We start from the raw sequence: 288,358 nt of genomic DNA, 5'->3' as shown, positions 1-288,358 counted from the left end.
GTTCAAAACACACTCCTCTGACAAACAACAAGACAGGAAATATCCATTAATGAATTATTAGCAGCAAGTGCATCCGAGTTATCAACACCGCCAGCTCGACGAGCAGGATGCGATGAGAGACCGAGGTTTTCCAGGCCTCAGGTGGGAGCGAGCTCCTGTGAACTCATATTGTTTAGACTGATTATTATCTGTCAAGCAGCGAGACGCTTGGATATTTGCTTTGAGCTGTGGTGGCCAGAGAGGACAGCCCCGAGGCAGGCGGCAGAGTGTGTCATTATCAGGAGTGTCAACAAAGCTTCTGGGTTATCATCAATAACATCTGTATGACGGTGAGAACAGTGTTTGTGTTTCAGTTAGCTCCATGCCCTGCTGCGGTTCGCTGTTTACTTTTGGCTTGTACCAAGATAAACCTTGTGTATTTTCAAGTGTTTATTGCACACCAATTGGGAGCCTCCATCCCCTCCTTCCTCCACGTGCTAGTCCTTCACATCCTCACTTGTTTTGATTTTGTCTCCGTCTTTGTTGCTAAGTGCTCTTCGCTGTAGTGCTCCCGCTCTGTCCCACAGATCACCTGTCAATCAAACTGCACGGGTAGTACCGGGATGTTTGTTCTGGCGGGTTTTCTGTTGATGAGGCTTTAGTTTTACTTTCCGTTCTTGTCTGTTTATTTCACGTAGATTTCAGATGCAAAACACGTCGTTTCCTTTGAACTAGCTCAGGAAAATCCCCTTGACGTGAACGGTAATGTAAATCAGTTTATCAACTGGTTGGAGGTTGAATCATTGTTGTGACAACTGTAACAAACAAGACAGTGATTCATTTTTAGAAAACAACGCGGGGTACTTAGACTACTGGACTCATCAGAAAGTTAAACCACATTACAAGCAGTCGGTAAATGTCGAATCTGTTCTAGTTACATGACAACTACACTTACTCAACCACTGCACTTTCTGTGTGGTTTCGCTTTCCTGCTACTTGCTCCTTAACTGTACACGGCTTTAATGTGATGCTGTTTACTCCACCAGTGGCCCAGGTTTGCTTCCAACCTGGGGCCCTTTGCAGCATGTCACCCCCTCTTGATTGTACTCTCAAGCCCCCAAAATAAAAAAAAAAAAATGAGTAGCATCTTTGTAGATTAAACAATCCAACAGTATGTAAAGCTGTTAAAACTAGCTAAACCCACAACAACTAAAACACGTCAGTGAAGTATTTCCCAGTGTAATATTGGTACTTTTCTTAGACAAACCATCTGAATACTTACTCCATCACTGCATACAGCATGTGAACAACTCAATTTCTCCATGATGCTTTATGTGAAAAGACAGGAGAGGGACAAGAGGGTCAGCTGCTCTGACTGTGGGGAAAAGTTTTGCTTATGACTGCTCACGTTTGTTTGGTAGAAAATTCACATTTTACTCTGAAGTGTTCATTCATCACTGATTTCAGACAAGTAACCCACCCGACAAGTAATCCACAAGTAAGCCACCAGTCACCATATATATGTATATATGGTGTGTGTGTGTGTGTGTGTGTGTGTATATACACATATATGGTGACGGGTGGGTTACTTGTTACTTATTCAGCTCAGTGGTGGTGGTGTGGTGGTATAGCTGCCAGCTGGGACTCGTTTTTGTCAGTGAATCAACAATTCATTTCCAGCCGATTTGTACAAAAGGTGATTGTTAGCAGCAGGTCCGGCCTGTCCACTTACAGTTTCCTGAGTGAACCCTCCAGACAGCCATTGCTCAATCATGGTTCACCTCTCTGGCAGAGGGCACGGGCGGCAGCTTTCACACTCACTTCAAATCAAATCAATGTCTGATCCATCATGGGCCTCTTGCCTCCAGGGCAGCTTTGAATCTGTAAGAACTCCTCTCTATGGTATCCACTGGCTGCTTATGTCTCAGACTGATGTGTGTGTGTTTGTGTGTATGTGTGTGTGTGTGTGTGTGTGTGCACAGGGTAATAGAATTAAAGTGGGCCTCTGTCCCCCTTGGGAGCTTTCCATCTGGTTTTATATGTTGTCTGACAGAGTTAGAAGACTTTGACATATATATGTTAGCAGATGTTGAGACAGGATGCTCTGGAGATGAGGCTGCTTTGAATATCCTGAGTGTTTTAGGGTATTGTTTAGAGAGTTGTTGTCTGGGGCACTGAAAGAGCATGATGATGGAGTTTTTGCAACACCCCTCATGTCCTGTGACTTTTGTTTGTGACGTCCGTTGGAAAAACTGTAGAGACAGCACTTCAGTCACACCCAACTTTCAAACATCTGATCTGAATAAACAAAAAACATTTAGTTCCTGTTTCCCTTCATTACCGCTTTTCTCTGTCTTCAGTGGAAGTTGTCATGAGATCAAGATGACAAGTGACATCAGCTTTTCTTTTTAAAATTATTTTTTTTTCCAATGAAATTTCAAGACACGTAAGCACATATCAGTTTTTACAGAGGATAATAAACAGCGATAAATCCACCACACACATATTATAGAAACAGTTATTTTCTGAAAACATAACAAAGAAAAACAAAGTATATAGAAGAAGTCAAACAACAACAAAGCAAAAACATAAGATCGTATTCCATCCAAAGCTTTATGCACAAGTAACACAAAACACATGTATGTATGTTTGTATCATATTCCAAACCAAATGTTTGTTTAAAAATTCACAAGATAAAGGTCAGGAACATCTATTTTATGTCACGCTGAAGCAAGGAATCTCCTTTTCCTCTCAGAGAGGAGGGTTTTAATTGTCTTTGGCTAGAAGAAAAGCCCTGAAGCTCCTTTCTTTGGATGTGATCAGCTCTTATCATGACAACTCACTCCAGAGGGAAACGTTCAATCAGAAATGACTTATGTGTTTGTACATCTCTATTTACTTCAATCAGCTATAATGGATGATTTTATAATGACAATGTATCAGATGACAATGTGAAAGAGGTCAGCTCTAAAAAAAAAAAACAAAAAACCCTGCGTGCTCACACCAAACAACAGACAGGTAAAGTTAGCGATTAGATGGTGAACAAAGTGGAGCATTTAGCAGCTAAACAGGCAGATATTTCCCTCAGGATTTGGGCATAGATTTGCCAGTAGACCACAAACATGACTCCAAATTAATGATAATGTTGCTCCATAACTGCTGGACATGTAAACAAAATCTGTTATTGCAGGTTTAATCTTCTAGGCTTGTCTTCATCCTCTTTTGCCAAGAGTTAGATCAATACCGCTCTTGTGCCTGTAAGATAAATATGAAGCTTCAGCCAGCAGACGCTTCGTTTAGGTTAGCACAAAGACCTGTATGTCTGGGCATGGGGAACCAGCCAGCTTACCAGGAAACCAGAGGAGACTTGAAGAGGTCATTGAGCTCACCACAGAGTTCCCTCTCACTTGCATCTTCAGTCTCACGCTGCGCAAACCAATCTGAAAGTATTGCGACACCAACAGAGATGAGCAGGCGAATTTATTACAGTCCACGTCTTCCTGGTACAGTGATGGTTAAACTGAGCTACAGTTACATACTGTAATCCCATATGCTATGAGTATAAGGTCTTAAATTACTCTCTTATTGATTGTCTTTTTTCGTGTGTGTGTGTGTGTGTGTGTGTGTGTGTGTGTGTACCCATGTATTACTGACGGTGTGGGGAAAAAAAAGTTGGCAGCCCTGAAAACAGCTACAACTCATAACTCCTTGCAAAACTTATTATTTTAGCAGCTTTTGGATGTCTTAATCAAACTTGATTTAAAGTGTTGATTGGTGACTTTAGATTGATGTAAGACAGGTTTTTTTTTTTTTTTGACACGTGGACAGAGCCAGGCTAGCTGCTTCTTGTCTTTATGCTAAGCTAATTCCCCCCTGGCTCCAGCTCCATAATTAATGCACGATAATGGCAAGTGAGAGTGGAGTTAATCCTCTCATCTGAATCTCTCTGGAAGTGAATGAACATATTTCAGAAAATATAAACAAGTTTCCCAAAATTCCTTGGAAATGACGTACAGTCCATGTTTATTTGGTGATGTATTATTATTAACAAAGACAAGGTGCTGGTTTCTTTGTTGCGTCTGGGCTGGCAGAAAGAGGGTATTAACTGCTTTTATTCATGTTAACATGGAAATTTAATCACACTTTAAACAGTTCAGCTTAAACAGGATCTGTCTCCCTGCGTGTGTTCACAGGCACCGATGGTGATGAATTGTCGAGGTAAACATAAAGCAACAGACTTTCTCCTGCACCTGTAACCTGATCTCACTCACCTTTCTGTTTTTCAGACCTATTATTAGTCTTACTCACCCAACATCGACTGCAGTCTCTGAAAAGGCTCCGGTAATGGTGACTCATGCAACACCTACTGCGTTTTACCTTTTCCCTTCCTGGCATCGTGCACAGCGACTTTTCCTCACAGGCTCTCCTTTTCTCATCCCCCGTGATTCATTAGATTTACTGTGTTTGAATGCCCAGCGGCTGGCTGCCGTCATAATAGGTTGAGAAAGATAGTTTCTTCCATCATCAAGTTTCTAAATCTTCTGCAGGCTTTTCTACTTCGCCTACATAGATAATGACAGCACACCGGCTTTGTAACACTGAGGCAGCGAGATGTCATAAATCACGTTTTTATAATGCACATCTCCCACAAGTGCTTCGATCCATCTTCAAGCTGTCTCTGTTCAGTCCTTTAATAATGTGAGCTGATTTCATACAAGACGCTTCCATTCTAAACTCTCAACACATCTTCAAGCCAAACCCAGACTGGAGCACAGCAAAGAGAAGAATTACTGAATGTATGCTTTGTGAATGTCAGGACCACTATTTACTGATGTTACAACATCAGATAAAGTCTTTAACTTCAAGCAAACGTCTGGACAAAGTCTTTTACAAATAAATGCACATGGAGCCAGCGGCTTGGCTGCATCTCCAAAGAATGTGAAGCATCAACACACTGCTACAGTTTGTTGGCACCGTCTATGAATTTTGGCCCAAGCAAGCCTATTTTCCACTGCCTTGATAATTAAATGAAAGCTGCAGATACACTGCTTATCTCTTTTACTGCTGCTTTTTTTTTTTTTTTTTTTTTTTTTTTATGCTCCAGCACATCTTGTTAACTCCTTGTGTGCAAGTTTAACTCACTCATATACACATTCAGGGCTCAGCATGGAGGCTGGGAGGAAGAGAGGAGGCTGTAAAGAGAGAGGAAGAGGAATAGAAATAGGACTGAGAGAAACAAAAATGAGATTCTCGTGTCGGACTGGTAGAAAAACAGGGTGAACTCTTAGTGAACCTGTTTGTCTGGCTGTTGTTGTCTGGCTGCTTCATCACACACATGCACATAAAACCACTCCAGTCTGCCCTCACTTCCCCTCTCTGATGACTGACAACCTTCCTGATAGATGCCACAGATGTCCACAGCGAGATCAATAACCTTCCACACCTCCACCCCCGCATGATCACGAGACACTACAGCAGCCACTGTTAGAGTCGCACTTCCCTCATCTCAGATTGCGTGACAGGTTTGAAAAGATGAACTATCGACTGCTGCAGAGAGGCTTGTTTTTGTCTCCTCATGCTGCCATGCTGGCGTCAGACTGTGTCAAAACACCAGTGTTTAGTCATGAAGTCTTACGCAATGAGCAGATTCAAGTCGTAGCCAGCACGGAGTTGACCTCTGTGATGTGTTTCTTAAAAAAAAGCCACAGGTGATTAAGGCATCAGCACTACAGCAGCTGAGCCAGTGCTTAGGAGACAAACAGAGCAGCCTCCTCAGGCGAGTGTAGCGTCATGTGCGATGGCTGCAGAGGTTGTTTGATGGCAAGAGGCAGCAAATGAATTTTTAACAGCAGAAAAGTCTCATTAGTGGATTCCACTGATGTGGTCATTGTGTTGCTGCCGCTTAGGGCAGATGGCCGCCCCGCCTTCACTAATGGGGGAGGGTGTGTGTGTGTCAGTATTTATGTTTCTTTGTGTGTCTGTGTGTGCGTCTTTGGGTGTGCCACAACTGTTTGTATATGGTGTGTTTTATGTTTTGCGTGTCTCACTTTATTCTCATTGTGTGTGTGTGTGTGTGTGTGTGTGGTCTGTTCAGAGTTAATTTATTCAATTATTCATCCCATTTTCTGATCAAAACAGGTGAGGAAAGCTCTTAGAATTTCACCTGTTTTCAACATGGATCAACTTATTGGAAAAAATTCTCAAATTAAGAGTCATTTTCTTGATACTAATGCACCCGTCTGCCATATTCTGTCAAGACTGTTGCACTCAGTTGTTGTAAATTTTTGAAAATGAGGGAAACTGCAGCAGGGAGATGGGGAATTATGTCACTCCGCTGACAGATTTCTTTTCTTGTTTTGAGAAAAACAAGTCTTAAATGCTGAATATGAGAATAAATGGCAGTTTTGTAGTTCTCAGAGTAGGCGGGCAGGCGCAGGCAGCAGATACGTTAATGACAGAATATCTCATTCCGAATGTGAATACCCTACGAGCGCCGAGCCTGGTGTGTGTGCTTTGTTGCTGCTGACAATACAGAGTTGACAGCACATCTGGCATCATAGCAGGGCCACAGTGTTTGTCTCCCCCACTGGGATATGCTCTCTGCACCATTAGCTGCTCACTAGGCAGGAAAAGACCAGCTACAGCGCTGTCCTACTGCCAGTCATTCATGATGCATCACTTAACACATCCACCAATGTGGATGAAAGAGCGCTCCATGTTGAATATTTCCTATGCACATTTAGCATTCAGTTCTCTGAAAGTTGGCCATCATCATTAAAATGACAAAACTGCATATAATCCTTCCACTGGCCACCAGACAAACACTGCCACCACAACACCCTCTGCTCTACAAATGTGGTTGGTGGTTTAGTTCGGCTTTATTTGTTCAGGAAGTCTCACTTAGACCAAGATCTGTTTTGCAAAAGACACCGGAGAATAAACACCACATACGTGATCGTAGCAGATAAGTGTAAAGAACAGAATGTGCCAGATGAAAGTTGACATGGTCAAAAACAGATCACTTGACTATCAGATGCCTGAAATCACACCTGTGCCACAACACTAAAAATGCAGCCAATTTTAAAAAAGGGTTGTATTTGAAGGTTGCACCCTCTGCTAGCCGTTTTGGCAGACCAACAGTGGCCAAGAAAAGCCAGATGCTTGCTACTGGAGTTGAAACTCACAGTACTGAAGAGTCTCCTGCACAGTGAATAGCATTAACAAAGAAGAGTTTTCTCTGAACAAAAAGCACATTTTGTTCATCTTAAAGCACAGGTGAAAGGTCAGTGACCTTTGAATGCCCAGGTCACTGGGCATTCACAGTTAAAGTGCTGGTCTTAAGTTTAATCTGGTCATCTTCATCATGTAATTCATCATGATGATCAAATGCAGTTCCACAGATATGACATCAAATGACATCTTTCATCTTACTCTCATTGTTCCACTTTTCTGCAGAAATGCATTTGATTTAAGATTTAGAAGCATCACATATTGAGACCTTTGGGTTAATTGAGGTCCCTAATCCAGAATTAGGGTGGTGTTTCTGTGTCAAATTGGTAAGAACCCTCCAAACAAACAAACAAAACCGACCCTGCAGTGAAAGAGTGAAAGGAGAGCTGTGTGACCTCTTCCCTGACTCTGTTTGTTCAGGGAATTTGAAGTCATTAAAACCCTAACAAGCACAGAGCCATGAAAGGCCTGATAGTAAGTACTTAAAGTGACCCACAACTAATGGCTGAAAGGGGGAGACATTTCTACAATGACTTTGTTTGGTGCAGAGACTTTTCCGCAATCAGTGCAACAAAGCTATTCCAAATCATTACTTGGCTCAGAGCTGAAGTCCATCAGATGATTAGGATTCGGCGCACAGGCCTACTGAGAGCAGGTATTTCTCTGTGATTCTGAAGTGATGCATAATTCCTCACGGTGAGAACATACAAAGCAATTTGGAGAGGTGATATGAACAACAATCAGCAGCTACAACACTATTTAAATTATTAAGGCGTCCCGAGGTTGATATCACACAGTGTTACTGAAATAGCTTTGGAAAATGCAATCATATCAGCTGTGAAACATCATGAAATACATTGATATGGTCGCAACTGCTGCACCTTTGCTACGCTTTTACTCTCCCAGTGCACAGATTTTATGGCATAAAACCCAACATTGTGCTGTCGCTTCACCAGCTGAAGTAGCTGAATTTACTGCCCAGTAAATTTTGTTATATGCTTCCCTCCAGAAGCTTCCTGGTTTTAACTTGTGACATTAGCAACATGAATAAGTGCTGCAGTGACCCCTGTCAGACTATTATATCTCTTATTGGTTAAGTAAGACAGATCAGGGTCAAGGATGGTTGTTCGAGCCGCCAGTAATAAAATTATAGCCCTTTAAAGGTTGCTGCCTCACTTTTCCTTCACAGGGCCAGATGCACAAATGTATACACACCAACAAACCACACACACTTTCACCAGCTGGAGAAAACTGTCAGAAGTCAAGTGTTTTTTGTTTGCCTATCCATCCATGTATTTCCCTCTTTCTATAAATAGAGCACAAACAGCCCTGAAGATGTAAAGCTGACAGCAGCTCTGGGTGGTATTTTTATTGCCGAGCATCATGTTGTAAAAGGGAATCCTGTCTGGGCAGTTAGTGACCTCTGTAGACTGACTTTCCACTGCTGCAATAGAGCCTGATTACAAACAGAGAGCCCCCAAACCTTGTAGATTTTTTTTTTTTCCACATTACATGCAGGTTGAATTAAAGGCATTCATGGCCATAAGAACAAAATCCACCAGATGGTGCTCATCACTTCCTCATTTGACTCATTCTCAGTTTTCATCTAATCTTTTATTAATTTCAGGCCAAGGACCGGCCTCACCTTGCAGCCCCCACCTCCCTCCACGCCTTCATACGAGCTCACACTTGGAGCAGAGGGGACCGTGATTGTCAGCGTTCTTGTTTTTGGGTCTACATTTCTGACTGCTTTAATGACTTATTGATGGACGACCGCCTTTCATCTGAGTGGGGCTTTCTTGCCCACTCGAGTGTCCAGGCGTTCCCATGTCTAAGGTTTCGCTCCGGACTTTCTCCTTTTTTGATCATCCCTCAGCCTTTTTCAATCTACTTCAAGCTGAGTAGCCCGCATACCACCTCCCTGCCGCAGTGCCTCTTTGAATCCTCCACGAGGATAAATGTGTTGAAAAGAAAGGGGCTAGAGGAGGGCTGACAAGCTTGTGTTACCGGAGACAGATTTACATGGGGCCATAAAAGCCGGGGTGAAAGGAGAGGAGGTATATCTCATATTCGAGGGTCAGCGTGTGGACACAGAGAGGTAAACTGACCCAGCCAGGCTGAAGGCCGGACTGCCCACATACACCACCTGCACACACTCCCATTCACGCCCTGCCCTCCGGCTGATGACTTTCTGGCTTTGGACAAAACACCCCCACCTAACTATGCTCCCTCTCTCGCTCGCCGAGCTGTCTACTATTTCCTTTAGAAGAATATCCACGTTATTTTATCATCCTCTCCAGCCCATAAATCATCAAGAGGAATGGTACCAGCCCTACCAGTACAGCTCAGCTCGTGCCTTGAAGCCACGTCAAGGCTGAACAGTCCTCTGACACCTCGTATTCCCACGTGGGCCCGTGTGGATGGATCCCAGGGTACCGTGCTGCCAGAAGAAACAAAAGGAACCTTGTAATATTGTGAGTGAGAGCCCACAGGCTGACTTGTGGGGGAAAAAGAAGCAGTTCAGCTCTGAGATGTTTATGAGAGGCCTTGGGAGGGAAATCCATCATTGCGGAGAGAGCAATTTATGTCCAACACGAGATAGTGACTGACGTCTCCCATCCCGCAAAGAGACTTTCTTGGTTTTAGTTCACTGAATTTATCAGCCCCTGCACAGGCCATTGTTCATTTGGGCAGACAATCGCAGCTGGTTATTTTGCTGGTGAGCAGATGATTACAAGTTGCTCAGTGAAATGATTTCAATATCAGGCGTTAAATGAGGATTGCGTGCGACACAGTCTGGTGAGCAAACCACTTCCTCAAATGGGGAGAACATGTTGTACTCTGCAAAGCACCGTTGTTGTTTTTCAATGAAGAGGGCTATTTCTGACTTACTACGTAGGTTCTGATGTTTTCATGTATGAAGCAGGGTGAGGAGCACTCCCTATGCAAAGTGCTGTTACATAACACTGAGAAATAACACTCTAAAATGAATAAACCTAAGTTGTTTATGTTTTCTTCAGTGAAGATTTGAATGTAATTACTGTTTTTTTTTTTTAATTAGACTATTTGCAATTAATTTAAAATATGGGCTTTAGGTTACTTAATGAAAAAAAGATGCATGTTATTCTCAGCTGTTTTCCTTTTCTGGGGCAAGAATTAAGTCGCAATCAGATCAAGTGCTAATGAAACATGACTTCTGAAGAGGCACCACAGCTGGGTGCAAGGGCCATCTAGTGGAAACATGTGCGTCATTACACAGATGGATTCTCCCACAGACGACAGACCCACTTATTTCACTTTACGCTTCCATATTTATGGCTGTGCTCATTAATTAGATCAGATTACACCCTGTCAGTGATTGCTGACTACTAATTTTCACCCCCCATTGAAAGGGGATAATGGTTTTTTAGTATTTGTTGAAAATAAATGAGAGTTTAAGATGAATGTAAAGTGTTTGGCTTGGATAGCTGCCAGTGATTGCTTGATAGCTAATTGCCACTCTGTGCTGGGTGTAATATCAAAATGAGAGAAACCCAAAGAAAAACAATGAGGAAATTGCCCTGCTATGTAACGTATCTGATCAAGAGTCTGTCAAACTGCCTTCCACCTAATTTTGGAAATGTCTGTTTGGTTGCGGTTGAGTCTTTTGGGGGAACCAATTTGATTACAATATATGTGGTGAGGCCACAGAAACAGAATGATAATTTAAAGCACCAGATGGTAGTACAGTTAGACTTACTCACAGTTTTCTGTGCCATATGCTGTTTAAGAAATGTTTAATGGAACATGTCTAAGTAACAACATCAAACACTATGAGCATTAAAATTATTCATGTGCATCATGCAGTCCATTGCATCCAGAGCATCGTGCAAGGTGGAGGACTTGCCTTTAAATAATACAAAGGTGTTCATTGTTTGAATTACATTGCCTGTGGATACATGAATTTTAAAACAAAATGAATTCAGCATAAATGATGCAGCCAAAGTTTATTTTTGGAGCTACTTTAGCGGATGAGTCAGTCATCTGCAGCACAGTGATTTTTAGGTGTAGCTTCCTGTTCCACCATTTACACCTATTTTCAGGAAAGGCAAATTGCTCCCTGCTAGTTCATATTGTTTCTTCAGCACCAGGGTACAAAAAGTGAAAAAAGGCTGGTCATTAAACCTTAAAGCATTTTCTAACACGTTACCCTGAATTATTCACAGAACAGTTTGTACTGAAGAAATAATCCTCATGACAACTGTTGATTGTGAATTAAATTGCATCACAAACGATATTTTTTCACCTCCATTGCTTTGGGGTGGTGGCAGATCTCAGAGACAGATATTTTAAAACCTGTGCAAAACTATTAGCATGGATACATACAAGTTAATACATGTTTTTCTACTTTAATTTGGGTGAAATAATCCCAAGTAACATGTCAGTAGAATACAAGTGGTTTTTAATGAGTGATGCTGCTACGCTGATCTAGTATTTTATATTCAGTTTAAACCTGAACTCTGCAGCCTTCTCCTGTGGTGAGAGGGTGTTATTTGGGACAGTTCAGTGGAAACTACAGCAGCTGTTCATTTTACTCAGCCATCCCAAAAACTGCAAACACAGCAGAGCCATTCAAGTGTGATACTGGGATTATATGAAGAGTAATAACAAATAAGTATGAATAATACTGTTTATTTGTGGGCCTTTTTGGAACCATATTTCCCTTAAATTATATCACAGACATATGAAAAATTGTCTGATAGCATGAAAAAAGACACTGCAGAATTGGCCCAGAGCAACACAGAGGCTGCACCCATTTTCATGGCTTATTCTTCTACAAACAAAACATTATGCCATCAAAATCATTTCTAAGATGCTACAATCATATGCTAGACACTGGCTTTAATGTACAAGTAAGGAGCCTGGTGATGCTCTCAAGTGCAATTTGAAATTTATTTCAAACACCGCACAAGGATTTGACTCTGCGTGACTGCATAACATTATAGTAGCCTAATGTTGCAAGAAATCCTGATATTGTGAAAGTATTAGTGGAAATGTATGGAGGACAAAGGTAGCACCCGAGTGGCTCTCAGCAGGTCTTGAATAACCTGCACGGAAGTAACATCATCACTTAATGTGGGCAAGCTTGTCAAGCTAACTTACAATCTCCAACTGGAATAACGGGACGAGGTGTCCTTCCAGATGTTGAATTTTTAATAGGAGGTCAAAGCTAAAGGTAGATCTACGAAGAACAGTCAGAATCAGCTTCATTGACAAAGTATGTGTACACACATACAAGAAATCTGACTCTGGTTTTAAGTTAGTCTCACACAGTTCCTGATAGACAAGAACACTTTGTGTTATTGAAAGCTCTGACGTCCCCGTTAGCAGAGCACCACAGAAGCTGACTGTGTGTCTCCTAGCGGTTGTCATAGTAGCTAATTCCTGTCAGAAGGAAACATGCAGATAACATTTTCTTCAGCATGTCACAAAGAAAATCAATTTGAACAGGAGGCGACATTCACAATTGCTGAGCCTAGTATCTGCTCGTGGTGAGGGGTTCTGTATCATTAAAGTTAAGGAACTCAAGAAATGTTGCTGGTGGAAGTCAGTTACAGTAAATTTTCACACCGGCTACTGGTATGACGGGACACAAGCCTGAGTAATTTACATATGTGTGGAATGATTTATGTGCCCTTAAACCGCCCCAGCCTTCACAATGTACTGCACTCAATCGGCTTACATCCACAGATGGACACAAATACATCAAAAACCTTGGTACAAATTGAAAATATATGCTCATCAAATATATTGAAATAAATACAAAATACTGGCATGAATGCATTTAATTAATTCATCCAAACCACCAAACGATTAACTAATTTTCCACATCATAGGTCAGAAGTGGCCAGTCAGGATATCTTGGAGGCAGGAGGCTTTGAATTCAGGGGTGCAACTGCAACTGGGGGAACTGAGCAGTTAGGCCACGGCGATGCACTGCTTCTTACAGATGACAATAAGACTGGGCATTTAGCCGATGCCTTTTTCAAGAACAATAAATATAAGTGCAGCGGAGTAAGTAAATCTCCAAGATCTCCAGCTTTACAAGCAACCAATTGAAGGACTGCAAAAGACACAAAGCAGTTACAACAGAGTATGAAACAAAATAGCAGAAGAGAAAGAAAAGCAGCCGCTCTTCCCTTCCCCGAATACTAACAACAATCGAAAAAAAAAAAAGTATCCTCCTGTGTGAACCCCCGAACACCGCAGTTGTCCCAGTTTAGTCTCAGTTGTTTTTCAGTAGCTAGTAAGTATATTAGGCAGTTCTAGAGCACGTGTTTGCTAAACAGTGTTTGAAACACTGCCCATCTCAGCTAACATGATGCTACTTGTAGCACTGAGATTCACTGTTGCCAGTGAATGTACGTTAGGCTACGAAATACCTGCTCACTGTCTAAGTTGTAACGTTCTGGTTTTGTTCCTGATTTGTTTTTTGTAATGATGCTAGTTTCAGGTTTAGGCCGCTCAAGACATAATCCGATCATGGGTCGAATTTGGTTTGCTCAAACTGAAAGTATTCATCCGACAATATCAGTGCATTATGAGAGAGCATATGGCCGACATATGAGTAAATTAAAATGACACTGAGTAGACTAGTATGACCACAGATTTTGTCTCATCATATTCATGCTGAGGTGAAATCCTAAACTGAGACTAAATCCTAAAAATGGGTGTCAGAGTGAACGCTGCCCACCGCTTTCTGTCATTGTCTTCCTCGTATTCCCTCCTGTCTCTGATGTTTCTGCTTGTTTGGCTCATTGCGGCAGTCGGATCTTCCCAGGCTTAGCTGACCGGGATAAAGAAGAACTGAACAGCCTTTTCTTCCTGCATCCGCCTACACAGTTGATGTACAACCCTGTTTGAAAATAAAAATGCAAGGGAAGAATTTCATTTGTATTTGAATCTCGTAAATGGTGCTGAATTAGATTATCGACACTCTTGTGAAACAATAGCATGAAAATGAGATGGCAATTGGCTATTTGGAGTCTTATTTCCGTTGCATCATGGGATCAGGCGGTTATGATAACAAACTAAAATCCTAAAGCATCTTGTTGACAGGGTTATATTATATACTGCAGGAAAATTCTGTTTAATTTCAATTGAATACATTTGTATATTGGCAGTTATTGTGTTTGCAGCCGCTGTTTGTTCAATTATATCACAATATATCTTTTTCACTCATGAAAACAAAATACAACGGCTGATCTGTAATTTCTGTTTGGTCACATAATTGTATTTCCACGATGGACAACAAAGAGATGAAATTATTTGTTAAGATTTTATGTCACATTATAATGAAGTATTACTCAGCTCCATTTGAAAGATCAACAAACCATAAGTGGCAACAGTAAGTGGGCCGCTGATACACTCCAAACATCTTCTCCGGCCTGATTCATTGAGGTATTTTTCCTTGTTTCCACAAACAGTTTTGTGTTTATCAGCCACAATTGAGATAAAGTTCTCTCATTTTACTCAGCATCCAGGAGGACTTAAGACCCCAAGTACATAATGACACCCACGTCCATGATTATTTACTTCCTTTATTCACAGAGAGGACAAGAGAATGGCTTGGATTAACTCATTAATCTCTTGCTACAGGCGGTCTGTCCACGAAAATGGGTTTACACAAATCAAGGTAAATGCAGACTGTTTTTCCTAATGTCAGCAAAGCTATTTGGGGACCAGTAGTCTCACCAAACTGTTTTGTCAAAGGTTACACAAGCCTTTAAATTACATTGTCAGCATTTATATCAGTTGTTGGTGGTGAAATGGCACTCATTTCTCCTGCTCTAAACTCTGTCTGGGTGCTGCCTCCATTTGCTAAACTGCCATAAAGTCTCCAAAAGGAGAGTAAAGCGATGAAGACAGGGTGTTGGAGGAGCTGCAGGAGCATTTATCTGAATGAAATGGAAAGTCTCCTGACAGGTATATGCCAAAGCCACTGTGTAGTAAACCACGCATCACAGTTTGCTGCATAATAAAGTCACCTCCTCGCAGCTAATAAATGACTCTCACTTGACATGGCTGGTGCAAGATATCAAGGTTTAATTTTTATATGCTAATAATTAAAGCTGAACGTCTTGACTGCTTTCTGCATGGATTGAGATGCTCTTAATAGTGTAGAGGATTGAAGTGGGCAGGTCGGGGAGCACTGTGAGCCAGGATATTGGGAACAAATTGACAAGGCCGTCTATTCTGTCTCACTCTTCATTTAGACCCGAATGATACAGACCAGCTGGCTGGCAGCCAATTTATCTTGGAGAAGATGAGAATGTGAGGGAGGTTCCTGTTGAAACGATTCCAGAGGACATCCTGAAATGTGATGAGGTCCACTGGGGGAAAACTACACTTTTCTCTTTCAAAGCTCACTACCTTTGCCGAAGGGCTGCCCGTCCATCAGTCAGTGAGCAGCCTCACCTAGAAATTATTTTTTAATTCATCTAATTTGTGTTGTTTCATTGGGAATGTAGTGCTGGTTGTGATGTGAACATATATCTGATGTTTGATGTCAACATCTTTCACTGCTTTTTAATTACAGTATCTGCCCCCGACAAAGACGGCAGGATTACGGTTTCTATGGTGAGCTTTAGGCAACACAAAGCACATGGTTAAGGTTAGGGAGACATAACTGCCAGAAAGTGGCATGCTGGAGAGTAAACCTGAAAATCCACGTAAACAAAGGTGATGTATCTTCAGCATTCAGGGCCACCACTGCTGTATGAACTGTATAGTAAAGTAATGAATGACAAACTCTGAGAGAGAAACGGTACAGCTCAAAAGCAGACTGCTTACTGTAGAAAAGTTTGCCACACTAACAGCATTGTTCAGATTGATTTAGTCCACAGTGAATCATTCTCGCAGTGCTTACACTGCCATTATTGGCAGTGTGTGTTTAGGTAATTTACAGAAGCCATTTGTCTCCGCACTAAGGCTACACAGAGAGAGCTAAGCTTGCTTGTGTGGGTGGGAGGAAGGGAACTTGCTAGATAGAGCCGCTGTCGGACTCGGAGTGGGAGGTGCAGCTCAGTGGAAGCTGAATGTAGCACTGCAGACTTGCCAATGAATGATTTTTAAAAAATGATCCTTTTGTTTGTTTTTTGTCCAGTACTAATAGGTATCTAACAACTGGGGAGTCCTTGGAGTCCATGGAGCTTTTCAGGCACATCTAAAATTTATGCAGGCTAGCACCCCCTCAAGTGCTCAGTGCATTAATGAAGCTAAATAAACTCAAACGCAGTCTGCCTCAAAATCCTTTCCCAAACGGGACCGTGTGCACACCTCCTCACTAAGTGAAACAAATGCTGCACGTTTTAGCACTTCCACCAGCAGGTCAACAAATGCAGGGCTCAGGGGAGGCAGTTCCATCAACGCTGCTTTCTGTTTTATCCGTATATTAAATCATTACATTATCATTGACAAAATATTCTGAAGAGGTCCGCGCACACCCTCCTTGCCAACAGCCATCTAGTTATCTGGGGCACCTGATGGCACTCATTGGCAGAAAAAGTTCAGTAAATTTTGTTAATTTGCTCATTAGATTTTGAGAGGTGTACAAGTGGAACATTTGGCCCGAGGGTGGAGGCAGAGGAAAAGTCAGTAGGTCGTAGCAATCACTAAAAATCACCCTGTGTGGACAGTGCATACCCATACCAAATGTAAGAGTGCTCTACCAGGTGTTCCTGTAAACCACAAATGGACCTGCTGACTGACCACTATCAGCATCCTTGGATTCTGCAGTATGAGAGGATAAAAACAAATCAGTATTCTCTGAGAGGATCATCTTACTAAGGTCAGGATAAAAATCGTTTCCTCTTCTCATTATAACAACTTACTGTAATAAGAGAAGGAAAGTTGTTGAATTTTGCAAAGCTTCTTCCAGAGATATTTGTCCTGGTTTGCATATTGAAGCTAGAGGAGGTAAAGTATTTTAGAAATATTTTTGGTTATATTTGTTGAAATTCTCTTCACATCCCAACAGCAATCAATAAATCAACTGGTCTGACAAAGAAAAAAAAAAAAAAGAATAATCTGGTATCTATGGCCGTTACAGGCCTGGAAAAAAACAGTCATTTAATTCAGAAATTATTGATGAAATGATTGGATGAGCGATCTGCCTGTCTGTCTATGTACCCACTTACCTCTGCCCATACATGACTGGACTCTTCCACATATGTAGGCGGATATATTGCTAAAGCTATAGCAAGCTAGTCGCATAAGAACAGTAAAGACAGTGCAGCCAAAATATTAAGACATGGCTGCATTTCTATTTTTTTCCTAACAGGAAAATGCCACTTCAAATTTATGCAAACGTTGCTCTGTGTCTGCTGGCTGCGTAAGTTGGCAGCTGTTTCCTAATTTGTTTGCCATATCAACATTTTAAGGCAATAGTATCATTTTACAGCCTGTTCACTGCCCCCAAGTGGCCAGAAAATCATTTAATGCAGCTTTAAAGTGAATATGGCTAGATGAACCATATGGGTGTACAGACTGTGAGAGGGGCTGATGGTATATGAAAGGAGCTTTTGTTTTACTTAAAAGCACACTGCACAAAGTAGAAAGAAAACAAAGCATATAGGGAATTGATACATCATAAATTCATTCTTCCACCATGTGTTTGACCTACTTACAAGATCACAAGCTAAATCTACCACTCTGTCTTAAACTCAGATAGCAAAGCACCATTATACGATCACACTGATCACATTTTAATATTCTCCTTTCCCGTGTCTACATACAAGCCCAAAGCATTTCCATAATGAAAATATCTTAAATCTCTTGCCCATCGCTTAGTGACTCCTACACAGTTATATCATTGGTCCTTGGTGACTTCCAGCTCATTGTTTGTTGGTCCTGTTGAGCGGTGAGGCTCTTTCTGCAGGGGCTGTTTGTTTTCTGAATGTTAACAATGACCTGCCAGTCATCACTGCTGATCAGAGTACTGAATGAGCTTTGCCTTCCTGTCTGTACCCTCAAGTCTGATTTCCAGCTCCCCAGGCAATTACAGTTCATTTGGCTGCATGCAAAGCAAACTGCACTGCCCTACTTCTCAGGCTCTTCAGCTCTGTTGAAGGCTGAGGACAAACTGTTCTTAAAAAGGGTCTATTCTTTTCCACTTTTTTCTATTCTCTTCTATCCTATTCTATTCCATATGTTTGTAGCCTGCTCTGGTCCTATTTTCTGTGCAGAATCAAACCCCTCCCAAAAAGTGTTTCTTCAGCAAATGATCTCTCTCAAGCAAAAAAGAGACACCCAAAATATCAGCCTTTGTATCTTTGCAGACGGCGTTATGAGTTTGCGCTTCAACACCATGCAGTATTAAAATGCCACTTTCAAAGATTAAGGAGCTGATATGCAGAGAAGAGAATTCAACAGAAGCACAGTGGGCTAGACGCTTGTCATGGGGCCCATGCTATAAAACACAAAGAGTGAAGCAGGTTGTCTTTAATCACAAAAGGTTTCTGAGCTGTCTTTGTCCCAGTGGCTGTGGTTTCTTCCAGTATGACTTTTTCAATGCTTTTCCTCCCAGTCTGCCCCCATTGTAAGGTTCTGTGTTGTGCTGTTGGTCCACTTGATGCATGGGAAATCAATGATGCTGTTCAGAATCTCTTAGTTTATCTCCAGGCCATGATCCATATTAGCAACCCTCCTGCCCCTGCACCTTTATTGTAATGATCTGTCATTTTTAGAAACTGCAGCCATTTGTAAAAGCTACGCCAGATTGATCAATGTTGTTTACAAATTCAGCGGGTAGACTGCAAAATTATCCCTGATAAATCATGCAGCCCTCCTGCTCCCCTAGATCCCCAGATAGATATCCACTCATGACGGCGTTCCTGTCAGACGAGGGGGGAAGAGGAGCTGGCGGCCGGAGTCGGCTCTCTGTATCCTCAGATGTCTTCTAATTAATCTGGACAGCTTCCAACAATGTGAGAGACCCACTCCGGTTCATGTCTCACCCCAAGAGAGTGAGCCTTGGCCAAACTGTCACTTTTTAACACAGTTTTGTGTGAAGACAGACACACTCTCTAACCTCGCCCATGTCAGCCTGGATCACTGCCAAAATCCCTGAACGTGAGTTTAGTGGCCATTGGAGAGCTACAGGATCTTCCTTCAGGCATGAGGGTAAAAATACATGAATCCTTTTTTTCTCTCTTATTGACAGACAGATCTGGAAATATCTTGAATACAACATTCTACTGAAGTGATTCCAACCAGGTTCTATTGACGTGAACTTTGTTGAACATGAGTTCACAACCTCGGCGCCTTTGTCCCATACATATCCAATTAGAATGAAAACTGAAAGGATTCCTTCCACATGAGAATCACAGGAAGTCCCCCTCACTCGTGCACGACAGTTATCAGCCGCGCATCTCGTAGCAGGATTCAGATTTTGAAGATTGACTTTGCTGAGGTCAAAAGAAGGGGATGTCAGTGTATATCACAGATATGAACTGTCAAAGCCTAAAGGGAAAACTCTATAACTAGAACGCCATAAAGCACCTCAGGTTCATGTTGCTTGGCAACAAAGAGTCTCTGAAAAGATTTGAATGCAGCTCAGACATGGCTAAATGAAAAGCTGCTTGAGGTAAATATCTGCCTTAGCTGCGTCTTCTCTGTGATGTTCTCTAATTATAAGGCAGCCGGGCTGCTGAGCATGGAATATGCCGGCTGCATCAAACCAGAAAAATTGGCTAATCTTTCCACCTCACCTCAGCCGCTCATGATGAAGCAACTTTGCTTTATCTCGCAGACGCTGGAGTTAAGGTAATTAGCTGTTTGTTTGGGAAGCTTAATTAGTATTGTTTAATTACCTTCATTAGATGTAACACTCCACTTACACTAATAGATCTGGCACACTTACTTTGCAGTTTATCTCAATCAAATGGCGCAAAAAAAGTTTCTAATTGTGCAGTGAAATACAACGTATGGGGACTCATTAGCTTGTTTGAGGTTACAGTGCCAGCATCTCGATCATTACAGAGCTAACACCGTATTTAGATCCTGACAGTTAATCAGAGTTTGGCAAACTGGCTATGAGGGCTGCTTTTTTAGTGGCTGAATCGATACTCAGAGGACACCTTACTCTTGTGGAAACTAAGCAAAGACACAAGAAACCTTCATCAGCCTACAATAAAAAAGAAAATCAATTCTTTGCTGACAAGCAACTAAAACAAAAGAAAGCGGGGGAAAAAAAAAAAAAGGATAATTCGAGGTGATGAAATACGGAGAAAACCATCTTCACACACAGATACACACAGATTCTGATCCGCCCCCACACTTATATTGCCGCATCCTCAACCATTCTGACAAATCACCTATGGCTGCATACAGAGTGAACCCCCTCTCCCCCTGGTGAGCCGCCCAGAGCTTTATTACACTCAGGGAGTCTGTCTCAGCGATCTACTCTGCTGAGCAGGACGCTGCATGTTTTAACTCCTGCCCTGTAGTCACACAAGCCACTGCGAGCCACACACAATTCTCCATTCACTGCTCATTGATGCAATTAGAAAGGAATTAACATGAAATATGCATGCCGCCCTGAGACACAACACACAAAGCAGAAAGTTTGGTCTCCTCTCGAGTGCCAAAGCGGCTTGAATTCAGACATTGTAATGGAAAAGAGTTGGCACCCAGAGACTGCCCCTTCTCCGATTATTCTTCATTCTTCTGTGAAGGAAAAAGGGGAGTACATGTGAATAGATTTCCCACTGCCAGAGTTTTATTTGACTCAACCAAATTGGAAGCCATACAAAGCAAGTGGTGTGCTGACAAACGCGATCTACTATTCTCTGAACTGGTGCCAGTGTAATTCATTATTATATGACATAATTATCTCCCTTTTTTTCTTGCTCTGTGGGTGAAAACTGCTGTTAATGCTTGGTCAGCAGAAGCACGGCCAGCCGGCACGTGTGTCAGATCGCATCCTCAGGCTCCTGGTCGGATCTGCTAGTCCCTTATTATACCCTACCTCCAATTTGTACATAGGAGCTTATCTACATTTCCATCAGCCTCGGCCTGAGGCTTTGCCATGATTGCTAATTAGATGCACTGACCAGGCCAGGTATGCTGTCTATTTCTGTGACCCAGGTCTGCCTGCTGTTTCCCATTAGTGTCTCATGGGATTAAATCCATTGTGGATATAAAGAGGAAAGCTCAGGTAGAAAGTATGCACTAATACAGTTTACTATTGTATATCTCCTGGTGCTTTACTTGTGGCTCTTATTTTTCTGCATTCCTTCAACCCAACAAACTGTATTCCATTAAATAATAGAGTATGTCCCACTACAGCGCTGGTATGATATGTAATTTCACTCTCTGAACTAGCCTGGTATTGAGCCAAATGAATTGCCTCTACAAACCCCTGAGTGCAGGGGTTTTGATGCTGGCGTCCCACTGTATACTTCTGCATAAAGCACGCTTTTGTTTGCCACACAGAAAAAACAGTGAATGTGATCCTTTACGCAGCCCTGCGAACACAGTCAAGCCCATTGGTGCTCCGCAGTGAACGAAGCAGAAAAACTGGAGGCCGGTTCTTGTTGCATCAAGGTAATGTATGGTAATACGTATTTCTCTGTGATGAATGAGCCTGCTCCTTGGAAATCTATTCATCCGATTCTCTTTTAGCTTGGTACAGATGGACAGGTGCAAGTAAATACTAAAATAAATTCAGACCCTTTCCGATTTTCAAAATCTGATGAGCAGACCAGGGCAATAACACGCTCTGATTAAGCTCTGTGTTCCTCTCCTCCATTCCTGCTTCATTACACCAGCCAGCCATTTAGTCTTGTTTGGGGAGACATATTTGTTTTATAGAAGTGCCTGGTAAATAAATGCAAAGCTTGGATGCTCACAGCTACTTGTTTACTCCACTGAGAGCATCGCAGTGGTGTCGTTCTCCAGCCTCCCACTAGATGGCACAGTATCTTCTCATTATGCAGCAGCAGCAGAGGAGGGGGCTGCTCTCAATTCAATGATAGGAGCCTATATCAACATGAGACACTGCAATTTAATTTGAAACCTTTTGTGTACAGCTAACTTAGTTCCTCCAATCTTACTTGTGGATGAAGAATCGTTCTGTCACCACGCCGTCTCTATCATAACCAGATCCCACTTAAAAAAAGATAAATCTTAGTGACCTTTATTGCAATGGACAACTGATGAGTCAGTTTTTTTTTTTTTTTTTTTTTTTCAGGTCAGTCACAGATTGAGATGCTCTGCTTTGGTGCTCCTTTTGTGAAAGATTTAGTGTGTGTAGCAGAGAGGGGAAGAGTTTTTCCACAGCTGTTTCTCACTGAGGCCAGGGAGCACGCAGCAGGAGTAATGCAGGTAAAATCAGGCATTTCACACAGAAAGCGATTGCCTGCACACTCTTTTATGCATCGCCGACTGTCTGCTTTTACACAAACATCTGGAACAAGCTGCCACTACATTGCTTTTTACCCTTCAGACTTTCAGCCCCAACAAATGATATTATACTTGTCACAGTGTCAGCCACTCACAAAAGCACGCAGCTGGCCGAGCTGTGTGAATTTGCTTAAGGAAGAGAAACGTTTTCTTTTCACTTTAACACGGCTGGTCTGGAAACAAACAGCCTGTCCTTGTTAACAATGCAGCGTGGCATCTAGTCCGGCTGTAAGAGTTCACTGTGTCCTGTGGCTATTTCGGTGCCAGATGTATCTGACACTTTCTCTGAGATCATGACCGTAGAGCAGATGCTTCATGCTCATGATTGCAGTGGTTGAATCTGTTTGGCAGACTATTGGTGTTTGGCCAGTGGGCAGAAAGCAAAATAACCAAAAAAGCAGACATGGGTGTATTCAGAATGACTGGCTGAATGCACTTAACTGATGGCATCCATCTCCACCTTCTCTCTCTCCTCTGATTTTAACTTCTCATGTGCTCATCTCCAAAGGTGCCTGGCAATATCATGAGCTGTAATCCTTTGGTTAGTATGCAGCATCTTACAGGCTTGGCGCTGGAATCTGGGGAGACACACTTGAGTCTGCAGGTGTTTTCCTGCTCCAGCTCAGTAAGCCTCTGCTCGATCTTGGGTAATTAGGAGATAATGAACCCCCGCCCCTCTCAACTCTGCCAAATCATCTGCCACTGTTTAACTGTCAAGTCTACACGGGTGACTCCGTTAGATCTTCCACGCCGCTTCGCTCAGCTCTGACTTCAAACTTGTCAAAATGTCTCCTTCTCGGCATTTGCTTAAAGAGGGAAAAGCCAGATTTATTAGCTCTTAGAAAATTAAACCTTACAGAGAAATGTAGGCAAACATCCAGAATAAAGAGATGATAGTATTATGCTATTACCTCACAATTTAATTACTGCATTACATGGTTATTATAATCTGCCTGCTGGGTGAGACAATGCTGGGCCAATTTGGACACACTTTGTGCTCAACTCACCACTACTCAGCTTCTAAAACAGCCATCAGCAGATCTTCCACTGACATGATGACAAGCAATATAACAATATGAGAACGGCAGCAATGGGAAAATCAGATTCAGTGATGTTGCACACGGCAAGAAGTGGAATGTGGGACTCATTTCTTTTTAAAGGATCTCCATAAACAGAGCCTCCTCTTGAAGAAAACAAACACGCACCTGTCAAGGAGAGTAAGAGACTGCGCTTAAAGGCATTCTATTTTTTTTGACTCTGCACGAAACTCCCCTGTTACTTTGTTCAGCCTGGGGATAATTTAAACACACTGAGAAGATTTGATTTTTAACATGAGAATACTTTGAACTGTCCCTGTTTGTCTCTCCAGGAGACTCCTACTAGACAGGAGAACTCACTGGGTTGCAAATGTGGAGTGAATCCATAATGTGGATTGTTTTCGCTGTGCTTTTTAGGAATGTCTGTTGACAAGCTGTCAAAGACAGTTGGTTGACATGTTTAAAAGGACAGACCTAAACCTCACTGACACAGTCGCGTCGCATTCACCTGAGGGCACAGATCAAGATGCCTGTATTCATTTTGTTAATGTAATACTGATGAATCTGACTGAACACCAGCATTTCAGATGTGTCAGTGGACTAAAGATTGACTTTGAAACAATGCAGCTTAGATTCAGAATCATGATTATTAACATGCGATTAATTTTGCAGACTGTACCAAAGCAGAAGCTGTTATGATTCCCACATGTATAAAATTCTGATCAGTCACCGGCAGAAAAAGCTGCTAAAATGGGACAGAGTGAAAGATGAGTGAGTGAAATCCTTTTGGAGTTTTGAACATCCAAACAACATGTTAGAAATACAGTATAATAAGGCAGTGGCTTTGCAGATTCTTCTGAAAATGCAGTATATCTCCACCACAGAGATCAGAGTGCATGGTGGGCATCTGGATAAACCTGAAGTAAGTTTGGGTTTTCATCAAGCTCTCACACAGAGACAGAGACATTGACTTTTATAAGGGGAGGCTGAAAACTGTGACCTTCCTGCCACGGGATGGTTTGTCCAACCACGGAGTAAAGCTGCACATTGATTTCACCGACCGCTGATGTGATATATTGTATTTACAGAACCAGGAGACGGTTTCAAGTGCAGGGCTCTATTTTGACTTACTGCACACCTGAAATTGAGATCCCACAACAGCTTTTTACACTGTTTCTGTGAGTTCATTCAGTCAAAGGTTTGTCTTTCCTGTTTCCTCTGTTTCTCTAGAGGCCAGAGTGCAGCAGCTTCTACCACTCTCCGGAACAGTGCTTGAAGTGGAAGAAAGGGGATGGGAGTGGGTAAGGATGCTCAAGCGGCCCACAGACCGACCGGCCCACTGGGATTTTTCCCGGTGTAGTAAAGGCTACATTCTGAATTTCTCCCGTAAATAAAAGATACTAGGAGATATGGCTGATGTTCACATCATAAATGCATTTAACATGTTGGGTCTACATGTAACAAAGCTCATCAGAGACTGTTTTAATCAGGAGCTTGGGGTCTTGACATTTTGGTAAACGCGTATGTCAGCATGTCAGTCATAGTGAGCATATTTGTTTTTCATATCTCTGTCTGGTGTGGGCGCTTGGCTTTCGGAAATATAAAAAGCTGACCGGGATTGTTATGACAGCAGGGAACATAGTAGGCCACCAGCACAAGCCACTGGATGACCTTTACTGCACAGCAGTAAATGTGGGAAAGCCGTGTCAATCATCAGTGACCAAACACATTCCCTCCACCCTGAGTGTGACTCGCTGCCTGCAGGCAGACATTGTACAATACCCCTCGCAAAGAAAAAAGATCACCAAGGACTCCTTCATCCCAAATGCAATTAACATGGTCAACAAACTACAGTAAACTTAAATTTATAGTTTTGGCTGAACACCATGGGCACTGACTGTTGAACAGCTGAGGGATCTTCGTTCTGTTAATGTGATGTTTTCATCTTGTGGACATGTTTTTTTCTTTTTCAGTGTGAGACCAAAGACAGTTTTCCTTCCTTCGCTGGACAATAAAGTTTATTCTATTCTATTAACCGAGGGGAAACAACCATTTCAATTATTAGGGTAAAACATAACTGACGTGTGTGTGTGTGTGTGTGTGTGTGTGTGTGTGTGTGTGGTGTAATGAAGTCATCAGGCTGGGATGCCCTTAGTTCCTTGTATTCTCGGTGGAATCGCTGATTACTTTTTCTTGTCTCTTCTCCACGTTAGTGCGTCACATAAATGAAGCACCTCAAGTACTGACAGAAAAACAGGCAGGTGAAAGCAGGTGAGGGTCACATGGTGCCCCCTGGTAATGCTGTTTATCTAAGATCATTACAAAATTGTTGGTGTGCAAGAACAGTCACGGTACACCAAAGATTAAAATCTAAAAATGGTGGTAAAGTGCACCAGTGAGTACCAGCCCACTTCGAGCACTGCTCCTGAAAATCTTTCATCAGCTTGGGCATCAGTTATTCATCTGCATATTGTATAAAGGCTTTACAGCTCTCTCTACAGTACTGGTTAAATATATGGTAGAGATCTCAAAATGGACAGTGAGCGGGTCGGTACTATTTTGATCCATCACATTATTGTCCTCTTGCTGTGGTTATGTTGTATTGAAGTGTAATCAGCAGATATCCAGATAACAGATATCTGCACCAAAACTTCCTCTTCCGCCCAGCAATCATTGTTCACAGTCCGATTAGCAACTTGACGCGAGAAAGGAGCTGGAGTTGAGAGACGTCATCTGGATTGTTTCATGTCCAGATGACATTTCATCTTATCTCTATAAACAGATCTGCACACGAATGCAGATTATTCTTTAAAGCTTTAAAAATCATAATTGTCATCAGATGATAGCTGCTGGTTTCTGAGATATCGTTTCAGCCAATGCGTTCTGCCTCTTTTGCTCTCCACATGGAATGTTTACCTGCATGCGACCAAAGCCAAACGTGATTGGTCAGTAAGACTCGTACTACAAAAAACTTCCAAGACCAAAATCTTATCCCCTGTCTACAGCTTCTGCATTCATGTGCAGAAGTGTGACAGCTTTTTCATTGTTTGAGAATGAAAAGGAAGAGAATGAACAAGAAGAAATACTCAAAGAAAACAACAAGTGAATCCTCAGATAACAGCCATGTAGTTTGACAGCTGGTTGTACATGTACTGTGTGTATGGTTGACACTGAATAGACGATTTTCTTTTAAGTCATCTACCTATTAAGTGCGACAATAAAAAATGTATAAATCAAACAAACTAACAACCAAAAAATCTAACTTTTACCAAAATCCACGACAAATGATCTGAGAAGCTTTGTGTTTGCTGCAGCTCACAAGAGTTAAAGCTGATTTTTCGGCATTTCCCAGACTTGCTGGCTTTCCTTCAGATTTGATTCAACAGAGCACTTAACTTTTCATTCAGAGATGTCACATGTTAAACATTTATGTGAGCAACTGAGAACAGACTTATCACATCAGCTTTTATCTCTATTCACAGTTAAACATGTCTTGACTTTGGGACTGCAAACAAAGGAATGAACGCAATAACATCACATCCATCAAGAAATATTTGAATTTATATATATATTTATATATATATATAAATCTGCAAACACAAGGGAGAGAACAGATAGTGTTTGGCCAATCATAGACCAGAGGGAACATGACATTTCCTCTGGCTGGTGTTGGCTTCCAACTCAGTGAACCTGCTTCCAGACCTCAGCAATAATACTAATACTAATAATAATAACTGCTTGTGTACCACGGCTCAAGGTGCTTTACAGTATGGGATTAAAAACAAATCACAATAGCAAAAATACAAAAAATTCTTGAAAATATAATAAAAAGCTGAAAATTAAAGTAGTGAAAATGGTAGTAGAAAGAGATAGAGAGTAGGAAAGAAGTGCTGCTCACTCTGGCTCCATTAGCACTTCTTTTTTATTCTGATGATGTTTCGACCCTCAGGCCTTCTTTAAGATCAAATATCAGAGTAAGACCCATGCACTTGTATGGTATATAGGCTGCACCCTAGTAACACATCTCATGGTGATTAGATCGTGTTCCACCATTAGGGTGAGAAACTCTCACATGCATATGACTCCTAAAGTCTTCAAAAGCAGAATGGGAGCCAGAGCCTTCAGCTATCAGGCTGTGGAACCATCTTCTAGTCTCATGTTCGGGGGGCAGGTACCCTCTCTGTGTTGGGGCTTAAAACTTTTCTTTTTGATAAAGCTTATGGTTAGGGCTGGCTCAGGCTTGCCTTGGACCAGCTCTAGTTATGCTGCTGTAGGCTTAGACTGCCGGGGGACTTTCCATGATACCGAGCTCCTCTCTCCTCGGCTCCTTCTCCATCGGTACACATTCATGTCCATTAATGCATGTTGCATGTTGTTTCTTCCCTGGAGTCTTTATGCTCTCTGGTTTGGCAGGTTCTCGTGGATTGTGGCTGTGCCTGCTGCCATTGCCCTGCTTGGTGGCCATTGCTCCTGTTATTATATCATTGTTTTTATATAAATACACTCCATACATCATATATTATCATATATTAATATATACATATACTATCATGCATGTAGCATGTACATACATGATCATACACTATTTTATTATTAGTATTATCATCATTATTATCATTATTGCTGTGCATTTCTCTACCACCATTGCCAAGCGCTTGCTCATGGGAATTCTTGGGTCTTAATTTGTGAAACTGTAATCATATTAAATTGGCTGCCATGTCTTGTAAGAATTGTCATGCAGTCCTAATGATGGTTTTTTTTTTATCAACAAAATGAAAATTCAGTTCAATATGCAGATGTGAGAGATGTGATGCTTTGAATTTTTAAATATTTAACCAAAACCAGAGTCTTTCCCTATGCAGACTGTGTGGTTCGTCTCCAGTATCATGTGCTTCATATGCCCAGTCATCCCTCTCAACATTGTGCATAAGAACAACATTTCAATTACTGGAAAAGGACTTTACCGGCAGATGGAGAATGTTAGACAGTGCAGTGTAAAATAAAATCATGCAATCATAACTGCTAAGAATAACGCTCAACATGTCAAACCAAGGAGCTTCTGTGTTAAACCAAACACAGAAAACACAGGTGAGGAAGAAACAACTGGGGTACCAATTCACCCTTCTTCTGTATCGCTAAGGAAATGTTCTCCTGTCCCCCCACAATGGCACACACATATGAATTGTTGTGGCAACTGAATGGCTTATTTTTGTCTTATCATTTGGGTATTTTAGAAAACAGGCGCATCCACATTAAGGGAATCCACGTTTTAAAGGTTGTGGTAAAGGGCAGCAGCCACGGGGGTGGGCAGGGCCCCAGTTGATATTGACAGCATCTCTAAGTGATGTCTCCAGATTCTTCATACATTATTCAAGCATCGACTGGGGGGGACGACTCTCCCCAACTAGACTTCCCTCAGAGATTTTAAAATGGCCTGTGTCTGTGTCAGCTTTGTTTAGGGTAAAAAGCATACCCAGAGGGGAAAATACACTTTATTTATCTTCTACATATTTATTGGAAGTTAGCATTCAGAATCAACCTGCTGTCTTCCTCTGGTCCTGGGAACAAAACTGTATAATCAGTGAAAAAAGGAGCGTGCTGTTAAAAACAAACTGTCATTAGTATTGAACAGTATTTTTTTGGATTTGTTTTCATAGTCTACAGATGTAACACCATTATAAACACAGTTCTTCATAGGTCACCCCTGCGCTAATTAATAAAGATAACGAATGAATAATCTGCCCTTATCTCAGACACCTGGTAATTATGTATAATAGTTCAGAATTGCATTCATTTAACATGCTAATTAAAGGCTTAGCATTTATGGCTGTGCCTCAGAGGCTGATTTTGTTAAAAAAAAACACAGCCTAACTAATGTTTTAGGCACCAGGGTTCTGAAGCCTATGCCTTCAGATCAACGATAGTCTTTCATCAATTGATGATCTTTTCGCTGCCACACAATTGTTCATTTATCTCAACAAGGATGATGGATACAATTGACCTTCTCCTCCTGATGAAATGGTATTTGTACTGCCAAGCTGTGCACAAAATGTCTTGCCTCTCTCAGAACTGTGCTTTTATCGGTTCTGCTATCAAAGGTTGAAGAGAAAGAATGGATAATTCTACCATAAGTGACAGTGACATACAGGCCAGATGTGATGGATCTCTTCCTGGCAGCAGGTTTTCTGCAGTATGCTGAAAATGTCTATCTATTTGCGACACTCAATTTTCTTCTTCACACATTAAGGGAGATTATGAAATTAAATACAGTTGAGAAGATCATGTGTCACTTCCTACATCTTGTTCCTGATTAGATATTTGCAATTGATTTGTACACATGAGTGCTGTTGGTGCTAATTAAACAGAAAATATCGCACATTTTTACCTGATACCATGTAGGAAAGAGACAATGAAACGTGGTGCATCATTTCTTCATACACTTTCTGTGCTGTATAGATAGGTTAAGTGTTGAAATTGAAAGTGTAGATTTCCTCTGGGTGCTCCAGTTTCCCCCCATTAACCAAAGACATGCAGGTTAAGTTGACTGGCGACTCTAAATTGCCCGTAGGTGTGAATGTGAGTGTGAACGGTTTCCTGTCTCTCTGTGATACTCCTGTAATGGACTAGTAACCTGTCCAGGCTGCACTCCGCCTCTCATCCAATGTAAGCTTGGTTCGGCTCCAGGCCCCCTGGCACTCTGCACATCGAGCAGGTATAGAGAATGGATGGATGGAAGTTTAGTGCTGAAATTAGTTGTATTATACTTCAAACCGATTTCCAATCCTTATGTCCCTAGAGGGAATTGCATGCAGTCCTCTTTTCACGTTAATGCCTTTAACATGTGGTGGGAGGTGACTGCGGAGAAGTGGTCTGAGGTGGAGAGAGCAAGGTGATAACTTGGTTTTAGTTCAAAGTGCTCATGATCCAGTCAGCAGTGAAGAGGCTGCATTACCATCTGTTGTAATTTTCTGAAGCACATGCATGCAAAAGTATTTTGTCATACAGTGTTACTTTTGTCCCAGTTCTACCATGTTCACCATTTTAGGGTCACGTTTTAGCACAAATGCCACATGCTGATCGTGGGAACGTCTAAGTATTTTTACTGACGATGATGAATTGAAGCGCCTTTTTCTCCATGTAATAAAGATTAGTTATTGCTCTAATGTCATCAAGAGGACATGGTAAGACCTCAACCATGCTTTGAGCTAGCTGTGAAGAGTGCAGAGGTTTGGCCAGGCCTTAAACCAGATATGACCATCTGATAAATGGAAGATGTCCTGGCTTTAAAGGCTTATGGGTAATTCTAGGTAATGTGTTAATTGAATTGTCTGCCACCTGTGAGGGTGGTGACACTGTTTCCTGCTCAGGGTTTAATAATAACTGGCTGAGGTTTTTGGCTGACACTTGCTGTGCAAAGCACGAGCATTGGTCTTCACCATGTTCATTATTATTGTTAGTATTCCTCTCCTGGTCTCCTCTCCAAAAAACTCGTCTTGCTGCAATGCCAACACATGATTAAACAAAGAATACATAAAAATATGTGGTGGGAGGAGATGTGCCATGACTTTGCTTCTATTAATTTTCACATAGACAACAATGGAAAACCATCACTCTTTGCTTGGATCCATATTACTTCATCATACATTCACATAGAGAAATGATTCTACCAGACTTGGATCATTAGAAACACACCTTTCGACAGTCCATTTGTGGTTGATGTTTTTTAGAGACTGTGTCAGATTATATAATGGATGTGCTGTAACGCTAAGTGATTGCCCAATAAGACTCCTTAACTCTGAGTCTAGTATCCATGCTGACTCCTCTCATGGAGACATTTGTAATATTGGCTGTTTTGTCCTCTCCTAGTCAGACATGTCAAACAGCAACTTGAAGGTAGCTCAAGACAAGTGTTACTAATGATATTAACAATGCCCTGATAGTCTACCTGTGCCTCTCTTTCTCTCTCTCTCTCTCTCTCTCTCTCTCACACACACACACACACACACACACACACACACACACTCAGGTCCATGAACCTCTATGATACAGCTGCTATTTATACTTGTGTTATTGATATTAGCACTCATACCACTGCATGGAGCAGCAGTTATAGGACTATCGCTGCCACAAATACTATCACCCATAGTGTCTCAGGTACTCCTGGTTGAATGCTCCTCTGACATCCAGCGTTGGGCAACAGCGCAGTGCTGCCTCATATCCACTTGGCAAACACCCAGAATCAGAAAACTGATTACTGCGATGCGCTCCAAGTAGCAGGAACACTGCAAATGAGCTTCTTTTGCTTATATGCCTCACCTCATATGTTCTCATAAAGGTATTATTATTCATCATGGCCCAATGGCATCAAGGCAGACAGATGTCTCTTGTTATACTTAATACTTGCAGTGCAGTATTATATTTCATTTTATATTTGGACCATTTAGCTCAAGCAGTTCAAGGCTTTTGAGAGGCGACAAAAAACGAGTCCTCCAAATGTCGGCCGGCTTTATGAGGCTTTCTCACAGCAGCTCACTGAAAATGTTAACATAAGCCAAAGAACAGTGACTCAACATTCAGTCTTATTCCTCTTAATGATGTATAGTCACAGACCAACATGCTTGATTAACAGGAATGTGTGACATGCTAAAGCTAAAACAAAGAAAACTGACTATAGGAAATATGATCTGCTGTCATTATTTTTGGGGGAAATTCTCCACATTGATCATAAATTACTTTTGCAAAAACTTCACTCAATTTATAAATTTTCAGCCACACTGTTTGGAATCTCACAGTCTTATTTCTACTTGAGTGAATCCTCTTTCATTGTAATGGTGGACGCTGTTCCTTTGTCAGAGTGATGGGGTGCAGTGCTGACATTAAACCACTCCTGCTCTGTCCTGGGGGAGCCGCTGGTGTTTCTGTGAATCCGATTTTCTCTCTAATCTGTTTCTTCCTTCATCTCTCTGTGGGACCCGCACTTATCTGTGCTGTTGATGGAGGGAAAGGGCCTCAGACTGAGAGAGAATGGAGCCGTCGCTGCATTGAAGGTTGGGAACAAAAGATCTGCCATCGTCACAGTCCTCTTGTATCTTGCTGCAACTCTTTAAATAGCTCTTCTGGTGGCTATAGGCTCTTATCTCCCATTCACTCATTTACCCCCTTTTGCAGCTCTACAGGCCATTATCAGATCCAGATTCAGCTGTTTTCATTTCCCTTTATTGTAAAAACATGAGCATAGTTGGTGCTGAAATGCTTACCAGGCACAATCACAAATGGCTGCTAATGCTGGGAGGTGCTGTAAAGGTTGATGTGAGGAAAAGCTCATTGTTTCCACCCCATTTGAAAAGACCAGTGGCACTGATATAAAAGCATATCTGAAGGTGGGTCCCTTTGATTGTTGAGAGGTGCTGTTAGCAGAATCCGGGCATCTGGTCGACAACCTGGCATGTCTTTCTCTTGGTCAGCTAACATTTAATCCGATTATCAACTTCCAAAGAAATGCATTGAAACTCTTGAGAAAATTGGAGGCAGATATAACACGGTCAGTCTCTCAAAACTCAAGATGATTTTTTTCTCCCAGTGAGGAAATAGAATTTTCACAGTATTTAGTGCTTGAAGATCTAATCATCACTAAAGCGTATGCATCGAGTAACATGCAAGAAAAAATTGCACCTTAGAAGTTGCCGTAGCCGAGTGAATTAAATTATTTTTTCTCCAGTCTATAGCTAGCTGAACTTTATCTTATAAAGATGAAAAGACAGCAAAACATCTTGACATTCATCATTTGCTCTTCTGATGGTTTCTCTATTTGTGGAACTTGTGCTGCATCCACAATGAATGAAAACTTGTGTTGCTCTATGTTTTCATTGCCCGTTAGATGAGTTCGACCTCTTCCGGTGCTGCAACTTCTCCTCAGAATGGATGTTTCGAATGTGGCTTCATTTGCACAAGTAAATAAATCATTCAAAATGCAAACTGTGTTTATTCATCTGTTTTGCTTAATGCCACTCTAATTACAACCTGTGACATCCATGGTATCACTTAATACTATTTAGAAGATGTTTGGCTGAGTGCTGTGCTAAAGCCAGTCTAACATTTGATGGTGTGGTCAGATATATCTGAATGCATGAAAACTTGTCACTGTAGGAACAATACTTACAACCTTCAAAACAAGCCACAGCTTAACCATGTGTGCACTTCATGGCACGTAAACAAACAGCACTACACCTCCAAATAAATCGTTATTGTAGAGAATGTCTGTATTTTTTTCCCCACATAATTAAAGAAAGGGAAAACCTTGAACATGAACCCTCTTCTGAGTTTGTAACCAATGCTGGCAGGATCTTGTCATTGTAGGATATTCAAAATATTCAGCACAAAATACTCCAGCTTTTCGCATTTTAATGACATGAGGGTGAAATACCTTGCTTCACTCCTGTCACTGCATGTCTTTCAACAGTTTGCGCACTCCTGTCACAAAAAAAACATTTTTAAATTGTTCTGATTTTCTCCTATTGTGGAGAAACAGTTTCAAACTGAACGGTGCTTTTCATGATGAAATAGAGTGAAATGACAACAGTTTAATGGCCTCTCTGAATCTACATTAGCCATATGCCAGCTTGCACTTCCTTCGGTTGATGAGTCGTTAATACAATGTCTCCAAACTTAAATTGCATCATCTTTAAGCTTCAGTAGGCTGTAATTTGTGGCAATTAAACTCTTTCCAGTGACTTGCTTATGAATAATGGATAGGTGGACAAGTTGAGAACTGCCACAGTTGGAGAGGCACCATGATTGTGCAGCATGGCTGACCTATGTCAAACACCATCTGTCTCCTGTCACTGAGATGCATGATATACAGCTTCAGACAACTCATCTGGCCAGACGCTGCAGGAGATGGTTGTGTCATGGTGTGCACAGTTAGGCTTACTTAGCCCTTGCCCTGTACAGTGTTTTTATATGCAATTACTTGAGTTCCAAGTTTCTAAGATATCTGACGTCAGAGAAGCTGTGAAACGATCACAAGAACAAACTGTGCTGCGCTCAGGGGGATCTGTAGGCAGAACTGAAATACAATGTTATGTTTTTATTAGTGTGTGATCACTTGAAACTAAGAGTCGCTGTGTTTTCGTCACCTTAGAAAGAGCCCTTTCATATCTACAGAGGGAGGGGCTTCTGTTCCACCTAGGCTGCCATGTTGCACCACCATGTTTCTATGGTGGCCCAGAATGGACAAACCAGACACTGATCTAGAAAGCGCCTTTTTTTACATTATCTAAAGAGGAGGGGTACTCAGTTGGTTGCAATCTGCAACCTCGCCACTAAATCCTACACCCTGGTCCTTTAAATGTCTTTTCAGTAATATTTTACTGGCCCTAAGCACAACACAGCCATAGTATATATCAAGAGGGGATTTCCAGTGGTGCTGATGAATGCCCGTTATTCCTCTCTTTGAGGCTGCTGAGATTTAAAGCTTCCTAAACATGTAATCTCCTAGCTCCCCTGAACTTCTCAGTATTCTCTTTACACATTGTTTCTCTTTTCCTGAAACTTGAATGAATTTGAATGCAGCAGTTAAAGATGAAGGGAGCTGACTCAATCTATACTGTAGTGAACAATAGTGAATAAAATTCAGATACAGCTGAGTGCTGCATTTTGGCTGCGTGGAGATATACGTTGCAGGTAAATATACTAAACACTGTTATGATGGGCAAGGGGATTATCTTTGCCGAACTGTATCAGTTGGCTGAGATGTGGTTGGCTGCGTGGGAAAATGAAATATAGAATTTCCTGTGAGGGAGAGGAACATGTTTGTGAGCACTGTAGTTTCCTGCCACAGCTGTTACATGTTACTGAAGAGTCACAGTCTTCACCTTTAATAATTGGTGCGCTAGCAGTATGTTATGTTTTCATTACAGCTTTGTTGAATACATTGAATTTCCAGTGCTGGAGGTGTTATGTTGATAATGCAGAGAAAATTGGACCTGGCCCTTGCCAGACTTCAACATAGTCAAGTTTAACATATGACGTCATTGTGATGTGCACATGCAGACATGGAGCAGAGAACTAAACCATGATGACTGTGTCACATGAGGCAAAAGAGGGTTTGTTTCATATACAACTGGAACACAATGCCACAGACTGTTACTGAATGGAACGAGGTAAGAAGCTGTCAAAGCTGGATCCACCTTCCTAAAAGGAGCATCAAGATCTTTTTGGATTCGATCCATCTCTTCTAAAAATGTAAAACGTGTCAATTGTGAGTCATTTAGGTCATGTCTTATCTACAAAAAACTACGACAGACAGATTATTAAAGCACTTTTGTTGGTAAAGAATTAAAATAATGTAGCGAATGTTGAATGAGTCATGTCTCGTATAACCATGTGCTAAAAATTACAGTGAGTCGCTGCTTCTCAGCCCTTTTATCATTAACTCTGTAAGGACTTATCATTACTATCACTGCACATTACCTCCCTCATTAAATGGCATATTAAAGCTGTACTGAGCAGGATTTCCTTATAAAAACACTCCCATCTTAAAAGCCTAATTCACCGAGGTGGCGACAGAAAACGTCGTGTCCCACGGTGAGACGGTTTAACTTCACTTTAATTACTCAATTTAAATTCCAATTTAAATCTCATATCCGAATCTGTCGCCTAAAAAGCAAGCAGCTCTCCCTCCATAGAAAGCAGCACTTGACAGTGTTAGCTGTGTTCCTGTCTCCTTTCTGTTTGGTCTCCTCTGAGCATCACAGAGCAGCTGAGCTGGTCGGCACCAACATGCTGTGTGCAGTTTGATTTTAGCCCGAGTTTAAAGAAGTTCCCTGTTGATTCCCTTCGCGGCGAGCCATTAAAACATTACGCTTCAACACATTTTGGCTAATGTGAAGACAGTGACAGTTCATGACTTCAGTTTTTTATTTCACTTTGAATTTCTGATAGAGGTTGACTCAACGCTTACCCTCTTGGTGGTCCTCTTGTGGTTACTCCTATCCACAACTGGTTTATGGTTCAGGATTTCACATCCCAATTGTGGGAAGAATCACTCCAATATCTCATGTCTTGTTTTAACAGCATGTTGGGGTAACATCGCCGCCTCAGCACATTAACTATATTTACTACCACCCTTTTCCACAGGAAATTGCCTTGGCAGGGTGAAGAAGTACAAGGAGGGCATTTCCTGAATTTAAGTCCCCCTATAATTTATAAATGGGCATTTCTAGAATCACATGTCACATTTGTAAGTGTCGCCTTGCTGTGGTCGTAGTCTATAGCTGTGGATGAGAAAATAAATGCTAATACTGAATGATGTCAGGACAAAGTAAGATGTGTCAATAAACCATCTGTCACAGAGGAGTGAGAAAGACAGAGCTACAGAGCATTTGCTAATTTCATGTTACATCATAGGAAGTTGTATGGTAATGTGTTTGCATGAATCAAACATATGTGTGCATATGTGTGTGTGTGTGTGTGTGTGTGTGTGTGTGTGTAGGTCCGTGCATCTTCATACAGCAGCTGGCCCATGGAAGTGAACAGGCCATAAAAACATCCATCTGTGGTATTTCTTCTGTCTTTCACAGAGTAACTGTGCAGCAAACTGTCAGATCTAACTCCATCAACTCTTTTATTTTTATTTCCAAGTGAATTTAAACTCTCAGACAGCATCAGTCTTGATGTTACTCGCCAGTGTGTGTTTACAGTATGCCTGTTGCGTGCTCGCTCCCCGTCACGTTATCACACCTTGTGACCTGATTATTTTCTCCTTCACCTGTCAGTCTCCATCTTCGCATGCATTCACAAAGTAGTCCCAGCATGCTCAGTGCAGCATCAAGACAAAGGTGAGACTGACTGCAGCGTGAATGCTGCCATGGACCAACCTGACACAGGGGAGGAGATATCAGAGATGAAATATTGGAACAAACAGTCGCTTTGAAGCTGTCAGGGGAGATGAGGAGGGACTGGATCTGCTGATATGAGCAAAGTTCTTTCGGGACATTGATTAAGCATAATTATGTCGTGGGGGGAAGGAGATAAACTGTACACAGGGTGGGGAGATTTTGTGGGCGTGCGGAGGGTTTGGAAGAGGAAATCTGATCTTCTCCACAACACAACCCGTCAACCTTAAGCATTCTCACAAGAAAAATCTATAAATTAGTCTTCCCTTTCTAAGAGACTGCATGTGTTCTCTGTGTTTTCACTGTTGATGTGGGCTTGAGACTGCTGATACTGCGAGCAGCACCTATACCAGGAGAAAACGGGACGAGTTGAGTTAATTCAATCAAAGTTCATCCCTCTGTGTGATGTCCGGCTCTCACGGATCATTCCAACCACATGCCAGGGAAGAAAGCTGTGTGCCTCTGCTGTGGGGACAATCTGATGACCCTCCTCCTCCTCCTCCTCCTCCTGTTGCTCTTAAGAGTTCCACACATGATACATTCACATTCACGTTCATTCAAAATGTGAATGACACAGAGGCGGAATAGAATCTCCATGCAGAAATGTATTTAAACTGCTCAAGCTTCAAACTGCTTAATCCATTGTCAGGCTTTCCTCAGCTTCCTGTCCATGTAGGGCCTTTATTTTTGTTTGTTTCTTCTCTCTCAGCATTAACACACTGTTTCACTGTGTGACACCGAGCCTCTTTGACAACTGCTGTGCTTTTAGTAGCCACAAAAAGCACTTTGCAGAAAAAGCGCACAATGATAACAGCTATCCAGCAGCATGTTCATCGCGGGGGCAGAATAAATGTCTTTATGTTTTAACAAATTTCTTTTTACACTGTTGGTTGTGTTTGGATTTCTGTTGTTGTTTTTTAGCCTCCTAAATCTCTTTGTTACTGAGCTGAGCACCTCCAATTTTGAGCTGACCCCCTCCAATTTGAAATTTGACATTTATTTAAAAGCACAACATGTCACATTTTCACAGTAAACTGTCTAAAAATGACCGGACCAGCAGTATATGTTATATATTTTGAGCTGTGTCCTTATTTTGTTCAGATGATACTGATGAGTGAGGAAAGACCACAGCGACACAACTAACATTTCTGCCTGAATCACATCATGTAGATTTTCATTGTCAGTGGCGGTTGTTCAACAGTGAAGACAACAACTCCCATGATCCCCAGCTACTTCATAGCATCGTCATATGTCTGTTTTGATTGAGAAACACCTTGGGACAGAAATTGCATACTGTGCGTTGAGGTAACTAATTCTTAGATTCCAGAGAAAATCAATGTATTTGAAAAGAATCAGGACCTTGCAGAAACAAGCACATAATTTTTCGTAATTGAATTAAAATGCAACATCCATGGTGCTGTACTTGAGTTAAGACTGGTGATTTTTTTCTCGGCCAGCTCTGTCTCTGGTAGTTTCAGTGTGAAGTGGAGCTTTTGTTTGGCGGGATCATGTGAATCTCTATCTCTATCAATAAGGTATTGTCTTACATGTATGCTATTTGCAGAGATATACAGGAATAAATTGGTTTTACTGAAAATGAAGTATCCAATAATGCTCCACACATACAAAGACTACATGGAATTGACAGTATGTTTTTGTTTTTCAGCATGATTCCTTGAGATGGAGCACTTTCATCATCTCACCCGTGGCCTCCAAGGGACTCATACCTTGCTGTGCCAAAGGAATACCAATACTCCACACAACCGAAATGATGAATTTCTGATTCAGAGGCACCCATGCAAGTAAGACAGAGTAGTTGTTTAATGGAAGTTATTTTCTGGTACATTGGAGTAATTGGGATGGCTACAGTACCTTCTCTGTAAACACATTTGTAATTGTGCTCACTCACGAAATGGATGTCTGTGTTTTACAAATCACAGCTCACTGACGCTGAGCTTAGATACAGTATCCAGATCCAAGCATCCAACTGCAGAAGGATTTTCACTAAGATGATGCTGCAAGGATGCGGTAGTCAGTATGCTCTCAATCTTGAACGAGATCTTCAGAAACAAATGAGCTCTGCGCGCTGTTCAGTGACAGCATTTGCGTCAGCTAGGACGTGTATCAGGAGGCGAACAGGAGTTCTGTTTTATATGCTAAATGTGTGTGAAGGTGTGCCACTATAGGGTGGAAGCAGTGGTGGAAAGATTAGATCTCTCATCTCACATGCAGCTAGCTTTCATACCTGTCAGTGTACTCACCCATTACATGATGTGGTACAATCTGAGAAAAAGGCTTTTGTGCATAAGAATAGTGGATGCATACATTCCTGAATTTGTGCATTGTACTCCTGAACTTAATCAATCATATAATGAGGCAAGAAAAATTGTCGTTATTAGCCTCTGTCCTCAAAAGCACAAGCATAGTACAAGGGCATAATTGCCATTTTCTGATGATTTGTAAGTACCAGAGCCAATAATTACGCATGATCAATGATCATTTTAAGTTGACTTTCACAGCTACAGTGATGGTTTTTTCCAGAACTAAGAATGTTTTTCTGTAGTAAGTTTGCAAAAAGTGAACTCTGTTTAAAAGATGATGATGCTTATTGAATGAATTTCATTTAAACATGCAGTAACTGATTTTTGCTGACCACAAAACTGACATATTTATGTTGACATGGCAAATTTGTCTGTTTCTGTTTGTCTTTTCCGGCCAGTACTTCACTGTATTCACCAGCAAGTTGCTAACTCTGTCTGCCATTTGACACTCAGCAGGTAGTATTCAGTGGAAAGAGTCAACCAAAACAGTAAAGTTGTGGCCTGAAAACCAAAACAATGAGCTGAAAGATGCTGTAGTGCTGACCATGGAGTTTTCGATACACATACTTCAGTTTGGGGGATAAGAATCTCACATAGTCAAAGTACTGTGCTTGAACAGTTTTTGGATTAAACATTTACTCGTCCTAAGATGACAGTAGGTACAAAATTAGATAGATCATAAGTGAGAAAACAGGATAATAAATCAAGGAGATTCAGTTATTCATGACAAGTTGGGAGGACTTTTATGAGTGGACTATAGAGGAGGAGGAAGAGGAGCAGGGGAAAAGATCACTGTTTTCACTGTACGTGCTTGTAATAGAACTGATAGACGTTGGAGGAAAAGCCCTCTAGATAGCCATGCAATGGAATAGAAGAGACTAAGGGCCATGGCAAGAAGAGTTATAAAAGATGCAAAGGGAGAAAGCTGGCACCAATTTTATAGTACCTTAGAGCCAGAAAGAGTCATTCACGAATGAAATACTTTTAAGTTTTATAAGTCACCGACTCTTCAGGTCAAAGAGGGTAGTTCTATGAGGAGTTATCCAACTGGTGAAGTTTTGCTTTTGGTCGTCAAGGCAAACGGGTCATTTGCTTGGCATTTGAATAAGAAACTGCTTGCCTTTGTGATTGTGTTCTATCAGTAGCAAGCGGCAGAAAAATGTGGCATGTGATGCTCAATGCTTGGTGAGGACTGCTGTTCCTCTCATTGTATACAATCTATTCAAGTAGCAGGCTTGATCCAAGACCATAGCAAGCTACTGCTGCATACTGGTCTTGCTCAAGGTTACCTACAGTGTCTGGCTTTTTGTCTACCCGTCTTGTATGTTGTGTGTACAGAGAATAGTTCCAAATGGACAAGGACGGATACAAATAGGATGAACTACTATTTTTGTTTGGATCTGGACTGTTAAGTTGTAAGTTCCTGTTTTATTTTGTAGCCATCCCTCATGTGTCTAAGTTGACTTTACTTCCTGTATTGTCCCCACCCTTACAATTGTTTGTGTTCGCCTGTTTCTGATCACTTCTCCTCTCAGTCTATTTAAGTCAGTGTGTCTCCCTTTGTCTTTGTGGTATCATCCCTTATATGTGGCTTTCCTTGTTCCTTGTGATTCTTGTAAGTAATTCCTGTTAGTCATTCCTAGTCTGGTCCCTGGTATCCGTGGTTTTTGATCTGTGTCCTGTTTCCCTGTTGCTTTCTTGTTTTTGGATTTTTGAACGTAGTTGGATTTTGTTTGCCCTTATTTTTTGTTAAATACATCATTTGGACTGTTTCCTCTCAGCTTTTTGTAAAGTCTGCATCATTGGGTTCACTCGCGTTTTGCTCAGCCGCATACCGTAACAATTTTTAGTATATTTATTAATCATTGTAAAATACATGCTGTAAAATATAGGCACCTGGCTCAGTTTACTTGAATCTAAAACAAATAAATAAAGGACAAACAAGAGGCAGCTTGAACCAGAAAGGGTTTAGAGGTTCAGAGAATCATCAATCTATCGACCAGATAGGCAGAACAAAGGCTGGAAAGACAGACTGGAAATGGGCCAGTGTATATATATACTGCAAGACTAATGAGGGAAATAGGGAACAGGTGAGTAGGTGGGTAAGGATGGTCAGGTGATGGGAGTGGTGGGAATGGAGGATACTGCGACAGAATGAAGACTCGGGGCTGACCCCCACCAAATGTCCTCGTCAAAATGTAGCTGTCCTTTGTTGCACACAGTATTTGCTTAAATTGGTCATGAACGACCATTGCATTTTCCAGTGAATGAAGAGTTGGCAGTGAGGAGTCATAACAAAACTTAAGGCATAATGGAGAGAAAAAAACATGTTGGCGTCATGCAATGATCTTTTCACTCGCACGTCTGGTAGAAAAGAAATTAATTTGGGATGTGATTGCAAGTGCAATAATTATGTATGACCTTATAAATTATACCAGGAAAAATGTAAAATAGGTAATTTATTATGATGGATTGCGCTCAACAGTACAGCAGTATGACTCTGTAAGCTGCTTTTAATGTTTGTGGAAACAGTGAGAGCCTATGACTTTCAGTTAGTAAGGAAAGCCAATATGTACAACTGTTCACTACTTTGACAAACAGCACAGGCACCATGTAGACTGTAGACCTGAACCTTGGCTTATCAGTCACATAATGTTGCCCGTCAACAGCAGATTAAAAGACTGTTAACCCTGTCATGAGGTGGAGGGGATTTGGCATCAAAGAAGGGCTTGTCTAAATGTAAATAGGAACAGCATTTCTGGGTGAGCTTACCCTCCTCCCAGTCGTCTCAGCTGTAATGGATAACACTGCCAAGTCTGCAATTACTCACTGTCTCTCGCCTGCACTGTTTTCATTACACCCTTTAGAATGAGGCCCATGGAAAAAAAAATTAAAATGCAGGCTATTTATTTTGATGTTTTGATGACCCTATTGAAGATCTGACCTCTTCAGCCACATCTTTGGCTTCCACCTTGTGATTAATTGATACCCTTGGTAGGCTGCGGGAATTAGGCTTGATAGATTAATTGATACATAAAAACAGAGTGATTCAATTTGCATATAAAAAGAACCTTAATACAATTAAAAAATAGCCACAAAAAAAATCTTTAATTATTTAAAGCGTGATGCCAAATACAGCTGTGATGCATATTATAAAACAGAAAAAAATAGAAAAATTTAAAAATTTGCATAATTACCCAATGAGAAAGTAATTAATTCATCTTCTATGACTGAATAATGAAAGAATTCTCAGTTGTTAAATAATGGCAATTTTATTACTATTTTCCTTAGTAATTGCTGAACTCCTTTTAGCATCTGTGGATTCAAGTACGTGTTATCGGCCTTTTCCACTCAGACATTTTGATTTGTTATTGTAGTTCAAGTGTCACACATAACATTAACAGTTGCTCAGTTCGTGCGTCGCAGTGAGTGAGGCAGCATGAACAATAGATCTTTTTCATAGCAGACATTTTGGCTTATCATAGCAGGAAACACACAGGTGTATTTGATAACACTGAAAACGAGCTGGTTCCAGGGTTCTGGTTTCGTGTGCTGGCTCACTGTCACAGCTAATGGAGTCGAACCATTGTTAATAAAATTTGTCTCATTGGTGATTTTCCTGCTGTGACATGTCAAAATGTCTGCGGTGAAAAAAGGGTCTACAAGAGGAGCCTGAGACTGAAGCAGCTAAACTGAACTGAGTCATCATTACTTTTACAATTTACACCTGTACTTTTCCCACTTGACATGTCTGTATGTTTGTGAATCATCAGTGGTGAATACAGCCAAATTAAGTGGACTTTGCAGCGAGCTAGTTTTGTTAAAAAATGGTAGCTAAAGAGACTGGTGCTGCCTTTAAATGGAATTTGTTAGCTCGTGGGTCACGCCGTTGTAGGCAACAGCACATGGAGACCAAAGGACTCCTCGTTCTCTTGTCATTCTTCACTTCTTTGTGAGATGTGCTTACTTATTTTTCAGACATATTGTAGAATTACAAAGAAATATCTATAAGACTGCCATTTCTGAAAATATCAGGAAACGCGTCACAGCTCGTGACCTTAGAGCTTTCAGAAAATTTCCACCTCCTAAATCGTGAGTACAACAAGAGGTGTGCGTTCATATGGACTCCTCCCCTGAACACACGGCAAACACAACAGCTACAGGTTAGCTGCCTCAACATTTCAAGGTAGGTAGCCTTTATAGCTAGCTACCCTGCTAGTAGTGAAGTGGAGTAGTGAAAACACCTAAAAAGCAGCAGTTCTACTCAGTACCACACTTTGAATAAGTCTCATAGATTTTGTCTGTACAGGTGCTAAAACATGTACTTTAGCTATAATTTCTGGTAAGTGATCATTATCAGCATGCTAACTGGAGTGTAGCTACTTGTTATTAAAATCTAGTTAATAATTTGATATCAAACTACTCCTAAATTAACAATGATTAACTGTGTTTAAATAATGCTATCAGCCATTACAGTTGTGCCAGCCAGTGAATTAGCCAGATGGTTAGCTAGCTGACTGTTAGCTAGAACTGCCTTTGCTAAGATAGCTCGTAGTTAATGAACAACGCGTACATGTCTAACATTCAGCTAACTTCATTAACCCACTGGGAAATATGCCTTGTTGCCAGATGAAAAACAGAACACACAGTCTTAAACATAAAGCATAATAAAATGCATAAAACATAAACATAATATAAATATCTAAGGTACAAGCTAGAACCCACCACACAAGGTCACTGCAATGTTCATCCACTGATGATAAAACACTTCAGCAAACCCATGGCTCACTTGCATGGGTGTTTTCTTTTATTTTGCCTGGTTAGACCTCATCTAAGTACTGGGTGGATGTGTACAGACTGTGCTTGACTGACTGACATCTTTCTGATCTATTTGTCGGGGGGGAGGATTCCACCTTTTCCATTAGTTTTGGTTTATGAAGAAGCATTGTCTGGCCTGGTTTCAACCCTAGAAAAGGTCTAATTAGCCAGAATGAGTGAAAACACCTGTGTGGGTCTGTAGGTCTTTTAAAACATCATTACTGTCACCTGCCATCCAAACCATCTAGCTGAATTAATGTTATTTAGCTACAGCTTACTAAATGTGTCAGCGACAGTTTTCTTTATAGCTGGAGATAGAGAGAGAGAAAATGTTTTTTAATGGTGGTTAAAGCATTTTTGATAATGCGCAGTCCAATTCAAACTGCAGCTTTTGCAATTAGAAAATTACTCTCTTCTCAAAATGTGATTACAAAAAAAAATAACAAAAAACAGCCAGTCAGACCCTAAAATTATGTCAAAATTATTAAGCCAACCAATGAAAATACAAAGGGCATATTTTTCCTCCTTATTTCTCCAAAACTATAATAGATTCAGAATGTCAGCTCTAGACTGAAGGTTACAGATGCTGTAAGAAGAATCACATATGTCAGCATACAATTGTCTATTGTTAGTGTTTTCCACACACAGAAAGGTTTATATAATGACTGTTTACTGTGCTCACATTAACTGTGGAGAAGTGAATCAACCAGCCATTTCATGTAAAAGTGTCCAGGGCTGGCATAGAAAGTATAATAACAGATGAAATACTCAGTCTGAATTTGTGCATACAATTAATGTGAAAATAGCTTTATTTTGCTGAGGTGAAAAAGCTTGTGTATTAATAAAATGAACATACAATAAAGATGATTGAAACTTAAAAAGGTAACAAACCAGTTCACATCAAATAGTAATTTAAATCCTCAATTGTCTTTGCCTTGATTAAACTCTCTGTGAACTACCACCACTCCTCCACCTCATCAACTGAAGTTTTGGGAACATTTACCTTTCAGGACCTCCGGGTTGTGGACATCACCTTTAAAGCCGTGAGCACCTCTCAGAGTAAAAGAAGTTTGACCTTTCTGGGCTACCACTGGTCCATTTTTACACAACCATAAAAGAATCAATCATAATCTTCACCATGACTCTGTAGTTCAAGGACAAAATGTAGCACATCACCCGGCAAGGCACAGTTTATCTACTGTCAGTTCCTCCCCAACATCACTGAGCCCAAAATCTCCAACCATTTGCAGCTGAACCGCGTTGGTGGTCTCGCTCAATCATAGCCATATCACGCTGCGCTGACAGGACACGTGCTGTGGCCCTCACTAACCAGCCACATCCTATCACATACAGTCCAACAGAGCAATAAAAGACTGCGCTCACCCCATCAATCACGTCAGCGCTTCCTTTTCATGAAAAGTTTTCTACGAATACATCGTATGAGCACACACACATTAGCAACAGCAGTAATCACCAGACACCATCAATCCACATACTGTGCTGGGCTTAAACATTCATTCTTGACCTTGACAATGGCAGTTTGACAAAAAAAAAAAAAAAATTACAAGTGATTGTATTGTCGTGATGATCTCCATGACAACTCAGCAGGCATGACCCACTGATGAAGGCCACGAGATGTGGCTAAAACTCTGTTAAAACCAATCAAGTGAGCAGAGCCGTTAACAGGAATGTTTGATTAAACATCACAGAGCTTGAAGGTTCACTCTTCAACAAAACTATTAAAATGGTATAAATCAATGAAAAATATATCATGTACATCATTGAACTGAACAAAGTTTTTACCTTTCACAAAGTTAATCACACCTGTGGAAGTCTGACCAGTTTCCATCCATGAAAAATTGAATGAAAACTGAGAAATGGTGAAGCAGCATGAACAGAAATCATTGTATCTGAAATGGTTCATAATTTTGTCTCAGTTTTCACTTCATGAATAACGACTTCATCTAAAATTATCATCCTTAACAGTGCACTTTGAACAGTTTCGTCCCTATTATCTCACATTTTCCTCTATGTTCTTATAATGACAATTTTAAAAGACTAAAATCTATGCTATTACCCAAAATATGGCTGCGGCTGTTCGCAGTTTTATAAAATAATGCACACTCTGATTTTCCTTCCATTTTTAAACCATCCACTACTTTTATTTAACAGGATTTTTGAATGAGACCTACCTACTGAATTACATGCCACCATGCTGTAAGAGAGATTATTTATGTGTAAATGTTGAAAATAACATTTTTGTCTTTTTTTGTTGTCTCTTATCCATCTGTCTCCTGTACTTTTAATCAAATATTGTATTGTGTTTACATACTCCCTTGTTTGACTTTAATTACTGCAGTAATGGTCAGGGCTTAGGTGACAATTTCTATTTTAAAAGTAGATGATAAGCTATCTCCTTCACCATAGCTGGGGTGTAATTAAGGAGATATTCCAGCGCATGAAGAAGCTGATAGCAATGAGTTCCAATAGTACTTAACATGATAAGTGAATTTAACCACAACCATTTTCAGATATGTCTTCTGGAGCTTGCCTCTGGCTGACACTGGCATGTGAGGTTAAATGCTTCAAAGGCAAACAGACAGGCAACCTGATGGAAAGCCTGATTGGTACTTAGAAAGAACAGCTTTAAATAAAACGCATAATCAGATAGCAAACCGCAGGCAGCCAGGCATAGGACTCCCTGCGTTTCCATGGATGGAAAAAGAGCATCTAGAGGCTGAGATGCAGAGAGTCAGCTATCAGCCCCAGCAGCGTCGGGTGATTTGAATTTACTGACAGGATTAATGCCATCCCTAGATTTCGATTTGGTCTGTGGCTTTTCAGTTTGTGGCTGATTATTCAGAGAGTGTTTTCCAATCTATGTAGCACAGGAGAATGCTGTGGGAGTTCTCTCCATGTGCCCCTTGTGAGGGGGAAACCTCAAGAAAAGCATGTCTTCCAGTTGCACTACACAGTAAAGCCTTGTGTGAAAATGAAGAAGAGAGAGGACAACACTGGAAGTCAGCTCAGATTTTTTTTTTTGTTTGCTGCTCGAGGATGAAAGCTTTGTCTGAATATTATTTCCACCTCATAAATTAGCAAACCTGCTCTTTTGGGAAATGATAAAGCCTTTTGTCCCTCTATACCTGAGGAAATCCAAAGTAAAAGCTCATTTGCTGTCAGATTAATTAGCATTGTTCCACCTATAATCACTCTGTTAGATGTTGTGCGGCACACACATTACTGTGCGATGGGTCAGCTGTTTTATGGTTCTTGTCAAAAGGAAAGTTTCTTTTTTCTAAAGAGCAAGTAAAGCAAGTTGACAGACTGAAGAAAGAGAAAAATTCCAATTATCCTAGGTTATATTCCCTTTGGTATGGGGTGGCAGAGGGATGTCAGGGCTGAATGGCAGGAACTCAAGGGGGTTATCACTAGCTCAGCCAATTACCCCACAATGGGTCAGAGAGAAAAGTATGGGTCAAACAAAAGGAGTCCATAAAAAATGCAATTATGGGGGACATGAAACTGCCAACAGATAAGCTTGTGTCCCAACAGTGAAATATTCCAACAGGACAATTGATACAGAAAGAGGACATTTGTGATGCCTGGTCATTAATAAGCATTTGAATTGTAAAACATGGAATAAAGATATTACAGAGAAAGCTTTGAAGGATTAAAAAAAAACAGAACGCAGACAGTCATGTCATTTGTACGGCTACTGACAACAATATAATGTTTTGTGTAAAGGGGTATTCCACTGATATTGCACATCACAATCAATTTATCAGTCGCAGTGCAACTCAGCTGGCGCAAAAAAATGTAGTAATGGCTTTTACAGATCTAACATAAAGCCTGTTTTGCAAACTGGGGGCACCTAGGTCAAAGACGTGTGAGTAAGGCAGAGGCTTTCAATTTGCACACAGTCTTCTTTCAAATCACAATTTTGATCTAAAAATTATTCATCGTTCAGCCATACTCGTGATTATTATATTATTATATCATATTTTAAATCCAAGATGGCGCCGCACGAGTGGCAGCTAGTCAGGCCTTTTTTTTTTTTTTTTGTCTGAGTGTGTTTTTGTGGTTTTCTCATGTTTTTTCCATCACTAGTCTCAGTCAATCGTGGATGCACAACTAATGAGACTCGTGATTTGATTTTTGCCTTTTTTGGTCCCTCTGTGCCACTGTTTCTGCTGTTTCGCTTTTTTAATACTTGCTGGCTATAACGACTTTATTTCCCCAGTGTGGGATCAATAAACTCTTATCTTATCTTAAATATGGACAAGATCTCAGCCAAGTCCGTAACAAGAGAACTCTACATTTTCCAGCCATGTTTGCAGCTATAGTAGCTATAGTTGTAGGTATTAAAAAAAAAAAAATCATCTTTTTCTAACCCTGAACCAAGTGTTTTTTGTGCCTAAGCTGAATCATACCTTAACCCCACTGCGAACAACAGAAAATTGAAAATTGAAAGCTAAAGTTTGGATATAAAGAAGCATAACACTTCAACATACTTGTGGTTTGCAGATGTACAATACCAACATTTATTCTGCCGATTGGTTTGCAATATCTTTGTCAGGGCTTACAACTATAGCTTTAGGTTTGTCGAGCACATCTTGCAGATGTCAAGGACAGTTAAGGAGGAAGGCTATTATTTTTGTTTGACTTTATTTGTATATAAATGGCATCCAAAAAACAATGAAAACTGACATGAAATGAAAATGATTGTGTTCAAGGATGGCATTTCAGATGGATGGAAAATTAGCTTGATCCCAAAACTTGTACTCTGCACTCTGCAGAAGACCATGCATTATCAAGAGAGCTCAGAAAGACCTGTCGAGGTTGTAGATAAAAAGCGATTAAATGTTTAAGGCGTTCAAGAAAGATAAAATACACTACTGTCTAAAAGAACGATTACTGAGGGTTTCTCTGCATCAGCAACTTAAAGCAAAACATTGATCACTCTAGAGCCGTCTCAGTGTTATGCGCAGCCCTAAAATCTGAGTGAAACTTCTCAAAAAGATCACCGCAGGTCATTTAAGCAATCAGCTTGTCTGCAACTGTTTTCCCAAAACCTTGGCCAGTAATGGGAGTTTTACTGTAGTGTAGGTTTGCTCGAAAAGTATTTAAAACATGATGATTTACAAAATTTGTTTGAAAGTGCTGCATCACAAAACAGCCAACAGTAAAAGCAAAAGTCAGACAAAACGTCTGCACACATCAAACAATTTAATCGACCTCAGCAATGACCTGGAGATCAAAGACAAGTCCGCCCCATCTCTGACCGACAGCCAGGCTCACTTTCTTTGACCCATAAAAGCAGTCTTTCAGCAACATAAACCATGAAATTGATTGTTCCCTAACCATAACCGGCTACTTTTACAGTACATTTGTACTGACATAAACTTAACCACACATAACAATATGGGTGGCTCAGGGGCAGCAGATCATAAACGCATGATTTTTTTAGAGTAGTCATACATAAAACAAATTTTGCTATTTAACAATGAGAACTTGTTGATGTCCTTGCCAGAATTTAATTGTACAATTGAAATATGATTTATACCATAATCATTGATTTTTTTTTTTATTTTGTTCTGAAGCAATCTTCAGATGCATACACATCAAGACCTCCACGGAAAGTCACTGGTAGGAATAGAGTGTCTGGGTCAAAGTAGTTAAATTGTTCAATGTGTATTGACACAGTGTCCTCAAGTTGAAAAGATTTGCTTGTCGGTCATTCAACACTTTTTTCTCCACATATTCGACAGGTGGGAACAATTGAAAGTTAACATCACAGCACATTGTCTTGTTTTTATGATTGCTGTCCTCTAGTATGAACACTGTCCTGTGACTGTTGGGGGAACAAGACAGTCGATATGAATCCTTTGAGTAATAATAATAATTATAAGAAGAAGAAGAAACATTATTTGTATAGCACCTTTTATACAAGAAATGCTGCTCAAAATGCTTTGCAACAAAAATTACATACACCAGTTGGTAAAAGAACAGTAATGTTTACTGTTCTGACTGCAAGTAAAGTCATATTATTTACACACCAAGAGTGTCAATCAAAAAACATTTTGCCTTGTAACAAATTGAAATTTTCTAATAATTTTACAGTTGGGTCCTTAAAATAATTGGTGTGCTGTTAATGCTCTCAGTGCTGCACTTTTCGTTGTTAGTTTGGTTGTGGGTCTTGTTACGTGTTGGTTACAAGCTGGTAAATGTTGCAATAAGACTAAGACTAAGACCTATTTAATGCAGAAAAATATTGTTTGGCTCATGACATACTCGACTTGCTGCAACACCAACATCATCTATCCTATCACACATTTTACTGTAGCTGTTCGAGTCCAATATGCTCATTGTTTGTGTCTCACTGATGTCGAACGCTGCTGCCAAAAACCTGCTTCCACTGTTGCAGCTCACATCTCTCGCACTCTAATAACAGTGGAATGGTTAGTAAATAGGTGGTGGTTAGTAAATCTGCTTCACATTCTTTGTGCCAGTGTTCAGTGATATACAGATGTGATTGGCGAGTTCAACTTGGTCTTGGTGTCGACATCAGTCTGGAATTTGTTCAGTGATACGTGATGTGGTGCATCAGCAACACCTTGAGGGAATAGTGTTTGCACCATACAGTGGTCACGTGTCGCTTGGCTGTTGTATGACAGTACAGACAGTGTAATTGCTGTGGTTGCCGAGAAATGAATCCCTACAATAGATCCCCGACCATGTTTAACAGCTGGAAGCAGACATGGTGGATTGCAGGCACCCTTTGACTTTCTAAAAATGAAACCCCTGCAGATTCAGAGAATACAAAGAGGTATGACTCACCAGACCACATCAATTTTTTTTTGGATGCCTCTTAGGTTTGTCAACAATCGTGTAGTAATTTTAAGGCTGTGCATCTATGACAGTTATAGCTGTGCCATTAAGTGCCGATCCATTCCTCTTGGCAATCTTTGACTAGCGTTTTTTTTCTCTGGTTTGGTTTTTATTCCTCCATGGATTGTGTATAGTGTTATAGAGAGATTATTGATTGGCCTCCTTCAAGTGCTGATGTTTGACCTTGTTTATAGTTCATTCATCCTGCTAAATGCAGTCAAAATAATAGAACTGCGGCTGCATTTGTAAATGTGTTTTAGTCACTTCTGTTATTTTTTTATTATCTGTTATTATTACCTCTACAACCCTGATTCCAGAAAAGCTGGATAAACATAAATAAAACAGAATGTGATCATTTCCTAATCCTTTTTGACATAGACCCAAATGGAAACCATACAAAGACAATGTGTGAATGTTTTCCCTCATTAACGTCATGGATTTTTGTAAATATATACTTTGAAAAAATTTGATGCCAGCGGCTCATTTCAAAGAAGTTGGGAAAGGAGGCAACAAAAGACTGAGAAAACTGTGTGGAAAGGTGATTACTTTTTTCAGCAATAAGGAAAAGAGCGGAAAAAAGTTGATTAACACGTTCTACCGAGCGGTCCCTGAATGCAGCACACGCATGATTCTGTCTGGAATCATTCATATGAAGAGAAAACCTGACATTACCAAGTACCTCTTAGAGCTGACCCTCAAGCTCCAGCCAGCGTCTCAGCTCTCTGCTTTCAAATGAGAAATCATTTGAAGTGAAATTAAAGCTGTGGCAACTGGAAAGAGGAAACACTGTGCATTTTCCTGCTCTGCAAGAACTAAAGCCTGCTATGACATCTGATTATGCTGCTGAGTGTTTGGTCACAGATTTCTGGACATGAAAAGTAAACAAAAGGAACTAACACATTTGCTACAGTTAATGTGCAACCAGCTGATGTGCCTGACAACCTCAAACATGGAATCCTTGAGCTGCAAAGCAATGAGCTACTACTGAGAGCGGTTCAACGGTTTGATGTGAAAATACTGAATATTCTGGCTCCATGCGTCCGCCCTCTCTCTCGTTCCTCTCCCAAATCAACCAAACCAGAGTTTCAACCAAACCAGAGTTTCATCTAAACCAGAGTTGGTGATTATTGTTGGAACAGCGAAAAGACAAACCAAAAAAGGTTTAGTGAGTCTTGAATGAAGTGTGTTTTACGACTCTTTATCTGAATGGAGTCTGGCGGCTTTGGCCTGAGCTCTCTTACCCTTTAACAAAAATGCATCATTTCCATAACGTTGTCAGACACTTACTATAACAGTCTGAGCCTGTCAGTGGCAAAAACAAACACTTTTAGAGGACGTACATTGACGGTGCACAAATACCTGCAGGGACTACACTGCAGCGCGTTACGTGGCTGCCAGCTGCTGCGCTCTCATTCAATACTGAAAAAACTCTCCATCAGTCACATGGACACAAAAAATATGGAGAAATACAGTTTCCAGTTTAAAAAAGAGGTTCATATTTCCACATCCAGCATACACAGAGCTACATTAAAGTTCATTTGGAGTCAGGTTTCTGCCACCTGGTGAATGTAAGTCTAATATTAACTTTTTTTTTTTTTTTCCTTTACTCTATGTTTGTCTCCACTAACTCCTGAGGAAAGACTTCTGGCTGTTAAGTTGATAAATGCTCCACTATGTTCACCGGCTACTTGCTAGACAGTGAACACTAAAACAGCCAAGTTGGGGCCTGTAAAACCAAAACAACGAGGCGGCTGACACTAAAACACTCTGTAGAGCTGAAGGAAGGTTGGGTGATAATTCTCAGTGGTGTCATCACTATGATTGAGTCCTGTCACATTATACCCAGTGATTTCCTCTCTAGCCTAAACATTTTCTTTGGTGCAGCTTTGAAGTCACTCACCTCAAAATGACCTGGAAATTAATCTGAAAGTGCAAATAAATTACAGAAAGTACAATATGAAAAATTTGATTCTTTATGTACAATATTTATTTACAGCCTTATGCAGTGCAAAAAAAGTGTATATTTCCATGTTCAAGAAATTAATTTCTCTCCATTTTTTCAGCTTCAGCTCTCAAACACCACGTTTTTTTTCTTGTGAAAAGGCATTAAAGCACATTTGTTCCCCAGATCTTCCAATAACAGTTGCTTTGTGAGTAGGCGATAACAGTGACTGCATAATTGTTCATTTTAGCCAGTGATACTCCTTGAAAACTTTAATTACGTCGTGCATTCATAATCAGCATTCCATTAATTTTTACCTCCCACACATTCAAAACGCTGGGACTGTTGAAACAAGTCTAAAAATGAACCTTAGTAAGTTAATTGACTGAATATAATTGGCAGAATTGATAAAATCTCAAGATGATGTTTAGGAATGGTCAGTGCTGTCATATTGACATTTAAGGTGTATTGATTGATTCGCCGTGTCTACTCATGCATTGAGCACCTTAAAAGCTGCTGGTAACCTAACACAATGGATGAAGTTATTTGTTGCTCGGTGTACAGCTAGCTAACTTTAAAAAGTTAAGATGAATAGGCAACAAAACATCCTTTTATTCATCACTCGCTCTTCTGACGGTTCCTGTATTTGTGATGCATTTCCAAAGAAACATTACAAAGCCGTTCTGTTAAACTGGGCCAGCTTGTGCTGCATCCACAGTGCCAGCAGGAAATGAAAGCTTGCTTCCACATTTTCATAGTCTAGCCTTTTTTGGATGAGCTTGACCTCGGCCTGCACTGCAACTTATCCTCAGAATGGATGTTTCAAATGCGGCTTCAGTTACTCAGCACAAGTAAGGACATTAAATCATTCACAACACAAACTACTTGTGTTCATTCGCCTATATTGCTTGATGCCGTGCTAATTACAACCTACTACATCCATGGTATCACCTGATACTACTTAGCTAGTGGTTTGACAGAGTGTTGTATAATGTTCTCAAAACGATAAACTATTCATAAAGTTAGTTACAGTTGACTAATATATGTAAACTGTGGGAACAGTGGCCCTACATAACCTTTGAAATGGGCCACAACTTGTGTGTGCAGATATGCACATGCACGGTGCAAATAGCACTACACTGGCTCCATCCATAATAGCTGAAAAATACATACTTTTCAAGTACAGGTCCTTCCATTATGCAGAAAAGAACATGGAAAGACAACCATTGTTTTTCAGCTCTTGAAAGCTATTGAAAAAGGCTGGAAATATCCTTTAAAAGAAACCACAATTGAAGGCTGAAGCGATTCTGAATTGGAAGATGAAAACACTTCCTGCAACAATTGTGAAAAACGAGGATGCACGTACCGGGAAGAACCTGAGAGAGCTGCGAAAGTGCTGGGGGGGGGAGAAAAGGAAGAGGAGAGAGAAGACAAAAGCAATGACAAAGGCAATCTTTGGAGGCTCCACAGTAAAAGAATATCAGTGCATGTGAGTGCGTGCGTGTATGTGTGTGTGTGTGTGTGTGCATGTATCTGCGTATGCATGAGCAGTAAAAAAGAAGGAGGGGGTGTGTTCACTTGGAGACAGCGGGGACGGCTTATTAGGAAATCATCCCTCTTAGCCAATGGATTTTAAGAGTGAGGCAGATGTCATTTGACTGAGAAGTACCACCTCCCACTGCCAGCACATCCCCTTCAGTGTAAGGCAGCGCTGTGCGGGAGCACCACTGTCACTGCTCTCTCCTCTCTGTGTCTGTGTCTCTCTCATTGTCCACAGACACTTTCTCACCTTCCCTCTGCCTTCTCTCTCTCTCTCTCCTTCTCCACGCTCGTGGTCCCTCTCCTCGCCCCCTCCTCTCGCTTTTGCTTTCCTCCTCTCCTCTTTCTCCCTCTCTCTGACTCTGTCCCATAGGCAGAGATAGGATCTGTTACAAACAGCAGCAGCCTCACCAAGAGCCCAGGTAAGACCTTTTTTTTTTAATTTTTTTAATTTTTTTTATGATTTATTCACTTTGCGCTGAGGGGCTATCATGCTGCAAGCAGACAACCTCATTGCTCGCTCTCCAATGTGCACAAATTGATTTCTCTGCATTTCTAGTTTCTCCTTGCTCTGTTTTGCCGTGATGAATTTAAAGTGGAGATCTGATACTATTAAGAGGGACAGTGGGAGCTAAGTTGTTTCATACATTAATGAGGCACTCAAAGGTGGTTTTCTAAGTGCTTTTATTGCTGCTAAGCTCTGACAGTGACAACTGCTGGAATCAGGCTTCAGTCATCAGAGTGTACCTGAGAGATGCGAGTAGGACTGTAAAATCCATATATAAAAAAAAGATCGACATACAGGAACAGACACAGGGAACGAGGCAGATGCAACGAGAAAGATAGAGTGGCAGACAAAGACAGACAGACAAACAGACTTTCGCTGATCAAAGCTGGAGGTAGGAAGTGAGTTAAGAGTTGCGGGAGCTTGAGCTCAGGTGTTCGTTCAAAGATCAGCAGGTGACGAGTGGACTGTCTATTGATCACGAGCTGGCATCCTTCCAGAACTAAGCTGAGGCTAAATCCAGCGAAGCTGATTTGAGAGACTGTCTCTTTGGTACGTTTATGGACTGTTCGGATGTGACTTCATGCACAGCAAAGAAAAACCCGCCGGGGAGTGTGTCGGTCTGCGTGGTGCAGGAACGAGGGGTGCAGGACGGCTGCTCTCACGCGCAGACCCTCTGTGTGTGTGTGGACGTGTGTGGCCATATATTTGAATGGATTTTCTGCTACCAACTAATTGGCACAAAGTGTAAATCTGTGTACATGGAACATTAACTCTTAATGTGCAGGAAACTGCGAGAAAGAGGATGATTAGATTCAGTCCACTGATGTGTGATACAGGAAAAGGTTAGTTCATAGAAGAGGTTATATACTAATTACATTCTTTGTTATTTATAGCATTTGTGGAAAAAGTTCCCTCTCAAACTGTAAACTTTGAATTGAATACATGAATGTGCGGAAATGACTGAAGTAGCCCTTTGGTCTTTGGTCTCTCTAATTTAGGAGATGTACATATAATGAGTTTAAGATTGCCCATGAGCAATGTTGAGCCTTTTGAAGTTTAAATAAACAATAGAACAATTCCATGTTACATCTGAAATTCAACCGTGAAGCACATTAGTGTCACTTGAATTATGTCTCACGCTGAGCTTGGCCGCTGTTTGCACTGCCTTAGAATTACTTGGAGGTGCTTTGCAAGACGACTTTTACTATGATGATTGATGTAGACATTACTGCTTGGTTGAAAGGTGGTCTTTGCTGATAAGTAATCTCTGAAGTTCATCTTTAGCTAATATTTTCTCACGGACTGATGCCCTATCGCCTGTGTTTGTGGTATGAGAATATTAATCACTCTGATGAATTCAAATGAAATCTGAAAATAGCTCTGAGCAAAGTTGCGCTAGGTCTCATAAGTAATACAGCGGTGTGCTTATATTTCATTCATGACATAGTTTGCAGCGCTCTCTTGGACTGTGGAGGGAAATGAGAGAAATAGCTTTGTGATGTGAAAAGACATTGGCTGTTGAGGTGAGAGAACATTCAGACATGCTGCCATTAACAGCATGAGCCGAAGCATCAGACGCACTTTAATCGGTAAGAAACACATTTAAGCCATACCGTCCCCATTCCACAACCACAGAGCCACAGTGTGGCAGTTTTGTAGCATTCATGTCATTTGCCACTACAACCCACACTGCACACAGCACCAAGAAGGAATCCATGCTATGGGCTTTCTCACGACAAACAACTTGAGCAATGTTAACACATTCTTCAATTTCAGCCGCACAGCCGCCAGTCCGGAGGTGTAATGCTATCACAGTGTATATTTATTGGTCATGTGGTTTTAAACATACCTCGGCATAAAACAATGTGCTCATGGTATCTGGAGCAAAAAGAAGCTGCCTCAGCTCCTCGCCTGACACAGCCCCTGTCATTAACCCAGCACTCAGCCAGAGACCCAGAAAAATATCCACGTTTTGAGGAAATTAGAGTCAGAGAAATGGGGGGGAGCGGCTGCCTTTTCAGTCCACTGAGGGTTCTCTGCTGACAGCCATACTCCGTCTTTTTTTTTTTTTTCCTGGTTGGTTGTGAGCTGCCCCAGGTGTGACAGGCAGCCGGAGTAATGGGGGACGTTTGACAGATGCATATTTCCAGCCTTGAATGCTTCATATAAAGAAGATAGACGGCGTGGATTCGGGCTGAGCGGGGGACAAACTGTTGGGCTGTGAATCACCCCAATGAGTGTGCCGCCTCTCTGCTCGATTGATCTATCACGTGATTCTCACAACCCTTCCAAGTTGCTAATTGCATCCCACCCAGATTATTGATTGAAATATGAGGGTGGTCTATTGGACTCCTGAAGCCAGGCAGTGTGTTGCACCCATTGAGGTTGGTGGTCAAGTTACAGGCGACGTAACGGAGCAACTGTGAGAAATCGATGATTTGATTTCAGAAAACAAACATTTTGAATGCAAAGCATGACTTCTACATGCTGTGTGTGTGTGTGTGTGTGTGTGTGTGTGTGTGTGTGTGTGTGCTCGCTAATTTGATTCCTACAGCATCATGGGGGATTTGTACTAATGTTGGAGACTTTATGTGATAATTAATCTTTTATAAGCCTATCAGGGCATATAACCAGGAGCCAAGGCCAAGAGATTACATTACAGTTTGTACAGTAGAGCAGTGTTTCTTGGCAAACAGACTTCATCTGGCAGCCAATCTGTTCAGGGAAGAGCCAAAGGAAAGATGAACTCTCCCGGTAACTGTATATTTGTCCCTTGTGGGCTCCTATATGATTTGACATCCCTGTACAATTTCACTTCACAGACCCGTCAAGGGACGCTAGTCACAAAACACCCACGTCAGCTGGCTCATTTAACTAAATTAGCATTTAAATGTTTGATAACATGTCACTATTCAATCAAAAACATAGAAGATTAAGAGATGACAGCCACACAAGCTGCTCAGTGAGGCTGCACTTATTGCTGTGCTTTGAGCTAAATGCTAACATCCGCATGCTAACATGCTCACAATGACAATGCTAGCATGTTGAGGGTAAACAGGTATATGTTCGTCATCTTGGCATGCTAAAATTTGCTATTTAGCACTAAACAGAGCAGCTGAGACTGATGGGAGTGTCAATAGTTTAGCAAGCATTTGGTTAGATGAATTAAAAAATGACCTTATGCTGGTGGCACAATCATCAGGGGAAAAGAAAAGGGGCTCATCAAAGTCATTAAATACATTGTTTGGACAACATGAATGTCTCTGCAAAATTTAGTGCCAACCCGTCTAGTATATGTAGAGATATCTTACAAGGTGTTTTGCCAGATAAATGGAAATTTATCCTGCAGTTTCCAGGATAAATAATATCCTATTTATCCTGCAAGAAATGTGGGTATCCATCCAATAGATGCCGAGATATTTCAGTCTGCAACAAAGTGGTGGACCAGCCAACTGATCGTCAGACATTGCTATGCGTAGAGCCATGGCTAACACAGCTAAAACAAACCAACATTGATTATTTTGACTTTCAGCTGGTTGACAGGTTCCACAATGTGCGGTGAGATGAGAAGGTACATTTTCTATTTATGTACATATGGGACCTAAAAAACACATATTGCGGATAACCGACCTGACAAGAACTTCAAAAAAATCCCCTAAATAAATTCAGTCAAATAAAGCCCACTGAAATGTTTCAAATGAATAATGATATTCAGATAAAAATAGATTCACTCAAAAAAAGTTTGAGACTATTCCAGTCCCACATTTCCACCCAGAGTGCCAGCTGTTCAGTGCCTTTTTACCATCCATTTTTGCATCGTGATTTATGAATAAACAGTCTTATTATTCTGAGCCGAACACATACAGTAACATTACCATGATCAAAAGCACTTTGAGTGATTACAACTTACCAAAGTGCAATTTCTGCATGGAGTAGGCGTACGTAATCTTTGAATGCCCTAATGGTATTTCAAATAACAGAGCTAATCAAAGTCTTGCATTTTATATATATATATATATATGTGTGTGTGTGTGTGTGTGTGTGTGTGTGACCACTTCAAAGGGCAAAAGGATAATGTTGTTATCAAGTTGTTAAGAAAAAATGGTCTGTGCTCAGAATTCAGTTGTGAACCGTGAGCAGGTGTTCTGTGTTGCAAATGAAACATTACACCTGCGTTTCCTTTATTTGAGAGATTTACCTGTTATAAATAGATGAATAGGGAACAGATAGTTTAGTGCATACATATTTAGCACAAAGGGCTCTCTGAATTCAAGCATATCTCTGTCCTGATATGATGCAATGGAGGGGCAGAGCAAGTAGGAAGCTATTTGTCAATGACATCCTTCTGCTAATAGGATTGGATGCATCTGAGAAGCGCTCAAAAGAGCCGGTTGAAGTTAATATGCATATCACTGCAATGATGCTTAATAACAGATACAGAGCTCACACACAGGCTTTGGACACATAAATGGTGAAATCACATTTCTCATGAGGAAAATTGATTTTTTGGCCATATTGTGTAAGATAGGCCTAATTTTGTTACCAGGCTATAAAACCACATTCTATCAATCAATCAATATTCAAGCTTCTTAAGAAATCACTTACATAAATACTTGAAAAAATGGTGATTTAACATATAACAAGATGAATAATATTAATTTTCCGCTATCATACACGCTGTGCTGTGATGTGACAGTATGCAAAATGACATAAAGCAGTCAGATTGAAGGTCAGAGCAGTGAACTGTGTTCAGCTGTTACGCATTCAGTGGAACAAAACCTTTCATGTGTATGAAGCAATATTATTTCATTGTTTAAAAACATTACTTAGAATTACTTGCTCAGCTTTGAATTTGCTTGTAATCATTTGACACCAGAATTATGTATTATATTGAAATGATGGCAAGTGCAGCACCACTGATGTCTAAACAATGTGAGATGTCACATTTTCTGCTCAAGCATTTTTAACTAATGCATGAATTCGTGGTAGTTAGAAACTCAAGGTTGCATCCTTCTGTAATGATCTCACTTCCCACCCGATCAGTCAGAGCTCGGTTTACTGATTCACACATCTTCCATGGTGAAATTAGACACTGGAGATTGCGCCATAGAAATGGAAATACAGTAATTTCTGCTCTGTCAGTAAAGCAGTCATCAGAGACACCAAATTTGTCTCTTGGAAATATGCCCACTTTTCACTGATGTGTCTGAAAGTGAGATGTCTCTGTCACAGTTTTTTCTCAAACTAAATGCATATGCAAGTCTGACATAATTTAAGTGTATTTCGTTGACCTAGTTCCTCAATAATGGTGAATCCGCTGTAAACAGTTGTAGGGTAATTAAGATATGCTTGAGAGATGAAAAGCGCTATATAAAGAACATATGACCAGCATCACAGCTTGCCTTTGGTGGTTTCTTTAAGACTTTGTGAACAGAGAGGATGTATCTGTTGTGACAGCCTCTTCATCTCCACCATGAAAACAGTACTAAAGTTCAAATACACTTATAAACCAACAGGAGAGTTGTGGTGCATGAGAAAAATGTTGCTGAATGGTCTTTTTTTTCCCCCACCGTTTACTCAGTGTTGCTTTACTTGCCCAGGCTTGCAGTCATATCATTAAACTGCTGGCTGCCACTTGTTTATTTTTCACTCACAATCATCCCCTCATTTACAGCTGTACTATCGTGGTCATCCAGGATATATTTTACTACCAACTCTGACCACAGCCTGCAGAGCAATGCTAGCAAACCTAAAATTACTGGATTGCAGCAGTGAAAAGTGGCAAAATGCGCTGCTTCCGTCTCCCTCTTTTTGAATGTGTACCGGTTTACACTCTCTCGTGTTAGAGAGCCTCCCTGTTGCTCCTTCGTAGAAATGACTGTTATTAGCTTGTGATTTCAGTTCAAAGCTTAAAACCCAACTATCTGAAAAGTGCATGGAGAAAATTAAACTTATTCTGGAAACCAGACCCAGTGGAGCATAGGATGGGCAGGTTTCCGCTCCACAGAGAGAACAGCCTCACATCACATGAGGATCGTCTAGTGTAAACATACTGTATGCACGGAATATGAATAATAATCTCAGATTTTAATATGCACCACATTCAGCCTCAGTCACATGCACTGGGGTAAGCTGAATGTTTAAGAATGGAAAGAGAGAAAGACCACTTTAATTTATGCATCCATTTACTCTTGTGATACTGAAGTTACACATTGAGTTTTGCCATATAGGTTATAACGAGTGAGGGGCTTCACGAACTGGTCGAAGCAGCATGTTTTTATGGACTGACATTTCTTTCAGGGTGCATTTCTACTTACCTTACGTGTAAACATTTGAGTGTGCGTGCTTTCATGTGCGTGGGCTTGTCAAGTGGTTTACCATGGTGGGAGCATTCCTTGATCTCATCACCTTCCCGGCGGCAAAGCATCTAATCAATTGAGATGAAGGTCAGAACACTCAAGATGGACCTTTTGTTGATGTTCACTGTAGTGAAGCTTGCCTTTTTTTATATGTTTGTTTCATTCATTCATTTGAACTAATTTTTTTAGTAAATATTTTACTTTTCAAACCTCGTAAAATGATGCTCTGTCACTCATTGCTGCTCCAGTTTTACAGAAATGTGAACGCAGCTGAATCGAGTACCCTGGAGGGAAATTCTATCTAATCTCGGTTATGGCAAACAATTGTCACCTTTTTTCACCGCGGCTTAAAATAAATTCAAATAAAGAAATCCTCCGCAGAAGAAACCTCTCTTAAAGAGCGTTACCCTTGACATAGTTAGCGGCAATGATTTCACGCTCCCATCCCTCTTCACATCCGTCTGATGGAGGGCAGGATCTGGAAGCTATTATTTGGTCAGATGAATCGTTATGCTCAGCTGGGCTATTGCTACTTCACACTGCCACTCAGAGCACAAACACCTTTTTCTTTTTTTTTATTCCCGAGAATACTGAATTTGCTGACCCCCAACACCCCAACACTTTTCAATTACATTTGCCCCTGCCCCCCACCCCACTTGGAATACAGATGTAGGAGCTTGAGCATGCCTTATCTCAAGAGTCTTTGTCAAGTAACCGGCTTATTTGTCTGAAGCTGTTTCCAACCGGCTGCACAGGTTATTCTTTGGCGTTATGCAGGTGTCAGACAGCTGAGGAAAGCTGTCACAATACCCAGTCGGCCTCCCGTCGGCCCTGCTGGATCTCCTGCTTCTGTCACCCCTGTTAAGCTTGGATCACTAGCTATATTCACTAACTCTTCCCTTCACCTAATAGAATTAGTGCAGCTTTACACTTCCCTCTTAATGGTCACACGAGTCTCCCCCCACCCACCCCCCACCTCCCGAACAGACCCTCTGTCTCAATTGACGTTATCTTTTTTGTTATTCTCCTGCTGTCTTTGAGATGTCACTGGTAATTACATCTAATGAGAAGGGAAAAGAGCTGTTCACAAGAACACATGACCTCTGGTGAAAACACGCTGTTCCTCCTATCGCTCTAATGGAAATGTGCAGCTGCAGTCACTTGGATTTGATGTGACGCCACTTTGATATTCAGGGGCTGCGGCCGGTTTTGAATTCAAACACCCTTTTGTGTTCTTGCGGATTTAGAAAGAGGTGATATTTTACCTCGGCGTATGTCACAAGCCATGACTGCTAAATGGAAGACGTATACCTCTTCACTTAGTAATGCAGATGTAAACTGGAGAGCTCAGAGTGATCCCACTGGTGCTGCTTAAGAGGAAAGTTCTTTTGATTCACTCAGCCTCTCTGTTGCATCTTGTCTGATTTACCACGATGAGTAGCTGCCTCCAAGTGGAAATTATTACAAGTAAGATGGGAATATGTAACACGTGAATCTTGAACTCTCTAATATTGCACACATGGTGTTACCAGGGTCACAGGTGATTTCCCTTGGAAGGCACATCGCTGTTTTATCCAGTGACACATGTACAGACATCCCAAGTGCTAATATTTAATACTGATTGGACTTGTTGGTTGAACAGATGCACTGATCTTCACTGCAGGACAGGGCCACAATAAAACTGTAAGAAACGTAGAAAGACAATGAGATTGGACAGTTTTGAGCATCTGAATGTAACAGATGACTGTTGTGAGAGTTAGTCATGTTGAGGAAAAAGGGGCTCTTGCAGGAAAATACTTGGATCTCCAACACCATAAGGGTGGTATTATTCAGAGTTTTTCTTATTGTAAGCAAATTCCTTAAAAAGACCAAAGCCAGTGATGCATTAATCCCTCAGGCGCTCAGCCCCAAGCCCACTCATTCCTCCTGATGATGTAACTTTAATGGCTCCCATATACGTAGTTTTATTTTAAAGTTGCACTTGCTTACTGTCCATGTTCCTGGGAGTGTGGCATTAGGTGTAAACAGACAAACACACTCACGCACAGATGCGTCTCTTTCAACAGCCTTCACATTTTCTGACAGAACATTTTGTGTGACGTGAGTGCATTGGCAATGAGACGTTGCCTTCAGTTTTACATTTTTGAAAAAATCCTATCACTGTGTATAAAAGGCGTGTGCGTGCGTGTGTGTGCGTGTGTGTGTGTGTGCGCGAGTGTGATAGTTTGGTAGCCCAGGGCCCTGGTCTTTAGAAGTTGCTAATCTACTGATGTTAGCGTCCCCTCTGTCCCAGTCTCTCCCTGCCTCACATTCTCCTGCACTCTCTCTGTAGCTTCTCTCTGTCTCTCAACCTACTGCATACGCTAAATGACAGCATTAATTTAAGAACATAGGAAACTCACACCATGGCAAACGCCGTGGGAGAGGGTTTTATGGACAATGGTTAAGTGTTTCCTAAGAACTGCTAAGTCCAGTCTCACCATAACACTTCCTGATTTTAAATGCTTACTGTTCTGTAAAGATGGAAATCTGAGCACGTGTAATCAGGCCATGAAACACTCTAATCAGCTGCCCGCTGTGACAAGTGCATGCAGAATTCCTTTGTACGACTTAGATTTAGTGGCAAAAAAATACTGTTAAGACTAAATAGAGTGCTAGAGCCAAGTCTTGGCTACCGGCCCAAATGGCAAGCAGAACTGACAGACACAACCTAGTTACAGTTTCAAGCTGTGCTTATCTTGTTTTGTATGCAGAGAAACACTCTGGCACTCTTAGAAATGGATGCTAGATCAGTGATCATCCTGTCTATTGTGATACGCTGTCAAGGGGCAAGAGGCGAAGTTGAGGCAAAGACAATAAAATAATGTCTCCTCTGATGCCTGAAGTCTTGTGAGGAATCCAGGCTGAGGCTTTTATTTACAGCTGTTCTATCGCTGTCTTCTTCTTTTCACAGCTCCGACTCAGAAAAAGTTGGGACGCTGCGTAAAATGTAAATAAAAACAGAATGCAGTCATTTGCAAATGAGCTGTTTTTAATGGTTAATGGCTTTATGAACTGTTCCTGAGCCCATGTAGTCATATCCTGAAACAATCATGTGCTCACAAAGTGGTGAACCTCGCTTCATCCTTGCTTGTGAACGACTGAGCCTTTCCAGGATGCCGCTTTCATCCCCAATCCTGATACTATCACCTGTTACCAATGAGCCTGTTTACCTGTGGAATGTTCCAAACAGGTGTTCGTCTTTTGTTGCTCCTGTCGATGTGTCAATGAGGTCAATGAGGTAAAACTCTGAATATTTTGTCTTTGTGCTGTTTTCAGTTGAATGGATGTCAAAAAGGAGTTCTCTCCTTCTGTTTTATTTGTTACACAGCGTCCCAGCTTTTTTGGAATGGGGGCTCTAAGACGTGTGGATGAGCAGCTCCAGGATCAGTTCATAACAATAACATTTCACCCATGCCCGGACACCTGGGGCGCAAGGATCAGTGTTGCAGGTCTTTCCTGTGCTGAACCTTTGCTCTAAGCTGCAGTTTCTTGGTACAAAACGCTGCCTGTTGATGTGCTTTCTCGCTCTTCATTGTTTCATTGCGCTCCAAACCTGCAGCAGCAGGCTGTATGACGTGTTTCTCTGTCCTCATTTGCAGTGCCACTAGATACAGTTTCTCTGCTCTTTTGCATCTAATTAGGACAGGCTCTGTGCCTCCAAACAATGGGATAATGACTGGCACTGGCTGGTGTCTTGTGCTGGTGCTGAGTGCCTCCTGGCAAAGCGCCAGAGCCTTGGAATGGGAATCACTCCCTTCACAAATGTGGCACAGTTATGCGTGCCAGGGCCTGCTGGTGCTTATTGGTTATCCACATCACCTCATGGGCCCTGGAGGAGCTTTGGACAAGTCGCTGCTTTGACTGTCAACTTACTCGACTCTCCATTCCAAGATTTTGTCTTGTGGTGTGATATAAGTTTGGAAAGTGAGCTTGCCAAAAGGAAATCCAAATTAAATGACAAATTCATCATTTGTCCATTCCCTCGAAAACGCAGCATAGCAGCATTTTCTGGTTTGACGCCCCTATCAGCAGGATGACATAATTTCTATGTATTTATCTTAGCTGTTATTCTTCTCATTCTTGCTATGAAAAGTCATTTTATTGCATTGTTGTTGTATTAGTTACAAAAACACGATGATCAGCAGCTTGTATATCACTTGTCTTACTGCCTCAAAGGAATGAATGACACTGTATGCAAAGGCAACAGACACCCTGACATATCCCGCCATTTTTATCACTCATGGTCGAGTGACAGCCATTAAATTTTTGTGGCATGTTGTTTCCACAAACATGATTGGCAGTTACAAATGAATATCACACAGGACAAAATTGTCCCCAGTTGATCTCATGCCACGTAATTGGTTACAGTAATTTTGGCTAATCAAAGGCAATTTTGACTTTTAAGAGGTGCATTCATTGACTTTCCTCGTGTGTAAAGGCTTGCTCTGTGAATGATGTGGGTTTAGTGGTGGGGTTTTTTTAATCATTATAGCAGGTAATATACAAGATTGCCCTAATGAAAAGAGATTCAAAATTTCCAAATGAAAGCAAGTCCTGAGTTATTGTGTCAGCTCCCCACACAAAGCCATGGCCAACCTTGATAAATTACACGGGGATGTGAGGATTAGACCCCTTGGTCTTTCACTGAAAATGTGGAGCCCCACGGATTCCCTTTCAAATAGGCCTAGCTTTTTACTTCCTGGGGCAAATCTTTTCCCAGGCTCATAAATCCTTTATTTTTTAATCGGATATTTAGATTACCCTGACAGGCATTTGAATATGAAACCTTGTGTATGATAAATGTCACCAGATGCCGACGTCTGGGGCTAATTAAGAAAGTGACACACACAGGTTGGACAGTTTAACAAGTCATAGAAGCACAAGCACAAATGTAAGCGAACACTGATAATACTTTGCTGTGGATTACAACACATATAGAGACAAATGTGACATTCAAATATTCAGCTTATTTACCCTTAAAATGTAATATTTTGATGGGCATAGTCTCAGATCCACGTATGCACAACAAAATACTATTTTTTAGGATTAGATTAGATTAGATCAATCAGATCATTATTCAGTTTGCCTGTTATTTTACATGCTGAAATGGTTATTATGTGTTACAGCAGATTCTGCCCTTTCATCAAAGGAATTTTCCAGTAGACCGAAGGCATGTTGTTTTATTAAAATCTGAACACATTAAAAATGTCATCGACTTTCATTTGCTCTGCATCCTGTTACAGACCCATCACTTCAGCTGCACGATCCAATTACTGTAGAGGTTTCTAGTCCATAGGCCAAGCGATGTCGTTTAATTGATTAATCAGGCATGCCTGATCTGCTCGTATTTAAGAGACAGATATGGATCTTAATTATGGGTTGGCTTTATTAACTTGTATACAGAACAAATCAATGCAAATATGCAGCAAGATATGGATTGCCTGTTAGACTTGTTCTGGTATAAAATGAGTTTTAATCGACAGTCACATTACATTTATTGCGAGTGTGATGCTGCACAGTGCTGCAAACTTGGTGACTGCCAGTGGGACCTTGCATATACATAAGGAAGTATGTTTTTCTATCTTGGACATTTTTAATGTTACACACACTGTCCACTCTTCCAACAATAAAAAACAAACATTCTGCATTCATATCAAAGCTGTGAGACATCTACAGCTCAAGGCTGGTACTTTGTAACCCTGGTGAGAAACGGCTCATTCAAGCTATGGTTACACAGCCCACATCCTAAACAAACACCTGCCTGCTGCTCTCACTAACAATAACAACATCTGTCATATAAGCTGGGAAATTTGAAAAGGCAACAAAATGCTTGCACAGTTTGGGCACAACCCAGCCGTAAATTATACAGTATATCATCAAGGATGAAGTGGATGTGACCTCACGTCCTTGACGAGAAAATTAGCAACTCTGTCGTGTCTTGCAACATACTGTAGGTCCATTCAGAAAACAGCATTCAGTGTGTGTGTGTGTGTGTGTGTGTGTGTGTGTGTGTGTGTGTAAAAGCTCTCACATACTCAACAGTGCTCATCAGTGTGATACACTCTTATAGCTTCCACCACGATGCCTCCACAAATATTGTATTAAGTGTATTAATATTAATATTGATAGTAACACATGCCCCTTAGTCTCCGAGCATTACCTGGAAGTGGCTACCATCACAGTGCTGGTACTGCATTTTAATCAGTGTAATCGGTGTAATGTAATACTACAGGGGATCAAAATTTTATTTCATGCTTCCCAGCAAGTCTTAATTAATTGTATCACACATGGAGAAGAAGAGTTCTGACTGGTTAATATATTGGTGAGTTAACTCTCAACTGACTACCATGAAATATTCAGATTTGCTAGAAGATTTGATGCACGTTCGGCTACTTCAATTGTTACCAGGCAACAAACACATAACGTGGCGCTATAGTTGGATAAAGTAAACAGAAACGTGATGATAGGAAGTGCTTACACTTCATGGAAGCACAGTTAAGAGATACCAAACTTTTTGTGACTTTAAGAGACTTTGCTTGCCAACTGTCACTGTTTCGCAGTTTCTACTTTGACGAGCCAAAAGCAATTGTGCTAATTCAAAGAAAAATGCAGTTAATTAAATGTCAGTGTTTTCTTATTACTCTGTGATGAAAACTGTCCAGACAGATGTTGTCACGTTGGGGTGTTGCTTGGTGAAATTCTGCTGTTAAACTGAACGTCTCTCAGCCAATCATGCTACTCGGTTGAACTGAAGTGTCTCACAGTTTAATGTTATATTTTGTCTGTTTCCCACACATCACATTCTGTGGAAGTACAAAAGCCAGACTCACCATTGATCAAACACGTTACATAAGATGTCAGTTTGAAACTGACTTATTTTGTTGCAGCTCTTTCAAGCTCCCGTTTCAAGGTGGATGAAGCATTGCATAAAATCTTTTGAGCCGCTGTCTTCGAGGATAGGCCGACGTTATCGCTGTCCTCTGAAAAATCAGGTGGTCACAGGCCACAGATGGTATGTTAATCTAGATTAGCGTGCATATTGATTATGGTTCAGGGTGACTATAACTGCCAGATGGAACATCAGCAATGATGAACAAACTAAGCCATCAGGTCATTTATTATTTATTATTATTGACATAATTTATTATTCCTACATAACATCTGAATGTGCCTCTTCTGCTGTGTACATCATAAAAAATGTATTGCAAAAACATTTGGGTTGTTATCGCTACTGACTGTGAATGTCAATCACTGTCCACAGCTAACAAGCATGGTGTGATTAAGTGATTAAATAGTGGGATTATATTATTATGATTACACTTTAACTTCACTGTTAAGAAAATCATTACAATGTGTTTCTCTTTATGAAGTGATTAACCTAATTGCGCCCTGATTGGAATGACTCATACACAGTGCTGTTTTCCCTCTTTTGCCACCTATTTGGAAATAAGGACTGTTGTTCACACTGTCGTCTTTTGCAGGAGCTTCTATTGTGGTGTTTTAGCACGGTGTGATCACACCAATACACACATCACAACTTTGTTTTCTTTTATAACAAAAATCTTTGTTGCATGCATGTTTTTGGCATTGCGCTATGGTGAAACAATCTGGCCAAGAAATTTGGCAGAAAATGTGCAGGACTGGGACTGGAAATCCATCTGAATAGAAACTGACAGTATTATGATATTTGCAAGTTTCTTTGAATTACACTAAGCATAAATACTCGTAGTATTTTCACTCCCAATGAACTCCACAGGCACTCTGAAGCGCAGCAGCTCTCGTGTTTTGCCATCCCAGTGCACGTACTATTTGATGGCACCTGAGGAGGGAAGGCAACACCATTGATATCTAGCAACTGAACCGAACTGAAAAGGGAAAGAATGCTGAATAACATGAATGCACCTTTGCTGCAGACCTCAAGCTGCATTTGTTGTCGCTCTGTAAGATAAAATACTCACCTGCTGATCTGTGCTGTATTTTGACATGGGTTCAGTTCTTCTGTTACAGCAATCTGTTCTTGGCCTCAGGCGTTATTAATCAAAGACATTGATGGAAAGTCTGTAGGGGCATTACCTGGCACAGTATCAATCTTAAAAGCCCCAATGAACTGCTTTGAATTGCTAGAAGGACAGCTTTCACAGTATAAATCTGAAGTAATGGCCACAAGATGCTATATATATATGAAAAAGATTATGTTTCCAAATTATACTTGCTGTGTTACAAGCAAATTGTCTTGTTGGAATGATGGAACGGTGCAATTTTTATGAGGCAATAAAAAACAGGATGCCATCAAGACAGTGAAAGAGCAAAAGAAACACAGTCTTTTCAGTTTTACCCTGGTCTCCGTCTCCTCATTTTTCACCAACATTGTTTCGCCTCTGCATCTGTGAAACTCTTAAACCACAAGCTTTCCTCCCAAACTGAACCTGAGAGGTGAGCAGCAACCAGCCGCTGACTGATTGGACCTGTCAGCCCTCAAAACATCTGATTGGATTTGGCCACGGTGAGGTCTCTGCTTTCACAAAGTGAGCCAGCCCAGGAGACAGAATGTTCAATAAAGTCCCACTTTCAGCCCCGTCCCCCCCCCTTGCTCCTTCCTCTCTTATCCGGGAAGCACAATCAGATAAGTGCCTCACCCAACAAAGGAGATAGAGCTCTCACACTACGAGCCCATATGTCATGCAGCATCTTCCCACCCAGGAGTTGATAGAGCAACAATTAGAGCTCTGGTACGGGAAGTTAAATATTCTTTTAATTGTTATCAATGTGTAATATAGTCCTGAGGGCGTTCTATCAAAGTGCGACGTTTAATTATAACGCAGTTAGAATGGAAGACCCCTTGTGGCTACATCTCCTCAGTTAGGTTCATCCTGCTGGCTGACACTTTATTAGTGTGCATTTATTCAATGGGACTGTATTATCGGCTATTTTCTGGATATAACCTACTTTGAAGCTGAGAGAATTATTTAACATTTTATACGTCTTAACTAGAATATTAAAACTGCACATTAAAGATGATCTTTCTTGAATGTGCGAGAGGGTTTTAATACAGTTTGTTGTGCACATCTAAAATAGATGTATAGAAAATATCGTGGTTCAATAGGTGTGAGATACGAGACCTCAAGGTTGAAGTTGTACAGATCACACTGTTTCACTTTGTTTCCGTTTAATGTGGACTTGGTTAGTTAGTGGTGAGTAAAGCACCTTGGGTTCGAGGTCAATTCAGGGATAACATCCGAGGGCGTGATGGGAATACTAATGCCACAGGTGACAGGCAACACAAGGCTAAACAGAGCTCAAAATGGCCGAAACGGAATCTGAATTGCGGGCGCAGGTCACACAAACCGCAGAATTATTTAACATGTCAGTGGGAGCAGTCTCAACGATAAGACAGCATAAGCCAAACGTGCACACCTGTGCCAGCAAAGAGGGACAAGGGAGACAGAAAGACACTTCTGTCAACAGGAAAGAGCTGAATTAATAGCACAGTTACACCGTCTGTGGTCAGGAATCTTGACTTATCTTGGTTTAGAAAAACGTGATCTATATAAACCGCGGGTTAAATAATTAATTAATTATTAAATAGATGCCGCTTGTTCCTCCCTCATTTTTTTTAAAAGCTGCTCAAGGACATAATTCACAAAGACATAAACAGCTAATCTGGGCTTTATGAACCGTATAGCACAGAGTTATTCTTAGAAAGGCTCATGTTTAATGAATGTCAGCTGCTCTCAGTTTAATTGCATGTTTATACAACTGTCATTTCCATAACACCACATCACCCAGTGTTTGGGTTATCTGGAGCTGATTTAATTTTTTATCTTTGAAATTGTCAAAGAGCACATTGCTTTGCTTTGGGTGGCAAAGCAACTCCCAGCTCAAGGGCTGCATTTCTGCGAAGAGCTCTTCACTAATTTCAGTGCTGCAGCGCCTGAACTGCTCATGAAATGAAACGTGACGGACAGCATCAAGCACAACCTTCTATTTTTTTTCTTAAGCACTGATTCAAGGAAGGGCTGAAGAATCATGTGCAGTATGTGACCAGGAAACAGACGCTTAGGTTAAATAACGAAGCTGTGGATTGATTCAGGGATCGCTCGTTATTTTCACTTAAATTTCCTACTCAAATAAATAAATCTCATGGAACAGCATTTAAACTCAAATGCAGCCAAGATGAAGTGTGAGTGAAATAGCGATTTTTGACACTCACACGGCTGCTTATCTATTGAAAAGTCCTCTTTTCCTGTTTTTCAGTGCTTACACAATGTCAGAAAAGAAGTCAAAAACTTCGCAAGTGACTCGCCCCCTCCGTCCAGTCTAAATCATATTTACTGGTGGAAGGGAAATGTCAAAGATCCTTGGTCTGGAAAATTTAGCACAGCAGTATTTGTTTCACGACTGACTCCTTTATGAGATTTCCTGTCAGTCGAGAGCACCTCCTCCAGCAGCTCTTATGGGACTCTCCAGGGCTCTAATCTACCGAACACATTACCTGAGTAATTCACAACCACAGCGCTCCTCTTAACTCTTACAAAACGCTTACATTCTTCTCTTCTATAAGCCCATCTGACCTGTCAAACAGGCATCGTCTGGAGGCTAATTAATTTTGATGTTAAATACTGATAAAACTGAATTGATGGTGTTTGTTTCCAAAGTAAATAGGAAACGTGCACGGCTTGCTGGAGTCCCATTGGTTTTGTACGTCTTAAAGATAAGATCATTCGTTTCATTCCAAGATGAACGAACCCTTAATCATGTCCTGGTCTCCACCTGATTAGATTACTGTTGCTCTTTATTCTTGGGACTGCTCCAGAGATCAATTGACCGCCTGCAGCCTATAGAAAACACAGTAGAGATGGTATTCACAGGATGAAGAACATTGTAGCACATTGGCCATATTTCGGCGTATTGTTTTTGCTTGTAGTCAGTTTTAAAGTCTTGCAGGGGTTGGTCTGCCTGGCAAAGTCTGCTCTTAGATTTGTGCTTGCAGCCTGAGGTCTGCTGATCTCTTGTTGTTCACTTCCACCAGCGCCATGGTGGAGACAGAGGGCACACAGGGCATTATGCCGTCAGGGCGCCAAAGTTCTTCAAAAGTGTCTTGTTTGAGATCAGGAAAGCATTTCAGTGTCCTCTTTTAAACCTTTTAAGGGTTTTACTTCACTTTCTGTTTTTTTGTGTTCTCTGTATTAACCGCACTCTTCCCTCTGTTCTTCTATCTGTGAAGCACTGATTTGGTTACAGTCTAAATGAAGGTTTTATTGGCTGTATTAAAATGCATGTAAGACAATGCTCCAAATGGCCGAATAACCTTTTTTTATTGTTGTCTGTAAACAAGCTGCACTTTCTGTATTTCATAAGTGTTTGTGGGAAATTGAGAGTAGTGTTACCTGTCAAGTTTTCAATTACCATCTAATTCACAGCAGGCAGTGCCCTCCCCTACTCATTCTCACATGTCTATGCGGCACATTGTTGTTATGAGAAATGCATTATTCAGTACAGCAGTTTTCGGTTAGTGAGTGTTGATCCAAGACTCCATTTCCTGTTTCAAATTCGTTTATTCAAATGTGACAGTTGTGAAGGAGCTGTCTTAACGCTCTGCTACCGAAGGTCTGAGTAGATTATAAGATCCAAAGAGACAAAGACAGTCCCGTCCCTGTACTGTAGACTGTTGTGAGACAGATGAGTCACATGCTGGTAAAGTCCCCCTGAGAGCGTTCACCTGTATCTTTCTAACGACGCCTCATCTACTAACAGTGACAGGATGATGATATTTTTCTGGAAGTAATTGCTTGTTTCATACCATCTTAGAAGTTACACACAGATCACAGACAGCTGATGACAGAAGTAATTACAGCGACAATGGCATTTGCATTCCTTCAGTTGCAGATGGTACTATTATACACACCTTAAGGCCTTCATAGATCACTGTCACAACATATTCTCATCAACTCCATAAGAAACCCAAAACCTTACATCTTACCGGAGTAAACAATGACGGCTTTATGTTTTTAGCCAAACGCCGTGTGTTTGGACTTGCAGGGGTTGAAGCCATTTCAAATGACTTTCATAAGATTACAGCGAATTTCACCTTCTGTACCTGTTGTGACAATAAAAAAAAAGAAATTAAAGCATTTGCACACTTAACTGTGGTTCACAGGGAAAGCTTTTCATCCATCAGGAGCTCTGATCGTGGCTCTGGTCGTTTGCAATGGAGACAAGTGCGTGGATGTGTTTGCATTTTTCCATTTATCCTTTCTTTTGACTGTGAGTGTGGCTTGCAGTAGCCCTGCAAAAATGTGCATATGCAGGAACAAAGAAGAACGAGTACAACCAAGGATAATTAAGTTAGCGTAGGATTCACTGTCCACATCTTAAAAAATAATAGTCTGTCCATTGTATCTGCATTGGGTGTAAACACAGAACCGTAGTTTTCTCAGGTGACCTATATACAAGACACCACTGATAAGATCAACAAAGTTTCATTTCTGCATCTGTCTGCCCTCTGAACATGTTCTGCTGACTGCATTCAAAAGTACTGCTCATTAAGAACCCAACCCGGGCGTACTCGCTCTATAGGTTGCTGCGCTATATCTTTGCAAACAATAAAACTGCCAGCAGAGAGTGGAGAGTTATTTCCAGCTCTAATGGGATCAGGACACTTCTATCTGGAGTTTTTATCAGTTGATTAACTAATGCATTGTTCCTCGTTGAGACGTAGAGAGTTGTTTCAGTCAGCCCGGGTCGGAGAGGTCAAGTCAAGGTGAGATCCAATCAGGCCAACAGCACTGTCCCAGGCTGGCGGCTCCCGGTGTAATTACACCCTCCTAGACTCCTGGTGAAGGTACAGATAAGGTATAGGCATTGTTAGGGGACTTGGGGAAACCCTGTCTACACAAACATATTGTTTCACATTTTTCATGTTAATTGCATTGTCAGGATTAGGTGTTGCTTTGCATCATAAGCACAAAGTTTCAAGGTGACTTTTCATGCTACAAGTTGATGCTGTAAAAAGCCTCGTGTGAGAGATGCATGTCTTTTATGCTGATTATTTAATCACTGCCTCGAAAGGCAGTTCACTTCTCACTCTCTTCCATATTCACTTGTACTGCTATTGCACATCAAAAATTGACACCTTTAATCTGGCTGTTTCTCAGAACAACTTCTAATTTACCGAAACTTATGTTGCAATTGCTCATGAGTTGTTACCAAGTAAATTGAGTTGCCAGAGATGAGAAAAATATTAATTTGATCTGTACACATTTCTTGAATGTAGCTCAAAGCTGACTAACCTGCATGTTGTCACTGCGTAAACTTCATCTTCTGGGAACTTGTGCTATATTCTACAAGAAGCGACATAATCACCCATTAATCCAACCACGTGCACTGCAAAAATGTAGCTCTCCAACACAAGAGAAAAAAATCGGATACAAAGAAATTCTGACTTCGACGAGGCAGTTTTGTGCTCAGTGTTGATCAAACAGGTTTATGATTCGGGAAATTCTTGTTTCAGACATCAAGTTACTCACAGCCAGTAATTAAACAGTCAGTCAGTAAGAACTTATATCTTATTAAGATACTGAAGGACCGAAAAGCCTGAAACAAGTGAAATGGTCCGACACAAAATGTGCCTGGTAAGAAGATCATGTCAGACAAAAAGCATATATTCCCTTAAGATATTCCATCTTACTTAGATTTCACTTTTTGCAGTGTTTGCAGACTCTGCCTTAATTGCATGAAGTTGTGTTCTGTGTGTTTAAAGCATCTATTTGTCGGATTAGAACATGTCTGGCTTTGCTGACCCTTATTATGAGGTTAAAAGAAGACAAGCAGACAGCCCATTTGGAAGATGAGACCATAATCACCCACTCAAATCATTATAAAACACAATTGAAAAGAATCTCTGCATTGCTTACATGAACTTTGAGTATCCATTAGTCGAGAGCATAGCCACTAATCAGATTTTTTGTTGCACGTGAAATTGAATTACCCATATGGCAAAGCTCAGCAATATTTCCGACTAGCTCTCGCGTACTGTGAGAGCCTGATGGAGTCCAGGTCACGGTTCTCGCTCCTCCATCTCAAGGCCAAACACAGCAGAGTAAATTTGTATCCCCTTGCGCATAGGTGTGTCTGATTGGTGGATCAAGTTTTGTGCCCCCCCTGTCTGGCACGCTCATTGAATTACCGCCATGTGGACCCAGCAGCTGTTCCTTCTGGTCGCAGCAGGCCGCTGTCGTTAATTGAAGCGTAATGGGCTCAACAGCAGGGAAGGTCAGGCAGAGCTCTCTGCTGATGCACAGCCCCTGTCACAACCTATACACAACACACCTAGAAACTTTTCAGCTCCTCTCTGGGGTTAGACCGCTATCAGGCTGAGAGAGGTGCTGCATGCCAGTCAAACATTGTCTTTTCTCTCTGCTGAGGTGACACCAGACTGTTAGGTTTGACTGCCTTTTTGGAAATCAGGTTAATTTAAAAGCACGTATAATTCATAACCTATGTGAATGCTTTGCACATGTGTGTTGTTTCAGTGTACAGATATATAAAGGTAACACTGCTGTTCAGTCCTCTGTGCTCCAGTGACAGACCCCAACTCCAACCAGGTGGTGATTCTTGGCTGCTTTAACTGTTGTCACATTTAAATGTTCCCAATATTTGGAGAGTTTCTTCTGTTTTTTTACCTTCCTGACACATTTTTTGACCTTCACCCCTTTTATCTTTGCTCCATTTTTAACTTGCAATAACAAACAACATCAGCGCTTGTTAGCTTCAGCAGATCATTTGAATGGAAGTTCTTGTTATTTGAATTAAGTTCTTTGAGTAATTGCTCCAGTCCTTGTACGTTCATCAAATCAGCATAAATAAAGTCGAGATTTGGTAGATTGAACTCGTGTGGATGTAATTTACGTCAGTGTTGGTGTGCCAGAGAAAACTGTAGTCCTGCTTCAGGTTTCTCCAACTAAATATTGCTGATGTGACAATCAGAATAAATTATTAGAATCTATAATTTTGCAAGCTATAGTATCCACCAATGCCTTGAAAAGATAAACTTTATTGATCTCTGTGTTCCCCTGTGTTCCAGTGGTATTTTCACTTCTGACCCCAGATTTCGATTCGTGCTGTAAGGGACACTTCCTTGTGATTACTCGGGCCACTTTGATGAATAATCTAGTTGGAGTTTATTTCACAACAAATATATAGGCCTCCTGTGACCAGATCTTGCCAGTAAATTTGCTTCCCAGTAAATTTTCTCATTGCATTACAACAGGTGATGTACGATGAAAAAATAAAAGTGAACCAGAAAACTAAATTAGGTGATGTAAAAAGTATGGAAAGGTAAAAATCTAATACAGAATCTGAAGCTTTGCGCACAACAGCCCAAACCAGCTCAGTTCAGGCAGACGAACATCTCCTGCTCGTGGTTTTCAGTGCTCCATGTGCTCTATGTGCTTATCATCTGTTTGCTTCATCCTTGTATTGGGTGTTTTAGCTCTGAAGAAAGTCAGCTCCAGTAATAGCATAGCCATTCATGTTGGTGCTCACACCTCAAAGCACCATGAATTATCCTCCGAGCTCCACTTAGGTTTGAGGATTCGCAAAGATTTCATGGATCATTGGCATGAGATCAGAGTTTTATGAGTCAGAGAATCACAATGCTATTGAACACGGTGCAGTTATTGTAAGCACTGTTTGGCCAGCTGTACCTGATTCTGTCTTGTCTTACTGGCATTAGGAGCCTCTCTGTACAACAAGAATGGCTTCCCTGAAAGAGCCTTTGAATTCTGGGTTGTACTGTAAAGCAGGAGCCGTGAAAGATTTATGCCGTGCTGAGGCACCCTGGTCAGAGTCAAATTGGAGACGTAGATTCTTTATGTATGTATAGATTCAAGTCCCGGCTCATGCTGTGCTGTTGCCAGCTTGTTGTCATATCCAAGGTGGAGGAAGTGCTTTCTGTGCTGCTTTAACTTTCAGCCTGAATCCTGAGGGAGACTCTTAGATGCTTGATAAACACAGCCCAGTTCACAAACGCATGTCAACAGGGATAGCCTGTAAGTTGTCTTTCGCCATTGACCTTCTGACTCTCTGCTTCAGAGAACAAGGAGTTGTGTCTTGAAGATTGACATCACCGCCAGATGGTACATTACCTCAACTAAAAGCCCGTTGTTCTCTTCCTCAGACTTAAAGTCATGTTGAAAACCTTTCTTTCCCGCTCGACTCAGGTTAGTCCGATTACCTGCTTTTGCGTGAATCAATGAATACAGTATTTGCTCAGTCAGTGTAAAGCTGACTAATTACATTACGCTCTGATTGTTTTGCAAGTGACTTAAATTATGCTTATTAAAAATGTCTTTACGCTCTACAAGGTTGACTCTTGTGAGTAAACTTAATTAGCTGTGATGTTATAGACCATTCGGTTAATGTCGTGACGTGAGAGACTTTGCTTCTCATATTCAACTCATTTGCTAGGTTGCAATCAGAGAACTGAAGCCCTCTGAAAGTAGTAGTGTGGGTGCGTTGTCTAATGAGCCGCCTTTGTGTTCCAAATTTGCCATCAGAATAACTTAATTTCTTTAATTACAGAGTATGCATTTCACATTCGATCAAAATGTCTGTTCTTTTTATCATTTGGACGAAGCAATATTCACATACGCATCAGACCTACGGAAGAAGTCGGGTGCAAATGAGACGCAAATCATCCGTCTTTTTTTAGAGATAGGACCTTATAGTGCAGTGACAGGCTGTGTCATTTCTAAAAGAATCTCTAGGCTGTTATTCTTAAGCAAGGAATGATTTAATTTAAAGGTAAGTTAAAGGTAACGTGGCTTAATCAAGTGAAACTTTATTTATATAGTACAAGCTCGATGTGCTCCACATGCAACAAACTTGGACGTGTTTAACGGCAGCATCATGTGATGTGAAGCTACTGTTATCAGTGCTAACATATGCTCACATTATCCATTTCCTCTGGTGCAATTTCTAAGTCGTTGTACATCTCTCTTAACTGTGCAATAACACTATTTATTAGCCATATTGGCAGCAGTATTTTTATTCGTATAAACTGTATATATTGTGCATATACATCGACTTAGTATTTCTGAAGTGCAATACAACACATGACATTTGTAATTTTATATTCACAATAGTACTTTTTATGGCATTCAGTGTTTTCATAATCTGTACATAATGCACATATACATATTTGTTTTTTATTCTGCATCTTGGACATTTTTTTTCATCTTGACCCTTTTGTGCCACTGTTTTTGCCCTTCGTAGTACTTGCTGCCTGTAACGACTTAATTTCCCCGGGGTTACGGTACATCTCATACCATCAGGACCTTCACCTTCACCAGATCTGCTTGTGGTCATTGGCACAGTTAGGAAGCCAGTGTCTGATGATCTGAGAGTTTTGGGTTGTAAGCAGTGAGCATTTAGGCGCTGGTCCATTAAGTGAGTTGTAGACAGTGAGCGGTATTTTGAAGTCAGTTCTGTATTTTATTGGTGGCCAGTGAAGCGATCTAAGCATAAAGAGTAAAAGGTGTTTTTTTTTCTTGTGCCAGCGAGTACTCCGGCTGCAGCAATGAGCTGAAGCCATCCCACAGTTTTTTTGGGAAGTCCCGCAAGAAGGGAATTACAGTAATCTAGCCTAGAGGAGATGAATGCATGAACCAGTTTTTCATCGTCTGACTGAGACATTGTGGATTTAACTTTGGAAATATCTTTTAAACTGCTGTCCTAGTTATACTAGTAATGGTGCTTGTGACATCCCTGTCTCGGAGACATTACATTAATCTACGACTAATTTGCATTCCTAATTACGCTGTGGTGACAAATGTAATCGCTGCCTGGATTATGTTCAGAGGTGGCGAGTGAATGAAACGGTACATTCATGCACCACGCTGGAATGGCAGGGACGTGTGTGCTGGACTGTGAAACCAGAGTAGGTAGGTTTAACAACAAAAGCACTTTGGTTAAGGTTCAGGAAAGATCCTGATTTCAGTTAAATGTTGATGAAAAATCTTATGTATGTATTAAAAGAGTATGGTCTTTCCCTAACATTAACAAAGTGGTGCCAGTGCCTAAACAGAACCATCAAAAAGCTGAATAATGCTGTAGTCACTGTGAGTGAGGTGGCAATGCAGATGAAAAACGTTGTCAGTAAACACACATTCATTATCAACATTTTTGCAACTTGCCAGGCACATTAATTAACAGCATTTCTTCAATATGTTAATAGAGACCATAATTAGGTCGGCATTATGTGTCCTTCAGAAAGTATTTGCTGTTGCTAATGAGTTGTATATACATGTAATTTCCAGGAGACAGGGCTTGTGTCTGGATGTGCTGATAGGGCTGCTTGTGAAGTCGACTTGTGGATCCAAGATAACACCTAGATTTCTCACTGGGATTCAGAGAAAGCGTGATCAGTTTGGAGTTGATCTCCTGCCTCTGACCTACAGCGCCGACCACGAGGATCTGCTCTTTGCTTAACTGCAGAAAGATCTGCGCCATTCGATGTCTAAATTCACAGATACAGTCGCCAAGGTCATTTACAGGGCTGAGGATATTGTGTCATATGTGTCGTCATGTGAATGGTAAGATACATTGAGCTCCTGTATGATGGAACCAAGAGGCAGCGTATATAGACTGAACAGTAAGGGGCCTGGAACTGAGCTCAGAGATGCAGAATGTCTCATGCAAAGGTTATGCTGTTATTAATACACAATCAATTATTGAAGTCCTTGTATGGGTGATATAAGCTTCCGTCCCTATAGCATCTGCATAACTTGTTAAATCAGCTCTGACTCACTCATTAAGCGCCAAAACAAACAGAGAAAGGTCACTTTAAACTTGCATTGTTCCAGCATCGTTTCAGAATGTGTTTTGGATGTGCCAGTTTTGCACGGTATCCACACTGGAAACGCTTGATTTTCGGAGGTTTTCTATTTCGGTCTTTCATGGTCTGACTCGGCAGTGTGGCGGATTAACTGGTTAAGAAAGGAAATCTTCTTTTGTGCGTTCTTTCACTTTGTTCAAGTCTCTACAGCAAATACAATAGGTGCAATTTTTGTAACATGAAGTTCAGACAGAACAGAGAAAAAAAACGAGTGGCCTGTCTTGGACCAGAATTGGTGTACCCTTCCCTACATCTTCATCTCTATCAGGTTGAGTGAAGCTGCTCTTTATTTTTCCTGACAGACTAGTTGCAGGTGTCAAAACATAAAAGCGTATATTACAGAAAACAGTAGCTATATGCATTTCAACTATTTTGTTATCCTGGAAAAATGAAAGGGACATACTGGTTTTAGTGTTGTATGTTTCTTATAGCCATTAAAAGATTATTCCATCTCCAAGTTTAGCTGTCATGAGCATATTCATGTTGCATAAAACTGACCTTCTTGTTGTCAAATGTTGGTGTTGCTCTTTCAAAAACTCATCTGAAGCCACCAGATTTGCTTCTTTGAAGTGTTTTGTGTGTGAATCCATGCTTTTATTCGCTAAATAGGATTGTTTGTATTGATTTTAATAATGGAATTCGATGGTGAGTTCATTCACTCTATACTGTAGGTTTTCCCTCTGAGGTTTTTCCAATAAAAATGCTCAAATATCATGTCATGACATACTGAAGATGTCTTGCCTGCCCTCACAGTGCATGTGGGGCTGACACAGGCTTTCTGTGTTGTATAATTGTCACAGCCAGCTGCCGAGTTAACATTTAGTTCGACATCATTTTTTTTAAACTAGACTTTTTTTCTTTTTTCTTTTCTTTTTTTTTTTTTTTTTACAGAGGATTTACAGAAATATCTTATATCTGTTACCCAGTTTCAAACACGAACTAAGCGGCTGACAGCTGCCTGTCAAACCTTCGAATTTTGCACATTGTGACTGAACAAGATGGAGCCGGTCTGGAATACAGAAAGACGAAACCAAAAAATGTTTTTCTTTTCATATCATGTTTTTTGTCATCCATCGTTCTGCAAACCTGAGACATGAAATTCTTTTCATATTATGAGCTAAATGGGTATGTGCTACTAGAAAACCTCTTTGTGGAGGGGGCAGCATTGCTGTACTTGTACTTGCTAAATTGCACCTTCCAATGACAAATCAGCTTTTGATTGTCACTTGTTTTTTTATTAATACATGAGCCCATTTGGGTGGGATTTGTTTCTTTATGGGAGGTGGGGTGACTTTTGCCACCTACCTCAGGAATAATTACACTCACAATTACTGTCAGTTTTTTTGGTGCACCTGTCGGTCCTTGCATAATTGAAGTTCTACCTGCGATATCCTTGAGATTTTTATAAAATGTATCCGTTTAGTGTGCACTATTAGTTCTGTGTGATGAAGTAACATGTACAAGGTTTTTGCTAACGCAGTGTATATCCACAGTCCTATTTCAGCCAGAAAATGATTCTTTTCTTGTGGGAGTGCCCATTACAGAACCGCCTCCTATAGTTGGCGATGTCTCAAATGTCTAGCAGTGAATAGTGCAGTCTGACATTTAAAGCAGTTTTTAAAGCTAGCATCTTGCCTCCATATAGCTGAAGTACATAAATGCTGTTTAGAGCACTTCCACTAAAACCTTGTTTGAACTTCAGTCATAAGTAATAAAAGGCTTTTCCAGAGGAGAGAAAAGCAAGAGAGTAGATAGGACAAACGCACAAGGTCACACATAAAAACATGGTCACTAACTGTACAAATCACAAAAATACAACTCTGAGATCATGAAAAAGATAAAGAAAACAAGAAATTCTGAAGATGCTTTTTAAAACTGTCCATCCACCTCTCTGAGACCTTGTACAAAGCCATTCTAAAGTCACGAAGCTGCAGCAGCAAAAGCACAATCACAATCAGTGATTTATGCAAATGAATGCTTCCACTAATTCATGTAAATGAGATTCAGTCATGGTGTGTCCTGAAGTGTGAGCACTGAACACTGGAGCCAATCATCGACCAGGAAGACATGAATGATTTAATGTACACGTTGCCATCATTCAGGAGTGCCACCTTCTCCTGTCGCCATTATGTTGCCATCATTCAAACACTGATCCTCGCAAATGATTGTGTGTTCTTTTAAAGGCTGCGAGGAGTGAAGACAATTCCTATCAAATGCTCACACGCTCATCCAAGAACTTAATTGCAGCTGCCAAAACATTGTCTGCGTACTCGATACTAGAGTAGGCACTTATTCCTTTTCATGCTACACCCTACATAAACACCCGTGGAGTGAGTGAGTGACAAATTGCATTCTATCATCTCCATTTTCTGCTCAACCTTGTGTAGCGCCGACACGTGTGCGCGACATCAGTTATCTTATTGGTGAGCTAACAGCGCTGCCTTATTTGCAGTGTACATGGCTGCCTGTCAGATCTGGGTCAAACATTGTTTGTAAATAATACATTTTTTTCTTTGCTGGAGTACCTGACAGGTAGAGTTTACTATAGCAGCGCAATTCAGTCATCAAAGGAGTTCTCCTTATTATTTTTAGCGCGCTGTCTGTTGGATCATGCATACAAACAGGACAAGTAGGCCCTTAAGCAGCATCAATTAAAATTAAGAAACCAGTGAGAGGAAATGTAACAGCTGCCTTGAGACTACTGCCATTCCGCTGAATCCACACACACAAAGCGAACTGGATCAATATAAGGTTAAGATTTAATCCTGGGAACACCCATCAATCAATACAGGAAGTCACCCGTTTGAGTGCCTTTCCTCTACATGGAACAGACCCCGGGCCAGCCTCCTCTCGTCTTCTCTCCTCTCCATCCACGGCTGCACTCTGATAATCCAGACAGCTATAGCATTCGGTCTCTCAGGCAGCCTTTCTCTATTGTCCTGAGCCCTTATCTCTCAGCACAATACTGGTGCCTCCTTAGAGCACAAAGCGCCAACTTGTTTCCCCTCACCCCTCAAAATGTGAACTTTGAGCTCTGACGCAGTGGAGCTTAGACTCTACCCATTTCATGGAAGAGACTTCAAAAGTTCTTTGTGTTCGGGTGAGTTCTGTGTGTGCATGTGTGTCTGTATGTGTGTGTGTGCCTATTAGCACTCTCTGTGTTGTTTCATTGATTGCAAATCATGTTTGATGGTAGGAAAACTCTGAGTTTTGTTGGCGCCCATGGCAGGTGCTGTGAATGTCTATGCATCGCAGACGTCTAACAAAGGGTCTTTTCAATTAGGTGGAAAGCAACTGTGCATATCTGATGTGTGGCACCTTCTTGCTCTTGATCCAACACAGCTTTGGGCTGATAATGGTGCTCACACACACGTGTTGTCTTTCAGCACTTTGATAAACACAACAGTTCATCACACAGCAATTGGCTCATTGTTTCAAATATGTAGATAGCGCAGCATGAGCTGGAAACATAGCTGTGCGTATCTGCGTTATTAGTGCTGCTGGCAGTGTTGATGGGTTTGGAAAGGTCAGTGAACAAAGTGAACATAATGTTCTGACATTTAGAACTGAGACAGTGGGAAAGATAATAATAATGTTTCTGATGACTCAAAATACAAAAGTGGTGCCTGTATGAGCGAACCAAAGTCTCGTCTTAGAATCCGCGAAGTAACATTTGAATATGAAGTCCTGACTTATGCTTTCAAGTCCTAGTTTGTTTTGTTTCGAGCGTCTGCGCCCCTGTCTTTTGCTGCCTTGTTATAACCTTGTTGACAGACTTTCTATTTTCAAACCTTTGCGATGCCTCGACTGCGCCTTCGTCTAAAAACATGCAATTCTGCTTCAAAGACTACGGTGCACACGCTTATTATGCAAAGCCTTTCTTGAAGTGGCATGGGGGCATTTAGTTGTACAGTAATTTTCTTTTACATCTGTTATTGTCAGGCTGCAGAACATATTGGGCGGCGAATAGGTCGGTGTGTTGTCGTCTGATCTATTCATAGAAAAAAGTCCAGTGAAGCTTTGTTGTTAATTGTTAATATTGTATTGACTTTTACAAAGAAATCTACAGTAGCTACACAGTCTTGTGTCAAACTACAATAGTACATTTTCAGCTCTCTTTCACACAATTCTTCTTTCTCCAACAAGCTGGAACATTTTGACATTTTTTTTTTTTTTTCCACACAACCTCAGATTACCGCTTTTTTGGTGGAGACTTCACATCGCCGCCACTTATCACAAGAACCAGGCTTTTAATTTCACCCATGGTTCCCCTCTCTTCCACATTTTTTCCCCTCTATATAATTGACTTTTTGCAGGTTTCAGCCATCTCTGGACATCTTCTGCAGGCTAGGCAGGTATCAACCCCTCCTCTACCCCGCCCACACACACACACACACACACACACACAGATAAATACACACAGCTCTCAGTACATTAACAGTTATTTTCCAGAGAGACACGTGTGGCTTCAGGGTCCAGGTGTCTCTGCAACTGCTGACCCATGTTATCAGCCCGCCTCAGCAACCAGGCCTCCTCAAAATTAATCCTGACGCAGTCACGCCACCCCCCCGTGCTCACACTGATGGCTCTCTCTCTCGGCGACAATCCCCTCTGGTCCCTCAGCAGTCAGGACTCAGACACGCTCACCTGCATCCCCCAGCCCCACGAGACGCTCCTATCAATTGAACAGGGGAGACAGAGTGACCAGGATTACAGCCAGTGCCGCGTTAATTATAAGCTTTTTTAATGAAGGGGAGGTGGAGGCTGGGAGGCCAGGTGGAACAGCCACAAAAAACAAATCCGATTATCCAGGAACGGTTTGTTTCTCTTTAAAGCTCTCCATCTCTTTCATTCTGTCTTTTGTGGAATAATTTCCCAGCTCCGCTTCAGAAAGCACAGACATTTGTTTTTGGTGTTTTTGCTCCAAATCCTTTTTTGCTCTATTTTGCACATGCTGTAGCAGCTTCTCGAGGGGGTTTAGTTGCTTTATTTTCACTGAGGATGAACTACCTGAAACATAAGCAATTAAAATGGTGCGTAAGGAAGATGAAAGATGTCCTTTCACCTAAAGCAACTTAAGCCATTTCCACTTTTTTCCGGGGAGATTTGTCTCGTTCTTATCAAGCATGTTCACACCAATAAATAGCAAAAGGCTTATCATTTTGCAGCTTTTGTTCAGCTATTGTTCTGCACTAATTTGACATTCTCAGAGATCCCTTTTCATGTCTTTGATGAAATATTTATGGTGTTATAAAAATATTCAGTGAGAATTATCTGACTAACAACACAATCCTCTGTGGCTTTGTTTGAGGCACCACATCAATTAGCGTCATTTTACTCTAACGGCTATTGATTCACTTTGAACAGGAAATGTGTGAGCGAGTAAATGGTGCATGAATATGTCGCTATGAAATAAAACACCTTTTATATCCCTAAAGCAGCGCTGATGTATGAAGGCATTCCGTGTTAAACATCAGGGCCTGTTAACACTCTGTACATCAATTTATCTTTTTAAATGCGTGCCTGTCTCTGGCTGACTCTGGATAAACATATGAGGCTGAGCTGCAATCGATCACACTGAGCACTGATTCTTATTCTGGATCAGACATTTGATTTTGAGCAACATAGTGGAGGAGCTTGTATGTCGGCACAGCTGTGGGCTTCAGCCTTGCTTGGTTTCATTTTTCCTTTCATTGGATCTTAATCACTCACCAAGAAATACTGTAATTCAGATGATCGAGGAATCTGCAGCTTGACTCAAATTAAAAATACACTGCAGCGAAGTAAAGATTTCCTCTCTGTAATAACATCTGACGTAACTAATTTGATTAAGAGATTCACTGCAGCTTGTCCATATCTAAACATCCCAGTGCCACATTTTTCCCTTTCTCAAATTTACTGTCTAATCACATCTGCTTTGTAATTAATCACTACAATTCAGCAATCTTCCAAAGAGGCAAGTGCTTCCAGGCTAGCTAATTCAATGATTCAATTTCCCATCCAACCCAAAGCAATTTTTCAGGAGCGTTCAGAAACTAAGAAGAAAATATCACATTATAAAGATTAAAAAAGATTTAAAACCAAACTAAATCCAATTCCCCAATTTTGTGAGAAAAAGGACACTCAGGAGTAGGTGGATGCTATCATTTAACTGATCTTTGTGTGGTGAGGCTTGGTGGGCACGGCTGACTTGAAATTCTCTCTTGCTGTTATCAATGCTGTGACCCTGTCAGCTTGCTTAACTAGCCATACCACTGCACCTACAGTGCACGGAGGCAGACAGAAAGAGCCATAGTATGTTTGGTGCCACAACGATAAACATGCAGCTGATTGAGTTCGTAACCCTGGCTTCAGGAGCAGCTGCTCGGGCTGCCAGACTGTTTGAGGTGCTGGCAGAGTACAGATACCTCTCTCTTTCAGATACAGCCACATACAACATCCTAACTGGGAAAGCGGTTGTGAATTTCTGGAAGAATTGAAAGTATGTGGCTTGATTTTAGTGATGCAACTATTGGCAAAGTGTCGCAGTTGAGTTTGATGTTGTACGTATGATGTTTAGAAAGGTTTGAGTCTATCAGTAGTGAAGCATATTCATGAAAAGACATATTCATATCCGTGAATTCTCACTCATCGGTGATATGGTCTTGGCTGCAACTACTTTTTAAAGTAAACAATGAATTGTAACAGAAGGCAACTGGAAACCATTTGACAGATGGTAATGTGGAGTAGATGGTCAAGTTCAACAACCACCCACGTGTAGAAAATTTCCACAATACTATGCTAGAATATAAAACTGTCCTACACTGATATCAGCAAGATACCTCAGGCTTGATCTCCCAGAATGATGCAGGTGGCACCCCTGGAATAAATCTTTCGCTTTGGTGCAGTGTTTATACAGGTTTTTGAGAATAGTACAGGTTGTCATATTAGCATCTATTCAAGATAAAAATCTGGATTTTGTCAGGTGTTTTGTACCAACTTGCAGATGTCTGCAACTTTTTAAACTTGCAGAGGTTTAAAAATAAGAAGAAATGTCTCATAACTACAATGAGTGTGCTGTGAGATGGTGAAACACTGGCAGGCTAGACACGCCACAGAGACAGGGTACATGGCTAAATACACTCTCTGGGATAGATATTAAAGAAAACCACAGCATGTGATGTCGAGCAGAAGCCCTTTAGTCATGTCAAGAAGGCTTTTGGCTGTGAGACTGGAAGATAGTGCCAAGCTCGGTGATGTAACCAGCTCCTGAAGGATGGTGTAAAGCATGAGGCAGGTTGAGGTTGAGGTCATCAGAGTGCCAGACATTTCTGTCTTTGGGCTGAACTCTGCCACAAGGCTTGTCTAATAGTTAGTCTACCCTCAGTGATATAAATATGGTGGATGCATGAATGCAGTACAGCTGAATGGCACGACAAACTACAGCCTCCAAACTGACCAAAGGATTTAATTAACCAACCCGCTCTGACTGCCAACTCGTCACAGACTGACGCTCGGTCAGGACCCCTTGGCGTCACTTTTTAATGCACTGGGTACCCCTTTAGTGTCATTCATCAGCATGCAGGGTAGCCTGATTGACTGCTGTTCTCACTCCCAATGCATCAAATGGATGTAATATAAAGAGTGAGAAAAATCTGCATTTGGACAAAGGCGGGGTGATTAGTTTGGGTCAAGCGCAGGACTTTCACCTCAGGGGACCAGGGTCCCGTTTTGAAGCCGAAAGCGAAGGTTCATTTCCTGAAGTAATGTAAGTAACGTATTTAAGCCAAACCTTAATCTTTTCCTTAACCTAACCATGTAGTTTTGGTGTGTTAACCTAACCAAAATGTGTTTATTACTGTTCTCAGCAAGGTTACGTTTTACCGGACATTACTATGACTGGACAATGTGTATTTGTTATTGTTAACTTAACCACAGAGCCCTGGCCTGCAAAACTGATGCTGAAGGGGTACCCAGTGCCTTTAAAGTGATGCCAAGGATGTCCTAACCAGACATCCCTATATAATGGGCTGGAAATGAGAATGTGCTGAAATATAATTGAATATCTATTTTTTGCACATTATATCCATAAGAGGGCAAACCAATAGAGCGAGAGCCATACTGCTTGTATAGGTATATTCATTTCAACATATAGCCTCTGTTCAAACAATTTGTTCTGGTTTCTTACATGTTGTCTATCTGTATGTACACAACAACTGCCCTATCACCTAGATCCAGAAATCCACAAGAGGTGAGACAACAGTAAGTAAGAGGTAGCATGAGCACTTTGACTGTAATAGGAATCTTAAATTGAGATTGAATAAAGATTAAATGAATTGTTTGTCCCTACCTGAAACAACGTGTTTGCCATTGATTTTGCACCCTCTATAAGAAACACCTTTCTTTCATCCTATTTGTTGGCTTTTATTTAGTTAGTAGTCAGCCAGAGGAGAAGTGCAGCTACAGAGACAAGCACATTTTAGTTACAATGTAATGGCAAGGCAAAGCACTTAAAAGCCTTGGGAAATAAGGTCTGGGTTTCTGGGATCTGGGGTTTTCAGGAGCGTGGCCAGGAAGGTCAATAAGGTAGCTGAGTTAGAGGTGGGGCCAGTGAGGAAGGGGTTAGGGGTGCCTGGGAGACAATGGCAGGAAGTGATAATAGAATCAGAGCTGCCTCTGGATGAGCTCTCTGAACAGGCTTGGCTGACATGTAATCATCGAATGTTATAGTGGAGCAGAAACCCAAGCTGCGACTCTTGGTCCGCTCTCTTGTCTTTGATATCACTGTCAGAAAATGACACGCGAGATGACAAATCATCGCTGTAAGTCTTGCAGTTTCTTGTAAAATTCACAAACAACAACCATCAGCTAATGCGATGCATAAGTGACATTGCCCTTCCCCTCTATAACCACAGTAAATCAAAATGTGTGAGATATAATAATCCTTTTTTATATGCACAGAAACTTTCTCTGAGAACTTTCTGCGAAGATGAATAGTAGAATGAATATGACAGAACAGATGAATGGATTATGAATCACAGCAAATTCCTACCTCTGAACCACTGATAGTGTGTAAAGGGAAGGACGCTGCCTTCAGGTCATGCATCTTTATGAAGCCTCTTACACACTGTCATTCACGCCTTTTTGCTGTTTTCGCACACCTCTGCAATGCAAGATAGCTATCAACAATGCATCATCTGAAAAAAATACAATCTCGAGAATGTCATTGTGAGAAGTGTCAGATTTAACTCTGCTGTGGTATCAGATGTTTATATCAGTGTCTCTTTTTTTCTCCTGTCTTTTCATCATCCTCTACCTCAGACCCTGTAGCCCCGGCTGACTCTTGTGCCAACCCCAGCAGGAACATCAGTGGGTGGGTACTTGACAGAGCCAACACCAGGGAGTTAATACCACTCAGTGTTGCTGGAGGTGTGACACAGTCCCAGCCCTCTACACATTGATTCACACAGGATTAAGCCACTGCATGATGCTTCAGGCAGGAGGGCTGGTGCAGCTGATTTACCATCCCTGTCAGCCTTAACGTCTTTGGTGGCCTCCTCTGCCCTGCTCTTGTCCTCTGTGGAAGAACTAGTGAAAAGCATCTGCCACTGCACCAACCAGATCACCCAAAGGGATGACTGGAAGTCATCTTGCTCAGGTATGGTCCGTCTTGCAAATTATGCTATGTCAGAGACAGTGCACTTATGTGTGTTTACGCTTTAGGAATTGATTATGAGGATATTTGGTCATTTCTGGGTTTTATTCCAGGGTAAAGCTACATTGCCTTGTCATATCTTCTCATTTCATCAATGAAAACTGTGATGAAATATATTAGTTGAAGCCTTTTTTTCATACCGAAAAAGATGAAAGCTAAAGAAAAAAGAGAACTGTGATGAAATGTAGGGCATTTTTCATCAACATATAAAGTCTACATTTTGAAAGATGGACTAATGGACTAAATGTCCTACTGATTCAATGCAAAATCTGCTTCAGTTACCTACAGGCATCTGTGGAATCACACACTGTTGCCTCCAGCTCCTGCCTAGCTAAACAGTATCCTAGTATAAACAACTGTTGTTCAGAAATGTATTTAGCTGCTTGACTTATTGAACTAACATTAACGAGGAACATCTTACATTCGGTAACATTCTGTCATGTAATCTGATGTTAGCGGTTCTTGGAAGAAACTGATTTATCCACTGAGAGTTAGACAGGAAGCAGCAACAAAGCAGCTGGTGCCTCATTATGTTTAAGTTATGGTTCGGGTTAGGGCTGCTAAAACACCCTGTGAAGGTCAGGGCCAGATTGTGGTTACAGTCGATGAAAAGGCAAATGTTATTTGCAGGTCTGTGATGAGAGGAGAACTTCATTCTCCTGCATGAAAGGCATCCACCACCAAAACCAACATATCCTTACAATTCGCCTTGCTACATTCAGGACACACTGCCTCCCTTTGACACTGATTGTTGGCATTGGATGTAAATTGTGGGGTGCTGGTTCGTCCAATGTTAATGTCATTCCTTGTGTGCAGTGCCCATTTTTTTGTACAGTTATGATTAAAAGTCAGAAGAGGCTCGTTTTAGAAACATCAAATACATAGTATGTTTCAGAGATGTCATCATCTGCTCAGCTAACAAAATCGGGAAGTCCTCTTTGTTACAGCATTGAATAGAATAACACAAACTGTGTCAAGAGAATTCGGGCATAAAATGGAGATGGACAGCAATTTTCTCAAATATCAGTCCATACAGTGACGAATGAATGCAGCTGCACCCACAAGCCTGTGATCAAAGGAAGACAAAAAACTGTGATGTGCGTTGCATTTGGGATTGTTTCAGTGCAGCCATTGCCATTTCTGCCAATGAAAACATCTGCAAAAATCAGTTTGGTGAGGATAGATTTCTGTTTTTATTTTGCCAAACCCAATTAAAACAATTGCATGTAACCCAATGTGGAGACAACACTCGCAGCTGTGTTAACTACTGGATGCAGAACACAAAGAAGAGCTCAGGGACATGGGAAGGAATTTAAGCGGATAGTGAGCTGGTTGGCTGTGTGGAAACCCAGGGAAGAAGGTGGCATCTCTGGTTAATGTACTGGGATCAAATGCCTTTGTTTCCACTCCAGACAGAACTGCCTGTTTGGCTTATTTAAAGAGAGATTGGAGGATCACATGGTGATTGTTCTGAGCCTTGGCATACCAAATTAGCCTTTCCCATTCATTTGGAAAGATCTAATCAAACATTAATTATTGTGACCACCTGTGAAAGAGAAGGCTGTGGAGTGTCGCTCATCTGTTCCCTTATGGTAGCTGCAGGGTCCTTACTCTCTGAATTTGGTGAGTGAGCCCTGAACAAGGACCACAGGAGACAGAGAGGCAGATTGCATTCCATCAGATCACGGAGTATCTAATAGGATGCACAGCAGCATCTGAACCACGTTGCTGTTTGCCAGGTTTTCAGTGGCCACTGAGAGCCTGGCATGATTCCTTTGACCCAGATATTTAGCAGCTTAAGAGCTTTTCCTTTTTAAGATTTTCAGGATAGTCTGTATCCCTCCTCCACTGACGGGCACAGGCTGGATGAGTCTGAGCTGTATGAACACAATTGCCAGTAACTCTTCAAAGTGAAGGGGTTGAGGAAAAGCAAGCAGTCATCTGATTTCGCAAACCGCATCTAACGCCGTGGTAGTATCAAATGTCTTCGGCCAACAATGCTGGGATGCCTCGGGGTCATGCCTGCTTTCGGTGCTTGTTTTTGTTCCGGACCATGTTTTCCAATCACATTGTGACATGTTCTGTCAGTCAGTGGAGAGCACTGCTTGTCCCATGAATAGTCAAATTAGACTGGCTGCAGGGAGGATGTAATCTGGGTGCAGTCAGGTATGGCCTCCAGAGCAGTGCAGCCCGAGAGGCTGGCTAGTAATCAGCAACCAGAGGTGTCTAATTGGCATATGGCAAGTGCCAGACTACTCTGCTCATTCAACCAAATCGAATAAATTCTACGGCCATCAAAAAAGGGGGAGACAAAGGCTGCTTTAATTAAAAAAACAAAACAAACAAAAAAAAAAAAACAATGCACACATTCTATTCAAACTGGATTTGTTTAAAGCCGAGAGAACAATTAACTCTCACTGTTCTACGAGTCGACTGATTTCATATGATATGTGCCAGGATAGTATGTGTGAAAAATTAAAACTGAGGACGGATACAAAGAAGAGCTGTATGTTTAAATGCCAAACCCTGAATTTGTCATTTAAAAGCTTCTGACACAAAGAGACCAAAACACTTTAGCCGACTATAGAATAACACATCAAACCCAGAGGAAAATTGGACAGTTCATCAAAAACTGGGCATCTGGCAGCCCCCCTTCTGGGCACCAAGCCATCTCTACCCAGCAATTCTTTCTCATTAAACAAATTTTGCCACCACCAAAACACAGCTAAAGCAGCAAAGTGAAAATCTAATTTCCCCGAATTAAGTCAAGCAAAAATAGTCTAGCTCCCACCGTTTTCAGAGACACGCCATGTGTAGATAATCCTTAATCTCAAATGCCTGCTCCCTCTCAGCCGTTAATCTACCATCAGATATTTAGCTATCAAGATAAAATGTAAACCTGCTGTGTTGTGGTGATCTGCAGCAGTAAAAGAAAAATATATTTAGAATAGTTTTTCAGTTGTCATGATGCACTTTAATTTCTTGTTTGTGGAAACAAACAAAACTATACAAACCAATAATTTAAAATCCCAAACTCTCCATTAACGCACATCTGCGTTTCAATGATATCAACATGTTGATATCAGAGCGCCGTATGTCTCAGCTTGCATAAAATAACTATCTTTTTCACTTTTTTTCCTTTTACATGCAACAACTCTGTGTTGCACATTTCAGACGATTTAATTTTATGGCAAATTATGTGTTACAATTATAAGTTTGCTGTGAATCAAGAAGTGTTTTCGTTTTTACGTCGAGTTCCATCATCGCAGAATGACAAAAGAAACTGCAGGGAGTACACGTGGAACGATAAGCCAATAATAACAAATCTCACAATACCCAAGTGCTACAGTGCAGCAAGATTTGTTTTTGGAAAATGAATCACTGCAGTCATGAACACCATAACATCACTCTCTCAAAGCATCAGGTGTTACAGATTCAATTCCATATTCATTAATTTTGCTGTTGGTGCAACACAATTAGAGGCCTAGTGAATCCAGGACTAATCCCCAACACTCCTAGGACATGAATCACAGTAGCAGGAGATAGGAATAAATGAGCTGCAATAAAAAGGTACTAATACCCCGTATTACTCCAAGCTTAAAGTCTCCCCTTCCTTCAATACATGTTTCCACTTCTGCCTTGGGAGGCTGAGATGCTCAAGCCTCTCTGACTAATTATTTTTGGTCTATGTGGGAGGAGAAGCGGACATGGTATCACACTCGTATGCCGGATTTAACAAAATGAAACACTATGATTCATGTGTGACAGTGTGTTTTGCACTTTGGAAGGTGACACTGAATGTCGTGTTTCTGGGCCGGAGGTTTCACTGGGACTTTTTCTACACCGCCTCAGAGCGTCTCAGACCTTCTCCACCTCCCTGTTTTTACAGAGCGACAAACTCTTCTTCCGGTTTCTGGTCTCTGGACATTTGAGTGAGTGATATGCTGATAAATTTCATGTTCTTCCCACAGGAGTAAGAGAGGAAGCAATGGGCTGGACTATGACTCTAAAAGATGACTTTGGGGTCATTGCCTGGACACGGCGAGCGGGGAACTACCTCAGCCTCTTCCTCCTCTTGTCCCTCTTTTCCTTTTCGGTCCAGTCAGACATTGTGTTTCCCAAGGACCATCATTTCTCCTGGAAAGCAGGTAAAATATTGATTTTTTTTACCTCTTTGCTATGAATGTGTCAATCAACGCCCCTTTTTGACTATTCAAATTGAATCATCCAGGTCAAACCTTTTTCATCTCCAGAGCAAAATGATTGGATGCAGTCAATTGTAGTTCCACACTCTGAGATACACAACTACACTTCATTTGACTGGGTCGCTTCAAGTTTATTCAATGATATACGTTTACTTTTCTTACCATTCAAGCGTGAGGATGTCACAAAACAACCTGTTGTGGTTCATACAGTTGAATATGTGGAAGTCTACACAAACACACACTCCAGCATACAGACTGTGAGCCCCCACCGCAGTCAGACAGTCATTACTACTTCTCATTATTGGAGAAAAATACTGTACAACTACATTCATTTTCAGTACAACCAGTTCTGTTGGGAAAGTAATCCTCCTTTTGCTGACACACAGTGTTGGGAGCATAAACCCCTGGCTGCTTTAGCCGGAGAGCCCTTACGCCTGGGCAGTTAGCATAATAATACCTTCTGTCTGACAGACTGTCTATCCTCGGCCCCGTGGTGACAAGCAGAGCCATAATGATGTGTATGCTGTGGTAATGTGACAGAGGTAATGAGACATTGGTGCACAGTAAATAATCGTGTCCTGGTGTGTTCTGTTGAGGATTTATGGCCACAGTTATATCTGGTTCGAATGTTGTCAATGAATGTTGCATAGGCTACATATATGCAATGTTGTGTGATTTTTTTTTTTTTTTTACAAATGTGATATGCATCCATGCAATATTTTATTTACAAACATTTGTCATGTTTGTGAGTGAATCACCTTTTGAAAACAGTGCTGAAAGCTCATGTCATACCTCATCCCCCTTAGAAAGGGAATTTGAGGTAATCTCAAGATTCATCCTTCACTCGCTTAACAAATTCAATTGAAAATGCATTTCCAAAGCAGCTTGTGGAGGAAAACTTGGCCTTCCCACACAAAAGCCCCACTTGCTGTGCGATTAGCACTTTCATTTCTCACTCTGTGGTTGGGTAATGACACTGCCCAAGTGATAAAGAGATTGATTAATTTCACTTGAAAGAGCGTATGTTCAAAAGGGATGTAACCGGGACACCAAGTGTGAGGATTTGACATCCTTGCAGGGCTAAGATGGCTTATGAGTTGTTGCTTAACTGGAAATGAAAACCATTTTCGACACAAGAAAGAAAATCTCAAACTTAACATGCCTCACCTTAGAATATATCCTCCCTCTGTCTGTTTGTATCCTGGGAAAACTGAGGGACTGTAACAGTCAGTATCATAATGCTTTGAACTGATATCTAACAACAGAAACCTCAGCTGGGGAACACTCAGATGTACAATAAAACATGTTGAGTTGCAGTATGTGGGTGTGTTTGGTGTAGTTTGGCTTAAAATGAGCAAACATTTCTTGGGGCCTCACATCTGTCTCACATTGACTGTTTCTGCAGCAGCTCCCGGCTTTATGTCTCAAGTATTACATTCATTTCGGCAAATATTGATTTAACTTCCCCACGTCCACCATGGACATAATATATTTGAATACTTAATTTGGCTGACAAGCTCCCTTTTAATTTCAGACTTGTCAATGTAGGAAAGATGTGCTCTAAATTATGCACAGCCACCCTATTGTGTGTTTGGTGGGTCTATCTAGGCCAGCAGCATTGTGGGGTAAATCTTTTGTGTGAGCCAGTTCCCACAGCTGTGGCTAAGCTGGGAGTCTCTGGCTCAAACACAGAGCTGGAGACATTTAAGCTTGACCTTCATCAGTGTCTTGGAGAGCTGAAACATTGCAGCTAATGGGACTGTTATTTAACTCTTTAAAGTGACTGTGCAAAGACAAACCCTTTTAAACATCATCAACTCAGAGGACATTTAAAAGCGGTGCGTCAGAATAGACTATGAGACGGTAACAGGAGTCAGCCACACATGGAAGCAATGAGTTATCTCCTGCATATATTTCTGATATCAAGAAAAATGCGAGAAAAATGCTCCAGGAAATATCACAAGGACTGGATGCTTCCCCCCGCACAGCACATCAGTGCTGTCGACCGGTACAGCACAGTGTGATTTGCATTGCTCTGTTTGTTTTACTTCATTACACTAGGGTTCTTGCACTGCTGTAGATTGCATACCATTTGTTCATGCGTTGAGGAAATTGATTTTAGAATATAATCGCAGACAAATAAGCGTTTGCATACTGTAGCTTCTGCCCTGTTAGCTTCAGGAGGCTGATATCCTCCAAAACAGAGCGTTCAAATTGGATTTATTTTGACTTCCACAAGCATCTGCATTTAAACACGACAGGAAGACACCGTGCTCATCCAGTGTCAGCTTTAGTCTACTGAAGAAGTAAGATCTTCTCTCTAAGGTTTTCATTTGTCATCTCTGAGATGAGTGTAATTTTTCTGTGTAAAAGGTCTTGAAAATGCTGGGATTCACCCATCAGAAATTGTTTGTGTTTTTGCTGCCTAGTTTAACAAACAGGAAAAGAGCTGCTTTATTCTTAGACACAAAAGCTCATCCCAGATGGGGCTGTATTGTGCTTCAAAGCGTCTTTTTCATAAAAAAGAAAAAACCTTTAATTTCCTTTTTTTTGACTATGGGGAATCCAACTAGTTCGGTAAAGTGAGGTAGCTTTCTCTCTGCGGAGACAACTGTGATATTCCAACAATTTAACAATACGTTGGAGACTGTGTACAGTATTAAGACTACAGTTCGCACTATGATTAAAATACTGCATTTGTATTGATGTAGTGAACTTCATCTCATTTACATGCTTGTTTCATTCATATTTATTTTTTGGCAATGAAAATAAAATTACATATGTCGTTGTTTTCATAAATCCTGCCGGGGTTCTCCGGAGGATTGAATAATTAAGCCGTCGACTGTTCATTTAAATTGTGTGGGAACTTTGAGCAGTGAGAATCAGCTGACGGGCAATGATTTTCAAAAGATTGAGAAATCAATAAAGGTTTTCCTTAATGAGAGGGATCCCGACTCCTGCTCTATTATTCAAAGAGCTTATGGGTCTGAAGCCCCAGGACCTGGTCTTTCTTGGGGCCTTGTGACTGTAAGAAAATATAAACCCATAGTGTGCACTGATACAGCCAGGCAACATTTACATTTCATTTCAGGGTCTGTGTGTATTTATTTGCAATTTCACCACACTGTTGCACCATCAAAGCTTAAATCATACATCACTGCTGCAGTGAGCTTCTGTTGTTTCTGAAAAATAAGCTCAAAGGACTGCAGTGTGCTAGGATGAAGTCTACCACGATTTCACATTAAACCAAATGGCACTGAATAATTTACAGAGGGCTGTTTCACTTTATGGTGACAAAGAAAAAAATCACATTAGGCAAATGCATTTTTTAGCCACTTAGCATCACTGGATACACGACTGCAAGTGGACAATATCTAGTTACCCCCATTCTGCCTTCCTCTTGCAGCAAAGGTGCACCACGCTGTCTGCTGTTACTGTCACAGTCAATATTATATCTTGTGGATGATAGAATTGTTTTATAAAAAGAGTCAGAGCTTGTCCTGATGGTGGTACTGGGGGTTAACTCAAGTGCTCTCCAGATCCAACCCTGTTCTTCTTCTTGGGAGTATTCCTCTGCATACTGTTACGTACAGAACTGGCCAGGGGGTCTGTTCAATTGACATTTGACTTTGAATGAAGCATCAGAGAATAACGCAAGCAATAAATCATAAACCTGGGCCTCATGTGATCAGTGCTGTAGGTATAGAGACCCCTCACAGACCCGATCAGCTGTAAATGACAAATGACATGCTGAATAGAAAACACGTTATTGTAGGAAATGTGTTTACATGCACTGCCATAACTGATTACTCGCGTGGAGCTGAATGCAAATTGAGTCTGGCAAGCCCTAATATGTGCGCACAGTTTTTCCTCACTGTGTGCATGAGTCTGAGTTCAACTGTGAACTCTTATTTAAACTTAATTATGTACATATGTGTTTGTAGTCTGATACTGGATTGAAAAGATCTTGATAAAGCTATGACATGATGTTCTTTGTTTCCATTTCCTGTGACTATTGTCTGAGTGATACTGTACCGAGCCTTATCATGGAAATGTCCTGTTAATGAGAAGTGCACAGTATAAGATGGCTTTCCCTCTTGATTTTGGCCTTCCATTGACACAAAACAGACATTTTTCACACTTTAGAAACACCCTTGTATACATGTATACATGATGCAAACTGTTGCTTTTACGCAAACCCGTTAAAGATTTTGCTATAAGACGTAAATGGTAGTGCAACAAAAACTATAAATGCTATAAATATGTACTTACACTCCTGAGTGTAAACTGCATCTTTTAACTAGCTTTCTCAAGATGGTTGCAAGCTTGAATCTGGCTACTTAATGATCACCTGAAACTGCTCTTGATCAGTGAGTAATTGAGACATGTCTTCACATCCCCCTGAGCAACACAGTTAACTTGATAACAGAAGTCAGAACCTTCATGTAATGGAAATGTAACTTATTAAATGAACATCTGAACCTATGTGCAATACGATTCACCTTTAACACCGCCCACGCAAGGAAGTGGACTGAAAAAGTGACCTTTCTTTCAGTTTCCCCAGCAACAAAGATAAATCAATTTCACTGTAAATGTGACGTATGAGTCGTGAACTTGTAGCTTAATCAAAAAAAAAAAAAAAAAAAAAAAATTCATGGGATGTGTTCATGGTGTACAAAGTTTGCATGGATTACAAAGTAACATTTTGACAGTAATAAGTAACATTTTGAAATCTTGCACCATCTGCAGCCCTCAGCACACCATAAGCAAGGCTAATGAATAGACAACGTCATCAGGCCCTCAACATCTGCTCCAATCCCAGTGATGGGACGTCCCATCTGGCTGTAAAAGATGCTTACCTGAGAGGAACTCTCTGAGTTTGCTTGTTTAACTGATCACGAGTTCTCCATCAAAGTCAAGGCCGTTTTCCAAACCACTCGAAAACAATTTACGCTGGTTCACTTCAAAAGCTTCCCTGTTGCCTTGAGTTAACTGAGCGTTTTGTTTGTCAGTTCTTCATTTGACACAAAGAATTTACAGCTGTCGTTGCCGCTTTGTGGCAGAGTTATAAAAGGAAACGTGAGGCCAGTCTCCTTGTTAGGAATAATGGCATAAGTTCTAACCTTCATGAGTTGTATTGTTTCCTTTATTAATGAATTCATTTAATGAGTTGGCTGAACTCTCAGCAGGTCTTTCACTTAGCTCATTATTTTACATTTAGTTAATAGCAAAAAGTTAGTTCATTCCACTAAATTCCTGTGTGATGTTTTAGCTGTAGCGTAGTCGTCCTGTAGTGAAGCTGAACCACATACTCCTCCTTCATCCAGCTGTTCCAGCTGACTTCATCCCTTATAAAGCCATATATCCTGACAACTTAATCCAGGAAATGTGCAAGGAGCAACCATATATTCAATGGCTGGCAATCCTGGTGCTGCAGTCTTTTTACTGTTGAATTTATTGCATGTTAGCGCGATACAGCATTTCTATGGCAGTAACAGTTCAAACTGTTTTGTTGCAGTTAGAAGCTGCTGTAATGAAAGTGTGTGAATATAATGTTTCTTGAGGTTTGTGTGCTCGCATTTCAGTCTCTAAATCACATGTTTATTATTTAATTGTTTGATTCATGATGATAGCTTACAGCATTACAGCAAACCTCAAATGTTGCTTTTCCCTTCAGTGACCCCCTCATAGCTCAGTGAACAGATTTCAGTCATTCATCAATCAGTCTGATTTTGTCTTTTTATAAAAATATTGCAGTCCACTCTGATGGAAAGATACAGAATGTGCTGGAGATGACATGTTTTTTTGTGTTTTTGGCAAATACACTCTCAAAACTCACTTGTTTGTTTCAGTGTAATCACAACCATGACTGCTGCCAGGTGATTTGTCCTGTGGGCTCTGGTGTTGTCAGCAGTTTGACAACAGCTGTGTATCCCTGTCAAACTGAGATTTCTATTGCAGCATAGCAAGCTTTAAAGGTAAATAAGCAATTGTACACGCAGGATAGAAAACTGCTACTGCTGCACTGCTCTCGGTACTCCAGAACTTCTGCAATATGCCAATCAGGGATGTCACAGCAGAGCGTGACAGTCACTTGACTCTTAGAAGCCGCAAAATGTAAAATTAAAACAAATTTAAAAAGAAAAAACTAGCTATCATTTCAGGTTTAAGATTGGCAGAGTGACATTAGTAGTGAGTTCCATTATCTGAGTGCTTTAAAGGCCCAGTGTGCATGATTATAGGGGGATGTTTCAGCAGAGTATGGCAGTGATTTAATATACTGTTCATAAGTATGTTGTATGTTCATTTGTGTAAAATCACCTGAAAACAAGAATTGTGTTTTACCTGAGACTGAGCTCTTTACATCAAGAAAGGAAGTGGGTCCTGTTCTACAGAGTCTATGATGTTTCACCACCATGTTTCTACAGTAGCCCCCAGTAGCTAAGTCAAACACTGACTAGATATTCACCATAGGTTTTCCCACATGCTTGGAAAGGGAAGGATGAGACTACGTTCATTCAACTGTTTGTAATCTGCACTCACCACTAGATGTCACTAAACCCTACACACTGGTCCTTTAATGGAAATGGAGATAAGCCGTGACATGTTGCTTTCTGCTGCAGCCACACATCAGCATTACACAAATCTCTCTCACTAAGTCGCCCTCTTTCTAACTTCAGTGGTGAGAATTCTTAATTATTGTGGTAAAACCACTTGTCTGAGAGTGAGCGAGTTAGCCAATCATATGTGTGTATGTCAAGGAGTCAGGAGGGTTTTCTTTAAAATTTGAGCAAAACCAACAACCAAATCAAGGCAGGACTTACGTTCACGCAACCTTTTTCTAAGTCAAGCATCTATTGTGACACACTTTTGATTGGTGTTTCCCTCAGCTTTTTGTAAACACTCTTTCAAGCTTTCAAGATGTTTCCCTGGTTCTATCCATATAGTATCAATTATGCAGCGTGGCAATACAATTCAGCAAATTCCTGCAAATGTGCACAAATGCTGTCTCATTAAAATTTGAAGTAAATAAATATAGTTTGTTATCTGCCTCCATGCAAAGCTCCCTTGGGTAGGCTGAATCTAGTGCACCAAGTCAGCCTGATTAGGATCACGGTGAATAAAATTCAAAGTTGACGATTGATCTGAGGCTGAATGATGTTGCTCCAATTAGATATTCTATATCTCAAGCTTTTTAAAAAATCAAATCCCAAATGTGCACTACATATTTTAAACAGTGCCTTGGGCATACTGTTGACAGAAAACATTTAACAATGCTGTCAGTGACAAATGGATGCTGCGCTTTGTCTGATTTCAATTTAATCAGCATTGAAACCATATTTGTAATGGTAGACCGCATATTGCAGCTATCAAAGCGACCTTGACAAAATTTGACGTGTCTCTTCAAAAGCCCTTTACACTGATTATGCAACTGAGATCTCATTTTGAACTCATGTCCCTCCTTGTGACTGGCAGGGAACTGATTGAGGTTGTCATAAAAGCTGGTGGCTAGTCTCATGAGAGCCACAAGGCAGGAGATTCCTAGCAGTCAGATCCTTAATCCAATGAGAATATCCTCACATAGGAGTTAGCTTTCAGAGCAGCTTTCCTCTCAGAAGTCTCTTTCAAGCAGCATAGGGCTTTTACATCGCCCTCATACAAATGGCCCTATTCTGGTCAAATCTCCCACACTTGAATTTTTCTATTAGAGGCTTCAAGGAGGAATAGGGAAAGACACACAGCCATGACTAGTTTGTATCTGCGGATAGAAGTAATTATAAAGGGCTCCTGTGGCTATTGGAAATGACCAGCCTGAAGTGCCATTGTGTAAATGATGGTAATCAAAGATAAAAGGTCATCTCATACTGAATGGCTCCTGCAGCTTCAATTAATACTAATATTGAAATATATTGAAAGGATCTCTTCTGTTTTGTTCAATGAAGCCTTGTGTGTGCAGAATAGATTCCTTAATCAACCCATTTTCTCTCCCAACTAGTCACATCAGGACACTTGGTGAAGGACACTTGGCATCATACAGCAAGGTTCATGTGAATGAACAATGTGAAACCAGAAATGACCATTGATTTCTTTTGTAAGTGAAGTAACATACATAACTTAATGTATGTAAGTAATCAACTTATTTTAAGCCAAACGATGATCTTTTCCTTAACCTAACCAAGTAGTTGGCTTTGGTGCTTAGACCTAACGAAACTGCAACTGTGGCCGTTCCACAGCGTTGACCATGTGCTCGTTGTTGTTCTCAGCAAGCTTTACTTTGAAAGTGTAATCCAACATTGCAGATTAATTATTGCAAGTTTGAGTGTGGAGCCCTGCACGTGCAAAGGCCACTGACCGAGCATCCGCGTGTGATGAGTTGGGAGTGAGAGCGTGTTGCCTTAAGACATTATTCTCAAATTAATTTGGATAGCGTGATGGTTGATGAAAAAATTAATGTGAATTCATACATTTTGTGGGTTATTTTGGGGACATCCTTTGAATTTCTCCACTTTTCCATGCAGAAACAAATACACAGACGAGGTCAGATGCTGCAGTGGTGTCTAGCTGTGCGTGCAGCAGTTGTGCCTCAGGATCAGTAATTCTTGTAAAGATTTTAGATAATTCTATTTGAAATAAAAGTTCAACCAAATTAGTCGTTTAAGATGAATTTCAGGAATACAGTTGTACCTCACGGGCAAAAAAGTCACAACACTGAAATGTGATTAGTCAACAGCTTCAGCTCCTTCAATGCTAATGAGACAAACCTGCTGACGGGAGGTTCTCCTGTTCCACTGCTGCAAACTGGCCCGAGAGCAAAGATTTCAGTAAATCAGCAGTGACGAGAGCCAGGCAGGAGCATGTCCTGTTCTTTGATGCCAAGAAGTTGGGAGTGCTCACTTTTGAGGCTGATGTAAATGACCTTGTACTTTGTGTGTCATACATGGTTGTGTGAAGGTCGGGCACATAAAGAGACCATAAAAGTAATTTGTCACTGCGTGAAATGAATGGACAAAGCATCTGACATCCTCTGTTGCACACTACAAAATAAATTAAGCCTCGGTGTCACATAGCATTATTACTCTATCATTCTGTTCCTCATTTTTGTCAAGGTTCTTAATTTGCTCTATAAATACTCTCTAGTGTAGAAGCTTCCTTGTAATTCCAGTTCATAAAAAAGGCTATTTGCTGCTTTAACAAAACATAGCAAGCCTGGTATAATTACAGTAGTTTTAACGAGATGAACCCCTCTTAGCTTCACAAAAGCTGCAAGCCTCAAGTTCCCAGACAGACTGAGTCAGTATGAGTCCAGGGGGAAGCTGCAGAATAGACACGGGAGCTAGAACCTAAATGCTAAAAATGTCTTTAAAAAAAAAAAAAAAGGGGAAAAAAAAACCTCTTTTGTGTTCATCTTCTTCATGGTGCAGTTTCCCTGACAAGCTGCTCTCCATGCTGGAGTGCTCTGTCTTTGTCAGCACAAGTGCATATACCCCCTACTGCAGACAGAGCTGGAAGTAAATAGGTTACCAACTGATAAGAGTTCTCATTTCTTCTTGCAAGTTCCACTCCATTTCTATCACTATACCCTCCTTTGTTTGATAATTAATGACATGATATTTGTCTCCTGGGGTGGATGTTTCACTTCACTTAAAAGATCACAGAATCCTGGAGGATGGGAACTCCTTACTGATGCACTACCCACAGCAAAAGAAAAAGGGAAATGTTAATAATGTTCCGTATGTTTGAACAGCAGCCTCTACAGAGACCTGTTAAAATAGCCTGCTCTGTTTACTGTGCATTTGACCCAGTGGGGAACACACTGGAGAGACAGCAAGGTGAAGCCAAATGGATTTTATTCTTACCTGAGAAAAAACTCCCATGTGAGTCATTTTCTGATTGCAGCGTACTGTCTATCAAGAGCGCTTGTTTTATTTTACCCTTTGATCAACTGCTGTGCTGAAACAGACTAGTCAGAGCAGAGGATATAAAAGGCAAAAATGGAAGAGAGAGGAGTGAGGCTGTGAGGAAGGGATTGCAGTGGAGTTATCCTGTCGGTATGAATGCGGTAGTAAGTGTAAAATGTAAGTTTAGAATTATGACGCATGTCAGTCACCTAGCAGAAAAATTAGAATTGAAAAACATGCATATGCAGAGTCTAGGCTCTGGTCCAGGAGGCAGATTTATGGAGATATCTGGATGACTTTGCTGAGTAGCTCTGTGCCAATCCTGTCTCCTAGAAATTACTAATTTGCAACAGCAAATTCACTTTGGAGGAAACGTAATGTTGCGTGGATCGAGTTTTCTTTATCAACATAAAATGTGCAAATGTGCAATGTCACGCAATACAGTATCTGCCCATATAGCAACTACAGCATGTTTAGATGCTCAAACCACCTGCCACATTTCTTAGAGCACTCATATAAGAACTTTGCACGAGCAGAACACTAAATATTTTTGTAATTCATGAACGGTTCCCTGTGAAATCAGCAGCAGTAGGCGTGTAGAAAAAGCTCTTTGCAGCTTGCAGAGTGACCAAAGACGTCACATTTCTTTTGTGTTTGTGTTCTGCTTTTACAGGTAAATTCCCTTTTGTAGCACTTAGGGATAAAGAGCATTTGGTCACTGACTCCACTGAAACATATATTTAATTCAGTTTCATTCCCTCCACTGTGGGATCTGTCCTGAAGGTTCGCTGGTGTCCACTGTCTGTGTGAGCAGCTCATTCCCGCCCTCATGCATACAGGCACTGACACACAGAGCAGAGGCAGAGAGGCAGAAGCCGCTGTCGTGCCCCTCGCTTCCTCTCATTTTTTTTCCCTCTTTTCCAGAGAACATCCACTTTTAGATACACTTTCTTCACCAGCTCAAATAATACGTTGCGGTAGGAAATGGACATGATGTGCAAGGTTAAAACTGCAGACTGACTGGCTGTTACCGTGTTTATTTCTGCTGTGTGCTTGGCTGTTAGATAAGGCTAACGAGTTCACTCAAATATTGGTAGGGGCAGTTCTGTCCTCTCAACCTGGCCTAGCGATCAAGGCTAAGTTTGCATATAGCTAAAATTATTTTGTTGCCTAAACCTAACCACATACAGAACTCATGATGTGAATACTGGTCTCTGGGGTCAAAGTCCTGTTGTTTGTACATGAACCATCCACCCCAAACACCTGCCTATGGCTTTTGAGCTGTACAGAAATCAATATTTCCTGAATGAGAGGTCAAGCCCACCTTCTTTCTCTGACTGGCTGAGAACCTCGCGATTTTGCGTGTTAAAGTCGGATTGAACTCGAGATGGGTGGAATGAATCTGTCTTGCCCAGTTTCTCATACAAATCAACGTGGAGAGAAATCCAGAGCGTCCACAGGTAATTCATCCCACTCTAACAGTTGCAACAAAGCTAACAGTAGAGTCGGGCAGATGTCAAGAGGTCTGTGTACACACAGTCCCGGGCAGAGATCTAATCAGCCAAAATAATTCAAGTTACCCATGTGAGTTTGCCACACTGGTCGAGGGCTTTTCATAAACCTGACTCTCGAGTGGGGACCTGTGCATCTTTTACATCAATCCTACTGAATTAATAGGAACTAAGACTTCAGTCATGCCAATTTGAATTGAGAATCATTCCAATAAATGTTTGATTTTTCATTGTTATTTTCATCAGCCTATACATATTACCCTTATATTACCCTCAAAATGTCATATTTCTGATGTCTAACAATTACACAGGGAGTCATGAAACTCCTGCATTGACAGTAGCTGCAATAGACCGTGTTTTGAGCGAGGGCAGACCTTTCACTGAATGCTTCTCACGGCTGCATATCTAATTTAAGATTACACACTGGGTATTCAAGCACACTGGTGATAATTAAAAGATGGTAGCATGTACTGACACCCAAGGACTAATGGCACATTAGCAAGTAACCAAGGCTGGTTTCATTGATCATGCATGATGTATCTCCCAGATATGATGATACACTAGCATAGACATGAGGTCTGGAGATTTTATGCAGCATCATATTATTTGCATTAAGGATTTGTTCATGACTTTGGCCAAAACTACAATAACTTCTATTTAGTCGCCTCTTCAGCATGTCATGTTTTTACTCAGTCTTGCTCATTTTCATTTGCTCTGCCCTGGGATGAGCAGCCAAATAATTCTTTGTTGTTGAGAGTAGAGGGAGAGCTGGATCGACCTGTTGGACTCAATGGGCACAACAAACCAAACTAATTAATTCTCCTAATGCTTGGCTTTCATCCTCCTTTTTCTTTTTTTTTTCTTTTTGTTTATTTCTTTTTTGCGAGTGACTTCTTAATCACAGTGTGGACTCTTCGTTGCCATGTGCTGTACTTAGAAGGTGAGAGAGGGCCATTTCCTAAATGAGCAAAGGGAGTAAATTCCACAGGACTTTTAAAGACATCTCTGCTATCATTTTCAGACAGAGTAAACTCCATCACTTAATACAGTAATTATTCAGCACTCACAAGATCATTTTGAAATAATATTGGTAGGTCGTTTCATTTGGCCAACTCAGACAGCTGAAGCTTCATATTAGCTTAGGCTGAACTTGAGAATGCATTTTTTTACACAGAACAAGGACTGTGTAGTTTGTCCTCCATCTCTTGAAGCATATAGTCATGTAAGAAAGGGACCACTTCATGGTCATTATGGAGAGAAGGAAGGACAACAGAGAACAAAAACTCTTTAAATGTGTATTCAGCGATATGAGGATTACATTCTTGAAACAATATATTTAAATTTAGAATAGTGATTAAACGAAACCAAACTATGGTTGCATTTAATGCTTTTAACGCATACACATCCAGCAAATTAAAAAGAAAACAATATTCAAACAGGCAATGCAATGAGGGGACTTCTTCCAGTCATCCTAGCTGTGTTTACCACTGCAATTAATTTAATAAATTCAGCATGCAAAGATGCTCACAAATACAATGCTAACGTACTGATGATTAGCAGATATAATGCTTACTATGCTGACATGCTAGCATGTTAGCAGACATCACCCTCTGTCCTCAGACCCTCATTTTAAATACAGAAAAACACCTCGCAAAAAACCCTTTAACAGGGAAAAAAATGTAAGAAACCTTAGAAAAAACAACAGAGGACAGATCAGAACAGACAGACATGCAACAGATCAACAACAGCAAGAAAACCCAGTATACATAAATCATGGTGACAAAAATACAGATATATGCAGACTGTAAAACATAAGTGAAGAGTATGGATCCAGGAGGATGCTGAGCAACCTAAGGTGTTGCCAGATGGGTAGGACCTGAGCCACATGACTGCCTCTCCGCTGTGGAGGCCTGGAGAAGGGACAGGCCTCACAAACACAGAAGAGGCAGCACAGCATTCACACAGATACACACAAACAGATGGAAGGGACAGACAGAGGATAACATGCAAAGTAGGGAGAGAAGGAAAGAAGAGGAGAGGCTGACTCTCCTGGGGGATGTTGTTAGTTCTGCAGGTATTTGGTCATAAAGTTTTGGACAGATTGAAAAATTGTGACTTGACGATGGCGCTAGAAAAAAAAACAAAACAAGAGATAATTGAAGTTATTGCGATTCATCCTGAGGGCGACGTGAACGTCTGCACCAATTTTCAAGGTAAACCTTCCAGTAAATGAGACATTTAACTCAGTACCACCTGTCAACCTGCAGGTGGCGCTAGATGAAGGTCAGGGGATCACCATAGTCTGTGGGATTTGTCTTGTGGGAAACGTGAATGTTTGTACAAAATTTCATGGCAATCCATCCAACACAGTCCTTGTAGATATATTTCATTCTCGAGCAAAGTGGGGGACCGACCAGCCAACCAACCGACTGACAGACTGACAGCACGATCCTGAGATAAAACAAGCCCTTTTAACAATACTGTAGTCTTATTTACTGTGAAAATAAGGGTACTTTTGTAAAAATAAGAGTAATTCCAAAAACTCATTCCCCAGAAATTTCAATTATGTTGAAATAATGCCACATTGCAGATCTTCAGAAGTCTCTTAATGTCTTTAGGGGGAGTTGGCACAAATGGTCTTATAATTATTCATCTCAGCAAAGTGACTTTACCTCAGGACTACATCTCCTCAGCCTTCAAACCCTGGATCCTGTTGAAAAAAAGTATTATTGAATTTCACAAACCTGAAGTTGTAATGCTGAACTTGTGTGGAACTCAAGTGGGAGTGCGGTTCACAGAGATTTAAATGAGGCGCTCACAAAGTTGCATTTCAATCAGCTGTAACGAGGGGAGAGAACACTAGTGTAATGATAAACAGACAGCGATGGGAAAAGGGTGCTGGTGGGTTTTGCTGTAGGGGCGCTTGGGGGCTTTCCTTGATCAGAGATCATGCTCTCAGACTGGCTGATTTGGCAGCATGAGGCCTGAGCTAAAGAATGGCAGCATCAACTCGATGACAAAGTCAGAATATCCAAAGATGCTACTCGTCACAAATTTAGTGACACCTGAAAAGCAAGTTTAGACAGAAAGTCAAAAGTTGCTAAAGCTGTGCATCAGCCTCATCTGTCAGAAGAGCTCATGCACTGCTGTTATTGATAAGCAGTCTGTTAAAAGCCAGTACATATAAAATTTGAAATGTGACTTATGTGACTCCTTTGTCCTGCAGGCTGTATTTCACGCCTCCATCCCCAGAAGAGGTGATGTCAAACAGCCAAAGATAGCAATAATGTTGTAGTAGGAGCACAATAAGAAATTCTTGGTCACTGCTTTTTATCCGCACTAACTTTTGCTTCTTGACAACTTTAAATTACACACAGATAATGATAACCAAACGCAGACAAGAAAACACAACCTATTTTTACACCAATAAACAGGTTCACATTCAGGAGTTGGTCTGATTAAACTAGGTAACAATGCTTGAAAATGAATTTCATATTCCATGAGACCTGAATCATTTTAGTAATAAAAAGTCCATTAAACTTCGCATTATTTTCGGAATCATAGTTTATGATTACATTTTCATTTGGCAGAGGCTCTTATCCAGAGTGATGAGCTGTTCTGCTCTCATTAAAACAAGACCATCAGACTTAGATGTCTGCAGTCACATGATCCTGGTCATTAGCTGACCGTAGGTGCTGCAGGGACTGAACCTGTGCTGATCTAACAAGCTGAAGTCATTATGGGAGCAGAAATAGACATAGCCTGTTCATACGGTGGAGCCTGTAATTTTCGGCTGGTAAGTGTCTGTATTTTACATGTAAAATAGAGAAAGAATAAATAAGAGTAAACACAATGTTTCAAGAATGCGTTGCATTAACCTATACTCATTATTTTAAAGGAAACAATTTATTTCTCTCTAAATTAAGGTTTAGTTGAACTGGAAAAAGAGACAAGGTACTACTGCTGGTACTGTTCTCTCCCATAACTGTGAGAGGACAAATAACACAAATAATTATATTGTACTTCAGTTTTTCTCTGGAGAGGTGTTAGCCCATAATGCTATCTTCTGTTTATCACATTATCTGAAAAAGCTCACTGTCAATAGTCACATTTCATAATCCCAGATGGGCTGAAATTATGTTTGGGGTGTCCTGTAAAAGTGTGAGGAAGGAAGGACGAGCAACCGTAAGTTGGCAGAATGTCAATGTGAGAGAAACTCATTGCACTTAATTAATATCGGTTGGGTATGCCATGCATCATTTTCGTGGGCCCAAACGCCCAGCACTTAATCACGAGGAGAGAAGCCAGGTGAGCTTTTAATTAGGATTTGTGGAGTGATGTTTGATCCTTTTTTTCCCTTCGCCGTGCAGGTAATATGATGGTCTCTGCAGTTCTGTGCATGTTGGACATTGGCTGTGAACACTGATGCTCCCAACAGGAAGACACATTTTGAGTTTAATGACCATCTAACTTTTACCTGGTGTCACCAAGAGGCCAAACTAATGACTATGTCTCTTGAATTGGTGCTCGCCTGGGTACAATATTTGCACAGTCCTGCTCCTGTGATGGAATAACACAATATTAACCCCGTGACCTTTCTTCTTGAGGACAGTGACAGCGACAGACAGTAATGGTTGACTTGGATTCTCATTTGTTGAGTTTTGTCTTGTTATCTTATTTTTCATTCTTTGATCCAGAAACAGTAATGCTGTGTCTGTAGAAACTGATTAATAATCATAGCTCTGCTGTAGTTTTCAAGTATTCCTTTTGGGTAATGTGCTCAGTGTATTGGGGAGGAACTGAAAATACAATGACAAATCATGCTCTTTTTAGGGCGACCCGCTGGGAAATAGCAGCTGCTACCTCCAAGTCAGAACGGGATATTTAAGACTTTTCATTATCCGACTGTCTCAGAATCGGTGTGACTTATTATGACATGATGGCTGCAGATTTCCAACAGAGGACAGGTGGAATCTGTGGAGAGTCCCAATAGATTAGCTCTCAGAAACAAAATATGCTCTAAAACTCGGCCTAGCTGCGGTTTCTCTAATCTTTTACTCTGCAGCTAATGTGGAAGTGCTTTTGATTAATGTCCAGTGGACTCTAACCCTCCCCGCCCAAAAGCACAACACTGACTCAAAGGGCTGTGTTGCTCTCTCTCCGTCTGTGGCTATGTCTCAGGTCTTCTCTTTTGATATTTTCTCGCTCCTCCGTCCTCGCTTGAACTTGAAGTCGTTCTGGTCCGCCACCTTGAAGACCGCCCCAAAGCTCCTTTTTCTGCTCCAAGGAGTGAGGAGGGATCTCTGAGGAGCCATGAGCGAGGACACACAAGACCAGCCTTCACAGAAGTCTTTTACTGGCCAACACGCCCCCCTTATTGGATATCAGTTATTGGGTGGCTGCTGCGGACCTGATACATCACGAAATCTCTGGAGTTTCATACCAGAGTGAAGACGGATAACTGATTAAACTCAAGCGTATCACTCCCAAGTTTTATATTCTATTTGTTTTCTGATTCACCATCTAATTACAAATCTGTGTTAATTGTAGCTCTGAACAACAAATGGACCACAAACAACTTTCTTCCTTGATGAGAGAGATTTTTCTTTTCATGATCTGTTATTCCCCCCATTAACTTTTATTATGGATGCAATTAAAGTCAGAGAGAGAGCGAGTCGGAGAGTCTGTCAGTCAGCAAGAAACTCTTTCTACATCATTTATTGTCATTTCCATTCTCGTGAGGCTGATGAGCATCACGTTTGATATGGGTTACATCATTTCAATTTTCCATGAAACATTTAGCCTAATAAACGATTTCCAGCCTTTGAAAAAAACCATAATCATATTCTGGGTGATTAAATAATTAATTCACAATCAGAATATGAATAAATTCAGATCCAAATAATAAATAATATGAACGCTGCTGGTAGAAATGGGTTCTGTGCCTCTGAGCAGGACACAGCACACAGTATAAATACAGAGTGCATGTTGTTATTCATGTGCAGGTGTTTGTTAAACAGGTAACAGAGAGGAAACACTGCTGCTCTGGCACTGATAACTGTGCACCTTTATTAGTATTAGCACAGCGCACAGATGTGTAGACATGAATTCATCAGAAGTCTCCGCAGCCGTTCAAGCCGACTGACAGCAGATCTAACCGATCAGCTGCCGCCATCATCAGACATGGATGTGGCTTCATGTGACGCTTCAGACTCCTCATTTATCTCCAAACATCATCCATCTCGCCAACTTCATGCAGAAGCAGTTGTCTGACGTCACAACACTGGCAGCACCCAAGAAGTGCGAGGTGTAAATGGTGAACCATCAGCTAACAGACAAGGTATATTTGCCTGTGTTTAATACGTTAAGTCTTAAATTTCTATGTCTACAGTTTAACACTTGTCCATGATTTATTTCATTTCACTTTTGTTTTCAGCATCGTGTAATTCATGTCATCTCTTCTGCACATTTCAATCAATAGGGGAGCAGGGTAGGATGCATTTGTAGGCTACAGTGCTTGTATTAGGCTAGTGGATGTTTTCATGTATAAAAGAGCATTAACATAAAATGTTTAGGGGCATCGTTTTTCCTCCTCTCTTTCATTTATGTTTGTAAGGAGGCTGCACTTCCGAGAGTTCAAATGTGTGGACACCTGCCACTGAAACCAGTTTGCCATGGTCAGCCATGTCTTTTGCTTATGTTTGGCATTGAGCACCTGGAGCACTTGGAGGTCGGAAGTTGAAACTTTCAACTAGAAAATTCTGCAAAGTCTGACTTTCACTGAAATGTCAAAGTGAGGGAAATGGGCCTCTGATTGGCTTACCCAGCTGTTCTTAACCTAACCTCAACCAATCATCACTTGTCATGCCTAAACTTAGCCAACCCAATCAACAAAGGCAATGAGTACTGGTCAAGCAGAAACAGAGCATCAGAGGCGGTTCATGCCTTTGCACTAGTAGGATTTGTAATTTAGCGTCCCGCCCTGCAGTCACCTGACATCCCGCCCACCTCCTCACCTGTATCTCATTTCCTCATCAGCCCTGCAGATACTGGCCCATTTCCACTCACATTCAGTTAGTTGCTTTGTTGGTTTATGCTTTGTGCATTTGAGTTTCTGTTACCTTCGTGTTACCTGAACCTGTACACACCTGCCTGCGTGTCTGTTTATAAGCCTTGATCTTTCAATAAATGACAGAAATTATCCCACTACCACGTATACTGACTGTAGCTTCATTGCCACGCACAAAACCTTGTACAAAAACGTGCAAAATAGTTAAAACAAGGCAAGTGTCTTCAGTTTCAAAAATAAGTCAATTGTACTTTACTTTGTAATTTGTACATCAAGGCTACAATAATAAATATTCATATGTTTTGTGATTTTAATTGTCCCTGCAATAATATAGGCACTGCAAACCTCTCTCTGCTAATAGTTTTAGTGTCTCCGGGCTGCATAGCTTGGCCATCAGTACATGGACATTACTAAGAGTACAGTGTGTATGGAACTTTGTGTTGCGTCTTTTGGATTCCCATGGAGAGCAAAAGGTTCCCAATAGTTTTCTTCTGCAGTGTTGGACCAAAGTATTCTCTGATCTGTGCAGAGAACAGCATGAGAACAGAACTGTTGCACAAGAGAGCCTCAGCAACACCGACTTATCCTCCCTATTCCTTCACCGTGTCAGTGGGGCATGTGATAAGTGAATGTTGCTGCTGGCAGTATCGTGACTCTTGCCAGATTTATGTTCACTCTGCAGAGATTGGATACCTCAAGATGTGATTTTGTATTTCAGTTAGACCAAGATGAGATTGGAGAGTGTTCAAATCATCAGATGCAGCTAAAACCACAACTTCAGGTAACCAATAGTCATTATGAAGTCATTTTGTGTCATACTATACACAATAAGATCAGTATAATACAATAGAATTCAACACCACTGCAAACCACAGCCTCCAAATGACCGTGTGAACGAACACTTCACTGACACATGATCAACAAAAAGTTAATCTGTAATAATTCATAAAAGGAGGATTTAGTGCATGGCTATTGTTTTACGTTTAATTACAGGTGTACACAACAATCTGGTATCTCAGCGCGTAGCAGGGAGTACTCAATTCATATTCAGAACCGTGAATGCCTTGTCTCCATTTCTGCCTTGAGTTATGAGCCACAAAATCAAAGCCACACTGCTGCTTTTCAGGGTGGGCTGCACCAGGTTTAATGTCATTTAGAATCCATGCATCACACCCACGCCTCTCCCTGATGTGTGCCCACGCTTGCAAAACTGCCTTTCTTATTTTGAGCGTATTCAAGAATGAAAGAGACAATGTCGAGCTCCCTGGCAGCAGATCAGTAAAGGACTCGGTGCACACAGTTGCATCACAGCGTGACAGGTGAATGATGTTGTGTTTGATACCATAGGTTGCAGTTACCAAATAAGCCTTGATTACCAGTATATTTTACATTATACATGGTTCTTTTCTTTTTAGCTTTGAACTATTGACTTACTGACTGGTCTTTTGTGACTCTGAGTCACTGGTTTTGTCAGCGACACTTGACCCGACAGGAAAAACAGTTTGCAGTGAGTGCTCTTGTCATGATACCTACTACCAGAGGACTAAAGGCTTATCTTCACAGGGGGCTTTTCAGCCTCATTTTTCAGTTGTCCCTCTCACATGTGCCTGACAGAGCAGATAAGCACATTTTAACCAATACATCTCTCTAAATAGGCTATGTAACTGCTCGCATTCTACGCTACCTTTCCCCCATTTTATGTGTGTAACAGTGATTGTAAATTGGCCTCTGACTGCTGCCAAAGCACAGCTCACCTACACCCAACACTGATTTAAGCTGCTGCTATGACTTGCTGCTTTCGCCATGAAGCCTGTGTAAACCTTGTGTCAGTTGCAAAAAAGTGAGGTCTGAAGGTCAATAGCCCTTACCAGTTTCGTTAAAGGAAATGTAAAAAGTGTTAACGTGGTCAGAATAACAAAGATTTGCTCTGAACACACACTTTAGGCTGGAGGGAATACCATTACTTTTGTAGATATAAGACAAACACTGTCATGACTGGCTCAAAAACCGTGACAAATGACTAGAGGTGACACAAGACTTTAAAGCAAAGAAATCATTCATAAGACAAAATGACTAGAAATACCCAAAATTCTGTGAGGTGTGACAGGAAGTCAATAGTGTTTGCATGTATGCGGATAGTGAGTGAGCAGTTTCCCCTGTCTCTCTGTATCAGGGAACGAGTGAGGTGCGCTCTTATAGGGGGAACACCCGGCCCAGGTGTTTCCAATAATCAGTGACTCACCTCATGTGCTGGTATCAGCAACACACAACACAAAGACAAAGAGCAGCCAGCCCAGCAGCCAAAAGAGGGTCGTCAAAAAACCAAAATACTGGACCTAATGATGGCAGTAGAGGAAAAGTCAGGGGATCAAGTTCACACAACTCATGCTGAGGGCTCAGTATGACGTCAGTTTGAGCAATAGTAATAAAATGTAGTCTATACATTTGTGTACATGGACACGAAATCAAACTAAACAGGATGAACATAAAGAGGACACAGTACTTCGACGGAGTAAATCAATAGCTGATGTTGATTGTTTTAAAGTAGTTATTTTAAACCAAACCATTATCTTTGGTGCTTAAACGGAACCAAACGTGCCACCGTCAGCTGAAATGTTTCTCAGCAAGCTTTAATTGAAAGTCCTACTCAGCGTGGCATATTTGTTATTGCTGGCTGGACTGCACAATGCGAGTGGCGGTGACGTGGTGCACGAAAGGTACTTCCGACTGAAGTTAGTTAGTGTGAAAGTCAGTGTCTCGAAAAAAAAATGGAAAATTCTTGTCCATGCAGCCATGAACCAAAAAGATGGCGCTACATGGAAAGGCAGGGATCACCAGAGTCATTAAGATCCCAATCGCGAGCGTCTGTACAAATAATGACACAATAAATATTATAATCTCTCGACAGCAGTATTTATTGTCTCTCAATAAAGATACAGGACCAAGTGACTGAACGACCAGCCAAAAATAACAAAATGATTTATGCAATCCATTCATGTCTTTGGCTTTGGCTTATTTGCACACCACAGCTGGAGCCTCCTCTGTGTTATCTGAGGGAGATGAATGAAGGTACACCTCCAACTATCAGAACTCCCAAAGTATCCATTAGTTTTCTGTCCTTTCCAATAACTCTCCCAGAGGAATGGAATCTGAGGTGTCTGCACATCTCTAATGGACTCCGTGATAACAACTGCAGTGGCTTCACAGTGTCTGATGGCTTTGTTTGGATCCCTGATAAAGACAGGCTAGAGACTGTTGTGTGTTTTGGTTGAGGTGATCTTGTGGGTATCAATGTATACCTCGGCATACAACAGGCTTACAGAGTGCATTGAGCAATTTTTTTTTTTCCCTTTGGCATTTGAAAGCATACTGCATTGTTTTTATATCATAGAAAGGTGGGTTTATTGTAGCTGAGCACTGCGCTTTTGCTTCTTCTCCCTCACTCAGGTGGTTTTTTCTGTTGCCACATTTAGGTGAAATTAGCATAGTTTGGATGAGCAGTGATAAAAATGTGTTGTTTTGTCCAGTCATTATTTATTTGACCTCCTGCGGATGACCATAAAACGAGGCAGCATCTGATTAATAACTTAGGGACAAAGGGAACAGAAATGACAGATGGAGGATAGGTGAAGTATTTAGCCTCTGCAGGTTACACTCTGCAGGCTACCTGACTCAGGTAATTGCTTCTTGTGTCAGAGAAACTCTCTTGGCTCTGTGTCCTCATTGAATTGGTCCTCAGCTGAGCTCTGGGGCCATTTTGTGGTTGATTAAAGGGAAAAAACAAATTACGCTGATTTAAGTCTGCGCCATGAAATGAATCTGGAACATCAAAAACCTTGTGAACAAAGATGCTTTCAAAGACAGCAGTGCATTCATGAGTTGCCGTTCATTTCCAGTGACGGTAAGGCAGATGTTTGTTGGGATGGCAGGATCAACATTGAAGTATTAACACTTCTCATCCTGATGTCGTCTTTTGAGCATCAGATCTTACAGAAATACTGTATACCAGGTATTTTTTTTTTTTTTTTTTTTTTTTTTACAAGTGATTTTAGTTAAAATGAATCACAAAATAAAATACTTTGAAGAACAGCCAATTAAAATCTGGGACAGGAACAATGCTTCTTCCTTGCTTTTCCCATCAACTCATGGCACACACTCAGAAACACAGCGAAAAAAGGCAATTAGATGGTGTGAAGCAGGTTCAAGCTCTGCTCTGCTGGAAATAACAAAACATGCTTGGAAGTTTTATTGCTGATTTCACTTAAGGCTTTTGGAGCTGATTTAAATGGTATGATGTCTATAACATTTGAAATGTTTTTTAAAAAGCTGACTGCTGTAGAACAGTGCTGAACATATAGACTTCTTTATAATTACTATTATTAAACAGAAAACAGAGGAGAGAGCTTAGATCTTTGGCAGTTTGTCTATACCAACGCGAAAACTGTGAAATATAAGTGCAATTTTCTATTGTGTGGCGGAGAGACTGTCCTCTTTAAAAGTACAAGGCGGATCGCAGGACTTACAGTGACACTGAAAAATGAGGGTCTGGAAGTCAGGAGAGTGTGCAAAGGTTTTGACAGGGGAGCTTGAATCCTGTCTCCTGTAATGGTAATAATGCCAATCTTTCTTTAAAATGACCACTCAGGGACAGCAGAACCAGCTGTCAACTCAAATCTGACCTATTATCACCTTTTAAAGTTGCTTCAGTGAGTCTAGCAGACTCGGAGAAACATTAGCATTCATTTGTAGCTCTGTTTTGCTTTCCACCTACTCCTGAATGAAATATGGCCCCTTAGCAGCTGAATGTTCCACTGTGTTCACCGTCTACTTGCGAACTTTTTCTGTTTGCTGTTTGGTGCTGAGCAGGTTCTATAGTACACAGCGAGTATATCAGAGCTTTTTTTTTGCAAAAATCAGCTGCCTGCTGCACATGGAAAATGGGTTGATAAGAGTGGTGGGACTGAACAAAACAGTAAAACTTGCTGAAAGAGGACAGAAAGGAAGGAAGCTCTGAAGGAAATCTGCAGACTTGGATGATAATTCTCTGTTGGTTCATTGTTATTGAGTGACCCCTCTCACATCACAAACTTAACTGTAGCCTCTCCATGATCTTAAGTGAATAGTTTTGTCCGAGGAAACAGCAAGTGCATGCTGATATGGGTCATTTCAAGCACTGACAAGCCCGTTTTTGTTGTGAAGGTATGAGCACTTGCCAGAGTTACTTTACATTGTTCTGGTAGATGAAACCTGCCTGCCTCAGTTTGAAGTGCTCTCACCTCACACTTGAGAGCAGAAATAGAGCAGTACTTCGGGAATCGCTGCTCAATCTGAGAGCAGTTCAAGGAAAACCTCTGGGGTGCATCAGTAATCACTGCTCAAATGAAGTTTCAGCAGATGTTCAACCATGAAGGCAACCTTGTCAGGGCTCCCCTCAAACAGATATGAGGAATGTTGCTTCACAGTCTTGTGTACAGTGAGTTTATTCCCTGTTCTTCCAGCAGCTATTCCCAAACTATGCAACAATTTCTCTTAGTCCATCGTTTCACCTACACTTGCATTGTCATTCATAACATATCATTTTTTCCTGAACCTAACCAAATAGTTCTTGTGATTAAACCAAAGGAAGCTGCGACCGTTTCACAACGTTAATCACATGACGACAAACATACCCTTGATGCTGATGCTCTCCAGGTGTCAGGGTCAGTTTTGGGAGTCACTGGCAATGAGCGTATTCAGTCGTTTAGGCATGAGGACAAGTTAAGATTTCCAGAGATGAAAACCTCTCAACACTTCCCAGAATTTCACCGCTGGCTTTGACTTAATTTTTTTGTTATAGAATAATCAGCAGATGTATCACACAGACTGTGCCGCATTGCCACAGATACAGTTGTCACTTTATCTCTGTCCTGCCATGGCCCTTGTCACCTGCGTTATCAATACACCAGGGTCTTTCCTCAGGTTGCTGCCTGTAGATATGGCCATTAGTTCTGCTCCTGTGCTTACGGGAGTGAAATCCCAGGTCAGCGGAAGACAGTGAGACAGAGGAGTGAATGACATCCCATCCAATTACTTGTCACCTCTACACAGCCTGGTGCAGAGACTTGAGGAGACCACATGAGACAAGCAATTACATGGAAAAAGATTCTGATCACTGCAGAGGTACAGCACACCTCTGGCTGGCCCCACTGTAGTCTTCATGTATTAAAGTACTGTGGCATTTATAAGTGTAAACACATTGATTGTCAGAGAAACCCCGGGAGGGGTTTTCCAGCCTAAAATCAAAGTGGAATCGATATGTATGAACGTGATCTTAGAGGAAAAATACAATATCTGCTTTGTAGATGAACTATCAGGTCTCCCAAGGCCAGTTAATAGAACAGCCAAACATTGATTTCAGGGAGAACTCTTCCTGTCTAGATCTGACCATGAACATATTTAGCAAGACAGCGGGACATGCCATGATCACTGTGAGGAAAAAGTGAAATGTCACAGGTGTGGGACTTATTGTCGAACCCGAGTATCGAAAAACCTGCCCTGCTGCGTTGTGCTGATGTGACATTACACATAATTCGATACCAGCATGTTTCAGTTTTGGACTTTACACCTTGCAGTTATGATGCCATTTTTCTCACCAAGTCAATTGATTTACAACAAAATCTGACGGGTGAGGCAATAGGAGCAATCAGACATGTTTTAAACAGGTTCCCAGTGTAAGGCGACTAATAAAGCCGTGTCTAGCAGTGTCACCACTTCCCCAGATATCAGCAGTTCTCCTTGAATGTAAAGTGTCATCTAAACGTATGGAAGTGACAGCCAAATCAGAAAAAATAACACCAATTTTATTCAGAATCTACCACCTTCGCTACATCTCGTCAATAGGTAACCTGTAATGACTTGGGTCTGGATCTTTATCAGGGAGGCATGAAAATTGTGCTCATGCCAGCTGTTTTTAAATCATTTATCCTCCCACGTTGTCTTGACTTAACTGAAAGGAGCCTGTGTTTTCAGCAGGATCCATTAGAAACTCCACTGTGGTGGGCTGTCAGAGAGTTTTGGGCAAGACAAATGTGACTCAAGCAATGACCCGCAAAAAAAATATATCAGCATATGCAGCCATATACAGATGAGGCTTTTTCAGGCTACCAGTGAGCAAAAGTTTCAGTTCAGCTGAAGGAGGGTAAACGTCAACTCTGGCCTCAACTTTAGCACTGTCAGTACAGTATATGTGCTTCATTTACATAAAATCTAAACAGAAATACTGTAATAATGTGCTTGGATATAGACTGATTATGTGATATACCATATGCCTACGGTATTTATCTTTATCTACTTCTCTGTAATTGTGAGTGCGAAGTCTGAGATTCTGCACACAGCAAGTCCTGCATTATCTTTAAAAGTAGCCTGAACCTTCCTCTGAGCAACAACTCAGCTGTGTGCGACAATACTCCTGGATTAAATGACACAAAAAGTGCAGGCCCTTTATCTTTACACTTAAACCTTTTGGACATTTTAGAAGTTTGACCTCCCAACTGTTTTTTATTTTACATTTTAATTATGTAGTTCATCAAATTATCTTCCCTACTTGTAATGATGACCTTATTAGCTAATTGTGGTGTTGCCTTTCTCTTCATCTCTTTGCTGTTGTTTTTTCTTTGACTTTGTAATTGACCTGATGTCATTATAAAAGTTCACAACTCAATAATCTGTTTGAATGAGAATGTCTATGCTGTGGTTGATTTCTGGATGCCATGTTATAACGCTATCAGTGTGTTTGTGCAGCGATGGTCAGCGTGACACAGGAGCCATGGATCATTGGCATATTCATGCAGACGCTCACATTACTGTGTTGTTTGTTTTGCTCTGGCTGAAGAGGGAAATATACCCCCCCAAAACAGAAAGTGAATATATCAGAAAGGGCATTGCTTCTTCATGACCTCTGTTATTCTTGTAGATCCACCTTACCGTGTGTTGTTTGCCTGCTTTGCAATTTAAATGCTGTCCTCGCCTCACAGCGAAGGAATTGTGCTAATACTGACTCAAGATTGATTATTCACTTAGAAGTCTTCACGCTGTTATTAAAATGATTGTCTTAATGATCTACTGCAATATTGATTTGAATTAATCAGAGCAGAGCTTGCGTGGGTTTTACAGTACACACCTGGTGAAATCAGGCTTGAGTGTCAGTCTGTGGATTCATTTGTCTGTCCGTTTATCATGCATTATACTCTAATCAGATTGTCATTAATGAAAGGAAAGGGGTCTCACTGCAGCCCTTTGGCATTTCAAAATGACACCGTTTGGCTGAAGAGAGGCTTCGATTACAGTGCTTATTTGGTTAGTTACTGATTGGCCCAAATGGGGATTACATCACTCAATGGGCACAACATGTGTTAGTGGTGTTTTGTTTATACTGCTGGCCATTCAGTTAGCGATTAGGCATTCAAGTAGGTCTGGCACTGATGCTGTGGGGCTGAATACTAAATCATAGCAAAAGCCCATTGGGGCCATGTGTATGGTATTGCTGCCCTGGGCTACGTAATTCATTAGTGTGGGATATTGAAGCTGCATTTGATGCTTAGCCTTGGGATAATGCAAGCTGCAATATGTATCTCATTGTCAAGCCAAAACACAAATACTATAATGCATTCACTTATTGAGCGGTTATGGAAATGGATGATTTATATTCAAGCAGGAAGGTCAGACTTCTCTCAGTAGCTGATCATTCTTTTAATTATCACACATTATTTTTAGCTGCTGGTGGTAAGTGTTTTTTGACACGTAATTTGCTTGTGAATTGTCCTCAAGCCATCGTTTTTAACTCCTTTTGCTCACATTTTACATTTTTATTTACAACCTGCAACATAAACACTTGTTTGAAATAAGCTGATTCAGGCCTTCTGGAGATGGATTGACTGCCTGGTGATAATCTGATGAATTTTTGCATATATGAATGTTGTAATTGAGGATGCACCTCACTGCTCATAAATTACAAATGATGGAAGTGTGGCATGGGGGACGGCTCTGTGCATAATGAGGCTCAGTGGCATAGGTATCATTTAATTAAAAAGTGTTGTGACAAAAGACACATGTATCCAAACAGTCAAACTTAACTCTGGCTGAGTAGCTGAAGACGGATGGTGGCTAAACTCAGCAGATGTTAGTGAGGAAAATGCACAAAAAGCTGCGGCATAGACAGAAAAATGTCGTAAATCACCAAATGAATCTCACATTGATAAACATGTAAATAAAGTGTGGCGCTGCTGTTTTCATTACGTTACGTTTTCATGCAGAGGTATCTTTGGGTGTCTGAAGTCCAGCTGTTTGGGTACAGCTTAAAGTTGCATCAGTAAACACAACAGCCCCAACATGGTTGCATGATACTGGAATCCTATACATCCTATAAAGACTTTACTGACCTGACTCAGTGATGCTTTTACCAAATGTAATCAAAGGGACCGGAGAGGCAAAAGATTTAACAGTAGTGAGTGTAGTTTTCTCTAGACGGAGCGCCGCTCGCTGCAGTTTAAACGACAGTTTACTGCCGTGCTGTTTGCCTCTTCTTTGTCTCTGGCTGTCTGGTTTCAGGGCATAGTGGAGACTTCTTTTGTTGTGTTACTTGTTATTGTCGTGCAGCTTTGCTATCATTTGTTCAACTTAAGGACTGAACTGAACACTGCTGAAAAAGAGAATACGTATTCAGTCACGCTACACTGGCTAAATTTAATTTCTGTCTTTTCCTGTAATGTAGTGAAGTCTGTTGAGCCTCTTACCAAGTTTTTTTTTTTCTTTTACCAGAACACAAATGGAATAGTAAATATAGCAGGGGCCCCCGGGGGTACCAGAGCCCCCCGGAGGTGCAAGCAAGGCGACTAAGTGCGACAGAAATGAAGGAGCTGTGGGTGACTGGTTCCTCCTGAGGGGCTGACAGATGCTGATGCTGACAGATCGAGAGAGTGATTATTCAGAGCTTTGGAGATGAACTAGTGCTTGTGTTAGCTGGCTCCCCTGGCAGCGGAATCACTCCCAATCACACCTCCATAAATCACACGCACATATCCTGGCACAGTGAGAAAACAGCACCATTGAGCAAAGGTGGTCGTGCTGATGAAAGAGTAGTTATCAGGAAAGTGTGCCATCGCTGACCACAGGAGCAGTGCACTCAGCTGCGTTGACACTGAAGGTCTTCGAGCTCAGCTGTGAATTGCTGCTCATATCTTATTTTTGTGGTGGGCTTTTCATGTCTATTTTAGGGTGTAACCCATATAAGATTTTTTTGGTCTTGTCAGCTCTGACTGAATTGAGAGCATCTCTTTAAGCCCATTAGAACAGGAATGTTGGAAGTGGGGTTATGGCTACATTTAAAAAAAAAAAAAAGATATTTGACTGATATCTTCTGTCTAATGTGTCTGATCAAAATGTTGTCGTGTACGTAGGTGTTTTCACAGCTGTGAGTGATCTCGCATGGCCTCTTCTCCCCTCTGACAGGAATAACACGTCTCTCCTCTTCAAAGTGCTTCAAGCATCTTTGAGGTTGTAAACAAATAGCCTGGCAGGGCATCGTGTCATGTTAAGCCAGAGCTCAATTCAAAGTGAAGCAAAATCCTGTTTGTTCAGTTTAATACAACATGCTGCAGCCTAATAATGCATCCATAAACACAAAATATCAATGAAAACATGCGGGATGGTCAGTGGCACATACTGTAGTGAGAATCTGAACAGATGTGGTGTTTAAAGTGCACATTTACTGGTGTAGGTCCACTTTTTCCAATGCTTGAACTTGTAAATGGGCAAAGGCAATGAAACTGTTTCATACCCAAGCGGCTCCATTCTGGCCATGTGCCTATGTTTCCAATTTTAGCTATTTTTGTTTGGCCTCATGATTTATGCAGCTCATTTTCAACTTGAACATTATTAAATGGCCAGCCTTCATTTACAAATGGCCTTTTGTTTATGAAGGCTAATCTAACCAAATATTTTTCCATTTAAGTGCCTTTGCTTTGACCTCTTAATAGAGTTCTCTCCCCATAAAGTTCATCAGTTAGCAGTCTGCTGCATTCAGTACTGCTGCCATAGACAGCGCTACACCTTTGAGGAAGTCTAACAGCCATGTAACAGTGCGGTATCAGTCATCAGTAACTATGGCTCCTTCCCCAAGGGACGTCCACCCCATCCCAAATCAATCCACCACATCTCCAGTGAAGTTATGTCGCTTTTTCTGCATTATTATCTGTTGTTGTCCTCCATGTAAACCCTGTCAGAAAGCAAAAATTACCCAACACATCCTCATACCTGAACAACTGAATAGAATAGATTCCCAAAACAGAGTGCCAGCAATAGGTGTTCCGCATCTTTGCCTTCACATGGTCAGTGTTGTCTGTGGTTAAGGTCAAACTGGACCTTCATTGACACACGCATAACATTGTGAAAGGGTCACAGGTTGCTTAGGTTTAGGCAACAAAACTAGTTGGTTCGGTTTAGGAAAAGATCATGGTTTGGGTTAAAAAACATTATTGTTACGTACGTTAGGTCATGTAAGTTAAAAAGAGTCAAGACTGACTGTCTGTTTCATATGGATTGTCCTGGATGCATTTGTTTGGCCCCAGTTCCTGAAATTAAACCAATGGATGACTCATTTATATCCTTTCCAGTTAAAAAAAAAAAAAAAAAATACTCTTTTTGAATTAAAGTAATGAAACTGGAATGTTTGTGATTTCTTAACCCTCGAGGTTTGTCATTGATATGTTCCTCAGAAAAAAAATCATATGAGCATAATGACTATAAGTCCCCATTAACATTGTAAAGCCAGGAAGAATAAACTCAATGATGTGCTTCGTTGAACTATGAAACAATTCAGCAGTTTGAAATATTGCTCCCTTAAGCAGAAAGCAACAGCTCCAAAGCAGCATTGTCGATTACTGGCCAGGGAACTAAGTGTTAACAACAGATTTCTGTGGCATGAAAAGACATAAAACAGTTTCAGCGAGTTGTCATTCGAAAGCAATTTAGGAAGCAGTAGGATCTCATTATTACATCAATTTAATTCCAATTAGAAGAAATGAATCAAATTATCCTTTTCATAGCATGTGGCAAAATAACTGGATGAGAAGTGAACGTGGCTGACGTGGATAATCACATTGCATCAGCAAATTTATTTCTTTTTTTTTTTTATTCCTTTCCTGATTTATGTCTTTTGAAAACGAGGACAAAAGGTCAAAAACTAAATTAACGGGGCACGGGTCCATTTTTTCGATTGCCTTTTTATGAATCACAAATTAATTTAGCATTTTGCGAAATTGCAATTTAATTATCCTTTTTAATAGCCCTAATCCACACACTCTGCAGACACAATGTGGATCACTGTATCGTGGTAGATTCTGATATGGATTTGAGAACATATTGAAATCAAGAAACTAGACCTAGATTGAAGTCTTCAATAAAAGGCACGTTCAATGAGAGTAATCCACCTCGTAAAAGAAGCAACGGAAAAGCAGCGCGGTAGGGGGTTGTGAATGAGAAGGAGAAATGTGAAATGATAATTTATTGTGGACAGAAGAAATAGACTTTGGCGCTTAGACCCCAGCAGGAAGTACATCACCATGGGAAGCGGTCCTCCAGATTAGGAGTTTCCAATATGACGGAAATTCCCCCGGAGCCTAAACACTGCTGGTGGTGCAGAGAAAGGAGAGATTGGAACAACTTCATGAGAGAGACACTTCTGATTGGACAGTTTGATTGGAGATGGCCCGTCATCCACAGTTGAGGTGGTGAAGGGGTGGAGGAGGGTCATAAGAATCGTCATGGTGTTGACATGCAGCTGAATGACAGCAGAGAGAGAGAACATGTTTGAAGCTTGACATGTTACAGATGATTGGGTAAAGGCGAGCGTGTCAGCTTGTGATTAGATGAATGAGCTTGTGGAGCTTAGAGGTAGCAGGAAAATGGTGCAGGGTGACTTAGAGGGCATCTGCAGGGAGACTCCTGCCTGAACTTTGGCTAAGCTTCATTTAATAGGCTACAGACATCAGCCTCTCGTTAGCCAAACTGTGTGAGGCTGCTCAGGATGACAGCTATTTTCATGAGGCTAAACATCAGTTTGTGTTACATCTTTTCCGGCAGAAGGAACAGTGAGCAAGGAACAGTCTGAAAGCTATTCACAGCAAAACTTAGTCCGCACCAAACTCCACACAATCAGCCTGTTGATTTGAACCTTACAGCCGTGAGGCGATAACACCGTCACCTTCCTCTATCCGTCACTTTAATTCTAATCCAACGTTTTTACCCCATATGAATAAATAAAACCGCTTTCTCTTCTTTTCAGATAGAGTACATCAGCTGAAATACCTAAAGTTATATCCAAAATCGAGCTTTCACTGAGTATCACATCATCTGTAGACTTGAAGGTGGCTGTGAAAAGTCTGGAGTTCCCTTCCTCACAGAAATAGGAGCTGTGGTCAGCTTGAATTCATGTAAGCATTACATTCTAAGCTGCAATTTGATGCCCATGCAAGTTTTTACAATGGGAGAGAGGTATCAGCAATTTTGTTCCCTCTCTGACCACCTCTGAGTACTTCCACTTTCCACTGTTTGTCAGAGGTGGAAAATGACTGTGCTTTTGACACACGCACACGGCTGTTGTGAGGAGTGACAGCCAAATGTGGTTTTGTTTGACGCAGCGGGGATCAGCCACATCATCACTCAGATATGATGCCTGAAAATGAAGTTGCCTCTGTCTGTCACAGCTTAACTGCATTTACTGGAGTGAGAGTTTTCATGGGGAGTGAAAATAGGATTTTGGCCCTTTGGGAGTGAAGCTTACGTTAGCTGCTTTGTTAATTTTAGTTGTTTAACTTGTTGTAGTTGTAGCGTGGCCCTGAACCTCGAATATCAATATAACTGATCATTATGTTGTCATACTTTGTGTCTGCAATATTCATTGTTGTTTAGAGTTGGTTTTATAAAAATGTAACCAGAGAAGAGATGAGAGCTACAGTTCAGAATACCTAACAGTTTACTTAGGTGGAACATGTATTTTTGAAGCAGCTGTTGTGACAAAAGGATTAGCCTATCACATTGACTGTGAATTCACCACTTACCCTGTTTTTGAACTCTGCAAACAGACCTGTCAGGCACTGACAGAGTCAATTGTAAGAACCTGTGAAATATGAACCATAATTAAGCATGTTTGCCAGTTACCCTTTTTGAACTGTGATGTTAACAGTTCCTAAAGCTATAACATACAAGAAGAAAATTGTGTTTCTCTCTGGCTTTGGATTCTCGCTCTGTATACTGAGAATCACTCGATAAAAGGCAGCTTCACATTATATTAATTTCTTCTCTTTTGCGGAGAGAAATACTTTTACCGCTGAAATTCCTTTAAAGGCCCTGATTGTATTCTCATGTTATCCCAGCAGCAATGGTAATGCACATCAAAATAAGTCCAATCTCCAGTGTGCTGCAAGCAAAGAGTCAGACCACAGCAAAATACCAAACACGTCCGTGGTTGGTTAGGGATATTTTAATAAAAATCAATACTCTCTGTTCACAAGATGCTTTCACTGTTGAAGAGATACTGTTACGGAGTTAAAATTAACTGATTATTAAACTGAAAATTAAAAAAAAAAAAAGCTATTGCTCTTAAATCAGACTTAAATTTTGCAGTTCAGCAAGGTGATAGCAGATCTTATCATAAGTCCTGACCGAACAGCAATTGTGGTTCCACAGCTGGCTATGTCTTAGCCAAAGATATTGATCAAGAACCCTCGTGAATCTAGTAATTTGTGACCGAGAAACAAAGCTTTTTTATATATATATATATTGATGTCCGCTAGTGGTTTGATTACTTTGTGTTCCTTTCTTCCTTTCTTCCTCAGTTCATGAATAAAGCAATCATGGAGGTTAAGTGAATGGCCTTGAATTGTGCTGGATTGCAAGCTGCCGGATAGCTGCAATTTAAATCATTTTTTTCTAAAGCTCCAGGTTTTAATGAAAATGCCCTGTTTGTGTGTCTTTTCTCTGTTGCAGGCCAGTGGGGTCACTGTATTGGGGAGGAGTGTGGCTCTGGCGGGGTTCAGACGAGGACAATATGGTGCGTCCACATGGAGGGCTGGACAACCCACCACACCCACTGCCAGCACATGGACAAGCCAGAAAGCCAGCGGCACTGCTTTAAGGTGTGCGACTGGCACCAGGACCTCTTTGAGTGGGAGGTGTCGGACTGGGGGGGCTGTGTTCTTGCCCCTTTCTTTACCAACGAGTTCTCGCTGAGGACGGCCGAGTGCATTACAGCACAGCATGGCATCCAGAGGCGTAAAGTCCACTGTGTACGCACGTCGAACCGGACCACAGTCACCTCACGGATATGTGAGTTCTTTTCACAGAAACCACCTGTGGAGCAGGCATGCCTCATCCCCTGCCCCCAGGACTGCGTAGTTTCAGACTTCACCTCCTGGTCAAGTTGCAGCAAAACCTGTGGAGCTGGCCTGCAGCATCGGACTCGAGATGTCCTGACCACACCAATGTATGGAGGTGCAAACTGCCCCAACCTGACAGAGATCAGGACTTGCTCTAACCCTGTTGACTGCCCTGCTGGGGAGGGCGAGTACCAATACAGCCTTAAAGTAGGGGCCTGGAGTGAGTGCAGACTACCCCATCACAAGGAAGCCCTGTTAAGTGGTAGGACCACAGTGGACTTCAGCACCAGCTCCAATGAGAACAACACAGTCACATTGTACACACAGGCTTCTCAGCACCACTCCCATCACCACCACCACCACCACCACCACCACCATCCTCATATGCACAACTACCCCATGTCATGGCAGCTGGAGGTGGGATACCAGACAAGACAAGTCCGCTGCACACGGAGTGATGGCAAGAATGCAATGCTGAGGTAAGCCAATCACAGGCGCTGCAAGGTGCTGCACCTTTCATACAGCGAGAATAAAGAAGGTGAACCTGAGGTGAATACGTTAATGCACAGTGAAAAATGAGGCATTTCTCAAGATAAGTCCAAGATTATAATGAAAACGAGGTGGCTGTGTGAAAGCAGCTGCTTTGTAGTTGTCTGCGGGAATAGACCTGTGCAGATAACTGGATTTGTCTTATATTAATCTCTTCTTCTGCTACAGTAGCATATGAGGTGAGTTGTAAAAAGTGCTCTGTGGCTGAACGTGGGCGTCAGGTGAAATAGTCCTAATGGAGTTGATTGTTTTCATGGTTCCTCCACACTCGTACTGTTTCGTAACAAGACAGGGACGTGATCAATGGTCATCCCCCACACGATCCCAGTGGGTCATTTGCTTCATGCGGAGGTGTATTCACTGAAACAAAATGGTTTTCATCGATGGCGGTTATTTATTCAATTATAACTCAATTATGTGTGAGCTGGTGTTTCTCCAGCATATTAGCATGGCGGTGAGGCACTATTGTGGTAAATGTCAAGTGCCGCTCCCCTCCTGTCCCTGCTGTTTGAGCTAACTCTGGTATTTGGATTTGATAAGAATGGATTTTTCTGCACGTGCACACACACATACCAAGCAATTACCCGCTCAAACACACACACACACACACACACACACACACACACACACACACACACACATATCAATACCTACACATGCAGAAATAATCAACATTCATCTTGTGCTTCTTCTAGAGAAGAGAAAATCATTGCATGTGTATTATATTGACTAAATGCCACGATACCATCTACTTGGTGTAAAGTGACACTGTTGGCTACCTGATTCAATCAACTGTTGACTGCCATTCGTGAAATCTACGATATATCCACTTCCAGCCTTCTTGTTGGAATGTGTATTTTTATTGTTTGACATTCCTTTTATATTAATTGTCATGAGCAGTGCATTGCAATTGCACCCAGCTAAATAAAAGCTAGGCAGTGTCAGCTTTATGGGCACCGTATTGAATGAAGTATCATGCCAGCTTTGATGTGTTCAGTTTTGTTTGTCCCATGCCGTTTGGATGAAGGGGCTTAAAATTGGGTATCTTGTTATGTGTTTGATACTCGCATGTTATTATCCCCTACGAGGCACACAGGGTTCACTCCCTCTCTGGCTTGACTGTGAAGGGACCGTTTACAGTACAGTGTGTGATTAGCATGGTATTTACTAAGAAGCTTTTGAATATGGATTTCCCACCTGAGTTCTGCCTCATTCTGCTTTTCTAATTACAGTCTAATTACAAAGTAAAATTCTAAAATGAGCATTGTACTCACATCTTAATAACCTAACTAATTAAATTGTCCAAATTAAACAATGGGAGCTGTAATTACATGACTAATGCACGTGTTCCATATTTTTAAGTGAACAGTCAGCTCTTTGTAACATTTCTGTAAAGGCTGAAATTCATGTCTGAGATCTATTCTAGCATGATGTATAATATTGTCATGTAATGTAATGTAATTGTAATGGAAACTGTATTTCTTATGGTTAATTTTACTTCATCTGTCCACCAGTCCATTTAAATCCAAACCACACCGAACATCTGTCTCTCTTCTGTTAAACTCTGCTCCCAAACTGTGATCCATTACAAAGATGTTATATTATGAAATAAAGTTGCGTTAATGTGTCACAATTGTAGTATTTTCATTAACTTCTTTTTGTTTTTCCTCAATGCGCAGTCTCTGCACCAAGGACAACTCCCCCTTGACCTTCCAGGCATGTGTGATGCCCAAAGACTGTCAGACATCTGATTGGTCATCATGGAGTCCCTGCTCTAAGACCTGCCGGTCCACCGACCTGTCCCCTGGTTACCGCCTCCGTTCACGGCTCATGACCCAGATCCCAGTCCAAGGGGGCAAGCGATGTCCTGCCCTTGAGGAAAAAGAAGCTTGCAACATCATAGGAGATTTACTTCCAAACTGCCCCAGGTATTTCTGAAGAGTGATGATTTTCAGCTCACAATCAACAAACAAACATACTGTGCAATCTCCTGATGCAGACGTTTATGCATAAAATGTCAAAGTCTGAAATCAAATAATGATTTTTAAATTTGTTTCCCGGAGCATTTCCTCCTGAACGATTATGAGGAAGCCAAGAGGATGCAAATATTCATGATTTCACTATTGAATTGCTTTGTGCATATATTTTGGCATTACCTCAATTATCCTGTGACACTTATGATAACCTCATTTACTTTTGGGAGTTTCTGGCCCAGTGGACATGACATGGATGACAAACAGTGTTTGACAGAACCTCATTGTTTCAGGAGCATTTGAGTGAAGATTTTGTAGCCTAATATTACATGCAGTAAACAATTAATCAATAGAGAATTATTTTCCCTGCTGGTAGATTTTATTTTATTCACTAAATCTACATGGAGTGCCTGAGAGCAAAGGATTTTCTTGATTAGGGAAAACTCATTACGGAATTTAAGCATTTGATAGATTACCACAGGCTGTTGTTCTGGTAAACCCCTCCAATAATATTGCTTTATGCACCACTGCATTTTTCATAGTTGAAACCAAACATTTGTTTAGAAGTTCTGAAATCAAAATAATCTTGCCTCCCTCCTCCTGACAGAGAGGCTCTTGCCAGAGACTGCTCTTGCTAATCTGTCTTTTGCTTTGTGTGGCTTTTCAGAAACAAGTGCCACTGATGTGTGTCTATACTGATACTTTGCCTTTTTTAATCCATTCAGTTGAGCTTTGTTTCTGAAAATACACAAACATGATACTCCTCTATACTTCCTAAGCTGTATCAAACAGTGACTCCAGCAATGACTCGATTTAACTGCTGTTTGATTGTTCCCGTTGCAAATGTGTTTGCGTGTCTGCGTGTGCTCTGTTAGGTACATGTGGAGGACCACTGACTGGGGAGAATGTCGCATCCTTCCTTTACTGAGCCAGCAGGACCGGCGGCAAGCTAACATCAGTATTCTGTGTGGAGGGGGGATCCAGACCAGGAAGACCTACTGTGTTCAAGTCCCTGATGACTCAGCACCTCATCACAGAAAAGAGGGTAAGAAAAGCTGCCTTCATCACAGCTGACCCAGAGCTCGCTGGAAGCACATGGTGACTCAAGAGATGCACCATAAATAAATTCCAAGTAAACTCTGTGGTGTTTTGATATAAGCTGTGAGCATAAATTTTTAAAGCGAAAGCAGCAGAGCATTACGTCGCTGGAGCTAAAGCATGATCAAGAAGCACGTAGACAATAGTGATTATCATTTTATTTAGACTGTGTTTTCTTGAGCTACAATAAACTGTAGCTAAAGTTTTGAACAACAGGGACACTCCATGTGACATAGCTCATTTTACTGCTAAAGGTTTAATGTTTTTTTCAGTTGAACTTGAAAACTTGTGAGCAACAAACATTTTGGTGCAGCATCAGTACGATGTTTTACCTCATATAAACTGTTTGCACTTATTACTCATGTACAAGGTCAGAAGACCACAGAGCAGCATAAAAATTGATTGATGGCTTTGATGAAGATACTCTCACACCCTATTGCAAAACAAGTGAAGCCGCACTTGGTTCAAAACTAAAAATCTGTGCCACACCTCTTGGCATAGACTGACATTTTGTTTTTTGCGTTCATGTCTTCCTCTGTTTAATCTGTATGAAACCAACAAATTCTGGTTGTATGGGGGGTACATTTCCTGTATTTCCTGGAGTCTTGACATCACCTGGAGTTTGCAAAGGAACCAGTGGAGACACCTGGTAATGACTGCATTGTGCCAAGAAATCTACTGCCAAGGTAACATCCTTGTGAGGCACTGATGTTGCCACCAGAAAATAACTGAGCAGGACACTGAAGACTGAATTACATCAGGTGAGCACAGCAGCTTCGCCGCCAGGTGAATAAGAAGCATTGTGAATAGCTTCTTCCTGCTCAGGTTGAAAAGTGTGATATTACGAAATGCACCACTGAGCATGAAAAATGGCACTCACTGTTCTGAGCGCCTTATTCTAATAATAAGAATAAAATGAAAACTTGTGCAAGATGAAGGATCATTAGAATTTAATTTAACAGTAATTTCTATTATATCAGAACTCCAAATTCCTTTTTCAGATAACAGGCAAATCTTTTTGGCACCTTTGTGAAGAAAAAACCTTCTTTCAGTGCACTGTAGAAGATATACGGTAATTAGTAATATTATTAGGCATCATTACCATTGTTACTGTCTACCTGTCACCCCACAGTGTGCTCAAAGTCCAAACAAAGCACCTGCACATATGTGCAGCTGCCTGGTGGGCTTTGGTCATCACCAGCAACTGGTTTGGCACAAGATTTCATAAGATTCCTCATTAAGACATTAAACACAGTACATGGTGGAAAAGTCCAGATACAGTAGAAGGTATTTCCTAAACTTTGCCATTATTATCAGTATAATGTCTTTAGTGTTTTCAGTCTCACCTCCTTTTCCCATTTGTGTTAGTGTGAGAAATCTGACTGACTAAATCACTTTAATGTGGGGGAGGACACAGTAATTTGAACACCTAGGATTGCATTATATTGTACAAGCATCAGTGTGATTGTGTCTGGTCCGGATTATAAGAGAAAATGGGCATTTTCAAAAAGCAGGTAAAAGAGTTTCATGAGGTTGAGAAATATGGCTGATGCAGATTTGCAGGGCAGCTTTCACATTAAATCAAAATGGTATATCCGCTATTGTATTAAAAGGGATAAATTTGCTTACTTTGAAAATTTCCTCCTGTGAATTATGCTTATTTTATTATGCATTATGTTAGCCTCATGAAAAAATGGGGCTCTATAGGAAAACTAAGTGGATATTCCTCAAATTAAAACATCAAAAAAATCATGTTTGGTATCAGTACCAAAACTCATATGGTATTGTTACTGGTTTAAACTCAGATTATACTCAGCCCTATTTCCAAGCACATTCGGTAAATTGCAGGCTGTGGTGTTCCTGTTTCAGCCTTTATGCTTAAATCCATAATAGCATGAATGAAAACCTGTCACTACATTGTTTCCGTAATAACACAAGATTACAGCGTCAATTGTGCCAACGGCAGAAATGCAAGATTTGTATATCGGTTTCGTTGTGATAATCCCCATGTTTGACTTGATACAAAATGTAGATCTCATAGCATATCTGTCTTTGGATGCAAAATGATGAACTGAAGATTATGAATTTGTTGGCTGAATCGATTAAAACTTTGTATCTGTTGTAATGTCCCAGGGGGCCTCCCCTGAACCAAATCAACTTAGCTGGTTGTCATGCCTTTATTAAGTTTGTTTGCTGCACTCAACTGTGATGTGAGGAAAGCATTTGCTGCTGTGTCTATGCAGATTAATTTTCTAAGACATCCAGTTGTAAACTGTTGCAGAGGTTTATTAAAATCACTAGACTATTAAAGCCAAAAAAAACCAACAAGACGTTTTGGTGTTCATACAAACACCATCGTTGGCTGTAAAAAGTGACAGGAACTCTGGTAAGAAGTACATACAAACAAGTCACATGATCACATGATGGAAAAGTCACAACTGCTGAAATGTCACTGAAATGTGCTTGCCAGAGGAGATTGTATTCCCTGCAGCTTATGATAGTGCCTCTCCTCCCCGCCGTGAGGTGGGGCAAGCTGTTTCATCCATAAAGTGCCGAGGTGTAGTTTTTAGCACAGCGTAGTAACCTGGGGACAGATGGTGTCTCAGGGAAAGACTGAGGCATGACAATAACCTGAGTGACAGAACACAACTCAGTTCAGAACAGGCGTGCTTGTTGCTCGAACTGTGTTTGAATGCCACATAGTTTAAGGATGTACTGACAGAAACATGGCTGTGCTATGGGGTCGCCTGTATCCCCCATGGCTAACATTTATATGGAAGAGGAGGGAAGTGTTTGACGTCCAAGCCACTGGTTCAGATATGTGGATGACAACGAATCAAGAGCCAGGAGATAAACTTCTTTACAGATCACAATAACTTAGTGGATAAACATGGGAACAAACTCCCATTTTTGGATTGTGCTATAAAGGTGGGGAGTGTGAGAAACCTTCAAGTGGAGGTATACTGGCAGCCCACCCATACTGACCAATATCTCATGTTTACAACATCCCGCTGAGACTGTATGCACACATTCTGAGGCTAGAGAGAGGGAATATAATCATGTTAAGCAAGCATTGATATGTTGTGGTTATCCAGAGTGGACATTCATCAAAACACACAAAATACAAGAAGATATCCAGACAATCAAGGACAAGGGATTGCAGTGATCGCACCTATGAACATACTAAGACAGTGTTTGGTCCATCCAAAGGATTCCCAAACGTCTCATGAGCGATGCTGTACATGCAGTCAAGTGCAGTGTGGAGTGCATGGACCTTTACACAGAAGAAAATAAGCAGCTGCTCAATCAATGCATGTCTCAACACAGGTGAGCGAACTCCCCGGACAGGAGTCTGCAGCTTTCACACATTTACAACAAAAGAAACCTAGTTTTAATGTCAATGAGGTACATATGCTGGACAGAGAAGACAGGTGGTTTGGAAGAGTGAAGCAGTCCTCACTCAACAGAGGAGGGGGCTCTGAGACACCACCTGTCCCCAGCTTACAATGCTGTTAAAAAATCTATAAGATAAAACTTCATTGATCCCACACCGGGGAAATTCAGTCATTACAGCCAGCAAGTATTACAAAAAGCAAACACAGTGGCATAAAAGGGTCAAGACAAAACAGTGTGCAGGATACAGAGAGTACCTCGGCTACAAATATACCCCGGCACTTCATGGATGAACCAGCTTGCTCCACCCCACAGGGTGGAGGAGAGCTGCTGAGAATACCAACACCGCAAGCACTCGTCAGTGACTTTTCAGTAGTCATGTGACTTTTACATCTCAGCTCATGTCCTGATCATGTGACTTCTTTCTGTCTTTTTCCTTCTTTTTTTATTCCAAACAAACTCCAACTCACTTCTTTTACATTTGAAGTTTTATTTTGGAAAGAACAGTCATTAGAACTTAAGAAAAAAAGAGAAAACCTAAAAGTTGGTGAGCAACAGCATAGATACAGTACAAAAACTGTATGTACTCAAACCCTCTGTGATTTGGTGTAATTTGCTGTGTAAAGAACCCAGAACCACCGCAGGCCAATCAGGGTTCAGATGAAGCCAAAGTAAATTACTTTTGGTCATACAATAATATGAATAGAGATGATGAAGCATGCAAAAAATGGTAAGTGCCAGAATCACCAAGGCACCCAGTGTCACTGTGTGTTTATGAACTCCAAATGGCTGCTCTGAAAAGCAATACTCCTGCAAAATTTCAATTAAACAAAATGAAAATTTTAGGCTTATAAAATCAATCACTACAAGAAAAAGCTAGGAGCACATAAATATCAAATATGTATTTTTGCAATTAAGCACAGTGAGTAGTTCTTAATGGCTTTCAACTATAAGGTCCTCTTTTGCAAATCACACTCCTTCCTGCCTAATAAACACAACCATTTGTTTAAAGGGGCCATACTTAAGAAGTAGGGACAGCATATCATCAGAAAGTTGGTTGCACATGACTACAGTCCCTTCCATAGATCTTGTTTTGATGGTGCTTTAGCAAACATCTTATTATGCAATTAGCTGCCGTCATAAGCTATCACTAAACAGCCAACATTAACAGTTGTTTGCTTGCCATTGATGTCAGTGTTATTTCTCCTTTTGTTTCTGTTTCTTTCACCTCTTTTCTTTGGCGCTGAGTGTGGTTTCTTGCTGGGAGCAGGTGGTGGTGTTGGTGGTGGTGATAATGGTCGCTTGCCAAGAGCTTCAGCCACTGTAACATTTACTGTTGCTTTCATTGCCTAACTAGGACAATAACGTTACCTTCAACATGACTGACAAGAGGTTAGAATACACCCTCCAGTAGTGTTAATTCTTCATCCACTCATATTGGACTGAGGGCAGACAGCTACAAGGACTCACTGTCGCCTCTTGAGATACAAAGTGGTACTATGAGTCAGGACTGACTTTGGTTCAGCTGGTTAGCACGCTAACTTTAGTAGCTATATCTGCAACACAGCACAAAGTCTTTGACACAACATCAAACTGTTATTTCTTCACTATCTGTGGATGATAGTAGTTATTTATATAGCTACTTTAATAATTTGCCTCATCCATATTTGCTATAGTGCCAACTTGATGAGTCCCAGGTGGCTTCTTTTAGTAGCTGAGGTGTTGACAGTTGCTGTGGGATGCCCCTTCAAATCACCAGAGGTGTATTTGGACAGTGAATGTGTTAGCTGAATATAGAATATCAATGAGGACGGCTCTTTGAACCAATGGATGTGAGGGAGAAAGATCAATACGTCAGCTATAATGTTTACCTTGACGTGACCTGCACAGCTTTAGCTAATGTAAACAGTTGTGGCTGTACGTCTTGAAATATAGAGAGTTACTTGATCTGGTAATGTGAGGAATAATTTGCTCTTATTTAGTGTCTAATGGAGGAATGCAACTGACAAATCAAGAAACCACAATTTAGGGAACAAAGCAGAAAGATCTACATGACGCACGTTATGAATGTGTTTAAGCAAGCATCTCATTTTTACAAAGGAGATCAAACACCATGTAAATTATTTTGGGTAAGAAGACCAAATGCACAATGGATATTTAGTGAATTCCTCTTTGGGCTCTCATTTAAATGGAAATTTGCCACTCAATGGTGTGTGGAGGTGCATCAGAATGGAATATTAGATTGAAAAAATCTCTGTGTTGTGGACAGGCAAAAAATACCCACTCATTCTGTGTGAGAGACTAATGTCTGAGTCCATTACAGGTGGCTGAACTTTCTGTGATCTACAAATGATACCAGCCATGCTCAGCAGTGAATTGGTTATACCGTGTCTTGCCTTAATATCCCCCTGTTCAGGTCCTGTTTACTCCCTAAGCTGGCCGCTGCTTTCTATTTAATATTCTCCTGAGCCAGGCATGAGATGAGAAGAGCAATTTTCTTTCTGTTCTTTCTATTTTCTCCTTTATTTTTTTATTCTACAATAAGCTTTGCTAAACCTACCCATGCTTCCCACCACAGTGTACTATGTCTGATGCCGTAGCCTTCGCCAATAGATACACCACTGTCTTCCCAATCAGAACTAAATTATATCCATACTTTTCATCTGATGACAGCAATGCTTCATCATCTTCTTCACGGTCTTCACAACAGCAAGCATATTTCTGCTTGCATACCAATTCCAAACATATTACTTGACAGCAGTCTGTGTCTAAGCTTGATTTAAACCCGGTATATCTTCACTTGTGTTCCTTTTCTTTGTTCAGTGTCCAGGCCAGTGAATGCCAGGCTGTGCGCAAGTGAAGAGCCCTCAGCCGTCCAACACTGCTCCATCCCTTGCCAGCACCGCTGTCTGCTCTCCCAGTGGTCACCCTGGGGTGCCTGTCTACACGACAACTGCAAAGAGCCACAGGGGAAGAAAGGTACAATGGAGTAAATTGGATATGAGAGTGAACAAGCTTTGGCTTTTAAAAGATTTGCAGAACCACATGTAAATTTATCAACAGTGGAGAGTGCAGAGAGACCCGGAGGTTTTGGATGACGATGATTGCCGAGGTTGTCTGATTGCAGAGTTCAAGAGGAACAGAAAGTACATCAGGACTGTAAATGGAATAGTTTGAGAGCTATACATGTCTCCCGAAATGTCATCAAAAGAGCACAGTGTCTTCAAATAGTTAAAAAAAAATGAAACCTTTTTCCATCAGTGATGGTTTGTTAAAGTAACATTAGCGGAAAACATTTGTAGCTTGTACAAAGAGGTGTTGACACACAGTTCACATTTCAATGTGTGAAATGAGTCATGGTAACTCAACCATCTTCTCTTGTCCCTCACAGACTAGTCTTCTGCCTAAAACACCACCCAGAGGACTGAAATTAGCAAAGCAACTGATGTTTATGTAAAGATGTAACGACCAACTGCTGCCAGCTCCGGTTCTCACCAGCTAGTTCATGTGCAAATTGGACATGAGTGTGATAGCTGCTGTGACGAGCTGCAACCATCCTCCAAAAAATAGATCACAGTATTCTTATAAAAGCCAAAAAAAAGTCCCAAGACATATCATCCTTCCAACTGTCATGAAAAGCAGGATGCTGTTCTCTCAGCATCATGTCTGACAGATGGACCGACAGAGGGATGGACACATCCAACCTATCCAAAAGATACTTCAGATAGCTAGCTAACAAGCGGGTATGATTTAAAATTGAAACTGATAATTGCACAGATGGACCAGTGGTGAAATGATAAGCACTCAGTCAAAAAACAATTAACTGCTGAGTTTTTATTGCAGATAGGCATGTCGTACATTTACGATCAGCTGTTCACAGCAATCACTGCTTAAATGCTGAGTACATTAAATCTGGTCAACAAGAGGCTTCATATTAACCTTGTTTGCACCTTGTATGTTTTCAGTTCAGCATTGCACCACGTTTTGAATGTCTAAACAATAGACTGCCACGCTTTGGCAACACTGAAACTGAAACAGAGCGAGCTATTGAGGCTGATGGAGGCTAAGAGAGAGAATGACAGTGCAAGAGAGCGATGTTGTCAGAGCAGGAGGGAGACGCAGTGCATGTTTGAATCGTAAATTGTTTGTTGATCAGCGGCTGGCTGAGGGGAAGCGTGCTCTGGAGGAGGACTACATGTATAAACCACAGCAGACGAAAGACAGAAAGAGAGCACACCTGTAGTTCAGCTCTCAGTCCCCGGGAGGGTGAAAGGAGTATCAGCAGACAAGATGCTTCCTGTCTGTGTGTGTATGCTGCTGTGCAGTGTGTGCGCGCGTGTGAATGCAAGTTGATGTGCTGGAGTATTCAGCGTGCTTGTGCTGCCTGAATGTTCTTGTCTTTTTTTCACAGGTGAACGCGTGTCATATCTCACTGCTTTAGAGAGGTTATGCATTGTGTGTGTAGTGCAGTGTGTGTGTTTCAGCCAGTATGTGGCTCCGGCGGAGCTGTTAGTGTGTTAGTGCCGCGCTAAAAGGGCAGCATGACCTCGCCCCTGCCGTGAGTAAATGTGCATGAAAGCCCCCCGGGGAGCGACTGAAGTGTGGATTGTTCAGGTCAGTGCCCACACTCTCCAGCGCCGGATCTCTCTGGGATGGGCGAGCTCCTCTCACAGACAGTGTCATTAATATATTTCAAGGGGTGGAAAACACAGCACATGCTGTTTTGCACAAGGCTGTCTCTTGAGGCATACTGTCTTTTGATGGCATTCATAAAGATCCACAGCCCACAGCAGATAGAGCATGAAACAATAGAAAATCACTTGCAGTGCTGTTGCATGCGAAGGAATGAACAGTTATTGAGAAGGCGTTGTTATGATCCATTCGCCTGTGGTCCTTGAACTGCAGAGGATTTCTTGCTCCTGTTGAATGTGCACTTAGCCTTTATGTTTCACAACATTAGAATAAACTGTGATCCGTCTCTAGCCGAAAGGCCCGCGGGATCTCAGTGTACAGGTAGAAGAACCAACCAGCCAAGATGCTTATGCTGCCCCAGCTTTGCTCTCTGGAAAATTACAAATTTAAATTGCCTTGCGGTAGCTTTATGTGTGCTTTTCACATTTTTTTCATTTTATCTTGGCCTATCACATTTTGCGGCTATGTGGGGAAATGAATTGAGCATGGGAGGTTACTTGATAGAATTTTAGTAATACCTTTACTAGAAGTCACAATGCTGAAGGAAGACGTATTTCTGAATAACAGTGTACTGAAAATCACTGGATGGCCCTTGTTTCCCTGAAATAAACCTGCTATGACCAAGAAACCTTTCAATTATTAATATCCATGGGGGCATGCCAACGCCAAATTGTTTTTTGTGGTTTGGATGTGAGTAGCAGTAAGAGCTCTGGGCGATACTGCAATCGATCTGTATAGTCTCTTTGCTTTCGGAGAGCACACTCGGGCAGCACCGCGGATCAGACTCCTGAACTGGTGCCTCACACCGGTGGATGGTCGGGGGATGTAATTTGCAGAGTGGGTATCCTGGGGTTACACAGGTCCACCTGTGGAGGAAAAGAATGTGGGACCTTTCTACCAAGTGTCAGAGCTGTGGTAGAATGAGTATGATTCCAGAAGAAAAGCTGCTGCTGCTCAAGTGTCACGGACATTTACTGGAAGAGGCACTGGAGCCTAGAAAAAGCATTTTGATCTTACCATTTCTCATCGACAAAAACATTTTTCTCTGTCATCAGAGATTTGGAAGAGTAGTAGTCGATAGAGACTGTAGATTAGTAGATGAGGTGTCCACTCAGTAAGAACCTTTTCATAAAGAAATAAATATTTAATGAAAAATCCAGCTTTGAGAGAATCAATGTTATACAGAGGGGCATATGAATCAAAAAATGGGCCAGTTAGGTAATCCATTAGGTGAATGGCTTAATATGAACGACTGCTTCAAAATGTCAATAATGTTATTCGACATTTTGCTAATCGCATATTGAAATCATATTTAGAGCTGTTAACTGTTCATGTCATGTCATATCCCCTTTCAGATCTCACCGCCATTATCATTTTCTATTAAAAACAGGACGTATCGTCCAACAATATGTCGACAGACATAGATGATCCAATGTAAAAGCTGCTGAGCAACTTCATTACAAACACTTAATACGTATTAAGATAAACAAGCTGAAACTACACTGCTGAAAGATGGTCCAAGATGCCTCTGCATGCAGAATTCTTCTTCAGGTGTTAACAGTCAATTTCTGTTTCTCTACGCTTATTAGTTCTTACTCTTACTTATTCTGGGCACTTACTTTCAACAAGCAGTAATTAAGGGTTTTGACGGAAAACTCTGGATTGAGTTAATGTCTTAGTACTTGCAGAATATGGTCATGCAGATTAAGGATTTAATAAGAGCTTTACAAAGACTGATGAAAAGCCAATATGCTGCTAATATTCATGCCAATAAACAGGCAGATATTGGTGCATGTCAGTATCTATGAATAAGTGTTTAGGCACAAAATATTGGAAGAGGGAATAGAAAATTTATACAAATTGCAAATTATATGATGCATTTAAGTTCACTTTACAGACCTCCTGTCTGTTCAGGACCACAGCACAAGGCCAAAGACCAGCCATGCAACAGAAAATCTTCACTCATTTTCACCTGCTGCCTCCCAAGTTTCCTACTTGAATGTGTGTTTCTCCTGACTATGAATGGCTCACAGCTGGTACACCATAGTGTGATAAGAGTGAATCAGCCGATTAAATACTTAAAAAGGCCTGCTTTTTATCTGTTTACAGCAATCTAGTCAAGGAATTAAAAACAACCAAAAAGTCTCCCACGCTGATTTTTTTTATAACTCCAGGAGGCCTTTTTATTTCACTGATGTTTTTGTTGAGCCAACAACATTGAACAGCCTTTCAACTAATATTTCCTCACACATCGTTGCCTTCCTTTTCTCATCAACTGTCTTCTCTTCGATATATTCCGGCATCATGGGCTTTCAATCAATCTTTTGTATTCCAGACATGCACAAAGTGTGTCTTGCACAGCACAGCATCAGGTCTCACAGGTTAGAGGGACACAACTGATGATCTGCAGCTCATTAACATCTTAAATCTTATCCTGCTAAATTGGACAAAAAAAAAAAAGCAGTGATCTAAAGTTTTGCACTCTTGACAATAATTTGTAGTAGGCTCAGCAATTACACTATATGGCCAAAAGTCAGTGGACACCTTACCATCACATCTACATGAGGTTGTTGGACATCCCATTCTAAAACCAGATGGACCCCCCCTTTGTGGCTATAACAGCTGCCACTCTTCTGGGAACCCTTTATACAATATTTTGGAGTGGATCTGTGGGAATCTGTGCTCATTTAGCCAAAGGAGCATTGTGAAGTGAGGCAGTGATGCTGGACGAGAAGGCCTGGCTCACAATTGCTCCCAAAAGTATTCAGAGGGTTTGAGGTCAGCACAGTTGAAGTCCTCCGAACCAAATTAATCTAACCAGGTCTTTATGGATCCCACTTTGTGCACAGGGGGACAGTCATGTTGAAACTGCAAGGGGCCCAAAAGTTGTTTTGACAGACTTGGAAGCGCACAATTAGCTAAAATGTCTTGGTATCCTACAGTATTAAGAAGACTCCTCACTGGAAGTAAGGGGCCGAGCCCAGTCCCTGAGGAGCCTACCACGGTCTTTACCACTGCGTTTTCTGGTAGACTGTGTTCTCCTGGCAACCCAGATTCATTCATCAGACTGCTAGATAGTGAAACATGATTCATCACTACAAAGATCACGTTTCCACTGCTCCAGAGCACAGTTGTTTTACACAACTCCAGCCAACGCTTGACATTGTTCATCATGATATGAGGCTTTTGAGCAGCTGCTTGGCCATGGAAACCCATTTCATGAAGCTCCAGACGCACAGGTCGTGTGCTGATGTTGCCTCCACAGGCAGTTTGGACCTCTGTAGTTGATGATACAACAGATGACAGGCGAATTTTACTTGCTGTGCGCTTCAGCACTTGAGTGGTCTATCACTTTGTGGCTGAGCTGTTGTTGCTCCTAGGTGCTCCCACTTCACATTAATACCACGGTCGACCAGGGTAGTTCAAGTAGTGCAGAAAATTCATGAACTGACTTGTGGCAAAGGTGGCATCCTATGACTGTGCCACATTTAAAGCCACTGAGCTCTTTATAACCCTTTCTAAATGTTTGTCGATGGAGATCTCATGGCTCTGTGCTGGACGTATGCATCTGTTAGCTATGGCTGTGGCTGAAACACCTGAGCTTAACGAGGGGTGTCCACTAATGTTTGGACACATCGTCTCTTCTAGTGTATCTTCTAATGTGACATAGGAGACCACGGAGCTGTGATATCCACAGTTTTGGTCTGCTTGGAGCCGTTCATCACATGTCATTCCCATTTCTCCCTAAACCTTTCTCCCCACGTTGCTTGAGGCTTTACAATAAAGCCTGGAAAAATAGCTGAGAGAGGAAGATAGACAATTATACCACCCTGTCACAGGGGAGACTAGATTTTGTTTCCTTATTACTTCAAACTGCAGATCTTTACTGCTTATTCCTCTGACTCTAATCTTTGCGATCACTGCTTTTCCTCTTTCAGCACAAAACCAGCACACTGCTATTCAGCCGAAACAGTCTCACAGCAGCTGCTTATCAACAAATAGTCACTAAATTGAATCTATAGGATTCATGTCCATGGACAGGAATTTTCCTCTTTTTTTGTGACACTCAGCACAATTTTCAATCGGAAGTATCTTTCATTACTGCACCACATCCACCATCATTGTCGTTCCTCTCAAGTTAATTTAAGATTAAGTTGAGATTAAACAGTATGTCCACATACCTGAACTACTGAATATGTCGATTGACAGTGTCTTCCAAAGAGACATATGACCATCGTACAGCTCCAGTGACAGGCATACCAGACCTTTTTTGTACCCAACCTTCACTGTCACGTGATTAACATTGTGTAACGTTTGCAGTTTGCTCAGGTTTCAGAGCCAAAATTACTTGGTTAGGTTCAGGAAAAAATCCTAGTTTGTCTTAATATAAGAACATACATACAGGATGCAACCTAAGAGATTTTGAGAATTAAAATCAAAAGTCAACGATGACTTGCGGTTTCACGTGGGACACGAACAGCGGCCTCCAGGGTGACCCATCTTTGTTTGACCCATCCACCCGCCTCCAAATGTGGACTTTCATGCTTTTTATACTACGTTACTTGATTTCCTCCTTTGCTCCCATCATAATAATTACTGCCACTGGAGGTTGTTGCTATAAAAATAAACGTAAATACAGGTTGTAATAACCTCATGTCATAGACGACCTATATGGCCATTTTTCTGGTGAGGACGGGCTGGATTTACTGCTCAGCCTTGAGTCTTGATTTTAGTGATATTAGATCTAAATGACATCATAAAATAGATTAGATGTATATGGTATGTCCTATTCTTAGCTACTGCTGGAGGCTACTCTATATGTATTTCACATCCATGCTGCAGTGGACATTTGCTGCCCAGTCTGACCTGGAGAAGATTTACTGATTGTGACTAAAAAATGTGGCAAATGATAATAAAATCAGTACAAAACGATGGGTTGTAACAACTGGACCGTCTAATAATCTGATAATGAATCTCACAACACTGAGGTAAAAATATTGTGGCAAGCGAGTACCAAGCAACAGTGGGATTAGGGTATTTTTACTTCATTTCAACATTTGTACTATTTTAGAGAACTTATTATTGTTCTGATCATGTTAAGAAAGATTTCAGCTTTTTCAAAATGTTGATTTTTAACACACACACATTACGTTTCTGTACATCACATAAGGAAATGTTACTCTGATTGAACACCTTGAAAAAACACAGTGTTGTTCATAATTTAGACTATTACTATGTACCAGCTATTAACTTTCAAGGGCTGATAAATATAACAATTAAAATGTGAATTTGTGCTGAAATGAGTGGTCATGAGGGACATTTCTTTTCTACCACTACAGTGATGTTCAGTAGCTGCCACCGTGGAGCTTCGGCTGGCAGCTCCCATTTTAGTAACAGTAACAGCAGCAGCGGTGGAAAGACAGTGAGACTCGGTAATTGGAGAGACAGGTGTCATTGTGAAATTCTTGCCAACGACTAGCTTGACCCCAGTCACTCAGACTTTCCCACTTTTTTGAAAGCACATTCTCCTTTGCCGCGCTATTTGGCTCATTATCTTCCTCACCTACCCTTGTCTCTTGTCTCACCTGGGGAATGGGATCCAAGTAAAGATGTATTTATTTTGTGTATTCTCCTTTCATTTATCTTTTGGAGGTTATTTAATGTTTTTTTTTAATCTTTTAGGTGTTTGTTTTGGATATTAAAATTGGAGAAACAAAAACGAAATGTGAAAGAATTTGAGTTGTGCCATTTTCAAAGAGTGTTATATGCTCAGTAGTTTGACACTACGGATCATACAGCTGACAAGATTTATGAGATTCGCAGGAAATATGGCGATGGCAGCAGCCTGGTGGATAAGGAACCAGGCGACGGTCATCAGCCTTAATCCCTGCACTGGCCGGTAAAAGAGACGGGGATGAGAAGGGCACAAGATGACAAGTGGCAGCCTGTTAGTCAAATCCACCAGTGAAAATTTTCTTCTTTTTGTATATCAAAACTTTAGCAGCAGTTTTATATAGATTAGACTTCATAAAGCCAAGGCCCCATCCCATGAAAATTACCTTAATTTATCATCTCATATCTAATGCTTTCCATGTGGAGAGAGTGGAACCAGACTGTGGGTCTCTCTCAGTACCAAGCTATTTAATAGATCACACTGCGGACAGCCCCTGCTGCTGAAATTGAGTCTAATAAATAGATTTACCACTTGTCCCTCCATTACAAGATATCTCATTCAGAGCGTAGCTTAACAAATGAATAAAAAAACCCACTTAATTCACCTTAGAGTATACCTTTAGAGCATCATGTAAGGAGAATTACAGCAAAATTACATTCTTTTTTTGTTGTAAAGAAACCATGATGGCCTGGCACTGGCTAACAAGGTTAAAGTCAAGACAGACTGCCCTTTCTTCTTTCAAACTCCTGTTTTCATTATTCGCCTTTAATTGTCATCAGTGAGACAGGATGGCAATAGTTGGGAGGTGCTGCTACTGACAAAGGCATAGTTGATGAAAGGCCTGAAGAATTGATCACAGCAAAAAAGCCCACAATTTAATACTGTTTTGGCTTTGTGTGAGACAACATTGTTGCCTTATTTGCCACTTCTCTAACAGCACTCCCTCCCCTCCTCTTCTCTGTCAGGTTTCAGACATAGGAGGAGGGATGTACTGTGGGAGTCAAGCAGTCCTCTGGACACCTGCCCTCATCTGGTGGAGTCCGTCCCGTGTGAGGATCCCGCCTGCTACCTGTGGCAGGTCCAACAAGAAGAAAGATGCGTTCCCAATAAAAGCCCCTGTGGTCCTGGAACTGCAGTCCAGAATGTGACCTGTGTCAGTGCTGAAGGTAATGTCCTCATTTTACATCATAAAGGAGCAGTTTGCATCGTCGAAAGCTTATATGTAAGATTTTTGACACTTGGGAAATACATGTATTTGCTTTCTTGCCAAGAGTTAGATGAGGACATTGATAGCACCCTGTTAGTTACTTTTGGGGTCAGGCAAGCCCTGTTATTATACTTGGCTAAGTTAAGCTCAGCTAGCTAAAAAGCTGTAGCTTTATCAGTAAGGCCAAGAAAGCGAATAAGGATATTTTCCAAAATGTCCTTTAACAATTTATGAATGTCGTAAAACAACGCATCCTCATACCTAAACGACTAAATAGGGTGACTGTGACTGACTCCCAAATGATGTATATGACTGTTAGAGAATGTGTAACACACCTTCGTCGTCCTCGAAACCGCTTGGTTAGAGTTAGGAAAAGATCATGGTTTGGGTTGAAAACAATACTGTTACAAGTATGTTACTTAAGTTACTTAAGTCATGTTTGTTTGACCCATCTATCCTCCCCACTTTCCTCCAAATGCAGATTTCCTGCTCTCCATGCCATGTCACCTGACTTCCACTTTTACTCCTATCTTAATTGCTACAGCCACAAGGGACTGCGACCTGACAATAAATGTAAACACGGGGGGTCGTAATAACCTACCTGCACAGACAACCTATAGAGCTGTTTTTCTGGTGAGAAAAGATCAATAATATTCATAAAATGACCACTGGATTTTTTGTCTCAGCCATAGTCCACATGTTCAGCAATGAAAGTATTATACTACAGAAAAAATAAGTTATTGATCTGTATTTCCCTCTGTTAGGATTTGAATTAAGCCATGTTTATTTGCCTTTGCTCAATATTATTATGGCCGCTATAACTTTAGAACGGAGCTACCCATAGACTGCAACACATTCATAAGCATAAATAGACTACATCTACAATTAGCAGTAAAATTCACCAAGGCCATAGTAGAACTATCAGTGCTGTGGTCCAGACATGTAATGTTATCTGTAACATTGTGACGCAAGAGCTATCAGGTATAATGTGATCCATTGTGCTCAGCCATATAATCACGTTGGGTGATAGGAACATCAGTGTTAACGAAGCATGCGTTATTCATGAGGGTCCATCACCATGTTTATGGGCACAGAAAACGCTGGCCTGATTAAAAGTCAGAATCAGAGCTTCCTACCAGGCATTAATTGCTCATCTCCATAGATTATAAACCTAATTGCGCCCCTTTTTCCCTGTGTTTTATTATTCTGTCACAATGGATCATGTGTATGTTTATCAGGAAGGCAGTGGAGGGTCCAAATGTATTAGCCATTGAGAGAGTCTAATGAGTTCTGACAGGACAACTAAGAATGTGAGCTTTGGCAGGTTTGAGGAAAAGGGCTTATGAAATTATCTGTGGTGGATTTATTGTTAGTGAATGTTGACAAGTTGTTCACTGTTCATTCCTTAATTGGCTTATCAGACGTACCATTCAAGCACCTTGTTTTGGCACACAGTGTCAGGGCCAAGTTGTTAAGTGATGCAAAATCCTGCAAAGAGCTCTTTTTTCACACAACATCTCTGTAGCCTGGTGTAGCAGTGATATAGGTAAGGACTACAAGCACCACTAAGCTTGACAATATGAGTCACAAACTCGCAGCAAATACTGTTCACATGAAAAGCAGTTAATGGCTGAAGAACTGCTTCCATTTTTAGATACGTGCAATTATTGAGAGAGATTTTGAGTGGAATGGAGCTGAACTGAAGTGGAAAAGTATTAAACTGCCATTACTGTACATATTGTCTTTCTGCATCCATGAAGTCTGCTAACAAACTTGCTTGTCACGTCTACATAAAGCAAAGGAAAAATTATTTAAAAACGTTCAAATGGTGTGTCATATGACTTGATAGATATATGTTTCTAGAGGCATGAAGCATTCATATTTATCGCTTAGATTTTTGTTTTGAGTAGATCGGATGAGATACAACTTCGGTGAGAGAAGATGTTTGGCAGGCTGGCAGAGCTCGTGTCGAGGATTTGTCACTGTCAGTTCGTTTTATTCAAATAAAATGCACCATCCACACGCTCGTTACACCAAATGAAACCACACCAAGTACTGTTCTGAAACAGAGTGCTGCTGTGTTTTTTTTAATGAATTGAATGGTGGACAGATGGGAAAGTAGAAAATTAGATGGACAGAATAAGTTCTGCTGCCATGATTATTTTTTTTTTTCTGCAAACGTCTCAGTGACCCCCTTTGATTGTGGTCAGGTTTTTCTCCAGATGAAATATGCTTTTAGCTACTTTTCTGTTATGCCTGACATATAAATTTAGTGGACCTTGGAGAAAACAGCCACTAATTGCCAGCCTGTCTGCACATTCAGACTCATCACATTCAAGCTCTGCTCCTCAGATGGACACTTTGTCCTTGTCTTTGTCTGTGTTTATTATTAGATTTGGACCTGTCTGTTAAGTTTGGTGTTAGTTCATTTGTGGAAAGGTTTTGAGAGAAGAAATAAGAAAGAAATCAATCAATAGTTTAGGAATTCTTCATGAATTCTGCCCAAAGAAATCATATTTATGGAAAGTTTTAAAACTTTTCCCACATATTTCTCTTTGCATCTCCACCTTTTTTTTTTTTTTTTTTTTTTTAAAAATCCCAATTATAAAAAATGCTGCAATTTCAGTTTTCAAAGTAATGGATCATTTTGTGATGGTCATCTTGTGTACTGCCTTTGTTGCACAAAATTTTGCAAAACACTTCAACAAAGTGATTAGAGGACATGAAGGATGAGAGATTTTGGTGCATTATGGACTCAAAAGCTCTGACTCAAAAGTCAGATCGTTTCAGTTAAACAAAAGGTTGAGTGCTGGACTTACCAATTCAGTCATTTCAGGACTTAGGTTAAAGACTGAAATCAACACACCGTTTTTTCCATGTATGTGTTATATTTTAAAACAAGTAGTGACAGTTATGTTCGAGCGTTCATCTCAGATATTTTTTACTGCAGCTTCAATCAAAGCAAGTGAAATCAAACCCTGGAGGGGGGTTGTTAATGACATTATCTGCAACATCTTTGCGTTCCTGTGAAGAGTTTCCAATAATATTGTATAGTATTGTACAGTTTTATGGAAGGAGCCATGGGAGCCTGGAGCTGCTGTGTCAGGAATGTTTAGACTGACTGTGCAGAGTGTAATACCTGCATACATAGCAAGTGTTGGCTTGGTTTCAATCATCTTCACTTAATCCAAAAGTGCAGAAAATATTTGACAGAGTGAGACAAGCGGAGAGGAGGGAGAGAGAAAGGAGAGATAGGAGTGACATATCTGCAAAGATGAAACGATTGTTTACAGTAGTCTGATATTTTGTCATAAAAAGTAAGCATCTGTGATATTGATTTGTGATTGGAGCTCCCTGAGTTCATCAAAGACGTTTGAAACGGGGTTCACAGCTGTTCATGGATAAGAAGTGAAGGGTTTCTTGGAAAAGAAAAAACAAGACCATCTGCAATCCAGCTCATCTTGACTTGCCCTGTCTCGTTATTTGAGGATAGATATTTTTAATTGGAAGGAATCCACTAATTAAGTCAGTGCCTATTGCCGTGGTCTAGGTTCAGACTGTCCCAGTTTACTTGCACTGACCCTCAACCAAACCATAGGTCATTCATACACAGCACTGGATCTTAACCTCTGGATTAAAGAGTGGCTGAATCTTTATTTAATTTCAAATTACACTTAAAAACTCAACTTTTATAACCTTGCTTTCTCATATTATACAATAAGGTCTGGTTCACATCAGCTACTGTATGTTAAGTTGTTGTGAATTCTGACAATGTTGGTGGTGAAAGATTTGTTTTCTGTGTTGAATTCCTTAAATAGACACCTCTCTGCTGATTATCCCTTACACTGTATGCAGGTGTCAGCTCTTACTAATTGCTGGCGGCGGTTTTGTGTGGAAAGGTCAGCTATGGCCAAGCTTTCCTGGATGGCAAGCTTGTTCTTTATCCATTAGGAGCCCACTGTTCAATTTCTGAACATAAGTGCTGACATTTTTTTAATGGTTCAGACCGTAGTCAGTGTATTGAGACACTTGCAGCATGGATTATAAATGTTCCCAGTGTGTAGCTGCGTTGGATGAAGATATTACAAAGACTATAATTGTTGTTGATGTTAGCATAACATTTACACTCTGGACTGAGGCAGGTTTGAACTGGCAGGTTGCAGGTACCATTTAAGATTGTGAACTTCAGTGAAGTGACAGGCGCCCAAGAGATGTGGAACTTTTTCTCCAATTTACTCCCTTATTGAGTAAGTATGTGGTTTCAATTCCTCAGCAAAAAACTTTGCTGCATTTCAAACCTGAAAATTCAGGCTGAGGAAAGTCTGTACCTGTAGAGAGTAAGAGACAGCACTTTCCCAGCGAAGTTTATCTCATGGGGATTTGAATTATTATATATCGCTGCACAAGCCATCAGAAAACATTCTTGATCACTTAAATGATCGTTTTTATTGCTTAGCAAATACACAAGGTAATTCCTAAAACCACTTAGGTATGGATGAAACGGAGTAGATTGGCCCAGTGTTCAAGGACATTTTGGGGCTCAGCCAAGAGGATCACCCAGAGGGATCTACCCCTGGGGAGAAACTGTGTTATTTTTCTGATGAAAAAGCATCGGTCTGGTGCATCGCACAGTCTGGACACACTTTCAGTTTACTTAAATTATCCATCTCCTCACCTGCCTCCTGCCATCTGCTAGTCCACTCAGGTTGTGTAGATAAACAATATAGTCCTCAAAGAACAGGGAAAGCGTTAGTGACTACAGTTTGATATGTATACAGCTACCAGTCACTGTAGTTTTTACAAATTATTACACATCAGTCCATTCATTGACACTTTGCTGTCAGTGTATGTATTTATTCTGCAAGTGACTTGTTTTAAATTAAATGCAATGTGGATTATTGTATTTTTACACTTTCAGTGAAGTCCAAATATAATAAATGTGACAGTGTTATAGTCTCTGGTATAGATGAACTCTTTTCCTGTTAATACATGATGTGTGAGAGTGCTGATTGGCTCATAACACTGCCGTGATTTTCAAGGTGTGATCTAGCACTTTACAAGTGTAGTAACTCGCAGGATGCTTCTTTTTGTCTTTTGACAACATTTTTTGCTTTACACAACACAAACTATTTCTGCTTGTTTGACTAACTCTCAGCTGGCAACAACCTCAGTGTCACAGTGCCACATAACGGACTAGTGGACCAGCATTCAATGCAGTCAAATTTACATGTACAGCTTTTTTTCTTTTTTTTTTTTTTTTTTTACATTTTTCAGATGCCTACTGACATTGTTAATATGTCCTCTCCTTGCTCAGCTGGAAGTGTTTAACATTACTGGGCAACTCAGTTTCCTTTTCTGACTGTTTCTGCACTGGACTTGTATTTGCCACAGTTCCTTGGTCTGTCCATGATATTCCTGCAGCTTCTGTATCTGCTAGTTCCAATGAGCACCACATCCTCAACATCCAGCCATTGCCAGCCTCTGTGTACCATTTTTCACACTAACGAGAGTATTGGATCCTTGTCTGTCCATACTTTCACTTGATCAGCCATCACTGATGAGAGCTATCCAGCATGAGAACCCTCTTCTCTCTGGCCTCTCCAAGTCAGGTTTCTCTGATAAGGTTAGGCAGCTCAGGGCATCTGCATTGTGGTAGTACTTTTGTTCTTTGTACTCCATTGTGTATTTGTAGGCTGCCAAGGCCACCATTGGATCCTGGTCAATGCCATTTGTGGTATTGCTCTGAACTCACTGAAAAGTGGAGACAAGGGTTTAAGATCTGTCACTATGGTGAACTTCTGTCCATAAATGTACTTGTGGAAGTGTGTTATTCCAAACATCACTGCCAGCCCTTCCTTATCAAGTTGTGAGTACTTCTTCCCTGTGGTATGAGTACCTGTGATGTAAATCCTATGGGTTTTGCAGTTCTATCTGCCATGTGATGTGACAGCTCTCCTCCTATTCTGTATGGTGAGGTCTCACATGATAACACAGTGTCTTTCCTTCGGTCATAATGTACCAGCACCATGGCCACATATTTTTTCACTTCCTTGTCTAAAGGGATTTGGTGATGTGTTTGACTCAGATCTAATTTTGTAAATTTCTGTCCATCTTAAAAGCTGGCTAAGGGGTTCTCAGTTCTCGGGATTGGATAAGTCTTGTATTGATACCTGATTTACAGCCAGTTTGTAGTCTCTACACAGCCTTGCTGAGTCATCTTGTTTCAACACCAGAACCACAGGTGCTCCCCACTTGGCATATTTTACCCATTTGAATATCTCCTGGATCAGGAGATGGTTGGCCTCAACCCTTCCTCTCATTGCACATGGGACAGCCCTGGCTTTAAAAATGTTGGGGTTGCTTCCTTGTTCACATATATTTTAGCTGGGGTCCCTTTGAATATCCCCGGCTCCTCTTTAAAAACCTCCTCACCTTCCCCAAGATCCTCCTCTAAGGTCTCTTCCCAGTGTGTGTATTTCATTCACTTTCTACGTTATCAACAAGACCTCATCTGTGTCTGTGTTCTCATGTCAAACTCCTCATGGCTGACATAGTTTGCTTCCTGAGTTTCACATGCTTACTTGTCTGTTGTGCTAGCTGTGCCTTTGGACTTGCATGCTTTCTATGTATTGCCAGTCTTACTACACTTTTGAGATGTTTCTTTAACAAACCTCCAGTCCTCAGCCCTGTGCTGCTCTTTTGCACAACTGTAACAAGCCTTATGCTGGTGCTACTGACTGGGGTCCTGCTTTGCCGACATTTTGTTCACTGCCTGAGGTGCCCTCGTGCAAGAGTGCTTACTCCAGCGACTGTATGTTTTTCATATCCTTGATGGCCATCTCAATAGTCTTGGCCAGCTCGTGTTCCTTGTCAAAGGTCAGTTCCAGCTCTGAAAACAACTGCCACCGTATACGATCATCTCCGCTCGCACAGACCAATTCTGATAACCTTTCTCCAGAGTTGAAGTCGTGATAAATTTCCTCAGGGTTTGGGGTTAAAACTGACCTTCAACAGCTTAACAAGCTCATCAAACGTCTTGTCTCCCAGCCTCACGGGGCTGATGAAGTTCCTGATAAGATTGTAAGTTTGACTGCCCACTGAATTGAGCAAATAGCTTTCTCCTGATTTGCATTTGTGATCCCATTAACTTAAAAAATATTTGCTATATCTTGTCCATATATGACTTTGACCATCAGAAGAACCTTCCCACCATGACCGCCCCCAGTTTCCAATAGATGCTTGTTGCAGACAGTCTGTTTTATGCTAATGTCGCTACTTAGCGGGCTACCTCACTCCTTTGTGTGTATTCCCATTAAATATTCGCTGTAACTTCATCCTGGTCACCATTTATGTTGTCCCTCATGGGAAGTTTCCAGCCTGGTTAAATTTTCTACATTACACAGCACAAACTGTTTCTTCTTCGCCTTTGCCTAACTCACAACTAGCAACAACCTCAGTGTCACAGTGCCACCTCATGGACTGATGGGTTAGCGTTTACTTGATATTGCGCTTTACTCTATGAGATATTGTCAGTTTTCCCCACACAGTGGTTCATTATTCAGCATGTTTTTTAATAATGAACCTGTCAATGCTTAGTGAAGAAGGACCTGTAATTGTGTAAAATATAGCTGTATTTGCTGTGCAAAGTTCTGAGAATCAGATCTGCATCTATTTTTATTTGTCTCTTAGCTTGACTGGGTTATGACTGACATAAGGAAGGTCTTATGTTGACAGCAGAGAGAGTTAGGCTGTTCTATCCAATTAAGAAAAGCCCTCCTGTCTCATCATGTGACAATCATGCAGAGACGAAAGCTTCCAAACTCCCAACTTTCAACTTTGTAGAATAAAACTATCATCCTCTTATCCACGGAAGCCATGTGAATAAGAAGTTGCAGTACATATAGTTTTTAGATGGAAAAAAGTGCACCTAGAGTTAAATGAGTTTAAAATAATAGGGTCTCTCCTACTCGGTAGGTAACAGGCACTTCTTGTATTCCACAATAGCTTAACTGGGCTGTAAACTACAGCAAAAAAAAAAAACAAAAAAAACTATGTTACCTTAACCCACTGGCTTTTTGCTCCAGGCTTAGTAAAGTTGTTTTGACAGCTCCAAATCACCACACAGCGACCACTGACTCCAGAGTAGTCAGCTCCATTTCCCAAACTACCAACCACAGGGCAGACTGACTCAAACACACTAGATGCACCTGTGACTGCCAGCTGACATGACAGATTTAACCCCTTATATATACATACTGGCAAACCTTCCCAAACCTACAGACACATTTCAGAACCAAACAACAGTAAGTCAGTAGAGTGGGTACGATCAGCCTGAGCTACAGTATCTCTGATAGACTGGTCAACAATTCTTTGGCGAGGATGAGCTCAGGAAAGCAGCCCTAAACTTGGCTCTCTGACAGTCTCTAATAATGCAATTCTGAAGTTATATGACTGGCAGGCGGACACAGCAAAAACATTAATTAGTGACCCCAGCTAGTTTGTCAGAGCCCACTTTGATATTCACAGTGATTTTGTCCAATTTGCCTTGTTACTTTTGCCCACCAGCTTTGTCTTAAAAGCTGCCCGCACAGAGAGGATGTCATTATTAACTTTTAAGCAAAGGCGAGGACTTCTAGTTTTTTTTTCTACGTCTACCTGAATAATAACAATGAATAAGATTAATTGGTGGGTGGGCGAGCAGAATAGAAATCATGTTGAAATTGTATGCAGGAGGCAGTGGTATTATATCTGAGTAAGAGCCCCAACTACAGATCCCTGTATTAATAATGCAAAAGGACCCCTAGGGCAGCCATCTATTTGCAGAGCCCAACATGGAGTCTCACACATACACTGTCTCTCTCTCACGCACACACACACACATAAAGTGTGTGGCTCTGGATTCATGTTATCATACCATTTTTCTTTAGGCAGTATTTTCAGGCAGGCAAAGCTTTGTGAGTCTTTTGTTAGGTTTGTTTGCTAACATATTCATTAGTCCTTTGTGATTTTCAAGCATTACAATTGTTGAATAATTACTGATCGTCTACTGTTTGTAAGGGGATAGCAAATACTTCTACTGTTAGTAATAATACATCTAAACAGTTCTTAAAGTATGCCAAGAGCACAAGGAAACCTGTTGTATTTTTTATGACGGTGCATACTTCCATATTCATCTGTATGTTTGTTCAATGTTAAAGCTAAGGCTTTAATTTTACATTTGTGAAAATAGCCTCACATATTTTTAGCTTTAGTAAGGATGATGAGGATTAATTGAACATAGCATCTGTGTTTTGACAGCCAGCCATTACACCAGTTTGTGCTCTACACTGTGTCATAAAAAGTGTTGGAAGTAGCCAATAGATGGTCACTTTTCAGACAGTCAGATGGTGTTGCCGGCTATCTGCACAATGAATGATGGTCAGCTTCTTGACTACATCATATCTCTAAGAGAAAACTGAGCTTGTTAGATTCTGGCTGGCTTCTGAGCTACTTCTGACAGCAAAGCCTTATGACAATATGTTACAGCACTGACCATGTGCTCCCAAGTGGATGAGTTCAATTTATAATAACTAACCTGAGACTAATCTAGCTACAGTATGAATTAAAATCAATTAACTCTTAGATGCAAATCTGATTTGCACATCATATTTTGACAGTGTGAAATGTTTCCTGAATTATTGCACAGATGATGTACGGTGATGTGCGGTAGGAGGTGAGAGGCATACATTTGCATAGCACTATGCAATATGCAATAGTCCAATATACTGAAATATTGTGTTTTAAAGTCAAGTTTTTGTTTTGCATAATTTGTTAATGTTTTATTAAATGTTGACTTGTTTCTTAAAGGTTATGTTACACTCTTTGACTGTTTCATGTTTTGTTAACATGTTATCTAAATTCCTGCTTTCTAGTCATGGATTTCATGAAATCTTTTTTTTTTATTATTATTTTTCTGTTTTGGCCGATAGTGTTGTGCTTTGCACCTCAGGGCCACAGCACAGTATTTTAGAAAGGCATTAAATTGAATGTTTGAATGTGTAATGCTGTGAACAAAAGGAAATGCTGCCTTTACAAACTCCACTTTTTCAGTGTCAAGTGTCATTGCTGAAAGAGTGCTAGAAATATTGTTTTGTCACATTTTTGTAAAGGTAAGGCTTTCTATGTGGCATGTCCGCTACCTGAGAACAATACGTTTGAGCTCTCTGTGCTTGAAAACTGGTCATCCAGATTCCTGTAAAAGTAATACAAGTAATACATGTTTCCTTAACTTTAGATAGAACTCTCTACTTTGCAGTTTCCTTTTAAAGTTATTAAACTTGCTCTATCGTGTCCATTTTCGCATTCCAAGTGCAAAATAGGTCTCTTATCTCCATAACATCTGTGCAGAAACTTTATAGATGTTGAATTTAAAGCACTCAGTGTCTGTCCCTCTGAATGTGGATCACAGAATCGATGGTGCATACCTTGCTTCCTTTTATGCTCACTTTGTATAAAGCACAAACGGCTGAAATAATTACCTGGGTGGGAGCCGTGGTGAACCAAGACAATACATTTCCCACAGCTTAAAATTGCCCTGCCAGTTCAAAACAATTATGTAAAGTATGAGCGCTCACAATTCCAATTCAAGTGCCGCAGCCTCCAGATCTTTGCTCAGTTGGTGTATATATAATTATAAATAATTTTCGTGGTTGCGCAAAGGTAATTTTCTTTCTTTCTTTCTGTCTTTCTTTCTTTCTTTCTTTTTTCTCCGGAATTTTAAATGTCATTTTACTGTACCTTGTAAACCTAACTTCATCATCACCCACATAATTCGTTCATGTCTCCCACACTACAGACACGCTGTGCTAATACTGACAGTGAAAATGAATCACTTGCACCACATGCTTGAGAGTTTCAGCTGGGGAGTTCTCCAACTAATGTCCAGCTGTATGTTTACTAATGAAAGGGCTAATGCATACAATACAGCAGCCTATATCATCACCCTTTGCAGTTAAAGTGCAACTTTATGGGCGAAAGGTTTTCAACCTCCCAATGGGAATCTTTCACATCTATCTGATGAGGCGATAGCTACATTTGCTCTCTCCTCTGCCCTCCTGTGCGTCAAGGGGATTCGCCTTGAGTGGAATAAAAGACAAATTGATGACAATTTTGCCCTGGGGTTGTTATTGTTAAACCATATTCCATGATGTAGTGTCAGAGTTCAACCAAGTTAATGATACTGCTGTGTGTGAGCGTATATCCTAAAACAATGCCTCGGCAGCCGCTGGCATTGTTTTGACATCAGGATGGCATCCCTGTTTCTGAAATTGATCTCCCTCTGTCTCTCTCTCTTTTGGACAGAGAGACCTGAAAGAAAACTGTGTCTCACTCTAACTCCGCGCCAGCTCCATCCGAAAAATATAGAGGATCATATTTTACCAAGGGTATTATTCAGTCATTAACATTCATGTGAGAATACTTTTCTGTAATTTTAGCATTTAATCACACAATAAGAGAGTCATTATCATGGAAGTACAGTGAAGAGGAAAGGCTCTGTCTTTCCTGTAGCTGTTCCACTCCTGAAAGAAGAGTTAACAGGGAGCTGTGATAAATATTTCATAACATGACTGGAAGATGAAGGCTGAAGGATAGTTTTTAAAACCAGCTCAGAATACCAATGCGACGGCCTCATAATTTTCTTTAGATAAAATGAAATTCTATTTGTGTTTGACAGAATATCTTGAAGACTTAAGCAGGATGCTTGCTTAAGTTTGCTGTGAATCTTTTATTGAGGAGGAAATTCTTTTCCCCCAAAGCATCAAAAATGTTTTACATGTGGCAAACTTTGCCAATATAGACAAACATAATGTTTAGAGATTTTAATTTTTTTTTTAAAATCATTTAGAAAATATCATCATGCTACAAATTATAATAACCAGTTTGTAAACTTGCTCCTATTAATATCCACATAGGCCTCGTACGTGTTCATATTCAGATTGTATCCAGATTTAGTGTGATTATATTTACATTGGCATGAACACGCACCAACAGTGAGATGCCATCCTGATCTATGTCCATGTCACAACTGGACACCTCCTCAGGACCACGCATCCCTCTCTGCCTTTGACAGAAAAAGCAGGCTTCACAGAAAACGGCAAACAACCGAAACACGAGACAGCTGAGACGAGCACAGAGCGTCAAAGCAGCTGACCATATATTTCTAGTCGTGCTCTATGAGAACTACAATTATACTTTCTTTCGATGTGACCAGAATGAAAACCTGCTGGTCGCTGCAGGTGGTTTATGGATTTGGATCACAGTCATCTGTCTTCATTCACATGTGCATTTTAAGTGGGCACACGCTGCCCTGTAAGTTTTAATCTGATCAACCCAGATGCATAGCGATGTTATAATGTTATACTTTCTCTGTGCTTCTCATATAAACTTGTGATTTCATGCATCCCTTACTGGGATTTGGATTTAAATGCAGCCCATTTGTGTACCATTTGTACGAGGCTGCATCACTATCCGATTGCCGTCAGATCAGGTCAAGATCAGGTCATCTTACGCTGACGTCTCCATTTTCCTATCTCAACCTGCCTTTCTCAGGGGAAGATGTGCCCGCTTCTCACTGCGATGACGATCCTCCCCCCACGCAAGTGGCCTGCGAGGTGGCCTGTTCTGCAGACTGTGTGGTTGGCTCCTGGTCTTCCTGGTCACCCTGCTCACACAGCTGTGCCACCAAGAACGCGGAGGGCCGACAGAGCCGCACTCGCACAGTGTTGGCCCTCCCGGGGAAAGGTGACTCGTTTGGCTTTTCACCCTGCGATAATCAGTTTCTCTCTTTGCTGTGTTGTTTCTGTGATAACAGCTTTCAGTCAAACAAACTCACAACTTGGATATTTTATTTTCCTTACATTGTGTGTTAAGAAGGCATGGCTTTTTGTAGGTAGCTTTGCTTTAGATTCTAAACTTTAGTTGTGATTTACAACTTTTAATTTTAAAAAGGGGTACTAATTAAATACTAAGTGCCACCATTACTAAGACTGCAAAAAGGTTAGGAGGACAGGGATAAATTACACCTCAAGAGTAGTTTTTGAAGTTCTCTGGTACATGTGAAATATTTAGTTTAGTAATATTGCTACTGGATGACAAAATAGAGTGTGGGAAAAACCACATCACAATACTGATTTCAGAAAAACACTCATTTAAATTGTAATTTATTTGCAGAAACTGCTGTGCTAAGAAAATAAATCGCACTATGAAGTTCTTCAAAATGGAGAAGTCAAACACTGCAGGATACGCATGTTATGTTGTCCCAGGGAATCAAATCTAAGAAACTCATAGACTAACTCACCAAATAAAAAAAAATAAAGATTGATTGAGCCAAACTCCTTATCAGAATGCTTTCACCAACACTGTGGGTTTACTTGGGCTCTTATTTCTGTGGATTTCTTATGGAGTCTTGTTTACTGTCGACATTTTTCATCTCAAAAACATTTGAGGTTTGAGTTGACCATCCATTATCGAGGGCTCTTTCTCGAGCCAGTATTTTTCTGCGAGTGTGTTTTTAAGTCAGACAGCAGAGCCTTGGCAGCCAGCTACTACCCATTAATCCCTGTAACCAAACACATATCTGCAATAACAGCTGATGAAAGAATCTCACAGCTTAAGTCAGGTTCCAAACTGTGTTGTTTATTACCATGTTGCTGGCTATCTGCTTGCTGGCAGAGGTGCTGTGTGTGTGTGTGTGTGTTTGTGTGCTGTATTTTCTTCATATGCCTACTTGTTTGTAAGACTGTGTGACAGCACAGAAGAATTGGAGAATGCAAAACAGGCTGGAAGGTGCAGGTGTAGGTGACAACTCATTTTAGCCCTTCTGTGACTCACAGTTCACTTTAGTGCACTTTCCACTCTCCAAATGACACCTATGATCCCACTTTATGTGATCTGTCCCTTGGTTTACCTCCATTTAGATTGTACAGACCCTGCACTGACTGATGTAGTCCCAGTATACATTATGTATATTGTTAAATCTCAGCACACCCTTTAATGTGTATGTGTGGTTCACATATTTGCATTTATGTGTATGTAGTACAGACATTCACCTGTGCAGGTGTGAAATGACACAGTAGGATTAACAGACAAAACACAAACAGGAAAAGCAGCTTCACACAATCAGGCTGTTATTGCATAGAACTGAAAGTTGACACAGTATAAAAACTTTTATGCTAAATGTTATAATTTCTTATTTTCATGGTGATGATATGCTCAGTTATCACACGTCACACTTTTAGCTGAGTTTTTGCTTCACAGTTGTTACATTAAACTCACAGTGCCAATTGCCTCAAATAGAGAGGAGAAATGTCACATACTGGTACAATAATAATGTTGAACTGTGATATTATTTTTGCTGTGGTACCCTTCTGCACAGCCGAGTTTTCACGGCTTTCAGTATTGCCATTGCCTCATTGTCATTGAGGTTGTATATAGAACTGTACAGTATGTGTCCAAATAATGACTAAATAGAAGACGCCCAGGGTACAGCGAGCAGGAACTGGAAAAGGTTTTTATGACATGCCTATGGGCACTGTTTGAAATGGCCCGTGGATTGTGTTAGAGTGACCTTACTGTGACTTTTCATTTGTAAATCAAACTTTTGCAAGTTGTAACTTGTAAAGCGTCTGCTCAGCTAAGCCGAACAAACATTTGTTTTGTCGCTAAGCAGCCAGCGGTCAATGATAATATTAGCATTTGACTTCCAGCAACTCACTACAGCTTGTTACTTTAGGAAAAAAATTAATTTTAGATTTGTGAAAATCACATGTACCCTGCGTGATATTTTTGATTTGTTGGAGTAGCACGACTGCTATGACCTTTGACCCTGTGTTTTCTTTCCTGTGTGCTGGTGGCCAGAAGGGAAGGAATGTCCAGCTGCTCCTGCCCTGGAGGAGTGGAGAGTCTGCAATGACCACCCTTGCATGGTGTTCTACTGGGAGGCCTCAGCCTGGGGTCCCTGTATTGAGGATGCCTCTATGGGTCTCAATGGAACCAGCTTCTGGAATGGGACCCCAACCTGTGCTGTGGGTGTTCAGATCCGTAAAGTCAGCTGCATGAAGATGAACGTGGGACCTGTCATGAGTAAAAGGTACACGCTCTGTCCAGGCATCTCTTAAGCATCTTATTTCTACTGTATATATGCATAATGTGTATAATATTGCAACTGCACAAGTCAGTGTTGGGATTTTGTGCACATTTAGATATTTTATACATAGACTTCCAATGATTTTCCATATGAAAAGTGAGATGTCTCTCATGTTTTCAGCTGCCAGCATGTTGTTACAGGCATGTTTTTCAGGGTCTGTTGGATCAATAAGCTTCTTCCTTTCTTTCTCCTGTTTACCTTTACAAAGTGTTGAGTCAGGTGTGCTTGCATGTTGGCTACGTTTTTGTAACACTTGACTTTCCCTGTTGCTTTTGTCATATTGATTTTTTTTATTGTCCCCAAGAGATATTAAGCTTTGTGTCATCTTGTCACTAGAAAACCAGGTCTTGTATATATCCCATATTCCAAGAAAGTAGGCAATGATTTGCAAATCCTTTTTGACCTATATTCAATTGAATGCAACAACATATCTGTATTAAAACTGATAAACTTTAATGTTTTTTGGAAATGTACACTCACAGGCCTGGAAGTAAATCATGTTTAGGTCAAGGCCACTTTGGCCTTTGTTAATACTAATTTACTGGGACATTGTGGCCAAACCAATGGTGCAATAACAATAAGTGATGATTACATTGTATGAAGACAAAACAGTATATAATCAACAATTATGAGTCAGTGTATTGAAGAACAGTACTTAGTTTATTGAAACTGTAACCTGAATGTTTGACTTTATGTATCTTTTTATCTATCATTATATTAATAGTTATTGTTGTATTTTGATGATAAAGCCTATATCTGGGCTAAGGGTGATCAAGATTAATCTGAACAAGTTTCTACTGTCAGAATTTGAGATCATAAGAGCAGTCATAAAAAGACTCATACACATTAAACATTAAACACACTGATGAGAAACTCGAGACGAGGCGACGAGTCTCTTCTCGACACTGCAGACACACAGCAGGTGACAGAAAGAGGAGGTCATATTATACAGGGAAATATTAGCTGTTTCTGGATGAATAAATGTCAATGTAATTTATAAAAGGGAAGCTAAAAACGGGTAAAGATTGATGAGTTTTAATCGGGAGCCATCGAGCACGTCTTGTTTAAGAAAGTAGCTTAAAGCATGTACACAAAGGACAACCATTTACTGCATATTGCCATTGGAAAGTGAGTAAAATTAGCCGATAATTAGCCTGATCGGTCACCATCATTAATCAATGCAAACACGCATTATGAGACTGTAAACCACTTATCAATCCAATACTAGTTTATTTGCTGCATCACATGTAGTTTTAAATCCCCAACTTTCTTTTCAGGGCACATAACAGCCATTTCTAAACAGGGCATGGCAAACTGGCTGTGTAGTAGATGTTGGATGGGATGTTGGAACAGGGGCCTGTTTACCACTGTGTTACATCACCTTTCCTTTTAACAACAGTAAGTGTTTGGGAACCGTGGACACTAATTGTTGAAGTTTAGAAAGTCCAATGCTTTCCTATTCTTGCTCGATATACAACTTTATTTGCTCAACAATCCGGGGTCTCATTTGTTCTATTTTGCACTTCATAATGTGCCACACATTTTCAATGGGAGACAGGTCTGGGCTGCTCGCAGACTAGTCTGGTACTTGCTCTGTTTTACCATGAAGCAAGCCTGTTGTTAATTTGGCAGAATGTGGATGGCAGCATATGTTGCTCCAGAACCTGTATGAACCCTTCAGCTTTAATGGAGCCTTCACAGATGTGCAAGTTACCCAGACCACGGACACTAACACCCCCCCCCCCCCCCCCCCCATACACACCATCACAGATGCTGGCTTTTGACCTTTCCACTGGTAACAATCTGGATGGTTCTTTTCCTCTTTAGCCCAGAGGACACAACGTCCATTATTTCCAAAAAGAATTTGACATGTGGACTCTTCAGACCACAGCACACATCTCCGTCAGCGGTGTTGTTGATATATGGCTTTCACTTTGCATAATAGAGTCTTAACTCACATTTGTCGACGCAGCGATGAACTGTGATTACCAACAATGGTTTTCCAAAGTGTTGTGGAGCCCATGTAGTAATATCCTTTATACAGTTATGTCATTTTTTTAAAGTGGTGCCACATGAGGGATTGAAGGTCGGGCTTTTAACGTTGGTTTTCAGCCATGCCCCTTACATGCAGAGATGTCCCCAGATTCTCTGATTCTTTTCATGATATCATGTATTGAAGATAAGAAAATTCCAGTGCGTTGAGAAACATTCTTGTGAACGACTGAGCCTTTCGAGGACGCTCCTTTCACACCCAGTCATAACACTATGTTACCAGTCTTTTTCAAAGTAATATGTGACAGCAATGGGACATCATGAAGAAAAGAAGTCAACCAGTGTTTTCCCTATTCTGAGCATAGTTAATTAGAGCTGTATTTCTCTTATATGCCAATTAAAATGCCTATTCATGAGTCATTATGCCAGTATAAGAATGGTACTTTACACCAGAATATTTTCTTCTAGCCATATCTGACACTGCTGCTTTGCTTAGTTTTAGATACCAGGAAATGGGTCCCGAGAGAAATGAAGGGTAAAATTATGGGTGAGGATTAAAAGAGCTTTGTGAAATCTGGGGGACGAGTTTAGAGGTGATCATGTTTCTCTCACAGAAAAATCATTTAAGTTTTAAGATTCCAAAAGCGTCTAACTTGAGGATATGTAGTGTATGCTTTTACTTACTGACAAATGACCCCGAGGACTCGAGGCACTGTGAAATTATATCCCCTGAGTTTTGTACATTGAGCTCTTCTTTTGTGCTTTCTGTCTGTGTTTAGGATTTCTTTTTTTTAATGTGAACCTGAGATTCATTTTGCTTATGCTCCACCATTATCTACTCCTCTTTCAGCAATACAATATCAAACACTGCTAAGGGCTTTTGTGCTGTCACTATAATGATGTTATAGCCCACACCAGGAAGATAGATTTATAAATAATTCACAAAGTTTGCCCTTCTTTAGCTCGATATATTATTGACAGGGCCATAAAGTGGATTATGGAGAGGCTTTTTTCTTATGAATGTCCTATCTCCCACCACAGAGGCTTTAATGAAAGCTGTCATTTCTGCTCCACCAACAGATCTCGCCTGTACAGTATGCCTGTGAATTCAATCACTTCTTTGCTATTCATAGTGAGCTGCAGCACGTTCATTTAATGGAACAGGGACCCAACACGTGGCCCTGCATGTTGCTATTCATTATGGTTGATTATGACTGTTAGGAACATGACTTGGTCTTCCTGTTGTCTTTCCAACATGTGCATAGTGTAAGACATGATCAGGGATCAGAAAATGGCATAAATCTGCCATAAAAGTCTCATATAAGATTAAAACACAGTGATAGCATGTTTCCTGGACTGATAAGAGTGTTCAGACTCTGCCATTTCTATCTTAAACTGTGTTCAAAATACAGGAATGCCCTTCATATTTCCAAATCGTTCCCATCTGAGGAGCACAGGCCCCCTGAATATATTTGAAGTTGAGCTACTTGAGAAGGGTCACTTCAGTCAGTAAACATCTAAGGATTTCATGCTTAGCAATAATCTCTGCAGTGAGCAGTAGCTCAATAAAAGGTTAGTAGGTGTTTCTTGGTATCAGTACGGAGCCCTCAGGACAACCGCAGATTGATTTTCACTTTAATTTGTCCTTCCCTTTGTCACATATTGAAGATAAAATATTCATTAAACTAAAGCAGTGGAAATAAGAGCGTGAACGTATAACTATTTTTATTATATACTGTATGGGTAATGATCTTTTTTTCATAATGGCACACTGTAATGATAATTGTAAGTGATAACATCAAGGCTCCACTTTAAAGTTCCCCCAAGAAATATTACTCAATATTTAGTTTCTAATTATTTTTTGAACTCCTGCTGTTGGTATTAACTATTATCAGAGTCGAAAAAGCACAACAGTTGGTGCTGGGCTGTAACAACAACTCAAATTTTAACCTGGAGAAGTATGCAACTAACTTGGTATCTTGTGAAAATGATGAATTAGGCATTGCAGTTTTGAAGAGCTAATCAAGAGCGAGAGAGAGAGACATTTAATGTTTCCAAGCATGTCACAGCTGAACACCATGGCCTTGACTGCAAGTCTGATTCGCTCATTCTGGGCGTAGCACACAATATTCCCCCAGCTGCTCTGATGCGTTGCCATGCCCTCTGGCACGCATCGCTGCAACGAGGGAGAGAGAAGAGGAGGGATAAAGCAGAGGAAGGATGGGTTTTATGTATCTTGCCTCCTTATGCTTTGGCATACTTTGATTTCCTTTCTGTGCGTGCTGGCTTTCTGCAGTTGCTAGGATGTGGCGCCATGCTGGGTCTCTAGTGAGACCTGGATCTGGTTGTCTAGCAAAGGCAGTTACTCACTGTAAGGAAAAAAAATAAAGGATGTTCATGTGTGTGTTTGTGTGTGCCTGTGTGTGTTTGTGTGTATGTGCTTGTTGATGAAGACATCAAAGCTTAGACTTATTTGATTTTACGTAACTGCATTAATCCACACCACTTCAAGGTTGCACAACACATAAAATGCAACACAGCCAAAGGGTCCATTACAGATATGATACACAAGATGTGAAGCAGCCGAAATACAGAGGAAGCATGTGATTATTTTCTATTTTAAGATGAAAAAAAATTAGCGAAAGTCTGCGAAAACCTGGTAAGGGTGTCCTTGGTGTGGCAGGAGTGATTCATTGGTAAACAGTTTGCATATTCCCACTTTTCTCAGGTTTAATTAGCAGCCATGCTGTGGACTTTGATTGATTTTTCCTCCTAGAACACTCTGTCTCCTTGGTGGCAACAAAAGACTACTGTGGCTGCTCCGTACATGCATATGGGGAGATAAATGCACTCACCTGGTTGTTTAAACTGATCCTAAATTTGTTTCCCCTACTTGTAGCCACACAGTCCCGGTAACAAATTCCGTAATGAGATCGATTCCATGTTTTATGTATCTTTACACAAACACAAGTACCGTAATTATTTCTGTATTGAATATTGTCGATTAGCAATGCAAATGAGTAATTCCTACAGTTGAATTAATTTATTTTTTGGCAAACTGGGGCAATGGAACAAGCTGAAAACACAACATTTGCATACTATCACCTGATAGAGTTGATATAATAGAAAATGAATTACTTATGTATGAATTGAGTAGAAACGTTCATTGGGATTCCAATTAATGATTAATTCACACACATATAACACATACAAATGCTTCCGATAGTGATAATTTCTGCTTGTTCTGCAGAGTGACCCCTTGAAGACAAGATGATAGATCTTTATCCTGATACAATAAATCTGACAACTGTTTAGCTCTATGGAGCAATTTTAGCATTTATTTGGATTCATTTATCTCTTTTTTGGACCCCTGAGAAAATATCTGGGTCTTAAACATTTTTACATGTTCTCCTTTGTTCACTGGCCAGTTGCTAACTTTGTCTGCTGCTTGGTGATTGGCTCATAGTGTGCAGTGGGTTTGCAAGAGCTTTTTTAGCTGAAAACAGTTGCCTTTTGTGATCAAGGAGATTGATTAAAATTAAGCTACAGGACAGAAATCCAAAACAAGAACAGGCTTAAAGTCTCCATAGAGCTGAGAGGAACTGCACAGCTGGGTGAGAATTCCTCAATGCATGCAACCCCTTTCACATTACATGTGGTGTATTTGATCCATTGTTGGTATAAAGCATTTTTATTGGTGCAGCTTTAAGATAATTGGGTTTTAAAACTGACGGTTTTATATGAACCATAAAATACAGGCACTTGCATTTCAATGGTGGGAGGATTTTTCCTTTCATAGAGCAATATTTGTACCCTGGGCAGCAACTGAATGTGTGCGAAAACTGTAATTTTTTATATTTGTCCACCTTTTGCCTGAGCGGGCAGGCAGGGGGACATGTCATCTATCATGTTTTCTGTGGGGAGATGTGTGATGTCAAGGACAGGGCAGTTGTTTCGCTGCAATGTCCTGTTACCAGTGAGACTCGGGACGTTTATCATTCATCGCCTGAGGGATGAAGAGAATTTAAGACCACTATTTGTCTGTTTAGGTGTTCGGATTCTGCTCGTCCAGAAACCGTCCGACCCTGCTTGCATCCCTGCAAGAAAGACTGCATTGTGACACCCTTCAGTGAATGGACCGCCTGCCCATCAACCTGTATGCCAGGTAGCCCTTCTCATGAATTTCTATGAACTTTGTTGACCTGTCTCACAGCTCCACAACCTTCTGAAAATTAGCCAGATATCCCGATACAGACAACCTCCCACTGTATCACTGTTGCTAACTAGCGGTTGTGGATGCAAAATATCAACATTTTTGTAAAGGAAGATGAGTAATGTGCAGAGATAGAGTGAATCAAAACTTAATCGTTATAGCATGTTAAAAATGCTTGTTTTGTTGACTTTAGATGAGGTTTGCCCTTTAACCACATACCTCATCAATCAATCCAAAATTCAAATAATAATTACTTGCACCATACTGGACAATATATAATTTCATTTTAGTAACAGTATCAAGACTATGATGTAAGCCTCAGAAGGTTTGAGGCCTTAGCTTGGCAGTATATGTTATAATAATGTCACCAGAGACTACTGAAAATGCTGCCACGCAAATGTGCTCTCCCCTGATGTCTCATGTATTCAGTGATTACATTTAAGTGTAAATTACAGTGTTAACTGTCCATTACATTAAGCTGACACATCAAGAGGAAAATGGATATTTAATGTGTTTCAATATGTGTACTGTAAGTATCTTGGAAATCAAAAAGTATGTAATTGTTTTTGAAAGAATTGAGCAGGCATCTCGTCTCTGTAAATATGCTGTAGTCCATTGGGTCTGCTGATGATGTAATCAGTTTCTTAATTGCACCATTTTCAATGTTTAGTAATTAGTGCTGTGTAATGAGCCTTAGAGCTCGGGCCAAATGAAGCCATTGCAGTGTGGCGTGTCCGAAAACAGACTGCAGTGAAGCCACAAGGGCAAGCTCATCATGATCAGATCAACTTTGAGACCACTTGTGTGTTAGACTACAATGGTGATAACATATCTCTGTTTATTTCGACTCCCAGACCATATATGTCAGCCATTCCTCTCTGTATTATTTTACTCTCTCTGCCTCCTGGAAAACATTCACTTAAACTCAGCTGTGCCACTGAACGCAGCCTTTTTGTGAAGATTGTGTTTCATGTTCAACAGATAACGCCACTGCCGCCACACAGTCTCGATACAGGACCATCGTCCAGAGGTCTGCTAATGGAGGTCAAGAGTGTCCTGACACACTGTATGAAGAGAGAGAGTGTGACTCACTTCCTGTATGTCCACTGTATAGGTAAAAGCATCATTTATGACCAACCCTTGTCCTTTTTCACATTCCCGATTCAAGAGAATTTTGGGGCACTGTGTTAAACATACACAGAAACAGAATGCAGTCATTTGACTGTCGAGGATGCCCCTTCATACCCAATCATGATACCATCACCTTTGACCTTTTTTTTCCCTGCTGCAACATAGTGTGCCTGATGAAACACAGAAATGCAGCCATGTTGAACAATAATAGCATTTCACTATAAGCAGCATGAGAGTAGGTGTCAAACATATTTATAATGTATGCCATTACAAAAGCACATTTATACATCTCAAGCATCTCACAACATTATTGCCCCCTTGTGACACTGATTATGCAAAAATAGGTCGCACCTACAGCACACTTTGTCTCATGTTGTGCTATTACACAGCAGATTAATTACAAAATTGGGGGAACTTCTGCCTGTCGCACAGATGAAGCCTGAATAATACACTTGCATTCCAAAGTCTTTCTGTCTTTGTGTTTCCATGTAGGTGGAAGACACACAAGTGGCACAGCTGCACTCTGGTTCCAGACTCTGTTCGACGTGGATTATCTGGACCAGGAGAGGCCTGTGGAAATGGCTTGGAAACAAGAGGCAAGTGTTTTCTTTCGTGGCTGACCTATTTTATTCTCTGCACTCGTCAACTTGCTGCTATATTTCCAGTTTCAGTCTTCCATCTATTTACCATCCTTATTTAATGAGACCTAATAGCCCTTTCAGAACTGCTCCTTTAACAAGCAAGTGATGGAAACATAAAAGACGGAGGCAATTTGTCCAGAGAGTGTAACGAGATGAACCTTTCCGCCTGTTGTCTAGATGATCTCATCACAACACTGGTTCCTTATTAATGAATGCGGCAAGTCTGATGGCCACAAACACATCGCCGCTGCAGGTTGAAAAAACAATCTGCCATATTACATACAGACACACAGACGTGCGTGGACTGCCTGACAATAAAGTTTGAAAAAACTATGTAAAAACCTGTTTGGCTCGCACAACAGTGCCCTTCCCAAAGAGGATTTTGATGCAATGATGAGTGCGTGCCTCACAGCTTGAGAATCAGGGGTTATAAAGTCTGACATTGAGAAAGTTCTGCAGTTTATAGTCTGCAAGTAAACACAGAAAATGAACACTCACAGCATAAAACCCATTGTCACACAATAAGAGCAAAGCTATAAACAGACATTTTTCATAATCAACAGAAAGAAACTTTGTCACTGGCGACCTAAATGGATAAAAATATAAAGCAGATGTTTTCATTTGTCTCCACAACATGCCAAATCAAAATGATTTATAATAATAGGTCAGAAAGTATTACTTATAAGACTATAGTGCATAAAATATACAGGAAGGTCATGGTTTAAAGGTGGAAGTTAGCAAGAAATCAGCAGCTTTCACATTTCTAAAACAAACCAAAAAACAAAACCCTCACTCATAAATCCTTGTATAACCCAAAGTATTGGAAATGTCACTGAATAACGATGTCCAGCTTGGCCATACGCGTTACTCACACAGCAGCTTTCACCAACACATCACATAACAAGACAAAGTTACAAAAGAAAATTCTCTGTTCCAAACTAGTTAAATAGCTTTTTCATACGATTGTTCTTATTTCCTGATCTGTCTTCACAGCCAGTCAGTGACGGAGGAACTGTTTCTGACTGCAGGCATGTACCATATGACTGTTTACTGCTCCCCTGACTTGGTGGCCAAAAGGCTGTGATTGGCTGGACGGCCTTTAAATCAAGTCTGGGTGTATGTACAGCGCAGCCCATGTAGCAGCATTAGCTCATGATGCATCATGACTGTTGGCAGCATATCTTAAGTATTGCATTGTGCCCCTGTGATTAGCACCCTTAATTGACTGTGTTCTGTGAGTGTGTGAATGTGCCGTGTTGTGTGTTTTCTGGACTAGTCTTGAGCAGCGTCCTTCATGAAGAACTGTGTTTCTCCGAGTGGAGTTGCGGAAACGACTGCCACTGTCTCAAATCGTTAAAAAGCCCGAGTGTTAATTGGATCATTTCAGACTCTTTTAGAGGAAAGCAAATGTCCCAATAAATCCCAGAAACTGGCTGTTCCATCTAATTTACTGATGCGAATCAAGTGAAGTTTTCAGCAGCTTCCTGTGCCTGAACTTTCTAACATTTCTGCTCTTACCATTGCTCACTTTTATTTGGCAGTATAATTATGACTGGCATTTCTCAAGTGAGTTTCTGTGACTTTTTGGTGAGGAAAAGTGTCTGTAGTTTTCCCAGGTTAAGAGCATCCCTCATTGACCTTTAGAGCTTCCTATTTGAATATGATTAGAAAATGACAAAGTTAAATACCTGTGACATTTCCAAAACTGAAGTATGAGTGTGGAATTTGCAGTCGGTAGAAATACAGAATTTATATATAGATTCCAAGCTAAAGAATTTATCCAGGGTTTTTTTTTTTTTTTTTTTTTTGCCCAGTGGAAGGCTGAACCAATTCAATGAAACTTACATACATATAAATGTCAAAGTGAGGCATAATTAGGACACAATAATTGGGAATAGGGCTATCTTAGGGGCAGAGAAACCTCGAATAAAGGCATATCAAAGATTTAATGACAGCAAGTTATAGCATGGGTCTCACAATTATGTTATTCAAGGACATTTAAAGATTGACTGCATTGCCTTGACAGAGCTCTCTGTATGGCATCATCCACCCACACTCAGAACAAATGTAATTACTCTTGTAAGTGTGCAGTTTCCACAAAATGATGCTTTCAGCATACATATAACTGTAAGTCCAATTACACGTTGTGCTTTATGAGGACCACAGGCATTGTACCATGGAGATTTAAAACATCTTCTGGGCAAAATTCCTTCCCTCTCGTAGGTTTAAACATGCCCATGGAAAATAGTTATTGGCCAAAATGAGAGAATGACTTAGGTATATGCATTAGTATATGTGTATGTACAGTAATCTTGTAGGTATGTGCACTCAGAGGACTCTATGTGGGGGTTGTGCTTAATAAAGCCGCTACACTCACAGATGGAGGCTATGTTGGGTGTACCTGCCAAGGTGGCTGCAGGGCGTTTGCATAGACTGTATATACAGTATGGATGTAACAGGTGGACATGTGTGTCGGTATGTATGGGGGAGCCTGTGGATGTATGTACAGTAATTGTGCTGATGCATGCAGTATAGATAGAGATGTATATGTTTCATATGTAAAAATAAATAGTATTTAATGTAGCCGATGTGATGGTACAAGGTACCTCAGTCATCTGTGACTTGTATTGCTATCTTTGTATTCCTGGAAAGAGGAGCGCAATGGAAATAGGTTATCCTTCAACTTCATTGTGTTATCCTCGACATTTTCAATGAATATGTATTTGTCGCAGTGTCTGTGACCTGTTTAACATATATTTTTGATGTGCCAGATAAATGAAATCAAATCCATTTTTTATTTTTCCGTTTGGAACACTTCTTGCTTTTCTGTTATGCCGTTTGAAATTGAGCTTTCCTTGACATAAATTTCCGTTACACTCATAACATTCAACATTATGTTATTTTCCATACGCTCGGTATTCACTGCAGTGTCTGTATTCACAGTAGTGGGAATGGAGTGTGGGATGGTATGCACTTCAAATAGTTCTCTTCATTGAGAAACTGAATGTGAACAAGCAAGTTGTGCAGCTTTATCATATCAGACATTCATCCTGTTCAGCTGAAAAATTCTCACCTTCTCCTCCTTCTCTGCCTTTTTCTTAAATAGCATCTTGTGGTGACTGTATATAAATATATATATATGCATGCAGTTTGTAAAATATTTGCCTCCGCCTGCATGGTTTGTCTCTAAGTTAGATTGAGCGGTGACTCCAGACTGCCCGTAGGTGTGAATATGAGCAAGAGAAGTTGTCTGTGTGTCAGACTGATTAGTCTGCTGGGATTGGCTCCAGCAAGACTAGTTATTATCCAAATGATTCAACTGTGAGTAGTGACCACACATTAACATAACAAAATATTTGGAAAACATTGAAGAATAAAAGGTTAATAGCATGTTGTTTTAAGGGTGTAATTATGTCTCTGTCTTCTGGCCACGTACAGAAGTCGTTTCCATCTAACTGACCAGTCATACAACCTACTGTGACTCCAAACTCTTCCTCTATTTTCAACTCACCTTTGCCTCCATTTGTGCCGCTAATGCATCTGTCTGCCATTTGCATCTTTTCCACTGACTTTGTTTGTATTCATGCTGCATCCGAGTATCTCTGAATGACAGCATTTCCCACATTTGCTTTGAATATTGGTTTGCGTCAGCATGAAGCAGAGGATGTAAGTGCATCAAACCATAAACTGTATGGTGTGTATTGCACCAATCTCTGGGCTGACCAGAGTGTTTCAGCCTTAATTAGGTAGTTTTTGTGTTTAGTATCATGAGTGACATTCTCCCTGAACTAACACTAACTGAGAGTCAACACCAGACTCACAACCACTGCTGAAACCTCTTTAATTTTCCTTGAGGTAAGCGTCATTTTGGTTGCCAGGTTGGCTTTCCTGGGAGAATTACAGGAGTGTTGGTTGCAAATTGGATGACAAGTGATGATGAAAGAAATAGCAATTACAGAACAGTTCAAACAGCGACGATGGATTTTCAGCGCAGTCAGGAGCAGTCTGATTGCAGGACACGTTGGCTCAGTCATGTAATGTAAGGTCAGAATCACAGCCAAGTCTCAGACATGTGTGTGTGATTGTGTTTGTGGTTTCCAAAGCCAGTATGCCCTTGGCTTGAGCGATGTCCCAAGCCGGATTCAAGGCTGCATGTTGAATGAATGCTAATGTCTAACAAGTGTAAAATGAGGTGTGGGCTGTGGTACATGAGCTAACCTGACACGCTGGAGGCCACGGATAAGAGGCGTTACTAAATAAGCCAAGAATCCTAACCCTCAGCCAAAAAGAACTCTTTCACTAAACAGAACAGGCAAGTCTGAAAAGCATATAGGAAGTTGTAGCTGATAACTTGGAGTATGCAATGAGCTAATGGATTTCACAGTAACTACAACACACTGTGTCGAAATTCTGCCAACCTGTGGCTCACAACCAGCTGGATGTCTTATATCCCTCCCTGAGAAGAACTAGGGACTGTTTTGAGAAATTATTCAACAGAAAATGAGTCATGCTGATGATCTTTTGCTGCAGGAAAAATGAGACTTAATGGCCATGTTGAATCCAATCCACATTACTCTCACCAAGGCATCACATAGAGGAACAGTATACAAGCAGGACGACCGGATTAACATAAAGATTATATTTGTTGAGAGGGGTTTTGATGTGGGTAAAATCCTCGAACGATAGAGGACGTTCTGGTTCAGGATGATAAAAACTATCAATTGAGATTTAAAAAGCTGGAGTGTGACAATCCTTTTCAAAGCTTCTCCTTTCAACTGACTCTCAGAAATGTTCACCTTTCTGAGTAACTGTGTAATTAAAGACGATCCCTGTCGGTGGCAGAGATACCGTGGCAAAAATTCTTGAGAGGAGATGATGTGAAAGGCCACATAAATGGGCCTGGGCAACCAGAGGCTGAAATTATTGTTAAAAATGGATGCCATCCAGGTCAAAATCAGAATGTCAGCACTTGCGGTATGGGCTCTGCTAATAAAAGACACTGGGGATGACAGAATGGGGTTGTATCTGGTGGAGTAAGTTGGGTAAGACAGAAGACCATTCAAGGTAACAGACAGAACTGAATGTCTGCAGGGACGCGTAATCATCCCACAGTGTTGCTAATTGTATCAATACCAGCTGTTAATTAATTGTTGTTTTTCAAACAGATTTGTTAAAAGGAAAATAAGATTCACCTTTGAAGAGCCCCCATAATATCATCACCCTTTAACACGTACACTGAAAAATACAAGATCTTTTTTTATATGGCTGCGATTGTCACTGTTACGTAAATGCACTTCGGTAATTGCCAACATTTCCCTTTCAGTGCCTTTGTGGAGGCCTTGTATGTAAATGACCATCCCACACATTCTCGACAGACGTGTAGAAGCCCAACAGTTTTTGTCAGAGGTCAAAATTTAAAAGTCAAATAGAAATCAATAAAATGGATTAAAGGCATGTTTGTATATCAGTAAAGCCTCAAAGACACGGAGGCGCCGTGTGGAGGAGAAGTTTCTTTCACTTTGCTTTGCTGAAATCCCAGAGTGTCCATGAAGGGACGATGCATTTGAACACTCTTATGTTGTCTGCAGTGTGTATTTCCTCTTTAAGGAAGCTACAGTCCAATCAGCTGCTCCTTTTCAATCGTTGGCGCCTGACAAAGCTACAGAAGTCCCCTCCTCCTCCTCCTCCTCCTCCCTCTCTCTCCTCAGCTAACAAACTGTGCAGGAGCAGAGTGTCCACACACCTACTCATTTGCTCTTTGTTTTCCTTTTTATTTGATTTATTTAATTAACTCTGATTAGGTTTATCACCATTTTTGAGGTTTCTCATTTATTTGCTTCCCTCTTAGCTCGGGCTGAGCCGCTGAGATGATTATTCCTGCGAACATCCGTGCCAAGTGCCATGCAGACTGAAATATCAGTGTTAGAAATTAAGGAAATGTCTTACCTGGGGAGTGTTTGAATTAAGCGTTCTACTTGATTCACAACATTACTGTCGCTATTCACGTTCTGCAAAAACGATACAGTGAAATGAACATTTAATCCAACCAGGGCTCATATTTCGCAAGTTGCTTCATCTCTTTATGTTCTGTTGAAAACAAATTGGTTAAATATCCTTCCAGAGATGAAAATTTTGATCTTTTGTGTCCCCAACTTGCATGTTAAACCATTCATTAGACCAAGCAGCACAGTTTATCAAACGCTGAGACACGGTGCAAATGCATTGTTCAGTTTTTGTCAAAATAAAACCCACATCTGAGATATCAAATGGGAGGAGACAGATTATTACATTACAAAACAAAACGTCTGTGTTCTGTGCAATGAGGTCTTAGTTAGAAATCTGCATTAATAACCAAATATTAATATGCGCGCACGTGTATTCAGAAAATACATATCTTAAAGCAAAGACATTACACCAGTGTCACAGGATCCCTCATCAATATGCACCTTGCTGCTTTAGTATGCAGCAAGGCGTCCAAAATCAAATCATCAACTCTACAGAGGGAACCTGTGGTGTAAGGAAATTTACTGTAGTTAGTATTCTTGGGATACGGCTCTCACAAGAACACACACGACATGCCAAATTTCTCTTTTTCTCTCAGTTTTTTTTTTTTTTTCTTTCAGAAAAGACAAGGACAATTTTCACATTTTCAAGGCAGACTTTTGCTCTATTATGCAGCGGTTCTGATGTATTATATTTTTTTATATTTATATTGATTCTGCCTCCTGTCCTCATTTTGTATTTAAGTGGAGACTTTTTTCCTTAACTGCAGTTAGCTGTGTTTTTTTCTTGCAAAAAGTGGCCATAATTCTTTCATAGCTTTCATTTTGATGTAAGAGATATAAAAGAATTACATGAAAGCGTGTTCAGGGGTATTGGCCACGCCGGACTGAGAAGTCTGCTTGCAGTAAATTGAATGCTACATCAGGTGTTTAGTAACCCATCTGGTCTTGCGGTGTGTTCTGAGTATTCTTAGCACATACAGGCACATGTTGCAGCTACAAGACTGGACTGAGATCTCTTTATTCCTCATTGATCATGTGCAAACACTCTGATTTGAGAGTTTATAGACCATTCTATCAGAAGTCTTTAGCTTGCACATTAATCTGTTATCACGAATGCCTTGTTTTTGTTCAATAAATCATAGTTATCTGAAGAAGTCCGATAAAGGTGTTGTGTTTGAAGGTTGAATTAGCATTTCACGAGATCTTGACATGAAAATTGCACAGGGATATTCTTTACACCGTCGCCATGACTTATGCACTCGCTATTCTGCAGACCGTGAAATCCTGCATTAAAAAATTATTAATAGATCTTTCCGTCCCTGCTCCTGTTCAATCAAACTGTGAATATGAATGTAACCGAGTGCTTAAATCAGGCTTATTCTCGCACAGCTGACCATGAGAATATCTGTAGGAAGATTTAAACTAACACAATGACTGAACAGAACTGAACTGAATGACTTAAGCTGGTGAGGTGCGATCTGTTCTGCATAATTAGAATGACATTCTTGCCTCGACCTGTGTTTGCAGGAGTCAGTTGCATTGAGGAGAGCGGCGACTTGGCCAATATGACTGAGTGCCTGCGGTGGGCTGGCCCTTTGCCTCCTCAGAGCAGAGAGTGCCGGGTGGCTTGCAAGGACGACTGCACACTAACTGCGTGGGCCAAGTTCTCTGAATGCGCTGGATGTGGCAGCTCCCGCAGTCGGAAACGCTCGCTCACAGGTAAAGACCTCCACTCACAGACTGTGAGACGCAGACATCACTCGAGTCAGCCATTTCTGGAATGACTGGATTCCTATAGATAATCTCAATCCACGCAAACGATGTGTTTTTGACTGCTGCACGTTGGTTGCTGTTCATGTTGCTTTACATCCCCATCCACCTCTGCGAGAACCCAGTATGGAAACATAGTCACCTTGTACACTCTTCCATGAGGAAATCAACTGGATTCCTTCATGTTCAAGGCTTGTCGTCACCGCAGCGTATTCATGTGCTGAAAAGCCCCTGTGCTGTGACACATATACCAGAATCCAGCCCAGCCTCTTTTCTCCTTCCGGTTCTGTTACTGTAACTTCCCACTGTCCCTGTAGTGTTATGTCAGGTCTTAAATTAGGTCTCTCACAGCTTGTAATCCCTTATTTCGGTGCAGATGGCGAAATCTGAATTACATGCTGTGGTTGCAGACCAGGCTGGATACTATTTGTCTTCATGAATATTTGATCCGATGCCGGAGGGGTTGTAGTAAACATACCCTGTCTCCTTCTATAATGCTCTTAGAATCCAACACATGAAATCAGCCTCAGCTCAGCGGTGGGTTTTATTTGGAAATAGTGTGTGTTCATGTTCAGAGGGCCGTAATGGTCATAATAGATCAGCATTTCAACTATTTTATGCTAACTTTAACACTTGCTTAACTTTCGCTGTCAGGTAAATTGATGGAAAGGAAACCCACTGTGGGTTTTAAGCTCGAGCATGTAGTTAAGGAAGCTGGCAGCTTAGCCTTCTTAAGTCATGTAAGAATATAGTCTGTGTGAAAGTCATTTTAAATGTCCAGAAAGCTGTTGGATTTCCTGAAAATGGAGAGAAGACAATGAAATCTTAATCAGCTCAAGTAATATGTTTGTGGATTGGCTGAACTCTTATAACGAGATTCATACAAAGAACATCGGGAAGTGCTGTGAATGTTACAGAATAAACACGACAGCCCTATTACTAATGCATGGAAATAAGGTTGCAAATTAGCAAGGTGTTCGTGCTAGACAAAGCACGCAGCACAAGCAATATAATTCTCTAGTTTGCATTGAGTACATTATGACAGACGTTCCCAAGTTTTGCATATATCATTTTTTTAGCTGTCGTAATTTAACAGCCTCCCTCGTATCAAACCACTTATCAACCATAACAACGGTGCACTTACAAACAAAACAAATTGAGGGCTCGGAAGGAGAAGCACAGAAAATGAGCAGTCACTCCTCAGCAATGCGTGACGCTCCAACCTGCAGCCCGTTACCTCACACACACATGCACTGGATTTGTATGCCACACATTTGATGTTGCACCTCTGACTTTTGGGTTCGGATGTTCTCTCTGCCTTTTCTTCTGCTACCCAAAACACAGTGTGAATCGCTTGAACTGGAGGCTGTAAACTGACCTGTTGGCGTGAATGAGTGCGCGCTGTAAGTGTGACTTTCTATCCATATGAGGACGGCGGTGGCGGCTGAGGAGTTCACGCTGTCCCCTTAAAGAATGCAAGAATGTTCTGGATCTGAGTCCACAGGGAGGCTGCTGCCTTTCCGAGGAATTTGCATGTTTATCCCATGTGGGTTTCCTCCTGATGCTCCTGTTCCCTCCCACAGTCTAAAGGGGACATGCAGATGAGGTGAACTGATTATTCTAAATTGCCCATAGGTGTGAATGTATTTCTCTGTATAGGTGAACGTGTCTGCTGTCCAGAATACGCGCCGTCTGTATGCCTCTGGCCTAATGTGTGCTTGGATTCTGTGCAGTAGGTAACATTATGACTTCCCTTCTTTCTTCTTGGCTGGCTGGAAGTGGACAAGGCTTATCAGTTAGCTCAGAGATCCAGGTGTATTTACAGCAGCGCTCATGTGTAGCAGCATTGGAGAGTTAACTTTGGGAGAGAGAGCGAACACCTTTTGGTGAGAACCGTCAAGCTGAATCCCCCCAGATTTGTTTGCATTTGTCTGTAGTCATTACCATTTTCATTTACACACATTTTATGTTAGAGAGCGGCCGCAACCTCAAGACTAGAACAGACCCGATTAATCGTCATTCTTGTAATAGATACATTTCAGCCCCTTCTCCACACTGTGCCGTATAGGCAGTTTAGAGAATAGATTGGTGTTTGCAATGTGATACAGTGGTCAGAGGTGCATTTTGCTTGCTGGGATAGACTCCTAAACCAGTTAATTCAAAACTTGTGACGCCCTAAAGTAAGAGAAGTGTGCACTGGATGTGGAGGCTTCTCAGTCGCCCCCTTTGCATCTTTAAAAGTGCTGCAAATAGCATTTTTAACATCATATATCATCTTTAACTGATACTGATGTGCTGATGTATTTACAATAAATAAATGATAAAGAAGACTGAAAGCCCCTTTCTATCACATATCAGCAAAACACAGAATTAAGATCTAATTTTCACTGCTGGTTTCTGCTGCAATTTTGGTGTCACTCCTCGTAAAGAGCCCTGAAAAAGTGCATAAGGGATGGCAGTCTTCTGCTTTGTTTATATTAATTATACCGATGTCTTAACATTAATAGCGTAATGATTTATTGATGCTTAAATGGTATATATTTACGCTGATGCAGCTGTAATCCAAATCTGTCTCCTGTCAGAATCAAGGCTGACTTGGGAGGGAAAATGTTCAGGAAATGATGCGCAGAAATGTTTTTCCCATTGCTTTGTTGGCAAGTATTGAGTTGTAGCTAATTTCTTTCTCAAGCAGCATGTTGACTGTTGTATGGATGTTCAAACGTTAAGTTCTGTGAATTATTTCTGCCACAGATCAGGGAGCAGAGTTTGTATGTGTGTATCTATAAACGCTTAACTGCAGATAAATGGTTTAGCTCCACTATCCAGCTTTGTTACTCAGCCATTCCAAATTGCTCCGACTCGCTTCTTTGTCAGACTAAGCTTTTAAGTACCTCGTGTGCATCATTTTAGCCTGGCCTTTTGCAGAAATACTGTAGTTCTAATGGTCAATTTGCAGGGAAATAAATAGTCTCTATTTTGTTATTTCTCATTTATTTAATATAATTCTTTAATTGTATTTATTTATGAATGTTGATTGACTAAAGAAATCCACTCAAACCTACAAGAAAGCCGAAAAAAGATTACTAACTAACTAACTGAACGTATCGCACCGAGCTGGAGTGCAGGCAGAGATTTCTGCAGGATTTATTAAGCACCTATCTCACAGTACATGGATTTTACTATCAGGCATTATATTACAGAGGAGGACCACCTTAGAATAGAGAGATTTCTTCTTTTATGACATGACTTTTATGTCAACTGTTCTGACACTGTTGACTTGCATTATGAGCTAATAGACATTGTAATATGTAGGAATTATTATGTAGCAATGTAAAGTCCAATGATAGCATCAGTTACGTTTGCTGTGTTCCCAATATTAGCACACATTACACTGCTTGAAAGCTTGAATTTTGTGTTTCAGTGCTTTTCTGTCAAGGTTGGAACTGTCACACCCATTTTAAGTTTCCTCTGCGTGCCACTTTTCATGTTAACACCTACTGCTCTGCAGCTTACAGCTGCAGTTAGCGGCTTCACACCTGTCAGGAAGTGATAAAAAAAAAAAGATGTCAGAAAACATCTGATGCGCTCAATTTTCAATCCTGAAACAAACACTGAAGAATCAGTTCAGCCTGCGCAGGTATGCATCAACCAATAATTTAACATGACGGTGATATTGTGTCTTGCAAATCTAATTACCAGCTATGAAAACTTAACATTGCATTCCAGACGATATCTTGACGATGATTCTGCGTCAATAGCAATTTGTGTTTTTAATCAATTAAAATGAGTCAGATCAGTGAGAGACCAGGGTGTGGTTGACTCATTCAGTCAAGCGGAGGAAAGGTTCTTGTCGATTTTTCTCTATTAACATCTTTATCAAGCCAATTCATCCATGACCTGGCCTCTCCACAATAAGCTAAAGCTCCTTCACCCACTCACACATTTGCAGATGCTTTCCAGGGCACTTTACTGCACAGTGTTATGGCTGCTAATGGAGCATCAGCTCAACAAATATTACATAGAGATCACTTTGAATTATTAAATTACCGCATGTTTAATTCAAGTGCATAATGCAAAATCAAGTTGGATACTGCAGACTTAAATGCAGATTGTTTGTGGCGCCCGCTGGCCTGTGTGGTCCTATCGGCTGTAATGTAGTTGTCAAAGTGAAGTGTTGTTGCACTGGCGCTCCTCAATCAACCACCAGCAGCGGCGTATAGATTGAACAGATTGTTGGTGAATTGCTGTGCGGTGGCAGTGAGTTCACACTCTGAGAGGAATGTTTGCAATCAGAGCCACTTCAGAAACAGATGGGCTGCTCATTGGGTGCACAGGATGCCGAGGACACCCAGGATCCATGAAACAAATAGGGGTGCACAAGTATAGCAGCATTAGCAAAACTGCAATGCAACTATTTCAACAGACTGTGTGTTTGTGTGTGTTAGATGTGTTTGACTTTCATTTTACAGGACAGAGACAAGGTGTTTACTTTAATTCTGACAATTTTATAGTAATTTGCTTGTTCTTTGGAGGCTGCACATTAAAGCCGCACTTCGGCGTGATGCACAAAGTGTTGACTGGCTCTGTTCTGTTGGGACCAGCAGGATTCGTTTTAACCAAACAAGGAAATAACCACTTACAAAGCAATATTGTATGAACATAAAAACAACAGGTTATGTCTCATTTATTTCCCTGTAAATCAAGATGATGACAGGTTTGAAAGAAAAAATAACACTATTCCTCTAACAAATGCAAAGTTTGATTCTTAAACAATAAAACATCCTTCCTGTATTTATTACACTGAGGGGTTTTGCTGTTAACCTTACTTGGTCTGGTACAACCAGTTTCTTATGGTGGCTAATGTTAGCTAATGTTAACAAACTTCACATTACAGGGTCAGTTTGCTCACCTCTGTCTGTGCTACTGTCACATCATGCTTCAAATATTTCCAATAGACTGATTAAGAGGTCGGCCAATCAACCAAACTGATATCTGGTATATTGACATAATCAGCATCAGCTAATGCAGCAATGCACATTTTCAATTTTCCAATATTTTTCTGTGGTCAAGGGAATAATACATAAGTGTTAAATAAATGATAAGTGGGACCAAATGCAAAGCGGTGCTGCTGGTCGATAATGACATTAATTACTGATTTTTTTCTGTAAGTTATAAATTCTCAGAAACGAGGAGATGCTGCTGTCTGCTGGTAAATGTTGTTTGTTGTTAAGTGCACCAAAACTTTATTTATGGACATTTAATTCAGTACAACATGATGTCTGCATTATGTTATTATGCATTATATCGCCATCCTCCGTTCAAGAGATGCACATAGAATACCCTACAGCATCTCCGTGTGACGTGCAAAGCCCTCTGGCCAGAATGCATTTCTAACACATGGTTAATGTTGTGAAATAGTCACGTGCGGTTTGGTTAGGTTCAGGAAAAATCTCACAGGACACAAACTGCGGCCTCCTGGGTGAAGGTTGTGCATATGACCCATCACTCTACCCTGACCTTCATCCCTCCAAGGACTATTTCACTCTTTGCTTTACATCTCTCTGCTCTGAGCTTCAAATATTGTCCGTGGATTGATTTACATTGGAGTGAAGTGAAAGCCTGGAGGGTTTCATACAGATTCAGAGGAGCATGACAAAACGTTGCTGTTTGACGACCTTGGAAAGAGACTTACATGTCACTGGTTTTATCACAAAAGAAAAACAAGTAAACACAGCGTAACTCAATAGGAGATATGTTTAGTGTTTCCTGCTTGTGGTCCCATTCCATGAGCGCACATTTAAGTTATTTAATGATAACGTCTTTAAAGTAACTGATTCAAGAACATTTTGGGAAAATTTGCAACTTCTCACATTATGGAGCCTCACATTATGGAGATAAATATAGTAGAAATGTTGTGTTGTTAAAAGGTTTGTCAGTTATTATCCGGCTGATAATTGCATTTTATAAAATTTTAATCGATACCAGCCAGTTTGTGGGTCCGCTGCTGATATATGTAATTATATTAATAAGACCAGTGAGTCTACAGCTGTGCTAGCAGCTCTGTGAGGCACAGCAGTGCTTTTGACCTAATGATGGCGCTAAGATGAGTTAACGAATCGCCAAAATGATTACAATTCCTCCTTGGGTTTGGCTTTGTTTCCCTTCAGTTGCTTTTATGATAATGTTTCAGTTCTTCATTCAAACCTAATGTATCTTAAATCCTTACAGGTTAGTGGATCATGTTTGTGACTCCTGCTGATCTAAATACTGTTTGAAAGACATTTCCATCCAATCAATAAAACAGAATTTGAACAATTGTATTGCAAAATTGTGAAATATAAAGATACGTCAAAAGCTTTTATCTGCCACGCTGCAGTCCAGCCAGTTGCATTGGCATGGATTGTCTCTTTCTATTACGCGCTATGAGCTGAATGCAAATCCTGCAGGGGGGCCGGCGCTCATAGCAAATGCGTTATTTGGTTAGCGTTGACATTTACATGAAGAGACATTAACAGCAGTGACTCTTTGATCGTGGTAATATGTTGACAAAAGCAGGATATATATAGCTGTTGAAACAGAACAACACAGCTCTCTTATGTAAGAGTATGATGCGAAGCAGACAATCAATCATGGGAAAGATTTTTGAGTCGCTGGACAGCTTGACAGGATGAATCTGCTACTTGTCCAGAAATCAAAAGTGACAGTGTCTGAGAGGAACACATGCCTTTCAGCTGTTGTGTTACTTTCCTGCACACGCACATCTATTAATACCCATCAGATATAATGGACAGGACTAATTATTTGAAGCCTGAAGTGAACTGCATTGAGAGGTTAGCTCTAATAGTCATAATGGAGGTCTTAATGGAGGTCTTCAGCTTGAGATGAAAAATTCATTTTCACCCTCATTAGACAAAGGAGTTAGAGCTGGAAAGGGAAAATTCACTGATGGAACAGTTGCTGTCTGTCCATGGTGCATCACTCCATCTGTTTTCTGATATTCGCCGATAAATGTTGATGACATGATGATTCTGCTGTCGCTGTAATCATGTTTGAATTCACAGAAACATTTTGGCATCGCGCATGTTGTGTTTTGTGGGGCGTAGGCACGGTACTAAAAAAATAGAAAATAAAAATAAACAACGCGCTCTGTTAACACAGTTACGAGGGGCATTATGGGGAATATATGAAATTATTAAGTGGTATAAAATGAGACGAGGCCGGCTGAAGCAAAGTGGGTTCACTGGAAGAGAATTACAGCGCTTAATCATAAAATAAGTCCTATGCTGAACATCACTGACTAATGATATAACAGTGTGTGGACAGCTGTGCAGCTCGCTGTTGTCTGCTATTTCTCCACTGTTGTCAACCCCTTGAATCAAAAGCTGTCTGTGCAACGTTGATCATTAATAATAAACCGCAGCCACTGTGTGCTGGTGAGGAGTCGTGCTTGAAAAAGGAAGACAGGGAATAAATGCATATCAGGAGAAAAAAGAGGAGGCAGGAAATTTTTAAAGGAACTTGGTGCTCGGCGGACAAACGCAGCTGCAGCAGTTTTTACTCTTTATGGTCTTCATGCTAACAAACAATGTCTGTACTGTCTGCCTAGATATGTGTGTTTGCATACAAATGACATATAAGACCTTTAGCTGCATAAAGCAATCATTGTATTTGTATTGTGCATTCTACTTATGCAGAATGAGATGTTTCTGTTGTGTAGAAAAACAATTAGCCAGGTCTAAACTTCAGTGCATATTTGTGATGTAACACAGACATTATTTGTGCACAATTCCCAAGAGGCTTCAACAAAAGAGAAAAATTAGAGTTTAATATTCTTTCAAATAGCATTAATCATTCCCTGGGGTCATTACAGTGCTTTCTGAACATGCATTACAAAAAAAAAGGTCCTCCTTGCCAATGGTCATGGAGCACTTTGGAGAACTGATTGGCAATTCAATTTGCAATGTTAGTTTCCTCTAAATAACGAAATGAAATAAGGTCAAACTAGCGGGAAGAGCAGAGCGAGATGAACCGGAGAGTAAATGAATCCAACTCTGATATCTTGGCAACAGTATGTGTTGTGTAACCAGACATCTAGAGAGAGCCATTTGTTTGACTATGACTGTGATGAAGCCAGATGTGCAGTGGTAAACATAAACATTCATGCTCAACTGCCTGTTTTAGCAACAAAATGCAAAATTATATATTTGTGATTTACTGGATTTTTTTCTCAGTGCAAATGAAACTTAATTTAAGTGCATCACAGTGAAGGAATATTATCGGTCTAAAACCACATGAAATACATGATTGATTGAAGTTTAGCCATGACCTGCATGGAGCCAACACAGGCTCATAATAGCTTTATTACCAACGACTCCCTAAACGACATATATCACCGTTGGAGAATACCAGCAACAAGCAGGTATGATGGAAACAGACTTTTGTCGTTCCAAACCTTCACTCTAACATCTTTAACATTGTGAGATGGTCGCAGTTTGCTCAGGTTTAGGCACCAAAATTGCTTGGTCATTTTCAGGAAAGATAATGGATTAAAAAATTATGTTACAGTTACATACGTGATGTAACTTAAGTACGTTATGTAACTTAAAATGGGTTGACTTTCAGTTTGGCAGAGAACACAAACAGCGGCCTCCTGGGTGAAAGTCCAGTGTTTGTTCGCTCCGTCCATCCACTCCAGCTCCTCCATATGCAGACTTTCTCGCTCCTTATGTGTAAACCAACTTCCTTCGTTGCTCTCCACATAATGACTACGGCCACTAGAGGCCACTTAGCAGTAAACTTAAATATGAGTTGTAATAACATACTTGGACATGTTCTCTGGTGTGGAGCACAGTCTCCCAGTCAGAGCCAAACAGCCCATATATTCTACTCTTTGCTTCTCTTCAGCCCTGGTAGACTTTCCTCCTTGCAGACATCACTGGACCGGCAGTGAAAGTGATTGTTGGACTGCTGGTGCCTGTATGTGTCCTCTGTCACTGAAAATATCAATTTCTGATCAGTTTGTAACAGTTCTGACCTGCTGACACTGTACAATTACAAATGTATTATAAAACAAATCATAAATAAGTCAACAATAGCTCTTAATAGTGTTATCTATATTTTCATTCAGTTCTTTTTTTTTGGCCAACCCATTTTTCCTGGCTCTTTATCAACTGATGTTTTAATCCAACAATGAAGTATTTATGCATTCAGCAGCTCATACTTTATTCCACCGAGGGGGAAAAAATGCTGCAGTGTTTATCACCCACCCAGTGCACTAACTTTCCATTGTTTTGTCCATCTTCTTCTCAGGTCGCAGCAAAAAGAAGGAACATTGCCTGAATGAGAAGTTGTACCCACTGGAGGAGACAGAGACCTGTCCCTGTGATGAGTTCCTGTCTCAGCCCTATGGGAATTGGTCTGCTTGCATCCTCCCTGACCCTTCAGCTCCGGGTCCCCTGAAGGGCTGGATGAGCCATCGGGAGGTAAAGGAGTGTGGCCAAGGTGTGCGCTACAAAGCTGTGGCCTGCATTGACCAGCAGGGACACCTGGTCGACCCCACACTCTGTACAGACTCAGGTAGTACACAAAACTATTTCACTAGTGCGACATGTTGGCCTTTGACAAGCTTACAAAACTGTAGCCTGATAATGAGACTGAATCAGCATTTTGTTTTTCTTCACTCAGCCCGACTTTGTGTTCATGTTAGTCGTTTCTCGCTGGGAGGGGGGAGTTATTTTATATTGTTTTGCTCTAACCAATCAATAAAAAGTGACATATCCATCCTACATCATTTTCGGCTGACGTAGAAGCTGTAGGAGTTCAAAGAAATGTGTATATTTAAGAGAGTAAGTCAACTTACGACATGTTTTCACTGACCTTATCCACGCTTCTGTCACTTTTTCCATTGATATAGCTTTGCAGTTTGCAATTCTCAATCCCTCTACTAAGATCTGATTGGTTGACTGTTTCCACACAATCAGTGGGCACAACATCAGACAAATCACTGAACAATTCTCAGATGTGGGCTGCGTTTCAGAGGTCTGGAAGTAGACTAACAGTGTTGTGTTGGTTTCAAGGACTTGAACAAAAGTGACAGCACTTCCAAAATGCATTTGTAACGTTAGCTATTTCTAATTCAGTCCCGGCCATGGAGTATCTGCTGGAGACTATTAGATTGTGCTTTTATGTGTCATTTGGATAACCCTTCACATAAAAGCAACAGTACTTGCCAGTATGTAGGCTAGACATTAGTAATCAGAACAATCAGAAATGAAACTGTAATATTAGTGAAACCCTCTTTGTGATGCCAGCTTGTAGGTGGCGGTTATCTGAAATGCTTAGCTGCTGAGTCTTTGTCCTGTTTTTCTTCATATTTCAGTGTGAAAGACAGTTGATTGAATAATGCTAACAAAGTTATCCAGAGACAGCAAGCAAACAAAACATAATACAGTGTGAAAACTCTTCAGCAGTTTCAGTATGCTGTGTTGGCACAGTGTAAGGATGAGACACTCATTAGTCAGATAATTAGCTCTTGGTGTCACGGTGAGCAAGTCCAAGGTCTGGCGGAGCGCAGGCCAATGGCACGTCTGTCTGACATTATTAATGTGATCCTCACTGCAGACGCTGACCAAGTCTGAACCAGGCCTCTCCCTCCTGTCTGCCAATGTTCAATTTCAGGCTACATGGTGGAGGTTTGCCACATCCCTTGCCCCCTAGACTGTAAGCTGAGTGACTGGTCAGCCTGGTCAGCCTGCAGTGCGTCCTGTGGCGGCGGGTTAAAGATCAGGTCCAAGTGGCTCAGGGAGAAAGCTTTCAACGGGGGACGCCCGTGTCCCAGGCTGGATTTGAAAAACCAGGTAAGACGCACACCAGTGCTTGTATGTCAGTAGCGTCCTGTGCAGCACAAGAGGGAAACAAATTGTGGAAGGTAACTGTTATTGTGACAGCATGCTGACATCTGCTATCAGTCTTTAATGTGGAAATGAACTCATCCAGGTGTTTGTGTACAGTTAATGGACAGTTTATTAGAATAATGCATTTTAGTTTTCATATGGAGACACAGTAAACAGAGTTGACCTCATCATCCATCTACATTGTTCCCAAGTCATTTCTTTCCATTTCCAGGAACACATAGTGCCATATATTAATATGCAGTCTATCCATGGTCACCACCATGATATATGTAACAGGGAGGCCATGTTAAATGCAAACAAATGATTTAACACGTAGCAGATAGTGTCCACAGTGCTCCTTGTTTCATACAGACAGACGGCATTCTTGCTGGGAACATTAGTCTGGTGCATGCAGTTGTTTGCATCTTAATTTTTTGCACATCTCCAGTTTGAGTTTGTGACATTTTTTCCTGCCGCCATGGTTGTGTTGCAACCCAATGCCGCCTCATAAATACACAGTGGAGTTGTTGAATTCTGCTCACATTTCAATGACAAGGTTTTTTACCCATCAGCCAATGGGGCTCCTGTGTGACCTGTTCATTTTCTGGTGTCTTCAGTCACACCAAATCATTTGCCTTGCATGGCATGCCCTTTCCTTGACATAAAAACAGGATGCTGTTTAGTAACAAAAAGAAGGGGGGGGGGCAGAGAGGGAAAAGTGGACAGATGGGAGCTTTTGATATTCCATAGTCGGGCTTTATCCATAGCTCGGAATATTTTGTGACAGCACATCTCTCGTGGGGGTCATGGTTTAAAGAGGGGAAGTGTTTTATGAATGCTGCCTGTATGCTTGAATGGGCTTGAAAGGACACTTCAGTTTGTAGAGGTCAGTATGAAAATGAGGCACGGCTGTGTGAAAAATATTCCAGTGTGTTCTAGTGGAGATTTGTGTACAGATGGTTAAGTGCCCACTAACAAGGTCTATATGGCCCCTGTAGTTATGCCCTGTAATAACCCTCAGCACTGAAATTGGAGTTGCTATTGCCAATGCCCTCGCGGATTTATCCTGAGGGCGGACTAGGGCTCATTGTTAACATTATCAAATTGGCCATTTAAAGTGAAGTACATCTGTCTAAAGTGTGGGTGGAAAGATACTATAACCTCTACTCTAGTTCAGTAAGCATTGCTGTTATGTTTAGCAAATCCTGGGTGGTCACAACTCTTGACATGGTCTCAAAAAACCTGCTTTCGCTTGAGCCGCTGCACTTTGCTGTTCAGCCTTCACACATTTGGTCCTTAATGCTTCATTTAGTCTCTGTTAGGGTGCAGCATGAGGATGCTCACGTTCCTAATGGCTACCCTCCTCTCTTTCAAACACTTACTCTCTTATCGCCCACTGTGAACTGCTTTCCAGCCAAAGGGTGGCCTCGCTCCCACCAGCAGATGTTTCCCCTCGAGCCGCGGCGAGAAAGTGACAGAGATAAAATTTACAGTGCGGCAAAACTCATCCTCTCATCACATAGCTGAGTGAGCAAGAAAGATAGGGAGAGAGAGTGCCACCGTGAAAATAACAAGCAAAAATGACCACACTCTGTAGGAGGTGGGCTAGAAAGTAAGCTGTTGCTGCTAATTAGGCAGTTTGTAAGATTTTGGTGGATCGGGTAAATACGATCAAGAGCAAGTTTAATTAAGATGAATAATTCATGCATTACCTCACTGAAAACTGTCATTGTGAGAATCAAATGTTCAAGTGGGAAAAGAATCATTAAAGAATAAACTTTTAATAATAATAATAATAATAATGAAAGTTACTTGTATAGCATCTTTCGTACAGTAAGTGCAGCTTAAAGTGCTTCACAACAAAGCAAAGTTGTGCTTTATGTAAGAAAAGACAGAATGAACTTAAAACAGACAGAATTAATCAAAAATTAGATGGAAAATAAGACATATTTAATAATAATAGTAAAATAAATAGATAGGTAAAAATAAGGACGATAAGAGAATGTGGAGAATGCATAAAATGGGAAATAACACAATAGTGGAATGCTACTAATTGCACTGTAGGTATGTTTTCCATTGAGTGTTTACTAAATCCCCACAGAGAATCATAGCTCAGAAACCGTAATCCACACGGCAGGCATGTCAAGTTTTTGATTTCTCCGCATGTTGAGGCCGTGTGCACGGGGCTGTTATAAGACTTAGACTCCATATCTGCTCTGTTCTGCTCTTAATTAGATTTGGTGAAGTTCACACTCCAGCAGCCCCACCCAAACTTGTTATCTGAAGCAGCGTTCGCCAAACACATCAGTTAGTTTGTTTCTCTCGTAACATTAAAAGTAAAGCATGCTGTCTGAAAATATGGACAATGAAGAATCATAACCGGTGTGTTTCTCGGCCAATTATGCAAGCAGACAAACGCGGCCGTGTTGTTGTGATACGCAGAAGTATTAGATCAGACTCAGACAGAAGAAAGACTAATGCATGTAAGGAAAGTAGCATTTCGGCGTCTTGATTAAGGGCTGTTTGACAGACATGCCTGTTATCCTTGCTGTGAAATATCAAACTTGTAACATCTCTACTTTACTATAGTCACACTAGGGCAACTTTTTTTTTTTAATCTCTACGGCCCAAATATACTGTCCTGTAAGAATAAATGACTTCTTTTCTTAATGACATGTTCTGAATATTTCACTCTTGCACACAGGAGGGTCGATGCATGCAGGATGTTTCCTTCCTATGTGTCTGGCGTGTCCATAACCTGAGATTTTTTTTTTCATTTAGACAAAACTTTGCTGTGCTATTTATTTCAAACATCACATATTATACACGTGTACCACTCCAAACGCTGATGACGTGCTGGATCTTCACAGACACAGCTATTTGGGGCCCATATCTTTATATAAGATTCCCTGAGAGACTTCCACAGAAGGCTCAAAGATGTCAAAGCAGAGCTCACAGGGAGAAACACACAAGCTGATCTATAATTACAGGAGACATTTGAATTTCATCAAACCTCCCACAAGGGTTTGTTGCCAAATGCTGAGATATCAAGTGGTATATGTCCTATATTTCTGTCTGCCAGATACTGTGCCTGTCAGATAGTTCTTTTTCATTATATTAACACCTGGGGCCTCTACTCCATCCCCTCTGTCCTATGGAGAAGCATCTTTCCTGTCCACCTGCGCTGCTCCTCGGCTATATGGTGTGTGCAGTGTTGTGTGAGTGTGAGAGAGGTCTATAAGGGTGCAAGACAGGTGCCTTTGTTTGTGGGGATGATGAGCTGCCGTGGGGCACCTACTTCACTTTTTTAGTTTGTCAGTTAACTCTTGCATTATATAACTTATGCAACACTTATCCATATTTAACTGCTTTTTATTGCATAGCTTGAGTTGATTGTTCTACTTTAGGTGCTGAGCTGTTTGTTGTTTGTGCTATATTTTCTCTATTTTTGTGTTTAATCCTTTGTTTTAGTGGATGTACATACAGGGGTGTGTTCTTGTGAATCCACCTTATTATAAGGTAATGTGTTATAGATCAGCCTTTAAAAACATGCCATGCTCTATCTCAGAGTTTGTCTTTATAAATCCAACAATTAGAAGCATAATATAATCGCCAAATACCAGCAGCAGGAACAGACATGGACAAATTTTCCAGTAATCTTGTCAGCCTGTGTTGTATTGGCAGATTAGTCATTCTCGCATAACATCCTGTTTATTTTGCTAATTGGAGTTGTGTGGAGCAGATCACCAGTTGGAGTTTCTGTATATTTCTGGCCTCAGTGTATCACCTCCTGCTGTCACTGTAAGATCCCCGTTTCCGCAGAATCACATCCTCCTATTTATGGAATCCAGCAAAATCAATATATGGTCCATGTGTGCTCTTTGGTGTGTTGATCCGCTTGTTGCGACTGCAGGTCAGAGGGGAAATGAAACAGGGTCTGTTGAATAAGGTGTTCTGTCTTGATGCCTTCTGTTCTGCTGAAGGCTTTAGTCTTTCAAATGCTACCTACTGTACATACAGAGAGAAACCGCTTTGATTTGCGAATAAAGACTTTTTACAAGCTTTTTTATGATACTTTTAATAAGCACTGCGGTGCTTTGATGTGACCTTTCAGTTGTAAATGTATTTCTAGTAAGTACTGCTCTTAACAATACACAGCTACAGAATGTTTCTGCAGAACGTAATTATCAGATAATTATCAGCACTTAATAATTATGCCCCATTCATTCATCAATCAAACCATGTGTATTGCATGTAGAGCAAGGACACAGATCATGAGAGGACATTCATATCGTGTGTGTAAATACTGGTGAAAACAAAATCCTGCACCCTCAAATTAAATGCAGCAGGTGAACAGGGTTTTTTGAAACTTAAAATTGGTCTGTGCTAGCAAAAACATTGTAATATGACAGATGAAGGTAAGAAAATATAACTGTGAATCATAGCACACAAAAATCACATCACGATCTATTGTGCGTGTGCCACCGTGCATGCGGCCTGTTGCAGTTGCTCTGGCTTGTTCTCTTACCTTTTCCTACCTTTCAGTGCTTTTCTTTTGTTGTTACTTGTGTAAATATTTACTAGTTATTGATTTAACTGTGCTTCTGTAAACAGGCTTGTTGACAGAGTTTTGCTCTGTTTTTTTCACCTTGGAGAAAAAAACAGTTTCCCTGCGAGGATCAATAACGTTTTTCTGAATCTGAATCGCCGGCAAGCCTATGAGCATGAGGCAAACAAGCCAGGTGACGTTCACACCCGACGCACCTGTCGTGCCGAAATCTACAACACATGTTCAACACACTTTTTCAAGATTTTTTTTTTTTTTTGCTTGTTTGTGTTTTTTGAGGGGGTCCGGGGGACCAATGATGGATGTGATCCATCCAATAAAGGATTCCATCCATCATTGCATGGGATCCTTTATTGGACAGGGACAGAAGCAGACAGGAAATTGAGGTGAGAGAGGAGTATGACATGCAGCAAAGGTCACCGGCTGGAATCGAACCAGCAACATTGGAACCATGTGACTGTGTGGCATGGCATGACTATTGGGCTACCAAGGTGCTCCTGCAATGCATTTTTTACAACCTATTGAGGCTGCCTGACTCTTTTGCACCTACCTGCTGATGTTCTAAAAAGGCACGCCAACAGTCTGATGAGGTCACTTCAGGACAGATTTATCAAAGAAATGAACGCATGTGCTCCACATTCACTGCTGCTGGCAGCATTCTGCGAGTCTGCTTTTCTGCCCGTGCAGTTGGCGGCACGGGATCATTGCAAGTGTCACAAATGGTTTTACTCACTCTATGTATCACCATTGTCAACACAAAAAAAAGCATTTTTTGCTTGCTTTGTGCTCACATATCATCATTGGATGTCTTGGCTCAGTTCAGCTGGGTGTTTGTCTTCTTGGCAAATGTCAGTCGTGAGAGTGCTGATGATGCTCTCTGTTTTTCTCATAACACTTTGAGCTTTGCTGCGCTGCGTTTTTAGAAGAACAGGCTAGAAAACAGTCAAATACAGTCCATTATAGGCATTAATTTATTGAGGGGGTTTTTATTGCCTCCCACAGAGCTGCTTCTGGCCGATGTCAGGGTGCCTGCTGGTATAGCTGCCAAGCTAAGCTCTTATGGTGCTGCTATCTATCCATGCCAAGTCTTTTGGTTCTCTCTTGGCAACATATACTGAGATGCTTCATGCTATTGGTCACAACACCGGTACATTTTGACTTCTCATGTCAGCACTTGGTTAGTTTTGAGGAATTCATGTTTCATTCAGTGTTGTTGGCATTGTTCTTGTGAGCTTCCTCTTGTCTTAGTTTGGTAAACTGAGGTTACTAGTGGAGAATAATATTTGTATATTGGCTTTAACTTCTTAATGCTGACATATCTCCTGTTTAATTGGCTTGAAGGCAAATGCGACGTGTTTTTTTAGGTCATCGCATCCATATTTCCTCCTCACACTTAATTTTAGCATAAAAGAAACATTCTGAAGTCAAAAGCATTGAGTTTCAGAACAGCTTGCTCTGCTGTTCACATATCATAAATTAGGCCTAAACAGCTGAGCTCTTGTTAAACTTATCTGGATTAGCTGCTGGGCTATGATCACACTCAATGAACTCATGGCCATCTGCTGTTTATCAATACTGCTTTTCATAGAGGAGATTTTGTGTGCTCTAAGGCAAGACTCTCGAGCTTATAATTTGAATAAATTAATGAATTATCTTCTGCAAAGCTGATGTGTCTGAGGATTATGCTGTGTATCAGGTGGATGTATTCTATTCAGTTTACTTGATGGTATATTTCCCCTGATGGTTGGAGGTACATTAAAAGGGAAAGACAACACCAGTGCTCAGTTCCTAGTCCAAGCATGTGATGACTCTGGAGAGGCTCGTTCTTTCCTTCCTTGGACCCCTGCATGGTGAGCACAGCTGTGTATTTGCTGCTGTTTTCCTCCCAGACATGCAGTCATTATCCTGAGGATGGTGTGCAGCCATGACTCCTTTTCTATTCACTTTCATCATGTGGAACTTAAATGGCATCTGCGAAGGCTGTCACACAAGTCTGTCATAGCTGTGTCTACTGCATCACTGATGCACAGGAATACAGGAGAGGACCTTAGTATGTTGGCAGGGCAAAGCATTGGTTAGATGTTCGCCAGTTAAAGAAGGCACTGGCACTACCGTTGGCAGAATTTAGGGTTATGTGTCTCACTCAAGGACACTTTGACATGTGGACAGAAGAAGCTGGGGATCAAACTACCAACCCTGCAGTTGATGGACAACTCTCTACTTTCTGAGCTTCAAGAGTATCAAAGTGGACATACAGGTTCTCCACATCGCTGAGTGTTTCCTCAAACCAGGTGGCCTGGATAAACAACATGGATAAATATGCTCTGCACAAGAACGGATAGTGTCGTTTTGCCTATTGGGGAGGATAAGGCCGTGTAAAAGGCACCCACTGTGTAGGACCATAAGTTCTTTTCCAGCTCTTTTGGTGCCAGGATGCTCCACATACAATATATTAAAGAGGCACCTTCTACCTGCTGTTTTGTGGCTCTACAGCCATCACTACCCTCAGGGGGGCGTAATAAAACCTGAGCTATAGGATAGCCGTAATATCCAGGTGTTTTTAACTGCATTGTCGTGGGACTCACAGAGCATTATCATTGTCTGTTTATTACATTATTCAAGTGCAGTTTTGAGGATTTACAGTAAACGAGTAAAACTCCAAGACGGCCTCATACCTAAACAGCAGAATGAGTCATCTGTCAAAACAACATATATGTCTGTTGTCCAAAATGACATGATGTTCATGGCTGTTGGAGAGCACCAGCGACACGTGTACCGGACACACATGTGGTTAACATGTGAAACCATCGCTGCTGGTTTGGTTTAGGCTTGGGTCAAGATGGTATGAGGTAATATAAGTATGTTCGTTAAGTTATATAGGTTACATCTTCCAGCTGAAGATAAGGGGGTTTCCAAAGAAGCTGTGATTCATCCTCTGGGAACCATTAATATCTACAGCAAATGTCAAAGGTAATCAAATCTTCTGTCTCCTTCATCCCTCTGCATTCTCTCCCTCTGTCAATAGCCAACAACAGCCTAGAGCAAGTCTAAAGAAAAGTTGAATCCTAAGAATCAGAAAAACATAAAAGGGAACAAATGTTAGATTTCTGGTATTTACCAGAACGCACCCAGGTGCTAAACTCATTTCTCTTCCTCATTAGAATGAAAGACTTTTAGAAGCAGCTGCTGATGGAGCTTCCCGAGGCCAGTGAGGTGTAATTAACATAGAGCAGCGCTTGGGCACGAGTTATTCTCCCCCTGTAGGCCCAGCCAAAAAAGTGAGGTGTCTTCTTGCATTGCAAACAATGCACATGGTTAAAGCAGTCTGCCACCCAGAAAGGCTGATTTCTGGGGCCTCTCTATCTTTGCTTAAAGCCTCTAGCCACTCAGATGGCCTTTAGCACTTACTCCAAAGGTTAATCATAGCTTTTATCTGGTAATTAGAAAAACAAATTATATTAAGTGGCTGGGTGAATATTAAATACGTGCTCATCATTTGATAACTAGGATGAGGTATTTTTAAAGGCACGATTGTTGCATATTTGCTGTGAGCTTCACAGTCTTATAAAGCACAAATATCGCCACCAATCTCTAGTTTTTACTCTACATTGGTCCAATAAAAGACCCTTTATTTATTTCTTTAAATTAGACTGGTATAGTCATTATTTGACAGTGTATCAACACATTTTGTGTCTACATTTCTGTCTTATGCTGAGTTGAAGAACATATTTTTTGTTGTGCCAACTGCATTAAAGCAAAATTAAAATCATAATGACACTCGGCAAAGAGACAAACAGGAGAATTAACAGCTAACAGGAGGAATCCTCAGACAGAAGGTCACAGAAGGGGTCTCCAGGTGTTGTTGTGACTATCTTTAAGTGTCAAGTGTTTTCCTTGAAGCACAAATTGCTCATATACAGTACTCACTTGAACAGTGAAAGAGAGGTATTGGCTCTCATGTGATATGGGATCTGATTCCAATTTTTTTTTTTGTTCAAGTGTGTGAAAAAGATCTTTGACCATAGCTATTATTAAAAGCCGGTGCAGGGTTAAGTGCTTATAAAATGTCTCTTCTAATGCATTCTTGCCTTGTTGAGCTGTGTGCTGGTGACGGATCACAAAGTAAAAGAGAAAAGGAGATTCTTTCAGAGCCCGGAATAGAGCTTGATGGTCAAATAATTTGTGTAATTATGGAAAGTCACGCCATTGCCCTGCGGTAGAGCCATCACAGCTCTGGGTCCAAGGAGGATGTTGGACATAAGTCTTGTCAGGCCTTTAATTCATTGACGTCCTCATTAGTAAGAGTCCTAATTGGAAGACCATAGGAGAAAGAGATACGCAAACCAAGTTAGTTGTCAAAGACTGAAATCAATTTTAGAGCACTTATAGTCGTGTCACTTGAGGCCACGTGTAGGCGTTTGTGTGATACTGGTGGAATATGGAATTACAGCTGATTGATCATCGCAGGTTCACAGCGTCTGGTATATAATTAAGACACAGTATGCATTTTATTACAGTCCTACAGTGCAGTAATACTGTGCCGTAGATGGATATAAAACATGGTGGGGTTATTATGTCTGCCAGGAAACTTTAAACAAGCTTGAAGCTTTACTACAGTAAGTGAGCAAGCAGCTACGTGCATCCGCATTAGACGTTTCAAGTTGCTTGTAGAAAACCATGAGTGCTCTCATCCCTTTCTCCTCTCATGGCAGAGTGTTGCTCCCCTCCAGAGATCATTTACATTATCCCTCGTCTTAAATCATCAGGAAGTGTGACAGGATCACGGTGTCAGTAGGGCTTAGGAGCAGATGACATACTCAGACTTTTTAATGCCTTGGAACAGAGTCTCTTGTTGCTCACAGTCGCAAATGTTGGATATTGTCATTTTGATTTAGGGTTTTTCCAAATTATTGCTTTTCCATTTGTTGGCTGGCTGGCACAGTGTGTTGTTATTTGGACAGCCAACACACATTTCTTCTTTTTTTTTGTCTTTTTTTTTTTTTTGCAAAATGTTTCAGGCCTTGTGGCTGCATTTCATCTAATCTTCTCTTGTCTAAATCATTTCCAGGAGCTTAGATTTCAGTTTTCAGCCAAACAAAAGGTTCTTTCTGCAGCAGTATTATGTGTCTTTTCTGAAAATCACAAAATACATCTAACTCACACAGGCAGTCATCCTAATTGCTGCCTTATATGTTGGCTCGTTTTCAGCCTATCACCGCATGAGTTTATTTGAGAGGTCATCATCGCGAGGGAATAGATCCTATGGTGTTTCTCAGAGGAGCCATTGTTTTCTAACTCATCCACGGGACTGCTGACAGTAATAGGGCAGTTTATTTGAAGTTGCAGTCACACAATGACAGTTAGAGAGATTTATAGAGGAGTGCTCCTCTTTAAGACTTTCTGTCCCATTTTCCCTCTAATGCCATCCCTGCTGGAGGGCCTGCACTTCATGTGTCCTTTTCTATTTGTGTTTATTCGTCTATGGGTGTGTGTGTGTGTGCTTTCTTTGTATGCACATACATCATTGTGTGGGCAATTATAATGTATGTTTATGTCTCTGTCTGCATGGGGTTTTCATCAAGCCTTTGCAGATGTGTATGCTTTTTTTTTTTTCTATTTTTGGATGTAACCATTATCTCATCTGGCAGTTGAGAGAGTCTAACAATAGTGCAGTTTACTTCACATGTCATGCATGTGCAGTTTCTATGCACATGTTTTTGTTTTTTTCTGCAACTTGTACTTTAAATTTAGTGATCATTAACTGTTGCCTGTTAATAAAAGGCAAAAAGAAAAGAAAAGAAAAGAAAAGAAAAGAATAAAAGGGAAAAGAAAAGAAAAAGGTTTCAATCCAGTTCTAAGCTTCTCCCATTCAGCTGTGAAAAGTCATGAATGAATGAAGATGGAAAAAGTGACTTTTTTGGGGATCCAGGGGGATCTGAAGGGGGATTTGAAGCATATACATGGATGCATGCTCTTGCTCTGACCATTTGTCACTACATGAAACGTACAGTATTTGGCTCAAACAAACATACTGTGAGGCCAGTAAATGTCCAGTTCAAAGGTATCTGTGTTTACAGATGTTAGTACTGTCTTGGGTCAGGGGATTCTATATAAATGTCCCTTTTGCTGTGAAAAATCAATCAGGACAGCCTTAACAGTTTATTTACAACAACCAAGCAGTTACTTTTCGTAACCTTGTTTAGATACAGAGCACACAGCCTCTCTGAGCATATGCTCATTCATGCCGACTTCCCTCTCGCCATCTCCAGACAAATTAATTTATCGGAGTTGCCTTCAGCTGCAGGTCTGGCCGTTGCACAGCTGTTGCAACCAACTGCAGCACTTTAAAATTCTCTCAACATTATGAATCATTCAGTTTGGCAAAATATCCAGCACTGCTAGATTCACTGTAGATGATAAAGTACTTAATCATCCTTTACCCCCATTAATGAGTCAGAGCAGAATGCAGTATTTTTGGATCAAATCTAAGCAAAATTATACATTTCTGTCACTGCAGGCCAAATCTAAACTAATGATCATATCATTGTTCTTCTCTCCCCTGCCCAACTTCTGGCTTGTCATGCACTGCTAATATGGACATCCACGCAGGCTCAGGTCAGTGCTGTTCATTCTGTACATACACTCTGCTTTAGCTAATGAAGACAAAATGCATGCCAGATCTGTGCAAGTCACATGTACTCCTGTGACCCTTTTGGTCTTTTTGTTGAGAGAAGGAACAATAGTGTGATTGAAGGGAGTGCAACATAATTTATGTAAAGTGCATTTGGATGATATTCCATCTGCTTTTTAACCGGAGGGACTCAGATTGACATATTATAAAGGATGGTAGGACCTCATTATGTTGTCAGTAAAACTTTTGAGAGTGTGCTCAAAGTAATTTCAGTCAGTATTGATTATCTAATGAAAATATGTTTGATTTCTAAACGAGAGCGAATCAGCAGAAGCTAGAGACTGTCCATATATCCATACAAAACTAATGAGAGAATCCAGTTTGAACCAGCTCATCCTAACTGATAGCCTCTTTACATTGAGAGCTCCTTGTAAATGTTTGAGACCTAAGATGTACTTGGGAGCAAATCCTGTATTTTTCTGCTCCGTGTGTGTCTTGTAGTACCCCGGCTTTTACCTGCCAGCAAATGATTAAGCATCTATCTGACACCTTATGTGTTGTGGCACCATAACAGTTGAGAGTCGATCTCTCACTGAACAAATGCTGTAAGTGAAAGTAAATAAAATAGTGTATATATTGCGGAAAGTGACTAGAAAGTCATTTTTTTTTGGTGAGGAAAATTAGCTGTTAAACTGGAATTGTTTCTACAGTAGTCGCGGAGAAAGTGGGAGCAGAGCAGTTGCCAGTTTACCCAGCAGGGGCATCTGCAGGGACAGATGGGAGATGATGAGGGTGTGTAATAGGCATCTGTGTGGCCCGTAGGGGAGGGACTACTCCACGCTCATTCCCTCTCTCTAGTCTGCACACACACACTTACAGACACCCATTACAGCTTGTCATAGCTTTTCCCACAAATTGTCCTCTAGAGTATACCTTTTACTGCAGCAGACTGTTACATAGATTGAGAGTAAACATGTGTTTACAGGAGCATTGCACTGGCTGTTGCCTTGGTTATACACACATGCCAGAGTCACTGGTTGAGCTGGGAGAAGTGAATTGGTTCAACATCCTGCCAGTGACATCCTCAGCTGAGGTGCCTATTGCCATGGTCATTGTCGTTTTTGCACATCCCATGCTGCTCTCTCCATGCCATGCATACATTTATTTCAATGTGAAGAATAATCTCTCTTCTTTTCTGCAGTGGTAGCATGTTAAGTACCTGTCAGTTAGTTCAGAACTCGTCTGTGATGAAAGGTGTTGAACGTGCCTTATAATTTCTATGATTCACAATCTTTTCCTATTATGCCTTTCAGCCTGTCATACTCTGGATGTAGGAAATATAAGGGACATCATCCTGATTTTAAACTCCAGCATCTTTGGCGATTCTAAATAATTCTTCCCTCAGCTGGGAGTAGTGCAGACTTCAAAGCATCCCAGGGAAGCAATGTGCACGTCCAGAACTGCACAGATGCTTGATGTGAGCACATGTTGTGTTCTTGTCATGGGTCTTGTTGTAAAAACAGCATTGACAACGTTATAGCTCCGAGACTGAGGCAAGAAAGTACACCTGAAACCAGAGAGAAGTACTCTGTTCTATCAAGGAAAAAGAAAAGGCCACAGGAAGAGCTGTTTTTAACCTGGAGACACCTCATTAGTGTACTATGAAAAGAGAGTGTCCCTGATATCTTCTACATTCCTTATAATCCCTAAGTGTATGCACCAACCCTATACATGAAGCATACTTAAGTGTGCGAGTGTGCTGATTTGTATGCGTGTCCATTTTTTCAGGTAACACACTTGGCTGCTTTCTTTGTATAATCCCTCGTGTGTCCCTTTCCTTGTGTGTATGTCTGTGTCTGTCCATGCGCGTATTTGCACATGCACGCGCGCAGGTGTACGAGGCTGTGCTGTGCCACAGCGAATGCAGCCAATACGAGTGGAGGACCGAGCCCTGGTCCATTTGTACCATCAACGCTGTGGACGACCTGCCAGCCTGCGGGGAGGGAGTCCAAAGCCGCAAGATCAGGTCAGTGAGCGGGTTACACTTGGCAGATTGCTCGCCTGGCACTGCAACACACACTGGGAGGAGTAGACTGGCAGCGGTCCTGTAGCTGGCACTGAGCACTGGTCCTGACACTTGCAATGCCAGGGGAAAACAAACAGTCAAAACAAGCTACTGCTTCCTAATGAGTGTTGTTTGATTTTTTGCAGTGCCTTTTTAGTGCTACTTAAAATAACCACAGAGGAAAGCAGTGAAGTGTTGACTTTTTGCATGCAGCATCAGAAATGGGAAAAGCCAAATTGGGCAACTGGGCCGTTGTGTCAAAAGCGACTGAACTGGTCTCCTTGAGAATAAGGCTACCTTTGAGTGTGAGTCACTACCACAGATCTAACACTGGTCCCAATCAACCACCCAGAGGGCTTCTTTTATAGAGCCTCTTTCTAGTGTTACACCCCACCTCTGGGCGGCCCTAAGGAATGAACAACACTCCACCAGTGACCCAAATCAACCATAGAAAAACACTTTTAAAACCACTAAACCCACATGGAAACAACCCAAACACTAAATCAAGGCTAACAAAAAACACAAAATCAAAATACAGCACAGAAACCCAGACTGAGAGGCAGCCAGACCAGCAGTCCCCACACCAGGAACCTCTCTCTTTTCAGATGCTGGCATGGGAGCTTTAAGCGTTTCAGATCAGGTGCACCACATTCAGCAATCAGATGTAGCACACCTGGGCAGAGTGAGCGAGGACAACAGAAGAAAAGGGACAAACAACACAGGGAACACAAGCACAGCCATAGCACTGCGAGTTAGGAATGTCCATTATTTAGTCCAGTTCAGAAATTTGCATGCAGTTTTATACCTGCCAGTTTCCAGGTTTGTCACATGCACACTCAGTAAAGATTTTTGATGATTTCACCTGTCCTCGTTCTTGCATCCACTAAAATCTGGATTAGCAGTCGCCCTTTTTTAATTAGTTTTCTCATTTTTGTTGCGAAAACAGTAAATAATCTTGTTGAACTCATGTTTCAGTTTTATACAGCTAAATGCTCAGACACGTGGGACCAATTGTAGAGACCCTGTACAAACAAACGAGCTGCCAAATCTCACCTGTGAAAAAACAGTGTAATCTATTTTAAGTAAGAAACTTAGCCGTGCCCCAGAGACTAGTTACACAGCTGCATCTGCTGCTCTGCTAGGTGTGTGAAAAAGGGAACAACGAGTTGGGAGGCTACCAGAGTGGAGGACAGTCTGTGTGATCAGGAGGAAATGCCACCCAGGGCCCAGGTCTGCTTTCTGGCCTGCCCCAACGACTGCGCTGTGGCACCCTGGGGACTGTGGAGCGACTGCCCTCTGGTAAGAAGCAGTGACTGTAGTCTTGGTTTGTTTGACAGGTCATGTCGTTTGTTGTCCTCATTAAAAGCATGTTAAAATAAAGCTTCTGTAGGAGGTAGGTGTCATCATAGTTTTAGTTTAAAATATGGCAAAAACATCTTTCTTTCCCTTTTCCTCCTATTAAAATCATGTTTATAAAATGAATGTTTTTTTGGCTGCTGGTAAAAAGTTAATTTCGATTTTGAAACTTTAGATTTTTGTCACTTTCTAGACTTCATTGTCAAGACAACTGATAGATTTATCAATCAAAATGATCAGCGGCTGCAAGTCTATTAAATACTCGACAGTATCTACTCAATGGAGAGATATTTTGTTGTCATCGAGACAACAGTTTTAAAAAAAGCAAAGTGTTAAAAAGGTTAAAAACAACATTCACGGCCTATTTACAAATCAGGGAAGTGTTTGTAATAATTAGTAATAAAAGCTGATCGTCTGAAGAGCTCGTGTGCATCCACACAGCTGTTCTGTAACCTTGTACAGTTTGAAGTCACATTTTGCACAGTGATTTCGTGTACTGCAAATTAAACTGGGTCTACTAATGTGCTTCAATTTTCCATTGAAGGTTAACCCTCAGGCTAAAACTATGTAGCATATGTTCCCCAGTGTTTCTAGCCACAGGCTACTGGTCACACAGGCATGTAGCCGTGTTATAGGTTTCCTGTCAAACATAACAGTTCAGTGGACTGGAACACTGGAGTCAGACGGAGAACAGGGTGGGAAAAGAGATCTGCAGATTACTTAATTACCCTGAGTTTTCTCCACAAACATTTTGTCTCTTTCAATTTTGGCAGCGTTCAACATCAGCAAAATGCAGACATCTAATACATTTGGTGATATAACAATGTTAAAACTGTTAACTCGAAAGCCAATTAAACTATAACAGCCATATAAAACTATTATGGATGATTTGTTTGTGCAGTTAAATCAACCCTGAAACATTTAACATGTGTAGCACAGTAGGAGTGTGCAGAGATGATGGTATTTGTGTTTGTTTGTGCATCCAACCAAAAGACAAACCTCTGAAGTCGTTCATGAAAAAGAATTCAGCGTGGTGGTTTAGACTGACATGGTGGAGCTGGATCAATTCATTTTTAGACACTAGTATGCAGAGAAACTCATGCCATAGTTAAAAAGAAAGTCGAGATGTCTATACCATAAACACAGTCCTGTATGTACCCCACAGAGCTCTAAACAACTACAAAAGACCACCTGAAGTTATTTTACACACTTTGGCATGCATGAACGCAATGAACTGCCAAATGCATGTCCAATATGAATAACAGATCCATTTTATCAAAGTTTTACCTTCACATTTAAGCTGATTTGCAGTCACTGCTAAAAGCAAAACATCACTGTACCAATGAAAGTCACAGGTTTGAAGCAGTTCTGGCATTATTCAACACTTAATTTAACCTAACCTTTGCAAAAAGCAAATCTCTTCATAAAGTACCGAATGAACCCACCATGTTTTCATTCACAGAGCCCAGTCACTGACTCATTCTTCATACTGCATCTCCATTTTCCTCTCAGACAAGCATGTCTCACCCTCACCTGTCTGGGACTTTGTGCTCTGAGACACTAATGAGAGACAGAGATCTTGAAGAGACACATCTCAATTCTTGACGTTCAGGAAGGAGAGTTTTTCTTCACAGATGTGTGGTGTTAGTGAAGACAGTGACGCTTAGTGTAAAATATGTTGGTCCAGTGTAATTGGAGATAGCTGTGTAGCTGTGGGCCATTCCTGTACTCAGCTGCAATGAGGATATTGTGTAGTGTGTGCAGTATTGTGACGAGATCAGCGATGTTGTGGAGTCCAAGGGTGGCAAAGTGATGAAGGACAGCATCCTGGTTAATAACACCGTGATGGTTCCCCGCACTGCCCACATACATTCAAAATGGCATAATGGCCAGTGATGTTCCTTCCCTATAGCCTTCCTTTAGTTAGGTTAAAGCCAACTTTGTCAATAAAAATGCAATCATTGGAGATTGTATTTAGCTCCAAGACCCTCTGAAACAAATACAAATTGCATATTATCAAGAATGAACCCAGAGCAGATGAAGCACGAACACTGCATTCAATTTCTGTGTTTACATCATGCTCATAGGATACCAGTAGAGGAGTGTACACGCACACATGCAGACCCATTCACTGACTCTCTCTCTTCATTGAAATGTGTTTTTCTTTCACCTTTTCCATGATGTTCACCGAGATCATTTTAGGAATCAGTCATCCATTTGTGAACATGCAATTCAGTGGCAATGAAATGAGAGAAAACAAATGGCCTGAAAGGCAGGAAAACACATTCAGCACCACACAAAAATGTTGGGCAATAAAGTAACTAATGCTTAAATTGTAGGGCTAAATATTGTTAAAATGCTGGTTTGTGAACAACTGTGATTTTCAGAGGAGTGTACCTGGGCGTTTTCCTCATCGACCTCAGAGTGAAAACAATACTGGACAAATTCTCTAAGAATAAACACTTAACGCATCGGTGCTTTGCCAGACATTATATTCTCATTCAAAAAGACGTCTGTTTATATGCTGTTTCGTCAGGGGGGTCTGGATGGTCAGGATGAGAATCAGCACACAGGGGCCTTCCTGTAGCTCTGAAGAGGAAGGTAATTGTCCCTTCCAGGTTGTGTTTTGCTGTACCAAGTGAAGGAGATTAGGAGAGGATGTGGCAGGAGACAAACAAGCAGACTGTGTGCATCCACTGATCTGTGCAACATATCTGAAGAGTTGCTGGATTATTATTTCTCAGATTTTGGGGGGGGGTTTGGTATAGCGAACGTCCCATTCTGTTCATTTTGCACAGCCTGTTACAGCTTGTTTCAACACAGCTCGTGAGTTCTCTGCAGTCTGTACACACAAACTTATTTTAACTCAGGTCAGGATTACACCATTGGTTCCAGTTATAGATAATGAACAACGCTGGCAAAGAATCCCCAACCATGTTTGGGTGCTTTTGTGTGTGACAGAGAGCGGAAATGTGAGGCAGTGTGTACAAAAGATATGCATAATGTCACTGTGTTTCAGCAGTTATGGTGGTCTACGGCAACTCATCAAACGAACAGACTTAATTTATCGATTTTGTAGCTTTTATTTGTCTGGTTGTTTTACAGTGTTTAAGTTGGTGTGAAAATTGTTCCGAACCTGGTTCTAATCTGTCAACAACCAAAGGTGCAATTGAGCCTGCAAATTGCAGAGCCTCCTGTTTAATATAGCATACAAATGCATGTGCGTGGTTGCGTGACAGTTGGTGTGAAAACATTAAGGGTAAAATGACTGCAGCTGGTTCATGAGCCTCACACAGAGGCCTCATTATGAAGTGGGAGTGACGGAGGTGCGAGTCCTGATGCATCAGGAGCAAAAACACAATCTTTCTTCTTTCCCAGAGACCGGCTGACACCTCCTACACACATTTTCAGGCTTCCATTTTCATGGCTTAAGTGATTTGCAAATCTCATCAGTCTTCCATTGTCTTGTGGTAGATATTTGTTGTATCCTTACAGTTCTCATAGTTGCTCCCTCGATTATTATCACACCAGTGTTCCTTCGTAAAGGTCAATACTTCAGTAAATTCAGGTTTCTTCCAGTTTACCCACTTTGCAGGCTTATTCAGACAGCCTGAAAATACAGTATTTATAGCACAATGAAGGCAGTTATCCTATACGTGACAAATAACGTTGAATTTTATTCGAACAAGTGCCCTAGTTCTTTCCAAGGCCTCTGGTGAGGGGATATAAAAGGAGGTTTATCAAGATTTGTATCAGTAAATTTGCATGACCTACTCTGTAAAAGCTCAGGCTGTTCACACCAAAGTGTGAACACACTGTCACACAGATTCCGCCACACTTTGAGATAAAAAAAGCAAGCTTCAGTGCACTTCAGTTGTGAGATATTATCTAATTTTCTGAATTTTCTATTGCAAAAAAAGGGTTTCTGTAGGTGGGAAACAACATTGACGAGTAATTGATTATTTAAAAAACTGAAACTAGTTTTGGAGAGCTAATCCACCGACCTACTTCCTCTGTCATTCCAGCAAGGTGAAAACACCAAGACACCACAGCGAAACTACAGGCCAGAGACGAATTTTAAAACATTATTATAAGAAGTGGAGTGTTGGAATGATGCGGTGTAGTTGGAAAAAGAGTCCTAATAAGGCTTCCAGAGGTCTTCTTTACATTTAGTATTCATTTTGCATTTGGCACAGATGACCTGGGTGGCTTGTGATTGGCTAAATTATGGGCATAAGTTTCACTTGATCATATTAAAAGATAAAAATATGTACAAATGGTTCTCCTACACAATTTCCACAAGTTCACAAGCTTCTTTGTCAACTCAAAAACATTCATTTCCAGTAAGATATAATCTCTCCATGGCTTTCAGCGTATAATCAGTATTATTTGATCTGTGTAGCAACTACTCTTTAAAGATTTCCTTTTCTTTTTGCATACCGTAGCAGCTATTCAATGCATTTTAAGATTATTGCTTATTTTTTGGCTGTTTTTTTTTTTTTTTTTTTTTTTTTTGGTCATCCACTGGATAATACTCTCTTGAAATCCAGGATTTTTTCATGAAAGTCAGTTAGTCGACAATTTCTATAATTAAAATATCTTCACAAAATTGTATTGGTTGATTTTGCTCAAAGAAGACACAATCTGTTGAAATCAGATTACCAACATCTGTGCACTGTGTGCTTTGATAGCACCTCAGTAACATGAAGAGAAAACTCTCCTTGAACTCATTCGATTTGTTTCTCTTTCATTAGATGTCAAAGACGGAGGAGATGCTTTGTACCAGATTGAGCTACTACACTTTTCAACCTCATGTTCTCTAAAGTATTCCACTGAATTCTAATGATAATGACTAAAAGTGAAATGCACAGCCCCCCCCCCCCCTTTCCCCATGTTTTAACTTTTGGATTTTCTCATCACTCCCTTGTTACTCGCCACTTACTTGACAATGAGTCAAAGGGAAAAAAGTCTGTCTCAGCGACAATGAAGCAGAGACGACTGGAGAATGAGTTCATTCTTCAGTCGCACAGACATAATGTAACTTATTCACATTATTCACTAAATAGCATTACATATATTATGTACATACAACAGTAGGGACTTACATAAGTTCAAAGGATTTGCCTTCAGTTTATCCTCAGGAATGAAGACAGGAGGTATGTCTGAAACTCAACCCATGTCCTCGACAATGACACATTTTTGTTGATGTTGACATTGTTATGCAGCAATGTGACCAAGGAACAAGGAACAGGAGCAGACACATACTCCGCCTCCCAGCCTCAGAAAACTCGACCTGTCCAGAGCTGGTCCAGTCAGAGCCCTGCGTCCTCAACAGCACCTGCTTCACCTACCAGTACAGAGTCTCAGGTAGGACGATCAGCACAGCAGGTCTGAGCTACAAGATGAAGCATTGAGATGGAAAAGCGCCCAGTGGCCGGCAGTGGAGACAGTTTTTAATCCCAGTGGAAAGATATTGAACTGAGTGAACATGAAGCGAAGTATGTTTGCTCGAGCCAAGTTTGCCTGCAGGAAACAAAGATGACAAAAATAGAGAGATTCCCAAAATAAGTCACTGTGAGTTTAGCACAATGTAGCTGGTTGGAACTGACAGTGATCCTGTTGGCATGAGCACACAAGCTGGTCTGACAGTGAATCTAATGTACAGATATGCTTTGTGTGTGTGTGTGTGTGTGTGTGCGTGTGTGTGTGTGTGTGTGTGTTGCAGAGTGGAGCACATGCCAGCTGAGGGAAAATGCCATCTGTGGTCAGGGTTCACGGCTGCGTCTCGTAGACTGTATTCGCAGTGATGCCAAGATTGTGGAGTTGCAGACGTGCGAGCAGGTAATCACTGTGTGTCTGCCCTTGAGTTCATAGTGGCAGTTTAAAGTTGTACAAAATTGTGTTTTCACACGACACACTTATTGTGTAGGTATTTTTTCATTATGCACGGGGAAGTCGATGACATTTAAAACAAATAATAACAGCAATTTATATCATGTTATAGCTCGGAATTGTACTGAAGTGTTTGAAGAGGCCAAGCCATATACAACTTCACTGTATTGCCTCGACTTAATCATGCTAAGGTAGATGGAGGTCTTGAAGATGCTGTAAATTCAATAACAGGAGCGGCTTAAACATTTCTCAGTGGTGAGTTGGTGGATATCAGTCCGGAGTTCAGATATCCAGAATCATGTTAAACTGCTGAGTGAGGGGAGTTGTATGGGGATGCAGGCGCTCTGTGTTCAGTATAATTACATTATAAGTATATAAGTATAATTACATTAACACTATGATTCTCTTTTATAAAAATTCAGAGAACGTACAACTATAGCTAAATAACATTTGGAGGGAAGGTTAATGGTAAAATAGCTTCATTGCTGCATCTTCGCTGTCCTCAAATGAACTGTGGCCTATTTAAAATATGGAAATGTGGGCGCTTCCTCTCTCCTGTTAGAGGAAATAATTAACCAGCCCTCCTCACAGCTCTGCTCTTGTTCTCTGCAGTTTGGTCTGATCAACAAGTGGAGGCTGGCGGAGAGCTGCGCGGTTGACTGCCCTGTCAGCTGTATACTCTCCGATTGGTCGCCGTGGGTGGAATGCTCGCACACCTGTGGAAGCCAAGGTAAACATACGAGTAAACAAACTAAACTGAAACCAATGGGAACACCAACCTGATGAACAGACACAGAGTGGGCCACATGTGCAGCGCCTCATTATTCCGTCTACTCAGGCATTCACCAAGATGTTGAATTGTGCATGAATACATTTAAATGCATTAAAATATTTACGAGTATGTGCAATCCGAAGCCTTATTATACTGGGAAACAGTGTGCCGACTTTCTCTTTTTTTTTTCAATAAGGTATATATTGATATTCCCACTTCATTATCATTCTGTATGAAGCCCAGTGTTTTTTAATTAATACAGGCTACTTTTTACTTTATGAGGTGATATTTTAAGAACAGCAGGTTCATTTCAACTAAATTTTATACAGCTGACCTTTATGGACGTCATAAATGATTCAGTGTTCCTAAATAAAATATATACCCTTTCTGTGCATGATTTCAAAAATACAATTAGTAATCACCAACCTGTGGCATGCTGGGTATCACTTTGAGAAAGGTGTGTTATAACCTCATGCAATATACAAAAGTTAATCATTTAACCTGGGTGCATGCGTTGTTTCTTTGGCCTCCCAAAGCCAATCTGCCAGGGGGAAAGCCTCTTATTCTGCTAATTAGAGACTCAGCAGTGTCTTCTTAAGTTCATTAATTTTAATTTGTCATTGGCTGTGTCTCCTCACAGTTAACCCCTCGTTCCAATAAGCTCACACTAACACAGGCTGTCAGTTGGGGATTTTAAACCTGAGACTCCCTCTTTGCTCTAACTGAGTGTGTCTCTGTCGCTCTCTCCGTTGCTTCTCACACATTGTGAAGCACATCTGTCAGCCTTGACAAGGGATTTGCGTCGTATCTGTGTCAGACGACGCAAGGATCGTGTTTTATCAGGATGCCATGGGAGTGTTAATGTTTTGGGTTTGATTTTTGAGATGGCAGAGCTGAACGTCCTTTTGCCGCGTCTGCCTGGGGCCCGCGGAGTGCCGCATCTCCCCCGGCGAAACACAAACAAGCACTGCTTCTGTCCTGTGGGGACGGCTGGGGGAGGCCATGCCTTCGCTGAGCCTCACTCGGAGGACCCGGCTGCGACTACACAGCAAAGCCACCCCGCGACCAGCCTTCTTTGTTGTTGCCATTTACCAAACTTTTTCTCTCACACATTATTAATGGCTCACTTGAACAAAGCACTTGTGTGGGAAACTGTTAGATGTGAGCATAAAGTGGCACGGTGACACAGATGTATGGTGCTGTTGCACTAATTCCTCTTTGTCATGAGGAAAATGTTTCAGTGGCTAAAGAGAAGGCGCAGCCTCTATTCACTCCTCAATAAATCATCATCATTCATTTCAGCCTCTCATTTTATTAACTGTTTCATGGAGCCTCGTGTCTGTGCTATGATGCATGTACTCTTGCCCTGACTTGCATGTAGTTTAGCCCTGAGTGTATGAATCTCACTGTCTGTGTTCTTTATTTACAGGTTTTTTATCTTTTAGAAGTTTGTCATATCAACAGTGGCCTTGAAAATTGTCACTATTTTTAAGATTCATGCATATAAAGGCAGAACAGTGTTCAGCTCATGCTCTGAAGCTCTATAAATACGGCTTGCAAATGTACTTGGGTCTCCTCTGATCTATTGTTCTTCCGGCCTTGATCTTCTGCAGGTCAGTCTGTTCGTACCCGCAGAGTCCTGCAGGAGGCTCATGAGGAGGGTCAGCCGTGTCCCAACCAGCTCATTCAGACCAAGCCATGTCCCATAAGGCCTTGCTATACGTGGCTGCTGAGCGACTGGTCTCAATGCACCGTAGAGGTATCACCTGCGCTGTGAATGTTAGAGTCCAGGCTAATTGATCTTCATGTGTTTACAAAGGGGGGGGGGGGGCACTTGCAATTGTTCTTCTGTGCATAGCTTTATTTTTTAATAGGTGCAGTTTGGAATGGCATCGCTCTGAACTGCCACATTTTTTAAAGGTACCCGGGGGCATAACACTATCAAGCAATGCTTTTATGAGTGGGTCCCCGTTTTGTTTGCACATGTGCCTGCACACACAAGCACGCAACAGGTGGCGCAATGCACATTCCTGCCAACGTTATTTCACTGGCCTAAATGTGGCGGTAACACACCAAGAGACGCAGGGAAAAGGAAGACTGCTAGCAAGTAAACGTGGATGTTAACAATGCGAGTTTCAAAATTTGCAGATGTTTTATGAAGAATTAAAAGCATTCAACATTTTTGTTACACCTCAAAAGCACACAATGAATTTTTGTGAGTTCCACTGAATAAAAAATTTACAAGGCAACTCCACAGGGCACCATTAATCTCTTAAATTTTGGAAAAGTGTTGTGCATAAAAGTATTAAAACCCACCGAAATGTGTGTTGTAATTCAGGTTTGAATCAAGCCTTGAACCTCATCTGTGGGGTTGTTATCAAGCTCATTGATATCACCTGGTTTGTTCGTGGTCCTGGCTGTTGTAATGGCAGTAATTAGAGTCCTCGGAGTTATCACATGAGGCCGCATGTGTGCATGGTGGTTGACTCTTCTAGGAAGAGATCAAAGGACAGCATTGTAGGTGGATGAGTGGCGCCGTAGACCTCCTCCTCTGTTGAGAAATGGTTTCTCTGCTTTAACATAAATAGCCTCCTTTCAATTTGTTTATTTTTATAAATATCTGTTTGTTCTGAATTTGATGCAGCAACCCGTTTCAAACAAGTTGGGACAGGAGCAACAAAAGACTGGGAAAGATGTGGAATGCTCCAAAAACACCTGTTTGGAACATTCCACAGGTAAACAGGTTCACTGGTAACAGGTGATAGTATCATGATTGGGGATGAAAGGGGCATCCTGGAAAGGCTCAGTCATTCACAAGCACGGATGGAGCGAGGTTCACCACTTTGTGAACACATGATTGAATAAAGGAGATTGACACATGGGCTCAGGAACACTTTGTGAAATCATTGTCAGTAAACAGTTTGTTTGCAAATGATTTGCATTCTGTTTTAATTTACGTTTTAGACAGCGTCCCAACTTTTTTGGAATCGGGTTGTATATATGTGATATTTTTACACAGATTGGAAAAGTGCCATCATTAAGTTATATATTAGATATTCCTTGGTGTCCAATGTGAACCTGTGATGAGTAATTCTAATCCCACAGAGGAGCAACAGCCAGTTAGTTTCAATTCATCAGCAGTTTCTCACAATATGTTCCTAATATTCAATCAAGTGAAATAAGTGCTTCTGTGAGCACCTCGTAACTGAGTTAAAGTGAGGAAACATCTGTTGGTAAATCTTACATATTTGTTCGTGCAGGGTGCAGAGTGTGGTGAGGGGCTTCGGAGGCGGAACCTGTCCTGTGCGGTCCACTGGGGACTGGGGTCGTCGCCTCAGACAGTGGAGGAGGAGCTTTGTGGAGACAAACTGAGGCAGCAGATTCAACAGGAGATGGAGCAGCCGTGCTTCGTTCCCTGCCCGGGTAAAGCTGCACTCAGACACACCCGTTTAACATCTCTGCTTTTCAGATGTGTTAACATTCAGTACATTAGGTTATTGATGTAATTGCATAAAATACACAGTAAATTATAATTTTGTGATCTGCTCAGATAGAGCAAAACTACATGATTGCATGCGTTATTTATTACTGTAGTCATTTTGGATGCATAATACCAATAATTATTTGGCCTGGGTCACTTTCTAATCAATAATGTTGTTTTTGAACACAAACTCATTTGCTGGATTCTGCCAATACACTTCTCTCCTGCTAAATAATTATTGCAAAATCAATGGAAGTCATAGATTAACTAATGACTCTTCCAGCTCTACATTATCTGGATGGGCACATCCAGTAACTACCAGGAAAAAAAAAGACACAATATCCACTTGGATAGATGAAGTTCATATTTAATGTTAATATGGTACCTCTAAGAGCACAAAGGCTGCACAAATCAGTAGTAATTAAAAGAGAGATTGATTTTACAATTAATTACTTACAACACTTTAGTGTTTTTTTCTTCTTACTCTACATTACGTAGCAACCCAGAAATAGAAATAGTGAGAAATCCTGTGCTAACTGGAACAATTAACTGATCACACTGCAGAGAGAAATCACTCCACCTGTAATAACCATGCAATTAACAGCTATCGGCATTCTGTATGGGGAGAGCTTGTGCGCCAGAGCAAGCGATTTTCCAGCAGCAGTAATACAACATCCGAATTAAACCAGTTTGAAGAACAGCTGCGATTTAATGTTTTGTTTATTTCTTGCTATTGCAAAAGCAGTATATGAGAACAACATACGATGAGATAGAATAAAACTATTAAACTGGCTGTATTCTAACTTATTCTACGTTCTTCTTTTGCATCACACTGATTCAGAGTGGAGATTTTACAAGTTGCTGGCAACACATCATTATTCAGCACAAAGTGCAGCCACAGCAGTGTGGGCTGATGGTAAAAGCAGCGATGGTACCCAAAGGTACAAGACGGCTGTGTTGGGGGTACTTGAAAATAACGAGCTGCATGTGTTGTCCCTCTACCAGCAAAACAGGTACTGATGCCCTGAACCTCATCACACTTTAACACAAATTTGAGATCTGTAAAATGACTGCTAAGAACCACCGGCCTCTGGAGAAGCTAATCATGTTTACCTCGAGTTTGCGCTGCAGTAACTCAGCTGGTAGAGCGCGTACGTCTATCAAGAGTCTTTACAGCAACAGCCTGGGTTCACCTCCAGCTCGTGCCCTTTGCTGCTTGTAATCCCCTGCCTTTCCTGCACCTCTCCAGCTGTCACTGTCTAAATAAAGTAGAAATGCCCCCAAAAAATAAATGTTTATTTCGAGATCCTATGTGGAACTCTAAAGGGAAACGCTGCCCATCGTCTTAGAAATAGGGAGATTTGCTTCCTGCACCATCAAATATGCGTTTTTTAAGTGGTTTATTTAACAAGCAAATAACAACTAGCCTGGACTGAGATTGGTTATTGATTATGCCCATTATATTTCTGTCTCATTAAAGCTGCAGGGGACGAGTTATGACCTGTTATTCAACAAAACTGCATGAAAAATGAAAACAGTATGCAGGTGGAAAACACTCAGAGGCTCTGAAGCATTCTAAAAATTCAAAGCACTAGAATAGTTTACTTAATTTAGCATTTTAAGTCCTTAATAATATCCCAATGATAAACAAATATACCTGGCTGTGAGCTCAGCCACTTTAGTTTTTTACATGCTATAACAACGTATGTTCTGTTGAAGCATCTAAATGGAGATTAGCAACATTTGTCTGTCACAGGTGCATCAGCACATTTTGACCTCGTACAAATTACATCGCTAAACTGCGTCTCTGTGCTAATCACACAGAGATCACACACCAAACTTGAATGAATAGCGCTGCATGTTCATGTGCTTGAGCTCTACTTTACAGCCACTGCTGGAGACATGCATCAGGAGAGGGTGTAGATCAACTTGTTTCCCTTGCAAGTTTAATAGCGCAGCCCTGCCTCCTAGAAATTAGGCTTATATACAGCTAATTTGATTTCATGATTGCATTGTATGACAAATGTAATCGCTGCCTGGACGGTTCAGAGTCAGCATTTCTTTGAGTGAATGAAGCACTATATTTTATGTGCCGCGCTGGAGTTGCAAAGAGGTGATCAGGTTGGATGATGGGTGTACGAAGTGCAGGACTGTGACGCCAGAATCCAGAAATCAGCATTATGTTTCCTTCAAAACGTACTTGCTGTTGCTAATTAGTTGTACATAAACATAGTTTTTAGGAGACAGGGCTGAACAGTGCTACTGCATTCACTGCAGTCTGCGGGACACATCACACCGCATGCACGCTGTTTTCTGATGGATGCTGATAAAAGTGCATCAGTGCTTGCAGAGCGCTGCCTGTGCTGTAGCTGTAAAAAACTTGGTGTGTCTTGGCACTGCCTGTACCTTAAGGCTGGACAGAACTTGACAGTGACGCCTTGTAAAAAAAACACTTAATGTTCCTGTTTCTTTTCTCGTCGTCTCAGTGTCGTGCCAAATTCAGGCTTGATGGAGCTATTCCATTAGCGACAAAAAGAAAATCTCACCTTTTAGACATTTATATTGAACTCACAATGTCACGCAGCAATTTTAATAGATCATTTTGAGGAAATTAGGGACCTATAACATAAAGCATGGTTTTTAATTATATCTGTGCACTGTGAAATAGTCAATCTCATCATTGCAAAAATCACCACAGCAACAAGAAGCCAGCAGATAATACTTGCCTGACATCCCATGATGCCAACTGGTGTTTTTTTTTTTTTTTAAAGCCATTTTTAGGCCATATTGTGAATGAAGCTTTTGCCATCAGTAGGGAAGATTCTGGCCAGCTGACAACTATGATCTAAATCACTTCTCACTGTCAGGCTTTCCACACTGAAAATCTATAACGAAGCTTTACTGTCCTTCGGCACGCTTAGCTGACGTGCAAGTCAGCTCCACACGTAGCATTGTATATATCAGATTTTCTATCATTTTTAAAAGAAAAACACAATCATTATCACCTGATAAAAAGACAGCTCTGATTTCCTTCGGCATGGTTCTCACCAAGCGAGGCTCTTGTTAGCTTTGCTATGAAGAGACACCATCTTGCGGTGCTTGCTCTTGCTCATCTGGTTCTCACCCTCCTCTGATCCTTGCCTTGATTCATCACTCAACCTCGCCTTTGCTGTGAGCCCTGGCTCAGGATCAGAAGTGTTTGATGGCCGGAGCAGATGTGTGTGTGTTTGTCCGTCGGTGTGAAGGTGGCGGGCACGGCATAGGGGACCTGGGGAGGGGCTGTTGACATGTATGTGATCTACACTATGTGCGCGTGTGTGTGTGTGTGTGTGTGTGTGTGTGTGTTGCTGTTTGCTGTACACTGCGGCTTTTGCCACAGCATGTTTCCACAGCCAGAGCAGCATGGGGGAAGAGCTGATTGAGTGGATCTGTGTGAAGATGAAAGATAATGAGATGCGTGAATCTGCAGACAGTCACTAATGGGCGTTCAGGGCAGAGAATCAGAGGGTTATTCTGGCTGAGGAGCTGTGGCAGTGGGTGATATTATCACTACAAGCTGACCCTATCAAGGATTGTACTGGATATTAATGCTTGACCTTCAAGGAAGCAAGTGTTGGTGTGGTATTTGTAGACTCACAGAAATACATCAACAAGCCTTTATCCACTAAAAGCGTTTCCCAAACCAAATGAAGTTCATGTCTCCTGAGCTACGAGGCGTGATTCAGTATTACGTGTTGCCTTTACAGTTGCGCTCGGAGTTATAGCTTGTATTGTATAATTTATAACTCTGATTGGGCTATTACTTGTGAATACCCACTGGGCTGTCTGAGTAATTTGTTTGTGCATTTGGTACGTTATCAGCCGTGGATGTATGCTGAAGTTGTTTTCGATGTCTTTTAAATGTCCCAGAAGTGATCAGGGGAACCACAAAATGATCCCTGACAAACAGCACCCTCAAATATCTAATAAGAAAGTGTTGCACAGTGTTGTTGACTAAGTTGTAGGGCTGCGTAAATTGGGCAAAAATTGCATTAGATTATTCCCTCTGCAAAAGCATATAGGATAGAAGCATTCAAATATCTATTTTTGTGCATTGTGTCCATAAGAGGGAAAGCCAACGCAACGAGAGACATACGTGAATTATTGACACATATCAGCTTGACCCACATTTAATTTTCAATCAATTAAAACAACATTTTGTGCCAAGTTTTCAATATGTGCCAGTCCTTGTGTTCTAGAAGATCTCGATAATCCCAGACAAGCAGTAGACATGCCTGTCACATATTATCTGATTATGAACCCTGTTTTCCCATGTTTCTGTGCCCGAGTGACTAGTGGAGACAACAAGAAGTTTTTCCAGTATTAAGCGAGAGCGCAGCAGCTGTCAGACACGAAACAGGCTGCAGTGTAATCCAGTTTGCCAACCGTCGATGTTCGTCCACTAAAAGGGTTTGTTTTTGCCACCGACAGGCTCAGATTGTTATTCTAAGTGTCTGACAACATGGTGGAAAGGACAGACAGAACTTTCTGTTAAACAGTAAGATTCTGCCATCCACAGAAACAATAATTTTATTATCATGAAACACACTTCACTCAAACTCAACGGAAACAAACTAAAACTCATCAAAACCTTCTTTGTTCGTCTTTCCACTGTTCCAACAATCATCACCAACTTTGGTTTGGTTGAAATAAACGACGAGGAGTGAGAGAAAGGGCAGACATCAGAGGAGCAGCGGGGGAAACGGCGTGTAGAGCTGGAATATTTTCACATCTAACTCGGAAATCATTTTCACTGGACATTGTGACCAGAGAAACTTAAATATGTCAGACTTCAACAGATTTTCCCGGTAAAAAATGGTAATTAGCGAACAACAGAAACTCTGGTTTTGTGACTCCTGTCCATCATGCAGTGCGTTCAGTACAGCTGCTTTTTTTTTCCCAATTGAATATTAATTTTCACAGTTGAACATCTGTATTGTTTTTACATTTCAAACATATATTCAAATTCAGAATGTCCGTTGACAGCCCGACTAAGTTGTGCCTATCAGTGATGTTCTTTCTGCCTCTTTTCCTCTCAGGAGACTGCCATTTGACTGTGTGGTCATCTTGGAGCTCTTGCCAGCTGACCTGCCTGGAGGGGCGCAGCTTTGAGACCACCGGGCGCCAAGCTCGCTCGAGAGCTGTGATCATTCAGGTCATGGAGAACCAGGGCAGCTGCCCACATCAAGTCTTTGAGACCCAGCCCTGTCAAGGTACTGAAGAAACCGCTTCTATACAAAAGTCAGACAGTGGTGAGAGAGGTCTTAACATAGCCTCATTTGAAAGCCTTACTTAAACTGTAATCATTGATTTTTTAATAAAAATGGATCATGTCATTACTTGTATGTGAGAAGCATTGATGGTGATGAACCTGCAGTGAGTTACCCCCCCCACTCTGCATTTTCCCTTTGGTTTTCGTGCAGCTGTTTTCAGCACCAAACAGCAGACACGCAAAGTTAGCTACAAATGAATGCTAATGCTGGTTTGTTTGTGCTTGATGTAGAAGTAATAAATTGTTTGCTAGCCTGTTCAAAACTAACTTTACGCTACGCTGAAAAGCATTTTTTGGCCTCTTTTCTGGTTGAATGTGGAGGCTTTTACGCCTGTTCACACACCCAGCTGTGACACACTTCTCCATCACTGCAGCCAGGTGAGAACCTCAACCACTGGAGGCCAGCAAAAACTAGGCTTTAACTAGTGTTAACTTGACTTTCATTCTCTCTATAAATGGATGCAAACAATAGTGGCACAAGCTAAACATCAAGTATCTTGAAGCTCCACATTTGCCTTAATTCAGACCAGCTGAATTCCTCCTTCCTCCCTCCCTGCTGTTACTCTGCATCTATGGGGATTTTGAACATTGCACATGGAAGAACCAAAGCCTCTGATCCTCCACATGGATCAATGAAGTGGACGTCCTCTAATAAACATTCAATAAACTTCAGATCTCCTCATGAGGGCCACAGAAAGGGTTTGATTTCATCCTGCTTTGAAACCACGCTCTAATGTTTATCAGCATCTATCACAGAACTGTTCCATTGGAAATTAATGAGCGTTTGCACCAGGACAGAACACTCATCAGCCCTTCCACAGCTCATCACAGACATTATGGACTGGAGGCTTCTTTTGGGTTTCACGAAGCATAAACCTGTCTGACAGGAGTCACCCAGTCTAAAAGGTGATTCTACAAGTGCGATTGAAATTTACAAAAATTCTGAAAAGGCTATCATTGAGGGGTCGGTACTTGAAAATGAAAGTCATAACTGCTGCAGTACTTCTCCAGTTCAGACGGAGGTGGGTGCATGTGGTTACTGTGTACTTCAAAGAGGAATAATGTTCATACTTTTACTCTTTGATGGAGTTTATTTTTAGCTAGATGTATATTATCATAAGTTTCTTTTGTTTTCACGCTGTTTCGTTACATCTTGTACTTTTCGTCATTGCTGCACCTACTTACCTTCATATACCCAATCAGTCACCAAGTATTTGTCTCCTGCCAGCTCCCATTTCCCCCATTAATTAGCTGCTTTCAGAAGTTGTATTTCAAATGGTAATTGTCCAGAACTTGTCATTCATTTTAATACTGCACACCTGTGTGGCTAAATGTGTAATTTTAATCTAGACACTGTATTTTAAAGTCCTTTCCTGGGGTGCTTCTTCACACTGTGATATTAGCATAAAATTCAACACTACATGTGTGGCTACATTTTCTTTAATACATAAAATCAGGCTCAGGTGTCTTTCAATCTTAACCTATAGCTCCCCTCAAGAAAATAAGAGCCTTCCTCTTAGAAAATAAGGGGGTGTCTTTCATGCATTTCGAACCACTTTCTCATTTCCTCCGAAGAGGAAATGTCTTGTTGTCTAGTAGTTCAGAGGAAAAGCTGTCCTTTTCCTTTCACTACAAACATACAGTAATTACCTCATAATATGAAATAGCAGGGCAGCAAAAGAAGTGGTGGTTAATGTCCATCGCAGCCTGACGACAGGGCTGGATGCCCAAAACAAACTGCTGCTGAGCATCGTTTCTGCCCCTGCTGCAGGAGGAAAATGTCACAGTTACCAGTGGAGGACGGGAGGATGGAGCAACAACGAGAGAGCAGTGTGGTGCCAGCGCTCAGATGGTGTCAATGTCACAGGTGAGTAGCTGCTGTGTCGTCTGGACACCTGTGAGGGGTTGTGCCAAAGCTCTCATGGGAACACACACAGACACACTCTTAAAGAAATATAGAAGCAACTGAAAGTGTCCCAGTTTTGTACCCCATCTTCAACTGAATCAGTGAGAACAGCAAAAAGCCACATGGAGCCACATTTTTTTAATTCAGTCTACACCACATGGACATGCGCTGCAATATCAGATTATTTGATCGCTCGAAAATGAATTTGCAAGCGCTGCCATCACAGTAAGTGAATCTTCTTTCATTCATCTGAGAAAGCTGTCACACTGGTAATTTTGGCAGAGGTGGTTGTAGCAGGTGGTTTAGAAATACATTTAGAATGGATTTCCTCGTTGGCTCAGGAGATAATTGAAACGTTTGGAAGCGAGTTGGAAGGGTGGATACAAAAACGGATGCGATGTCTTTTGCAATTGTTAATCTCAGTTTACAATATTAGTGCACTCTGCATGGGTTATATCCCACAGTAGATATGATCTGTTCCTTGACCCCCTGCAAAAAAAAAAAAAATCAGATGGTTTCAAAATTACGCATGATGGCCTGCAGTACATGCAGATGCACTCACACATACACACACACACAGGGATAATTTTAGTACAGTGTTCTGGTTGAATTTAACACCTTATTTGATCTGCCCATTCTCAGTACAGCCTCTATTGATTTCTCGTCTCCCTCTTAACATAAGTAATCAATAAGCCAGACTCTGAGCTGGGAGGCTTTCAATCCATATAAATATAATCACGCATTTGTATTTGTGGGAAGTAAAGCAGGCGTAGAGAAACAGAACAAAGGTAATAGTGCTGTGGGAACGGAAGCTTTAGGCGAGCTTCATGTGCTGTAAATAGTGGGTGAATTTGATCTTATCGCTGTAAGGAAGTGTTTCTGGCAAATATGAGCCCAGAAGGAATAACCTCCCTCTGCAGAGACGGCAAGAACCGCAAGGCATTACTCTTTGATATTTTGACATGCAATTTTCCATGTTGGAATTAAAATGTTCACAGATTGATCAGGGACCCTGATAGGCAACTGAGCCCATTAATCAGGTGTGACAGTACATTAATTTAGTGATCAATGGGTAAAGGAGCAGAAATAAGAACTTGTTGTTTTTCTCCAGGGGGGTGTTTCCCGCAGAAAAGGCCGGCCGCGGTCAGACACTGCCATCCTCCGTGCACTAAACCCTTCTCACACTGCACGCCGGTAAGATCACTGCACTTTGATCAAGCTGCTGATTCTCACTGCGTTTTTTTTTTATTTTTCCTTCTTCTTTTCTTCTGTTTCCTGCTGCTACCACATTCTAGCTGAGGACTTAAATGGATTTTGACAGATGACATTTTTAATTGCCGTTCAAGGATGATCACATTAATAGCAATGAATGTGGGCTCAGTGTCAGTTAGCGACTACACCTATCTGGGGGGAAAACTGCACACAAGCAGCCATGAAAATGACAAAGAAGAGCCGAAGCTTGAAGTTTTACTGCCCCTCTGAGTACCCTCCATGTAACTGCACAGAAATGAAAAAAAGTGATGCTTTTATGAAGGCACAGTTTCATCTTAGGAGACGTAACAGTTTTGAAGTGAGTCAGTCAATCTTAGAAATTGCTTAAGCATTCCACTAGATTGATTAATTGGTTGATTTACTTCATTTATGGATTACCAGGCAAGGAAAAAACAAAACATGTTGAAGTGAAAACTCTCATTTTCAACGTGGTCCCAAGAAGCACAAGAGATTCAGCATTACAACACAATCCTGAAAGACAAAGACAAATCACCACGGTGTAAGATATAAAATATAACTCCCACCTCAAAAGTAAGGGCAGTGAAAGTCAGAATTTCATGGCAAATTTCATTAAAATCATGTGATCCTCTTCTATAAGAAGTCCCTAACCTGACTTCTATGAACCCCTCTCACATTTAAAAAGTGTGCAGAGGAAGACTCTTCCACAACATGGCGCCAGTGTAAAACAGGCTGGAATAGTTGGCATTGCCAGCAAAAATAATTGGGAAGCCGCAGATGAAGCTGAGTGAGCTGTATACTGTGAGGACAAGAGATAAAGCCTTAAGCGTTCTGACAGACTGTTCTCATCCTTCATTTTCTCCGTTTGAGACTCTGAACTGTGGAAGATGCTATAGGGAGCCTTTGGCAACCTGAAATATGTTCAAGGAGTCTTTTACTCCAAGTGCAATCAGCATTTTAAACTCAAAAACTGAGCCAAACATCTTGCCCCACAATATTTTGTGTTGTGTTTGAATGTTTTATGCTTTGTGTTAGGTGTCTTATCTGTAATTTTTGTTTGTGTACTGTAGTGCACTCCAGGCTTTTTTGTTTTTTTTGTTTGTCTTGGTGACATACTGCTGCCGCATTTATTGAAATTCCCACTCTGGTGGACAATAAGCTATATTGCTATTGCTATATGAGCTATTTGACATCTTTTTTTTTTTTTTTTATAGCATTTTAGGTGCTTAATGCAGCTGAAATGCCTGGAAAGTGTTGTTGTAATCTACCCCCTGAGGAGCACATTTTAACGTCAGTGTTGGGATTGAGAGCCTTTTGAAGGAGTAGAGGAAAGCAGAATAGTCCCCATACGCGGCAGAGCGTTTTGTCAGCCGTGTTTTGTATCAATGAGAAAGTAACGATCTCAGTCATATTGTGTTGGCTGCAAATGATGTTCTTACGGCCTCGCCTCCCCCCATGCAGAGCGGAGTGTGTGGGTGTGAGAAGGGCTACACTGAAGTGATGACCACGCACGGCTTCTTGGACTACTGCACCAGAACCCCGGGGGTGGACAACAACAAGAAAGCTGATGTGAAAACCAGCTCTGGAAGATTAAAACCCGGGCCGTCTCAAGCCCAGGACCTCTTCAACGAGTGGACCTTACGACCTGTTGGCCCAGGTAGTGAAATGGAAATCATCTTTACAGCTCGACCGACGTGCCTGAGATCACTCCTGCCTTTGTACCAGTCTTTGTAGCTCTAGGCTCACTGGGCCGGGGGTGGAATCCATTCTAGGTCAATGTTTTTTCTTGGGCTTGTTATTAGAATGCTAGAAAAAAATCAATGGCTTATAAAAACGTCAAGAAATGCTAGTTGTCCCTCTGCGGTACGTGTGGAAAGAGATTAAACCTTCTGCTTTATTGTGAAACGTTAGAAAAAAAAACTTCTAAGGATCTCCAGACAAAAAGATGCAGACGTACATGTATTTAAAACTTTGTGTTAAAGCTGCCTTTTGATTGCACAGATGGAAGAGTAAAGCTGTGGGTTTACGCCGTGACTGCCGTCGGATTCATCTTAATACTCTTCATTATTGCATTATCATTCCTGGTCTGGTACGTACCATATTACTTTCTTACGAGATTCCTCACTGTGCAATATCAAGAACAAAAGCCCCATTGTAGGTCGCAAACACTGTGGATGAGAACAAACCGAACAGCGAGAAACAAATTCCAAACCGTCTGCTTCCCCCGAGAAGAACCTTGTCAAGTATGAGTTGTATTCCTCACAATATTTTTGTCTGCTGTGTGCTGCTGCTATCAGATAATGGAATTCTTTGTAAAGACTGAAATCAAGTTGGGCTGCTCTGTGCTGCTAAGTCAGATAACCTGTCAGCTTCTCTTTCTTGTCTGTTTTTTTTTTTTTTTTTTTTTTTTTTTCAGTAAGCCATCCAAAACCACTAAGACGTCTCCTCCTCCGCAGAAGCCCTTGACCCTGGCCTACGATGGTGACATGGATATGTAACCGGGCTGCTATACCTCACAAGGACGTCCATCAGATACCACTGATTGTTGGCCAGTTTGAGCTGGGAGACTCTTTGCTGTAGTGCCAATCGTGTTGCAAAAATGCAGCGGACAAATAGCGCTGCTCACGTGCGATTTGCAGCTGGAGGGCAACGGAGCCCAGAATTTTGGCTGCAGCCAACAGAAGAGGAACCAAAGCCGAACATGGTGAAAATGAGATAAAAGGTCTCTAGACGTCGGAAATAAATGGACCACTGCTTTCTTTTTTTTACTGCTAGCATTGTGAACACACAGTTGAAGCACTGTTTTCAACCCACAAATCATGAACACAAAGACAAAGACGGAGTGGCTCTACAGTTGTTGATTTCTTTTGGGGGGGGGGGGGGGGGGGGGGGTTGTGTGTGTATGTGTGAAGAATCAGAGGGACCACCTGGTTATTTTTCTCGTATATGTGTCGTGAGGGAGAAGAAACATCTCGAGTCAGCCGTCAGTCATGACATTCAGAGGCAGAACAACAGAACGTTTGACATTTGACTTTGTCTCATCAGTGCTGGATCTTTGTAAAAGGAAATGTCACAAGCCTTTTGGGTAAACAGCCTTTTTTTTTTTTTTTTTTTTTGAATATCTGAGAATAAACAAGATGCTCTATGCACTACGTTAGTGCTGATTCACATTTTTTCTTTCAAATGACTTTTCTAGTGTTTCAATTGTAATGCAAGTTGTTGCTGTCAGATTGTGTTTTGTTGATGATGCCATATGTTGTGTATATGTGGAAACCAAAAGCAGGCTTGCCTTGAATTTAACAATACAACGATGCAGTAATTTCTCCTCCCTCAAAAAGACTCCCAGCCACTGAGGACTAAATTAGGAAACAACCTCAAAATTGTGGAAATTTGCTCTGGAACATGGCAGACTGCTTTGGAATGCAGTCAAGAATTAACATCAGACAACAGACGCAGACCTTTAATGCAAATTATCAAATACCAGCATGATAAAGATCATACCTCATACACACTTTTTCATCAAATGCAAAACAAAACAGCAGTGATCACCAAATCAGACACAAGAATAGAAATTAAGAATTATCTACTGGAGCAAATGTGCTTTACTTTTTCCACAAGGATGCCATACTTCATTTTCTTTTTACACCTTTTCTTTCATAACATTTCATCCAGATGCAGGATCAGCTGACAAAGAGCAAGTGAAGAAAACCATTTTTGACATTATTGTGTTCTTTTCATTTCTGCACCACACAGACAGGGCTCAACACATGACAGCACGTACCAAGTATTTGTGAGCACTTATTAATTGAGCCATGTTTTTCTTCGATTTCTCTAACTCACCCTCTAAAGTAAAGATGTTTCATTTATTCAGCCCTGAAATTCTTTCTGATTTCCACTTACAGTACGATTTTTTTGTGCCAGAGCATCATCCCAAAGCATCTTAATGGACCGTAAACACTTACATTTAATATCATTTAGACATGGATCCTTCAGTGCAATATTCATACGACCCAGTGGAGAGTGAAGCTCCTAATATTTGGTGGCTTTGCGCTGACCAGAGTTTACGCTGTTTCTCTTTCTGCCTCCACAAACTAAAGATTTGGTCTTGTGTTATCTGACCTCCTTCTGAATGTATTTTACCAGTAACTCTATAATCTTAATGGTTGTGCAAATATGGTTGTTACATGTTGTAACAATTGTATTTCAACAGCTGATTGTACGTAGGCATGCTTGATCCATTTTGGCAGAAAGTGCTCCGAGTGGCCTTGCAGAGATTCTGTTTTACAAGTTGCCAAACATTTTAGAGTAGATTCTTTTAGGAGTTTCTAATATTTGGCCAACAAAGGGTTGTATGGTAAAGGTTTAGTCAGTGTAAAATCAAATTATGACATACTGATAATTTCTAATTAATGTGACCAACTAATTGACGATTATCTGGACACATTTCCATTATAAAACAAAGAGCAGCCAACTTCTGACCTGATAAGAGGATTCTATTGGGTTATGTCCAAGAAAATCGAAAAGTATGTTCACTCATTGTTTACAGTACCATGCTATTTGTGTTACTATTGTGTGTACATGGAGAGCTGGACAAAAATGCAAATAAATTGTGGAACCATGTGAACATAAAACACTGCATTCTTTCCTCTTCGTTGCACATTTCAGAGCTCAAACTGAGTGAAATCTATTCGAGAGAGGGATGCTCCACACCCGCTGTGATTTCATCGGCTCCTTGACTCTCAAGTCTTGATAAATTGTAATTACTGATACCGGCTCCAAGCAGAGCCCAGAATGATAAGCAGCTGATAAGATTCATCTTGCCCTCCAGTCAGATTCCCAGCCCGATAATCCCAGGATGCTCGCAGGTTGCAGGGGAAGTAGTGTTTAAATCTTTTGTCTCATCTAATTCATTTGTTTTAGACTGTCAGTTTTGTTTAAAAGAAGGTTGAATTCAAACGCTTGTGTCGTGGCCAGCTGATCGGTGGCAGAGATGTGGGCTGATCTTGTCATGTCCAATTCATCTCATTTTAGTTGCTCTCAAGACATATTTGCAGGTTTCAGTGAAGCTATGTGAACAGATTGACAATGACAGTGTCTGGTTTTAATCAGGATTCATCTATCTCTGCAAGATGGATCATTCTAATGGAGTGCAGAAGGCTGTATTTTAACAGAGCAGAGTGAGAGCTTAATGAATATTTACTCAGAATAATGCATTACCTTTTGAAATAATTATTATAATTAATTACTGATCTATTATGTGCTTGTACAGAGATGAAATCCATGCAGTTTTCATCATTTTGCTGTTTTGCAAATGAATCTGTTAATGTATTAAATACAGTAAAAATACTACATATAAAATGCAATTTTCCAGAAAAATACAGATTTTTTTTTAATGATTTTTTTTAGTGCTCTATGTGTGGAGTTCAGCTTTTATTGATCATCAGTTTTTGATGTTAGACAGCAGACAGAATAGGAAGCCATGCCACAGACATCCCAAGCTGGAATTCAGCCAGGAATCACAGCTGTTTTTTGCTTGTACATCAAAGACCTCCGGACCAACATGACCCTTCATACAGACTATATATAAATCCTTTATTACATCAAGGTCTTATGGCCAAAGAGGTAAATGCCTGCACCTCCCCAGCAGTCGGGCTTAATCAATAGATCTGATGAAGCTTCTTGGATTAATAATGAAATGTATCAAACAGTAAGTGCAGTTGCTTTCGACTCAATGAGTTACTACAGAAGAAACAGATGTTTGGAGTTTCAGGGTAAGGTTTAGCAGCATGGCTCTGAGGATAGCACTGTTGGTCCACTTTGGTTCAGAATTAAATAACTTGCCAACTGTCTGATACAACTGTACAGACATTCAGGGTCCTCAGGTGATGAACCCTTTTGACCTTGGTGAACCTCCGACTTTTAATGCACCACTATGAGGTTGACATTTCTGTTTTCTAGTCAAATGTCTTCACAACTATTGGATGGATTACCATTCATGCCCCCCTCAGGATGAATTTAATAACTTTGCAGATGCCTTAACTTTCATCTAGCGCCATCATCAGGTCAAAAATTAAACTATCCAATGCTTTGGATGACAAATATTTGCAAACCTAATGAGATCCATCAACCTCAGCTGTACTTTTGGTTTATCGCTAAGTAGCAAATATTAGCATGCTAGCATGTTTAACTGAGATGAAGACCACGCTAAACATTATGTTAGCATGGTGATGCTATCATTTAGCTCCATGCACCGCTGTGCCCAAGGACTGCCTCGCAGATCTACGAGTGGGACTGGAGACTTGCGTTAAATAATACCTTAGTGTACAGCATTATATAATCACACAAACAAAGGAAGCAAGACTGTCCTCTATGCACAGGAGTGTGTGTGTGTGTGTGTGTGTGTGTGTGTGTGTGTGTGTGTGTGTGTGAAAGACAGAGAGAGACAGACAGTTGTTTGCTTTGATATCCTAATGAGTATCTGTGAATTTGAGTTAGTCAGACTGCGTCTCTGCTTCATCAGCTGGAAGAGGGAGTTCATCCCAGAGATGTGAAGCTGAAAATACTTCTCCACCCACTGCCTTTTTGTCTTCTTGGTTTTAGGTGCAATTGTCCTAATTATACAAAGAGCAGGCCACTGCCATCTGAGAGCACAGACATGGCACATGGAGAACAATGGTCGGATAGATTAGATGGTGCAAGATCATGTAATTAATAAAAGAACTTTGAAGTTTAGTCCGGTTTGAACTCTGAGCCAGTGAAGTGATGCAATACGTTTCCTGTCTTTATTTTTCATGTTCTGGCAGCAGCTGCAGGTTTACAGAACAGAAAATGTGGTTGTTTTCTTTAAAGGTGGAGAAATTATGATGTGTTGATTGCTGTTTGCGTCTGTCAGGTTTTAGAGGCAAAGGACATCAATTCACTGGTCTGATGAAAGCGGCTTGAAAGGTCATAATGGTGATGCTTTAATTTGTGGATTGCACAAATTCAACTAAGAAACACACCGAAAAAGCTTTTACTTGAATAAAACTTTAATGGCCACAGTGTCCAGGTGATACTGAAACGATATGGCCCAAAACAAGGTCAGTGTGAGTCCTCGTCAGCTGAGAAAGGAGGATCAAGTGGATGTCCCAAGGATTCACTGAGGTCCTTGACAAATATTAACCATAGGGGTAAATGTCTAAAAATGGATATGGACTTGTTCTGGTCTTTTGTCTAAACAACTCCATTCTGGTAAACTCGCTACTAAATCATATCTGACTAAAACCTCCTCTTGGGATTCACTCCCTGGATTAAATCCTTATCAGATGGGGTCTGTGGCCTAATTACAATCTAATTTGAGTTCTTGGCCTAATTCCTGTCTGACATTATAACAGCTGGGAAATCTGGGAGACATGGACAAGCCAGGAGACACTCTCTCCTTGAAATTAAACTATATACTCTTGGTTTTTTTTTTGTTTTGTTTTTTTTCTCCCAAACTGACCATAATCTGTTGTGAAAGTACACAATATATCAGATTTCTTAAGGAAGTCTTTTAAAGCATATTATGGTATCAGACCTAACATTTCTGCTGACCTTATCAAAGCTTGATAAAGTTTTTAAAAAGATCTTTCCAGGCATCCGTCTCCACACAGTGAGAAAATTGCCTTGGCTTGCTGAGACTTGAATTAAATCACAATCAATAGTGTCTGCCTTTGTCCTTGTCAAAAATACATTCTCTTTCTGTGGTGGCAAAGAAGTGCAGAAGTGTCTTGATATGCAACAAAAATGTTGACCAAAGTAAAACTGACATGGTGGATTGCTTAACTCAGGCAAGCTTTTAGCAGCCAATGAAATGATGCAAACAGAGATTACTATCATTATTATTTTAAGCTGTTTTTCATTTATCTTTTATTCCTGAACTTGCAATGTGAACAGTCACTGCTGTGCTTAAAAACACTGGCAGGCCTTCAATGACGTCTTCTTTCATTGGATTGATTTTTCGGGACTATTTTCCCCGCCACCTTTGACCCTCCATAAAACCGAGGCTGTGGGAGGGTTTAATTCAAGCCCTGCAGATTTCGCTGGACGCGCTCGCTCCTGCTCGTATCCTGCACGTAAGTCGAAAATGTCGCATTTTGTCACGATCTGTCTGCACTTTAATCACCACATGCACAGTTCATATAACGTCAAACAGGTCGTTAAGGCGTCCACTGAGCCAGAAACAACCTGTTGTTTGCACTTGGCGCTCCGATCAGCTGTAAACATGTCGGAGGACGCGGCAGGCGGTGCGTCGCTCTGTCTGGGGATGTTTGCATTTCCGCTGCTCCTGGTAACATTTCTGTGAATGCATAGGAGGCTCTCTCTCACTGTAAAGACACGCAGTTTGCAGGAGAAGCGCTCCTGTGGGGAGAATAACAGCTCTCACCCAACACGGAAGTTTGTTTCATGTTGGGGTGCGGCTTGGCGGATATGTTCCCTTCAGCTTCCAGGTTCAAGTGCATGATGTCTGTGAAATGAAAGCTGATTTGCAAAGTCTGATTTCTGTTTTTAAACAAAAATGAGAAATGCTTTGTGAGCTGTGTGAGTGAAGTGCAGTGTACATTATGAAAACAGAACATTTTAATTTTCAGTCTTGTGAATTGACTGGAATAAGTTTGTATTCCACGGTGAATCTTAGAATGACAAATTTGACAGCTGAGCTGACTCCCCATACAGATGTCACAGTACACCCACGCTGTTTGACTGATGTGTGATCGGGAGAAGCGTGGAGCAACTGTTGAAGCTAAAATAAAAGAAAAACACACACTTCCTGCAGATTACTGCTCTGACTGCCTCAGCTGGAAATGGAAATGTTTGCCTTTTTTTTTCCTTTGCCAGATAAACTTGCCATGGCATCTTCACTGAAAAGTCTGGTTAATGATGATAGCAGGTACCAGAAATCCTTCAAGCTTTTTCTGGAGCGCTCCTCTGAGCATCAGTGTATGCTGGACTTTATCCACAATCTGCTGCCAGATATACTGGCCAGGTAATCTTACACACACACACACACACACACACTTTATGAGCCAAATTATTGATGATAGAATAGAATACATCAGAGTACGGTTGAATATATTACTCTAGTGACCATGTAACTCATGTTATGATATGATTGTTGCTGATAACTAGATTACCATGAGTCTTAACATTTTACACTGTGCAGAGGAAACCGGTTTCAGTACAGTATATAGTGACACGACAGAGAGAGAGTGTTAGAGAGGAACAACTGATTAATCATCTTCATATTTATAAATGTGTAACAGCAGAAACCCACCCGCATGACACGTGGCAGCACAGGTTAAGAGCAAAATCCAAAACCTTTATCCAAAACAAGCAGAAATCAAAACCAGGAGGGCAAACTTGGCCAGGTGAGGGGCAGGCAAAGAATCAAACAAGAATCAGGCAGGGTTCAGGCTGGGTTCAGGCAGGCAGGATCCAGAAACTAGCAATCAGTGAATATTTAGCAAAATGCAAAACACAGCCTGGCAGAGGACGAGTGGAAGTGGCCCAGTTTTGATACCACTGAGGTAATCAGAGGGAGTGGAGTGCAGCTGAGTTAGTGGGTGGAGCAGGCCAGGTGATAAAAGTGGTGGGAACAGGGTAAAGGTGTGTGTGTGGGTCTGCAATGAAGGGGAGGTATGTCAGGTATTGAGAAAACAGTACCTGAGAACATGTCTGAAGACTCCCATTCATCCAGGTCATGGTACCGCTATGTGCTTTACAAATAAGATAAGATAAGCCTTTATTGATCCCACACCGCGGAAATTTAGTCGTTACAGCCAGCAAGTATTACAAAGAGCAAGCACAGTGGCATGAAGAGGTCAAAATAAACAAAGTGTACAAGGTGCAGAATAGAAATAGAAATCAACTCATGACTGCTGAGTGACTGCTGGGAGTCTCAGGCATTTATCCTCTTGCAGGATTGTTCACACCATGGGAGTCATTGAGGTCACATGTGAGTCCTTATGTGAGTCATGGTGTGAATGGGTGGTGAGTCGCCTGTTGAGGGATCTGAGGACTGCATTGTGAGTGCACTTGAAAGGACTAATGACTCGCATGATGGCCGGCTGAGTCATTGAATCACTTGTGACTTCAACGACTCCCGAGGTGTGAACAATCCTGCAGGAGGATAAATGCCTGCTGGATCCCCAGCAGTCAGTTAGAACTGAAGAAGCCTTTTGGATGAGATGCATCCAAAGTCCAGTTTCCTTTTAAAGCACTTCGAAGTACACAGACACAGGACTTTAACAGCAGAGACCAGGGTGTGTTCCCCGTGCTAAACAAAGTTATTTTAACCCAAACCATGATTTCTTTCTCTTTTCTACCATGCTTCAATATCCCACAGTTGTCACAGGGAACAAAACTACACGTTTACCGTGTGTAGAACCAATCACATTGCAATCTTTTGCATACTGATTAGGTGTAGTTAGCATGTTCTGGCACAGCTCATGACAGGAGAGTTAGTAACAGGGAAAAAACAGGCAGACTGAATAAATGAATGAATGCATGACAGAGAGAGATCAGGAGGGATCTGAGATGCTGTGAAACTTATACATGCATTGTTATATCCATGGGTTGAAAATGAGTTAGCTGATCAGCATTTCTCTGTCAAAACATGCAGCGTTAAAAGAGAAATGACCCAAATCCAAAACGAAGGACATTCTAGTGTTACAATTCAGCTTTTTCTATCAGTATATTGCTTGTATTTTTGTATACACTGTATGTCACTCTGGTGACATTTAGAAATGTGATAAAAGAAATGTGATAAAAGTCAACCAGCATGCACCGTGTGTTAATCATTACTGCTCAGCCCAGTCAGAACCGTTAGCATTAAACTCAAACCAGAATCTGTAAATATTATATTTGGGTTACATCATTCTGTTGGTTACTGTTATGCCCACAAAACCACATATTTGACTGCACAAATGTGCATACATTAACCAGCTAAGCAAGGTGTGTGTGTGCGTGAATAACAATGAGTGAGTGTTTATGGAAATTTCTCTTCTTGCATTTCTTCCATGTTGATATAACCTCGAGCTGCGGGAGGCCAGTGCCACGCTGCAGAGAACTAAACCCCAACTCTCTGCTCCTGCTGACAAGAAGCAGATCAGAGAGGAATCTGCAGAGATGTGACTCACTAGTTAATTAAAAAGTGTAATGGCGTTATTAAAAAAAACAGACAGTGAGTGACAGAACGTGTCAAAACAACAATCAAAGCCTCGGTATTGGAGATGTTTCAGACGCCGGATCAGAACATCTCACGTACCCAAGTGTCAGGCAGAACTGACAGTTACAAGCCCAAAAATGTGACCCACATTTGGCAGGTTGGAGGATGTGAATTTCCCGACTTGACTGTTCTGAAGACTCAAAGCGTTTTTCTGCTCTCCCCTCAGCATTGGAGATGGAAAGTCCCATCTAAATGTCATTGGAGTTGGAAGTGGAGCTGGTGAGAACACACACTACAGGACACTTTCACTGCTGAACTTACCTTATGTGCTGTGTGACACAGTAAATATCTGTGGCAGGCAGCGAAGGTGAGGAGGCGTTGTTGAATCGGCGTGCTCGAGCTGTTCCCATTGCTGTGCTGTCATTTATGGCTGCAGTAAAAACCTCTGCCCTTGTTATAACTGTCAAGGGTTTGCATCTGTCCAGCTGTCAGGTTAATCCTGAACTTTAGCCGCAGACAAAGTGACCTCAACAGTGCGTGGTTTTACTGCTTCCAGCGCTCATGATACAGCAAGGTTAATTTGCCTCTGAGCAAACCCACGACTCGCCCATGAGTGCTATTACCCTTCACTTATGTCAAACCCCAATCCTTTTAATTTACCTGAGCTGTCATGTCAGTATCATAATGGAGCGATGTTACAGATTCTCTAATGGACTGTAAAATCCATTAGAATGACTACAAACTCCCCCGTAAGGTATTATTCAATCTAATCAGCGCCTGTCCAGATCAGCTTCTTTACTTAGATGTATCTCTTTATACATGGCAACTTGTCAGCTTCAATAAGAACAATATGACCTGCCTGGAGCTAAATGAGATTGAAAGGAATATCACAGTGATAACTCTCTGGGTCTGAGTCAAGCCTTTTTTTTTTTTTTTTTTTTTTTTTTTTCTGTGATTCTTGCAACATAAAATGTCTAATTTCCTGCAGAGCTGACAAGTGCTGTTAGCTATTTCCTGCTTAACTCTGCAGCACAGTTTGAATTAGAGGATTCTGATGAGTTGCTGGTTGACTAAACGTGCTATTTTTTTTGTTATTGAACAGTTTGGGTCGGGTTGGGTAAGTAGGTCAGGTTTTTTTTTTTTTCTTTTAGCAAAAAATAGGTGGTTTTCAATATGAAACCTCTGTTTGTGCCTGTAGGTGAGATTGACCTTGAGATGCTCTCTGAGCTCCGTCTGAAGCACCCGGGGGTGACGGTGGATAACGAGGTGGTGGAGCCGAGTGGCCAGCAGCTACATAACTACAGAGGTACTTCCTTCATAGGCACACTCTTATCTCACGTATCACAAATTCATACTGTGTGTGCGTATTCATATGCCCTCCAAAATATGTTTTCATATTTAATTTAACAGCAAATAAGGGATGCACTATATTTTACTTTTTGTTGTATTTTTAATGCAGAGAATAAATCTTAAAGTGGCCCTTGGCTATCACTCTAATGCATTAGTAATACAGTTATTCATGTATTAGTGGGTGGATGGTCCTTTAACCACCAGTTGGAGATTCGACCCTCATGTCAGCAAGCATCCACCTTTCTGAAGAGTCTTTCTTACAGTAAAACCAGTTAAAAAAAAAAAAAAAGTCTGCTGCTCTTTGGCCAGAAGTTTCACATGCTTCTAGTACTGCCAGTTATTCACACACATACAGAAAATGTATTCAAAGCTGTCATAATGAGACTTGAAGGTGAAGTCGTGACCCCGAGGATCGTCATTTCTATCTCATGTGTGGCTTCTCTCATGCATTGAGTGTTCAGTATATTCTCACACCACTTTTCTTGGGTTTTCTGTTGATGTGGTTGGACGTACTGTAGGTGGCTCCCTCAGTATCTGCTGACACACATCTTTGCCAGAATTTGTTTTCAAAAACGTATATTAATCATGTTACTTTGACACGTAACACCCACCTGCAGACCAAGCATACCCCCTCATGGCAACGGCACTCCCTGATGGCAGGAAACATCATTAAATAACATTATTGTCTGTTTAATCCCTGCTGTTCATTCTTGTGTAAATATTGTGCAACAGCAGAAGTCTGAAAAAGACTCAGAGGACCAGAGTTCCTGGTGAAACATACAAATAAAATGAAAATGATGACATTTAAAATAGAGTTTTATTGTTTATAGAGAATTTAATATTCATAAGACTGGCACCATTGATTTTATGGAAAAGAATAAAGGTCAGATCTTGAATCTTGGCAGTAAGAGAAACAAAAGGAAACCAAACATAGCAGGGGTAAATCTAAAGATGTGGGAATTACTAAAATCAACTAATAATAATAATAATAGTTCGACAAACACAGGTCTATTGCTGGCACTGCTTAAAAAGCATTCATGAAAATGAAAGTTAATATCTGTATTTGGAAACTCTGCTCTGTGTCAGTGTTGGTGTCACAGAAACCAGGTTTAGATTACATCAAATTTAACTGGAACAAGATGACTGCCTCTGAGTTTGAGGAGCAGTGGAAAGAGAAGAAGATGACGAAGAAGGCTGACTTCATTCACATGATACAGGTCGGTGTCGCCAACACGGGGCTTCTGGCCCTCACACTGTATTTTTGACACATCTAGGTCATATTCATTTGGAGGCGCTCCACCGCAATTAATCCCATTAGAACATCTGTCTAGCATAGCATTATAATTAGGTGCTCTATGAATCCAGTTACCAGCTCATTATCTGTGGTGGAATTGACAGATGCTGTATTATGTGAAGGATATTGGAGCTACTATCAGCTTCTTCCAGAGTCTCCTCGCCAAGAATGGGAAGCTTCTTATCATTCTAGTGTCTGGTAAGTGGATGGATCTAATCTTATATTATCAAGACATTAGATCTTTTTCTCTCGGGCTAGCTGTGCTGTTTGCAGTCAGTGTACAGTACCTAGTGCTTACATATACACAGTACATGGAGGAAAACTAGTTCAACTGTGAAATAGTTATAGTTATATATATCGGTAAAAAATGCGACTACTGTGGTGATCAGAGTTAGTATAGAGCAACATAAGAGAAAACCTCTTTTCTGATTTATAATGGAGGAAGTGGGAAAAGCTGCTATTTATACACATTTTTCTCTGCTCAGTTCAGGAAGTGTGAGAAATAATGCAACCACTAGCAACACAAGTAGTCACAATTAAGTCATAAGTAAAAGTTTAATTTGATTAATTACCAAGCTCACCCTTCTGTTGATGTAGTTTTGCTTTCATTTGGTAAGCTGTACTCCATTGTTTTGAGCCATGCCAGCAGCATGGATGGCAATTCCGTCAGTTGGTCCACCACTTTGGTCCAGACTGAGACATATCAGCATTTATAAGATGAATTCACATGAAATTTTGTGCAGACATTCATGGTTTACAAAAGATGAATCCTACTGATCCTCTGGCTTTTCCACTGCTGCCACTTTGAACACCACTAACAGGGCAAAGGTTTTACTTACCCAGTAAAATATCTGAACATTCAGAGGATGGATGGGCTGAAAATTCTGCAGATATTCATGCTTGTCAGATGATGCATGTTAAGGACTTTGAACCTGTGACTTGTGGCTGTAGTTTTGAGTGAAGTAAATGAATGCATTGTCCTAAAATTTGGTTCACTCATTCACGTTTACCTCAGGTTGAATTTTAATAACTCTGATGACCCTTTCATCCAGCGCAGGTCAAACTTGTCCAAGACTTTTGTTTTATGGTCAAATAAAATTAATGACATTCCCATCAGTCTCAGCTGCTGTTTAATGCTAATTAGCAAATGTTAGCAGGCCGACAAGCTAAACTAAAATGATGAACGTGTTAAACATTATACCTGCCAGGGGAAAACAAGCAGTTCAGCAAACTGATCGATTTACAGCCTTTAATACTGCAAACAGACCAACATTTCCACACTGCTGTGTCATCAGAACCAAAGTGGACAAAGACATGAGGCACAAACACATACATAGTCAAGGTAGAACAGGTTAAACAGGCTTTCAAATCTATTGCATAATGGATCCAAGTGTGGGAGTTGCCATAGCCAATGCCAGAGAGTCAAAAAAGAAGACAGATATATCTTGAAGTTAAAAAGATGTACAAAAAGTGAAAATTCTGCATCCATCAAGGGGAATTATTGAGAGGGAACACGTGTAATTCTTCATTTAGGCCAAAAGGCTGAAGTGTGTTAAGAATATGAAACCGGTATACCATGACTGTCACCACCTCCAGAGGAGGATGAGAGTTGTTTTTCTTTAGCGAAGCTGTCCTAGATAAACGGACCACACGGACATTTCAGCATGCCATGCTGCTGACACCTGATTCTATCTGCATACTGCTGGAAGATGCGCATGGAACCCCTTTTCATCTAAGCATCATACCTGCTTAGCATTAGCATTTTAGCATTGTCATTGTGAGTATTTTAGCATGCTAATGTTAGCATTTAGCTGGCAGCAGTACAGCCTCACAGAGCTGCTGGCATGGCTGCAGACTTGCTCAGTCTTGTTTTCGTGTCACCTGTTCTAGGTAAGAGTGGCTTCGGAAAGCTGTGGAGCACCTTCAGGAACCAGCTCTGTAACACAGAAATGAGTCAGTGTGTGACCACTAACGACATCAAAAGCATCCTGGACTCCAAGGGAGTGAAATACCAGAGCTACGAGCTGCCATCACAACTAGATATCACAGAGTGTTTCACTGAGGGCGATGAGAAGGGAGAGCTGCTGCTTGATTTTCTCACAGAGGTGATGGACTTCAGTAAGACAGCCTCTCCTGAGCTGAAAGCTGGCGTCATGGAGTTACTGAGGCACCCAGACTGCAGTGTAGAGTCCAACGGCAAAATTATGTTTAACAACAACCTTGGAGTGATAGTCACAGATCAGCTCACCTAAAAACAGACTGGTAATATTGTAAAATCTGGAGCAGATCAATAACGTAGTTGTTTTTAGTTAGCAAATTCATTTCAAACAGGTTTAATTTGCACTGCCTATACTTGACTGCACATATGAACAAGCTTCTAGACTGTGTGCAAACACTTTGATTTACATGATCCGTTTTGCACAAACCGTTTTCTAAGAATAGTTTTATTAATTTTATGTTGATGCTAGTGTTAATAGTTGCTGTCTAGTGTTTTATTTCATTGTCATGAGCCAGCCAAACAAAATGTGAAGATCAGAGTTTTAATCAGCTTCAGACATCAGCTTCAGATTCGAGCATCATATAATTTTTATGAGCTACAGCTGGCAGGCTGCGCTTCCAACCCCATTACACTGCTGCTCTCATTGGATCATCGTACTTTGGAAATATGAAAATAAATGGAAAATTGAACATTTAATTTTCCGTGGAGACTGAGCTGTTAATTTTAGATAAACTGTGCACACACGTGGAAATGTCTGGATTTTGTGTTCTCGCTTTTGAATGATATACAGTGAAGTATATTTACATCACTGAGAGAACTTGACTAATTAAAAACCAGGACTTGTTTATTCTCTTCTTTCTATTTTGCACAGTCACTGTTGTTGAATTAACATTTGTCAAATAGAAAAAAGAATATTTGTATAATTGTTTCAGCTACAGTATAATTTCCATATTAATCATTGTTAGACTTTAAAATACACACCAGTTACTACTATGCAGTTGATAAGTCCATCAGATGGATGTTAATATAAGTGTTCTATATGGAAGAAAAGTGTACTGGCCAAACTGGCTAAAGCATCAAGCAATTCTACTGACCACACAGTTGAGTTTATGTAATTGATTTGACTTTTTTAACTATTGATGTCTGTCTAGGTTGATAGCTTATGTCCACTGTAACTGGGTTTGGGGCTCTGGTGTGGCTTATAGATGCAAAATTAAACATATCAACCAAGCAAGCAGGACAGCAGGGTTTTTATTCTGACTGCAGTAACTCTACACAACTTAAATGTGATTATACTCTTAAAAACATGTCTGTTCGGCTTTACAACCTGCACCACTCTTGTGTAAATGCAATTATATTGGTGAGATAAACACACGCACAACTGTAGCTATTGGTCTTAGTGTCTGTCTTCAGCCAAAATAATAATATTTTATATGTGAAATATTGGCACCATCTTGTGGGCAGCTTGTGTAACTGTGAAATACAAGCTGACAAATCAAGGACAAATAAAATAACTTTAATAAATCACTGCTCACCTGTATCATCAAGAACGATAAGAAATTTCTGACACAAACACAAAACTAGGCAGAAAACACTAAAAATACCTGAAATACTGCTGGAAAAACTAAAAATGAACAAAACTCTCACCATCTTTTTTTTCAGCCTTGAACCTGGAATGACTGGACTCGTTATACAAACAGAGACACAGATCAAACTCTAGAAGTCTGTTTTTTTCCCCTTTTGAGGGGAATTGGGGTGACTACCGTAAATGTGAACATGTTACCAGGTATTGTTGTCTTTATCTGATCTGTATATGCATCCAGAATGAACAATTAATCAAGCCATTAATGATAAATAAATGAAGATGCAATCAGAGCAGTAAAACCCACAGAATCACCACAGATAACAGCTTATCCGTAACAAGAGCTGCTTTTTCACAGCCAGTTCGTTTGTGGGAGATCTCTTTGAGATGAAGGCGAAACAGAAAGAAACTGGATGTTATCCAGCTTTTTTAAAAAGGAGAAAAGACTGCTGAAAAGTTCTTGTACTAAGCAGTTATTTAGCCATGAGTTATCTGCCAAAACTTTCAGTCATAATAAAGGTATCAACTTGTTATGACTGAACTGAAGAATACAGTAAACTATGTGCTTCTCCAGTGTAGTGCAATCTAACGCAAATAATCAGCTGCCCTCTGTAAATCACCATTGAAACACCTCTTTGGCACAGTCACATTGCAACCTTCACAAAAGTAATATTTACTGCAGTGCTTTTAAACCGAATTGCATTTCATTGCTGAAGTGTTTCTGTTATTTTGTCCATTCCATTTTCACCTCTGCCCAGAAGTTTGTTATATGTACGTGTCTGTTTCTTACTTTGTCGGCTTCTACTCACAAACTACTTTAAAAATTTCATTGAACTGAAGGAGAATGTCAGCTCAGTCCTGTAAAATCTCGTGTTGATACTTCTATGACTGAGTGATTTTGGATGAATATGCAGATTTGGATCTAAACCACTCAGTTTATCCTGTGGAAGGTCACACGGGGCGAGAGCCAGTCCTACTTCACATTTAGCAAGATGTGGGACCCTGAAAAGGCCTGCAGTGTATCACAGCGCTAACACACACACACACACACACACACACACACATAGACAAACACACTCACAGTCCCAGCAAATCAGACTGGCCAATTCACCCAATCTGCATATGTTTTCAGGACTGTGGGAGGAAACTGGAGTGCCCTGAGAAAAAGCTCCATCCGGCCGATGGAATCAAAGCCCTTATTGTTCTGCAGCAATGCAGATTTGATGTTTTGTTTTTTAAATAACTGGGAAGAGAGACTAAAAGACTGGGTAGCCTTGGTGGAGGTATGTGCCCTCTAGTGATCGGCGGTTTGCAGCATGACGTAATTGTTTTTACATGAAGTTTGACGAGGCTGTAGTGTGACTGAAAGTGCTGAAACAGGTAGCTTTGTGATGTCATACGTGTTAAACATCCTCATTTTTTCACATATGTGTTAATTTTTCACAACTTTGCTAGAACACCTTTCATTTTAGAGGTCAGTCCTCATAAAGCTACATGTCAGGTTTTCTGTTAGAAATGACCAGAATTTTTAGTATTATATTTAGTATTATGCAGGAGCTGCAGAAGTTTAGCTTTAGCTGGTTACTAATAAGATGTTTTCCTTATTAGTGTGAACCCTAAAACACTCCAGATCCTGCTTGCAAAAGTTTTTAACCACATAAAAGTGGAGGCTTGACTGTAAGTATGGTGAGTGGTTACATTTAAATATTAAACATTTGAAACATTTTTCTGTTGACATTTTGGACTCTCCTGAAAGCCTAATGAGGCTGATTTCGAAATACCGGAATACATGCATGGATAGGAATCTGGTAGCAGCTGCGGCCCACTCTGATGTATAAGCAAAGTTCATCTTTCAAGAGTTACGTAACAAAAGCCAATGAGAGCAGAGCCAGCCAGGCTGTGGGAGGGGAGCATAACTCTGCAACTTAAGAGTGGAGGAGCAAGCGACTGTCTGTCCTTACTCTCCTCATATTCAAGGTAATTGAATATTTACAATGCACAATTGATTTCTAGCTTATTTAAAGTTAGGCTTTGCATAGTTGTTACAGTTTTTGCATGCATGAATCATTGCTATTTGTCTGATTACGAACCTATATGTGTAATGCATTCCAGCAGGAATCAGTCATGGCTGCAGAAGCAAAGCAGACTTGTTATGAGGGCAGTTCTGTCCAAAGCTTTCAGTTCTACCTGGAACATTCGGGAGAGCATGAGGCCATTCTCCAGTGTGTTCACCACATCCTACCAGGATTATTTAAAAGGTACAAGAAGAAAAGCTGGGAACTATCTTAAAACTATTTTCACTTCTTACCCAGATTCTCACTTTGTGTCAAAAGTTGGAGAATGTTCTTTCAAACTGAGACAAAATTGCCAATGATTTCATGCGGCCATTAAGCGGGCAGTCATGTGCCAAAGACAACCAAAATGTCCTTCTGTTGGGGAAAAAGTCCATTTTATTGTGCTTGTGCCAGTTTTCGTTATCCAAACAACCCTGATAACACTGAAATAACAGTCACACGCAGAGTAGAGACTGATGAGATTTCTTGACTTGGAAAAAAGAAATCATTAAAAACAGCAACAAGGTGAATGACTAACATCTTAATTTAGAGCAAAGTTTGAGGTGAATCCTTCTGCTCGTTTGTCCTCACATGATTAACTTGAGTGATAGTGTTTGCAGTCTTTTATTCAGTATAATATATGTCAATAGGAAATATAAGAAGCTGCTGTTGTTAAAGTCAGAAATCTCAGCAGTCAAACCAGAAACTATGAAATTATTGGTGCTAATTAACATTCTAGTGACACACATATATTTCACTTTTCATGTACTCTCAATGATGAAAATGTATGTATTTAGTTTTCCATTTATCATGTGTTGATGCAGAACTGGAACAGATAAGAGCAGTCTGGATGTTCTCGGTGTCGGAAGTGGTGGAGGTATGTGATGAGATACAGCAGCTGGTAACTGTTGTATGAACACACGCCGTTGTGGTTACTAACTAAAGTGTCTTATTATTGCAATGCAGTGATCCACAAGTGCAAGAGATTGCATTGTGTGTTTACAGAAGTGGCTTTAGATACAGTAAAGGCCAGTCGGAAATACACTGTTCTACGCTTTTATCATGTTCAGTATTTCTTCTGCAGACAGATCAGTTGGGGTCCACTGCCACTGCAGGACTCCCATCACTGCTCAAAGGAAATGTGACACTTTTCAAAAATAATGATGCCATTGAATTTGACTTAAATCTCCCCAACAGCTGCATTTACTGCAATCAGGAAGTACGCAAATCCACATGTAGTAAATACCCTATTCAGATACAGGATGTACCCAGAGTTTATTCATTCGAGGTTGAATCACAGATCCTGAGTTAATGTACCACCACTGACTGTTAGCAATTTTCTTTCTTCAGCATACATCAAACTAAAACAACATGGTTTCTTAATAACAAACTCCTGTCACTACTGTCTCTGAACATAAATGCATGCTAGATATATACTCCTGAATATTAATACATTAGCAGTTGAGGAGGTGGAAGTTGACTCAGGTGGTAGAGCGAGTTAGCCAGAATAAACAGCATTTTTGATGCAAGTGTCTAATGACTGAGTCAGACGCTGAAACCTCATGTTTACTTCATATCATTTGTTTCGCAAAAATAATGTGAACTTTGTCCCCAATCACTTACACTGGAGGCACATTAGGAAGAGTCCTGTTAAAATTAAAATGTAAAGTATGTGAACCAGAAGAGCTCCATGTGAACTAATGATCCTGTGCATCATCATGGGGCCAATAATGAGAGACACTACCAAAGATCATGTCTGTGGGGGAGTGACAGGTTATAGGAGGACAGTCCAGTCAAAGCCCCTGCAGTTAGTACAAGTTCAGGAGCACTAGCAGGTATTGTGACTCTGCTTTTTGGACATTTAATTTAAAAATTGTGTGGAAGAAGGGGTTTTGGGGGTTTAGCTTGGAGCCTCTGGACTTTGCATGTTGTCCTGGGTTATCCGAGGACAGTTCAGTCAAAGCTCCTGTAGTTAGTACAAGGTCCCACTACATGTCAACTTAGGACATAAATTACATTGATTATTGCACAGCAGCAAGATCAAAGTCACTGCACATGTCCCAGGTGATAAGACTGTGACGATAAGACTCACTCACTCACTCATATGTTGTGTTTCCAGCAGTTTTGGGGAAATTACATTGACTTTATTTCCTGGAAATTTATGCGAATCATAACCAGCACTTGCGTGAACCCGACCTTAGCCTAAACTTAGCTTTACCTTAACCCTAACCCAAGTCTTCACCCTAACATTTAACGATTTATGTTATGGGAACTTGCATTTTGTCCCCATAAGGAAGGCAAGTGCCCACAACAAGAGTAACACGTGTCCACACACACACACACACACACACTCTCTAGCACACACTTGACCTAAATATACTTTACATGTCCACCTTAATTTAGTTTTGAATGTTTGAATGTTGAAATATACTTTGGGGAATGGGGTTTTCACACTGAAGCAGCAATGCACTGAGGCTTCCTGGTTCATTCCAGGTGAGGTGGACACCCAGATGCTCACTCTGCTGCAGTCTACATTCCCTGCTGTCCCGATCACTGCTGAAATTGTGGAGGGCAGCTCTCAGCTCTCCGCCAACTTCAAAGGTATTGACGATTCAAAACACCATCAGTGAAATGCTATGGTTTTATAATGTCGGGATTTAGTAATAGTAGATAACTTGGGCTTTAAATGTCAGAAAATAACCTACAGCCAGTAGGACATTTGAGGGGAAATGTCACCCCCCTTATTAGCAAATTGACCTAAATACAGGCCTCTTGTTAGCCTGTCATCCCCACTCTCCATCCACTAGTAGCAGAGAGAGTGCAGGTGCAGAGAGGTTGCTTAGTTGAATATGTTAGTCTGGTCTGCCTGACTCATTGATGCTTCATCTGACTGAGGTTTGTGTCAACTTATTTTGAAGCTGTATTTCCGTGACTGAATTATCAGTAATTATCCGTAGCCTAACTGTGCCGTGTATTGATAAATCCATGGAGCTGTCCGTGGTGCTGAAGTAGCAGATGGCTCGCCAATTACACCTGTCTGTCAGATTTGTCTTGGGTCTATAATATTCTCTAAACTATATGCTAGAATTAATCAATTATATACTATATTGTAGCCTATATACTCAAGAGAGTGGCGTCACCTTCATGGTCAAAGTAAAAAGTAGCTACATGTAGAGCTGCAAGAGCGAGAGGATCATAGAGACACACTGCCGCCTGTAGAATTCACATAATATTCCTACTAGCACCTGTACTGCTGAAAATACACATTCAGACTAAACTTGTGAGGTGTGTGTGTGTGTGTGTGTGTGTGTGTGTGTGTGTGTGTGTGTGTGTGTGTGTGTTGGCTGGTGGTGTGGGATTTGGGTTAAAAATGAACAAATCACCAGCTGCCTTTAACTGCATATGTAACACTTTCCACACATGTATATAAGTTACAAAACCCATGAGGTCTGTTAGATTTTCTCAAGCTACCAATTTGTCATAGACACAGTGCAGAAAACAGAAGTTGATGTATATTCCTAATAAAATACATCAGAATCAGTAACTGTAAAATCAGATTGAACTTCCTGCCTGGTGGATGCGTAAAAGAGGGGAAAACAATCATCCATGTATGTGGGAACATGCATGAGGTATCTGCTGAAGTGCCATCAGATCTGGATCCATGTGATCCACAGATCTGGATCCACACATCCCTCTGAGCTGGAGGCTAGTCTCCAGTCAAAGATCTCTCTTTTTATTCTCTTTTTGAACAAAGCACTAACTTTGATAGGACACTTGTGGAACTGCGTGCTCTTTATGGATTCCTCGCAGGTAAACTATACTGTATACGTAATCTGTTCCCATATACCATACACATAAGTATTTTTGTTTTTCATGTCCAACTTACAGCTTTGGTAGCAAAGACCACCAGCCTTCAGAAGATCCCATTTGTTTGGCATATCATGAACAGTGAGGAACATGAGAGGCAAGTCAAAGCAAAGGCAGACGTGAAGAGATTTGACTTCATACACATGATTCAGGTATTGTGACTTTGCTTTTTGGACAATTTAAAAAGGGTGTAATGGCAAGGAGATTTGGGGGTTTACTTTGGGGCCTCTGGACTTTGCATGTTGTCCTGCGTTGCCATTTGAGCAAGTACATAAACTAGAATGTCTGCCTCTCACTCTGCGTGAGCAATGAGATTTACTTAGCCCACCACTAAGTCCTCGAATTCATTGGGGAGCCTCTGCCGAACCTTTTCTAGCAAACAAGTGTATAATTAATAGTGCTATTAATAGGTATATATAGCTGTATACTGTATCTTCTGACACACGTCTCCCTGATTTAACTACAGTGAGTGAACGCACTGTGAGCTTGCAGCTTCAATCCCAAAAGTCAAAATTAAGTTCCCCCACAACTCTCTGCTTGACAGATGATCTACTATGTGGATAACCTCACCAATACAATCAAGTTCTACCACAGCCTTCTGAAGAACAACGGCAGGCTCATGATAATCATTGAAGCAGGTAAGTAGAGCTTATTCCTCCTAACCTGTGCATTAATCTTTACCTAAGCACAAAGACATGTATCAGCCTGCATTCATTCATTTCATTTAATCTCATACTATCCAGCTAACAGTGGCTGGGACATCCTGTGGAAGACGTACAAAAAGGACCTCCAAGACGACGTCATCACAGAGTACCGCTCATCAGGAGACGTTATCGCCTGCCTGAAGAGCCAGGGTCTGAAGTATGAGGAGCACGCCATTCCCAACACCTTCGACATCACCGAGTGCTTCGACCCAAGCAGCCAGACTGGACGACGTCTGCTGAATTTCATGACGGCGAAAGACTTCTACCAGTCCTTCACCCCAGAGATCAGAACGGGCATGTTGGACCTTCTCAGAAACAAGTGCAGCACGGAGAAAGATGGCAGGGTATTCTTCAACAGTAACATGAGCTGCATACTGGTGCATGCTTGAGCGTGTTCATACATTCTGATTCCTCCTCTTGCATTCACTTTTGTATTTCGATCAAAAGTGCAGTGTATATGCTAAGACTTTTGTTTTTAGTCTTTTCACCCCATTTATTCTGTACATGGATCAATATGATCAATAAAAACAATTCAGTTGCTATTTAGTTTTTACTTTTATCTTTATTTTCTCTATATTGTGTCATTGTTTTATGTCTTTTATCGTGAATCACTTTGCGGCATCTGATCTAGAAACGAGCTGTAGAAATTACTTTTATTTATACGTACTTACCAGATGCCAAACAGATAGAGGTAGCGACTAGCTGGTGAACATAGTTTAGCCGCTAATGGACCAGATTTTATCCTCAAACATAAGAAGGTGAAAAGAGCTGAAAGTAAAGTAACTACTTCAGGTGGCCAGAAACACAACCCCATTTGCTCTGCTGGATTTGGAAGTGGGGCAATTGTTTGCCAACAAGTTTTGCAAAATCAACACAAAAGGTGATATGTCAGCTGTGTTCACACGCTGTGTACGGAAGGATTTAGCTGGCTCAGGTGTTTTTCACCAATATGGGGTGTCACGTCAGGACAGGAAGTTTGGATTTGTGTAACTTCAGGCTGGGTATAATTTATACACAGTCTTTCAATCTTATCCATCTGTTTGACACAATGCAAGACTACACAAGAAATACACATATGAGCCCAAATAGCAAGAAGGAAAAAAGATAAAGCAGCAAACTCTCAGTGTATCCGAGGGTGAAATTTCACACAAATTAAATAAATGCAGTGTGACACCTGGCAGTTTTCTGTTTTATTCACTGTCTGTCATCAAAGCACACCACAGGTAAGCTTTACTTAGATTAAGTCCTTTCCCAGTGACTGACTGGGTTGCTAATGGTGATTAATTAGTCTGTATGAACGTGGGACTCCCCTTTATATCCATATCTATCTATCTATCTATATAGAATTGGCTTTAAATTGGAAGTTTGATGCCTTTGAGCATAAAATTAAAAATACAGAACATTATGTTTTTATACACATTTGCTGTAAATTCATAATAATAATTCCATAATGAAATGGAAAGGAAAGTAACTTTTAATAAAAATGTTCTGTCGAAGTCCCCGTCAATACAATGTAATAAGACAAAGATACACACTAAAGCTGTGATGCTTATTGTGATTTTGAAGACGATTATTTTACTTAGCTAAGCAGCAGCTTTAGACACTATCATATTCCCCTTGAAAAAACCTCTGTGCTGTTCTCTTCAGGCTGTGCATTTGTGACTGTATGGAGACACACGTAAGCTCATTTTATGGAGCTAATTGTATTTAACTGTAATTTAGTAATTGGCAACTTTGGCAAGTTGGTTTTTGTGATTTTGTTTTTTCAGTGCAGCTTGTTCCTGATGCCTCAGAGTGGAAAATAAGTGAATAAATCAGTTATTGTAGGATGAAACTTTATGTCTGGAAAAGTGAAACTGCTATCAGTTACTTTTTTTCCAGTTGCACTTGGTCAATGGTAGTTTCCAAGTTGCTAGCTAGGCAGCCCTGCTTGAGGCTGTCACATTCACTCAGTGGGACCCTAAAGAGAGCCACTAGCTAGGCAGCAGTTAGCCTCAGTTTGTGCCACTTTTATATTGTGACAAAGCAAATCTGAAGCATGTCATGATGTTTTTGAAACCGTATCCATTGTCCAGTGCTAATACAGAGAGTCAGCAGACTGTTTCCTCAGATGCTGGGAGCATCTTTGGTTGTCTGGCCCAAACTACACCCTCTGATTTTTGAAATACTTCATGCTATTCACCTTAAAGCCAGCAGATGGTACCACGTGTCTGAGAATACAGGTGATCCTCTAACTGCGCTCCACTGCTGTAATCCAGTAGATGGCACACTGATCTTACATTTAAACATGACAAGACAGCCAAGAGTGAGGACAGCAACATTAAACATAACCAAAAACAATACGCCTAATGTGTGGAAAGTAATTGCTTTGGAGCCATTTGTTATTTGCCTCCTGCGCTCTCTGTCCTCACTCAGCAGGCGAGCACAGAGACACTTCTGACAGTAGCATGAACACCGTGTCTGCCACGGCTGCACGTGCACAAAATCCCGTCAAACTGCCGAGGCCTTGTCTCAAGCTATCCGGCAAATGTATTCTGGCTGCTCATTTACCTCATTAGCTTTAATAGATCAGTAATTGAAATTCATCAGAAATTCTTGTCAGTGTACTCCCCCCTGATGTCAGTGGGCTTTCAGCACCTGCTCAGGCTCCATTACCGGGGGTCCTCGCTGGGCCCTCTCATACCGCCGAGTGACAGAGCATTAGTCACTGAGATAATCAACCTCAAGACACTGTTTGCCGCTAATGCTCTTCAAGAACTATTTACTTCACATGCCAGTTGGTGTCTTATCAGAGAAGAAGTTCTGTGCTAGATAAATGTGCTGAAATGTTCACAGATCACCTTGTTTTTGAGATGATTGATTACAGAGGTGTTAAACAGCTGGATGCTGTTATATTGTTAGCTGCATATTGTTTTTATTTACAGTCTGCCGATTGCTCATTCGTTGATGGCATAACGAAGCCGTGTCTCTCCAGAGTGTTTGATGTAAATTTACGTTTCCACATGGAGCTCGCTGTCTTTGTTTCGTGCTGTGAGAATAGTGGTGTGAGCAAGAAATACTGAATCCTTAAATACTTTTTTGCCACTGCGCACAGGTCAGACATTTCAGCCGTGCCAAAATGTTGACATGGCTGTGCGAAGCATCCAGGTGAAAGCCTTCATCAGAAAAGAAAGCAGCTTCCTTCAGTCCATCTGGCCAGCTATCAGAGCTGAACCTCCAGCCTCTGGCTCTGAGCAGCTTTCAGTGTACCATCATTCATCTTTAGCATAATGAGGAAACAGGGCATGTGCTCATAGTGTGAATATTATTATTATTATTTTGTCTTGATCCGAGTATTTCTCAGTTATTCTATTTTCTAATAGTGACTGACTATATTGTATGTGCAGTTTGCTCTCTGCTCGTTCCTAAATAGGAAGCTTGGTTTAAAATGTAAGACTTCCTGCGAGCAGCAGACTAGAAAAGTCTTTGCATTATGTCTACTTGTTGCCTTTCAGTGTTGAGGCTTAGCGCAGAGACGATACTTGACTTCAGGAAAGCCAAGGTTGCTTTAATTCTGCTGGAATAAATTAAATCACTGAACAGGCCATGGTATCAAAAGGACACACATTTCCCCAGTAAAAGAAATAACATCTACACCATCTGAGCATAAAACTAAAGTGAGACATATTTTCCAAAACTTGCATAAACATTATTCTTTATAGCACTTAACGCATCATTAACAACATCTTTACACCGACAAACACCTTAACGCGCACTGCACCTGGCAAAATCATTACCAATATTAAAGGAAAGAATTTTGTTGAAGGTAACTTCACAGCCAATGGTTTGACAGTGAATAGATGTTGATACTGCTGGAGGTAATCAGTGTTCATATCCCCTATACAGCAAATAACAACATGAAAGTTTATTTCCCTGCATGTCGCCCCCTAATAATTTTTTATTTCCACAGCCTCTGAAAACAAATGACCATCCGTAATATCAAACTGTGAGAATAAACAAGGATTAAAGCTAATCTGTCATTTGCACATAAATGCCCACATCCCACTTATTCTTTAAGACAAAGCAATGATGCCATTTTGGTATGTTTCTAAGCTCACTGTTTGGCCAAATTGACTCTTCAGATGTCTATCTACTTTAATGCTCCCCTCCTCTGGTCCCCTTTGTATGGAGAGCCAGTATCAGACCAGAAGCATCTTCTATCAGCCATCATGTCAGTGTACAGACCTCTCTGAGACCAGAGCAGGACATACAGTGGCCCTAAAATACATCACACACACTTTAATGGGCAGAGGCTGCAGCCGGGCCGTGAAATATGGCTCTGATACCAGTCCTGTAAATGGCTGGCCTCTGCTGCGTATTTCATTCTTGAGAATTAGTCCTGTTTAGCAGCTGCTGTTATATAGCAGCTGTCCTCCACAGGTCTGAGTCAGGCAGAATAAGGCTATTTGAATGATGATGCTTAGGATTTTTCCACCCCTCTTTTTTTAAAATTCTGTCTTACTTCAATTAAATAAATAAAACAAAGTGGAAATTCGAGTTGCTGAATTCAGTCTTTTTCTGCCAGTGAGGTTGAATTGTGTTGCATAAAAGTGATCTTATAGCCTCGCAGGCTTAAATCAATCCGAGGCGATTAACCACAAATCAGAAAGGGTGCAATGAAGTGACTCTGCTCTAATCAAGTTTACCTTTGTCTGTCTCATTAATCTAGTGATTCGAGGCCTTGTAGTCAGATTTTCAGGACTGTTCCTGTGGGTGTGAATATGGAGAATTGCTACAGATAAGCGATGGCGCCATATTTATTCTGCATGCCACATATTGCACCGGTAGCGTGAGAGATAAACCGGGGCAAAAATGCCACTAATTGACCCCTTCTGTTCATATCTTGATCAATTACAGATAACTCAGCACATTTAGTGATTTCAGAAATTATATATTCCAGTTTAGGCCTTTTGTTTTTGTGCCGCAGCTGTGAAACTTCTCCTGTCGAGAGGAAAAGTTCAAGTGAAAAATAGGCTACTTCTAAAGAATTTTATGTGTGCCTGACAAACGGTGATAACAGTTTGGAGAAACAACTTGATATTGACTCTAAGCCATGCTCTTTTAAGCCTATATTTGCTCATTTGATAAAAGTGACAGTGACTCTCACTGTCACTTGTTCACTTTGTCAACTGAGAGAGCTCCTGAGGGCGAGATCCTCCTTAATTACACTCAGTGACGTTTACCCTCACTAAACACCCCAGTTCCCCTCGCATGGTGCAGTGTTTGGGGCTGTGCTTGTCAGTTACTGTTGTTGGATGTGGAGGAAAAAACAAAAAAAGCCTTATGCAATGTCACCTCTTTTGCTCGTGTAGTTTTTGCTCGGATGACTAAGGTTAGATCAATGTATCAGCAATGGAGTAGTTCTTGTACAATCTGACAGATATCAGTTACCTCTAACGTGGTGTGACTTCCTCCAAAAGCATATTGTGTTTACATTCTTTTTAATTTGCACATTTTATATGTTTACATAACAATGAGTATAACTAAGTCAGTTATATTTAATGTATCCCAGAGTTAATCACTGTGTTGGTGATGTAGATCAGTCTGCCTTAATGAGCTGTTCACATTTAATTAGTCTGGGATTCAAAAGAAAATAAATAAGTTAATGTTTGGAGGTTTGGTGAGGAGGATAAGCATGGGAATCTTTAGTAAACACCACATTATGGCATAAAAATCTTCAAATGAAAGGCGCTGAATATTTCTATAGTGACTTCAGTGTACCAGCAGAGGCCTTTAAAAATCCTTATCATTTAAACCCTACAGATGATATCTGCTGTGTTTTATTGCTGTTATTACTGAGGATGATGTCTGTCCCTCCTGCAGCTATGTTGGTGAACAGATGCGGGACTTGCGCTAAAAACTGATCATGACACAGAGCAGTCCTGCCAGAAGTTAATACCAGTAGCGGGGATATTTGTACTTAATCCCTGTCATGAGAAAAAGAAAATAAGACCTTACATTTCCCTGCAGATCTGCCGTGGCTTTATTATTCTTCAGTGCAGTAATCAACTAGTATCTCGTCTTTTGCTTTTATTAAATGCCGTTTCTGGCTCACATCCATTCATTGGATCTTAAATATCCTCCCTCTCAGGGGTGTGGGCTTGATTGTGCATAGGAAATGAAGTTGGAAACTTTGGAGCTCTATTTAAAGTGCGGGTCCCTGGAGCAACCCCTCTGTCTTAATAACTTACGATCAGGATCCCCGGGTCCTTCCATTTTATTTCGCCCCGCCGGTGTTCCCAACTAAACCCATTCTAATGAAATGTTCTGCTAAATTGTCAAACGGTTCTGTTTTCCATCCATAAAAAAGGTGTTTACAGCTCTGGTGAGAATCTGAACACAATAAAGATGGTTGTTTAACTTGATAATTCACAGAGCAGGTGAATGGGGGTATTATCTGCCTCATTTAGGAGCTGAGTCACTCTGAAGCTAGCACACCTCTAATAGAGATTGGGGCAGTTTGAGGAGTTTCCCTGCAACGCTGACTCCAAGTGAGAATCAATGCAAACCACAAATGCTGGTATTTTATTATATTCTTTGTGCGCTTTTATTTTGTCTGGACTGTTTGAAACGATTACAGCTTGAGTCATAGAAAACAGGTGGGTGCTTTGAAGCACATAAAAGCAGGCGAGCAAGTTATGAACATATGCACGTGTCTGATGTTATTATAAAAACATGATGGGATTTTGGCTTTAGAGTTCTGGTGCTGTGGTATTTTCAAACATTCACAACGCTAAGGTTGGGTTTCCCTGCATCTGGAGCTGCGTAGCAGATTGAGGAAAATCATGATGGATTAACAGATGTCACATCATGCTACATTTGTTGCAGCGTTGCTCAGATATTTGTGTGTGTAGCATTTTTTTCCTCTCACTTCTCACAAGGTTCGATTCTACTAGCAAATCAATACAGGTATTGATGGGCGTCAGATAAAAACCATTATGGCAACCAGCTCTAATTCTTCAGCTGAATTGATTTCATTTTAAATGATCCATGTACATCCAGTGGAGCACACCACCAGTGTGAGTGTGTTTTACCTTGACTTCATGCGAGAGAGACGTTATTCATCACCAAGAGAATGTCCCTTCTTCACACCCCAATAAAAAGCAGAGTAATGAAGCTTCTGTGGGTGCTGTCACCCCAACACTGCTTTATAAAGGATGACACAATTATATTTTACCAGCTCACCAAAAATGCTGACAAGCCCTGGTTCAATAAAAGGCAATCTGTACCGAGAGAAGCAAGCTGGTTTCTTCGCTCTGGAGTCATAGCTCATGAACTACAGGGTGTCGTTGCCTTGAGATGCTCCTCAAAGAACATTTTCTCCTCACAATTAAGCCAGAAAAAAGTGGGTGTGATGATATTAGGAATAAAGAGTGATATATCAGTTTTGTTTCAGAGAGGTTTAGTCTTGTCATGCTCTCTTGTATCCTGTGCAGCATATTTCTTTCTTGTTGGGAAAATAGCTTTACATGTCTTTTCACAGGCAAATTTGAACTCCACATTTTCCCCTCTCAGAAATGCATAAACAGGCATGACATTTGCCTCTGAGCAAACAGAGGCTAATGCTGCATTACCGTCAATCAGTCAACTTGGTAAATGTTTGTTTAAGTATGATGGATGATGTGTCGACAACATTAAAAGGCGACCGCTTCCTAAACCTGAAATCTTGCATATTCAGAGACAGTCGGCGTGATGCTCCAGACAGCCGACCGCCGACGCCCTGCTGCTTGATGCTTACCAGCGGCACGATGTGGCTGCCTCTTAGCGGACAGCGTGTTTTTTCCTTGGAGAGAGACACATCTGGCCTTGGATAATCTCTCTTTAGTCTTCTACTGTGTAATACATGCAAAGCTCTGCTCCGTGTAATTCCCCAACTGCTCTTTTTTTCCCCTGAGAAGGGGAAGAAGGCCAGTAGTATGAAGTTATTACTGCATGTTTTTAACCTACTCCTCCTGTTACCACTGTCAGTAGTTTGTCCACACACAAGTATCTTAAACCAAAGACAGAACAAGAACTACAAAAGTACAAGTAAGGGCTTGATAACACGTTTCTTTTTTTTAAATCTGGACATTATTCCATTTTCTGATGATTAAAAAACCAAGCCCCAAAAAAATAAATGTGCCCTGGTGAGCTAAACAGCAGTCACTGGCAGCTCAAAATGTATAGTTATTCATTAGCATTGTTGATTGGTGTGCAAGTAATCCATAAAAATGTCATAATTATGCTTTGTGAAAGGAAATCAGGACAAAATTGAGATTGGAAATCATGCAATGTTAATGGTAATGAAGTGTGCGGTGCGTAGCTGCATGCCTCGAGCCCTTGGAATATAATGCATACTAGCAGTGTCTCACTTGTTTATTTATTAACACAGGAATTGTCTGCTTCACTTGCTATCACTGAGGCTTGACAGCTGCAGAGTCCAGGTGATGCATGAGCCAATATGTGGACTGGAGAGGGCTCAACGTCGCACATCAATATGAAAATCAGTTTCTGGCAGAAATAGCCCAAGGCGGTACATCCAGCTCCAAAAAGTGACTAATCTTAGGGTCATAAACCCTGCACAAGACGCCTAGGGTCTTTTTAGAGACAGAATTCAGAAATGCCATCATTTTCCATTCCACAAGCCAAGGACCCTGCTCCTTGCATTAGCAGATTTCTTTTAATAGTGTGTGAAATAGTGGGGTTGCCAGAACTAAGCAAGAGCAAATAAAAGAGAGAGCGGGGGGATAGTGAAAGGTGACCTTAGTCTCTGGAACGCCAGATTAAAAACTTCAAATGCTCAGCCAGAGGCTCTCCTAAAGAAACAAAAAGACCACAGGCACAATGTTACAGTAGATGGAGGTGGCTGCCAAATATCATCTTCTTACAGAGAGGGATTATGAATTTCACAAGGCAATGGTGGTCCCATTGGTGAGAATATTAGTTCACACATTGTTCTCCAGATCTGCATATATTTCTGTTTATTTTTTCTTTTCCTGACTTTCAGAACTTCTTAGCAGCGGTTGCCTTCTGAAAAAGAGTGCATTGTGCAGACTATTTTCAAATGTTTAGTTCTTATATAAAACTTTTATGGTATATAATATGTTGACTAAGACTTACACTCCCCAGTAGCTAGAATAAAATGTTGCCATTGTATGTTTTGTACATTTCATATGTGTAATGTTTCTATAATGGATATCAAAGTGACGGAGTTCACATTACCAGTACATTTATATTATCTGAGTTTTTCTTATCTGGAGGCAAAGGGGATGGTGGTGGCGTCACTGCTAGACGAGACGACTGCCAAGCAGCACAACAGCGTTCAATGAAAAAGCAGGTATTGTAACAAGATCTCGGGACATTTTCGAGCTGTGTTTGTGGCAGCAAACCTGAGTATTTTCAGCCAAAACACGATCCTTTCCTAACCCTAATCAAGCATTTTTTGTGCCAAAGCCTAACCAGAACTTAACGATAGTGTTGTCGCAACATAAAATTGAAAATTGGAACATAAAGAAAAGTAAAGTTGAAATATATGTGGTGTGCAGATATGTACAATGACAACATTCATTCTGCACTTACACGAGGAACCAGTAAAATAAGTTACTGGTAGAAAACACTCTGGCATTGTTTTCATGTTGGCCAACAAAACTGACTCTGGTGATAGAATGAATAACTCTCCATAAAGCTATTATGTTGCAGCCACTGATCACAAAATGCTTATTAGCACAAAATCAGCTGTTTAAATTGTTTAATTTGGTTGACAAATATAAGTCTCACAAAATGAAAAAGACTTGGTGCCCTTTTTTCTTTGTGGAACAAGTGGAGGGAATAATCTGTTCTATACTTAGTGTTTATTCCAAACTGTTTCCAAGCAGCAACCAGCATACTGTCACTCCTTTGAATGAGTGGACATTGCACATTATAGGTGAACAGGCAGCACTTCCTCAGTCCCTCCAGTGGTTTGATAATAACTCAGCTTTCTTAATTACAGACCCGGCTTCACAGAAAAAAAAAAAATAGCAAGAAAATGATTTCACTCATGAGGAAAGTGAAACAATGGCTCTCCAAATCCTTGAATGGATTTCTATCTCAAAGCTCATGGTGGAGACAGTTTGAACTGTAGCATCAGCGGCTGCTTTAATTACTGTTCAATGACTTTACTCTGAGTCCTTGACCTAGTTTAGATTCCTTATCAAAAAACAGTCATGCTCTGAGAAAAGATTACTTTTTAAACTTTGGGAAGAGGGGAGTGCCGACAGAAAACAAGCTAATGATGTTGCACAAATACATGGAAGGGGACACAGCCCAGAGCCATTTGGAAAGCAATAGCCCATTCCAAGATGTGGCATCGAGCTGGCATCCACACAGCTCTTAAATTCCTTTTCTCGAGCCAGATGGCTATGGAATTACACATTTTTTAATCTAAAGCATGAACCTCTCTAGGCTTGGGGAAATCTTCTTGGGATAGCCATTTTGGATTTATTTGCAGAAGAGGCAGTCTCTTGCCCCGGGGGCAACATTTGATGGTAAATATGAAGTTTGACATTGAATGTCCTAAGTCCACTTGGGTATACTCTGAGAGATAAGTCAAACTCACAAACCAGGCTGCTGATTTGAACAAATAGTCACTATGTTTCTGGTTAGTTTGAAATAAATTTGATGTCTTATTTATTCAGATATGCGGTAAATATGAAGAGACCCTTAAATATTTCAAGGAATAATTGACATTTTGGGAAATATTGTACTGTTAGTCATTCATTAGATGAGAAATTTGATACACTCATATCTGAGAGTGATATCAATTTCCCACTCTATGAAAAAAGTGATTTTCTCTCCTGGTATTGATTAACCCCCCCCCCCCCAAAAAAAAAAACATTACCCCTGCCTTCATTTTGTATGCACAGCTCTAATAGTCCTTCTATCTCCACCCACTCCTCCATGCTCACCTGCAGCTCCAGGCATACCTGCTCATCATGTTTTCTGTTTTGCTAGCTACTGTGCACCACACAATGGCAAACACTGATGTAGCAGCAATTCAGGCATACAGGTTTGAACTGAAACCTGTGTGGCTCAAGAAGAAGAAGAAGGAGAGGAGACGTTACAGGGTTGCCTACAATCAGAATCAGAATCAGAATCAGAATCAGAATGGTGCAGTATTTCATGTGTCACTCTCTACAACATTAGAAATGTACCAGTAACAGATAACATGAGGCCTCAGCTTGACTGCGTTATCATGAAAGAGAGCCCCACCCTGCAAGTTGCCAGGACTGGTTCCTTTTTTCACTGTTGATATTGTCATGATTTGGGGTTTTAGTCAAGTCATTTCCTGTTTTATTTTGAAAGAGTTTCTCCTTGTGTGCCATGTTCTGTTTTACTTCCTGCCTTTGTCTGTTTCCCGCCCTGGTGATGGCAGATTAGCTTCACCTGTACCTCGTTAGTCTTCCCTCTCTTGTGTATTTCTTCTCTCAGTTGTCAGGCTGTCAGCATTTGTTCCTTTGTCCTGCACATTTGCTTCTTGCCTGTGCCACACCAGTTTCTTATTAGTTTGGTCATTTGTATTTCTTCTTTGTTTTCTTGCAGTTTTACCCCTGGCTGCTCCTGCAATTTTTGCCTGCCTTTTGTTTGTCTGGGGTCAGCTGTGGGTTATTAAAGCTTTCAGCATTTGGTTCCCTTTTTTAAGCTACAAAAACCTAACAACATCCCATGGCCATGTTAACAAAGCTAAATACATGATTTAAGTGCTCTTTAAATGTATTTCCCAAACTTCTGTATCACCATGAGTTAAATATTCCATTGTTAATGACTTCATCTTTGTTGTATTTGGAGTGTAAGTGTAAATATTCCATTGTTAATGACTTCATCTTTGTTGTATTTGGAGTGTAAGTGTTGAGTTGAGGGTTGCTTTTCTCTCGTTTTTGAAGCAGCTTTTCAAAAAGATCAAATGTGCAAAGCTACACTGATGGGTGTGGACTGATAGAAACACTTCCATACTGTTGAATGTTCCTTTCTCACTCTCTTAAATAACATAGAAAATCAAGATTTGTGACATCTATAGGTCCTTCAATATTTATGCCGGATCAATACTCCATTGTTCCCTTTTGCTGCCAAACCAAGATGACATTTTGCAATGGGCACATATAACATGTTCATATAAAGAGGCCTGACCCAAAGTGGCCAAGACGCACAGTTCAAGCACTAGTCTTCTGTACTTGAGAAGATATTTCTTATTGGACTAAAAGAAAGTCTGGCAGGTGCTTGGTGGTCTTTCCACACTCTGAATGCAACGTCAAGCAATGCATTTAAAGGTTAATTAGAAAAATTATCTGTTGAGCTGAAAACAAATGGTACCACGGAGTCCCCCTGCTGGCAGACGAGTTAATCTATGGCAGGTCTCCTCGCTGGTCCACCTGCGATCCGTCTCCGTCACTCCGCTGACAGTCCCTGCGGGCCGCTGAGAGGATACGCTCCATCGCACCGTTGTGACTCGCCTGCTAATGAATACAGAGGAGCCCAGGACGTCCAGACGCCCACAAAACGGCTGGGAAGACTCCTCTGGCCACTCAGATCATTCTCTGGCCGGATGCTGGCTCAAGTGAAGCGGAACATGGCTGCTAGACTGGGAGTGCAGAGAGGAATGCCATTCAGCACGAGCAATGATTGCTCTGATGTTTTGAGATTCATTCAATGAACCCCTATAGATCCCTGAGGGTGAGAGAATAGGTTGCAGCTTACGATGGATCTGATAGACAGGCTTTAATATGTATGAAGATGATGCTGTAAGAAAGGTAATACAGAGAACTGGAGAAGAAGCAACTTTCAATGGATTATAACGTGGCTGAGCTTAACGTCAGTCCAAATGAACACATTTTTTATGGTACATTAAAAGTTCACATTAGGGTTTAGAAACTGGAAAGGATATTAAGATAGAAAGACATTTACAGTAGCGCCTGTTTCACAAAGTAATGCAGGTAGCATTTCAACATTGTCTCAGGCTATTGAATCTACCATGCTGTGCGCCTTTAGTAAAGCTTGCATGCACACAGAAGCATAAGCTGCTGATAATGTGCTCGTCAAACAGCTCCATGGACTGTGTTTCTAAAGAGTAATGAGTTTAGCCTTATGACAAGACCCAACCATAACGTTGAGAGCTGAATACCAAACATCAATGAGTTAATGTGTACAAATTGCAATGATCCTGTTAGATGACTTCCACTTGATTGGAAAGCATGCCCGTCTGGGTCAGAGTGCTGTGTCACGGCTTAATTTATCGTCCCCGCTGACATTCACAGCAAACCATTAGAGAGCTCTGTGCGTTCATCCTTTCATTAGCAAACTAGCCTTCAGATATTACCTGACCTACTGTACCATCGACACAGGAAGAGAAGCGAATGTGAAGGATGCAGGAAGCTTACGTCATGTAATTGTCAGGTGCTTCAGGACCTCCTGGTTAAAAACGTTACTTTAAAAAATGCAGTTCAGATCTTTGTTTCCTTCTCTCCATTTTACAATTCAAACTTTTTTAAGTGTCAACCGAAAGCTGAATGGTGGCATGGCTTTTTCTCACAATGTCTGTTTCTTGTGGTCACTGGTATAACAATGACTTTAGATACTTACAACTCTAGTTGCGTTAGGCCTATGTGACATGCAGGAAGTGGGCAAAGTAATTGATGATACCAGCTGGCACTAATATGTATGTTCCTATAGTACAGTATTAAAAGCTGCTTTGGAAATGGTTTGAAGTTGTTCAAGTCCTGACCGTGAAGAGTTATGCATGTAGCCTCAAGGCCAGCTCTCACACTGATGCACCAATTTTCAGTGTTCACAGAGGCCGTCTTCATTCAACCTCATCGACACAACATCCAGCAGATCTCATTACCATCCCAAGAGAGATCTGACTCCCTGTAGATGAAGCCATATGTTTAGTATTATTATTCTTATTATTGCTTTTTGTAAGACAACAGGTAGTCTGTGTCATCTGCCTCTGATATGTCAGATGTGATAACAAACATTGTAAAATTGTTCAAACATGTACTGGTTGTCTATGGGAAACCCTTCACCTAGTTTAATATTCTGATTGGCTTTCAGAGGCATGCATACACTATTTCTTATGCTTATTCTTGTCAGCATCATCCCGAGTTGAAATGCTTTGTTTCAGATTTTAGCTTTCCATCCCAGACTGATTCTGGCAGGAGTACAGAATATATTAATAAATATCAGGAAATTTCTCATGTCAAGCTAAATAATAGTATGCTTGTCAAAGCCATGTGTGTGGTGTACTGGCTGCACTTTGACTTTATGTATTGTTTCAGACAAAGTAGCTTTGTATATACAGGTTAGAATACATTTATATACATTTATACAGATTTAATAAACTAGAATTAACCACAATTATAAACAATCTGAAAATGTGTTAATCACTTACAGTACATAGAGGAGGGATAGTGGCATTTTGGGATAGTTTTTTAGCAGGTTGCAGTGAGTCACTGCATGAACGTACATCCTGAGAAACACTTGGAAGCTACTTTAACTCTGGAGTAAGTTAATCACATTTACAGTGGCTGCTACTAAAGTGGGTCATATAAGGTTGAATGCCAGTTAGCAGCATTTGTCAGCCAGGAGCAAACAGCACTTTGATATGTGAGTTTTTCAAAGCAACGTGAGACATCTGAAAGAACTCCAAAGAGGGCGAATCATCGGCTGCAACATCAGTCAGAAACACTGCAGATTTATTCAACATGTCAGAGGGAATACTCTGGAAAATCAACAAAAGCTGTACACAGACCAACTGCACTGGCAAATGTTAACAGCAATTACAAGCTGAAGCTATGGAAGAGGTATATGACAAATATTTATAGTGTGTGTTATAAGCAAATAACCCACTGTGACCGCACTGGACATCTTTTCATATGGGTTATGATAACATTATACTCAGCAAATGTCCCAGAGATTAGAAAGGTAGTAAAAACACCAACTGTTTAGCCAGAGTTTCTGAATGATGTAAATGTTAGTGTACCCATGACAGTAATAATCACTCATTGGAAAACTGTGAATGCATGCTCAATGGAAGTACAATACTGCTACATGGGTACTCTGTTTTCTCCTCCAATGTTTACTTCACACATCCATTAGACTTCTTTTTAGCAACTGTGTACTATAAAGGTTGTTTGCCTTTAACAGCAATAATCTGAGGATGCATGTTGCAGGTGCAGAAACGTTGATGAGGCAGTGCAGTGGGAGGAGGGCCTGTTTATTATGATCATAAGTTACTATAGTTCAAAAATATTACAGTCCAACTATCACATTAAGCTCATTTCTCCTAGTAACCTGGGCCTTTGATAGCATTAAAACATGCACTTGCTATCATTCTCCATGACTGCCCCATAAATGATACACTGCAGGTTCAGAGTGACCATATGTGTCAAATAATTTCAGATTCTAGAACCTGTAACAAAGTAGAAAATTAGCGGAAATATAACTAAAAAAAATGTAGAATTACTTTATTACTTATTTTCTGAAATGAGAACTTTATAAGATATCAGTTTACAGCAGTTTTCAGTGCTGTTTTGGCCCTCTCATCTGGGCTCTGAGCTACAGTAACACCTAACAAAAAGCCTAACCTGCAAACTTTTAACAGTGCATACAGTAAGTACATGTGTTATATCAGCATAGTGGGTGTCGCAAACTGCCCCCAGAAGACTATAATCATCGTCCTGTGAGTGATAACAACCACTTCATTTACTTCTCCATTGACTATGATAGGGCTCATTCACTGTGATCCTCAAACGACATTATATTATAAAGAACACGGGCATGTCTTGAGTGTGACAGCACAGGGGTGTGAAATCATGTCCCCTTTCATCAAAAGAGTTATGATCAGTCAAGTTGGGCTCATAACAAATAGCAGGCTTTGCGCTTTTATCAGCAATGCCGTGACCCTCAACACTGTGACCTCATCATTAATATGGGAAGGCCGGATGATAGATCAAAGCATGGTTCAGTGGAGCATCCCTGGGCCAGAGCTGGCCTTGAATCGTTCATCACACCATCCCTGTGGGGACTTTACGAGGGTCCAGGGAAAAAGGACGCTCTCGAGGCTGTCACATTTGTTTTACCGCTTTTGATAATGGCTCCCTTTTAAAAGATGATACATGCAGAAATTTCTCATTAACACATAGCTGTGATTTTAGCTGTGATGACATCCTCTAATGTTAATAAAACCGGACTGTCACAGAGTGGTATCGACAATCTGTTTCATGCTTTTGTTGCTTCTGTTTAGTTCTTTATGAAATACGAAAAACAGACTGGTAAGGCATATCAAAAACACTGATAATGAGCCGATACAGCTAACATGAGACCACAGCTCTGTTGGTGTTGTTTATTTCATCAAGACATGTCAGTGCTAGTAGTGCTAGGAGTGCTGTGCTGAGGTGATTTGAATCCATACAGTTTTCCTTATATGAGGTATTAATTGTAGATAGAAGTGTGTTTGATAAGAGCCAGGAGGTAAAGACATACAGAGTTAAAAGGCATGATGGTTTGAGAAAAGATCAGCAGAAAATGTTGAATCTTCAGTAGCGGGAAACAAGCAAATGGGAAACAGTTGTGTAGGCATGTGAACGTTACAGGGATGGTTAGGTCTTGCACTGAAGCAGGAAAATCCGTGATGTTATCAAACCCATCAATCCCAATAATTTGATCATATAATTTAACCCAAAAGCTAAGTGAGCAAGGCGTTTCTGACAGATGTTTCCTGCTCATGGGGGAGGGACGAGGTGTTGCAGGGCTCTGAGAACTATCAGAGTTTCAGATGTGATTGGTTAGTTTTGAATGAGCTGATTTCAATTTGAATTTAGTTTTAGTTTTACATGATGGATATTTCAGTTCTGTTTTAATTCTGATTATGAAACTGTACAGTTTGTGGCAGAGAGTCACAAATGCTGATCATCATTTTAACTCAAAAACCTGCTGTTCAAGGGGGTTGTACATGCCAGAAGTGCAGGAACTTTGGGGTTTAACACTCACAGCATTTTGTTTTAGCCACCTTTAAAGATCTGCTGCCACAAACCAGTTTGCTTCTTGTTCATTGTGCATCAACACATCAGCATGGAGTTACAGAAGAAAGCAGATGGACCGACAAGTGAAAAATGATGTGTATGATGTCAGTGGACTAATTTGCCTAATCTTCACTGGACTTAAGATCATGATGAAAATGCAGACAAGAACGAGCTGAAGAAACCATTTAGATCCTTGAAAAGTAGTTACCTTGACTACATTTTTGTATTTCTGGTGGAAACGCAGCTATCATTCATGCTGCCTACACCTTTATGAGAAACCAGGAGCTGAATATCTTTATATCAGTTCAAAATAGTTTCCCAAAAGTTGGATCAGGTCTCTGAGTTTTATTGATATTGAAGATTTGCGCAGCCCAAGCCGTGAATTGATCTTGCGATTACTGAAAAGATTTAGTGTTGGATTATTACTAAAAAAAACTGGAAAATTGAAAACTGAAGAAAAAATGTTCACTGTTTTTATAGTATACAGTATTTCAACCTGGATCTGGGAGACATACAATATGATACAAGATATTGCCAGAGATAACTCTGTGACACACCGTAGCTTAAATGTTTTCTTCATCTTACAGACTGCATCACTGTTGCAAGAAACAACTTGTGATTATATTCAAGTGAAAATGAGCCATGAATTTTTGAATGAACTTACTGATTTCTTTTTTTTCAGAGACTAACATCACTCTATAGCCCAAGTGCTGTTTTAGAGCAGCAAAAGTCTTACCACATTATTATTGTGCTCATATATTAGTGCATTGTGGTACCTGTATGTGTTGATTGTGTTCCACTTAAAGGCCCTGTGCCCCACCCCCACCCCCTGGTAAACCTACACAGGTGATTTCAATTACTTTGGTTGATCAGACCTCTTCTCAGGGCTGTGCAGGCATGCACACTCTCTCCTTGACTGACGTTTTCCTGACTTATTTGTTAGCTTTGTTGCACCTGTTAGGGAGGAAAAGTTACACCTTTATCATTCTTATGAGTTCATGGAGTCCAGTGACCTCATGTAATCCTGAGCACTGCTTCACCCACCTTCAGCCTGAGCAGATGTGTAATAAGCCATCATCTGTGTGGCTGTGCATGGGATCATTTCAGTTTGTTGACACTTGGTCCATGGAGTTGACCATCAAGTATTTTTGTTTTCTGAGCTGTTGCTGGAGTTGTCACATCTGATAGCAAGCTCCACAATGTGACTCCTGCATGATCAGCAACACATAACTCATTGTTTTGGTTTTATAGCCGGCACACTTTCAGCATGTTTGAGCTGTAAAAGCTCTCATCGAGTCCCCATGGGCCACTATTTTTGAAACATGTGCTGATAAAATCCAGTGGACGCTACCTGCCCGCATCAAACAGAGGTACAGAGTGGCTCACTGAACATTGAGCAGCATCTTGCAGCTACATATTTCCCTCACGAGTCAGTGGTGACCAAAACAGAGTTAAAGGAAAAGTGAAATTTGAACTCACATTTGTTAGCATCCCTAACAGACAGCAACAACAGGGTCCAATTAACTTTTCCAGTACAATGACTTCAGTACCTACAAGACTGTGACACAGTTTAAACACAGTTTTTCCCCTGATATTTGACCTTAAGTAAAGTTAGAAACACACTTTTTCATACCAATTCGCAACCAAGCAGCAACCTCCAGGGCTGAAAAGACCACGTCCTTATTTTCTACAGTCTGCATTCACAACATTGCTTTTTCTGTAGGCTTATCTGTTTCTCTCTCCACTTTACCGAATCTGTTTGATGATTAAACTAACTGAAACTTTAAAATCTAGGATGTCATCATTTTTATGCCTGCAAAATAACAACAACTAGAAATACTGTAGCCCTCATTTGCATCAATTTATGTACATTCCCACATTCAGCCTGATATACTTAGTATGCTAAGAAAGAAAGTTCTGTTTTCAGCCATCTTCACCACATATTATCTGTATTATTATCATAATCTCCTCTAGAAATTACTGTAATTAAGTTCTGTGGGTTACACACTTGTTTGTAATGAGGCTGAAGAAGATAAAATACAGCACACACATGAGTACCGATCTATCACGCATTACACTAAAATATCATGTATGCACAAAGTTAAGCTTTCTCTGGCCAAACCTTGAATCAGGTATTACATTTTGATATAAACTTACACTTCACAAACAGCACATTTTCACCAGTGCAAATAGGCTGAATGTACTGCACAGGATCTCCGTTGTGAGAGTCAGACTGTTCATCTTAAGCCTAGTTTCATAAGCAAATAAGTAATGAATTATTTTGCAAAGAAGAAAATACACAAAGGATTCCCCATAGAGAGCACACGACACAAATACTTTGCCTAAAACTACTTCTGAAATCTGCAATAAACCAAACATTTCTTCTCATTGGCCTCCGACTTTCTGTTTTGTTAGAGTCCAGCCAGCCGCATCCCTCAGGCTGCTTTTCACCTACAATCAGAGGGACAGTTTCTTTCAGCACAGACAGACATAGCTCAACTCTACAGGTAGCAGCTGACATGACTATTAGTCTTTCTTCTGGTACTTGCAGGTGTCAGACTCGCTGGTGCTCACTTGTCAGAGCTGCTCTGTGTGCTGTCTGAGGTGATTCATCTTCCTGCCAGCATCATTAACTTTCTTGTGAAAGGACTGGTAGAAGGAGACTCAAAGCAGGGCTCCAAAGAGTTTATGTGCCTTGTCAGGAGCCGCTTTCCCTCCTCTGTAATCAGATCGAAACTTCTTCTTCTTCTATGTACTTTTTTTTGCTTTTAATTGTTGTTCTCAGTTTTCACTATCTTAGGATGGAAGACAGTGTCCTGAAAGGCCTTTCCTGAAAGCTAGGAATGCAATATTTAGTTAATTGTTTAAAATGTCTCATGAATGAATTAATCTCACGCCATTCAATAATAGAACAAATGTTGCAATTATGATTACAGAGTTAAGAAACCTGCTAAAATGACAAAGAAGTGTGGTCATATAATTAATGCAGACGCATTTATCATCAGTTAAAAAAACAACAAAAACAAACGGACAATGGCGTAAAAAAAACACCCTAGGCATTATTCTATTTTGTAATTTCCCCATTAAACTAATGAGTTTGTGTCTTTTACCATTAATTGCTTCATTTCGGTGCTGCGGATGTTTATTTCTGCAATAACATATATTCACTGATTGTTTGCTTTATTTAGGCTCCTAAATGAAACCACTTAATTAGTGATTGAAATGTAAAGACCTGTCAAATTAACCCCTTTTCCGGTACATTACATTTCTGCATTAAACCAAAATGAATTCTTACATGGGCACAGTGTATCAGTATATAGGTCACACTTGAAACAAATGATAAATCTGGGCTTGATGAAGCTCTCAAAAAGGCTACACTGTTCAAAGATGTCATCATGTGCTCCTGTGCACGAAAGCAATGGCCCGCAGCAATGTTGATACATATAAAGCATCGCTCCTGCTTTATTAAATGTAGCATAACACTCAGGAGTTTATGAGAATTACTGAACCTGAATCTGCTTTGTATTCTGCTTGTATTAAGGTTGCAAATGGTCACATGTATTTTTTTCATTGTTTTTAGAAATGATGTGTATCGTAAAGCCTCTATTAAACTTTCTGGAAATAACAGCAAATGAGATGTGTTAGGTCTCTGAGATTGTTTTCTTCAGGGAGAAAATAAAATGGAGCTCACCCCCTGACCTTTTTCTCCAAAACGTACCTCCTTTTCAGCTGCTTGATAACAAGTTATTATCCAATATGGCAGCCTTTTGAGAGCTAGTGAAAAGTGGCAGAGGGTCTGTGCCGGTGTGTTATTAAGCTGGGGTATGGACTCTTAAGAACTGTCCTTCAACCTCCAAGTGTTTTATTATGAAACCGCACAGCTTCAAATTCAGTTTGGGTCTTGTCTTTTTACAGTATTATTTTACAGAGGAAATATTTCACTGTGCTACTTCCTAAGCTTGCCTTCTGACAGGAGATATAGATCAGAATTTTATGAATGTATTACTGTCAGATCTGTTCATTTCATTTTTCCCATTATTGCCTATGGCTTTATTTGTATCATTAGAATTTAATAACACTAGAAAGTACATGCATGCGTTTGATCTGGTGCAGATATAACTGCAGAACTAAATGTATTCTGTTTTAATAGAGCTGTTGCCAGAAATAGTTCTTAGTACATTCTATGTAATACTATACAGGTACTACACAGACTATGAGTCTAGCACAGAGGATGATGGTGAAATTGTTGTTCCCTATCGTTAAGTACTGCAGAGGCAGAACACTCCCGAGATGATTCTCGCCCCTTGTTCAATAATGCAGCTCTTACAGAGTACACGCCCATTTGTTTAGGATCATTGTTTGCTCTATATATGTTGCAGACAATTGAGCGAGCAAACCTCCTCCTTGAATTTACAGTGTTCGTTAATAGGGTTATAGGAGGTGAGCAAGAGAGAGAGAGAGAGAAGGAGAGTTCTGATAGGAAAAACACAGAATACAGGGGGAGTTTCATCTCTTGTGTCTCCACTTGATTAGTTTAACAGCTCCTTTGATCTTTTGCTGTGATTGAGGTGTTTAAGTGGAACATGGGGGGCAACGGCAGAGCCAGAGAGCAGGCGGCGAGTAATGTGCCACCACATGCCTATGAGGCACAACACCTTAATGTCAGGGGGAAATTAAACACTTTTCCATTACCAGGGCCCTTGAATCTTAATTCATTTGTCCACACACAATACAAAGTAGGTGACAAGGTCAGTAAATACTCATTGAATAAGACGTGAATGTTGACCTTTGAAAACAGGTAGAAATGAGAATAATTTCAAAACATATATATGAGAGGGAGAGTTCACATATTTCAGTTTTGGAAGTGGATGAAGCCTTTGCACTGAGGGGCAGTTTCCACTAAAGCTACACTCAACTTTTGGCAGTGCAGCTTTCAACATTTTTAACCTTAACCAGAAGTCCTGGTGACGTATGTAAACTGCAAACAGCACACTCATGTCTGCAAATGGGGAAAAAAAAAAGGGGAAGGAAGCAGGGTCAGAAAGAGACAAAGGTGTTTTCCTTCCTCGCACATACTGTCTGCACACAGGTCCTTGATTTCAGACAGACTGACAGGCTTCTCATTTCTATCTGATGACCACTGATTGATCACCTGCACCGAGGCTAATTAAGTTAATGTTAGCTCCATGAATTTACATTGCAGTGCAGAGCCACTTAGTCCTAGTATTATAGTATAATATGGACAAATATACATAATATCAGTCCGGTATAACATAACCATGTTTGGTTACTTAGTATAGGTTTAGGTTACATTACTGTTGAGATGCTAACACTTGCAGCTTAGCCTACATTAGAGCAGATAAACACACCATTTCATTAATTCCATACACTTGTTTTCTTGCATTCATTGTTTTGGAAAGGAAAAATGAAAAGACCTCAAACGTTTTAAGTCCCAGTATCACTGTTACACCATGTGCAGAAATGCTAGTTGCCGTCGCTATGATTAGAGAATCATTTGGAAGAAGTCTGTTTAATTGGGAGGAGAGTCTCTTCTCTGCTGCAGTCTCACAGTCTGAGTTTGCGCTAATATGGTGTATTTTATTTCAAATTCCCACAAAGGTTACTTCTAAGACAGTCAAATATCACAGCAAATATTAAATCACAAAACTTTACACACATATATGTACACTTGGAGTCACGCGTACTTTTATGTACATGCTGTCTGCACATATGTCCACTGTCAAATCTTGTTATATATTTGTCTGCCAGCCAACCTTCAGCCATCAACTCTTGAAACCCTGACACAGTCTGGAGCTTTAAGAGTCATAAGCTTGAGGTATCTTCGAGACACACTTCACAACACAAACAATTTGGTACCTGTAATGTTATGTCAATACTTCTGGACACAAGACAGATGTTGTTATTATTTTGTCATTTCAACATTTCGCACCAGTTGGAGAACCTCAGAGATCCTGTTTCCCTGCACCAGAATGTCAACTAATGACCGGACAGTCGGAAAAGAGCAGCAAATTTGTTACCACTGACAGAAAGCAGTGATGGATTCAAGAGCTGGTGAACATCCACAACACAACGGGCTGCAGACAGTCTTAAAGGTCTAGTGACACAGCCGATGCACAAGCTGTTACTGCGACCATAGATACACGCCTAACACTGGAGAATGATAATAACAGAGAGAAGTCACTTTGAAATCAGAGATGAGTCCAAACATTGTCATTAAGAAATCAAGGCCATTGTACGGAAAAAGACCTTTTCATTGTTCTCTAAAATAGTGATGTTTGCCTCTGTTGCCACTGGTTTTACTTGATGATAGATACAAACACAGCAATGCAAGACGCTCTTTTGACATTTTGAACGTGTCTTGATTTCTGCCACCACTTGATGATTCCAGCTTTGTTATGCCAGTTTATAAAATATTTTTTGAAGGTTCTGTCATTTTATTATCTATAATCATCAATCATATAAATAGTCCTTCTTATATGCAGTAATTGTATCCTTCACATTGGTGGTCTTCAGTGTTCTAATTGGATTATATATGAAGCGAAAGATTGGAAATTAATAAAATAAGTAAATCACAGATTGTTATGTGTTACTGGTTTTGGTATACTCACTTTTCCTGACTTTCCTGTCTTAAGCCAAACACGCACCAGTGGGAAAACCACAAACACTGTATTCTCTGAATGGAAGGCTTTAATTCCAAGTGTTTTCTAATGAAAATATTGTGACTTCAAACCTTTTAATTTTCCAAGATGATACATTAATAAATTGCTAACTATCTCAGGTAAGTTAACCTATGAGTTTTGATTAAATTGACCCATATCCAAATGTTAATTGATTTGATTTCTAAGAGCTTGTGGGATAAATCAATTAATAGATTATAATCTAGTGTGGAATGCTGTGAGAGCTACTGTCATACCTCAGAGCTGAGGCACTGAGTGCAGCGTGCCAGGATATTTATTCATGTATAAATAAATAAAACTCAAAAGATTATATGGATTTCATGTCTTGATCTACTGAGGAGAGGTTGTCAGCTTTGCCTGTTAATGTGTTTATACTTGTGCGACTGTATTACATCAATGCTAAGCAGAAAACCATGGGTGAAGCCTCACTCTCTCAGTCTGAACAGCAGAACACAGACTCTAACTTATATAATTTTCTCCGACAAATGTTCACCATCCCCCTTCAAGTTCTATCCTATCAACAGGAGTAACACATTTCACCACCAATCACTGAACTGGCAGTAGGTTTCTGTAATAACAGAGTGTCTTAAGGTGAACGTATCTTTTAAAACCTCTTAAATGTTTCTACCATGGTATCCGATGGTACCAGATGGTCTCAAACCGATCCACCTTCATGTGTCCTGATGTAGCATGTCACCTTGAGATAGAATACAATACAGTGTGAAACTTTGCACATCCCCTTGACCCTACAGTTCGAAGCATGGGGTGTCAAACTCTGACTTGTATGAATTCCTACAGCCGTCCATGCTGTGCTGCCTCTTGTTGAGCTGTTGTCTGCATTAGCACAAGCTTAAATCAGGAGAGATTATCCACTGATTCTTGTTAGAACTCCAATCACTCCAATTACATTTGCTCCAAAGTGACTTTTCCCAGTCATCCGGCCAGGGATTTCTTTAGCCATCAATTAGAAATGTCGCTTCTAATCTGAGCCAGCTTCCCAGACACTGGTCATTTCCCATTAGAGTCATTTTCCCCAGGATCCCGTGGAGCGATAGACATCTCCGCGGCTCAATAGAGGAGACGTGGAGGAGACCATAATTAAAGAGGTGGCATTTACTCTCAGTCAGGCCCTCTCAGAGATCTGAATCTGCAATTACCTTCCAGAAAATAGCATTGTCAGGACAGGACCCACGTTAATAATGGCCCCCATCTCTGGGGCAGGGCACAGAATGCAATCATTTCCACTGAAGCCGCACTTTGATTGTTTATCGCTTTACCCAGGGTTATCAGCCACTCTACTGTAGCAAATGTACACAGAAGGAAATAATCCTGTGGGCCACTAGCTGGCTTATTCAAGTATTTTGCTGAGTGGTGACTGCACTCATAAAGGGTAACTTTAACACCCTACTCATAAAGGTTGTAATATCATGGATAGGATTCACCAACCAGCCGTCACTAAGTCTCACTATCTATAAACTCGTATCGCTCTCTCTTTCTCTCTCACCCTATCTTTCACACACACTTTCTATCTCGTTTGCACATACTGCAAGTGCACAGACTCCCCTAAGCCTCTAGCAACCCGTGCCTGACTTTCCAGATACTTTATCAAGTGCATAAGGACCATTTGCACAGAAGGCAATTAAAAGCTTTAGTGGTTCCTGCAGGCAGAGGGGTAGTTTGGGGGCCCCAGTCGACACATGAGCCAGCACCTTATTGGAGAGGGCTGGCTTTGTGCAGCAAAATGGCCTCAGTAATTTATACCAAATAGACTGCAGGTAGGGTATGAGAGCCAAGAGGAACGCATCTGCATTAATCAATATGAAATTATCCTGGATGTAATTTGTGGAAGGCAGCCATGCACCTGCCTAGAAATGTGATTGGGGGAAGCCTGCAGATAAATAAGTAGCTTAACACTGCTGAAAACCTGGTAGCTAGAACAAGTAAAGTGATCCAAAATCAGATCCAATTGTCTGTCAAATGATGAGATGACAGAGGACTGAATGTAAAATCCTTTTGAAAGGAATGATTTATGAAACACAGGGTGCTGCTGGCTAAAAGGCGTAGCGCTCAACAAACAGCACCTATTCTCTATTGATGCGAAACTCTCATGTCAGTAAATGTGACTTTTAGGCCAAACGAATGCAAATGTGCTGGGAACTTATTGTCAAGGGCTGTAAGGAAATAAATCTATTAGCATGGTAAATTTGGGTGCCAGAGATAAGCACGTCCTTAAAATGACCATATGCAAAGGTAGCGATAGTGAGGTTGTCCGGCGGATTATCGCGTTTGCATATCTCCTAATCAATCCACTTGTGACGTTCATGTGTAAAGGCCAAGATCATTGTGTCATGATTTTGAATCAGTCTTGTGTTTGTGTGGGTCCTGCTTTTGCGGTCCATGAGGTCTCTAACTTAATGTTAATGTGCATCAGTCTGCGGTTTTCTTTGTCCTACACATACTTCTTCTTTCTCCGTACACACTCCTTCACCGCATGTTCCCAATGTCGCAAGTGTCAGTAAATAGAGGAGAAGCCGAGGACATTGTGGAGACGGTCCGGCCCTTCTTTGGCAGCTGTTGACCTTCCTGGTCTGTATGCTCCATGACTCTCTCCAGGTTCTTTTTTTCAGGTTTCAGACAGCCCGGCTCTCTTTATCACTCCCCTGGATCAGCAATTGCTCACCGACAGTCTCTCAGCAATGCATCCATTCTGGGTATCTCTTTGGAGCACGGCTGTGTGCTTTGCAAATGAAATATACAAGGAGTGAATACAAGAAAGAGAGAGAGTGGAGTGGAGGGAGTTCGGAGCATTTCAAGTACCATCCCGAAGAGGAATATTTTAAGCTTTAAAATGTTACTAAAGGCAATATTTTTAAAATGGCACCTTCATTGGATGGTTATAAGTAGAGAGTAACGGGGAAGTATAAAGTGCGAGAGATGGCTCGAAATGAGGACATCAGGTTTCCGTACATGTTAGACCTCTGGACCACCATGATGTCTGTGTTAGCAGGTCAGCCTGATTAACAGTCACGGAAGAGAGAAAAATGTCCGACTGCTTCCAATGGGAAGGTTTTTAGATATCTTCTCTGTTCAAAAATGAAATGCTGGCGTGAAAGTTGAATTTAAAACGGAGCAGCTGATAAAAAGTAAATAAATTACCCCCTAAACAGCAGTGAGTGAGCGCTCCGATCAGACATGTTAATTCAGACTAGCACCTTGAGACGACAAAACATGATCCACATTTACACACAGTATAACAGCAGGTTGTGTTAAATTTTACTAGTTTTCCTGTGACTCAAAAGAGGTGTGCCAATTATGCAGAGTGAAATACTGAAAAACATTTAGAGCCCTTCCTGTGATGCATGGTTCATATGAATAGTACCTCAGGCTTAATTGGTTGAATTCCTCTCTTGGCAGACAAGGAACTGTACCCTCAGGCATAGATAAAAGACTTCTAAACTCTCTTTTGTGGAGCGAGGAGATGAAAGGGCAGAGAAGACAGGAGCTTGTCAGGAAGAGAGCCGGTCCCAGCAGCCAGTTAGTGTGCAGGTGTAGCAGACCAGAAGAACGACAGGTTATCATCAGCTCCCTGCTTGAGAAATGAGACGCCTCATCATCAAGTCATGATGTCTTATTTCTCCCTCAACTCTTGCGCGCAATCATCCTCACTTCTGACAAGACAGACGGCATGCTGTTTACAAATATGAGACGCTGACTGTACGACGGAGCGTGCTCAAATTTAACATCCCCACTTTGCCGCCGTTATTGACGCTCCAAACATTTGAAGAAGCAGTCTGAATGTGTAAAGCTTTGACATATAAATGTGTGACCTTGGTCTTTTCATCCAAAAACAGTTAATTGCATTTCAAAGTTAAATCTATACTTAAATAGGCACAAATCTAATGAAGAGCTCTCTGGTTGGTCCTTGAAGTAACAGCACACTTGATCCGTATCTCTATTTTTCTTTATTCTCTAATATTTGTGCTCCAATAAAACACACTATAATGAAGAATGATAACATAACAGTAATGTAGTACTTTGTGATCACATCTATAAGTTCGATCCTGCATTGTTCATCTGATGTGGTTGTAAATAGCGTCAAATTGAGGCTGCAGTTTGACATTTTACTGCCATTATTTAATTCAAACCAGTGTGTTGGTAGTACAGAGCCAACAATGAACTTCAGTGTAGAAGCACATGCATAATATGAGAGAAATGATACATGCTCAATTTATGAATGTGTCTGTTTACTGTTTTTGAAATATAATGGATGTTTACCTAACAGGGCTGTGAATGCAGCTTATTAAATTCACAATTCATCCAAACACATTCAACTTTTCCCCCCCATTGGATCATGTTATGCATAAAGTACATAGAGTTAGATTTATGGGATATAAATTCTTTATTTAGTTCATAATTTTTTAATTGAAAACTTTTTATTCAATATTGAGATTTCATATTTTTATTTTGATGTTGTGTTTATATCACATTTAATCAGAGACACAACTGTCACTTTAAATCTTGTGCAAAAGTTGCTTTAAAATAGCTGCTGCCTTTTTAAGTATGTCAAAACTGAGCTCATACTTGTCATACTTGAAAAGGGAGTGCATGAGGACAAAGAAGCTTTTTCTGTGATTACATCTAAGCACTGCGGCCCATATGAGTATGACTAACCAGATGTATTTGTATTCTGCTGTTTGAGAGACACACAAACGAGTAAACAGACATGCAACTGGCTCAATGCAAGACCAAGATGCCAAACGCACTAAGAACCACGGACAGATTATCACATTAGACATGTTCTCTCTAATCAAATGAATATGGAAGAATGTGGTTGGAATCTGTTAATTTTAAAACTAATAACTGTAATACATATTTCAAGAATGTCAAAGTTCATTTGATAATCAAACCAGAATAAAAATGGCGCATTTTGGGTAAATTAGTGTCTCATTTCCATACCAAGCGGCACTATTAATAACATGCAGCCAGTGTGCAATTTCTCTCACTGCTCCATGGGAAATGAGTTCTGAAGAATAGCAATAATTGTCAATGGACATCTTGGCAACAGAGCATCTGCTTCATGCTACATAATCAGCCCTGTCAAAATCCTGAAAAGGCTCAAAGATTGTTGGGAAGGAAAACATGGAAAGCACTTAATTAAGGAGAATGAAAATGGAGAAAAAAAAAAAGTGCAGCTTAATCTTGTCTGCAGTTTCATTACACTCACCCTCTTGCACTCCCCTCACAGTTAATTTTCTCCCTACTGGTGTTAAACTCAGGTGCTATAATCCTGGAGATATTTGGCACATCATACAGTTTGTAAATTTAGTTTTAAATTGTCACATTTTTAAACAAGTCTTGTTTTCAGGCTGTTTCAGAATCACTCAGGAGTTGTCTCCAGGGACAGACAGTAACTTTACAATGTAGCTTCACACGCTAAAGGGAGTTTTTTTCAGCCATTCACTTGTTTTATTTCACAAAGTATAACATATAGCAGCAATGGAAGTCCTACTACCCGTATTACTGTCTGCTGAACAGCTCAGTTAGCAGAATCTCACAAACTCACTGAAGGAAGCAAAATCTCTTTTCATTAGTGGGAGGGTCTCACGCATAAGAGGGAAGAAAGGTTTTCAAAGCTTTCTCAGTGATTACATCTAAGTATAGGAGTCCCGGTCCAGCGCTCAGGTTCAATGGAGCCACACATTTTAAATATGGGTACTGAGAGTAGTATTGTGTTGTGGATTTCAGTTTTTCAATGACAACAAAATTCAAACCCAGACCTTCACCGATGGCATGACACAAGAGTGAATTCATTTGGTGAATATAGAGAAATTAAAGACTTTTTCTCAAATTGGGATCAATAAAGTGAAGTCTAAGTCTATAAGTTACCTTCTGTCAGACGCTGGAAAAACCATTTATTTTGAACTTTACATTTTGTTTCTGAATGGCTGGCTTATCAGTGTACTTCAAAGAGGTGAATCATCAGTGCATAAATGTAGTCATCAGTGTGGCATTGTGCTACACGTCCAACATAATTGTTACTGTGATTAAAGGAGCCGTACGCATGGTTGATCAGGGAAAAAATGGATTACACTGGATCAAGCTAATTATGTATGAAGTTATTCAGATATCTGTCCATGGATTATGAGCACTTCAACTCTTTACAGTCAGTCCACGTGGGAAACTGACTGTACTGCAAACACAGAAATGCTGCTTGACTTCAACTGCCGCTGTGTTTTGTTGTGCATTAAAAAGATTACCTCAATTTCATGAAGATAATAGTAGAGAGTGGGCTTCCCTGAGGCAGTGTAATATTTGTCCTTTTTTTCTCCAACATAAGCGATACATAGAAGGAATACTGATTATAGTATGCATCCTAGTACTATGAACAGCAATAACCAGCATATCTGGAGCTCGTGAAACACCTCAGCACTGGGTGTTTAGCACTAAAGCTGTAGCTAAAATCATGACAGAACTGGCATCTCTCAAATGCTAAACCTCCTAGCAACTTCTTCTAGCTGCTTATGAAACCAAACGATAAAGATTAATATGTCACATGTATTTCAGTGTCATTAATACAGGCAACAGATGAGAGGTGTGCACATTTCAGAAGCGTATGCAAAATTCTGACGCGCACTGAAATGACGTAAAGGACACATCGGATGTCACAGAGTGAAAGCTGATCTTCTCAGTGAAAGGAGAGACTCATTTTTCCACTTTGCATATTTTTCATGAAATATTCCATATATTCTCTGTCAGACAGTGATTAGTTTGGCAAGGAGATTCAAGGTGATGCAGTAGGTAATGTTAATGACTGCCTACAGAATTATTGGCACTTCATGTCGTTGGATTCATCAAACCATATTCAGATAAAGAGTCCACTGCTAAAACATGTAAAAGCTACTTTCAGTGTATACTGTGTTGTTTGATGGTGTATTTTCTTTTCGTACATATAAAATATATACTGACAATAATAAGATCTCCACTTATGTCAGAAATCACCAGTCACTGTCACATTTTAGAGTCATTCCCTCAGAACCAAACATCAAGGGCTTCTTCAAAATTCAAGCATTATCCACAGAGAAATCAATGAGACAAGACAGAGGGATGCATTTCTCTGATATAGCAGCAGACTCAATACACCAGAATGTAATGCATTCACGTTGTTACGCATAAGGTTTAAGTTATAACAATAGTTCCTGTGTGATTTGCATTGGACACTACTGTGAATACCGAACTTTCATCAGGACGACTCGTAATCTGATCAACTAATAGCTATTTTCCATATCCATTCACTCGGCATTTGGGCATTACCATATATTTTATTACTTAGATTTAATCAAATTAGATGAAATTGGAATCTTTGGGGTTTTCTACCATCTCCTCTGCTCAGTATTGAGACTTTATTTCCAAGACACTGGGAAAAAGTGAGACTGAAGTCAGACTCAATTTTTCTCTCGACATCTGTATGGCCATGTTCTGATAAGGTCACTGGGGCTCATCTCGTCTCTGTAGCCTTTTTTCTTCCTGCTCATGAGTCCTGTCTGTATCAGTCTTCATCACTGAAGGCATTGAATACTTGTCAGGAATAATATCAATGGTATTTTGAGATCTTCTTAATTAGAACAGCATTGTAGATAGGAGGTAGGGGATTGTCACAGGCATTGTTTAAGCAGATATTCATGCAGAGGGCTATGAACACATTAAACAGGACAAAGATGCAAAGCAGGTATTCAGTGCTTTTCACTCTGAAGCCATACGACAGAATAGAAATATGACTGATCAACTGATGTGAAATTAAAAAAGCTTAGTGTTGATTAGCACCAGGAGCTCACACAAACAACTACAAACTGAATGAAAAGCAGATAAATACAATTAAATGATCCTTCCTTAGCCTCGCTACTCTTGAAGTGTTGGACTGTGTTGTCCGTGGACACATTCAGTAAAGCCTGTTTCCCTGCCCTTGAATTAAACTGACTTAACTTCCTGATAAGCATTCCAGTATCTCTTCAACCGCAATCTTATCATCCATCCCTTCTACTTCAAGATGGGTCAGAGTATCAGCACTATGATATTAAAGACATTTGATGTAGGCTTCGGTATCAGAATGTGACATTTTGCTGCTGTGTTTACGGTATATTTGACCGAACCCAGACTGACTTACATAAGTAGCTGTTTTGGTGTTTGTCGTCACTATACAGTGCAAATATTCACAGACTGTGCTGTACTTTGTCCATGAATGCAGACTGATTGGTGCAGAGGAGCCATTTATCGCTCATTCTGCAGAACAGTGTCCATCCATCTGAAAGGGAATTAGTTATCACAGGCCTACAGGGAGCCATTATAGAGTATTGTTTCAGAGAATGGCTTACCCCAAGCTGCTTTGTGTTTGCTAGACGAGAAACATCAGAAGCAGACAGAAGAGACAGTGTGAAGGCTGGCTGAGAATGAGCTGCAGTTGGGGTTTTCATCTATCATGTAAGCTGCATTATATCAAGACTCCTTTATTTATTTAATTTTTCTGTGTGTTTAGCCTATGAATATGGACGATTATAGGCATATAATGGGCAGATGATGAGCACACCTCCTCCCCAACACATACAGTTTGCATTTCGTCTTATATGAGGACCTTCATGTGACATGTGAATGACTACATTCATTCTAACTCTTACCTCAACCATCAGTACTAGTTGTCTATTCCAGCCTTTTCCAAAGCAGTCACCTATAATCCAAATTCTAATGACCTTAAAAAGCAACACTTATGCCTTATAAATAGTCTTATAAAGAGGAGAAGACCTGCCCAAACTGTCCCTATTTTGAGGGTCTAAGCCATTTTATTTTATTTTATTTTTTTTGTAAACACAACCTCCTCCTCATCATCATCATTGTTTATTTAGATAGGAGGTGAATGCACAAAAATGTGACACAATATCCTCTGACCAAGAGATGGAGAAATTTTTCCATAAATAACTAAATGTAGCTAAATATTAACAAAAAGTTAAATGTCTTTCATTCCTTTTTTTTTTTTATTTTTTATTTTTTTTTTTGTCAAAGTGTAAGCAGTATACCCTATTGATATATCAGAATAAAAGTAGCCTACTCAATCTGTAGAATTGTCCCTTTGAGAGTCACTGATATGTTAAATGTATTTTATGGTCCATGGACAAACTACTTCATACACTGTTTGTTTCCTCCTAACAAAGGAGTGCCATATTTATCGAATTTTATTAGGAATTTCACCCGAATAATTAGCATCTGAAGACTCCAGAATAACCTTTACAGCTTTCAGACAAATATATTCGAGTACAAGTTAATTACATTATTCTTAAATACAGTTGATGGGTAACAAAAACAGCAAATAAAGCGATATTATCGTAAGAGTGTACTTCAGTAGTGCACTTGAATTAATGTGTCCGTATTATTGTCCTTATTTTTATTATTATTATTATTATAGTAGTTGTTATTGTAGTCTGGAGCGGTTGGTAAAACGAGATCGAGGAGGACGTGAACCAAATTTCGCGCATGCGCAATAAATATATTTCCTAGCCTGTTAAGCTACCAGCCAGCTAGACAGATGTAAGCTAGCACAGATATAAATTAGACAAAGAAACCCTGTGAAGAGACTGAATGAAAAGAGTTTAAAGTAACGGAGGGTGCAAGGAGCGACTGTGACACAAAGCTATATGCGTTATTCGATATATGTGGAAGTATGAAATTGAAAGGTACGCCGTCACCATGTCTTTTTAAACTTTTTGTGAGCAGTCAGTGCAGAGATTAGCTTTGGCTAGCTGCTAGTTAGCCGCCGTTGTTTTCCCACCAGCAGATTGTACCAAAACGTGAGGGTTTATGTTAGCTTGGTTAGTTAGCATCCTGTCACAGGGACCAGTGAAGGCCCTTTGTTTTACACCGGATAATGCGGGGTCTAAACACACATTAACAGTTTAACTTGAGGTATCCTTAGCTAGTTTGTGGTGCAGCAGAGGAGTAACGTAACAGATAACTAATGTAAGTCAGCCTATTAATATGTAGACAGATTTGCTGTTAACATGTTAGTGTGTTAAGCTAGCTGATCATTGTTAGCTTCATTTGCGGTTTAAGGCTAAAGTGAAGTTAACATTAATCTAGCTATTGAGAACATTTATGTTAGCTTGTGTTAGCTAAATACGTATTTCACACAGTAATGACAGATTCGCGTAATCTAATTGTTTTCCCTTTTTAATGACTGTTCTTGGCTAAACTAGCTAAAATTCCAAAGCACGATAAGTCTGACGAAGTGAAACCGTGAAGCGATATTGATGATGATTTGAAAATTAGTGTTGACACTGATGTTACGCTAACATTGAGCTGTTGCTTTCTAGTGATTTCGATTTTTTTGTATCAAGGGTAGTCACATCCGCTTACATTTCGAATAGCATCTAAGCTAAAGTAAGCTGTGAAGCTCATTTACGATACGATGGTTTAACTTTGTTAATGCAAACTAGCTGCCTGTTCGGATAGCATTATCTCTAAAGGCGAGGCATCACGACTGCAGCTAATGTGTTAGCCAAACAAAGTTGCAGGTGAAATCTTGAGTTGGCTAATTTATCTGACTGGTTTATAGGCCGAGCAGTCAGTTACAAGCTAGGCTATATGAAAAATCATCACAAATTCAGTTAACATTGACCATATCATCATATGTAAGGCCTACGCTGCCAGTGAAGGCTAACAATCTGTTATTGTAACACTTACTAATGTCTTAATTTTAAATAGTGTTTCTTTCTTGACTGGTTGCAAAGCTCTAGTTTTCTAACGTCAGTGGTACCACTTTATTGACTCTGGGATCCTTTATATGCCTTGATAGGTGTGAGAGGTTTGGTTTGTTGTGAGAACTGTGGCTTTATTGCCAGATGCTTCAGTAACCTTAGTGGCTAACTTCAATTACTTTTAGATAGGTTGGTCTGGTCCATTTTCTATGCCTAATGTATTTTTTCTTTCTTTGTAGAGTGGAACATGAAGATGGGGCCATGAAGGATCCTGTGATAACTTAGAAAAACTCCATCTTTGTACGTTTCTACCATTCAAGAGGTGATGAAAGTTTTATTTTCCGTGCTGATGCATCGTGATTTCACACTTAACCATTATCATTAACGGCGGTTCAGTTGCAGTATGTGTTGTACGAAACTGTTAAGATTGTTACTGCAAGCAAATCTCTGTACTAAACTTGAGGTCTGTTTGTTCAATATTGCTCCGTTTCATCAATGGTACTTAATGTGGTTTATAAGGTCAAGCATAAAATCTCCATTTATAGTCCTTGCTTGTATGGGCATAAGTTCATACCATCTCAGTATTTAAATAGTCTTAGCCTCAAGCAGAATCTTGGAAATGGAAAGGAGACAAAGGAAACAGACACAAACAAGTAGCCCAGTGAAAACACACTATAAGACATTCATATTACGTCTCTATACATTTCATTTTTACCCAGAGAGGCCGGTATTCTGTGATGCACATTGTAAATCACATGGCGGGACACTCACACGGAAAGAAAGTGAACTCTGATGGTGGAAGATGGTGGAAGAAGTAGTCTTCAACCATCGTCATTCCTTCTCGCCTTCCTGTCATTTTGCCAGAGAGTGAGCCGTGCGAAGCCAGGTGTTTGTGTACAGTGCATACAGTGTAGTTTATTTCAGAAGTAAAGATAGAGTTGTCTTACAATTTTAGGTCTTTGCCTCTATCTTTTTTTCCCAGTTGTCAGAAAATAAGGTATGCTTTTTAGGAAAGAACTTTTTAAAGAATAATTGGAGATACCTTACTCTGAGATGGCTTGATCAGAGGAATGACAGGGGTTTAGAGGCTCTGATAAGAAGTTTCCTTTATGAGTAAGATGAAATAAAATGTGCTGACACTCTAAAAGGGATGTGTCAGGTGAGGAGGGAACGGAAAACATTTGCAAATGCAATTGCGCTATAGCAAACACTCCTGTGTGAACATGGCAGTTTGTGTTCTGGTTTTGGTATACTGCTGTCTTAACAGTTATGCTGCTCAAGTGAAATGAAATTGGCATGTTTGCACATGAAAAAATGACTGTTATATGACTAAGGTAACATTCATTTTGTTGCATTTGCTGTAATCACCGTTATCTGCACAGGCTTGCAGGCCATAGACTAGCCTATAACTGACATCTCATCCTATACAGGAGTGACTGAACAGCACTGTTAGTACCTACCAAATTCACCTCACCAGTTAGGCAACAGTGTGACACGAGAAGTTGTTTTTCCACAGTGTGTTTCCAGTTAAACTGTCTAGATAGCAAATTATGTGTCCTTCTGCTGCTCATTTACAGAATGAATCAGTTAGAGGCTGTCCTCAAGTTGTGAGAAATTTGACGATCATGCAATGATCACACAAGTGGCGAGTTAAGACAAAGTATAACAGGATGTCTCCTCAAATGTTGTAGTTACATTTTGTCAGGAGGTTGCCACCATGCATCACTTAAAATCAGACTTCAGGCTCAAGTATGCAAGTTTTTAGCAGCACCACTGAAACTGAAAGCTGTCCAAATTTGGGCAGATTTTTTGTATAGTATGCTACCATTGCAGTGTTATGGTACTTATTTTAAAGCTTTTTTCTTCAGTTTTGTATTTATATTGTGGCCTTCCAGTATTCATGTATGCAAAGAGGAGTAGTTAATGTTGTACTACCAAATGGCATTGTTAAGTTCCAGGGAAAAACAGGATAATACTGGAAACTCTTAAGCTGTAAATTGAGCATTAATAGTGTTTTTCATGGAACATAACCAAGACTTTGGGTTTTTCCCCCACTAGTGCTGGGACCTGAGAACGGTTAGTCGGTTGGTCTGTCTGTCCTTTCATCTAATGAGCTTCACTTTCAGAAAGACTTTCAGTCTAGTGTGCTTTGTTTCAAAAGTTTTACATTTAACAGAATAGCCAGTTGTTTTAGTCTGAGGTATTCAGAAAATGATGCTTTCAAGTTTATTTTAAAACAATAGTCATGCGCCCATATAAACATTCAGACTGGTTTTACTCGTTATAATCATTCCTCCTGTTCTCACTTACATAGAAAGTGAATTAGGAGGTGATTATTTAATGGCCAGTATGAAGAGGAGGGATAATTGCAGCCAGTAAGACATTTTTCAGTGTTTATATGGGCACCTGACTATTGTTTTAAGACTCATTTAAAGTATTGTAACTATCCTTACATGAAAGCTGGGTGCAGCTATTGGTTGTCGGTTTCTTGTTGGCTTGTTTAAACACACACTTGTATGCAATATGTCAACACTGTCATTCTTTTATTGTGCTTATTTCTTCTGATGACACAGTTTCAATAAATCAGATTGAGAATAGTTTTGCTTAAGCTGTTAGAATGGGAATCTCGATGGCCACATAGCCATTAAACTGTGACTTTAGTATTTAAGTAAGCACCTTTTTATGCCTCCACGCCAGCGACACATGTGGCTGGAGGCATTTCATTTTCTTGTTGTCCTTCCGTTCGTCCCATTCTCCTGAATGCAATATCTCAGCAATGGAATGAACTGGTTAGATTTTGGTGAAAGGTCAAGTTTGCGGTGACCTCACAAAAAGCACTTTTGGCCATAACTCAAGAATTTTTATGCTAACTTTGACAAATGTTCACACACACATGGTGAAGTGATGACATTTTATATCCAAAAAGGCAAAGGTCAACTTCACTGTGTCATCATAATGTTCTGCAATAACACTTTTCTGCCCATTTTTCAACCCCAGGACTCATTAACGGAAGGGGAGGTTGAAGAAATTGACTGTTTCTCTGTTTTTGTTCAATGAACTTACACACTGATAGATGTACCGCAGTAGTCCCCCACAAGTTCATTAGTTTTACTGGTATTGTCATGTGACAAAGCCCTTCACGAGTACTCTAAAAAATATCTCTAAGTGAAGACGAAATATTTCTCACTGGAAATGATTCACCTGTATTATACATGTCAATAAAATGATAACTTCCAGTTTGTAACTTACTGTTTTCTCGGAACAATTAGTGCTTTAAGGACGAGAGCGAGTGGTACCCCGAAGCCCGTGATGTCACGGGTTCCCACTCCTCCTCCCCCAGGGGAGATGTCAAGTGGACCTGTGGCAGAGAGCTGGTGTTACACACAGGTATTGGCATGCCAAGCCATTTAAATTGCCCTTTTTTATAGTGTTTTAAAAATATAAACGAAACCAAAGAGGTTTGGTCTGATTGTCCTGCGTGTTTTGTCTGATTCCAAGGTCAAAGTGGTGAAGTTTTCCTACATGTGGACCATAAACAACTTTAGTTTTTGCAGAGAAGAAATGGGGGAGGTGTTGAAGAGCTCTACCTTCTCCTCTGGCCCTAATGACAAGATGAAATGGTTAGTACTCCTCCTTGATAGTTTATGAACAATTGCCTTCAGAGTTTTGGAAAATCGCATTCATGCTACTAATGTGCATCAGCAGTCTGTCAGATTTGATCTCATCCAGGTTCACATCCTTGAATTTCATTAAACACAAATATGAAATGTTAATGTGTACTAACTCTGCACGAAAATGATAAATTGCACACAGTCTGTAGGGCTGGGATGATTTGCTAATCTCCCAATTTGATGCCATCAAGATACTTTGGTGCTGTTTGTTATGTTTTGCCATCCTTCAGTATTGCAATTTTGCATATATTGCAGTTTGATATTAAGATTTATTGTGATATCCGTTTGCTTATTTAACATATGGACTGCTGTGGGGAAAAAGTTGAATCATGCACTTCTAGACTGCATATCATGAGTCATATTTCCAAAGACAATGCTCATCACATGTCAGTCAGTCTTTCTTTTATTTCAGCAGCATCATTGTGACACTGCATTGTGCAAGTGTGCATACTGCAAGTGGTCAATACCTTTTGAGGTTGCTCTAGCTGGTCAGTGTGTGGTGTTTAAGCTGCAGAGTAGCAGACTGAGTTAGCAATGTGAAGTCAGCAGGTATGAATTTATTTCCACAGAGCATAGGAAATATATGCCTGTAAGCATGAGCACACGTTGTTTTATGTCTGCATGTGAAGCAAAATTGATGATTGAAGACAATGCGAGCGTGGTCGTGATGCTACTTTCCATTAGCGCAAATGGTAATCTGTACTGTCATTATGTGTTAGCATTGAGTTAACAGGCAAAGTGCTAGTTTATTTATATATAGATAGATAGTGAATTTATTCCCACCCCACTCACCACTCCTAACAGTTTCTGGTAGCAGGAACCCCTGAAGGCTCGTCATGGTCCTGTTTTGACAAAAGTGATGAAAGTAGCTATGGCTGTCGTCTTTGTAACCTTTCTGATGTGCTGCATTGTTTGTTCACTTGCCAGGTGTCTGCGAGTCAATCCAAAGGGACTGGATGATGAAAGCAAAGATTATCTGTCATTATATTTACTTCTTGTTAGTTGTCCAAAAAGTGAAGTCAGAGCAAAGTTCAAGTTTTCTTTGTTGAATGCTAAAAGAGAGGAGACAAAAGCGATGGGTGAGTACAAGCAATCAGACAGTTATATCCAGTTACTCTGCATGTTTGATGTTCCTTTTGTACCTTCACCTTTACTCATTGTTCTAACTTGGAGACAAAAGTGAGGCATTATCCAGACTTGGTATTGTTTTCTTCTTGTTGCAGAAAGCCAAAGAGCATATAGATTTGTCCAAGGCAAAGACTGGGGCTTCAAAAAATTTATAAGGAGAGATTTTCTCCTTGATGAAGCCAATGGACTCTTACCAGATGACAAGCTGACCCTGTTCTGTGAGGTAAATACCACTGCTTTCCTTTTTATGCTTCACATTTGTAAGTTGCAGTTTTTAAGTATGAGTGCTGTCATTTTCCAAAAAGAGCCACATTTTCCTCACTTCAGCTGGCAATGATTGTGTATGATGGTGAATGCAACTGTACAGTAAGATTTATTTTTTTTTTATTGCCTTGTTCACTCATTGCCGGGCACACATTCCCCTTCTGCCCACAGAACACGGCAATCTCTCAGTTTCTGTCATTTTTTAAGGTTTAGGGAACAAAACACACCATCCTGCACATGTGTTTGTTCAGTGTTATATGTACTAGAAATGATTTTTGGTTTGGAAGTAAATTAGAAAACTAGGGGTATTCTACATGTATAATAGGCACAAAGAGGCTGTGTCGTATGACACTCAGCTCGTGTTCTGATCTGGTTTTGTTTACACTTCTCTGTGCTTGCTAGATGTGCAAAACATGTTGATGCACGGCCTGAGTAGACTTGAGTTTGGAGTGCAAATTCCATTGGTTGTAAATGTTGGAAATGCTCAGAAAATTGCCATTAAGGTGTTTCTTTTCATTGCAGTCAGCCTATTTTAATCTGTTTCTGTTTTATTTCTGTTATCCTTATTTTCCATCCTTGCCTATCAGTACCGTGTTGCTGAGATGCTATTGTGTTATATGTGGCTACAAATTATGAATCTTTTGATGACAGTTTTGAAGTAACATCACTGTTCACCTAATGTGACCATAAGTGAATCAAGGCTAGAGTCTCTTTATTCTTGTCATGACCAGTTTACCCCAGAGTGTAAGCTCGAGTGCCATTTAACTACAAACATACTGTTGGCATTTGCTTCAAATGACATTAACCTCTTAGAAAGTGAAATGCGTCCTCTCTCCTAAATCACTTACAATGATGCTTGTTTTCAAAATAATTGAATTGGGTGTGTCAAGAAGAATAAATGTCTCCTAAAATGTTCTTTCAAGGGACAAGTTAAATGAAGTGTCAATGAATTTTGTAAATGTAAATGCAATTGGCCAAATATTGCCACAGCCTGACAGTGTGCCAGACAAGAGTTCCAGAAAGATGCAGTAATTTCAGGGAAATTGCCACTTTGATAAACAAATTACAGTCAAATTAAAAACAAAATGCCTTTCGTCATCAATTAAGTGTTTCAGCAGAGTTAATTAATTTTGGTTTCAAGTGGTTGTGTTTTTGCTAGCATGATTCCCTCCCACCGTAGATTCTTCAGTCTTGAAAATACGCTTTAAAAGGAGCAAATTAAACACAAATTAGACAATTCTCCAATGCAGTAGGACATGTTTGTGGGTGGATTTGTTCGGATGTTTAGACTTTGATGAGGCTGCTTCAGCATGTCGCGCTCTCTGCAATGTTTCTCGTGTGCAGGTTAGCGTTGTCCAGGACTCGGTTAACATTTCGGGCCAGTCCAACATGAACATGCTGAAGGTACCAGAGTGTCAGCTGTCTGATGACCTGGGGAACTTGTGGGAGTGTTCACGCTTCACAGACTGCAGCCTCTACGTCGGAGGGCAGGAGTTCAAAGCCCACAAATCCATCCTTGCAGGTAAGACTGTCCCCGGCCCTCAACACCTAAGCTAGCAGCAACCAGGAGAAAAGCCCCCCCAGATGTTCCTAATGACACATTTCTATAAACATACTGATGCAAAGGAGGCCCGTCATTACCCTGGTTTTGCTTTTTTGCACAGAACCAAACAATGCTGGCACAGTGTGAGATTTTAAATGGCATGCTGATGTTCTGGAATCAAAAGAGGCGTAACGCGCGACACAACAGTGTCCATGTCTAATGTAGCGTGTAACATTCATGTTGGGCAGTGCTTTCTTTTGCTAGCCATGCACACTCTGCAGGGAAAGTAACTGTGCTTCGTGTACAGTTTAGCTGCTAACTCCTTCTTTGAGTTAGCTACTCACTGCTGCTAGCTGCTTTTTAAATCCCCCAGCGGTGGTCCGCACACATAACACGTCATCAAAACATCACACCCTTAGCCACCCTGCCGGCTCCCCCATTTTACACAGATATCGATTTGTCTCTGTTACTACCTCCACTGCTGCGTTCATATGTTTTATACAGAACAACGAGGCGGAATAACAGTGCAGCATTCCTGGTTTGAACAGGCTGTGTAAACTGAGCTTATTCCTCTTTTTAATGGCTTCTGGTGGGGGGCCATAAGCACCTCAAAAGGCTACAGAGGGTTTGTGTTCTGGCTTGATTTGTAGCGGCCTAGTTCTGCAGTGGGCGCTAATCCACCCCGCTACCCCTTCTTGGCCCTGCTTGACCCAGATGACTGCAGGATCCCGGAGATTGAGAGGCTGACTCTCCTCTCCAGCTTGTGTCCATTAGACATGGTGGCAGCTGCAGTGGTCAGGCGAAAATGCTGACAAAGTGGCAGCTACACGCATTGTGCAACATTTTAAGACCATCATAGTTCAGTACTGATGTTTTGTCCCTATGACATTAGTTT

At 40.7% G+C, this 288,358-nt stretch overlaps 4 protein-coding genes across 9 annotated transcripts in view; all 4 read left to right on the top strand.

Moving 5' to 3' along the window:
• Nucleotides 1–55,254: 55,254 nt before the first annotated feature.
• thsd7ba (thrombospondin, type I, domain containing 7Ba) lies at nt 55,255–226,944 on the top strand. 5 transcript variants are annotated; one of them, XM_076747322.1, is made up of 29 exons: nt 55,255–55,518; nt 90,201–90,537; nt 94,566–94,742; nt 128,300–129,167; nt 130,917–131,165; nt 132,086–132,255; nt 138,525–138,680; nt 147,033–147,233; nt 159,863–160,054; nt 162,173–162,401; nt 168,500–168,615; nt 169,645–169,777; nt 170,287–170,390; nt 177,968–178,159; nt 187,520–187,786; nt 188,888–189,066; nt 202,193–202,326; nt 203,508–203,664; nt 208,947–209,088; nt 209,447–209,562; nt 210,226–210,343; nt 211,999–212,144; nt 213,646–213,808; nt 218,945–219,118; nt 220,949–221,044; nt 222,195–222,277; nt 223,775–223,970; nt 224,315–224,402; nt 224,730–226,944. In XM_076747322.1, the coding sequence occupies exons 3-29, from the start codon at nt 94,583–94,585 to the stop codon at nt 224,809–224,811; spliced, it is 4,911 nt and encodes a 1,636-aa protein (XP_076603437.1). In that variant the 5' UTR covers nt 55,255–55,518; nt 90,201–90,537; nt 94,566–94,582; the 3' UTR covers nt 224,812–226,944. The 5 variants fall into 5 exon arrangements, with proteins under 5 accessions (XP_076603437.1, XP_076603436.1, XP_076603435.1 ...); XM_076747321.1 differs by having other exon boundaries at nt 162,170–162,401; XM_076747320.1 differs by having other exon boundaries at nt 224,315–226,944.
• A 3,401-nt stretch (nt 226,945–230,345) lies between these two features.
• On the top strand, nt 230,346–238,837 carry LOC143330898 (histamine N-methyltransferase-like). The gene is made up of 7 exons (XM_076747657.1): nt 230,346–230,406; nt 231,170–231,317; nt 233,725–233,777; nt 234,697–234,804; nt 235,935–236,065; nt 236,247–236,340; nt 238,033–238,837. Exons 2-7 carry the CDS (start codon nt 231,181–231,183, stop codon nt 238,392–238,394), a joined length of 885 nt encoding a protein of 294 aa, XP_076603772.1. The 5' UTR covers nt 230,346–230,406; nt 231,170–231,180; the 3' UTR covers nt 238,395–238,837.
• A 2,642-nt stretch (nt 238,838–241,479) lies between these two features.
• Nucleotides 241,480–246,890, top strand: LOC143330899 (histamine N-methyltransferase A-like). Of its 2 annotated transcripts, none has more exons than XM_076747658.1 (7): nt 241,480–241,700; nt 241,836–241,981; nt 242,602–242,654; nt 244,271–244,378; nt 245,666–245,796; nt 246,189–246,282; nt 246,388–246,890. In XM_076747658.1, exons 2-7 carry the CDS (start codon nt 241,848–241,850, stop codon nt 246,735–246,737), a joined length of 870 nt encoding a protein of 289 aa, XP_076603773.1. In that variant the 5' UTR covers nt 241,480–241,700; nt 241,836–241,847; the 3' UTR covers nt 246,738–246,890. The 2 variants fall into 2 exon arrangements, with proteins under 2 accessions (XP_076603773.1, XP_076603774.1); XM_076747659.1 differs by having other exon boundaries at nt 241,593–241,700; nt 241,839–241,981.
• Nucleotides 246,891–279,657: 32,767 nt separating this feature from the next.
• Nucleotides 279,658–288,358, top strand: part of spopla (speckle type BTB/POZ protein like a) — a 13,136-nt gene continuing 4,435 nt past the window's right edge. Inside the window, exons 1-7 of the mRNA XM_076747376.1 lie at nt 279,658–279,837; nt 281,097–281,179; nt 284,127–284,244; nt 284,356–284,477; nt 285,456–285,607; nt 285,752–285,879; nt 287,265–287,442. Of these exons, the coding sequence (XP_076603491.1) occupies nt 284,167–284,244; nt 284,356–284,477; nt 285,456–285,607; nt 285,752–285,879; nt 287,265–287,442 (658 nt within the window). The 5' untranslated portion in view covers nt 279,658–279,837; nt 281,097–281,179; nt 284,127–284,166. The remainder of the gene's footprint in view (nt 279,838–281,096; nt 281,180–284,126; nt 284,245–284,355; nt 284,478–285,455; nt 285,608–285,751; nt 285,880–287,264; nt 287,443–288,358) is intronic.

This window comes from Chaetodon auriga, chromosome 13, assembly GCF_051107435.1.
Source record: "Chaetodon auriga isolate fChaAug3 chromosome 13, fChaAug3.hap1, whole genome shotgun sequence".
Classification (NCBI taxonomy): domain Eukaryota; kingdom Metazoa; phylum Chordata; class Actinopteri; order Chaetodontiformes; family Chaetodontidae; genus Chaetodon; species Chaetodon auriga.
Note: the sequence above shows the minus strand (reverse complement) of the source record. Positions and strands in the feature narration are given on the sequence as shown.

What these genes read in the sequence shown, in the direction of transcription:
- thsd7ba (XM_076747318.1), top strand. Translation starts at nt 94,583, where the DNA reads ATGGGCTGGACTATGACTCTAAAAGATGACTTTGGGGTCATTGCCTGG. An exon ending in TCGGAAACGCTCGCTCACAG is followed by an intron (nt 178,160 to 187,519) that starts GTAAAGACCTCC and finishes TCTTCTTCTCAG; the next exon opens with GTCGCAGCAAAAAGAAGGAA. An exon ending in CACACTCTGTACAGACTCAG is followed by an intron (nt 187,787 to 188,887) that starts GTAGTACACAAA and finishes GTTCAATTTCAG; the next exon opens with GCTACATGGTGGAGGTTTGC.
- LOC143330898 (XM_076747657.1), top strand. Translation starts at nt 231,181, where the DNA reads ATGGCATCTTCACTGAAAAGTCTGGTTAATGATGATAGCAGGTACCAG. An exon ending in GCAGCTACATAACTACAGAG is followed by an intron (nt 234,805 to 235,934) that starts GTACTTCCTTCA and finishes GCTCTGTGTCAG; the next exon opens with TGTTGGTGTCACAGAAACCA. An exon ending in ACTTCATTCACATGATACAG is followed by an intron (nt 236,066 to 236,246) that starts GTCGGTGTCGCC and finishes TGGAATTGACAG; the next exon opens with ATGCTGTATTATGTGAAGGA.
- LOC143330899 (XM_076747658.1), top strand. Translation starts at nt 241,848, where the DNA reads ATGGCTGCAGAAGCAAAGCAGACTTGTTATGAGGGCAGTTCTGTCCAA. An exon ending in CTACCAGGATTATTTAAAAG is followed by an intron (nt 241,982 to 242,601) that starts GTACAAGAAGAA and finishes GTGTTGATGCAG; the next exon opens with AACTGGAACAGATAAGAGCA. An exon ending in CGGTGTCGGAAGTGGTGGAG is followed by an intron (nt 242,655 to 244,270) that starts GTATGTGATGAG and finishes GGTTCATTCCAG; the next exon opens with GTGAGGTGGACACCCAGATG.